This window comes from Scyliorhinus torazame, chromosome 2, assembly GCF_047496885.1.
Source record: "Scyliorhinus torazame isolate Kashiwa2021f chromosome 2, sScyTor2.1, whole genome shotgun sequence".
Lineage (NCBI taxonomy): Eukaryota > Metazoa > Chordata > Chondrichthyes > Carcharhiniformes > Scyliorhinidae > Scyliorhinus > Scyliorhinus torazame.
This window is the reverse complement of record NC_092708.1, coordinates 145133912-145395810: the sequence shown is the minus strand read 5'-3', so window position 1 is coordinate 145395810 and position 261899 is coordinate 145133912. Positions and strand designations below refer to the sequence as shown.

The window sequence follows — 261899 nt, the reverse complement described above, 5'->3', positions numbered from 1 at the left end:
GGACTTCGGACCTGACGAAGGTCCTGTCCTGGGTGCTGTAGCATCTGCTCCTGGTGGCGATGGGTTTGCAATCCGGGGTTAGATTTGCGAAGAGTGAAGGCGGATCGATCTTTAGGGTCGCGAGGCCGCACACAGCGAGGGGTGGTAGGGTCCCGCCGAATTTGAGGGTTAGGCTCTGGAGGTTACACTGGAAGTCCAGGCTGAGTAGTTGAGCAGCGCAGAGGTTAGGGAGGATGTAGAGGCTGAAGCCGCTGAATCCTACGCCCTGGACCGTGAGTGTGACCATGCAGAACCCCCGGAACGCGACGCGACGGAATGGGATCCAGAGACCAGGGAAATTCTTTGGTTGGCGCCGTGTACCACGAGGGAGCAGCGCCTTACCGTATCCGGGTGTATGAAACTTTTGGTGCTCCCGGAGTCCAACAGGCAAGAAGTCACAAAGCCATTGATTTTCACACTGGTCGAGATGTGGCCAGGTTGTGCGGACGAGACTGGTCGATCGTCACTGAGGTGAGTCGTGGTCGGTCGTCGCTGACGTCGGATGATGGGGAGCCTGGGGGGCCCAGGTCCTGGAATGCTGTCCATGGCCCATGGGGGAAACAAAATGGCAGCGCCTGACGATCCTGCAGGGGAAAAAATGGCGGGGCCCATGGGCGACACATTGCAGGGGTTGGTCAAGATGGCGGCGCCCATGGGCCGCATCGTGGACTGGGGGGGGAGAAGATGGCGGCACCCACTGGCCACGCGTGGCCCCGGGGGGTGAAGATGGCAGCGCCCACTGGCCGCGTGTGTCCCCGGAAGGTAAAGGTGGCGATGCCCACTGGCCGCGCGTGGTCCGAGAAGGTGAACATGGCGGCGCCCACTGGCCGCGTGTGTCCCCGGAAGGTAAAGGTGGCGATGCCCACTGGCCGCGCGTGGTCCGAGAAGGTGAACATGGCGGCGCCCACTGGCCGCCCGTGGTCCAGGGAGATGAAGATGTGGCCGCCCGTGGTCCGGGGAGATGAAGATGGCAGCGCCCATTGTGTGTAGGCTTGCGGGGTGGGGGCGAAAGCGGTGACTGCGCGGGCCTGGCACACCACGGCGAAGTGCCCTTTTTTGCCGCAAGCCTTGCAAAGGGCAGTGCGGGCTGGGCAGCGTTGGCGAGGGTGCTTCTGCTGGCCGCAGATGTAACATCGGGAACCCTCGGGGTGCGCGGGCTGGTGTGTGGCGCAGGCGTACTGGCTGGGTAAGGCCCCCGCTGGGGCGGCCGTCTGTGGGGTCCACGAGGGGTAGGAGAGGTGGGCCGCGCGGCTGGTGGGGTAGGCCTGAATGTTACATGAGGCAACCGTCATGGAGAGCGCTAGCTTCTTTGTTTCAGCTAGGTCGAGCGTGGCCCCTTCTAACAGTCTTTGGCGTATGAGGTCCGACCCAATCCCCGTTACGAACGCGTCCCGCATAAGAAGGTTGGAATGTTCGGTGGACGTAACGGCCTGACAGCCACAGACCCGGACGAGTGGGATTAGGGCCCGCCAGAAGTCTTCTATGGACTCACCAGGGAGTTGAAAGCGAGTGGCGAGTACGTGCCTGGCGAAGAGCGTGTTCGTTTTCTGTGCGTAGTTTTCTTTGAGAAGCGCCATGGCGTCAGCGTAGTCGGGGCGTCCTGGATCAGCGGAAACACGTTGGAGCTCAACCTTGGGTACAGGATCTGTATCATCTGAGCCTCCGGAACAGGGATGGTCGCTCAGTTGATGTACGCCTCGAAGCAAGCTCGCCAGTGATTAAAGTCCTTTTTGGCGTCGCTTGATTGCGGATCCAGCTGCAGGCGATCCGGCTTGATGCGGAGATTTGCTAGAGCCCAGGACACTGTTTCCCCAGTCAGATAACATGCCCCTGGGTTCAGTCGTCCCACAGCTGCTAGAACTACAAGACAGAGCCGTGAAGATCACAAAGGGATGACAGCATCCCTACTCAGACTGCAAGGTTGACTGGTGGAGTCCTATTGACTTCTGCCGAGGAGTTGGTGCTGTCACTCCAATGCAACCAGGCCAGCACTGCGAGGGTGGAGTCTGCAGTGGAGACCTAGGCGCAGGTTGTGCACTCCATGGTGGGGGCTGTCTGCTCCATGGTTCAGACCATGACCTCCATGGCTGAGGGCATGAGATCCATGATGCAGGGTTTCAACTGCATGGTGCAGGCACTGGTGGGGCTGCAGGAACATGATTGTCAACGCCAGAGGACGGCAAGACTTCTGATTCTCAATCCAGCTGTCCCATGGAAGATCCCATGCACCCACAGGGATGAGGATTGTTCGGTATATAGCCCAGGGCCTTACATCCAGCAGACCCTAGAGGTGTCCAGCCCATCTGTTTCCACCCTTCCTGTGACCAACACACCTCCAGCCCCGCACACCGAGGAGGATAGCACTGCAAACCCCATGCTGCCGAAAACAGGCCCAGGTCTGTTAGGTCATCAGCTGAAAGTTTGTCAGTTCTGTTCACCTGCACAATAGGCGCAGACCCACACTGGCACTGCTAAACTCGGAGGAGGCAGTAGCAGTTGGGGAGTGTCATTCAGCGTCTCATCACCCATCGATCAGACTGTTCAGTGGCAGGTTTCTGTTAGGCAGGCGTCAGACAGTCAAAAGATATGAAGAGCATAGCTCTGTCCTCACTGCAAGTTATCATCATTCTCCTGCATGGTCTGGTTAGTGTGTTTCCCTGTCCTGCCCATGAAAGGAGCGATCAGCAAGGAGACCTGCTGGCAGCACACAAGTAATGATGTCTCAGACCTCATGGTGGGACATATCTGTCCACTCCAATCCTGGTCCTCCCCAAAGCGAGAGGGCATCTCAAACTCTGTGCCCCATTCCGACATTGGCCATCACCCGAGGTCCTTCCCCTTCTTCCTCTAGAGTTTTCCCCTCACCACGCTCCTCGATCTCCTCCTCATCGGGAGATGTGGCATACCTCCATCTCCTCCTCACCCAGTTCCTCGCACCGTTGCAGTGTCAGGTTATAGAGGGTGCAGCACACCAGAATAATATGCAAAACGTTCTGGGTGCTATACTGGAGGACTACCCCAGAGTGGTCCTGGTACTCAAACCACATCTTTAGTAATTCGATCGTCAGCTCCACCAGTGCATGTATAGTAGCTTGAGTCTCATTGTAGCAAGTCACAGTGGGTGTTTGTAGCCTCTGCACTGGCGCCATCAGCCACCTCATGAGGGGGTACCCGTTGTCCCCAAGGAACAATCCCTCTGGTCTGATCTCCCTTGAATATGACAGGCATCAGCGAGCATGTGAGAATGTAGCTGTGGTGGACTCTGCCCAGGAACTGGACACACAACTGCATGATGTGCTTGGTGCTGTTGCAGATTATCTGAACATTGAGGCAGTAGAATCCCTTGTGGCATGAACAGCGCGCTATCATGCCATGGGGAACAGAAGCCACATGAATGCAGTCAATTAGACCATGTGCTTGGAGCCAGATGGCCATGCAGGCAAAGTTCTGGCATCCTGGTGCCGGTCAAAGTTTATGCCGTTATGAGCCCTCGCAAGTAGCACATTGGGCACCTCCCTTATGCTCTTACGTGTGGCAGACTGGGAGATGCCTCAGAGCTCCCCTGTGCAGCCCTTAAATGAGCCATTAGCATCAAATTTCAGTGTGGCTATAACCTTCAAGGCCGCAGGCAATGGGTGACCCCTAGCCCATGTGGCACCAACACCTGCCTGACCTGGCACATGTGGCCCACCGCCATTCGGGACAGATGCAGTCGTCACCGACACTGGTTCTTCATCACATGGAGGTATTTCATACACCTGTACCCGGTACTGTCATCTCTGAGCTACTTCGATGTGTGGCCCCCTGTAACTCAGTGGATCCTGCCAGCCCCTCTCTTCAGGGTGCTGGCCCTGTCAATTTGCAGCCTCATATTGGCATCCACTTCCCTGTGTTGCTCTTTCTAGCTTTAGTCTATTTGCTCTGTTTAGGTCACCTTTGCTCATGAGTCGCCAGGTATCTTTATGATACCGCCACGTGGTTCAAGTTTAGGTTATGATTAATAATACAGCACACCGCTTAGTAAGGATTAAAACAACGGTCATTTATTATATACAAGAAGCAATATTAATACCCTAATACTACTTTCTATACAATAAACCTATCACTACTGGCCAATACTTAACTTAGGAAGAGCCCACCAGGTCAGGGAAACGAATGGCTTGTCCAATCAAATCTGGCCCGCGGAATTCAAAAGGGCTGCTACAGGTCGGTGGCTAGGTGTCTCTACCGGATAGCGATCGTTGGATTCAAACTTACTGCTGCCGGTGGCTGGTCTTCCGAAGGTCTCGAGCAGGCGAAGATGAGAGAGAGAGAGATCTGAACTTGGACCTTTACTTTTATAGGGCCCAGGGGCTTCCCGCCTCCCGGGGTGGCCCTTGACCCTGAGTCCCAAGTGATTGGATCTGTCCCCAATCTCTGGGGTCGATGTGTCCAATGGTGAGGCGATTCCTTGATCGGGGGTGGTCGCTCACCTGTCTTTGTTTCGGCCACTGCAGGCGCCGACAGGTCTGGCCCGGTATTCAATTGCTAATATGTTGCAATTGTTCCCCGGGATAGCCGATTTAACTGTGGATATCTGAGTTGATTAGGTGTAAACAGTCCTGAATGAAACTGCGGATACCTGGGTTGATGGGCTGTTGATAGCCCGGAGTATCGATCTGGGCTACGTTCCCAGAGCTGAAGCTGCAAACCTGTCTGCAGCTGCCTGCTTGTGTCTTCTTGGCTGCTTTTCCCAGCAGTCTTTCTGATTAGCCATTTTAAACTGGGTTTTGGCCAGATTAATCGGAACGCAGCCATTTTACATGGCTACACCTGGTCCACAGTGATCAGAAGAACAGCCAACTCCACTGGTTCCATCATCCCCACACTCCGGAGGACTGAAAGCGAGGAGACTGATCTGTGAGCAATGAGGAGTCCTGTCAATGCTCTAACCCACTGCCCTATCAAGAGATGGGACAGGCACCCGTGCACATTCCCCAAGGCCAGTGCCTTTCCACTGAGCTTCAATCCCTTTCCCTCACGCACAATGGCCTTGTCCCGACACGAGCCTCTCCCTTGGATTGCTTTAGTGGCCTGCAGAACATCCCCAAGGGTGGGGACTGAGGGCACATGCATACATTGACTGACCGCAAACTGCCGCAACTCAACCTCTGTCTCTGAGAATGATATAGCTGGGTTCCTTAATGCTCTCTCCAGTGCCCCCTCTCCATTAGACTCCCGGGTCGGAAGTGTCGACCTGCACACTCACCTTGAATATCCCCATTGGGAGGTGAGGCCATCAGGGTCGTGTTTTTATAGAGCTGTTGTAAATTGTACTGGCGTGATGTCACAACAGCACAGTTTGAATATTCAATGAGGGTGGAAGCGGCGGCGGGATGGCTCTCTAATGATATTATAATTTATTCAAATGAGGTTCCCAAACCTTCCTGGGTGGGAAGCTTGTTTCTTTGTGGGCGAGAGGTGTGGAAAATCGGCAAACAAGACCTGGCTGACGAAAACCACATTTCCCGACTCTCGTGAGATTTTGGGCGCTCATTGCTGTTCACGCTAATGGCTAACGCGGACTCTAAATTCTGCCCATCAAATGTTAAATCCTATGCAGCTTCAAGGTATATTGATGAAATAAATCTTCAATGGTATCTAAGTGGGAAATTGTTCTGTATCAGGGAATGCATTCTTGTTGGTTCTGCGTCACGTGGTGTTTACTTCCTTTTTATTCATTTGCCCCCTTGAGGGGGCAATTAAGAGTCCCACATTGCTGTGGGTCTGGAGTCACATGTAGACCAGGCCAGTTAAGGACAGCAGATTTTTTTCACCAAAGGGCATTGGTGAACCAAATGGGTTTTATGACAATCACTAATGGTTACATGGCGATCATTACACTTTCAATTCTAGATTTTTATTTAGTTCAAATTTCACCATCTTCAGTGGTGGGTGTGGGCTTTGGGAAGATCACCATCTTGATTGTATGAGCAACTCCCTTAATAAACCTCTCACTGTGCTTTATAATAATTCAGACTGTAAAGGGCAGCACGGTGGCACAGTGGTTAGCGCTGCTACCTCATGGCGTCAGGTCCCAGGTTCGATCCCGGCTCTGGGTAATTGTCCATGTGGAGTTTGCACATTCTCCCCGTGTTTGCGTGGGATTCGCCCCCACAACCCAAAGATGTGCAGGGTAGGTGGATTGGCCACGCTAAATTGCCCCTTAATTGGAAAAAATGAATTGGGTACTCTAAATTTAAAAAAAAAGAATTCAGACTGTGGGCACCTTATCTTTTCTTTTTGCAGCAACAAAGAAGTATATCAGAAACTATAACAACAAAGGACAAAAGCAAATTACTGCAGATACTGGAATCTGAAACCAAAGAGAAAATGCTGGCAAATCTCAGCAGAGCTAAGATATGCTTTGACAAAGTGTCATCTGGCGTCAAAAAGTTAGCTCTTTTCTCTCCCTCCAGATGCTGATAGACCTGCTGAGATTTTCCAGCATTTTCTCTTTGGTTTCAGATTCCAGTATCTGCAGTAATTTGCTTTTGTCCTTCGTTGTTATAGTTTCTGATATACTTCTTTGTTGCTGCAAAAAGAAAAGATAAGGTGCCCACAGTCTGAATTCTTTTTTTTTAAATTTAGAGTACCCAATTCATTTTTTCCAATTAAGGGGCAATTTAGCATGGCCAATCCACCTACCCTGCACATCTTTGGGTTGTGGGGGCGAATCCCACGCAAACACGGGGAGAATGTGCAAACTCCACATGGACAATGACCCAGAGCCGGGATCGAACCTGGGACCTGATGCCATTAGGTAGCAGCGCTAACCACTGTGCCACCGTGCTATCGGTGCCATCGGGGAGCCAATGGATGTGGTATATCTGGATTTCCAGAAAGCCTTTGACAAGGTGCCACACAAAAGGTTGTTGCATAAGATAAAGATGCATGGCATTAAGGGGAAAGTAGTAGCATGGATAGAGGATTGGTTAATTAATAGAAAGCAAAGAGTGGGGATTAATGGGTGTTTCTCTGGTTGGCAATCAGTAGCTAGTGGTGTCCCTCAGGGATCAGTGTTGGGCCCACAACTGTTCACAATTTACATAGATGATTTGGAGCTCGGGACCAAGGGCAATGTGTCCAAGTTTGCAGACGACACTAAGATAAGTGGTAAAGCAAAAAGTGCAGAGGATACTGGAAGTCTGCAGAGGTATTTGGATAGGCTAAGTGAATGGGCTAGGGTCTGGCAGATGGAATACAATGTTGACAAATGTGAGGTTATCCATCTTGGTAGGAATAACAGCAAAAGGGATTATTATTTAAATGATAAAATATTAAAACATGCTGCTGTGCAGAGAGACCTGGGTGTGCTAGTGCATGAGTCACAGAAAGTTGGTTTTCAGGTGCAACAGGTGATTAAGAAGGCAAATGGAATTTTGTCCTTCATTGCTAGAGGGATGGAGTTTAAGACTAGGGAGGTTATGCTGCAATTGTATAAGGTGTTAGTGAGGCCACACCTGGAGTATTGTGTTCAGTTTTGGTCTCCTTACTTGAGAAAGGACGTACTGGCACTGGAGGGTGTGCAGAGGAGATTCACTAGGTTAATCCCAGAGCTGAAGGGGTTGGATTACGAGGAGAGGTTGAGTAGACTGGGACTGTACTCGTTGGAATTTAGAAGGATGAGGGGGGATCTTATAGAAACATATAAGATTATGAAGGGAATAGATAGGTTAGATGCGGGCAGGTTGTTTCCACTGGCGGGTGAAAGCAGAACTAGGGGGCATAGCCTCAAAATAAGGGGAAGTAGATTTAGGACTGAGTTTAGGAGGAACTTCTTCACCCAAAGGGTTGTGAATCTATGGAATTCCTTGCCCAGTGAAGCAGTAGAGGCTCCTCCATTAAATGTTTTAAAGATAAAGATAGATAGTTTTTTGAAGAATAAAGGGATTAAGGGTTATGGTGTTCGGGCTGGAAAGTGGAGCTGAGCCCACAAAAGATCAGCCATGATCTCATTGAATGGTGGAGCAGGCTCGAGGGGCCAGATGGCCTACTCCTGCTCCTAGTTCTTTTGTTCTTATGTTCTTATGCTTTGACAAAGTGTCATCTGGACTCAAAAAGTTAGCTCTTTTCTCTCCCTCCAGATGCTGATAGACCTGCTGAGATTTTCCAGCATTTTCTGTTTGGTGCGATAACAACTAAGTCCGGTGTTTCTCGGGGGCTGCAACACTGTAATTCAGCCCGCTATTTATCGGCACTTTGCCAGTTTATTGGCTTCATGCAGTTTCTCCCTGCCGAGGCCACACTTTAATCGATTTTTTGCACTGGCGAACTGAGCTTACTAGCAGGCCGGCTCCTCGCTGATCGGAGCGCTATTTTGACCATCAGCCCCGATGTCTACGTCCTTCCACTTTCAGGCCACTTCCTGAATGGTGAGATCCAGATCATGCAAGCGGAGTGAGTCGGGTGACCTGCGATTGGCCTGGCTGAATCATGCCCGATAGCTGTGAAAAACAGGTAAAGAAGACCAAGCTAAAGGTGAATTTGAGAACTCTACTCTTACTTTAACATTATAGTATTAAAGTGTACGTCAGCTGAAGAGAAAGTCTAGAGATTGCTATGTTGGGTGATTGAGTTGTAGTGTATAAACTACCAGTTTAAATGTGGATTTTACTTCAGGAACATCAGTCCAGATTCTGAGATGAATGTCTGCAAGGATCCAGTGTGGAATGATATTTGGACAGTCTGATTCTGATTCCTCTGGACATAGCTAAAAACTGGAAAATTGCCTAATTTGGTAACCTCAATCAGAATCTCAAAGAGATGGCTGGAGTAGTGAAAGAAATGGAAAATTAAAAATAAAGGTGCATTCCCTTGTAGTAAGTTCTTTAGAATGTGTTGCAGGTGAACACTCTTCCCATAAAGGGAAAAACTGAGGATAAAGTCCCTCTGGTGTCTATATTAATTGAGGAAAGTAATACTGACTATAAAAAGAACTCGGCAAAATTTGTAGCATTTGTGATGCCTTTCTAATGATCTATTATCCCCCAGCTCCAGACCCACAGTCAAATCTTAATGCCAGCTGATCCAACTTGGGAGGAATATTGCTATTCATACCGGCCACCAGCTACCAGCCTCGAAGACACAAGAGGAATGGTCACTTAAATCATCCCACAACCACACAACACACTCCATGATCACAGCTCTGCTGCACTAATTGTATAATGTCTTCAAACTACAAAGAACTATGCACTACTGTTTACACTCAAACAATTATAGAAACAGAACTGTAACAGAAATGAATTTGATATATTTGTATATAATTATTTTACCAGAGTGAAACTTTTCTTTTCAGTGATATTTTATCTGCTAGAATGGGAAATCAAAACTTTGACCTCTTGGACAGGATCCCTGTTAGTCGACGTCGAAATTGGGGCTTGCCATCGGGTGGAAAATAGCTTCCGACGGCAAAATTGCAGGCGCCGGTTTGATGGCAAATCACGATGCTCCATCACCTCAAAAACAGCGTCAATGCGATGCACGCTGTGCATACAATAAACACCGTATGCATACCATTAGTGGGCCCACCCGCAATTCACCCCCTCCGATGGGCCGAGTTCCTCGTGTGCAGTCCACGTGTGCTCTCAAATATCGTGAATCTGGCATGGTGGCTGCTGAGAGAGGTTGTACTGACAGTGTCCAACTCCGCCATACTTTGCCGACAGCCGTGCCGCTGGCCGGGTTTTTTTTCCAGGACTGGGGTAGAGTAGTAGGCAGTGGCAAGGAGGTGGGCTTTGGCATTAGGGTGGACGGACATGGAGCACCATTGCCGTGGCCAGCAAGGCAGCCATCCAGCTGCGTACACCGCTGGCAGCCCACGTTAAACCTAGTGCCAGAGGTCATAGAGGTGCCCCCTCTGGGGCACGGGGTGCCCTCTAGCCCCAGCCAAGCCATCAGCTATACGGGCACGCTCCAGCACAATGAATGCCGTCTTTTAGTCTTCGATAAGTGTTTGGGGAATGTGCAACTGCAGCTTGTCAGCCTCCCGAGTGTCAATCACAGACCCGGCCAATCCAGCACCGTTTTTCATGGGAATCGACCGTGTTCCATGCGGTGAACATGGAACATCGTTTCCCTCAATGGTAGCGGTATCGGTCCAGGTGCGGTGTCGATTTTTCTGTCGTAAAAGTCCACGGATTCTGCTTTGGCGTCAGCACTTAGTCTCAGCAAAGGAAAATTCCGCCCCTTATATCTGACAGGATGTTTCATAGATACATAGAACATACAGTGCAGAAGGAGGCCATTCGGCCCATCGAGTCTGCACCGACCCACTTCAGCCCTCACTTCCACCCTATCCCTGTTTCGATTGAACAATACAGGTTTCTCCATGCTGTAGTGATTTGTATATATGAAGATATATAAAGGGTTAATGACTACATCATAGAGTAAGACAACCATTGGATGGCAGCACTAGATTCATGTATAAATATGTGAACTCAAAGGATCTTGGGTCTCTTCGAACCAGGAGTGACTAGACAGCAGTTAAAGAGATAGAGATAATAGCATAATTAGCACGTGTAGTTAAATATAGTTAACACTTTATTCCGAATTACTTTATCACCAGTTATAGTTCTGTAAGAGTGAACAAACTCAACATTATTTAATTTGTTATTCGTTAAACCTATTTTGCTTTGAGTTGAAGATTGGGTGTTTCTTTAGAATCACACCATCAGACTGTTCTGGAACTATAAAGCAAAGAGTAACAACATATTACGAACAAGTAATGTAACACATGATACAGTTAGGAGGCTTAAAAGAAAGAATCCTTGTCAATAAGAATTAATATCTATTAAACGAGAAACATCAGATAAAGTTAAGTTTTACAATATTTAGCATAATTGGGTGCTAATAAATATGCCATGATTTTTGCTAAACAAAGCTTTCTACAATGCAAACTTCAACAACAAGTTTCTGAAGTTTAAAAATGTGCTCATTAAGCTGGTATGCTCGTCAGTCAATTATAATTGCAATTTCAAAGTTATAGATATTTTATACTCCAAATGAGCCACTCTAATATTGCCAAATGCAAAGCTGATACCCAAAATTGTATTCTCTGTTAACTTTGATGTGTACATGCACAGAAAAATGCTGGATTAAAAATGTGTTTATTAAATCCAGCGAAGCTTTACTTTTGCTGTGATGTGTTTAGTCTGCAGTCGGACATCAGAGGGCTTTCTCTCGCATAGATGTTCTGATTTTAATTAACATGGGCCAGAAAAAGAAAGCCCATGAAGTATGTTATGGTAGGACACCAAATATGATATTGTTCTTTGTACAATGTTACAAAATTACCAGAAAAGGACTGGCACAGACAAAACGTAATTTGTGGCATCCCAATTTGGGGTTTTTTGAACTGAGGCAAGTGGATTCATTGTAGGGAATGAAAATTGGGATCCCAAACAGACAATAATAGCTTTTCATTTGTAGAATTAACTGGTAAGTGCTGGGGAAAGGCCAACAAACTAACCCTTCACCAGGGAATAGGATTTGAGGAACTAACAGAATGGCGGAAAAGAATAAGAAAATAAGGAATAAAATATAAGAGAGATAACGAAAAGAGTCAGAGGCTGATGTTATTAACCCAATTTGGGCTGGATTCTCCTTCCCAGGATGCCCAAAATGCCGGAGCCGATCCGAGTGCGATGCAGCGTGTCAACCTCTGCAATTGTTTAACAGGTTTGAGATTCTTTCAGCTGGTTTGGATTAGAGTGGGGGCTGTAGGGTGGATGATCTGACTTACCATGATACAGGATGCCATTCAAGTGAGGCGAGCACACAAGAATATAGTTGTAGTAAAGAGAATTCTGCAAAACTAATTAATACATTTATTAATTAGGTAGAGATGGCTGGGAAAGTGATGTGCTGTAGCTGCATAATGTGGGAGCTGGCAGATCCCATTGCGAGCTGCAGTGACCACATCTGCAGCAAAGTGTTGGTTGCTCGAGGAATTTCGGCTCATAACTGATGAACTGGAATCTGAGCTTCGGATACTGTGGCACATCTGGAAGGGGGAGAATTACCGGGACATATTGTTTCAGGAGGCGGTCACACCCCGTAGATTAAGTACCTCAAAATCGGTCAGTGGTCAGGGATAGCAGGGTGTGACTGCAAGTGAGGTAAGAAGAGGTATCCTGAATTCAGGAATGGAAGAGCCTCAGTTCTTGACCTTGTCCAACAGGTATGAGGTGCTTGTAGGGTATTCTAAAATTATGGGGATTGATAGCATATTTTGTAAGCAGGATCGAGAGTCACGCATGGTATGTTGTCTGCCCGGTGCCAGGGTGAGGGACATCTCTGACTAGCTTGATATCGGATATTGGAGTTGGTGCGGAGGATCCAGTTGTTGTGGTCCACGGTGGGACAAACAACATAGGCAAGACTAAGAAAGAGGATCTGTTGGAGGCTTATAAGGCAGTAGGAACTAAATTAGAGAACAGGTTATAATCTCAGGATTACGACCAAAGCCACATGCAAATAGCACAGGGATGAGAAAATTAGGGCAGTACACATGTGGTTAAAGGAGTGGTGCAGTAAGGATGGATTCCTTTTCATGGGGCATTGGCAGCAGTGTTGGAATAGGAGGGATCTGTACCGTTGGGATGGTTTTCATCTGAACTGATCTGGGACCAGTGTTCCAGTGGAAAGGATAATTAGGGTGGTCACAAGGACTTTAAACAGCAAGTTGGGGGGAAGGGATGAGTGAAACTATGGGAAAAATCCTATAATGAGAGGCAAACCAGGAGGTTAGCATGTGCGGAGGAGGGAAAATTATGAAAAAAAGATAAAGGGAAGAAGAACACAGGAGATGTTATTAATGGAGGTGTTAGGATTCAAAACGAAGGTACAAAACTAGCATAAAGGCACTTTTCTTGAATGCTCGTAGCATTTAAAACAAGGTAAATCAGTTGACGGCACAAATCATCGTGAATGACTATGATTTAGTGACCATTACAGAGACATGGTTGCAGGATGGTCACAACTGGGAGTTAAATATCCAGGGGTATCAGACTATTCGGAAGGACAGACAGGCAGATAAGGGATGATATCAGGGCGGTAGTGAAAGATGATATAGGTTCTATGGAGAAAAAGGTTGAATCCATTTGGGTGGAAATTAGAAATAGTAAGGAGAAAAAGTCACTGATAGGCGTAGTCTATAGGCCACCAAATAATAAAATAAGAAATAATTGGTGCATGTAAAAATGGTACGGCAATTATCATGGGGGATTTTTGTCAACATTTTGATTGGTCAAACCAGGTAGGTCAGGGCAGCCTTGAGGAGGAGTTCATAGAATGTAACCCCGACAGTTTCCTCAAACAGTATATAATGGAACCTACAAGGGAGCAAGATATCCTAGATCTGGTCCTGTGTAATGAAACAGGAATAATTAGTGCTCTCATGGTGGCAAGGTGGTGTAATGGTTAGCACTGCTGCCTCACGGCACCGAGGTCCCGGGTTCAATCCCGGACCTGGGTCACTGTCCATGTGGAGTTTGCACATTCTCCCCATGTCTGCGTGGGTCTCACTCCCACAACCCAAAGATATGCAGGGTCAGTGGATTGGCCACGCTAAATTGCCCCTTAATTGGGAAAAAAAAATTGGAGACTCTAAATTTAAATTTTAAAAAATAATAATTCGTGATCTCGTAGTTAGGTTTCCGCTCGGAAGGAGCGATCCAGATTGGTTGAATTTAAAACACAGATGGAGGGTGAGAAGGTGAAATCCAATACCAGTGTCTTGTGCTTAAATAAAGGAGACTACAATGGGATGAGGGAGGATTTGCCTAAGGTAGACTGGGAGCAAAGACTTTATGGTGGGATAATTGAGGAATAGTGGAGGACTTTCAAAGTGACTTTTCACAGTGCTGGGCAAAACTATATACTAGTGAAAAGGAAGGACTGTAGGAAAAGAGCTAATCAGCCATGGATATCTAAGGAAATAAAGGAGGATATCAAATTGAAAGAAAATGCATACAAAGTGGCAAGGATTTGTGGTGAACTAGAGGGTGAGAAAATCTTTAAAGGTCAACAGAAAGCCACAAAAAAGCTATAAAGAAAAGTAGGATAGATTATGAGAGTAAACTAGCTCAGAATAAAAATAAATAGACTGCAAAAGTTTGTACAAAGATATAAAATAATAATTTAATAATATGATAATGATAATCTTTATTGTCCATCAGTATTGGAACAGGAGGGCTCTGTACCGTTAGGATAGTTTTCACCTGAACTGATTAGGCTTACATTAACACTGCAATGAAGTTACTGTGAAAAGCCCCTAGTTGCAACATTCCGGCGCCTGTTCGGGTACACAGAGGGAGAATTCAGAATGTCCAAATTACCTAACAGCACGTCTTTCGGGACTTGTGGGAGGAAACCAGAGCACCCGGAGGAAACCCATGCAGTCACAGGGAGAACGCACAGACTCCGCACAGACAGTAACCCAAGCCGGGAATCGAACCCGGGCCCCTGGCGCTGTGAAGCAACAGTACTAACCACTGTGCTACCATGCCGCCCAACGAGAAAGAGTGGATAAGATAAACATTGACCTTTAGAGGATCACAAGAGGGGTTTAATAGTGGGAAATGAATAAATTGCCGAGGCATTGAACAAGTATTTTGTGTCAGTCTTCACTGTGGAAGACAAAATTAACATGCCAATAATTGATGGCAAGGAGGCTATGGCAAATGAGGATCTAAAAACGCTCACTATCACTAAGGAGGTAGTGTTGGGGAAGCTAATGGGGCTAAAGGTAGACAAGCCTCCTGGCCTTGATGGAATGCATTCCAGCATACTAAAAGCGATGATGGAGGAAATAGCAAATGCGCTTGTGGTAATTTACCAAAATTCGCTGGACTCTGGGGCGGTTCCGGCAGATTGGAAAATAGCAAATGTGACAACACTGTTTTAAAAAGGAGGTACACAAAAGGTTGGTAACTATAGGCCAGTTAGCTTAATGTCTGTAGTGGGGAAAATGCTTGAATCTATCACCAAGGAAAAAATAGCGAAACATCTGGATAGACATTTTCCTATAGGGCAGATGCAGCAAGGGTTCATGAAAGGCAGGTTGATTTGATTTGATTTGTTTTCTTGTTACATGTACCGAAGTACAATGAAATGTATTTTTCTGCGGCCAAGGGAACGTATACAGGACGTACATAGTAGATAAAGAGAATAATCAACAGAGAACATTGACAAATGGTACATCGACAAACAGTGATTGGTTACAGTGCAGAACAAGGGGCCAAACGAGGCAAATACATGAGCAAGAGCAGCATAGTGCGTCGTGAATAATGTGCTTACAGGGAACAGATCAGTCCAAGGTGGAGTCGTTGAGGAATCTTGTAACTGTGGGGAAGAAGCTGTTCCTATGTCTGGATGTGCGGGTCTTCAGACTTCTGTATCTTCTGCCTGATGGAAGGGTCTGGAAGAAGGCATGCCTGGGTGGGAGGGATCTCTGATAATACTGTCTGCCTTCCTGAGGCAGCGGGAGGTGTATACAGAATCAATGTGAGGGTGGCAAGCTTGTGTGATGCGCTGGGCTGAGTTCACCACACACTGCAGTTTCTTGCGATCTTGGACCGAGCAGTTGCCATACCAAGCTGTGATGCAGCCGGATAGGATGTGTGTGTCATGCTACGCTTCCTGAAGTCGATGATCAGTTCCTTGGTCTTTCCGACATTTAGAGAGATGTTGTTTTCGGTACACCATGCAACCGAGTAATTTATCTCCCTCCTGTAGTCTGACTCGTCGTTGTTTGAGATACGGCCCACCACAGTCATATCATCCGCAAACTTATATATTGAGTTGGAGTTAAATCTTGCCATACAGTCATGTGTGTATAGGGAGTACAGAAGAGGACTGAGCACACATCTTGCGGGGCCACGGTGTTGAGGGCTAATGTGGAGGAGGTGCTGTTGCCTATCCTGACAGATTGTGGTCTGTTGGTGAGGAAGTCAAGGTCCAGCTGCATAGGGAGGGGTCAAGTCCAAGATTGCAGAGTTTGGTTGTTAGTTTTGTCGGGATAGTGGTGGTTAAAGGCGGAGCTGTAGTCTCTGAACAGCAGTCTTACATAGGTGTCCTTGTTGTTGAGGTGTTCGAGTGTTGGTTGTAGAGCAAGGGAGTTAGCATCTGCTGTGGACCGGTTGCGGTGATAGGCAAACTGCAGTGAACCGAGGCCGTCTGAGAGGCTGGCAGTGATCCGTCTCATGACTAGCCACTCAAAGTATTTCATGATAACAGACGTCAGGGCCATCCATCGATAGTCATTGAGGCAGGCTATCTTGTTGTTCTTTGCTACGGGTATTATGGTGGTCATCTTGAAGGAGATGTGGACCTCAGAGTGAAGGTGTGAGGTGTTGAAGATATCTGCGATTACACTCGCCAGCAGGTCTGCACAGAATCTGAGTTCTCGCCCAGGGACTCTGTCGGGTCCTGTCACTTTCAAGAAGGCAGCTCTTACCTCTGAGGCTGTAATAGTGGGTGTGGGTGTGTCCAGGTCATGTTTAACTAATTTATTGGAATTCTTTGAGGACGTTACGAGTGCAGTGGACGATGGGTGGTGGATGTGTGTATCTCGATTTCCAGAAGATATTCGACAAGGTGCTGCACAAAAGGTTGTTGCATAAGATAAGAGTGCACAGCGTTACGGGCAATGTATTAGCATGGATAGAGGATTAGTTAACTGACAGAAAGCAAAGAGTGGGGATAAATGGGTGTTTTTCTGGTTGACGCTCAGTGGCTAGTGGTGTCCCTCAGGGATCAGTTATGGGACCGCAATTGTTTACAATTTACTTCCATGATTTGGAGTTGGGGACCAATTGTAATGTGTCAAAGTTTGCAGATGACACTAAGATGAGTGGTAGAGTAAAGTGTGCAGAGCACACAAAGTTTGTAGAGGAATATTGATCGGAGTTGAGAGGATTGGCTTATGAGGAGAGACTGAGTGGACTAGGATTATACTCATTGGAGTTTAGACAAACGAGGGGGAATCTTAGAGAAACATGTAAAATTGTGAAGGGAATAGTTAAGATAGAAGCAGGGAGGTTGTTTCCACAGGCGGGTGAAACTAGAACTAGGGGGCATAGCCTCAAAATAAGGCAAAGCAGATTTAGAAGTGAGTTGAGGACGAACTTTTTCACCCAAACGGTCGTGAATCTGTGGAATTCCCTGCATAGTGATGCAATTGAAGCTACCTTGTTGAATGATTTTAAGGCAAAGATAGATAGATTTTTGAACAGTAAAGAAATTAAGGGTTATGGTGAGTGGGTGGGTAAGTGGAGCTGAGTCCACAAAAGGATCAACCATGATCTTATTGAATCACAGATCAGGCTTGAGGGGCCAGATGACCTACTGCTGTTCCTAGTTCTTATGTTCTTCTGGCATGGAAATTACATTGCTTGGCATTGGGGTCATGAGGGGCCATAGAACGGTTGGAGGGGTGCATAGCTTGGTATGGGGGAAAGAAGAGCCATGGATTTGGATTTGCTTATTGTCATGTGTACCGAGGTACAGTGAAAAGTACTTTTCTGCAAGCAGCTCAACAGATCACTTAGTACAAGAAAAGAAAATACGTAAAAGGGCAGCACAAGTTACACAATACCATGTAAATACATAGACACCGGCATTGGGTGAAGCATACAGGACTGTTGAATTAATCAGATCAGTCCATTAGCGGGTCATTCAGGAATCTGGGGCGTCATTCTCCGACCCCCCCAGCGAGTCGGAGAATGGCCGTTGGCCGCCGTGAATCCCGCCCCCGCCGGTTGCCGAAGTCTCCGGTCCCGGATATTCGGCGGGGGCGGGAATCGGGCCGCGCCGGTTGGCGGGCCCCCCGCTCGATTCTCCGTCCCGGATGGACCGAAGTCCCGCCGATAAATTGCCTGTCCCGCCGGCGTAAATTAGAGTACCTATTTACCGGCGGGACAAGGCGGCGCGGGCGGGCTCCGGGGTCCTGGGGGGGGGGGGCGCGGGGCGATCTGGCCCCGGGGGGTGCCCCCACAGTGGCCTGGCCTGCGATCAGGACCCACCGATCCGCGGGCGGGCCTGTGCCATGGGGGCACTCTTTCCCTTCCGCCTCCGCAACGGTCTCCACCATGGCGGAGGCGGAAGAGACTCTCCCCACTGCGCATGCGCGGGAAACTGTCAGCGGCCGCTGACGCTCCCGCGCATGCGCCGCCCCGACATGTCATTTCCGCGCCAGCTGGCGGGGCAACAAAGGCCGTTTCCGCCAGCTAGCGGGGCGGAAATCCCTCCGGCGCTGGCCGAGCCCCTCAATGTTGGGGCTCGACCCCCAAAGATGCGGAGTCCGCACCTTTGGGGCGGCGCGATGCCCATCTGATTGGCGCCTTTTTGGGTGCCAGTCGGCGGACATCGCACCGTTTGGGGAGAATTTCGCCCCTGGTAATAGCGTGGAAGAATCTGTTTGTGCGTGTTCTCAGATTTTTGTATCTCCTGCCCGATGGAAGAGGTTGGCAGAGTGAGTAAGCCGGGTGGGAGGGGTCTTTGATTATGCTGCCTGCTTTCCCAAGGCAGTGGGAGGTGTAGCTAGAGTCAATGGATGGGAGGCAGGTTTGTGTGATGGACTGGGCGGAGTTCACGACTCTCTGAAGTTTCTTGCGGTCTTGGGCCGACAGTTGCCATATCAGGCTGTGATGCAGTCAAACAGGGTGCTTTCTATGATGTACCTGTAAAGGTTTGTAAGAGTCAATGTGGACATGCCGAATTTCCTTAGTTTTCTGAGGAAGTATAGGCGCTGTTGTGCTTTCTTTGTCGTAGTGTCGACGTGGGTGGACCAGGACAGATTGTTGGTGATGTGCACTCGTAGGAATTTGAAGTTGTCAACCATCTCCCCCTTGGTACCATTGGTGCAGACATGGGTGTGTACGATACTTTGCTTCCTGAAGTCGATGACCAGCTCTTTAGTTTTGCTGGCATTGAGGGAGAGATTGTTGTTGCTACACCACTCCACTAGGTTCTCTATCTCACTCCTGTATTCTGACTCATTGTTGTTCAAGATCCGACCCACTATGGTCTTGTCAGCGGCAAACTTGTAGATGGAGTTGGAAACAGATTTAGCCACACAGTCGTGTATGTATAGGAAGTGTAGTAGTAGGCTAAGTACGCAGCCTTGCGGGGGCCCAGTATTGAGGACAATCGTGGAAAGAGATGTTGTTGTTCATGGAGGTGAATGGAGGGCATATCTTGGCATAGGCTAAAGAAAGACCATGGGGGGGATTGGTGGGAAGGTGAGCCTAACATGGGTGGACCTGAGGTTGCATGGATGGGGAATGGAGAATGTGTGGGGGGAATGTGAGGACGGCTGGAGGGCCTTTGTGATTTTGTTAAATATGAGATAAAGTCCCACAGTACGATGGCAGGCCTTTTTGAACTACCTCCCTCAGCAACTGTCTGCCCCTGAGGCTGTCTCTGAACTTTTTCTCAGGTTGGCTAGTGTGACACTGAAATAGTCTTATATTTTGACACTACAATCAGCGTTGGTTACATTGCCATTCCATGAATGCTGTATATATAAAAATCTAACATCAATCTAAACTATTCAATTCCATCAGTTACACCGTTCATAATTCCATGCTTCAGTAGGTGAAGGCCAATACTAATAAAACCTGAAGCAACTGAGACAAACTGAATAATTACAAGCACTATCATTTATGTGCCGCAATGAATGAAGTTTGTAAGACAGATAAAATGTACTACACTTTAGATACAGAAATAGCTGGATGAATTAATGGTGCCCATGATAGTTAGTGTCGTGTTGGGTGTTCCGATGCACAAACGATCCAACACGGCTGTAGATGGTACAACTCTGTTTTATTGTCTTAAACAACGACAACTACTAACTGCTGGCTTGGGTACGTGCTTCACCAGCTAACCTGTGGACCCAGCCCTATCACTATCTTAGTGAGGCACTCTGCACATGGTGTATGTCTGAGTGGCACGCTGTGAGCTCTGTGCTCTGAGCTATCTCCTGGTAGAATGAGCGGGAACTGTGGTGTTCCCTGTTTTATAGTGCGTGTGTTCTCACTGGTGATTGGCTGCGATGTTGTGTGTGTGCTGGTTGGTCCAACTGCCTGTCCATCAGTGTGTGTGTGATTGCACCATGATATGCTGATGTGGATATCATGACATCCCCCCCTTTCACAAGGATATGTGCCTACATGCTAATAAATAGAAATGTGTACTGAGTGCATCTGAGTATGTGTGTGCAATATTTACAACATGTACATGATGCTAAACTATATACAGAGGAAGGTATCAGGTGCAACAGAGCAATGAGGTTGGACCAATAACAGAACAAATGCAATCAGCAAACGACGAGAGAAAACTTCGGGAACAATGAACGACAAGAAAGAAACTTGTTAACAGTACTGTAAAACAATTCAGTGAGTCCAATGTGCTAACAGGCTCATAAGTCAAGTCTCAGGTGGGCGACGAACTCGGGTTGACCACCTCAAGGGTGGGTCAGGATCCACCGGCTGAGGAATGGGCCTGGCCACGGGTGAGAGAAGAAGAGGCAGAGTGGCAGGAAGCTCACAAAGTCGACATCAGGGACAACAGGAGAGTGTGGCACCGGTGGATGATCTCGAAGCGAGCGAGGGGCTGCCGATTACAACGGCGAATGGAGCCATCAGGCATGTGAACCAGGAATGAGCGGGGAGCCATGTGGCGGAGTACTTCGGCGGTTGCCGACCAGCCACCTTCCGGTAGGTGTATGCGTACGTTGTCTCCAGGCGCCAGGGCAGGACGATCAGTCGCCCGAGCGTCATGTGCCACCTTCTGCTGAGCACGCTGTTGTTGCATTCTTTGCAGTACTGGAGCATGGTCGGGGTCAGGAACATGAATGGTCGACACAGTGGTCCTGAGGGTGCAACCCATCAACAGCTGGGCTGGCGAGAGGCCCGTGGACAGTGGGGCCGAGCGATAGGCCAACAGGTCTAAACAGAAGTCAGATCCGTCATCAGCAGCCTTGCAGAGGAGCCACTTCACAATGTGGATGCCCTTTTCCGCCTTGCCATTCGACTGAGGATGCAAGAGACTGGAGGTCACGTGTGTGAAGTTGTATGAAGTGGCAAAGGAAGACCATTCTTGGCTCGCAAAGCAAGGCCCGTTGTCAGACATGACGGTGAGCAGAATACCATGGCGAGCAAAGGTTTCTTTGCATGCCCAGATGACAGCTGGTGATATCATGTCGTGCAGGCGTATGACCTCCAGATAATTTGAGAAGTAGTCCATTAGAATAATGTGTCGTGATGGGTGCTCTGCTACACAGACGAACCAACACGGTTGCGGAAGGTACAACTCAGTTTTATCACTAACAGTTATTAACATTTGTAAACTGGTTGCTGTGGTTCGTTCATTACCCTCTAACCTGTGGACCCAGCCCTAACACTATCTTGGAGAGGCACTCAGCACATGGTGAATGTCTGAGTGGCTTGCTGTGAGCTCTGTGCCCTGAGCTGTCTCCAGCTGGAATAAATCGGAAGTGTCGTGTTCCCCGTTTTATAGTGGGTCTGCTCTTGTGATTGGCTGTGATGTTCCATGTGTATTGATTAGTCCGTTGATCTGTCCATCAATGTGTATGTGTGTTTGCACCATGATGTTTATCTGAATATCATGACATTCCCCCTTTTTTACAAGAATATGTGCCTATGTGGTAATAAATATAGATGTGTACTGAGTGCAACTGAATGTGTGTGTGTGCAGTATCTACAACATGTACATGAGGCTAAACTATATACGTAGGAAGGTGTCAGGTGCAACATAGCAACGAGGTTGCACCATCAACAAAACAACTGGAAACATCAAGCATCAAAACAAACTCCTGTAACGACAAAAGAGAAATTTATTAACATAGTGGCATAAAACCTTTAGTGAGTCCAATGTTCAAACAGGCTCATAAGTCCAGCCTAGTAGGTGGGCGACGAATTTGGGTTGACCGCCTCAAGGGTGGGTCAGGAACCACCGGCTGAGGAATGGGCCTGGCCACAGGCAGCAGAGGAATGGGCATGGTGGCAGGCAGCTCCACGAATTCGACATCAGGAATAACAGGAGGGCGTGGCAGCGACGTATTATCATGTAGCGAGCGCGGAAGCAGGCAAAAAGCCCGGTGATTGTGCCGGCGAATGGAGCCATCAGGCATCCGAACCAGGAACGAGCGGGGAGCTACGCGTCGGAGAACTTCGGCAAATGCCGACCAGCCACCCTCTGGTAGGTGGATGCGGACGTTGTCTCCAGGCGCCAAGGCAGGAAGATTAGTTGCCCGAGTGTCGTGTGCCACCTTCTGCTGAGCACGCTGCTGTCGCATCCTTTGCAGTACTGGAATGTGGTTGAGTGTAGGGACAAGAATGGATGGCACAGTGGTCCTGAGGGCACGACCCATCAACAGCTAGGCTGGTGAGAGGCCAGTGGCTAGTGGGGCCGAGCGGTAGGCCAGCAGGGCTAAGCAGAAATCTGATCTGGCAGCCTTGCCGAGGAGCCGCTTGACGATATGAACGTCCTTTTCCGCCTTGACCTTTGACTGGGGATGCAGAGGGCTGGACGTCACGTGTGTGAAGCCATACGAAGCAGCAAAAGAAGACCATTCTTGGCTTGCAAAACAGGGCCCAATGTCCGACATGACAGTGATCGGATGCCATGTCGAGCGAAGGTCTCTTTGCAGGCCCTTATGACAGCGGACGATGTTAAATCGTGCAGGCGTATGACCTCTGGATCATTTGAAAAGTAATCTATGATGATTACGTAGTCCCTGCCAAGCGCATGAAAGAGGTCCACACCCACCTTCGCCCAGGGGCACGTCGCCAACTCATGGGGCTGAAGCGTCTTGGGGGGTTGCGCCGGCTGAAACCTTTGGCAGGTGGGGCAGTTGAGCACCATGTTGGCAATGTCATCGCTGATGCCTGGCCAGTATACAGCTTCTCGGGCCCTCCGTCTGCACTTCTCAACCCCGAGATGGCCTTCGTGCAGTTGGTCGAGGACCAGCTTGTGCATGCTGTGTGGAATCACAATCCGGTCCAGCTTTAGGAAGACACCGTCAATGACAGCCAAGTCGTCCCGGACATTGTAGAATTGTGGGCACTGTGCTTTGATCCACCCTCCCGTCATGTGGTGCATCACACGTTGTAGAAGGGGATCAGCCGCAGTCTCCCGGCGAATACGGGCCAGACTTGAATCGTCAGCTGGCAGCTTGGCCGATGTGAAGGCCACATGTGCTTCGACTTGACAGATGAACCCCTCCGAATCGGAGGGTGTGCTCACTGCTCTGGATAGGGCATCCGCAATGATGAGGTCCTTACCCGGGGTGTAGACCAGTTGGAAGTCGTACCTCCGGAGCTTAAGCAGGATGCGCTGGAGGCGAGGGGACCTCTCGTTCAGGTCTTTATGTATGATGCTGACCAGGGGACGATGGTCGGTTTCCACGGTAAACTGGGGGAGACCATACACGTAATCGTGGAACTTATCTATTCCGGTTAGCAAACCCACGCACTCCTTCTCGATCTGCGCATAGCGCTGCTCTGTGGGGGTCATGGCCCGCGAGGCATAGGCGACTGGGGCCCATGATGCAGTGACGTCCCGTTGCAGGAGTACCGCCCCAATGCCGGACTGGCTGGCATCAGTCGAGATCTTCGTATCCCGAGAGGTGTCGAAGAACGCCAATACCGGGGCTGTGGTGAGCTTAATTTTGAGCTCCTCCCATTCCTTCTGGTGTGCGGGCAGCCACTGGAACTCCGTGGAGTTCTTGACTAGGTGGCGAAGAGCCGTTGTGGGGAGGCAAGGTTGGGAATGAACTTCCCCAGGAAGTTGACCATGCCTAGAAAGCGTAGCACTGCTTTCTTGTCTGCCGGCTGCGGCATGGCTGTAATGGCGCTCACCTTGTCTGCATCCGGACGCACTCCTGGGTCCCCCAGAAACTTTAGCTCAGTTTGGCCAGAGGAGCACTTTGCTCGGTTGAGGCGCAGGCCGTGTTCCCGTGTCCGCGCGAAGACACGCTGGAGACGACTGATGTGCTCCTGTGGTGTGGTGGACCAGATGATGACGTCGTCCACATAGACGTGCACCCCTTCAATGCCCTCCATCATCTGTTCCATGATTCTATGAAACACCTCGGATGCCAAGATGATGCCACACGGCATTCTGTTATAGCAGAACCTGCCGAAAGGAGTGTTGAAGGTGCACAGCTTTCGGCTGGACTGATCCAGTTGGATCTGCCAAAAACCCTTCGAGGCATCAAGCTTTGTGAAAATTTGAGCCCGGGCCATTTCGCTCGTGATCTCTTCCCGTTTGGGTATGGGGTAGTGTTCCCTCATGATGTTGTTGTTCAGGCCTTTCGGGCCGATGCAGATCCAGAGTTCGCCAGAGGCCTTTTTAACGCACACCATGGAGCTGACCCATGGCGTGGGCTCCGTGACCCGGGATAGCACTCCTTGGTCCTGGAGATCCTGCAGCTGCTGCTTGAGGCGGTCTTTGAGTGGTGCTGGGACTCTACGAGGTGCGTAAATGACCGGGGTGGCATCTGGTTGGAGCCGTATTCTGTAGGTATAGGGCAGTGTGCCCATGTCTTTGAATGCCTCCTGGTTGTGGGCGAGGAGCGAGTGGAGCTGTGCCCTAAATTCAGCATCCGGGAAGTCTGACGTGCCTTCTGGAGACAGAGCGTTTACCCGCTGAACGAGGTGGAGAACCTTGCTCGCCTGTGCGCCTAGCAGGGAGTCCTTTGATGAACCAACAATCTCAAAGGACAGTGTGGCCTTATACGCATTGTGCGTCACCTGGAGCTGGCAGGATCCCATGGCCGGGATAACGTTTCCATTATAGTCGACCATCTTACAACGGGATGGCCGAATTGGTGGTCTGACCTTCAAGGCGTAGAAGGCTGACCATGCTATCAGGTTGGCGGAGGCACCAGTGTCCAGACGGAATGTGATTGGTGATCGGTTGACCGTTGGCACACCATTCGTCACCCGGATTGACACTGTTCACTGGAATTAGCTGGTGGGTCCTGCTTGGAGACATCCGGTTCCTGTTGATGACCGCAATGTGGAAGGCTTCCCGGTCGTCTGTATCGCCGGTCTGTATGTCGTCCGGGTATGATTCGGAGTATGGAGGCTGAATGGTCCGCACATCCCTGCGAGGCTGTTGGAATTGGGAAGTGTTGGCAGGTTGAGCTGCAGGCAGCGTAGTGGCCCACCTTGCCACAGCGGAGGCATTGTCGGGTCTTTGCTGGACATTGCCACTTTAAATGTGCGGATCCACAGTTGCCGCACGTCGTGATGTCATGGCGTTCGTTGCGCCATCGCGCATGCGCAGTTCGGTCCTGCGTAGAGCGCGCCTGCGCGTCACGTCCCTCTGCGTTGATGCCTCTTTTGGCGCGTACAAGCGCGGGAGGCCGCGAAAAGCGTGCAAAATGGCCGCCCTCGTCCGGGCCACGGGCCGGGAGGAACTCAATGGACTGGACCCGGTCGGCCTCGTAGGACCCCTGCCGTGCTGATTCGGCCACTTGGAATTGGGAGTAGCGGCTGGTCGCGTTTTCATGGAGGACGCAGACTTCGATGGCGGTGGCTAGGGTGAAACTTTTTATCTTGAGGAGCTGCTGGCATAGGGTGCCCGAGGTGACCCCAAAAACTATCTGGGCCCGAATCATGGAATCGGAGGTGGCCTCGTAACCGCAGGACTGTGCAAGGATACGGAGCTGTGTAAGGAAAGATTGAAAAGGCTCATCCTTACCCTGCAGGCGCTGCTGGAAGAGGTACCTCTCGAAACTCTCATTTACCTCGACGCAGAAGTGTTGCTCGAGTTTGAGAAGGACCGTCTTGTACTTCGTCTTGTCCTCACCTTCTGCGAACACCAGTGAGTTGCAGATGTGGATGGCGTGTTGCCCTGCTGTGGAGAGGAGGAGGGCGGTTCTCCTGATGTCTGAAGCATTCTCCCTTTCTGTGGCTTCTAGGAAGAACTGGAAGCGCTGTTTGAACAACTTCCAGTTAACGCCGAGGTTTCCAACGATTTGGAGCAGCTGCGGCAGGCTGATGGTGTCCATGGCGCAGGTTGGCGGATTCCTGAGGTTGCGTAGGTAGGTCTCACAGGTACTGGGTTCCAATCCTGGTACTATGTTGTGTTGGGTGCTCTGCTACACAGACGAACCAAGACGGTCGATGTCTGAGTGGCGCGCTGTGAGCTCTGTGCTGTGAGCTATCTCCTGGTAGAATGAGCGGGAACTGTGGTGTTCCCTGTTTATAGTGCGTGTGCTCTCACTGGTGATTGGCTGCGATGTTGTGATGTTGGTCCAACTACCTGTCCATCAGTGTGTGTGTAATTGCACCATGATATGCTGATGTGGATATCATGACCGTTAGCTCTCAGAGAATACAACAATTCAGGAAAAGGAGAAATGTGCCATGAATTCTGACCTCAATAAAACTAAAAATAAAACAAATTTGCCGTGCACTTCCCTCTCGAAGTTCATTGCATGTCTTGAAATTACTGAATTTACACCATTTATGACACCAAGTCTAGATAAGGGCCTCAAAATATGGCTTGCCAACTCATTCCACCCTAAATTCTTACTTATGCCACGCCCTCACAGCTTGTCAGCACTTGTGTTGACTTGCATGCATACATATACTTAAATAAAGTGCTCATTCACGCTGCGACATTCAATCAAACATCTTGCCACATTTATATTTTCCGAGATTGTCACGCATCAAATTATCAAAACTCACTAATGTCTCTATGCAACAGTGCAGTAACATCAGGTAAGTCATATCATCCCATTGAGCTGGAAAAGAGATTCAGATATTGTCCAATGCGTAACTCACGTTGATAGTTGTGTGAAAATCCACAGACCTATTTTCACATTATGTTGGAGGAGTGAACAGTTGTCAATGTAAAGCATCTGCTCAAAGAGAGCTAATAGTAAACTCTTAAAATTCATTGTTCACGATTAAGCGGGGTCTCACTTCCTCGCCTGCAGCCAGCCTTCACCCAGGTGACTTCACTTTATTCTGGCCCGCCAACCACGTCCAGGGCCCGCTGCACAGCCACGGTGAGGGCCACATGTCCAGCGGTCGTCCCCCCAGTTTCTTCCCGCTCTCGGCGGTTATGGGTGGCCTTCTCCTGGGGGGAGGGAGGGGAAACGGAAAACAACAGTGTTAGACAGTCCGACGCATGCAGCACAGGGGCTGGGTAGCTGGTGGCCTCAGTGGCCATGGTATCCAGCCATGGCTGGCAGCCAGTACCGATGCTGGCATGAGGTGCAGGGTGGGGGTTCGGCCACTCTCCTGGTTGGAGGAGGGGGATCAAGGGAGTGTGGGACGGGGATTAAGGCCACAGTACTGCTTACTCACCATGGCAGCCCTGAGGAGGTCATGTAGTTTTTCCCTGCGCTGCTGGCCGGTCTGAACGGTGTTGTTTGTGGTGCTGACCGCCTCTGCCACCTGCGCCCAGGCACGGCAAACGGCGATGGCTGGCAGCCTCCTTTCCAGGCCGGGGTAAAGGTTCAACCGCCTCTCCTCCACCTCATCCAGGAAAGTCTCCAGCTCGGCATTGTTGGACCGTGGTGCCTTGCGTCTTGCTGCCATCTTGTTGACTGAGGTGGTGTGTGTGGGGAGTGAAGTGTATATATGCGACTCCCAGCAGTTATGGACGGCCTCCTCCTGGGGGAAGTGAGGTGAAACAGAAAACTAGTGTTAGACAGTCCGATGCATGCAGCCCAGGGGGTGGGTAGCTGGTGGCCTCCTTAGTGTCAATCGCGAACCCGGCAAATCTCGCACCGTTTCTTATTGGAATGGATTGTGTTCCACATGGCACTGGTCCTAGCCCCTGAACAATTGCTGAATCGGTCCAGGTTCAGCTCCAGTTTTCCTGTCGTGGAAGTCCACGAATCCTGCCCCGGTGTCAACACTTAGTCTCAGAAACGGAGAATCCAGCCGAATATATTTTTTACCAGTTTCTCTCTATTGTCATACACAAGCAATTAACTGACAATTTTTAGGAAGAGAACTAACTGGTGAAAACCTGCTGGGTTGGTTGGTAAAATGGAAACCCAGGGGTCAAAGCTCCAAGTCAGGAGCACAGAAATTTTGCGTCCAAAATTAATGTGACATAAATTAAATCACTGGGCTTTTGAAGTGAAGATAAGAAAAAGGGTGTTGTAACCCAGACAGGACCCATGCAGCCCAGCCAATTAGGCTCCCCCTGAGATCCCTGCTGAGAAGTGTAGCCTCCATATCAGCGGGGCAGCTCACTTCTTCTCGGGTGCTGATCCACTTTGATCCCTTTAAACTGTTCCCAGGGATGAAGCGGTGCTGCAGGTGGGACCTTCTGCTGCTTTTGCCACACTTTGCACTGTTGGGCAAGCCGTTCAATCTCTGCGTCCAACCGTGGCCACCATACATAACTTTGGATGAGCATCTTTATCTTAGGGTGTCCATTATGGAGGTTAGCCTAGATGGAGCCCTGCCCGTGTGCGGAACCACCACAAGCGTCCCCCAAAGAAGTTAACCGTGTTCAATGCTGAACTCAGCAATCATGGAGGTAAAAGATTTCAGTTCACTGGGAAGGATGCAATGCTGAGCCCCATACGACATGATATGATGAAGTTTGGATAAAAGTGGGGTCAGTCTGTGTCCGTGCACGTCTTCATGCCGATTTTGCTGGCCCTTTTCAGGGGTCTATGTTCCTCCTCTGCATTGTCGCGCACTCCAAATGGTTGGATGTCCACCTGATGGCATCAACAACCTCAAGAGCAACGAGCAAAAAGCTTAGCTCTCTTTTAGCTTGCATGTCATCCTGGAGGAACTGGTATCCAACAGCGAAACACCGTTTGCCAGTGCGGAATTCGGAAAATTCATGAGGACAAATGGAATGCGCCACATACGTGCCCCATAGCACCCATTTCGAATGGTTTGGCCAGTAGCAGTCCAAACGTTCCAGTGTGGGCATGAACAAGTAGACCTCGGGGTCCCTTGACACATGTTTGGCACACTTCCTTTTCTGTTACCGCTCCATACAGCATGCCACTACTGGAGTGGCACCAATGGAACTTATGGGACATCGACATTGAAATTGCCTCAGCTTGGCATTGCCTGACATCAGCAGAAAGGTGTGCTGTGGACAGGAGTAGCTGGGGCGTTGCCCTGTTGAGCATTCCCCCCACCTAGACAATTCATACCAGGTGAAGCAATCCACGTTTGCAACTTTGGCAACGGCGCCAAATGGGCTGCTGGCACTAACAATCAGCAGATTGGGTCAGTGACATGCTGTGTTCATGTGCAAGGCCGGGAATTGAAGAGGCACCTCAATCATCACTGCGGCAGGAGCCCCTGTTATGCGCGATCCCCTTTTGGAAGAACCCGGCGCTGGTAACTCCGCAGGCACCGTAGCATGAGGGACTTGACGTCGAGATGCAGGAAGCTGAGGATTCCGACTGCAATGGAGATTCCATCACCAGACATTTCCGATTAGGAGCCTCTCAACAATGGTGGTGCTGCCTTGATGTTCCAGATCACTGTATGCCGCCGGTCCCTGCTCCGTCGACGCCCGAGAGGCAGCCACGGTCTAAGAGGTACAGACCTCCTCCTCCTCCTTTTTCAGACTTCAGAGGGGTGGGGGGGGGGGGGGGGGGACTGTTGTAGCTCACATGGGACCCACAGGGCCATGCCGATTAGGTTCTCCGTGAGACACGTGGAGTACAAGCTTCCCCGCTGAGGGGCGGAGTCCCCATATCAGCGGGAGATTAAAGCAGAGTATTTAACCCTGGACCGAGTGTGAACCGATCGGGTAGGCCCATCATGGACCTATGTACATACTCTTTTCATGTCTCTGTAAGTAAACCTTTCCTTCCCAACACTTCCCATGTGGCTGCTTCTGTGAACTCAACAAAGGATGACGGCTTGTAACGGATTGGGAACATTAAAGTATAGGAGGTGGTAAATAGGGTTTGGATAAGTCAACCACAGTTCATGCGCTTCCAGTTTACAGGAAAAAGGAGGAAGTACAGAAGAAACTTCACAAAAATGTTGCTTATACAGAAAGCTTTATCTGCAATACAGCTCTTTTTTTAAATTTAGAGTACCCAATTATCGGGGAATTTAACAATACAATTCATCAACTTGTTGGTCACTTGACATTCTCTCATTCACGTGCCTTCATTTCCTTTTATTTTACTTTCTGAAAGAAGCTGTGGATCAGACTTGCCCTTGGACAGATTTAACATATTCTCATAATCCATGTCCTTTTCTAAACTAACCTTTCATTTTTAAAAGAGCCCCAAACCAATAAGTTACTTCAGGACGATTTATCAAGTGCCGATTTAGTGCCCAAGGAAGGACAAAGAGAAATAAAGCTCAGTAAATCTGAAATTCAAATGCTAGAGAATATTTAAGGCATTGGTTTATTTTAAAAAAGCACGCTGTCTACAAAATGATTCCAAATAACAGCATCAGTATAAACAAGCAAATGTGACAGGTTTGGCCAGTCTGCGGCTTCTCGTGGTGTTTGAATGGGTGGCACTAGGAGGCGCTAGATACCTGCATTGTAAACCTTCTTCTGCAAGGTTCGGGCATGATGATATTTGTGATATTTCCACCTGTTAGAAAATTATCAAAGCAGCACTTTCTCATGGGATTATTCATGTAAAATCAATTGATAATATATTATTTTCACCATATTCAATGCAATCTGTTTCATTTACCTATTTACTGACAAAAAACAATTGCAATTGAGGAATCTTTCAATTTCTCAGGAAAAGATTTAAACGACTGCGCCCATTTAGGGAATGAGAATATTCCTCTGAAATATCCGCAGCATAGTCCAAAATGTAAGTTTACATTTTTTTGCGGTAAGTGTTGCAATCAAAATGTTCTCATTAACACCATGTAGCACCACTGTCTTTAGTCAAAGGTCAGTTAGTCTTTGAAACTGGTGAGCTGGTTGAATAGGGTGCAGATTATGGTCCAGTCAGATTCCAAGCATATCAAGTTGATTTTCCAGCCTTAAAGCCAGGCTACCTGTTAATGTTAATGGACAGCAGCGCTTAGAGGTTGGGGGATGTGGAGAAGTGGAAGATGTATAGGAAACAACAGCCCCAAAATCAATGTGACCCTTCCGTTTAATGTTTTGCAGTTTGTTTGTTTTTAAATATTTTTATTCAAATTTTTTACATATTTTCAACAACCCCCCCTTACAGAAATAAGAAAAAACAAAGAACACATAAATAAACGTCTTATAGCTATGTCATGTATTCCCCCAATATACAAGCCCCCCACTAAACGATAATAAACACAGTAGTAAACACAAAGTACCCCCCCCCCCCCCCACCTCCCCCCACCCCCTGGGATGCTGCTGCTGCTGACCATCTCCTAACGCTCCGCTAGAAAGTCTAGGAACGGTTGCCACCGCCTGAAGAACCCTTGCACAGATCCTCTTAAGGCAAATTTTACCCTCTCCAATTTAATGAACCCTGCCATGTCGCTGATCCAGGCTTCCACGCCTGGGGGCCTCGCATCTTTCCACTTTAGCAGAATCCTCCGCCGGGCTACCAGGGACGCAAAGGCCAGAATACCGGCCTCTTTCACCTCCTGCACTCCCGGCTCGTCCGATACCCCAATTTGTGCGAGCCCCCAGCTCGGCTTAACCCGGGTGTTACCACCTTAGACACCACACTCGCAACGCCCCTCCAGAACCCATCCAGCGCTGGGCACGCCCAAAACATGTGGGCATGATTTTCTGGGCTCCCCGAACACCTCACACACCTGTCTTCCACTCCAAAAAAAGTACTCAGGCTTGCTCCAGTCATGTGCGCCCTGTGCAGAACCTTAAATTGTATCAGGCTAAGCCTGGCGCAAGAGGAGGAAGAATTCACACTACCCAGGGCGTCCGCCCACGTACCCTCGTCTATCTCCTCCCCCAGCTCCTCCTCCCATTTACCTTTCAGCTCCTCCACCGAGGCCTCCTCCTCCTCCTCCTGCATCTCCGGGTAAATCGCCGAGACCTTGCCTTCTCCAACCCACACCCCTGAGAGCACCCTCTCCTGGATCCTACGTGCTGGCAGCAGCGGAAATTCCCTCACCTGCCGTCTTACAAACGCCCTTACCTGCATGTACCTGAAGGCATTTCCAGGGGGGAGCCCGAATTTTTCCTCTTACGCCCCAAGGCTCGCAAACGTCCTATCTATAAACAGGTCCCCCATCCTTCTAATACCTGCCCTGTGCCAGCTCAGGAACCCCCCATCCATTCTCCCCGGGACAAACCCCGTTCTCTCGGATCGGGGACCACACCGAAGCCTCTGCCTCCCCCCTGTGGCGTCTACACTGCCCCCAAATTTTTTAGGGTTGCTGCCACCACTGGACTCGTGGTGTACCTTGACAGCGGGAGCCGCAGCGATGCCGTCACCAGCGCTCTCAGGCTCGTGCCCACACAGGATGCCATCTCCAGCCTCTTCCACGACGCCCCCTCCCCCTCCATTACCCAACTGCGTATCATCGCCACAGTGGCAGCCCAGTAGTACCCACACAGATTAGGCAACGCTAGCCCTCCTCCGTCCCTGCTCCATTCCAGAAACACCCTTCTCACCATAGATTATCATAGATTATCATAGAATTTACAGTGCAGAAGGAGGCCATTCGGCCCATCGAGTCCGCACCGGCTCTTGGAAAGAGCACCCCACCCAAGGTCAACACCGCCACCCTACCCCCACAACCCAGCAATCCCACCCAACACTAAGGGCAATTTTTGGACACTAAGGGCAATTTATCATGGCCAATCCACCTAACCTGCACATCTTTGGACTGTGGGAGGAAACCGGAGCACCCGGAGGAAACCCACGCACACGCGTGGAGGATGTGCAGACTCCGCACAGACAGTGACCCAAGCCGGAATCGAACCTGGGACCCTGGAGCTGTGAAGCAATTGTGCTATCCACAAGGCTACCGTGCTGCCCCCTGCCTTGGTCTGCTTTCAAAGACAGCGATTTAGCCCTGTGCTAAACAGCCCCTGGGACACCCTCGGGGTCTTTTTCGCCCACACAATTCCCATGCTGCTCCTGCTGACCCGCTTAAAAAAGGCCTTCGGGATCAGGATGGGGAGGCACTGGAATATAAAAAGGAACCTCGGGAGCACCGTCATCTTCACCGACTGTACCCTACCCGCCAGGGAGAGTGGCAGCATAACCCACCGTTTAAACTCCCCCTCCATCTGCTCCACCAGCCACGTCAAGTTGAGCTTGTGTAGGGCCCCCCAGCTCCTGGCCACCTGGATCCCTAGGTACCGAAAACTCCTTTACACCCTCTTCAGTGGAAGCTCGTCTATCCCCCTTCCCTGTTCCCCTAGGTGTATCACGAATAGCTCACTCTTCCCCATGTGAGCTTATACCCGGATAAGTCTCCAAACTCCGTGAGGATCCGCATCACCTCTGGCATCCCCCCCACCGGATCCGCCACATGCAGTAACAGGTTGTCTGCATACAGCGATAACCCGTGTTCCGCCATCCCCCCCCCCACCCCCGCACCAGCGCCTTCCAGTTCCTGGACTCCCTCAGAGCCATCGGCAAAGGTTCAATTGCCAACGCAAATAGCAGGGGGGATAGGGGGCACCCCTGCCTCATCCCCCGGTACAGCCGAAAGTATTCCGACCTCCTCCGATTTGTGGCCACACTCCCCACTGGGGCTTCGTACAGTAACCTAACCCAACTAACGAACCCCTCCCCGAACCCGAACCTCCTCAACACTTCCCACAGGTACCCCCACTCCACCCTATCGAAGGCCTTCTCCGCATCCATAGCCGCCACTATCTCCACTTCCCCCTCCACTGCAGGCATCATGATTACATTTAGGAGCCTCCACAAATTGGTGTTTAGCTGCCTTTCCTTCACGAAACCCGTCTGGTCCTCATGGATCACCCCCGGAACACAGTCCTCAATTCTGGTAGCCAACACCTTCGCTAACAGCTTCGCATCCACGTTGAGGAGCGAGATTGGCCTATACGACCCACATTGTAAAGGGTCCTTGTCCCGCTTCAAGATCAGCTAGATCAGCGCCCTGGACATCGTCGGGGGTAGGGTCCCCCACCTCCCTCGCCTCATTGAAAGTCCTCACTAGTAGTGGGCCAAACAGGTCCATATATTCTATTATCAGGGGGATAGATAGTATCCTTTGTGAGCAGGATAGAGTCCCGCATGGTATGTTGCCTGCCCGGTGCTAGGGTGCGGGACATCTCTGACCGGCTTGAAAGGATACTGGAGAGGGAGGGGGAGGATCCAGTTGTTGTGGTCCATGTCGGTACCAACAACATAGGCAAGTCTAGGAAAGAGGACCTGTTTAGAGATTATAAAGAGCGAGGATTCAAATTAAAAAACAGGTCCTCAAGGGTCATAATCTCCGGATTACTGCCCGAGCCATGTGCAAATTGGCATAGGGAGGCAAGAATAAGGGCAGTTAACACGTGGCTGAAAGAGTGGTGTGGGAAAGAGGGGTTCCTTTTCATGGGACACTGGCATCAGTTTTGGGACAGGGGGGACCTATACCGTTGGGATGGTCTCCACCTGAACCGAGCTGGGACCAGTGTTCTGGCGAAAAGAATAAATAGGGTGGTCAATAGGACTTTAAACTAAAGATTGGGGGGGAAGGGAAAGTCAGGGAACCAAGAGGTGAAGTAATCAGTGGGAAGCGTAGCTGCTTAGGAATACATAAAAGCACGAAAAGACAAAACTCAAGAGAGGTTACGATAGTCCCCATCCCACAAAATATGACACAGTGTATGGAAAGGCTCAGTAAACCAAGGTCCACCACACTAAGAAAACAAAAAGGGACGGTCAATAGAGAATTAAAGGTGCTATATTTAAATGCGCGCAGTGTACGGAACAAGGTAGATGAGCTTGTGGCCCACATTGTGACTGGCAGGTATGATGTGGTAGGCATCACAGAGACATGGTTGCAGGGGGTTCAGGACTGGCATTTAAACATCCAAGGATTCACAACCTATCGAAAAGACAGGGAGGTGGGCAGAGGGGGTGGGGTTGCCTTGTTAATTAGGAATGAAATTAAATCAATAGCACTAAATGACATAGGGTCAGATGATGTGGAGTCTGTGTGGGTAGAGTTGAGGAACCACAAAGGCAAAAAAGACCATAGTGGGAGTTATGTACAGGCCTCCTAACAGTGGTCAGGACTGGGGGCACAAAATGCACCACGAAATAGAAAGTGCATGTCAAAAAGGCAAGGTCAAAGTGATCATGGGGGAATATGCAGGTGGACTGGGTAAATAATGCTGCCAGTGGACCCAAGGAAAGGGAATTCATTGAATGTTTACAGAAGGGCTTTTTGGAACAGCTTGTGATGGAGCCCACGAGGGAACAGGCCATTCTGGACTTAGTGTTATGTAATGAGCCAGACTTGATTAAAGATCTTAAAGTAAGGGAGCACTTAGGAGGCAGTGATCATAATATGGTAGAATTCAATCTCCAATTTGAAAGAAAGAAGGTAGGCTAGCCAGTAACATTAGGAATGATAGTAAAAGTTTCTTTAAATACATTAAAAACAAACGGCAGGCAAAACTTGACATTGGGCCGCTCCAAAATGACGCTGGTAATTTTGTGATGGGAGACAAGGAAATAGCTGAGGAACTAAATAAGTACTTTGCGTCAGTCTTCACAGTAGAAGACATGAGTAATATCCCACCAATTCCGGAGAGTCAGGGGGCAGAGTTGAATATGGTAGCCATCACAAAGGAGAAAGTGCTAGAGAAACGAAGAGGTCTAAAAATTGATAAATCTCCGGGCCCAGATGGACTACATCCTAGAGTTCTAAAGGAGATAGCTGAAGAAATAGTGGAGGCGTTAGTTATGATCTTTCAAAAGTCACTGGAGTCCGGGAAAGTCCCAGAGGATTGGAAAATCGCTGTTGTAACCCCCCTGTTCAAGAAGGGAACAAGGAAAAAGATGGAAAATTTATAGGCCAATTAGCCTAACCTCGGTTGTTGGCAAGATTCTAGAATCCATTGTTAAGGATGAGATTTCTAAATTCTTGGAAGTGCAGGGTCAGATTAGGACAAGTCAGCATGGATTTAGTAAGGGGAGGTCATGCCTGACAAACCTGTTAGAGTTCTTTGAAGAGATAACAAATAGGTTAGACCAAGGAGAGCCAATGGATGTTATCTATCTTGACTTCCAAAAGGCCTTTGATAAGGTGCCTCACGGGAGACTGCTGAGTAAAATAAGGGCCATGGTATTCGAGGCAAGGTACTAACATGGATTGACGATTGGCTGTCAGGCAGAAGGCAGAGAGTTGGGATAAAAGGTTCTTTTTCGGAATGGCAACCGGTGACGAGTGGTGTCCCGCAGGGTTCAGTGTTGGGGCCACAGCTGTTCTCTTTATATATTAACGATCTAGATGACGGGACTGGGGACATTCTGGCTAAGTTTGCCGATGATACAAAGATTGGTGGAGGGGCAAATATATAAAGAGAACAGCTGTGGCCCCAACACTGAACCCTGCGGGACACCACTCGTCACCGGTTGCCATTCCGAAAAAGAACCTTTTATCCCAACTCTCTGCCTTCTGCCTGACAGCCAATCGTCAATCCATGTTAGTATGGAGGAGGTGGGGAGGCTGCAGAAAGATTTAGACAGTTTAGGAGAGTGGTCCAAGAAATGGCTGATGAAATTCAACGTGGGCAAGTGCGAGGTCTTGCACTTTGGAAAAAAGAATAGAGGCATGGACTATTTTCTAAACGGTGACAAAATTCATAATGCTGAAGTGCAAAGGGACTTGGAAGTCCTAGTCCAGGATTCTCTAAAGGTAAACTTGCAGGTTGAGTCCGTAATTAAGAAAGCAAATGCAATGTTGTCATTCATCTCAAGAGGCTTGGAATATAAAAGCAGGGATGTACTTCTGAAGCTTTATAAAGCATTAGTTAGGCCCTATTTAGAATACTGTGAGCAATTTTGGGCCCCACACCTCAGGAAGGACATACTGGCACTGGAGCGGGTCCAGCGGAGATTCACACGGATGATCCCAGGAATGGTAGGCCTAACATACGATGAACGTCTGAGGATCCTGGGATTATATTCATTGGAGTTTAGGAGGTTGAGGGGATATCTAATAGAAACTTACAAGGTAATGAATGGCTTAGATAGGGTGGATGTAGGGAAGTTGTTTCCATTAGCAGGGGAGACTAGGACCCGGGGGCACAGCCTTAGAATAAAAGGGAGTCACTTTACAACAGAGATGAGGAGAAATTTCTTCAGCCAGAGAGTGGTGGGTCTGTGGAATTCATTGCCACAGAGGGCGGTGGAGGCCGGGACGTTGAGTGTCTTTAAGACAGAAGTTGATAAATTCTTGATTTCTCGAGGAATTAAGGGCGATGGAGAGAGAGCGGGTAAATGGAGTTGAAATCAGCCATGATTGAATGGCGGAGCGGACTCGATGGGCCGAAATGGCATTACTTCCGCTCCTATGTCTTATGGTCTTATGGTCTTATACTTCCTGTAAAATTCCACCGGGAATCCATCTGGCCCCGGTGAATGTTTTGCAGTTGAGGAAATAAGAGCACATCATAATGCTATTTGGTGGCACAGTGGTTAGTTAGCACTGCTGTCTCACAGCACCAAGGAAGTGGGTTTGATTCGGCTTTGAGTGACTGTGCGGAGTTTGCACGTTCTCCCTGTGCCTGCGTGGGTTTCCTCCAGGTGCTCCGGTTTCCTCACAGTTCAAAGATGTGCAGGTTAGGTGGATTGGCCATGATAAAATTGCCCCTTATTTTCCAAAGATGTGCAGGTTAAATGGGCATGCAGGGTTACGGGGATGGGGGGGTAGGAGTGCACCTAGTTGGGATGCTCTTCCGGAGGGCCAGTGCAGATTCAATGGGCCATATGGCCTCCTTCTGCACTGTAGGGAGTCGATGGATCCTATGGATATAGTTTAGTGTGGAGACAACAAAAGAATCAGATAAAACACATAAACTGCTCAAAGCCACTTGTCAAACGTACATCTACGGAATTGATAACATATAAAATTCTAACCATTTGATACTGTCTCTGCTATATTCAGGTGCTGGATCTATGCTTCACTGCATGAAGTGAGCCGGTTACAACATGGGTTCCATGTTGGAGACCATCGCAGGCTGGAGCGGTCTTGTACTATTCTGCCAACGTTGGTAGCATGGTGTGCCTGAGTCGTTATCCAGATACTTTACAAATCAGACCTAGTCAGAAACGGTGCAGACTTTGCATGCAGAAGAAAATTAGGTCAAGAAAAGCAAACATCAGCATTTCTCATTTCTGGTCCATAGTCACTTGATCGTGCCTTTCAATATTAAAATATGATTGGCTAATTAGAAAGATTTACCTACAAACAGGTGATCAGCAAAGTGGATACGAAGTAAAGACTAAATCGATACATACCAGGAAAAAGGGGTGCAGGAGAGATTGATAGAGATGGACACCAGGAGAGATGGACACTGGAAGAGACAGATGCTGGGCGAGAAGGATACTGGGAGAGACAAATATTGGGAGAGATGGACACTGTGGGAGATGGAAATAGAAAGAGAAGCATCCTGAGAGAGATGAACACTGGGAGAGATGAACACTGGGAGAGATGGACATTGGGAGAGAAGGACACTGGGAGAGATGGAGATTGGGAGAGATGGACATTGGGAGAGATGGACAATGGGAGAGATGGACATTGGGAGAGATGGACACTGAGAGAGATGGACATTGGGAGAGATGGACACTGAGAGAGATGGACGTTGGGAGAGTTGGCCATTGGGAGAGATGGACAATGGGAGAGATGGACACTGGGAGAGATGGACACAAAGAGATATGGACACTGGGAGAGATGGATACTGGAAGAGATGGTCACTGGGAGAGATGGACACTGGGAGAGATGGACACTAGGAGAGATGGACATTGGGAGAGATGGACACTGGGCGAGATGGACACTAAAAGAGTTGCCTCTGGGAGAAATACATGCTGAGAGAGATGGGCACTGGGAGAGATGGGCACCAGCAGAGATGGACACTGGGAGAGATGGGCACCAGGAGAGATGGACACTGGGAGGGATGGACACTGGGAGAGATGGGCACCAGGAGAGATGGACACTGGGAGAGATGGACACTGGGGAAGATGAGCACTGGGAGAGATGGAAACTTGGAGAGATGGACAATGAGAGAAACGGACCCTACGAAAGATGGACAATGGGATTGAAGCACACTGAGAGAGATGGACACTGGGAGAGATAGATACTGGGAGAAATGGACACAGGGATAGATGGACACAAGGATAGATGAACACTGGGAGAAATGGACACTAAGAGAGATGGACACTGAGAGAGATGGGCACTGGGAGAAATACTGAGAGAGATGGACACTGGGAGAGAAGGACACAAAGAGAGATGCACACTGGGAGACATGGACACTGGGAGAAATACTGAGAGAGATGGACACTGGGAGAGATGGACACTAAGACATATAGACACTGGGGGAGATGGAAACTGAGAGAGATGGACAATGGAAGTGAAGACACTGGGAAGGATAGACACTGGGAGAAATGGACACAGGAATAGATGGACACAAGGAGAGATGGACACTGGGAGAAATGGACACGAAGAGAGATGCACACTGGGAGACATGGACACTGGCAGAGATGGACTCAGGAAGAGATGGACACTGAGTGATGAACACTGCGGGATGGACACTGGGAGAGATGGACAGTAAGTGACATGGATACTGGGAGAGATGGACACTGAGAGATTGACTCTGATGGAGAGGGACACGGAGGGAGATGGACAGTAAGTGACATGGACACTGGGAGGATGGACACAGAGAGGGATATGGACACTGAGAAATTTGGACTCTGGGAGAGAGGGACACTGGGGGAGATGGACTCAGGAAGTGATGGACACTGAGGGAGATGGATACTGAGGGAGAATGACACTGAGGGAGATGGTCACTGATGGAGATGGTCATTGAGGGAGATGGACACTGAGGGAGATGGACACTGAGGGAGAAGGACACTGAGGGAGATGGACACTGAGGGAGATGGATACTGAAAGAGATGGTCACTGAGGGAGATGGTCACTGAGGGAGATGGACACTGAGGGAGATGGACACTGAGGGAAATGGACACTGAGGGAGATGGACACTGAGGGAGATGGTCACTGAGGGAGATGGATACTGAGGGAGATGGTCACTGAGGGAGATGGACACTGAGGGAGATGGTCACTGAGGGAGATGGTCACTGAGGGAGATGGACACTGAGGGAAATGGACACTGAGGGAGATGGACACTGAGGGAGATGGTCACTGAGGGAGATGGATACTGAGGGAGATGGTCACTGAGGGAGATGGACACTGAGGGAGATGGTCACTGAGGGAGATGGTCACTGAGGGAGATGGACACTGAGGGAGAAGGACACTGAGGGAGATGGACACTGAGGGAGATGGATACTGAAATAGATGGTCACTGAGGGAGATGGTCACTGAGGGAGATGGTAACTGAGGGAGATGGTCATTGAGGGAGATGGACACTGAGGGAGATGGACACTGAGGGAAATGGACACTGAGGGCGATGTACACTGAGGGAGATGGTCACTGAGGGAGATGGTCACTGAGGGAGATGGTCACTGAGGGAGATGGTCACTGAGGGAGATGGACACTGAGGGAAATGGACACTGAGGGAGATGGTCACTGAGGGAGATGGACATTGAGTTAGCTAGACACTCGGTGAGATGGACACAGTGAGAGATAGACAGCCGGAGAGATGGGCATTGGGAGAGATAATCTATGAGAGATGTAGGTTCTTTGAATTCAACATTGAGTGTGGTAGATGTACACAGAGAGATTGATGCTGGACGAGATGAACTTTGGGAAAGTTTAATGGTGGGAGAGATGCACTCTGGGAGAGATGGACGCTGGGAGTGTTGGACACTGAGAGAGATTCCCCCTTGGGTAGGTGGATACTGAGGGAGATTGACATTGGGAATCTCTGGAGGAGATGGACTCTGAGAGGGTTGGACATAGAGCGATATGGGCACAGTCAGAGAGGAGCACTTGGAGAGATGGACACTGGGAGAGATTGACACAGGGAGAGATTAATTCCCCGGGTGTATGGCAATGTGATGGATAGAAACAGGAAGAGATAGACACTGAATGAGATAGAAACTGGTAGAGATGGACACTGAATGAGATGGACATTGGGTGAGATGGACACTGGGGGATGTGGACTCTGGGACTTGCACACTGTTTGAGTTATACACTAGGTGAGATGGGTACTAGATCTGTCAGACACTGGAAAAGAAAGGCACTGGAAGAAATAGGCAACTGGTTAAATTGATATTGGATAGATGGACACTGGGGAAGATGAACTCTGGGGGAGATGGACACAGAGAGGTCACAAATTGCAGTACACAACTGGAGAGATAGTCACTTTGAGAGATGGGAACAGAGAGATGGACAGAGGAAGTGATTGACACTGGGCGAGATGAACTCTGGGGGAGATGGGCATTGAGAATGAAGGACACAAGGTGCATTAAACAGTGGGAGAGATGGTCACTTACAGTGATGGGCACAGAGGGAGACAGAAACAGATGGAAACAGATACATTCTGGGAGACATGGACAAGGGGGAGATGGACAATGGGAGAGATAGACACTGAGAGAGTGTGACGGTGTTCTTCAGGGAGAGATGGATTCTGGGTGAAATGGACAGAGGGTGAGATGGAAACTGGAAGAGATAGACACTGAGTGAGATGGATACTAGGGGAGATGGACTCTGGGAGAGTTGGATTCTGGGAGAACTGATAACAAGGGGCTATGGGGAGGGATAGATTCTGGGAGAGATGGACACCTGGAGAGATGGACACACAGAGCGATTCAATCTCAGAATATTTTACATTGAGAGGGATATAAAAAGGAATAGACACTGGGAGAGATGGAGCCTGGGAGAGATGGTCACTAGGAGAGATGGACACTGGGAGAGATGGTCACTGGGAGAGATGGAGCCTGGGCGAGATGGACACTGGGAGAGATGGACACTGGGAGAGATGGACACTGGGAGAGATGGATACTGGGAGAGATGGACACTGGGAGAGATGGTCACTGGGAGAGATGGAGCCTGGGAGAGATGGACACTGGGAGAGATGGACACTGGGAGAGATGGATACTGGGAGAGATGGACACTGGGAGAGATGGTCACTGGGAGAGATGGAATCTGGGAGAGATGGTCACTGAGGGAGATGGACACTTGGGGAGATGGACACTGGGAGAGATGGACACTGGGAGAGATGGGCACCGGGAGAGATGGACACCGGGAGAGATGGATACTGGGAGAGATGGGCACTGGGAGAGATGGACACCGGGAGAGATGGATACTGGGACAATGGAGACTGGGAGAGATGGATACTGGGAGAGATGGGCACCGGGAGAGATGGGCACCGGGAGAGATGGACACTGGGACAGATGGGCACCGGGAGAGATGGACACTGGGAGAGATGGACACTGGGAGAGATGGACACTTGGAGAGATGGACAGTGGGAGAGGTGGACGCTGGAAGAAAACAGAAAATGCGGGATAAACATGACAGGTCTAGCAACATCTGTGGAGAAAGAACTACAATTAACTGTGTTTACCTGCCCACAAATATTGCCAGACCTGCTGGGTTTAACGAGCATTTTCTGTTTGCATCCCATTATCTGCAGTATTTTGTTTTTATTTGACACTTGAAGAGATGCAGAGAAGGGGAGATAGAAATTGGGAGAGATGGACTGGGAGAGATAGACTGTGGGAGAGATGGACACTGAGAGAGGTGGACAATCAGAAAAATGCACTCTGGGAGGGGTGCACACTTTGAGCGATGGGTACTGGGAGAGATGGGCATTGGGAAAGATGGGCACTGGGCGAGATGGGGACTGGGAGAGATGGGCACTGGGAGAGAAGGACACTGAGACATATGGACAGTCCGAGAGATGGACATTGAGAGAGATGGGCATTCAGAGAGATGGACATTGAGAGATATGGACATTGAGAGAGATGGGCATTGAAAGAGATGCACTCTAGGAGAGATACACACTGGGAGAGATGGGCACAGAGAAGGATACAGAGGCAACATGGTGGCACAGAGTTAGCACAGTTGCTTCACAGCTCCCGGGTCCCAGGTTCGATTCCCCGCTGGGTCACTGTCTGTGCGGAGTCTGCACGTTCGCCTCGTGTCTGCGTGCGTTTCCTCCGGGTGCTCCGGTTTCCTTCCACAGTCCAAAGATGTGCAGGATAGGTGGAATGGCTGTGCTAAATTGCCCTTTGTGTCCAAAAAGGTTAGGTGGGGTTACTGGGTTACAGGGATTGGGTGGAGGCATAGGGTTAGGTAGGATGCTCTTTCCAAGGGACGGTGCAGACTCGATGCGTGAATGGCCTCCTTCTGCACTGTATATTCTATGATATGGACACAGAGATGGACAATAAGAGAGATGGACACTAAGAGAGATGGACACAGAGAGATGGACACAGAGAGATGGACACAGAGAGATGGACACTGAGAGATGGACACTAAGTGAGATGGACACTGGGAGAGATGGACATTAAGAGAGATGGACACAGAGAGATGGACACTAAGAGAGATGGACACTAAGAGAGATGGACACAGAGAGATGGACACTGAGAGATGGACACTAAGTGAGATGGACACTGGGAGAGATGGACACTAAGAGAGATGGACACTGAGAGATGGACACTAAGCGAGATGGACACTGAGAGATGGACACTAAGAGAGATGGACACTGAGCATGATGGACACTAAGAGAGATGGACACAGAGAGATGGACACTGAGAGAGATGGACACTAAAAGAGATGGACACTGGGAGAGATGGACACTAAGAGAGATGGACACTGGGAATGATGAGCACTGGGAGAGTTGCTCATTGGGAAATAAGGACACAGAGTGATCAATTCTCAGGGAGTATGCACTCTGGGAGATGTGGACACCGAGAGAGATGGAAACTGGGAAAGATGGTCACTGTGAGATTGGCATTGGGAGAGATGGGCACTGAGAGATGTATTCTGGGAGAGACATTGAGGGGTGGACATTGAGAGATGTCGTCTGAGATAAATGGACACTGGGATTGATAGACGCTACGGGAGATGGACACTGAGATGGGACTCTGAGAGAGGCAAACCTCAATCAATTAGATTACATATACTCGTCATATGTCACCATCTCGCAATGTCCAGAAGTGTAACTGTTCGCTCGGACTGTTGTGATGTTCGGTGCAGTCTGGAGAAGGAAAGCTAATTCTGGTCAATCCATCTCTGGGTTTGCTGGAGTCGGCGGTAGCTGGTTTTCTTTCGTGCATTCCATTTTTTTTAGTGCCATGTGTCGAAGGAAAAATGTTTGTTGTCGGTTTCGGAACCTGTCCACTGGGGGCCCCTAACCTGACTCTGGGCCCTGTGTCCAGTCACTCTGGTGTCGCCTGGCAGTGACAGTGACAGCTCTGCGCTGTCACATTGTGAGGAACACATCCCAGTGTTGCTGGTGTGTGTTGGGGATTGTAGACGCCGCCTCTCCCAAGCAATGCAAAGTATAACCTGCCTGAATATTGTAGGTATTTATGATTTTTTGTGGCTAACTTTCAATGTCGAGCGAGCTTCTTTCTTCTCGCGCTGCTTCTTCAGTACATCCCTTACAGTATTCAACATTTCCTCAAAAAGTGGGAAAAGACTGAAATAAGACACCCTCCCATTGTTATTATCCACCTTTCAGCCGTTTGCTTACTGCGATGTTTGATCGTTTTTACATGTTATATATTTATTTTATACATTTATATATTTTATAGATTTATGCAAAGATTTCCCTCTGCCAGGTACCTCAACATTTTCCCAATGTTTGTGTGTGTGGTTGACAAGTCGAGTTTCTGCTTGGAGGTGTTCCTTTCAAATATGCTGGTGTGTCAGTGAAGTTTGTGGTCTGAATTTATCTGCAGTTGTGCCGACTTGGAATCCGAGTTGCTGAATCCGGGGCAGTCTGCTTTGAGCTGAATGTACATGACATTCAGTGTTAGTGTTACCCGGCAGCTCCACTTTGCACAAGGGAGCACGTTGTGGAAGCGGGGGAGCGAGAGGGGCGCGGGAGGTTGCCTGTCCATTTGGCAGAGGGGCTCCGGGATCAAGGGTTCCAGCTCCTGAGGAGGACTGATAACCAGTTGAGGGCGGGCTGAGAGTGATGTAACAGGAAGCTGGAGGCTTTCCTGCTCATGATGATGCTCTTATCGTGATTGTTCACTCCCTGACAGGGTTTCCAGCACGAAACTTAAAGCAGGCAGAGCCCGAGAGGAGCTTGCACACTCTGGGAGTGCACCGCACGGTGAGAGGCAGCCCTTGATCTGGATTAGCCCCTCACTTTGCACATTCCCCCACAGTAGGTCGAGCTTGGCGGGACGCAAGAAGACCCCCCCCCCCCCAACCAGCCCGCCCACCAACTCAATTCCTCAGGACTATTCGGCTGGGACCCCCAGTCCAGCTCTGGTTGGTAAGTGCAGCACAGCCTTGTTGTTTTGTCACCGAACACCAGATTTATCCGTTGCACGGAAAACCTCCCACGAAAGCCACCTCTTGATATATTATCCAGATCTTGCTGGCTGATCTTCCGAGAGCGGAATTAGAATCTGTAAAAATAACTGCAGACCCCGGTGTAAGCATGTGAGTTGTGTTTTCCTGCCTCACAGCCTGTCAGCAAACTGTTTCCTTGTCACTGGAGTTTAATTTGAGGGAAGGGGAATTAGATCTACCACAGGACATACTTTCTTCGGCTGGGGTTTGGTGAGGGGGGGGGGGGGGGGGGGGCCGGTATATGTACTGTCGGTTTTTGTTTTGATGTGTTTGCTGTGTAGTGTTAGGGTTAACTCATGAAAGCGGGAGTTGCGGCTGAGGTTGTAACATACCTTTCTATATTAGACCCCAGACCTCATGTTCCTCTGTTCTGGCAGAATAAGAGTTTCGCAACATATCCCAAGCAGCACCTGACAGCCAAACTCTCAGGGCCGTCAATCATTACACCCAAAAAAACACTGTGGCACAGCTATAAATGGTTCATCTTTAAGATATTAACCAATTTAACCTTCTGATGAAGTACACATTCTAATATCTATAAATATATTGCAAGCACCTGCTTATAGATACAGGCGGCGCGGCTAAATGCCACCTTTTCGTTGTATCAAATAACAATGGATTTTTAAAAAATCACATACAACTTTGCATTCTGCCCAAGTTCTAAAGCATTTAACTCGCTGTCAAGAAGATGCGAATAGCTTGACCTCTTTGTCTACTGTCAGAGGCATCTCCTTCTAAATACACGAAATCCCTGGAATGGAAGGCGCCAAAAAGAGGGGGAGAGAAAGGGATCACAGCGCAGGGATGGCACTCGGTGTGGGACGAGAGTACTTGTCCACAATCGTTCAGTCCTGTTGATAATCGGGTTTGAACTTCTGATCACTTGAATGTGTTGCACTTAAAATGAGAAGAACGGTTCGGAAAGTTTAATTTCGCTTAATTTCGTTGTTGTAAGTCTGGAGTGGCAAGGGAGATTCAACTCAGGTGAAGGGGGAAACAATGGCAGGTCAGTTAACTGATCCGAGATGTTCCCTGTGATCGAAGCCGCTACTTGTCACAGAAAGGAAATTGAGATGGTTGAAAGGTGGGTGGGGAGAAATGGCTAGAGGGGGAAATGCACAGAGGAAGAAAATAAATCAGTAGATGCCTTGTAATTGAAGTAAAATGTTGACGTCTTTCTCGTGGAGCGAAATCGGTGAGATTCTTGCTCGGGATATTGCCACCAGCCAGGTGATGTAGTGGGAGCTGTTGCCTCAAGGTGGCACCACACGGTTTGGTTTACAACAAATACCATTGGAAATGCTGCTTTAAACTGGATTTCCCTCATTGACACAGCCTCTGAATTGGCTGAGATCTCCCCGCGCGCGGAGAAACACCTGTCCATTATTGCATATCCATTTGGCAGCAGTGTCTTGGGAAGGCGCTGGCAGTTTGGAAATAGCGACTCAGTAATCCCTGCGAGTGGTGACGATACCCGCACTAAATCAGGCTTCATTCCCTGAAGCAGACTGCGTCTTCAGCTGCGAAATGCAGTTTGCACATAGCGATACATGCAAGACGTGAATTCCTACCTTTTTACAGTGAAAAGGTCGTATTTTAGTATTGATTAAAATACATGTATCTCTTCTGATATTATTCATCTCAATGCCTTGGCAGTCTGCACTATGCTCATTAACCACATTAATAATTTGTCAGACTGATGCATATGTGTTTGCATATACATATATAAATGTTAATAAAGACGCAGAGATGTTGGATTGGATTTCTTTATTGTCACGTGTACCGAGGTACAGTGAAAAGTATTTTTCTCAAAGGTGTTAGTTCAGACATATAACGATCGACAATAATTTGCATTTATGTAGCGCCTTTCGAAGAGTGTCTCGAGACTCTTCACATGTAGGTTTTATGAAAGAGATGCATGCCAAACCAAAATGAATTATGAAGGATGACTAAAATCTCAGCTAAAGAGGTAGGTTTTTAAGCAAGCCCTTAAAGGAGGAATAGGGATTGAAGGCAGGAATGTCAGAGTACAGGGCTTAGGTGGGTCGAAGGCATGGTGGGGCTGGAGGGAAAAATGCACAGGGGGTCAGAATCAGAGGAGTGGAGCTTTCGGTTGGGATGAAGGAGGTGGTATTGTTGGTCGAGATTACAAGACATGGATAGGCGAGAATATGAGAGGACTTCAACATGAAAATGAGGATTTTGAATTGGGGACCAGTACCCAAGGTATATTGAGAAGGACAGCAGTAATGGATGGGTGAGACTTGATGTGGGATTGGGTACGAACCGCAAATTTTTAGAGGAATCTTAATTTCTGAGGGTGGGAAATGGGAAGCTAATCAGGAGGGCATTGGAATAGGATTCTGTCAAAAAGAAATGGAGGGGGATGCAGGCAAACAGTAGAAATAATTCATGGAGTTAAAACCTCTCTCTAAGCTACTCAAACACACAAAACTGTGAATCGGTTTACACAGTTTGACAATAAATTCACCTTTTGATCTGAAAATTAAAATATGATGGGCTATACAAAGTTAATCTCTTTGTCACAACATTGTCGGGAGAAATTAGTGTTGAGAAACCAGCGAAAGAAGGCTTCCGACCTGAAATGTACATCCAAAGATGTTAATCCAACATTTGATGCAAGTGGGGCCCCAAGCCTGCATTCCCCCAAAACTAGGAGCTGTAGGTGCTAATCGAACATCCCACAGTTAGCCCTGGGTGGGGTGGAGGTGGTGAATAGATGAATAGGAAAGTTGGGGGAGACTTAGCCGGCAGTGACCTCGTGTGGCGTAGAACCATGAGATGTGCCTCCTGGCCCCACATCAAGGTAAGTTAAAGAAGGCTTCTTAGCAGTTCATCGGTGGCCTCCAGCAATCCATTTGCGTGGTGCCCGTTCCCTTAATTTCTGCCAAGTTTGGCAGCAGGATTCAAGGAGCCTAATAGCCGTCTGTATGAGTGCCCTGGACTATTGGCAGTTGCCACTTTGGAGGTCAACTTCTCCTCCCCCCCCCCCCCCCCCCCCCAATGATATATCTGCCTTGGGTCGATGTTGGGAGAACTCTGCTGTTCCTAAAATCTAAAAATGCAGGAATCTTCAACTGGCCCGTTAGCATTTGGGAGTTGAAGGTGGGATTATATTTCGGGTATTGTTTAATCGTTCACCCAAAATAGCTTTCCACTTCAAGCCATTTCCATTTCTATTGCAGATTTGTAACATTTCTCTATATTTAGTTGCAAAGCCTCAGTCTGCATTCAGTCCCAGTCTTCTGGAGACTGTTACAAGTTGAGCATTTTATCATCCATATTCTTTTGGGATTAGTGGTATCAGCTGCTTTTGTAAGTGGATCCCAGGAGCCTAATGTGCAGGGATTGACAACATTGCCCAATATGTAATTATATTGTAGCTTAACCCAGGGTTGTAACAATACTACAACCATATGATCTAAACCAGATGTGCTTTTGCTTATGGCCAGAATACCTCTAATTTTTTTCAACTGTGGGTTGAAAAGGATAATACCTCATCTTAAGCCAAGGCTGAGTAGATATTATTAAGTTGCTTTATTTAATAGCTTGCATGCGTGCAAAAAATGACCAGCAATATTTAAAATTCAACTCACTTCATTCGAACAGTTCGACAAGATCTCATTTAATAGTACAAAGCTCGCAACGTGCAACCTCATTGGGTCACCTTGCTTGACTTAAACAAAATAATTTAATAACTGTCCAGCATTGTAACCTTCTTGTAATCTTTGCTGGACCTGACTGCTTTCACAGCTTTCTATTTGAAAAACTTGGCTATTTCCTCATGCTCACTACCCAAAACGAAAGCCGATACCAAAGAATCCCTGCTGAGCTCCTGGAAAGCAGAGACCTCCCAGCACAATGGGTGGCCGTTGTTTATCAATATTCAGAAGAAGTTAATCAAATTCTTGTCATTTACAGCCTTTGGGGAATCAAGATCAAAACCTAGTTCATTATAACTTAACTAGTTTTAATTTAAATATAATTTCTTTTCAAGATATGTGCAAGTACAATTTGCGATTTGCTTTGAAATCCATCCATTCAATGCAAATGGTATGGCATGGTAGCACAGTAGTTAGCACTGTTGCTTCACAGCGCCAGGTTTCCAGGTTCGATTCCCGGCTTGGGTCACTAGCTGTGCAGAGTCTGCCGTTATCCCAGTGTCTGCGTGGGTTTCCTCCGGGTGCTCTGGTTTCCTCCCACAAGTCCCGAAAGACGTGCTTGTTAGGTGAATTGGACATTCTGAATTCCCCCTCTGTGTACCCGAACAGGCGACGAAGTGTGGCGACTCGGGGCTTTTCACACGACCTTCATTGCAATGTTAATGTAAGCCTACTTGTGACAATAAAGATTATTATTATTTATTAGTATTATTATTATATTCCAAGTATTTCATGTGGGAAAAATTGATTTAAAAATTCCAAAACGTGATAAGATGCTTGCTGCTAAATTGTCGCAATGCACTAAAATGATTTTGGCGAGGTGCTAATTGCTGATTTTTTAGGTACAACATGGGACTGGGAAAACCACGAGTAAGAACACGTTTCCCTGTCAGCTATGTTATCAGTGGGAATTGCATTCTTCAAATAAATATCACCTGAAAAAGGTCAGGTTAAACACGGCCAACAATAACTTTAAGATGGGTAAAATATGAGCTGAACACTGCAATGATCTGAAGACAAATTCAAGATTAATGTGCCTGTTGTAGGTCAGGAATTCTCACAATGCTTTGATGCAGCTTATGACCCAAAGACATTTTCCATAAACAGATCAAGTCTCCTATGGACTGAAACTCACACCCTTACACAGGGCAATGTCTGAAATGTCAATATTTTTCTTTTCCATAGATTCTGCCTGTCCTGCTGGGTATTCCAGCATTTTCGATTTTTGTCACCTGTAATCTCATTAATGATTTGGAAACTACATAACAGGGCCAATGATTACTTAACTATAGTGCCAATAGAATGATCCTCAGTGTCCACACTGCTGCTGTGCATTGAACACATGCTGTTCACATTATGGGATACTGGGTATGCAGCACATAACAATAAGTCCCAGATGTGCTTGTGCTCGGAACCCATGCATCTATTATATGCCAGGCACATTGAGGCCCTTTCAAAAGATAAGTGAAGGTTAAGTCCCATAATACATTTGGAACCTGAAGAATGGGCAGCATGGTGGCACAATGGTTAGCACTGCTGCCTCACAGCGACAGGGACCCGAGTTCAATTCTGACCACACTGACACTGTCTGTGTGGAGTTTGCACTTTCTCCCTCTGTCTGTGGGGCTTCCTCTGGGTGCTCTGGTTTCCTCCCACAGTCCAAAGATGTGCAGGTTAGGTGGATTGGCCATGCTAAATTGCCTCATAGTGTTTAAAGATATGCCAGTTAGGTGAGTTTGTGGGAATGGGGTGCGGGATGGGGCTGGATAGGGTACCCTTTCGATGGATCGGTGCAGACTCGATGGGCCGAATGCTCTCCTTCTGCACTATAGGGATTTTAATTAATTAAATACGTCAGGCATTCAGCTCCTGCATAAATCAGGTGCAACATTAGAGGCCTCTGTTCTCAGGTTCCGCCTTTGCTGTTAAACATGTTAATTTGCTGCTTTCTGTGCAGCTGCTTATAATTCATTGCCTCTCTGTTCTTGCTGTTTTGGAAAAAAATGTTGGTTACATTTATTGGAGCTGACCATTATCTGTTACCTTTTCCTGTTTCCCCCATGGACAGGCATTGTCTGCTTCTTTGGGGGGAGCAATGGGATCAATGAAAACGTATCCTAATTTTTGTAAGGGCCACGAAGAATCCAGCACGAGTTTAAAAGGATACAAAGTAATAACGTTTATTTATTATAACAATATATACATAACAGTAGCAGTAACTTCCCTTGCTACCTTCTCCTTCCTGCTGGTTCCTGAACTGGCCAGCTTATTTATACTAGGAGTTTCTCCGCCCTCCTCATTGGGGAAGCTCATACTCCCACAGGATTGTGGGATAGTCATTAGTCCCCAGCCAATCGTAAGTAGGCAGGTTATAACATCCCTCCCCCCCAAAGTCCAAGGAATCCGCCGAAGACCCTGGCGAAGGAAGGCGTCGGACTCGTTTGGCCGCAGGCCGGACGCCATTTGCACGCGGCGCTGGATCAGGCGGCGTGTAACGAGATGGAGACCGGCGCTTCCGTGATGAACGGCGCGGTTGTACATCCACGGCCCGTGGACCCGAGGATTCCCCCTCTGATGCATCCTGTGTCACTATCTTGGAGTCAGATTCTGCTGCCTCCGTCATGTCAGCGTCTCTATCTCCATTCGGTCCCGTAACGACCTGCGCAGGCTTCGAGTGAGGCACCAGTGGAAGATTTTGAGGACTACCTTCCCTTGTCTCTGGTCTTTGCGTCTGTTGAAATGAGCTCCGGGGGCAGGGAGTCTTTTGAGGGGATGATCTTCTGGACCGGACGTGGTCTACGTGTTTTCGCTGGAGACGACCCTGGGCTTGCACTTGGTAAGATATAGGGCCCGTTTGGCGAAAGATTACACCAGGAACCCATTGGGCACCACCAGCAAAATTCCGCACGAATACTGGGTCACCGGGCGCAAACTGCCGAATCGGATGATGCCGAGACAATCCCTGTCCCTGCCGTTCTTGTGTGCGGCGTACTTTTGCGCCAATGTCCGGGAAAACCATACTAAAGGGGGGTGCGGAGTCTCCGGCCCATTAGGAGTTCTGCGGGAGCTACCCCAGTCACTGCATGGGGGGTGGTCCTGTACGTAAACAAAAAGCGAGCCAGTCTCGTGTCCATTGATCCAGAAGACTGCTTCTTTAGGCCTCTTTTGAATGTCTGCACTGCACGCTCTGCCAACCCATTTGAAGCCGGGTGGTAAGGGGCAGTGCGGATATGGCGGATGCCGTTCATCTTTGTAAACCTAGCAAACTCCTCACTCGTGAATGGAGTGCCATTATCCGTGACCAGCACCTCGGGGAGGCCATGCGTACTAAACGATAAACGCATCTTTTCAATTGTTGCGCAGGACGTTGTCCCCTGCATCTTATGCACCTCCAGCCATTTGGACTGGGCGTCAATTAGTAGAAGGAACATGGATCCCTGAAAAGGGCCTGCGAAATCTGCATGCAAGCGTGCCCAAGGCCGCCCTGGCCATTCCCAGTGATGTCGGGGCGCGGCCGGCGGAAGCTTCTGATGCTCCTGGCAAATGGAGCAGTTTTGGGCCACCTTCTCAATGTCGGTGTCGAGGCCTGGCCACCAGACATAACTCCGGGCCAACATTTTCATCTTGGTCACGCCCGGATGCCCATTGTGCAAGTCTGATAATATCAGCTCCTGGCCTTTTTCCGGGACAATCACACGCGTCCCCCACAAGAGGATGCCGTCTTCCACGCTGAACTCTGACAGCTTGGAGGAAAATGCCCGCAACTCGCCTGGGAGCTGTCTATGCTGCCCACCATACAGGAATATGTGCCGAACCTTTGACAGGACTGGCTCTGTCTGGGTCCACTCACGGATCTGTGATGCCGTGACAGGCAAGGTGTCCATAAAATTTAGGGTTGCGACCACCTCACTGGTCGTGGGGGTCGACATGGGGCCGGTCGATAAAGGCAATCGGCTCAGTGAGTCGGCATTTGCTATCTGCGTACCTGGTTTGTGCTCCAGAGAATACTCATATGCAGCAAGCAACAAAGCCCAGCGCTGGATCCGTGCAGAAGCAATGGGCGGTATTGGCTTATCCTCTCTGAAGAGTCCCAGCAGGGGCTTATGATCAGTCACGATAGTGAAATGGCGGCCGTACACATACTGGTGGAAGCGTTTCACCGCGAAAACCACTGCCAGGCCATCCTTCTCGATCTGCGCGTACTTCTCCGCTGCAGTCAATGAGCGGGAGGCGAAAGCTATCGGTCGCTCAGCCCCGTTCTCCATCTTGTGGGACAGGACGGCCCCAATACCATACGGGGATGCATCACATGTGATGAGCAAAGGCTTTCCCGGATCATAGTGGGTTAGTAACCCAGACGACGACAATTGTTGCTTTACCCGCCGGAAAGCGGGTTCTTGCGGCTGACCCCAAACCCAGGTGTGATTTTTCTTTAGCAGCAGGTGCAAAGGGGCCAGCGTAGTTGCCAGATTGGGGAGGAACTTCCCGTAATAGTTTACGAGACCGAGAAAAGAACGAAGATGCGAAGTGTCAGTCGGGGTGGGGGCATGTTGAATTGCACGCACCTTCTCTGCGACGGGGTGCAGACCCTCGCAGTCCACCCGATAACCTAGGTAGACTACTTCTTTTGCCTGAAATACGCACTTTATGCGACGTAAACGAACTCCAGCCTCCGAAAGGCGTCTAAGGACAGCCTCCAGATTTTCCAAATGCTCTTGCTCCGACGTCCCTGTAATCAACACGTCATCTAGGTAGACAGCCACACGTGGTAAACCTCTCAAAATTCCCTCCATAACACGTTGAAAAATTGCGCAGGCAGAGGATACTCCAAAGGGCAACCGTGTATATTCACAGAGGCCCCTGTGTATTAATTGTTACATATGGTCGGGAGGCAGGGTCCAGCTCCAACTGCAGGTAGGCGTGACTCATATCTAATTTTGTGAATGAGAGTCCACCTGCAAGTTTCGCGGAGAGATCCTCTATGCGAGGCATTGGATATCGGTCGAGTCGGGAATCTGTATTCTCTGTAAGTTTATAGTCGCCACACAAGCGAACTGTGGCATCTGGCTTCATTACTGGTACAATTGGTGCTGCCCAGTCAGCAAAACGGACGGGCCTGATAATACCCAAACTCTCCAAACGAGTGAGCTCCCCTTCTACCTTCTCGAGCAAGGCGCAAGGCACTGGGCGCGCCCGGAAATAGCGCGGCGTGGCTCCTGGTTCAACTTGGATACGGGCTACGGCCCCTTTTATTTTCCCCAAACCAGGCTGGAATAGAACATAGAACAGTGGAGGATGTGCTGCCATTGCAACCGCAAATGGCGCAACCAGTCCCGACCCAACAGGCTGGGCCCATGGCCACGCACTACGATAAGTGGGAAACACCCCTCCTGGCGTCCATAGACAACAGGGGTCATTGTAGTTCCTGCAATGTCCAGTGGTTCCTCCATGTAGGTGGCCAACCTGGCCTGTGAGTCAGTTAATGTAAGGGTCTGTATACCCTGCTTGATGCGGTCGAATGTCCTCTGGGCGATCACGGAGACCGCTGCGCCAGTATCCAACTCCATCGCCAGCGGGTGGCCATTGACCCGTACTGTCACCTTAATGGGGGCCACACGGGGAGCTGCCACACAATGCAGCTGCAGGCAGTCGTCCTCCGTCTCCACGTCCTCAGGAGTGGTCGCTGCAGGTTCATCCACATGCAAGGTACGGCCTCTGGGCTGGTCCCAGTTACGGCCCCTGGGCTGGTCCCAGTTTCGGTCGGAACGACGGCGCCTCTGGCGTCCCCAGGACCGCTGTCCGCGACGGGGTCGGCGCCTACAAGTCTGACACGGACATGGCTCCTCATCCATTGGCTCTGGAGAAGGCTCCCTTCGGGGAGGAATGTCCGATGGCCACTGGCGTCGGTCCGGACGTTGCCTCGCCCAAGGTACCGCAGGAGTGCGGGGGGATGTTTTTGGGTGGAAAGGGTTGCGCCCCAAGGCATGCACTTCCATTCCCTGTAGCTCCTCTACTCCTCGCTCTGCGCTCTCTCGGGACAAGACTTTTTGTATTGCCTGTTGAAAAGTCAATGTTGGCTCTGCTAACAACTTTCTCTGTGTTGCTGCATTGTTAATACCGCAAACCAAACGGTCGCGTAACATTTCTGACAAGGTCTCACCATAGTCACAGTATTCCGCAATCCCGCGTAGCCTGGATAAAAAATCGGCAAGGGATTCTCCAGGGGTCCTCTCAGCGGTATTAAACCGGTAACGCTGGACTATCGTGGACGGGGTTGGGTTAAAGTGTTGCCCCACTATATTCACAAGTTCGTCAAACGTTTTGGTGTCCGGCGCAGCTGGGTACGTAAGGCTCCTAATCACCCCAAACGTATGCGGGCCGCAGGCGGTGAGCAATATGACCACCTGGCGCTCGTTTTCAGTGATATTGTTTGCCCGGAAATAGTAACGCATCCGTTGTGTGTACTGGTTCCAGCTTTCCAGCGCAGCATCAAAAACATCCAAACGTCCGTACAGAGGCATGGTATAATAGAAAACAACTTCCAACCTGTATCCAACAAAAATCCAGGGAGGTGGCTTCAGCAGTGTAGACAGCTATTCACTTTTACCTTCGTCGCCAGTTTTGTAAGGGCCACGAAGAATCCAGCATGAGTTTTAAGGATACAAAGTAATAACGTTTATTTACTATAACAATATATACATAACAGTAGCAGCAACTTCCCTTGCTACCTTCTCCTTCCTGCTGGTTCCTGAACTGGCCAGCTTATTTATACGAGGAGTTCCTCCGCCCCCCTCATTGGGGAAGCTCATACTCCCACAGGATTGTGGGATAGTCATTAGTCCCCAGCCAATCGTAAGTAGGCAGGTTATAACACTAATGCTGAAAGTCTTGTTTATAATCTCAGACCTTTGTACCTAGGCATGTTGGATAAGATGTGCATGCTAGATTGTCCAAAAAAGCCATCATTGATCTTTAGACACTCCTTTGTTAAGGAAACAGTATCTATCTATCTATCTATCCGTCCATCCGGCTGTTCGTCCGTCTGTCCATCTGTCTGCATGCCTGTCTGTCTGTCTGTCCATCAGTCTGTCTGCCTATGTTTGAACTACTATGCTTCGAACAACAGAGAAAATGTCTGCCAAATCTCCCAACCTTCCATGCGCACATGTATGATGCTATTCACAAATGTTTTGTGTGTGCACAAAACCTCAGTTCATGATTAGAAGATGTGAGGCAACATGACAGCAACCAGTTGTCTGCACACAATCCCCAAATTACAGGACAATATTGATGGCATGGCCTTTCCCCTGCTGGCTACCTTAATTTATTAATTTTATCTGCAATCTTTGGGCTTCTCAAAAATTGGAAGGCCTTGAAGACTGGCTGCGAGGGGAATAAAGATGACTTCTGCAACCACAAATGCTTATCCTATGGAATATCTGAGGACAAGAGGTAAAGAATGATATGTAATAAGGCACATAGTGATACCAGAATGTTTGTAAATTCATCCCTTGGGATTGTTAGTCTGTGGATTATCTTCCCCAGTGAGCAGAGAAGACAGGGTCCTTGTCTATATTTAATGCTGAGTTGGATAGATTCTTGATTGACAAGGCTCTAGGTGGGGCGACATGGTGGCAGAGAGCAGGTGTGGACGTTGCAGGTGGGACTCGGTGTTTTCACGACGGCTGGTCGGCCCATCCCGGGCCACGAATCGGCAAGCCGGCCGTGTAGAGTGGCCCGTGACCGGCGCCATGCCAACCACGCTGGCGCCAATGCCGCCAATTCTCCGCTCTGCGGAGAATCGCGTGCCAGCGTCGGAACGGCATGGCGCAATTCACGCTGGTCGCGGGAATTCTCTGGCCCGGCCTGGGGCTGAGAGAATCCCGCCCCAGCTTTCTGCTTAACTGTGACCAGTATGCAGAAGAACTGCAATGATTATATATCCTCAAGCAGACCAGTGCCCTGCACTCTTTCAGAATAAACATGGAGCTTTCTTTCAGCCAAGAGTTATCAAATACTACAGTGACTGTTAACATCCATTAAGAAGGATTATTGGTGAAGCAGTAAAATCTCACAAAAAGCAAATTCACACTCAAATTTGAATTGGGGAGGCCAGATAGCAGCTAGGTCTCTCTTGGGTGCACATTTGTGGATTCTGGTGACATTCTGTGCCCTTTACAATTTTGCTACAAAGACATTGAGTTTCTTGAAGCGCAAACTGATGCAGAAGCTAAGCCCTCGGGACAGAAAAACTTAGACCTGTGGAGGGTGCAGCAGGGTCACAGACAGCTGCTGAGAGTGAGCTCTCAGACAGACTTATTGGAGAGGCTTTCAGCAACACATGGGGCGGGATTCTCCAATCCCGCGGCAGAGTGTCCATGCCGTCGTAAATGCTGTCGCGTTCTACGACGGCGTGAACGTTCCGCTCCCAGGATTAATTCTGGCCCCTAAAGGGGGCCAGCACGGCGCTGGAGCGGTTCACGCCGCTCCAGCTGCCGACCCCGGCGTGAACTGTGCGCCGTGGGATCCATGCATGCGCAGTTGCGCCGAGCCAATGAGGACATGCGCAGTAACGCCGGCGCCAACGCGTGCATGCACAGTGGCTTCCTTCAACTTGCTGGCCCCAATGCAACATGGCGCAGGATTACAGGGACCGGCGCGTAGGAAAGGAGGCTCCCAACCACAGAGGCCGGCCCGCTGATCGGTGGGCCCCGATCATGGGCCAGGCCACACCGGAGGCACTCCCCGGGGTCGGAACCCCCCCCCGCCCCACAGGCCGCCACCTGACTCTTCAACGCCGCGGTCTCGGCGGCTCAGAGCAGGTTAGAATGGCGCCGGCGGGACTCGGCTCTTTCCTTATGGCCACTCGGCCCATGCGGGCCGGCCCGCGACTGCCGCCGCGCCAATCACGCCGGCGCTGATTCTCCGCTGTGCAGAGAATCGTGTGTTCCTTTCTCTTTCATGCATTTATTTAGCGTCTCTTTTCATTCACATGGGCCCTACAGAAAAACAGGACTGACGGAAATACAAATCCATAAGAAAGAATAGACCAATCTTTTGAAAACTCACATAAATAGTAACATGAAAATCTGATAGTCCCCTTCATACTGTTGAGGGGGTGACTTGCCTTCTTGTATGTTCTGCGGCTGTAAGCAGAAATTCTTGAAGGTGTCTTTTAGGAAGCGTACTCTAAAGTTGTTAAAAAGGAGAACATTCAGTTCGCCATTGATCTTGTAATAGGATTCTTCTGAGACCTCTTTAATCATCTTCCAAAATGTTCCTCAGCTACCGACTGATAATTTCTTGTCCTCTGCTCTTGAACATTTATATTCACCTCTAGTACATCTTCCTCTGACTTATTTACTCAGTACCTCCTCTTCATCCAAAATTCTCCCACCAGACTGAGTGCACAAAGAGGGTGATGATGGCATGGGTGAATTGCTATTGACTGTTCATGTTGTTGAGGGTTCTCCCAGTGGACACAAAACACAAAAAAATGCAATAAGTTTCCTGCTGGTCACTGTTCCCTTATTGCTTTGCTCATGTAAGGATCATCTCAATTATGGGTTTCAAAAAACTAACACAGTCCTGCACATGAAAATTGCCTTGTCTTATTCCCTGATCACCTCAGCTGAGTGCGATCCCAGTTTCTCAATAATCTCCTCCCTCGATTGCATTAATGGATAAATATCTGCCGTTCGTCTCCTTGCTCCCAAAACAACGCACAGATAATTTCCCCTGTAAGAGCTCTGTCAGAGAATAATAATTTGACAACTATTGGAGCATTTATATCATTTTTCTATTGACTTCCAAAGAGATTAATTTATTTCAACACATTATCAGACTCTGGCAGGACTTTGAACAAGGCCAGCTTCAGTGTATTTTAGTGCACGAGCAGTAGTGCCCAAGGAAAATGGAGGAACTCTAGAACCTAATGACAGTCAAAGATAAGACAGGTTTCGGTGGTAGTTGTAGAATGTTGATGAAAGTGATAGCCGGAAATGTACTATATCTGCAGGAGACGGCATGGCATACCACTAAGATGAGTGGTAAAGCAAAAAGTGCAGAGGATACCGGAAGTCTGCAGAGGGATTTGGATAGGTTAAGTGAATGGGCTAGTGTATGGAAGGCAATGTTGACAAATGTGAGGTTATCCATTTTGGTAGGAATAACAGCAAAAGGGATTATTGTTTAAATGATAAAATATTAAAACATGCTGTTGTGCAGAGAGACCTGGATATGCTAGTGCACGAGTCGCAAAAAGTTGGTTTACAGGTGCAACAGGTGATTAAGAAGGCAAATGGAGTTTTGTCCTTCATTGCTAGAGGCATGGAGCTTAAGACTAGGGAGGTTATGCTGCAATTGTATAAGATGTTAGTGAGGCCACACCTGGAGTATTGTGTTCAATTTTGGTCTCCTTACCTGAGAAACGATGTACTGGCACTGGAGGGTGTGCAGAGGAGATTCACTAGGTTAATCCCAGAATTGAGGGGGTTGGATTACAAGGAGAGGTTGAGTAGACTAGGACTGTACTCGTTGGAATTTAGAAGGATGCGGGGAGGGGTATCTTATGGAAACATAAAATTATGAAGGGAATACATAGGATAGATGCAGGCAGGTTGTTTCTACTGGCGGGTGAAAGCAGAACTAGGGGGAATAGCCTCAAAATAAGGGGAAGTAAATTTAGGACTGAGTTTAGGAGGAACTTCTTTACCCAAAGGGTTGTGAATCTATGGAATTCCTTGCCCAGTGAAGCAGTTGAGGCTCCTTCATTAAATGTTTTTAAGATAAAGATAGATAGTTTTTTTTAAGAAAAAAGGGATTAAGGGTTATGGTGTTCGGGCTGGAAAGTGGAGCTGAAAAGATCAGCCATGATCTCATTGCATGGCGGAGCAGGCTCGAGGGGCCAGATGGTCTACTCCTGCTCCTAGTTCTTATGTTCTTATAAGCTTAGGACCTCCGTGTGGGGCAAGTGGTGGAGTAGTGGTATTGTCACTGGACTAACACTCTGGAGTTGCAGGGTAATGCTCTGGTGACCTGGGTTCAAATCCCACCATGGCAGACTGGAATTGGAATTCGATAAAAATGTGGAATTGAAAATCTAATGATGAGCATTTACCCATTGTCGATTGTTGGTAAAATCCTATCTGGTTCACTAATGTGGAGATCTGCCTACCTTACCTGGTCTGGCCTACATGTGACTCCAGATTCACAGCAATATGGTTGATTCTTAGAAATGTTACTCAGTTCAAGGGAAATTAAGGATGGGTAACAAATGCTGGTCCAGCCAATGATGCCCACATCCCATGTGTCACCATTTTGTGCAAGGGAGATGCAAGAATGCCAGTTGTATTGTGTTGAAGAACTGAATAGGCAGAGTCCGTGGAAACAGTGGGGGCTTGCTGATATCATTGGAATGTACGTGGAGGTGGAATATCTGAATGTTAGGTGTGAGTCCTGTGTGCCAAAGAATGTTGCTTGGTGAATTGAGAAGTGTGAGAGGTTGATAATGTGGTGGGAAGGAGTTGTCATGTGCAGTTGCATTTACTGATCTTAACCATCCGTGTGACTTTATTAGATTGATTGTGTCACTGTTGCCAAACCGTCAAACGCAGCAGACATTGGGGATTGATCTCCCACTCACTTCAGGGAGTGGTCCTTGAGGGCATCCCCCCACATCATGCGGAACCATAGCATCACTCGTCAAAAATGTCATATCCATGACTAAGGCTTCAAGTGTTGCATTTATGCACTTAGGACCCCTCTCCCTTGGTGTTCCTTTCACCTTCTTCAGAAATGTAGCAATAACATGCAGGAGCAGCCCCCTGTGATTCAGTGTGGGTCCCCTTTAAGCAGGGCAGACTGCCTTTGATGAGGAGCAGGCTGGCTTCATTATCAGCAGATCCTACTAGTACACTTGGTGAATATTCAGGCAGTCACAGTGTAGGTCCCATTACAATCAAGTAAATGAATGGACAGCACAAAAGTTTGACTGCCTAACTCCATGGCAACACGCCGGCGCAGGTCATGACCCCTGCACCCGAAAGGTGGCACTGACTTAACCTCTGGTCTCATAAGTTTACTCGTAATTAAGGGCTCTTCTGGTTATTTGTCTATAAGCTGATAAATTATTAAACATTAAATAAAGTGAATCATATCAGGTGACAGAGATTCATAACATGTTATTGATAGAAGATCAAACAAATTTGAGATACAGTCTGAATGGGAACTGTCAAAACATAAAGAAAGCAGCAACTTGAATTGATTGCAATCAATTAAGGTAGGAAAATAGTCAAAGACACTTCACAAAAGGCAAAAGGAAAACAAAGAAAGGTTTGGAAAAGTGGACAAAAATATGGTTAAGGAAATTAATTTTAATGAATCCCTGAGGGAGCTGAGGGAGAGAATTTCCAATTGTGCAGCCTACGTGGTTGAAAGTATATTTGGCAATGGTGGGAAAAGGGTGTTGGATAGAAGTGTGGAATATACATTCAGGAGAGGGGATTGTGGGGCAGGAGGACATTACAGAGATGGGGAGAAGTGAGACCTCGGAGGGATTTAATCACATGGATGATACTTTAAAATTTTAAAGCATTTGGAGACGGTGAGCTGGAAGAAATGAGTATGAGTGGATGTGATGGGGAAGAATGGGGTATTCTCTGGGCAGCAGAGTTTTGGAAGTGTGAAAGTTTCGAGGCTGGAGAATGAGAGACTGGTCAGATGTGTTTTGGCACAATCAAGTTTGGAGGTGATGAAAACACGATTTAGGTTTTCCGCTGCAGATAAACTGTTATAGGGACAGAATGTTACGAAAGAATCACTGGCCTGCAGGATGTCACTCGGAAGACATTTAATTTAGAAACACAATGCAGTTTAATTCCCAGAGCACTGTGTCGACCAACAAACTTGCACTATTAACAAACCTGGAAACTGTACAATTGACAAAAAAATAAATTGATCTTTACCAGGATTATGATGCAGTACGGACATCAACAAACACCTTTCAGACAATCATGTATTTATCCACATGTAACGTGCAACTTTGGCTTCAACATAAACAGTGGCCTAAAAATGGCATTGTGTTACTTACTGACCCATTTACCCTGGCACTGCATCAACTGTCATCTTGATAAGGTCCTAAAATGGGCAGTTGGAATCCCTACCTGTTTCAATTCGGAGGGCATTTCTTATATGGACATTTCTTATGCAAATTGGAGTCCTACGACATAGTAATTTTGAGCTACAAACTGATGGATCATAAACTTACTGCACTCGCTCCATCCATTGTTAACAGGAATTGATGGGGCTAAAAATGATCCTTAAATGGACCGCTCAGAAATGGTTGAGGAAATTTGTTTAATTGTTTTGTTGGTGGGGGTCAGCAGATTTATGGGTACCCCTCTAAGGCCGTCAAAAAGAAAATTGACCTAAGGCTGGCCTTAACTGGGATTGCCTCAATGAAAAATCACCCAATCATATGACTGTCAGCAATGCGAGCTGATAAATATCTCACCCTCTCACAGTGGACAAGCTGTAGCAGGGTGCCTATAGATGCCTCTTTGTTCCATTGTTGACTTGCCCCTTGTTGAGAAAGTTGCATCCAGGTTTCTCCCTCTGGCTGACACAGTCATCAAGCAGGCAACCCAGCAATCAGAACAATAAAGTGAACAACAACTGGCCCTTGTTTCTCTGCTCACCTCAGAGTGCCTTTTTTGGCAACTCTTCTGCCATTTTTATATTGTCTCTGTAAGTACCTCCTCAGATCTCTTCACAGAGCTAATCAGTGCAGTATCTCACTGTCAACAGTGCACCAATCACCCTAGGGCAGCCTTCATTTCTATCAACTTCATACTACTCTGCCTCTGCTAGTAGGCTTTTAGCATCCATTTTTATGCTACGTCTCTGTGACGTCCTTAACAGTTAGACACTGGAGTATCCTCTTGTTTCGTGAAGACAGATGCAAAGTACCACAAATATGCCCTTTGATTGCATTAGGCAGCATCTTCTAAACCCATAACCACTACATCCCTTGAATGAATAAAAAAAAGAGTTGATACTGGACTCTTCCATGCTCCTTGACATTGTGCACAGGTTGTTTTGTCAAGTATTTGATTATGTCAGGCTTCTTCTATAACATGGCCCATCAAAATTCCCATCTGACCCCTCTGCTAATGAGCCCTATCTGGCTCTGTGGCACCTATTCCATCCTTTCCCACCCTCTGACCCCTCTGCACTTATGGCTAGTGTCTCACCACAAGCAGATCCTCTCTCCGAGCCTCTAAACGTTACAGATTGTCAGACTCTGAGCTGGTCCCCACAAATGCAACATCAAGAGATGTCCCTTCATCTTCATTGTCTTCTTCCTCTTCCTCTTCTGACTGGGAAGATCCCAGTTTTGGGGCCTCTGTAATGTAAAAATGAGAAGGACAGGATGTGGTGAGGGGATAGAAGAAAGTAAGAAACGTGTACTAACACCATCTGCAGTTTTAGAGTTACAGGATATTATGGGATGAGGGTGGAATGAGAGAAGTTGGATTAGTTAGCAGATACCCTCATCATTAAATATTGCAACACTATCAGTGGCCATTGTCTCGCCAATGCCTCATCCCACGATGTCTCCGCCATGGGGCTAAAATGGGTCTTGTCCTCCAGCTACCGTCATTTATGTGCCACCTTCTCCTCCAAGTAAGAGCAATATGATCACTGAATTTCATGTGATATATTTAGGTAATGTGAATAGCTGCCAGTATGAATACGCTGTTCGTTGTTGTGAGGTTTGCATGGTGCTAAGTGTGTGAGGGCAAGGTAAAGTTATGGATTGAAGGCTTGAGCACTGAATGATAGAGATTATTGCTCGGTAGGTAATGGGGGTTTAGAGAATTGAGGGGTAGATGAGGTTAGTGGACAATTGGTAGGTTATGTCATTTGAAGATTGAACTCACTCACCTTGACAACTCATGTGAGATCATTGAACTTCTTCCTGCATTGCAGCCGGATTCTTGGATCCACACTCATGGCATTGACCTCTGCAGCTACTTTTTACCCACTGCTTCCTGAAAAATGTAGCCACCTAAAATGGCTGATTCCCGATTAATTTGGCCAAACCCCGATGTAAAATGGCGAACTGTAAAGGCTGATGGGAAAATCAGTCAACAGGGCACAAACGGACAGCTGCAGACAGAACAGTGTATTCGGCTCTGGGGAAGTCGGCCCAGATCGATACCTGCAACCATTAGCAGCACATCAACCCAGCCATCTGCAGTTTAATCGGCTATCCCTGGGAACAGTTGCAACAAATTAGCAATTGAATGCTGGGCCAGACCTCTTGGCGCCAGCAGTGGCCGAGACAAAGAAAGGTGAACGACCACCCTCCGTTCAAGGAATCGCCCTATTATTGGAGCATATCGAACCTAGTGATTGGGACCAAGTCCAATCACTTGGGACCAGGGTCAAGGTCCGCCCCTAGAGGCGGGAAGCCCCTGGGAACTATAAAGATAGGGGCCAAGTTCAGATCGGCCCTTCTTCTCCTACTTGCAACCTTCGAGACCCTTTGACGAAAGAACAAGTAAGTGTTACTCCAGCAATCGCTACCAGAGAGGTGTTCCAGACTATCGACCCGTACCAGCCTTTTTGAATCCCGCAGGCCAGACCCAATTCGATAAGCCATTCGTTTTCCCTGACCTGGTGGGCCATCACCAAAGTTAAGTATTGGCCTTTAGTGGTAGGTAATAGTCTAGAGGTAGTATTATTGTGTAAGTATTTATTGCTGTATATAATAAATGATCGGTGATTTAACATTTACTAAGCGGTGTGCTGTCTTATTAATCATTACTCGAGCTTGAACCACGTGGCGGTATCAGAAAGATACCTGGCGACTCGTGAGCAAAGGTGACAGAATTAGAGCTAATAAAACGAAGGCTAATAAGAGCAACAGCATATGCCAGGTTTATTTTTTATTTCCCTGCCGATGGAGGGTGGTTCAATTTATCTTTGTATCTTTGATGAAGAGCTCCAGTCCTTTGTCGTTAATCCTTGATGTTCACTCTCCAGCATATTCAGCCATTCTTCAAAGCATCACAGTGCAGATTCACTTTTCAAGGTGCACCCATCACTTTGAGCAGCCACAATGCACCTCCCCTTTAAAAGGAACAGGCTGCCTTTAAATAGCTCTAGCCACTCATTATATCAGGGCTTCAGCTAATGAGAGGTGTGGGTAATACTGACTGCCCATAGCAATCATTTTAAACAGCAGGATGCATGCATTTAACATGTTGGCTGCATCACAGTGAACGGGTGGGATTAATCCTCATGTTTGTTTTGGGGAGTTATCCAATTTAACTCCCACAATGCTTATCAAATCATTTTGGGTTCCCTTTTATATTGCATGTTAATTTATTCTTGCTCTACTTGTCTCTCTTATTTCTCTTTACAATTCTCCCCTGTATACTTCAAATTCAGCTTGGTTCTTTATTGGATTATGAATCCAATGGCTGGGAATTATCAGCAGTGAAACAACATATTCTCTGACTGAACAATCTGCACATAGACTGCAACAAAAACGTCCTCTTCTTGCTGCGGCAGGACCTTCTGTTGGGACAAACAGTGGGCCTTCCAGCTGGGGTAACAATGATCCCAGTGATATCACAAGCTGATGGCAGCCCCTTGGGGTCAGCCTTCAGCTCAATGGCAGGTGAGTTTTTGTTATGCTTTGAAATATCTCAAAATAGTTATGGTGCATTTTAAAACTGTTATCAACTTTTGAATACTTTTAACACTTTTATAACAGTTTTTAAAAGTATGTAAACTTTTGAATATTAGAACAGAGCAAGAAGAGGAGAGAAATTGAGGGTGAGTGACATACATAGAGGGCGGGTTTCTCCGTACCGCCGCACCCGTTTGGTGCGGTGCGCCTCTGCCGGCAGTGAAATTCTCCTTCCCGTCAGCCAGCCAATGGGGTTTCCCATTGTGGGCACCAATGCGCTGCCGGGTAATCCGCGGGCATGAGAGCATTGCCGATGAAATGGAGGATCCCGCCGACGGAGAATCCAGCCCAGAGAGATGCGACTACAGCAAAATTCTGTGAAGATTCCCCCTGGCTCCTGCCTTTACCCAAGCCTCCCATCTCTCGGGGTTCCTTGGTTATCAATGCCACCTTGCTCTGCTCCCCATTGAAGTTAAAAACTCACAACTATTCTTAGAATTCCACCTATACCAAAAAGGGTCGATATTCTAAATGGTGAACAGGGATTCTCACTCCCTGACTCCTATGCAGGCTTAGGTGGGTGCTTTTCAGGTCGAAGTATATTTTCAAGTTATATCCCAGTATAACCCATACCTTCACAGAAGATTTCATCTACTTACCACTTAGTAGCATTGATCCTGGGTCCCGCATTGCTAAGTAAGTAAAGTAGACTTTGTAATAACCACTGTTTCAGGTTAAAATGTTTAAGTTATTTTATTATATTTTTTCTTTTAAAAGATGCAATCACTGTCTTTACAGAAAAGTAAAAAGATCTTGCTTCTGGATCCTTCTGGTTGGTTGAAGGGACCTTCAGGTCCACCTTGACAATCCCTCTTCTTTAAATTTTGGTCTTCCTTAGATGTATTAGCTGTTTTAGCTCGGCTGCTTTGCTCTGTCCCTTTCCCATGACCGAGCTATGAGAGCTGACTCTGAACTGACTCTTATTCCTTCTCTACCATCCCCTTTCTCAGGGTTTATATATCTTTCTAACAGTTATTACGTTTTTATGACTTTATTGTAAAGTAATTTTTATTTCACTTGGATTGTAAAAGGTACCTTTAATCTGAATTTTTCTAACATGACTAAGTATTCATTTTGAGCATGACCTCATCTCACAGATCTCTGATTACATTGTATCCTTTGTGATGTTCAAAAATGATTTGATTTCAAAGTGGTGTGACTTTTGATTCCTGTCATTTCTATAGTTTTATTATTATCAAATTGTGTCCCCAGCTCATAATTTTGACTTTGATTTGGGTCTAACGTGTGTTCCCGTAGACACGGTGTCTCCAGCTTTCTTTAATTTACCTGATGTCAGCAGAACTTCACACCTTTGTCACCGAATTCAACTGAAAACCTCATCCATTCTTTTCCAGTTGCTTACTTAACTTCAATGAAGGTGTGAAATATTGCTTTTAGCTTTATACTAAAGATTCAATTGGTGGTGAGTTAAAAGACTTGCCTCACATTTAAACATTTGTCATCTAATTCAGCTGAAAACCTTATCCATTCTTTTCCATCTGCTCACCTAACTTCAAAAGGCGGTGCGAAACATTGCTTTTAGCTGTATACTAAAATTCATTGATTGTGTCTTGAAAGACTTGCTTGTTGTGTTTGCTAAGCCTGTTTGACTAAGGCTATCTGCATTCCACAGGCTTCTCCTGCAGCTGCTGTTAACCCTTCGTGGGATTTTTCCCTACATTCTCTCATGTTTCTTAGATCAGGTATTGCCAGACCTCCATGTTTCAAATGACATATCTTTCCATATTTTCAATTACACCACCCACAGAACCCCGGTGCACTCTGGTTCATCTGGATCCTCTCTCCTTTGGTCTGACCCCCACCCCATCACTCGCTTTGCTCTTTACCCACCCCACTCCTTTGATTATTCTCTGCCCATCCCCACCCCTACCCGCCCCATTCACTCCCATTTCCCCCATCTCCTTAATCCCACCAATGTAAGAAACAGCAATGGATAGGAGGAGGAAAACAGTGAAACAGCCTGAAGTTGCTCTTCCCATTAAGTGCTATTTCCAACATTGGCAGGACTGCAGAGCTGGGGTGGTGGAGGGAGGAAGAGTAGGAGGATCAACTGGGATTGTGAGGGGTTGTGGGGGGGGGGGGGGGGTGGAGAGGAGCTGGGGCAGCTAGACTTTACTTGTGACCTACTTTCATTCATGGCAGTGAATCATGAAGAACTGCAAGTGTATTGCTGATATTTTCATCTCTACTACCTATTAGACAGATTTACTTTCCATTAACTTTGTTCTTCTTTGCCGACTTACGCTGATAATCATGAGCTTTCTCTATTGTGGCACACTGGAGTCTTCACATTTCAGCATAAGTAAGATGGTTGAAGTTGCAGACTCATTGTGTTCCTCAATTGTGAAGAACAGCATTCACAGTGATTAGGAAAGGAAAACATGGGTTATCATGTGACTCCTTTTTTCATTTAATTTTATTCTCCATGACTGCAGTCATCCAAGGAGCTCCAGTTTGGATACCCCTTTACCTTTCCCCCACTTGGGAATGTGTCTAGTCTGTACCTCTTCACATAAGGCTTCCCATTGCTTATTTTTCAATCCCTCTGCTCCTCTTTTTCTCCTCTCCTGATCCATTCCCAGACCTTGTGATACCTCTCTGACTCCTTTCCTTTCTCATGCTCTGCCACTCCTCTCCTTTCTTCTTCTCCTTTCCTACTCCATCCCATCTTCTCTACCCCAACTTTTCTTCTGCCTTTTCCCATTCTCCTTGCCTCCTCTCCTGTGCTCTTCCCTCCTTTTTACCCTCTTCCATTCTGCCCTCTCTTAGTTTCCTCTCTCCTTCTCACTCTTACTCCCATGTCCCTCTCCTACCATACTTCATATCCACCCCCTCATATTGGCTATATTATCCTCCAGCTTGGAATCATTTGTATTGATCCTGACTACCAATGCTCAATGCCACAGGTATTAACTATTATAGATTTAAAGTCTTTTTTTCCTGTTTTGATTTGCCTCAGGCACTACACTTCAGCAATTGCACTTCAGCAAAGCTTGATTTGTAACACAATATTTTTAAAGTTTGTAGTAAAATAACCTGATGCGGCCTTGGCAGCGTAAGCAGATAATTATAGAACATCTCTATAAACCAAATGCACATTTTTGACACACTTCCATTGGTGTTGGGATGATTTCCCTCACCAGTTTTACAAGGTTTGGCAACAGAACACGGAGGTCTTAAACCTACTATTTTGCATTCAAATGTCCAACATGCATTGCAAGGTTCCGGTGCTGATGACATAGGCCTCTAATTATAAATAGATCTCTGGTGCCCATTCAACGTGATGCAATGAAAGCAAAAATAAATAAGCCTTCCTTTATGTATATTCTTTAGGTGCATCAAAACATCTGTAAACATTTTGCTGCGTAGAATAATTAAGAGATCAATATACCATACATAAATTCAAGTGACTGCAATGCATGATATTGTGTATGATATAATGGTCAACTATGGAGCCTCTACCATCCATATCTCCAGCCTACAACATGCAACAGTTGGCTGTATGGATGGTATGGATCAAATTGGTGCCTACAGCATGAGGTTTGGTCCCCATTCTGACTGGTGTGGATTTGGGGCCTGCCTCCTCGTCCTATTTTTGATGGAGATTATGGTGTTTTGGGTTGGGTCTGACTTTGGGAAGAGTTGAAGAAGTTACCAACATAAGAATGTAGACCATTCGGCCCCTTGAGTCTTCTTTGCAATTTGATAAGATCATGGCTGATCTGATTGTGGCCTAAATTCTACTTTCCTGTCAACACCCTTTAGACCCTTTGACTCCTTTCCTGTCAATCAAGAATCTATCTAACTCTGCCTTAAAAATATTGAATGTCCCTGCCATCACTTCTCCCAGTAGGAGAGAGTTCCACAGATTATAATGCTGCTATCAATGCACACTGAGCAATCTGAAGTTTACTGTAAATCATAAATTGTATTTTCAAAGCAGAACTCAGAAGAAATATTGTGCTGGCTTTCTGGTGTTATGTATTATATAGATAATTATCTCATCAGCTCAAAGCACTTCACACAATAATTTGTGGCAGATAGATTCACCGATCATAACCAGTTTCTTGGACGGAAATGAAAGATTCATTGACAACAAGGGAAAAAAACATCAATGTACACTCATTTGTCTTGAGGCGTGAATGTCGCCATTTTATGACTGGAGCAGAATATTACATATCAATCAAAGTATAGGTTTAATGGGTGGCACGTAGCACAGTCGTTAGCACTGTTGCTTCACAGCTCCAGGGTCCCAGGTTCGATTCCTGGCTTGGGTCAATGTCTGTGAGGAGTCTGCATGTTCTACCTGTATCTGCATGGGCTTCCTCCGAGTGCTACGGTTTCCTCCCACAAGTCCCGAAAGACGTGCTTTGACGGAGAACAGGCGCCGGGATGTGGCGACTAGGGGCTTTTCACAGTAATTTCATTGCAGTATTATTGTAAGCCTACTTGTGACATTAACAAAGATTATTATCAACAATTTGAAGTTGACTTGTGATGCAATGTTGTACCCACTCTAATTCTTCATTCTCAGAAATATTATTGTTGTTCCTATAGGGCAGTGATCCACCTGGCTGTCATTATTCATTTTGTCCACTGTGCCTTATATGAAATGGCTGTAAAACAATTCTGTTACCATTTCCTCATAAATGTGCATAAATTTTATAATTTTACTGATCCAATGAGTTTATACCAGGCTAGTTACTGTATAATTTAAGTGGTTGTTATGAATATCTGCTAAGAAGGCTTTTACTTCAAAGGGTTATTGCATATTGGAGCTTGTATTCATTTCAAAATATTGCACAAAATAGTGATTTTAATACATAGATATTTATCGTTTTTCACCGTGCCTAATTTCAAATCTTTTTACATTATCAGCTTACAGGATAAACGTAGGTGAGCAAAGGTATGCTGGTTAGAACCAACAATTATCAGTGGAAGAACGCTAAAACCAGCATTTTTCTAGCATTTCTCATGACTTCAGAATGTCTTAGAGCATTACACATCCCATAATGTACTTTCAAACTGTAGTCATTATTATAATGTGGGAAATGCTGGAGCCAATTTCAAACATAGAAACATTGAAAATAAGAGCATGAGGAGGCCTTTCTGCCTTTGGTACCTGCTCCACCACTAATTGTGATCATGGCTTATCATCTAATTCAGTAACCTGTTCCTGCCTTCCTCCCCCATATTTTTTGATCCCCTTTGCCCCAAGAGCTATATCTAACTCCTTCTTGAAAACATTTTGGCCTCAACTACTTTCTGTGGTCGCGAATTCCACAGACTCACCACTCTCTGGGTGAAGACATTTCTCCTCATCTCTGTCCTAAATGGTCTACCCCAGATCCTCACACTGTGGCCCCTGGTTCTGGACTCCACCACCATCAGGAACATCCTTCCTGCATCTACCCTGTCATCCTGTTAGAATTTCATACGTTTCTGTGAGATCCCCTCTCATTCTTCTTGACTCCAGCGAATATAATCCTAACCTACTCAATCGCTCCTCATATGTCAGTCATGTCATCCCAGTATTCAGTCTGGTCTCAGATAAGGAGACTAAAACTGCACACAATGTTCCAGTTGTAGTCTCACCAAGGCCCTGTATAATTGCAGCAAGACATCCCTGCTCTTGTACTTGAATCCTCTTGCAATGAAGGCCAACATTCCATTTGCCTTCTTTATCGCCTACTGCCCTGTGATGATATGCATCAGCTATGATGTATATAATGATGTAAATGACCACTGACCAGTAGGTGGCAGTGTAAATCTACCATGTGACTCTGTACCTCAAGGAATTGGGAATTAGTTGTGTTAATGGATAGTCATACTTGCAATAGCTCTAGGATAATTTAATATAATTTGTAGTTTATAATACATTTCTCATAGTTATCTGACCCATGCATTTATTTGATGGTAAACATGTTTGCTAGTCAAGAACTAGACGTTCTCTCATGCATGATTCCTACCGGCCAAGCACAAGGACATAACATGGTACCAGGACTGGTTTTGAAAATCTAACAAGAAAACAAGATCATTGGAAGATCAAAGCAGGTACAGAGAACTGAGAAGAAAAAAATTAAAAATCTTCTACTAACCTCGAAAACTACTAGCAAATTGTACTCAATGCACTGCTAAACTTCGAAACCCAGGATGAAAGGTCTGAAGCACCACACCAGCTTCGAGTCACTAGTAATGTAGATGAGAATTGGCGTGTTTTCAAATAGCAATTCGCACTCTATGTTGCAGCCCTTGGTCTGCAGGCACAGCCTGATGAGTGACGCATAGCAGGAATGGTTGTTAGATGTTCCGGGGTTTAGATGTTTTCAGAAGAATAGGGAGGGAGGTAAAAGAGGATGGGGAGTGGCACTGTTAATTAGGGAGTGCACCACAGCTGCAGAAAAGGAGGTCGCTGAGGAGGGGTTGTCTACTGAGTCAGTGTGGGTAGAAGTCAGAAACAAGAAAGGAGCAGTCACTTTATTGGCAGTTGTTTTCTATGGAGCCCCCAATAGCAGCAGAGAGATAGAGGAACTGATTGGGCAGCAGACCTTGGAAAAATGCAGAAGTAACAGAGTTGTTGTCATGGGTGACTTCAACTTCCCTAATATTGACTGGAACCTCTTCAGTGCAAATGGTTGGGATGGAGCAGATTTTGTCAGGTGTGTACAGGAAGGATCCCTTACTCAATATGTAGATAGGCCGACTAGGGGGAGACCATATTGGACTTGGTGCTCGGCAATGAACCAGGCCAGATGTCAGATGTCTCGGTGGGAGAGAATTTCGGTGACAGTGACCACAACTCCTTGACCTTTACCATAGTCATGGAGAGGGATAGGAACAGACTGTATGGGAAGGTATTTAATTGGGGGAGGGGAAGTTATATTGCGAATAGACATGAGCTGAGGAGCATAAAGTGGGAACAATTGTTCTTGGGGAAATGTACAACAGTAATGTGGGGATTGTTTAAGGAGCACTTGCTGCGAATGCTGAATAGTTTTGTCCCACTGAGATGAGGAAGGAATGGTAAGGTGAAGGAGCCTTGGATGACAAGAGAAGTGGAGCTTCTAGTCAAGAGGAAGAAGGAAGCTTAAGTAAGATTGCGGAAGCAAGGATCTGACTCGGCTCTTGAGGGTTACAAGGTAGCCAGGAAGGAACTCAAAAATGGACTGAGGAGAGCTAGAAGGGGGCATGAAAAAGCCCTGACGGGAAGGATTAGGCAAAACCCCAAGGCGTTCTAAGCTTATGTGAGAAATAAGAGGATGATCAGAGTGAGATTATGGCCGATCAGGGATAGTGGAGGGAACGTGTGCCTAGAGTCTGAGGAGATGAGGGATGCCCTAAATGAATACTTTGTTTCAGTATTCACTGGAGAGAGGGACCTTGTTGCTCATGAGAACAGTGTGAACCAGGTTAGTAGACTCGAACAGGTTGATATTAAGAAGGAGGATATGCTGGAAATTTTGAAAAGCATCAGGATCGATAAGTTCCCTGGGCCTGACGGGATATACCCAAGGTTACTACGAGAAGTGAGGGAGGAGTTTGCTGCGCCATTGGCGATGATCTTTGCGTCCTCACTCTCTACTAGAGTAGTACCGGATGATTGGAGGGAGGTGAATGTTGTTCCCCTGTTCAAGAAAGGGGATAGGGAAATCCCTGGGAATTACAGACCATCAGTCTTACGTCTGTGGTGAGCAAAATATTGGAAATGATTCTGAGAGATAGGATTTATGATTATTTAGAAAAACATAGTTTGATTAAAGATAGTCAGCATGGCTTTGTGAGGGGCACGTCATGCCTCACAAACCTCATTGAATTATTTGAGGATGTGACGAGACACATTGATGAAGGTCGGGCAGTGGATGTGGTGTACATGGATTTCAGTCAGGCATTTGATAAGTTTTCCCATGGTAGGCTCATTCAGAAAGTTAGGGGGCATGGGATACAGGGAAATTTGGCTGTCTGGGTACAGAATTGGCTGGCCGAAAGAAGACAGCAAATGGTAGTGGATGGAAAGTATTCCGCCTGGAGGTCGGTGACCAGTGGTGTCCCGCAGAGATCTGTTCTGGGACCTCTGCTCTTTGTGGGTTTTATAAATGACTTGGATGAGGAAGTGGAAGGATGGGTTAGTAAGTTTGCCGATGACACGAAGGTTGGGGGAGTTGTCGATAGTGTTGAGGGTTGTTGCAGGTTACAGCAGGACATTGAAAGGATGTGGAGCTAGGCTGAGAAGTGGCAAATGGAGTTCAATCTTGATAAATGTGAAGTGATTCATTTTGGAAGGTTGAATTTGAATGCTGAATACAGGGTTAAAGGCAGGATTCTTGGAAGTGTGGAGGAACAGAGGGATCTTGGGGTCCACGTACATAGATCCCTCAAAGTTGCCAGCCAGGTTGGTAGGATTGCTAAGAAGGCGTATGGTATATTGGCTTTCATTAACAGGGGGATTGAGTTTAAGAGCCGTGAGGTTTTGCTGTAGCTTTATAAAACTCTCGTTAGACCACACTTGGAATATTGTGTCCCGTTCTGGTCGCCTCATTATGGGAAGGATGTGAATGCTTTGGAGAGGGTACAGAGGAGATTTACCAGCATGCTGCCTGGGCTGGAGGGCATGTCTTATGAAGAAAGGTTGAGGGAGCTGGGGCTTTTCTCACTGGAGCGAAGAAGGCAGAGAGGTGACCTGATAGAGGTGTACAAGGTGATGAGAGGCATGGAAAGAGTGGATTGCCAGAGACTTTTCCCCAGAGTGGAAATGGCTTTCACGAGGGGACATAATTTTAAGGTGATTGGAGGAAGGTATAGGGGAGATGTCAGAGGTAGGTTCTTTACACAGAAAGTGCTGGGTGTGTGGGATGCACTGCTAGCAGAGGTGGTGGAGTCAGAGTCATTAGCGACATTTAAGCGACTCTTAGACAGGCACATGGACAGCAGTAAATTGAAGGGGTGCAGGTTAGGTTGATCTTAGATTAGGATAAATGGTCGGCACAACATCGTGGGCTGAAGGACCTGTACTGTGCTGTACTGTTCTATGTTCTGTAGCGTTGCTGCTCACTGTGGTAGGTCCACAAGCGACAGAAATATTCAATACATTCATTTTTGACAGCGAGGTGGATAGCAAAAACTTTGATGAAGTTGTTAAGCAATTCGATCGGCATTGCTCATCTAAAAGAAATGAAACGTTCGAGCACTACATATTTTGCACGTGCACCCAGAAGGCAGGCGAATAATTTGATAGTTTCTGACCGATTTGTGATTGAAGACGCAGTCGTGTAATTTTGCTTCCCTAAAAGAACGATGATCCGCAATGAGATTGTGTTTGGGATTTGTAATGACAAGCTTCTGGAGAGGCTGCTGAGAGAAAATGAGCTTCAGCTTGATGATGCTACCAAAAGTTGTCATGCCTGCGAGCAAACTGCGCAGCAGATTAGCACGCTGATTCTCAAACATTTTGGGGAAAAGATAGGAGAGGCATCCAACACCATTAGTGTAGTGACGCACTCGAGTATAAAACGTGGCCATTTTAAGCGACCGACCAAAAACTCCATTTCATGTGGGAGATGCGGCAATCGACATTTGCCATAACAATGTCCAGCATTTGGAAAGATGTGCACCAAATGTAAAGGCAAAAATCATTTTGATAAGCTATGCTACACCAGTAAAAAAGTGGATCAAAATCAATCAACGTGGTTGATGAAGTATGCCTCGGAGACATGTTCTTCGTCAACATGATTTCTAGTGAGGTACAGAGTCACATGATTGGTTTACACTGCCACCTACTGGTCGGAGGTCGTTTACATCATTATATACATCATAGCTTATGCATATCATCACACTGCACCTGCGTGCTTACCTTCAGCGGCTGATGCACGACGATACCCTAGTCTCATTGCATATTCTCCTCTCTTAATTTGTAGCCGTTCAGGTAATAATCTGCTTTCCTGGTTTCGCTACCGAAGTGGATACCCTCACATTTATCTACATTATACTACATCTGCCATGCATTTTTCCACTCACTTAACTTGTCCAAATCACGCTGAAGCATCTCTGCATCCTCCTCACAGTTCACCCTCCCACCAGCTTTGTGTCATCTGCAAATTCGGAGAGATTACATTTTGTACCCTCATCTAAGTCATTGATATGTATGGTAAATAGCTGGGGTCCTAGCACTGATCCCTTGTGGTACTCCATTAGTCACTGCCTGCCATTCGGAAAAAGACCCTTTTATTCCTACTCTTTGTTTCCTGTCTGGCAATCAGTTATTTATCTCAATACACGACCCCCAATCCTAGGTGCTTTAATTTTACATGCTAATCTCTTATGTCAGACTTTGTTGAAAGCCTTCTGAATGTCCAAGTAACCCACATCCACTGACTTCCCTCTCCCCCTATCACTCTACTAGTTGCATTCTCGAAGAATTCCAGTAGATTTGTCAAGCATGACTTTTCTTTCATAAATCCATGTTGACTCTGTCTGATTCTGCCACTATTTTCCAAATGCTCTGCCATTACATTTTTTTAAATAGTCTTTAGAATTTTCCCCACTACTGACGTCAGGCTGACTGGTGTAAAATTCCCTGTTTCCTCTCTACGTTCCTTTTTAAATAGTGGGATTACAATAGCTACCCTCTAATCCGTAGGAACTGTTCCAGAGTCTATAGAAACTTAGAAAATGACCACCAAATATCCACTATTTCTAGGGCCACTTCCTTAAGTACTCTGGGATGCAGATTATTAGGCCCTGGGGATTTATTGGTCTTCAGTCCCATCACTTTCCCCAACACCATTTCTCTACTAATATTGATTTGCACCTAGCAAGTACTACAAATTGAAATGAGATAATTATGATGGATCTTTTGCAGCAATGTTAATTGGGGGATAAATACTGGTCAGGATACTGGGAGTAACGTTCCTGTTTTTCTTTGAATAGGGCAATGGAATATTTTAATTTTATTTGAGAGGGCAGATGGGACCTCAGTCAAATATCTCATTTGAAAGATAGCACCTCTGACGGCCACATTCCCTCAGTATTGCCCAAAATGTTCAAACTAGACCTAGATTATATGTGCAAGTCTTTGGGGTGGGACTTGAATGCAGAATCATTTGCTTCAGAAGTGAATCTTCTACCATGAAGCCAAGGCTAGCACTTTGAAAATGCTGGTGAACATAGATGTCAACATGGACTTTTGAGCTCAGATACACCAGATTTGGTTCTGCATTGCTTTTGCTTTTGTGGCCACTGTAGCATCAGTGGTTGAATTTATTCAATCGAAGATTGCATTGATCTAGCTCCCAGACTTTGATAAGCTGGTGCCAGCAGACAAAATCTCCAGTTCCAGCTGCATTCACCACCCATATACTTAAGCATTAATGCAGACTGCCTATCCTCGAGGAGAAGATTCAGCTTATTGGGTGGTTTATTTTCATTAACTATCCGATTGAAAATGTTGTGTATCAGAAATTAAACATAAATTGACTTTAGCACAGTGGGCTAAACAGCTGGCTTGTAATGCCGAACAAGGCAGCAGCGCGGGTTCAATTACCGTACCGGCCTCCCCGAACAGGCACCAGAATGTGGTGACTAGGGGCTTTTCACAGTAACTTCATTGAAGCCTACTTATGACAATAAGCGATTATTATATTATTATTATTTTGTTTTAGAGTAGACTTGCAGATTCACAGACAGTCCAAAAAGCTCAATTTTAAAACATTTCAACTCCAGCCCATGTCTTCAGCACATTAAAGCTCATTAATTATAAGCTTCATGTATCATAATATTGGTACATTAAAACATCATTAAATATCAGCTGTGATGACCAACAGATGTGTATATTTGTTAATCTCAGGGGTGAGAGCTGCAATACACATTTTCAATTGGAGTAAATGCACAGACAGATAATGTACCTGAACAAAAATGGGTACATTTTGACTGAATGATACATAAGTATAAGGTAGTGCTCATTTGAAATGATCTGTAGTTATATAAGTTGGAAATTAGTTTCCATGCGCCATTCAACTTTACAACACTTTTTGACCTGTGCACTCCAAATTGTTGATTCAGATTTTGGAAAATTCAAAGTGCGTCACAGATGTGTTTAAGTGAAGAAATAATCAAATTTCTATTCAGCTTCCTGTGGAGTTCAGCAGACATATTTATTGATTTCTGTTTTGCATGTGATGATCAAGGGAAAGGGAATAAGCAATGTTTCCGTTCTTCATTTAGGCTGAAGTTGACATTAATCAAAGGCAATCAGTCAGATCTTTTCCTATGTTTGTTGCACAATAAAATCCAGCTGCTCCACTTCTCACTAATTCCTGAAGATATTCATTGTGTTGTCTAATGTTTCACACATGCTGTGTTTATCCTCATGTGCCAAAGAGGGGGATGGAGTCAGTTGAAAAGAAATTCATGACAGGGTCCGAAAACCATGGTTTACTTCTTCTTAATATATTGCTGGAGGCTGTTTTTGCACATCCAATAGAGGATGTCGGACAGACTATCTGACCATGCAAATAATTGGGGCATCAGAAGGGTTGTAGGTGAGAGAGAGACGGATGTTTTCAGTATACATGTGTTTTTGGACAAAGTCATCGAGGGGCAGCATGTAGGTGAGGAACAGGAAGGTGCTGAAAATAAATCCTCAAAGGAAATGGAGTGGGAGGAGGAGCCACTACAGGTGATTCACTGCATGTAACTGGACAGATAAGAAGAGAACCAGGAGATTGCAGTTACATCCAATTGGATGATGGTGGAGAAAGGTTGAAGCAGAATTTCAAGTATTGTTGATTTGACACCAGCTATGCAGTGCTCCAGCGGACGACTTCCCTCAAGCATCCATCAGCATTAGATAAAAGGATCATCAAGTACTTCTAGGCTAGTTGCTGATAAGTTTTTGATGAGTTTCTAAAAATATTTGGGGAATTGCACTGTTATGAAAAGTCGCTGAAGTCTACAGGGACTGATTTGGTATGTGTTGAAGAACTTGGCCCAAACTTCAAGGGTCCTGAACAATACGCTTGTTTCCAAATATGGGCAGAGTCGTCTGCCTTCCCCTTGTTTTTTATCATGCAATGGTTAATGAGCAGGAATGGGTCAGAGTGGGATAAGCTACTAGAAGCTGAGAAAAAGGTAGGAGGAGAAGGAATGTGAAGTGTGTAGGCACATTTAGTACTGGGCGGCTTGCTACTATCATTCAAAGTAGTACAGCGGTTGCATAAAATCATTGAATGAGCAGAGAAGGTCATTCAGCCCATCATGTCCAGGGCAGTTCTCTTTAAGAGCAACTCAGTTAGCCCCCCACACAACCTTTTCTCCAGAGCCCTGCATTGCTTTCCGTTTTAGATACATATCCAGTTCCCTTTGAATGCCACAACTGAATGCCCCTCTGCCACATTCTCTAGCAGTGGATGCTTTTGCATATCACCTTAAATCTTCTGGTTCTCAATTATTCTATCAATGGGAACAGCTCTCTTTATACACAAGGATGAGCGACAGGTCAGATGATTGGTCAGGATATAAAAAATGGCAGACAATTACAAAACACTAATCAGGAGAAAGAAATTAGAGTATGAGTGGAACATAGAACATAGAAAAATACAGCACAGAACAGGCCCTTCGCCCCACGATGTTGTGCAGAACCTTTGTCCTAGATTAATCATAGATTATCATTGAATTTACAGTGCAGAAGGAGGCCATTCGGCCCATTGAGTCTGCACAGGCTCTTGGAAAGAGCACCCTACCCAAAGTCAACACCTCCACCCAACACTAAGGGCAATTTTGAACACTAAGGGTAATCTATCATGGTCAATCCACCTAACCTGCACATCTTTGGACTGTGGGAGGAAACCGGAGCACCCGGAGGAAACCCACGCAGACACGGGGAGGATGTGCAGACTCCGCACAGACAGTGACCCAAGCCGGAATCGAACCTGGGACCCTGGAGCTGTGAAGCAATTGTGCTATCCACAATGCTACCGTGCTGCCCTTAAGAACAAATAAATCTACACTATATAATTTTACCGTAATCCATGTACCTATCCAATAGCTGCTTGAAGGTCCCTAATGTTTCCGACTCAACTACTTCCACAGGCAGTGCATTCCATGCCCCCACTACTCTCTGGGTAAAGAACCTACCTCTGACATCCCCCCCTATATCTTCCACCATTCACCTTAAATTTATGTCCCCTTGTAATGGTTTGTTCCACCCGGGGAAAAAGGCTCTTACTGTAACTAATTTGAGTTATGGATGAAGGGGAGTCTGTCAATGTACTATACTTGGATTTTAAAAAGGCATTCTGATGAGGTGCCACATCAAAGGGTAGTGTGGAAAATAACAACTCATGGTGGAGGGGATAAAATATTAGCCTGGATTGAAGATTGGCTGGCTGGCAGAAAATAATAATCTTTAATAATAATCTTAATAATCATCTTTATTGTCACAAGTTGGCTTACATTAACACTGCAATGAAGTTACTGTGAAAAGTCCCAAGTCGCCACATTCCAGCGCCTGTTCGGGTACACAGAGGGAGAATTCAGAATGTCCAAATTACCTAACAGCATATTTTTCGGGACTTGTGGGAGGAAACCGGAGCACCCAGAGGAGACCCACACAAACACGGGGAGAACGTGCAGACTCCACACAGACAGTGACGCAAGCCGGGAATCGATCCTGGGACCCTGGCGCTGTGAAACAACAGTGCTAACCACTATGCTACTGTGCTGAAATCAGGGAATATGCATAAATGTGCCTTTGTCTGATTAGCAGGATGTCATCAGTGAAGTCCCAGAGGGATCTGAACTGTGGCCTCAACTTTTTACAATTTTTATCAATGACTTAAATATGGGTTGCAAAGGCATGGTAGCCAAATTTGCAGGTGTTACAAAGATAGGTAGGAAAATGTTGTGAAGCAGACATTGGAGTTTACGGATGGATATGGACAGGTTAAGTGAGTGGGTAAGATCTGGCAGATAGAATATAATGAGGGAAAAAGTGAAGTTGTGCACTTTGGCAGGAAGAGTAAAAAAGCAGTGTACTACTTAAACAGAGAACAACTGTAGAATTTTGAGGTCTAGAGTGATCTAGGTGTTCCAGTCCAAGTGTCACTAAAAGATAGTATGCAGATTCGGCACATAATCAAGAAGGCTAATGGAATGATGTGCTTAATTATGCGAGGAATTGAACATAAAAGTAAGGACATAATGCTTCAATTTTGCAGGGCATTGGTGAGGCTTTCAGGGCCTGTTTGCTGTGGGCATAAATCTCATTATGGCCGCCAGAGGGCTAAAACAGGATTTGCGTGGCGAGATTTCTGAGTGCAATGTTCCTGGGCCTCCCAAGTGGCACGATCAGGTTCACACTCAGATCATGAAGCTGATTTCAATAAATTAGAATACGTTTAAATGTAATTAAATGGCTTCACGCCGTATCTTTGGGCACAGTGGCGCATTGGTTAGCACTGTCTGTGTGGATTTTGCACTTTCTCCCCGTGTCTGCATGGGTTTCTTCCGGGTGCTCCTGTTTACTGTCAGAGTACAAAGATGTGCAGGTTAGGTGGATAGGCCATGTTAAATTGCCCCTTAATGTCAAAAAGGTTAGGTGGGGTTGCGGGGAGAGGGTGGAGGTGTGGGCTTTAGGAGGGTGGTCTTTCAAGGGGTGTTGCAGACTCGATGGGCCGAATGGCCTCCTTCTGCACAGTAGAGATTCTATGAATTCCATGAACATCAGATGGTACCCCCCCCCCCCCCCCCCCCCCCCGCCGGCGTGACATCAGACTACCGGTAATCACTACTGGTCTCCAAAAACAGAAACCGATCATGGCAGTGCCAACCTGGACAGAATACATCTTGGGTTGTGGTCAGGGGTGGATCCAGGGCTCCTCAGGAACTCCACTGGGGGGGGCACGCAATATGGAAGGGAGAATTGTGCATGTATGGTAATGGTGGGAGAGATGGTGGATACTTCGAGCATGGGGATGCCCCACTGCCGGCAAAGTGTGTGTGGGGCAGGGTAAGAGTGGGAGGGGGCCTTTAACTTTACTTTGTAAAAATGTCAGGCTGGTCTGAATCCCAGCTTTGCTGGTGGGTTTAGGCCCCACCCACCCAGATGGCTGTGTACACCTCAACAGTACTTTGAAATTGCAGAGTGCCATTTGATCTGACTAGAAAAGGCAGCTGTCAAACCAGTGAGTTTCACATTGTTTTTCCCACCTGATCCAGCACTCTGCAATTTTTGGAAAATTCCATCCACATCTTGAATGCTATCTGTAGTTTTGGCCTCCTTATTTAAGGAAGGATGTAAATGCATTGCAAGTGGTTCAGGGGAGGTTTAGTAGATTGATAGCAGGAATGAACAGGTTGGCTTATGAAGACAAGTTTGACTGGCTGGGCTTGTTTCCACTGGAGTTTAAATGAGTGAAGGGTGACTTGATTGAAGTTATATGATCCTGAACGGTCTTGACAAGGTGGTCATGGAAAGGATGTTTCCTCTTGTGGGTGAATTGAGAAATAGAAAGCACTTTTGGAAATTAGGGGCTGCCCTTTTAGGGCAGAGAAGAAAAGAATGTTTTTTCTGTCAGAAGGTTGTGCAACTTTGGAATTCTTTGCCTCAGAACACAGTAGAGGCGGGGTCATTCAATATTTTTAAGGCAGAGGTAGATAGATTCTTGTTGGGCAGAGAATCCAAAGTTATCTGGGATAGATGGGGAGAATGTGGAATTAGAAACCCCAGCAGATCAGCCATGATCTGATTGAATGGTGAAGCAGGTTCGAGAGGCTGAACGGTCTACTTCTGCTTCTATTTCATCTGTTCATACGTCTTTTCATACGCAATCTGTCCGCACTCCTCATGGCTTTCAACACCTCCATGAAACTTCCTCGCAACCTTCTCTTTTCTACGGAAAACAACTCCAGCTTCTCCAATCTATCTGCATAATTGAAGCCTCTCATCACTGGCATCATTCTTGTAAGTCTTTGCAGAACCCTTTCTGAAGTCTTTAAAGTGAAGCATCCAGAAATAATCAAAATCTTCCATTTGAGGCAGAACCAGTGTTTTATAAAAGTTTATCATAGGTTCTCTGCTTTTGCACACTATGCTTCTATTTATAAAGCTCAGGATCCTGTACGCGTTATTAACTGCCATCTCAAACCTCCCTGCCACCTTCGGTGATCTGTGCAGATGTTCCCACAGGTCTCTTTTTTTAGAATTATATCCTTCGGTTTTATATTGTCTTTCCTCATCCTTCTTACCAAAATAAATCAATTTACACTTCTCTGCATTAAATTACATCTGCCATGTGCCCTGCCATTCCAACAGCCTATAAATGTATTTTGAAGTCTATCACTGTTCCCAAAGTTTGCATCCAAGTTCTGCATCACCTGCAAGTTTTCAAATTGTGCCGTGTTGAGCCAAGTCCAGGTCATTAGTAAAGTTCAAGTAAATGAATGGTCCTAGTACCAACTCTTGGGGAACCCCAATGTAAATTGTCCTCCAGTACAATAAAATGAAAACATTTACCACCACTCTGTTTCCTACGGCTGTTCAACGCTATTCTTTGCATTGGGTGAACAAGCATAGGTTAATCAAATTAAACTCAGATGTTCCTCCTCTAGATTATTGTCATTGTTATAGTCATATAAAACATAGCAGCAAATATCTGCTGTTGTGGATTTTTATATTTTCAATTCAATTCACATCTTCAGACAATAATGAACTCAGATTTATAAGGATTGTGGGTGAACCGATTATTGTTTTTAACTGTTCAAACTGAAATTTGCAATTGCATAATTTCAAAAGAGAAATAGTGTGAAAACGCATGAAAGTAAAAATTACTTAATTTGAACAAGATTTTTCACTGAATGTACAGAATTACTTAATCAAATCGGTAAGTAACATAAATATCAATAAAGTGAAATTTCATGTCAACCAAACAGGTCTTCAGGTTAAAAAACAATGGCTTTTGAGAATTATCAAAAAAATTAACATACTCCACTTAACAGCCACTTCTGTAAATCTGCCAGGAGATTTTTATTCTACAGCGGATAAACACAAGAGCACCCGTTTTTGAACTTCCTCTACCGCACTAAAGAGGTTCAGGAAATGTTCTACCTTTTTTTGGTGTGCTCGTCACTGACCCATGCAAGGTCCTTTCCTGGATTTAACCCTCACCCCCTCTCCTTCCCTTCAAGGCTTCAGCTGCTGCCCAGTTTCTAAGCTGCAGTTAAATGGTTCACTAGTTCTTCCCAAGTAGTTAAATCTGTGCTACAAAAGAGGTTGCATTGCTACCGTATTATTAACACAGAAACGGACTGTGACAGCTAGACGCTTGTATGTCATCTAAATTTGCTGAGTGCATATTGGAAAATCAAAGCTTAAGAATAAACAATGGCAGCAGAAATGCTTTCTTGCTGTATTGGAGACTGAATATTCACCCTAAAATGTTATTCTGACGTGTGATTCTTTCCTTCTCCCAGCTGGGTGTTTTCTGCTTAAATGAGCCAAAAACTTACAGAAGTTAGATTTTTAACAGATAAAACCCATGGATACTATCAATTAAAATCAGTGTTGTAGATGAAAGAGGGAAGGACTATACAGTAGACAACAACCTTGTTTTTCTGAGAACCATTAATGTTTATGCTCTCCAAATGCTCGCTAATTCTCTGTCGTGACAAAAGCATCTAAAATTTTAAAGGGTTATAGAGGAAATTGGGTGGGATAGTGGTGCTGTCATACTTTGTTGCTGGAAATCTTAGCTAAGACTTTTGAAACGGATGCTAATCAATTCAGTGTTCCATAAAAATTGTGGGCGGGATTTCTCCGATGCCCGACGCCGAAATCGTGTTTGCCGATTGGGCGGAGAATGGGCTCCGACACCAAAATCGGGTCCGGCGGCAGTTTGACGCAGACTAGCGTCAAACCCCCCTCCACCCCCTCGGAAATGGTGTCGTCGCGCACCGCACACCATTGCAACGCTGTTGGCGCTTCATTTGCCTGCCCTCCCGCGATTCTCCGCCCCGATGGACCACGTTCCCGACGTGTGGGACACGTGTGGGCTCAGCCATGTGAGAACCCGGCATGGCGGCTGCGGACTGTTTCCAGTGCCACCACACTCTCTGCGATCAGTGCTGCTGGCAGGGGGAGCTTCCGCGAGGGCTGGGGGGGACTGGTGGGGGGTGTCCAGGAGGTAGGCTGTGGGGCCGCTGATGGCGGGTCGGGTCCGCGCATGACCTGCACCATGTTGTATGTCGTGGTCGCTGCAGGTAGTCAGCCATGCGCATGTACGGCCTTGGACCCGGCCATACTCTGGCCGTTTTTGTTGCGAGAGACGGGAGTTTCATCCGCCGCCGGTGCTAGGTCCCGGACACGATGAGGGATCGGCGGCAATTCTTTGGTCGTAAAAGACCACAAATGCTCCGAGGCTGGGATGGAATTTTCTTTCAGCATTCATTTGAAAAATTAAGGACAGACAAACTTGGTGAGACATATTTGGAAATCCTAAAATTTATTTTAAGGAGGTCTGAGCAATTTGAAAGATTGGTCCATGTGCACATCATAGTTAGGTACACAGTGAGTCAACACGGTAAGTAACAGAAGTAACAGAAAAAATTCATCACTAAAGGCATATTTGGGAGAATTAAACCTTAGCAGAGTGGAGTGGTTTAATTATGATTTACACTTGTGCCTGAAATTAATAAAATAGGAGATGAGGATAAAGTAAATGTTTTCCACGCCTATTTGGGCCTGGTTGATTTTGAGGTGTTGTCGAAACGGGCAGCACAGTAGCATTGTGGATAGCACAATTGCTTCATAGCTCCAGGGTCCCAGGTTCGATTCCGGCTTGGGTCACTGTACGGAGTCTACACATCCTACCCGTGTGTGCGTGGGTTTCCTCCGGGTGCTCCGGTTTCCTCCCACAGTCCAAAGATGTGCAGGTTAGATGGATTGGCCATGATAAATTGCCCTTAGTGTCCAAAATTGCCCTTAGTGTTGGGTGGGGTTACTGGGTTATGGAGATGGGTGGAGGTGTTGACCTTGGGTATGGTGCTCTTTCCAAGAGCCGGTGCAGACTCGATGGGCCGAATGGCCTCCTTCTGCACTGTAAATTCTATGATAATCTATGAAATTGACTGCAAGCCCCCAGTACGATGAGATTCTGAACTCATATTATGACACAACCAAGTATGAAATTGCGCTGAGTTGGATTCTGTGAAAGAAAGCAATTGCCAAGTGAAACTGTTGCAGGTTACATTCTCGAATTGAAGAACTCTCTCGTTTCTTTGTGTACAGCACAAACTTAGAAATCAACTTAGAAACATATTCATAGGAGGCCAAAAGAACAATAAAATCCAAGCCAAGCTTTGAATAAAGAGTGGGACGAGGCCTGCAATGGGCCCACAGCCATGAAAATGGCAAAAAGGGATGGTTACAAATTGCCAAGCAGTTAGTTTCCTGAGCGGACAGGGGAGGTCCACCAGATTTCAGTGAGAACCAGGCCATAGCAACCAAATTCACATTCTCAGAGTCAGAAATTAGATGCTACTCTTACCAAACATTTAAATTTCCCCATTTCCAGTGCCTGTGGCAAAGCCGATCATATCCAGATGTCTCGCAGGAGTAGAAGGAACCGTAATGGTCCAGGTCATTATAAAGTTCCAGGTCACGTAGATCCCAAGCTAGCTCTGGAGTCTGGAAAATCTTGAATGCACATATGATAGATATAGAAACAGTAGTTGATATCATCAAGCAGGAAGATCAAGAGCTGTATTCAGTCATCATGCAAGAAAAACAGCACCTGGAAGATTAGATTAAAGGATTGAAGATATAATTCCAATGCCTACGGTAAACGTGGAAGTCAGTAATACACAATTAAATTTTGTCAGTGACACAGCTGCAGACATGTCTGTTGTTTTGGTAGGAGAGTACAAGAAATTCCAAATTCACATTCCCTTACACAAAACAGGTATGACACTTGACTAGTTACTCCAATAACATTATTCCAGTACTAGGTCAAAGTTAGCATTAGGTTGGAAAATAATGATGCATCCTATTACTTGCCATTGGAAGGGGTAGGAGGGAACAAAGTCTCCCTGATGAAAAGAAATTGGCTTAAGAAAATACAGTTATTCCCATTATTGATCAGGAAGAATGTGTCAGATATTGGGGAAGTGATTTTTAAACACGGAAGACCAAATCGTAAAATTAGGCATCACAAGGTAAAGTCAATATAAAGGACAATGTATAGCTGACATTTTGCAAGGAGAGGTCAATGCCTTATGTACCATTAGAAGCAGTAAGCAAAGAGATGAATAGGTTGGAAAGAACAGGGGCAGTTAAGAAGATGAAGAGCAGTGAAGGGTCTGCACCATTGTGGACGTTCAATAAGCCAGGAGATCCATCTGGATTTGTGGATATTATAAGCAAGCAGTGAAAAATGTGATCAAGAATAATTCTTAATCACTGCCGATCTAATTTAGCCAATGGAAAGGTGTCCCACAAGATAGTTTTGACCCACTGTAATTCTAGGAAACAATTTTAATGGGGGATGATTCACCCCGGCGATAAGTGTGGTTCTACCTCACATAATGGCAGGTGGTGTGAAGAAACCTCACGTAGCAAGTTCATTTAGCTGACTGACCACCAAGCCTGTACAATCATATTTGGTTTAAAGAAGGGAATACCATCCCAAGTCACATCACAGTTTCAGAGACGAATGTTAATTTTCATGGCTTATCAACATTATACTAAATATTGTCAGTCAGCAGATCATGCAAATAAGGACAATCTTTTGGAGATCTCCCTCGAGGACTTCATTTTAATCCATTGAGTTACCCATGAATTAGTTTAAGTACTTAATAATATGCCAGTGTTTGCCAGAGAAATTAGTGAAGGAACTCGCAAGGATGTAATGCTCAGTAAAGTGCTCAATTATATCACGAATGGCTGGTCTAAAGAGTGTGATGATGAGAAATTGCAGGTGTATTTCACATATTGAAATTAACTGTGTTGGACAAGGCTGTTCGCTATGGGGTTTAAGAGTCATGATTCTGCCGAACTTCAGAGAGAGATTATTAAAGGAACTTCATGAAAAACACACAGGGATAATCCATGTGAGAGCAGTCGCAAGAAGCTGTTTTAGCTGCCCAAAGGTAGATAGAGATTTTCAACAGTTGGTGGAAAGTGTGTCTGAGAATGAAAAATGACCCCAACACATTCCTTTCATTTCATAGTCAAACACAAGAAAACTGTGGGAACAAGTACATGTTGATTTAGAAACGCAGAAAAATAAGAGGAGGAGGCCATTCGGCCCGTCAAGCCCACTCCACCATTCATTATGATCATGGCTGATCATCCAACTCAATACCTAATCCCGCTTTCCCTCATATCCTTTGATCCCTTCGCCCCAAAGTGCAATATCTAACTGCTTCTTGAAACCATACAATGTTTTGGACTCAACTACATCCTGTGGTAATGAATTCAACAGGCACACCACTCTCTGGGTGAAGAAATGTTTCCTCATCTCTGTCCTAAATGGTCTACACTGTATCCTCAGACTGTGCCCCCTGGTTTGGACACACCCACCATCGGGCACACCCTTCCTGCATCCGCCCTGTCCATTTTATAGGTTTCTGTGAGATCCAGCCTCATTCTTCTGAACTCCGGCGAATACCATCCAAACCGATTCAATCTCTCCTCGTACGTCAGTCCTGCCATCCCAGGTATCAGTCTAATAAATCTTCGCTGCACTCCCTCTATAGCTAGAACATCCTTCCTCAGATATGGAGACCAAAACTGAAAACAATATTCCAGGTGTGGCCTCAGCAAGGCCCTGTATAATTGCAGCAAGACACCCCTGCTCCTGTACTCAAATACTCTCACAATGAAGGCCAGCATACCATTTGCCTTGTATACCACCTGCTGCACCTGCATGCTTTGAAGTGGAAGGAAAGAATACCTTGTTTTGGTCAATAGTGGATAAATGTTGAGTCTTTGCAAAGCAAATATGAGTCATGATACATGTGGCATGAAACTTAGAGAATTCAGTGTTGATCAGAAGGCCTCGCTCACTTGGCTAGAAAACTAGTTCATGATACAGAGCAAGGCCAGCAGCATAGGTTCAATTCCCGTACCGGCTGAGGTTATTCTGAAGGACCTGCCTTCTCAACCTTGGGTCCCTTGCCTGAGGTGTGGTGATCCTCAGGTTAAATCACCACAAGTTAGCTGTTCCCCTCAAAGAGGAAAGCAGCCTATAGTCATTTAGGCCTAGTTTATCTCTTGTAGTACTTTTTGCAAAATCTATTTTTTAAAACAAATGCGACACCAGATTCTGATGAAATTCTGTTGGTCCCAGTTTCAAAACAGATGCAAATAACAGAATTATGCATTTTAGAGCCTCATTTTATTTAATTTAAAATTTAACCACAGCTCCAGGAAACATGCAGACAAGTGATTTCCAAGAAGGAAAGAAAGAAAATCAGCCTAGCATGTGGCAGAATACTTTAAACAATCCGTGTGAACAACAGCCTGTGAGGCAGCCGGCAGACTAAGCAGCTGTGGAACTGGTGTGCTTCTGATTGCAACATTTGAATTGAGATAAACCATGGGCGAAATTCTCCGACCACCCGCCGGGTCGGAGAATCGCCGGGGGCTGGCGTGAATCCCGCCCCCGCCGGTTGCCGAAGTCTCCGGCACCGGATATTCGGCGGGGGCGGGAATCGCGGCGCGCCGGTTGGCGGGCCCCCCCACTCGATTCTCCGGCCCGGATGGGCCAAAGTCCCGCCGATAAATTGCCTGTCCCGCCGGCGTAAATTGAACCACCTACCTTACCGGCGGGACAAGGCGGCGTGGGCGGGCTCCGGGGTCCTGGGGGGGGCGCGGGGCGATCTGGCCCCGGGGGGTGCCCCCACAGTGGCCTGGCCTGCGATCAGGACCCACCGATCCGCGGGCGGGCCTGTGCCATGGGGGCACTCTTTCCCTTCCGCCTCCGCCACGGTCTCCACCATGGCGGAGGAGGACGAGACTCCCTCCACTGCGCATGCGTGGGAAACTGTCAGCGGCCACTGGCGCTCCCGCGCATGCGCCGCCCGGAGATGTCATTTCCGCGCCAGCTGGCGGGGCAACAAAGGCCTTTTCCGCCAGCTGGCGGGGCGGAAATTCCTCCGGCGTCGGCCTAGCCCCTCAATGTTGGGGCTCGGCCCCCAAAAATGCGGAGCATTCCGCACCTGTGGGGCGGCGCGATGCCCGCCTGATTTGCGCCGTTTTGGGCGCCAGTCGGCGGACCTCGCGCCGTTTCCGGAGAATTTCGCCCAAGTTCTTGAATTAGCCATGAAGCAGGTAAAACCAGCACATGTGCTCCAATGCAGCTGTTGCCATTATTTAATCACAGTCAAACATTTTCCTTTTCGGTGCTGTATTTTGACGAAACATGGTCGTGAGTATGAAAGAAAACATGGGCCCGAATCTTTAGGAAGGCAGGTGTTCAGTCGTCTCTGAGTCCCAATGTTATATTACGCTCTAACGAGCATTTATTAGCATTAGGTGGGACTTCTGCCCTCACTTGGGAGGTCTGGAGGTCACCCGGCTTTAAGGGAGGGCGCCCCAGTCAGAAGGGGCTTTCCGATGGAGGCACCTCTGACCCTTCCTGCCCGAGAAACCTTTTTTTCCGGTATTCCCTCGCAAACTGTCATCTGCCCGCCAGCCTAAAACTTGATGCTGGGTTGAAAAAAAGGCCCATAAGTGACTATTAAGTGGTATTGCTAACTTTACCTTAGTTCAGTTGCTCTGTTTTATCACCTTTGCGCTTGAGTCGCCAGGTATCTTTATGATACCGCCACGAGGTTCAAGTCCGAGTAATGATCAATAATCCAATACACCGATTAGTAAGGTTTAAATCAAAGCACATTTATTATACACAGTAATCGCTACTCATGCATAAATTCTACGTCTAAGCTACTTCTACAACTAACAGGCCTATCCTTAACTTGGAACTGGCCCATCAGGTCAGGGAAACAAATGGCCTTTCGTTCGGGTTCTGAGCCTGCGGGATTCGAAGTTGGAACAGATTGAAGCTAGGAGTGCCTATCTCGTAGCGAGTGTTGAAGTAAGACTTACAGTTTCGATCGGCTGCTGAAGAGTGAAGAGCTGGAGAAGCGGTGGAGAAGAGCTGGAGAAGAGAGCGATTTGAACTTGGGGCTCAATTCTTATAGTCCCCAGGGGCTTACCGCCTTTCGGGGCGGACCCTGTAACTGGTCCCAAGTGATTGGACTTTGTCCCAATCGCTTGGTTCGATTTTCTCCAATGCTGGAGCGGTTCCCTGATCGATGGGCGGTCTTGAGGTGATCGTTCACCTCCTTTTGTGTAGGCTTCTGCTGGCGCCGAAGAGTCTGGTTTTGCTTTGTGTGTCTAAATGTTGCTTATTGTTCCCGGGGATTGCTCATTAGTATGCAGATGGCAATGCTGATGGTTGCTGGTATCGATAGTGTCTGGCCTTCTAGAGGTAAATCCACAGCCAACCTGCAGCTGCTCGTTTTTGTCTTGTTGGCTGACTTTCCCATCAGCCTTTGCCGTTCGCCATTTGGAATCGGGAGTTGGCCATTTTAAGTGGCTACAGTGGCTACAAGGGCTTTAATTGGGCAAAGGTGGCCTCAGAACGTGGGGTAGGGGATCGGGGCTTAAAGCTCTGGCCATGGTTTGTAACTGAAGTAAGATTTACCTTTGGCACCTTTCATTTCAACAAACTTGCCAATTAGACACAAGACAACAAAAGTGAAGCCAGGAAAGGAAAGGTCGAAAGCATCAATGAAAGTTTAATTTTTGAGAAGCCTTTTAAAGGTGTAAAGATTGAGATGTTAGGAAGGGCATTCAAGAGAGTAGGAGCAGGGACAACCAGCTGGATAGAATTGTAAACATAGGGTGAGATGAGGCCTGAGGCTTTTTTTGCAGAGGTTATTGAATGTATTTTTGCATATATCTAAATAAATTAGAGAGTAAATGTAATTAGAAACTTTAGAAGTGTCTGAAACACCTATTAAGGGAAATAATCAAACGATATTGGGTGGGTTGGAACACGATTGTCAAGTTTGTCAAGGTGGAGTTTAAGGCTTTAGTTCTCACACTTAGCTTGCTAAGACAAGGGCAGCACGGTGGTGCAGTGGTTAGCACTGCTGCCTCATGGTGGCAAGGACCCAGGTTCAATCTGGCCCCATGTCACTGTCCATGTGGAGTTTACACATTCTCCCAGTGTCTGCGTGGGTCTCACCCTCACAAGCCAAAACAATGTGGAGAGTAGGTGGATTGACCACGCTAAATTGCCCCTTCATTGGAAAAAAGAATTGGGTACTCTAAATTTTCTTTAAAAGTTTGCACAGACAGGACTTTTCCTCACTCTGCAAAGCCAACCCTGGAGAAGCCTTGGAAGTTGGAATTTTCATTCCAAGAATACCTTTACCCACACTCAGTGCAAATTACACTCCATGCCCCATCCATGCCAACCCATGGCATCTCATGCCTCCAACCATCCTCTTATGGTCCCACTACCACCTATGCTACCCAATGCCCCTCTATCTACTCCTTATGGCCCCTCATACCCTCTACACTGGAAAGGAATAATTTGATTAGAGATAGTCAACACGATTTTGTGAAGGGTAGGTCGTGCCTCACAAACCTTATTAAGTTCTTTGAGAAGGTGCCCAAGCAGGTGGATGAGGGTAAAGCAGTTGATGTGGTGTATATGGATTTCAGTAAAGCGTTTGATAAGGTTCTCCACGGTTCTCCATTGCAGAAAATACGGAGGCATGGGATTCAGGGTGATTTAGCAGTTTGGATCAGAAATTGGCTAGCTGGAAGAAGACAAAGGGTGGTAGTTGATGGGAAATGTTCAGCCTGGAGTCCAGTAACTAGTGGTGTACCACAAGGATCTGTTTTGGGGCCACTGCTGTTTGTCATTTTTATAAATGACCTGGAGGAGGGCGTAGAAGGCTGGGTGAGTAAATTTGCAGATGACACGAAAGTCGGTGGAGTTGTGGACAGTGCGGAAGGATGTTACAAGTTACAGAGGGACATAGATAAGCTGCAGAGCTGGGCTGAGCGGTGGCAAATGGAGTTTAATGCAGAAAAGTGAGAGGTGATTCATTTTGGAAGGAATAACAGGAAGAAACTGGGCTAATGGTAAGATTCTTGTTAGTGTGGATGAGCAGAGAGATCTCGGTGTCCATGTACATGGATCCCTGAAAGTTGCCACCCAGGTTGAGAGGGTTGTTAAGAAAGCGTACGGTGTGTTAGCTTTTATTGGTAGAGGGATTGAGTTTCGGAGCCATGAGGTCATGTTGCAGCTGTACAAAACTCTGGTGCGGCCGCATTTGGAGTATTGCGTGCAATTCTGGTCGCCGCATTATAGGAAGGATGTGGAAGCATTGGAAAGGGTGCAGAGAAGATTTACCAGAATGTTGCCTGGTATAGAGGGAAGATCTTATGAGGGAAGGCTGAGGGACTTGAGGCTGTTTTCGTTAGAGAGAAGAAGGTTAAGAGGTGACTTAATTGAGGCATACAAGATGATCAGAGGATTAGATAGGGTGGACAGTGAGAGCCTTTATCCTTGGATGGTGATGTCTAGCACGAGGGGACATAGCTTTAAATTGAGGGGAGATAGATATGGGACAGATGTCAGAGGTAGGTTCTTTACTCAGAGAGTAGTAAGGGCGTGGAATGCCCTGCCTGCAACAGTAGTGGACTCGCCAACACTAAGGGCATTCAAATGGTCATTAGATAGACATATGGACGATAAGGGAATAGTGTAGATGGGCTTTAGAGTGGTTTCACAGGTCGGCGCAACATCGAGGGCCGAAGGGCCTGTACTGCACTGTAATGTTCTATGTTTTATGTTCCACACTACCCTATGTTGCTCCACCCACCCCTTGTGGCCCATCATACCTCCATATGCCACCCTTTGATGCTCTTTCCCACTCATTATGATCCCTCATACCATGTGTGTCAATCCATGACCTCACTCATCCCCTTGGCCCCTTATAGTCTCTATGCCAACTCAGTGCTAACTCATGCCAACCCATGGCCCCCACCCATCACCCAATGTCCTTTCTCCCTCCATTCCAATTCACCTAGTACCCACACTCAATCCGCTCAATTGCATAATCAGTCAGGCAGCACAATCCATTTGATTGACAGGTCCAACTGATTACAGAATAGAAATGTTTGTTCTCATAAGAGGTTAGTTGAGGGAATTTCAATATATTGAATCTTTTAATCAATGAGCATGTTTTTTAATGTAGTGACATAATCAATAGATGAATAACTCTCTTATCTCAGCATGGCTCCTGAGGTTGGCTCATCGTAAGTACTAGACGAGTTGGAATGCAGTGGTAAGGGGAACAGTTGGGGATCAAAGGTTGACTGACGTGACTTGTCACTCAGTTGGCATGGGGTTATAAAGGGCTACGGGGATGATTAGGGGCATGGATTAGCGTCAAGTGTATGATGTGGCCATGAGAGGAGTAGCAGGGCATAGGGTGGCTTCGGGAAAAGGAGGGGCTATAGGGATGGGCAGAGGGGCATAAAGTGACAGAGTGGGCATTAGGGGTCATGGGGTGATTAGAGGAAGAGCAAATATCAGGGGTCTTAGAGTGTGGGTGAGGGTCATGAGGTTGCATGGATGGGACCTGGGGTGTGTCTGTTGAGGTTTGAGGGGTGAGGGCCATTTTCTTTGTTCATCTTTTGAATAAGCTCAAAATGCCAGTTCACAAGGGCAGCCATTCCCGACACCGTTTCCCCACCCCCCTACCCTGCCAATCCCCAACACATTTTCCAAGGTGAAGTTCATGGAGCCAGGAATGTCTTGCCTCAACATTACTGGAGCAGGAGCTGAAATCCATGCCTTCATGTATGGCGAGACTTATAAGAACATAAGAACGAGGAGCAGGAGTAGGCCATCTGGGCCCTCGAGCCTGCTCCACCATTCAATGAGATCATGGCTGATCTTTTGTGGACTCAGCTCCACTTTCCGGCCTGAACACCATAACCCTTAATCCCTTTATTCTTCAAAAAACTATCTTAAAAACATTTAAAGAAGGAGCCTCTACTGCTTCACTGGGAAAGGAATTCCATAGATTCACAACCCTTTGGGTGAAGAAGTTTCTCCTAAACTCAGTCCTAAATCTACTTCCCCTTATTTTGAGGCTATGCCCCCTAGTTCTGCTTTCACCCACCCGTGGACACAACCTGCCCGCATCTATCCTGTATATTCCCTTCATAATCTTATATGTTTATAAGATCCCCCCTCATACTTCTAAATTCCAACGAGTACAGTCCCAGTCTACTCAACCTCTCCTCGTAATCCAACCCCTTCAGCTCTGGGATTAACCTAGTGAATCTCCTCTGCACACCCTCCAGTGCCAGTACGTCCTTTCTCAAGTAAGGAGACCAAAACTGAACACAATACTCCAGGTGTGGCCTCACTAACACCTTATACAATTGCAGCATAACCTCCCTAGTCTTAAACTCCATCCCTCTAGCAATGAAGGACAAAATTCTATTTGCCTTCTTAATCACCTGTTGCCCCTGTAAACCAACATTTTGCGCTCATGCACTAGCACACCCAGGTCTCTCTGCACAGCAGCATGTTTTAATATTTTATCATTTAAATAATAATCCCTTTTGCTGTTATTCCTACCAAAATGGATAACCTCACATTTGTCAACATTGTATTCTATCTGCCAGACCCTAGCCCATTCACTTAGCCTATCCAAATCCCTCTGCAGACTTCCAGTATCCTCTGCACTTTTTGCTTTACCACTTATCTTAGTGTCGTCTGCAAACTTGGACACATTGCCCTTGGTCCCGAGCTCCAAATCATCTATGTAAATTGTGAACAGTTGTGGGCCCAACACTGATCCCTGAGGGACACCACTAGCTACTGATTGCCAACCAGAGAAACACCCATTAATCCCCACTCTTTGCTTTCTATTAATTAACCAATCCTCTATCCATGCTACTACTTTCCCCTTAATGCCATGCATCTTTATCTTATGCACCAACCTTTTGTGTGGCACCTTGTCAAAGGCTTTCTGGAAATCCAGATATACCACATCCATTGGCTCCCCGTTATCTACCGCACTGTTAATGTCCTCAAAATATTCCACTAAATTAGTTAGGCATGACCTGCCCTTTATGAACCCATGCTGCATCGGCCCAATGGGACAATTTCCATCCAGATGCCTCGCTATTTCTTCCTTGATGATAGATTCCAGCATCTTCCCTACTACCGAAGTTAAGCTCACTGGCCTATAATTACCCGCTTTCTGCCTACCTCCTTTTTTAAACAGTGGTGTCACGTTTGCTAATTTCCAATCCGCCGGGACCACCCCAGAGTCTTGTGAATTTTGGTAAATTATCACTAGTGCATTTGCAATTTCCCTAGCCATCTCTTTTAGCACTCTGGGATGCATTCCATCAGGTCCAGGAGACTTGTCTACCTTTAGCCCCATTAGCTTGCCCATCACTACCTACTTGGTGATAACAATCCTCTCAAGGTCCTCACCTGTCATAGCCCCATTTCCATCAGTCACTGGCATGTTATTTGTGTCTTCCACTGTGAAGACCGACCCAAAAAACATGTTCAGCTCCTCAGCCATTTCATCATCTCCCATTATTAAATCTCCCCTCTCATCCGCTAAAGGACCAATATTTACCTCAGCCACTCTTTTTTGTTTTATGTATTTGTAGAAACTTTTACTATCTGTTTTTATATTCTGAGCAAGTTTACTCTCATAATCTATCTTACTCTTCTTTATAGCTTTTTTAGTAGCTTTCTGTTGCCCCCTAAAGATTTCCCAGTCCTCTAGTCTCCCACTGATCTTTGCTACTTTGGATGTTTTTTCCTTCAATTTGATACTCTCCCTTATTTCCTTAGATATCCACGGTCGATTTTCCCTCTTTTTACCGTACTTCCTTTTTGTTGGTATAAACCTTTGCTGAGCACTGTGAAAACTCACTTGGAAGGTTCTCCACTGTTCCTCAACTGTTTCACCATAAAGTCTTTGCTCCCAGTCTACCTTAGCTAGTTCTTCTCTCATCCCATTGTAATCTCCTTTGTTTAAGCACAAAACACTCGTGCTTGATTTTACCTTCTCACCCTCCATCTGTATTTTAAATTCCACCGTATTGTGATCGCTCCTTCCGAGAGGATCCCGAAATATGAGATCATGAATCAATCCTGTCTTATTACACAGGACCAGATCTAGGACCGCTTGTTCCTCGTAGGTTCCATTACATACTGTTCTAGGAAACTATCGCGGCTACATTCTATAAACTGCTCCTCAAGGCTGCCTTGACCAACCTGGTTAAACCAATCGACAGGTAGATTAAAATCCCCCATGATAACTGCTGTACCATTTCTACATGCATCAGTTATTTCTTTGTTTATTGCCTGCCCCACCATAATGCTACTATTTGGTGGCCTATAGATTACTCCTATCAGTAACTTTTTCGCCTTACTATTCCTGATTTCCACCCAAATGGATTCAACCTTATCCTCCATAGCACCGATGTCATCCCTTACTGTTGCCCGGATGTCATCCTTAAATAACAGAGCTACACCACCTCCCTTACCATCCACTCTGTCCTTCCGAAAAGTTTGATACCCTCGGATATTTAACTCCCAGTCCAGACCCACATCCTTTAACCATGTTTCAGTAATCATAGTCATTCACAATGATTTGCGCCATCAACTCATTTACCTTATTCCGAATACTACGAGCATTCAGGTAAAGTACACTTATGTTGGCTTTTTTACCTCTGTTCTGAATCCTAACACCTCGATCAGTAACCTCTCCTAAGTTATATTTCCTCTTAACCTTTCTCCTAATTTTCCTTGTCGTTGAACCCATATCTTCATGTAACAATCTGCCGCGTCGCTTACCATTAATGTTTTCACTTCCCGTTTTATTTCTTTTAGTATTCCTGGTCCTATTCACTGAGCTCCCCTCAGTCACTGTACCTTGTACTGTCGCCCTTTGTGATTTTTGACTATGGCTTCTCTGCCTTACACTTTCCCCCTTACTGCCTTTTATTTCTGTCCCTGTTTTACTACCTTCCAACCTCCTGCATCGGTTCCCATCCCCCTGCCACATTAGTTTAAACTCTCCCCAACAGCTCTAGCAAACACCCCCCCCCCCCCCCCCCCCCCCCAGGACATCGGTTCCAGTCCTGCCCAGGTGCAGACCGTCCGGTTTGTCCTGGTCCCACCTCCCCCAGAACCGGTTCCAATGTCCCAGGAATTTGAATCCGTCCCTCTTGCACCATCTCTCGAGCCACGCATTCATCCTATCTATCCTGACATTCCTACTCTGACTAGCTCGTGGCACTGGTAGCAATCCTGAGATTACTACCTTTGAGGTCCTACTTTTTAGTTTAACTCCTAGCTCCCTAAATTCAGCTTGTAGGACCTCGTCCCGTTTTATACCTATATCGTTGGTGCCTATGTGCACCACGACAGCTGGCTGTTCACCCTCCCCCCCCCGGAATTTCCTGCAGCCGCTCCGAGACATCCTTGACCCTTGCACCAGGGAGGCAACATACCATCCTGGAGTCTCGATTGCGTCCGCAGAACCGCCTGTCTATTCGCCTTACAATTGAGTCCCCTATCACTATAGCCCTGCCATTCTTCTTCCTGCCCAGCTGCACAGCAGAGCCAGCCACTGTGCCATGAACCTGGCTGCTGCTGCCTTCCCCTGGTGAGCCATCTCCCTCAACAGTATCCAAAGCGGTATATCTGTTTTGCAGGGAGATGACCGCAGAGGACACCTGCACTACCTTCCTACTCTTGCTCTGTCTTTTGGTCACCCATTTTCTATCTCCCTCAGTACCTTTCACCTGCGGAGTGACCAACTCGCTAAACGTGCTATCCACGACGTCCTCAGCATCGCGGATGCACCAAAGTGTGTCCATCCGCAGCTTCAGAGCCGTCAAGCGGTCTAACAGGAGCTGCAACTGGACACACTTCTTTCATGTGAAGGAGCCAGGGACAGTGGACGTGTCCCTGAGCTCCCACATCACACACGAGGAGCATGACATGGGTCTGCGATCTCCTGCCATGTCTTAAACCTTCGGTTAACTTCAACAACTACAATTTCAATAAAAAAAACAACAAAGAAAAAATAAATAAATATACCAATGAAAAGATACAGAAAAACAGAAACACTACTTACCAGTCACTTACCAGGGATAAAAAGCACTTCCTCCCCACCCAACTTCGAATTCCCACCTAGATTCAAATTCCCAAACTCACTCTTAGCTGTGTCTCACTCTGGCTCTGTCTTCTCTGGCTCACCGGGAGAACTCACTGGGAGTGAGTTTACAAGTTGCTCTTTTTAAACTGTCCTGAATTGACTCCCCTCCCCCACCTGCTTTTAGATCAAGGTAGATTTAAGTGACTGACACTTAACTGCCAACCAGTTATGTGAGTGGGTGGGGCAGCCCGTGTTAACCTACACTGCACAATTCTAGCTTAATTTAAATTAATTTAAACTCCTGAAATTTAAAAGGAGCTGCCTTACTGATTTGATTCAATTCCCACCTAGATTCAAATTCCCAAACTCACTCTTAGCTGTGTCTCACTCCTGGCTCTGTCTTCTCTGGCTCACTGGGAGAACTTCATCAGTTATTTCACAAATAGAGAAATGCTGAAGCTGCTGGAACAAGGAGGGGATCAGAATGAAAATAAAGGGATTGGTATATTAATGAGCAGCTATTAAATCCGCAGTGCTTAATGATGTCCAGTGCAAAGGAAGGGTCGGGCAGCATGGTGGCGCAGTGGTTAGAATTGCTGCCTCACGGCGTCGAGGTCCCAGGTTTGATCCTGGCTCTGGGTCACTGTCCATGTGGAGTTTGCACATTCTCCCCATGTTTGCGTGGGTTTCGCCACCACAACCCAAAGATGTGCAGGGTAGGTGGATTGGCCACGCTACATTGCCCCTTAATTGGAAAAAATATTAATTCAGTACTCTAAGTTATAAAAAGGAAAGGAGGGGGTCAATCATTAAACTATCCTTATAGGCCAGGATCATTGTATTGGGACTGTAATGTTCATTCTGAAAACAGGAGTTTGTTTTCAAAGATCTGTAGAGGAGGTGTAAGCTGTTTAATTGGCAGCCCCACTCCTAGACAGGGAAAGGTTTGAGGTTGAGATCCCCACCATTTCCTGCGGACACCAAAAACAAAAGAAAGGAAAACACTTGATTTAAGGTCAGTTCCAGCAGTGGTTGCTAAGTGTGGCAAGGAGGAAGTATGTCTCTTTTAAGAGGAAAGCTGGCTCAAGCTTAAATAGATAGTCACATTTCAGAAACAAAAGCTGCCCAAGAAAAATGAATACGTTTTTAGCCTAATCGTGGCATCAGCGTCGACCAATAGATCTGACTGGGTTGATGAAAAGGCAGTTGGGTCCTGCTTTGTCATTAAAATTATTCATTATTCTGGGATTATCCTGCAATGCAAAGAAAACCCTGACTTCTTTGCTCGGCTGCAAACAGTCTTCTTAAACCCCTTCCCCCAGCTCCCGTGCCTCATCCATCCAAACTTCCAGAAGCAGTGCAAGGATCGCCTGAATTTCTTTGGGATGAAGTGAGGGAACCGACGAGAGGGAAAAAGATACTTGACCTCATCCTCACCAGTCTACCTGTTGCAGATGGATCTGGACATGACAGTGCCAGAGTGACCATGGCACAGTCCTTGTGGAGACAAAGTCCCGTCATCGCATGAAGGATATCCTCCATTGTGTGGTATTACTGCCGTGCTAAATGGCAGAGATTTTGAACAGATCGAGCAACTCAAAGCTGGTCATCCATGAGGCGCTGTGGGCCATCAACAGCAGCAGAATTCTATGTGGTCTCGATCTGGACCTCTTGGCTGGGCATATGCCCTACTCTGCCATTACCACCAGATGAAGGGATCAATCCTTGTTCAATGAAGAGTGCAGGAGGAAATGCCAGAAGCAGCACCAGGTATACTGAGAAATAAAGTGTCAGCCTAGTGAAGCTACAACGCAGGACTACTTGCATGCCAAGTGAAGGCAGCATGTGTAGACAGAGCTAAGCCATCCCATACAACCAGAGGATTAGATCTAAGCTCTGCAGTCCTGCAATATCCAGGCGAACATGGTGGTGGACAACTAAACAATTAACAGCAGGTGGAAGCTCTGCAAATATCCCCAATCAAAGATGGAAGAACCCAGCATATCAGTGCAAAAGACAAGGCTGAAGCAATTGCAACCACCTTCAGCAAGGGGTACTATTTGGATGATCCATCTCGGCCTCCTCTGGAGGTCCCCAACATCAGAGATACCATTCTTTAGCCAATTTGATTTACTCCACGTGATATAAAGAAACGGCTGGAGGCACTGGATACTGCCCAGGAAAAGTATGGGCCCTGACAACACTCTTGTAACAGTACTGAAGACATGTACTCCATAACTAGCTACACTCCCACCCCCCAAGTTATTCCAGTACAGCTACAATACTAGCATCTACCCAGCAATGTGAAAAGGTGCCCAGTTTTTTCCTGTCCCCCAAAACAGGACAAATCCAACCTGGCCAATTACAGCCCCATCTACTCTCAATCATGAAGAAAGTGATGCACGGGGTCATCAATAGTGCAATCTACTGGCACTTACTCAGCAATAACCTGCTCACTGACACTCAATTTGGGTTTTCCAGGGTCACTCAGCTCCTCACCTTATTACAGCCTTGGTTCTAGGAGCCCAAAGGAAACTGGAGTCAACGGGAATCAGGCAGTCATACCTGGCACAAAGGAAGATTGTTGCGCTTGTTAGAGGTCAATCATTTCAGTCCCAGGTTATCACTTTGAGAGTTCCTCAAGGTAGTGTCCGACGCCCAACAATCCTCAACTGCTTCATCAATTACCTTCTTTCTATAATTAGGTCAGAAGTGGGGATCTTCACCAATGATTGTACAACCTTCAGCACCATTCGCTACTCCTCAGATGCTGAAACAGTCTGTGCCCATGTGCAGAAAGACCTGGACAACATTCAGGCTTGGGCTGATAGGTGGCAAGTAACATTTGTGCCACACAAATACCAGGCAATGGCCATTTGAAACTAGAGAGAATCCAACATAGGAACCCCATATTCTCCCCATGACATTCAATGGCATAACCATAGCTGAATGCCCCACTATCAACATCCTGACCAGACACTGAACTGGAATAGCCATACAATCTACATTGCACAAATCAGTGTGATAGGACAGTCTTCCTTGCCTGGATGAGATTAGCTCCAAAACATTTAAGAAGCTCAATACTAAGGGCAAAGTAGCCTGGTCTGGTTGATTGACACCATAGTCACAATCTTCAACATCCACCTCTTCCACTACTCATGCACGATAGCAGTAGCATATACCATCGACAAGATGCACAGCAGCAACTCATCAAGGTTCCTTCGACAGAATCTTCCAAACCCATGACCTCTTTCACCACAAATATGAGGAGAGCAGATGCATTGAAATATCACCACCTGCAAGTTCACCTCTAAGTCACACATTATCCTGACCTGGAACTATATTGCTGTTCCATCGCTGTCACTTTTTCTTGTGTAGTTTTGGTCTCCTTATTCAAAGAAGAATATTCTTGCATTGGAATCAGTTCAGAGAAGGTTCACTAGGTTAATTCTTGGAATGAAGATGTTGTCTTATGAGGAAAATTTGAGCAGATTGGACCTAAACTTATCAGACGTCAGAAGATTGGGAGGTGATCTTATTGAAACATGTACAATTCGAAGAGTTGTTGACAAGGCTGTTGCTTGCCCTCATGGGAGAAATATAGAATTAGGGACAAAGTTTAGAAATAAGGAGTATCCCATTGATACTGAGATGAGGAGAAATTTGTACTCAGAGGGGTGAGTCTTTGGAATTCTGTTCCACAGAGAACAGTGGAGGCTGGGTCATCGAACATATTCAAGGTTGAGTTAGACACATTTTTGAACTACAAGGGAATTGGGGTGTTGGGGGCAGGAGGACAGGGAGTTAAGGCAACATCATATCAACCATGATGTTATTTAATGGAAGAACAGGATCAAGAGACTGAACGACTTTCCCTAATCATGTTGATGGAATATGTTCACCAAAATACTATAGTCTACATATGTTGGTAGTTATCTAGCTGACTTTAAACAACACCTCTACTTGTGTTCTATGAAGTTTTCAATGAAGAGGATATTATTAAGAGGACATCATAAGCAGGCACCACAAGCATTAAGGCTATGGTCATCTGCAATCAGCTTCGTTGGGTTGGTCATATAGTTTGGATGTCAGATACCAGGGTCTGAACACAAGCCTTCTTCCCCCAGCTCAGTCAGGGCCGAAGCACCAAAAGAGGACAAAATAAACAATTGAAGGATGTGCTGAAAGCCAACATGAAGAAATGCAAAATTGACATCAACTCCTGGGAGACCATCACTTTGGATAAAACCAGATGGCTGCAAAGTCTGTGAGAAGTGCCCCAACATTTTGAGACCCAATAATGAGAAAGTTAAGAAGAAAACAAAACGGGAACAGAACATACCTTGACCCGAACTGATAACACATGACCAGACATCCCATGACAACAAATGCCCTTTGTGCCATAAAATCTGCACATCCCAAATTGACTTCATCTGCCATCTTTGGACAGCAAGGTAGCACAAGTGGATAGCACCGTGGCTTCACAGTGCCAGGGTGCCAGGGTACTAGGTTCGATTCCCTGCTGGGTCACTGTCTGTGTGGAATCTGCACATTCTCCCCGTGTCTGCGTGGGTTTCCTCCGGGTGCTCCGGTTTCCTCCCACAGTCCAAGGACATGCAGGTTAAGTGGATTGGCCATGATAAATTGCCCTTAGTGACCAAAAAGGTTAGGAGGGGTTATTGGGTTATGGTGATAGGGTGGAAGTGAGGGCTTAAGTGGGTCGGTGCAGACTCGATGGGCCGAATGGCCTTCTTCTGCACTGTATGTTCTGTGTTCTATGGAGCATAATTGTCAATAATAATAGTGTCATTGAAGAACTGGCCTAATGTGGTCTGCCCTACTTGAATTTTACAGAAAACCACAAAGAACAAAGTTTTGTGGAAAAGTTCTTTAAGATTGGATACAAATGAAGTCCATTGTCATTTATGTATAATTGTTATCTGCACATACAATGAACCAAATACTACCATTTTATTTTTTGTGTACACATTGAATATTCCTTTATTACATTACGTTTAATATATATTCTTTAGTTAAATATTATAATTCAGATTCGCCTATCAGCGCTATCTGGGCAATCACCAACATTAGTGCCATCTTCAAGTTCATTAGAAAATATTTGGTTCAGAGTTGTCCCAATAAAGCATTCCTGCTCCTGATTAGAATATATGTACCATCAGAATGAATGGTTCTGTTATACTTAACTGCATCCCTCATATTAAGGTATTTTTATGTTATTTTCATTTATATTCATTCAAGGGATATGGGCATTGCTGACAAAGCCAGCATTTATTTCCCATCTCTAATTGCCCGAGAAGGTGGCAGTGAGCTGCCTTCTTGAACTGCTGTGTAAACAAATCTTCACAAGCGCCAGCTTTGTATAGATTACAGCGTTGTAGATAATAACGTTATACTCAAGCATGTTTATAAGCAACTTTCTTAATTTCAATCTTGCATATTGTCATGTGAATGTGACCTCATTACATTGAGATTGCAGGCTTGAGACTATGCCTTTCATTATGATATGTTCTGTAATTATTCCAAATGACTTCTGATTAATTGAAAATATGCAGGCCTGCAAAAGTTCAGAATTGAACAGCTCCAGCTGCCTTTTTCCATAACATTGCAGCAAGCGTTCAGAGGGCACTGATATTTTAAGGCATTCTTTATAAAGTTGTGTATGCTTTTACAACATCGAGCACATAGAGCAATTGTCTTTATTTTTGAGATCTATAAGCACCTGTGAGAATGCAATCTGGTGAACTACATAGGCTTACATATATTACATAGGATATTTGGCACAGAAACAGGTCATCCAGCCTAGCCAGTACATGTCAGCATTTATATTCCACTCAAACCTCCTTCCATCTTTCCTTGTCTAAATCTATCATTGCAACCCGCTAGTCCATTCCGTTTCCTCACATATGATAGTCTACCTTCCTCTTAAATGTGTCTAATCTATTTGCTTCAGCCTCTTCCTGTAGTATTGAGTTCTTCATTCTCACAACTCTCTGTGTAAACTGCTAGAAAGATATCAACAAACAATAGTCTGGGTGGAGAGAGAAGGGAGCTAACGTTTCAGAGCTTTGAGAAAGAGTCATCCAGGCTCAAAACATTAGCCCCCTTCTCTCTCTGCAAATGGGGTCAGACTTGCTGAGAAAGTCCGGTATTTTCTGTTTTTGTTTCAGAATCCAGCATCTGCAGTAATTTGCTTTTATTGACAATAGCATGGGACACATTTGATAACCTTTTTACAGCAACAGTACGGCATTAGTGGCTATAATAAGCTATCTCTAAAAATGTGCAGATTTTGCAGAGCCTTAAGTGTTCGTCTAATGTTTCTATATGCTGTGTCAACGATAATATCATTTCTGGCATGAGCTGATGCCAAAAGCATTATTTTGAGTGGGTACCACAGGGATATGGCTTTAGATTATTCTGCCACTGGTCCACATGTATCACTCATCATTCCTGAGCTGTTCTCGTGGGCAGGCAATCTGTATCAAGGTTTCTGCTAATGCCACTCCTGAGTCAGCTGTATGAATCTCATCCAATACGATCCATCTTGTAATTGTCCCTCCCTTCCTGTGGGAAGCAACAAGCCTCTCCTTAATGCATTCCCTGCGTCACAGCAGGAATGAAGAGCTCATTCTCATGACCTATGAAGGAGTAACCTGTTACACCAAATGAACCAACGCTGTAATTTCACTCTAATCCCACATTAACAAAAAACTGCTCGATAATAAAGAGTTCTCTATTTTGATAATTACAACAAAAGCTTCTGGGCAAATGAAATGAAATGAAATTGAAAATCGCTTATTGTCACAAGTAGGCTTCAAATGAAGTTACTGTGAAAAGTCCCTAGTCGCCACATTCCGGTGCCTGTTCGGGGAGACTGGTACAGGAATTGAACCGTGCTGCTGGCCTGCCTTGGTCTGCTTTCAAAGCCAGCGACTTAGCCCTGTGCTAAATGGACCTGCCTGCAAAATACTCTTTGCTTGTCACATTATTCTCATAATTCTGCTTAATTTGTCATGCTATCTTTCAGTCAGTTATCATAAAAAAACAATTCCTGTTTACTAATGATGGGATTTTGTGGCGGGGGACGAGCGAGCTATTCAAACGTTGTAGACTTTGGCGGGACTGGAAGATCCCACCAACGGCCAATTGTGAGCAGCCTCTGCCTTGGGAAAACCTGCCATGTGGGGAGACTGGAAAATTCCAGCCCAAGTATCTGTTTATTAAGTTCCGTTCCCGTGACTGTTTTATTAATAAAATCAAAAGGAACATAATAATTTCTATGACTTTATATAATATCCTTCTAATTTAATGTGATTGGTGCTGTACTTATTAAAAATGGTAAAAAGCCAAAGTTATTCTCGGTAGAACATACAAACAACCATAACCCTCGGCCCCGCAAACATTAAAACTCTGTGATGTGGAGATTGAACCACACCAAAATGAGCAGGATAATGCCACAAAACTGGTGGTAGGCTGGAAGATTGGGAATGTTTGAGAACCAGCCAAGGATGACAAAAAGAACAAAGAAGGAGAAATTGGAGACGGTCCACAACAGAAGAGAGCGGGGGATGACAGGAGGGGGAGGCCCGGACCTCTGGGCTCTCACATCCGTCGCGCAACCTTCTAGCGCCTGCAGGTACAACTGGAGTAGTCCCACCGCTTTTAGTTGCAAGAGATCATGTTGACAATGCGTGGTACCCAGGCCAACACTGAACACGTGGCATCCATGGTGGAAGACTTGGGTCAAAAAGTCACAGCCATGTGTCAAGACGTCCAAGGCTTGGGGCACACTGTGCGGTCGATGGCTGAGGCTCAGGAGAGGGGAGCCCAGTCACAGGCAGCCATGTACCAGACCCACATGGTCATTGCTGCGGTGCTGAAGGCATCGAGAGCTTTGGCCAGGCATTGACTGACCTTAGCCCGTCACAGAGAGACATGACCGAAGCGTAGAGGGACATGACGTATTTGCTGAGGGACATGGCCCAGTCTCTGTGCTCCATGGTTGAGCGCATCGAGACCTGGATTGAAACAAGAGCGGGATTCCAAGACTGGCAGAGCTATGTGACGGTGGAGTCTCCTGAGCTCACTCCAGCCTCACCTCTGTCCCATAGAGTAGCCTAGGGACCATCGGGCACGCTGAGGGAGGAGGAGGGGAGGAGGTGATGTGGCCCATGCTGGTACCTCCCACGCCTAGAAGGAATGGTAGGCCACATAAAATAAAGATGTTAGACACCAGTTACGTTTGCACGGGTGCAGAACACAGGTTAGAGGTAGGGACCAGGGCTCAAGAATTGTTTCTAGTCATTATTAAACACCATTTTACCAACATTCCAACCTGCCTCAATCCTCTGTCTGAAGGGTTGGGCTGGGTGTAGAGGGCAGGCCAGGTGGGAGGTGTGGGAGGTTGGCGGTGTGGGATGTGGGTGTTGGAGGATGGCACGGGCAGGGCACCCAGGACAATTTAACGTTCCGCCTGGGGTCACCCACATAGGTGGCAGGGAATGAGGCCAGGAGTGTGAGGTTCTCTTGTAGGACATCCTACCCAGTGAGTGACCCAATTCACGGTGAGTCATCATCATCCACCGTCCCGTGGACAAGACCCACTGATACTACCAACCCAGGGCCAACACACTCTGGTAGGATCCTCGGAGGGGGATGGGGAGCTGGGGTGGCAGGATGGTGTGAAGGGAAGAGAGACAGTGGTGGTAAAGTGAAGAGAGGAGGACTGTGGAGGATATGAGCTGCTAACGAGAAGGGGGACCACTTGGAAGGAGTTTGGGGGGAGGTATGGAGAGGACGGACAGGTTGGTTGAGCAGCCGCTTCCAGGCCCTTTAGTATGCAAATCTGGAGGTGATGAGGTTGTCCCGTGTGCAGCAATCATGGAGGCCACGTTAGGTGGCTTGCAATGCTAGCCTGGGCTCCATGCCTGGTTCTTCCTGGCCCTCCTCCTCATCCTCCTCGTCAGATGAGGCCTGGCATTGTTCCTCCTCCTCCTCCAGTATGTACTCCCTCTGCTGTGCGATGTTGTGCAGGATGGAACAGGCCAGCACCATGTTAGAGAACTCGTGGGGCTATGTTGGAGCACCCGACTGGAGCAGTCCAGGCATCGGAAGCACATTGTGAAGCCGATGCACTGCTCAATGATGATCTTGGTTGCTGCATGTGTGTCGTTATAGCATTTTTCCGCAACAGTCTGGGACCTCCTGACAGGCATCATTAGCGAAGACCTCAGTGGGTAACCCTTTTCATCCAAGAGCCAATCATTCACCCGAGGGAGCTCCTCGAAGGTGCTGGGAAGCGACGGGTTCACCAGGATGTATGGTTCTGCTCGCTGCCAAGGTCCCGGGAGCAAACATGCATGATGTGCAGCTGGTGGTCACACACCAATTGCATATTCAAGGATATTCCTATTGATGAAGGGCACCCCCTGATGAGCCAGTGCTCGTAGGGGGAAATGTGTGCCATTGATCATCCCCTGGACCTGGGACATGCCAGCGATAGCAGCAAATCCTGTTGCCTGGGCTCCTGGTGTGCCTGGTCCAGACTTAAGTTTATATAGTCCATTGCCCGGGCGCATAGGGCATCCGTAACAGTGCAGTTGCACCTGTGTACGGATGTCTGCGAGATCCCAGATAGGTCCCCACCTGGCCCCTGGAAAGACCCAGAGGCATAAAAGATCAGGGAAGGCAGCATGGTGGTACAGTGGTTAGCACTGCTGCCTCACGGCGCCGTGGTCCCAAGTTCGATCCAGGCCCTGGGTCACTATCTGTGTGGAGTTTGCACTTTCTCCCCGTGTTTGCGTGGGTTTTGCCCCCACAACACAAAAAATGTGCAGGTGAAGTGGATTGGCCACGCTAAATTGCCCCTTAATTGGAAAAAATGATTGGGTATTCTAAATTTTTTTAAAAAGTTCAGGGCGACCGTCACCTTGATGGTCACCAAGTGGTATCTTCCTCCATACCACTGCGGTTCCAGGTGCGCCACCATAGTTAGTTGCGAATATATATATTTATATAGCTATGTTTATATAGTACATGTGGATTACATAATATTTACTGCAGGTGCCTTTGTCTTAGAAAACTCACTTCAACAATGCACAACCCTGCATTGAGGAAATACACCATTTTACTCTCCATTTTTATCTTTTTGTCCATTTGGCGGCACAGTGGTTAGCACTGCTGCCTCACAGCACTAGGGACCTGGGTACAATTCTGTCCTTGGGTGACAGTGTGGAGATTGCACGTTCTCCCCGTGTCTGCGTGGGTTTCCTCCGGGTCCTCCCACAGACCAAAGGTGTGCAGGTTAGGTGGATTAGCCATGATAAATTGCCCCTTAGTGTTCCAAAGGTTTGGTGGGGTTACTGGGTCACGGGGGTAGGATGGGGGCGTGAGCCTCGGTAGGGGTCTCTTTCAGAGGGTCAGTGCAGGCTCATGGGCCAAATGGTCTCCCGCTGCACTGCAGTGATTCTATGATTACCCTTGCTCTTCTGAATGGTTGGCTGTGTGGGCAATACTAAAAGTGCTACACTTGTGCCACCTTGAGTGTTGAGACAGACTAGATGGGGGATATCAGATTAGATTCGTCCTCACCCTGCATTGCACCTGGCAGTGTTCCAACCTCCCACTCTTAAGTACTATTCCAGCTTTGCTTTTGATGACCCTGCCTGCTCTTAGCAGCAGCAAGTAGCAATGATACCAGCCCCTACTAGCTAACTCAGCACAGGTGAGAGATTGAATCTGAGTCTACCTGCTCCGAAGGTTTCAGCTAATCACTGTTCAGGCACAACTGGCTCACACCGTTGAATGGCATCCCAGGAGATCCAAAACATTTTAATGAATTTAAAGTTAGACTTTGCTTGTGAGTGGGGAAATATTTCATCTGTCTGTGAACACATGAAGGAAACATTAATGGGACATGGGTAATGCAAAATCCGCCGTGTTGTTTGCAATTGTGTAGTAAATGGTTTGCAGCCTCAAAAACAAGTTTCCAGATAAGACCGGAAAATAATTATCTCCAGTTGTTATTCCAAAGTCATTTGTATATGTTTGCCAAACATGAGATGCTAAAAAACTGATAATTAACATGCATTTGCAAGCATAACCATAAACAATCAATTAAATTCCAAAATATTTAACTGGTCAAATGTACCTTGTTCATCATAGTTTTGAGGGATGAGCCCTGTGGCTAACAAAATCCACAGGATAATAATTGATCTCAAGCCATACACTTATGAGCATGTGATCTTTGTTTCTGAGTTCCTATTAAGCTCTGACTCGAAAATTGGGTTGACAGTGATTTGTGGAATTGGTGATGATGCAATGGCCTGCTGCACACTTGACCATCTATTCTACCTCCTGAAATGTACTCTGCCTCTCGCACCTGACCTTGAAGCTATTGTCATTAAAAGCTGTCTTTTTGACCAAAGTTTTGACCATCTAGTTTGACGTCTTCTTTGGTTTGGGGTCAGGTTTTGGAAGTTAGCAACGTTGGAATGTTTTACAATAGTTAAAGGTGTTTTATCAATGATTGTTGCTTTTCATATCAAATGGAGTAGCAGTAAGTGTGAAATCTGATTGTTATTTTTCTAAAATGGGATATTTGATTGGAGTGAATTTAATGCTCATGATTACTGGAGGAACTGGGAGCGGCCATCCAAGAATAAAGGCTGCAGTATAATTTCCCTATCTCTGACCCAACATTCCGTGGAGAATGGCATCCCTAGTGGGAGCTTGGGTTCATGGTAATTTACCCGAGTCGGAATAACATTGCAAACAAGAGCCAATGCTCACATCTGACAAGGAACTGAAATTCAGACTTTAGATTCAAGGACAAACACTTTTTCAAGCCACTGAATGGAAATATATTGGAAACTCTTCATTATGCTTCTTGCGGCTTATAGTCGGGTCTGTAGAGAGTTTGAACAGCGTGCCCAAATTCATGGCAGCGGCATACTTAAAACAAAAATCAGAATCGCAATACATGACTGATCGTAAAGAAAGAACTTCTTCAAAATATCCTACAGTCAACAATGCAGTGCTTCTTCCTCAGCACTGCACTGGGTATGTGCTCAGGTCCTGGAATGGAGGGAGAGAAAGAGGTTGAACCCAAAAATTTCTAATTCAGAGGCAGGAATGCTACAAATGCAACAAGGCAGAGAAACACTAGGCAGTTCCTTAAGAAGTCTTATGAAGAGCATCATTTTCTTTGCAGCAGACTTGCTTGGGAAGAGGATTGTCTCTTGGTGCATCGGTCACACATTATAAAGTACGTTTGGACATGTTTATGATGGTAGCTCTGATTAAAAAAACATGTTGTCAATCCTCTGCCTTTTACAAGATATTTTAAAAAATAATGTCTAATTTAGGAACCTGTGTAAAATAAGCACATGCAGCTATAAATGCTTCAAATGTTCTTCTTTAGATCTGTAAATGTTTTTTGGCAAGCAGCCGGCATGTGTGTATGCATTCAGCATGTAACTTAAATTGATGTTTGCTTTTTTGCTGCTAAGGAACAAAGAGACTGGCAAACCAGTGTATACATTACAAGCTTGGTCTTAAAAGAATATGTGTACATTAAGTTTAATGTTTGTGAGTATTTGGGATTCAACTTCACAAACACAAAAACAGATATATATGCAACCGGGGACAACCACAATTAGATTACCAGATTGAATCTGTTTTATTCTGCATACTTCCCAAGCTACCAAGAAATGTTATATCCAAAATAGCTATATTTAACAGTAATCTACCATGAGAATGTATGCATGCCTTGCTGCTGTATTATGATTCTCTATGAGTGTATTTATACCAACTCAAGAACAATAATTGTGTCCAGGTTCCTGTCAGTCGTAAAGTGTTGATACAGCTTTCCCTGTTGGATCCTTACATGTCTGACTGTACAATTTTAAAATTTTGGGACTGCAGATGTGAATGCTTGAATTTTCAAAAATTATGAATGAGTTTTAAAAATACCAAGGGATCCAAGGGTGTAACTTTAAATCCAGATTGACTCAGCCATAGGGCAATTCTACACTCCATCAAGTGTCAAAACCAGGTGGTGTGTGATTTGTTCCTGTCTGGAGTCAGACTGAATATTGAATTATTCCGTCACTTTTTATTGCTGTGAAGAAGAAAAGACATCACATTAGTACAAATGGATCCTTAAATAGACAAGTGGCAACACGCTTAAAGTTACCTAAGTTCGAAAGAGATCTGGGGCGACATTCTCCGACCCCCCACCGGGTCGGAGAATCGCCGGGGGCTGGCGTGAATCCCGCCCCCGCCGGTTGCCGAAGTCTCCGGCACCGGAGATTCGGCGGGGGCGGGAATCGCGCCGCGCCGGTTGGCGGGCCCCCCGCTCAATTCTCCGGCCCGTATGGGCCGAAGTCCCGCCGATAAATTGCCTGTCCCGCCGGCGTAAATTAAATCACCTACCTTACCGGCGGGACAAGGTGGCCTGGCTCGCGATCGGGGCCCACCGATCCGCGGGCGGGCCTGTGCCGTGGGGGCACTCTTTCCCTTCCGCCTCCGCCACGGTCTCCACCATGGCGGAGGCGGAAGAGACTCCCTCCACTGCGCATGCATGGGAAACTGTCAGCGGCCGCTGACGCTCCCGCGCATGCGCCGCCCCGAGATGTCATTTCCGCGCCAGATGTCGGGGCAACAAAAGCCGTTTCCGCCAGCTGGCGGGGCGGAAATTCCTCCAGCCTCAATGTTGGGGCTTGGCCCCCAAAGATGAAGAGCATTCCGCACCTTTGGGACGGCGCGATGCCCGTCTGATTGGCGCCGTTTTGGGCGCCAGTCGGCGGACATCGCGCCGTTTCCGGAGAATTTCGCCCCTGGTTATTTAGGTACTTTCAAAGTTTCAACTGCACTTTGTAGCATATAGTACTTGCATGGGCATCATGATATTATGCAGGAACAATGTAGTATTCCTGTGATATATGATATTAAACAGGCACGATGCAGAATCCCTATGATATATGATATTAAACAGGAAAATGTAGAATCTTTATGATATGTGATATCAAGCAGGAAAAGTGTACAATCCCTATTCTGAGATGAGTGTTATTTTAATGTGTTCCAGTTGCTGTTTGTCACTCAGGCTATTTTTTTCTATCACTTTTACAGGCTGTCATATTCAATAGTGAACTATTCTGGACAATGTTTTCGATGCAAGGGAATCGGATGTTTCACTTTTTGTTCTTTCTTGCCTTTTCAAAGGTAGGGCCTTTGCAAATTTGCAAATATGTTGAAACCTATTTTGGCCTTACTCATTTGAGCTTCATTAATTCTACTGTGCTGCGCAACATTTGAATATGGCCAGTGTTCTTTTTTTTAAGAGAGAGATATGCCAGATTTGCATGAATTGTAAGGATGGTGCACATTTCTTGCATTGGTGGTGGACACTGTTTCTGTGCCTGTTTTATTTTGATAACATGCAAAGAACCCTTTCACCTCCATCGTGAGCATTGCTTAATCTGTCTGCAAATATCAGCACCATTGTTCTAATAAATGAAAAGATTCACACATACCCCGCTTCTCGAAATGCCAGCCAGTAATTCAGTTTGAGTGGTCATGTTTGAGTCAGTGCATGCTGCATATCCGAAGTAATGATATGACATGTTGAATTTCCTCAGTTTTACTCAGTAACCTCTATATTACAGCAATATTGACTCCTGGGAGGAATTTGGCACAGTTGGGGAGGTGAAGGAGGTGGTGATACAGGCGACAGTCTGGTGTCTGGGATCAATAAGCTCATTTCCTGGCACTTATGGAAATGCTTCTCAAAACAATGTAAATGATCGAGCATAATATAAATGTTGCTGGCAAAGAGATGCATGAAAGCTTGATGGGAGTATAATTTACTTTAATCTCACCTCCACTGTCTGTACACATTTATGTCAATATGTTTGTTTTGCAGCAGTTTTCAGCAGCCGACACTGAGAACAATACAGAAAGTTCACCAGTGGAACTGCACCGTGGACTTAGCTTCACCAGGCATAACATAATGACTGCACAGTATGAGTGTTACCAAAAGATTATGCAGGCTCCCGTGCTCAAAGTAAATGGTAAAGTAAAGTGACTGTTTTACATATAATGCGCATGTGTCAGCGATTGCTTTTCTAGTCAAGGTTCTGTCTCATTGCCAACAGTACATTCTAACGAACCCATTGCTCAATTGACACTACTCGTTTTTACATTGGCGGCAAAACAGTCCAATTTTTGGTAACAAATTAAAGGCATGTGACTGCAATTTAAAGTGATCAGTTGGCATTGTTTTTGACATTTACAGGATGAGGCATGGTTGAAGAGGAAATATTAATATAGCAAGTCATTCCTACTAAGCAATCAGCATCAATATGAAGTGCTTTCAGCTTGTTATGTAACGCCTAAGTGGAGCTGCCCAAGTCAGATCTCGGGAACAGGTGTGAGGCCAGATTAGGGAGGTAGTCTCACATAGTTTAGGCTTTGCAGCAGCGGCTGTACAGTTATCATTGGCGGATGGGGAACCTTTTAACCTTCATTTTTATTTTTAGTAAGGAGTCATTAAAACTGGCATGAGGATGCCATTGAATGGAGCACTGCCCATGCTCCCGCAGACCTCTGATTTCCCTGATTAGAGACTGACTGAGAAGTCGACAGTACAGCACAGCTATTGGTTTCAAACTGGAACTTCTTATATAGCAATGCTTCCTTTCCATGTATCTCTCAGTTCTGGTTACTGTCACTTTCAAAAGCTGCAAAAGGTGTGCGAGGGCGAAAGGATGCTGCGCAGTGATGGATTCAAGGGTGCAGGGTGCCCCACCCCATCCCCGCCTCATCAGATTGTTGGCCTAAATGCCAAATCTGTTTTGACAGAAATCAGAGTGGAGTTGTGAGGATCTCTGGCACTTTGGCAGTGTTCTTGCAATCTAAAGACTCTAGCTGTGAACTTCCTGGGAGCTGTTTCCCTTTCACTGATGTGAATTCAACTAAATTGTGTCAGAGATCACGTTTACCCATGATGTGGAGATGCCGGCGTTGGAGTAGGGTGGGCACAGTAAGAAGTCTTACAACACTAGGTTAAAGTCCGACAGTTTTGTTTGGAGTCACTAGCTTTCGGAGCACAGCTTCTTCATCAGGTGACTCGCCTGAGGAAGGAGCTGCGCTCCGAAAGCTAGTGACTCCAAACAAATCTGTTAAACTTTAACCTGGTGTTGTAAGACTTCTTACTGTGTTTACCCATGGAAACATGGTTTCCACTCTTACTTCTGGTGACACCTACCGCTCCTACTCCACACACACACCATCCTTGCCTTGCTGTTACTTCACTGCCTTGGAATGCCCTGCCTAACAGCAGCAAGGGTATATCTTTGCCACTAACTACTGCAGGAGTTCAAGGAGACCTTCACACCAATATCTTAAGGATGGTGAGTGATGGGCAGTAAATGCCTCACTACCAAGTACCAAATCCCAACAACAAATCATTTTTTAAAAAAGCTCATTCATTTTTAAACATCAAAATTATGCCACAATATTGATTTTACTTTTCGGTTGTAAACAAAAATAAGAATTACAATCTCCAAAGTTTCATCTTCTACTGAGTCAGATTGCATCATCTCATTTGGAAATCCCCAAATAAACAAGAAGATAGATCATGTAAATGTGGAATTCTCCCACTCCGACCCCGGAAATTGGAGCCACTTGTTAGTTACGGAGTTAAAGAAGCTAAATGGAGTTGATCAACTAAGATCTGACTGCATAATGGAGCAAGCTGAGCAACCTCCCTCTGCTCCTGAGATCTCAAATAGGCAAAAAAAATGCAAATGCCAGAATCCAGAAATATCAGCAGAAATTGCTGGAAATGCAGAATAGGTCAATCAGCTGATGTAAAGAGAAAAGATGTGCTCTTGTTGTGGGTATGAACTCTCCATCAGAACTCAGAAAAATGTTTTGTTTTAAAGGATAAGTGCCATTTATTCTTTCCAATATTAACTCATTCACATATTTGTCCTTTTACTGGTTAGGTAATATTGTATCCATTGTCTTTACTTAGTGTTATCATAGAATCATAGAATTTACGGTGCAGAAGGAGGCCACTTGGCCCATCAAGGCTGCACCAGCCCTTGGAAAGGACACCATACTTAAGGCCACATCTCCACCCTACCCACATAACCCAGTAATCCCACCTAACCTTTTGGATACTAAGGGACAATTTAACATGGCCAATCAACCTAACACGCACATCTTTGGATTGTGGGGGGAAATCGGAACACCAGAAGGAAACCCACGGCAGACACAAGGGGCGTCATTCACCGACCCCCCCCCCCGCCAGGTCGGAGAATGGCCGTTGGCCGCCGTGAATCCCGCCCCCGCCGAAGTCTCCGGTACCGGAGATTGGGCGGGGGCGGGAATCGGGCCACGCCGGTTGGCGGGACCCCCCGCTCAATTCTCCGGCCCGGATGGGCCAAAGTCCCGCCCAGAAATTGCCTGTCCCGCCGGCGTAAATCAAAGCTGGTATTTACCGGCGGGACCAGGCGGCGTGGGCGGGCTCCAGGGTCCTGGGGGGGGCGCGGGGCGATCTGACCCCGGGGGGTGCCCCCACGGTGGCCTGGCCCGCGATCGGGGCCCACCGATCCGCGAGCGGGCCTGTGCCGTGGGGGCACTCTTTCCCTTCCGCCTCCGCCACGGTCTCCACCATGGCGGAGGAGGAAGTGACTCTCCCCACTGCGCATGCGCGGGAAACTGTCGGCGGCCGCTGACGCTCCCACGCATGCGCTGCATTTCCGCGCCAGCTGGCGGGGCACCAAACGCCATTTCCGCCAGCTGGCGGGGCAACAAATGCCATTTCCGCCAGCTGGCGGGGCGGAAATCCCTCCGCCGTCGGCCTAGCCCCTCAATGTTGGGGCTCGGCCCCCAAAGATGCGGAGCATTCCGCACCTTTGGGCCGGCGCGATGCCCGTCTGATTGGCGCCGTTTTTGGCGCCAGTCGGCGGACATCGCGCCGTTGGGGGAGAGTTTCGCCCAAGGAGGAAGTGCAAACTCAGACAGTCACCCGAAGCCAGAATTGAACCCAGATCCCTTGAGCTGTGAGGCAGCTTGCCACCCTGCCGCCCATAATTCTATTGGCAGAATAGTGCAGAAGAGATGGTATTCAGCCCATCATGTCTGTGCCAGCTCTTTCAAAGATGATCCAAATCATCCCACTTCCCTTTTCTGTCCCTTATGCCTGCATTTTTGTTTCCTTTTCAAATTTCTCTTATAGGTCAATCTTCTTGCATCAACCTTCCAAGCGGCGCATCAAAATAAAAATTTGCTAGTTTCGCACCTTTGATAATTATCTTAAATCTGTATTCTCTGGTTATTGACTTTCCTGCCGGGTTTCTCCTTATTTACTCTCATGAGGGGTTTTGATCAGGAATCATTTTGCACAAACATTTTTTTTTGTTTGGGAAGCAACACACCGAGGAAAACCATTTTGTCACCATGACATTTCACTGTGATGTACACCAGCGTAGCTTAAATTCAGGGAGGTCCCATTTTGCCACACGACCTCCCAAAAATTTGTCCTTGTCTTTCTTAAGGGAAATTTAGATAAGTACATGAGGGAGAAAGTAATAGAATGATATGTTGATATGCTGCACAGAAACATCAGCACAGACTGTGGGAATGACATATTCCTGTAAATTCTGATTCTCTGTAAACTAAGTTTTACCGTTCTTATAGTCATAATGACAGTGCAATTTTTTAAATAATGGGATTGGAATTATACTTGCCACAATACTACATTTGGAGAAATGTAACAGCAAATGATCTCAATGGATTACAAACATGCTCTAGTATTTTTTATAGTATTTTAAACAATCTTGTTTTTCCATCAGATACAAGTGCTGCCTGTAACAGGACCTGGGATGGGTGGCTGTGCTGGGAAGATACTCCTCCAGGGACAGTGGCTGTCCAGCATTGCCCAGACTATTTCCAAGACTTTGATCCATCAGGTATGGGCAAGATTACCATGTCATTACCAGCTGCAGTAATTCTAACTCAAACATTAAGCAATCTTCCGGTTCAAAGACTCCTCACGTCTACTTCGTTGACATCAGCAACAGTGCACCTTATATTTCTCTTTCTAACTCATCCTTACATGCATGACAAACACAGATGTCGGAAATTTGATGCTGCGACGTATTTGCTCTGATTTGAATATTTTCAAATCACTGAGTGGTTCACGGAAAGGACAAAATCACGTTTAGCAATCCAGGTGGATCCATTTTGAATTGACAAACTGACGGAAGACATCATGGGCAGGATTCTCCAACCCCCCGCCGGGTCGGAGAATCCCCGGGGGCGGCGTGAATCCCGCCTCGCTGCTCCAACGTATTCTCCGACGCTGGTTTTCGGGCGGGGTTGGGGATCACGTCGTGCTGGTCGGGGGTCGTTGGCAGCAGCTCCCCCGGCAATTCTCCGGGCCACGATGGGCCAAGCGGCCGTCGGTTTCTGGCCAGTCCCGCTGGCATGGATTGGACGTGGTCCCACACGGCGGGACCTGGCTGGTAGGCCGGTTGGTATGGTCCTCGGGGGGGACGCGGAGGGATCCGGCCCCAGGGGGGGGCCCCAAGGTGGCTTGGCCTGTAATCGGGACTCACTGTGGGGGCACTCCTTCCTTCCGCGCATGCCTCTGTAGGGTTCCGCTGTGGCCAGGGCGGAGAAAACACCACCCTGCGCATGCGCTAGAATACACCGGCTGGTCTGCGCATGTGCGGAACCATGCCGGCGGTTCTGTGTATTCGCTAACTCGCGCCGGCCCTTCACCGCCAGTTGGCACGGGGCCAACCCCTCTGGCGCCGGCCTAGCTCCCAGAAGTGCAGAGGATTCCGCAACCTCCAGTCAGTCTGACACGGAGTGGATCGCGCCACTTTTTACGCCGCCGTCGGGCCATCGCGGTGATTCGGGAGAATTCCGCTGCACTTGTTTCATCAGGTCAATCAGGTACTTTAGTGCTTACAGGTTTGAAAATATTTCTTGATGGCAACACTGACTGCTGGAATATCTCACTACTCCTCAAAGTGATCCACATATTTATGAATGATCTGTCCCTCCATGTCTCCTTGGTACAACAGAGGTCCGGTCTGAGAGTCAATAATTCCGGAGATCGATCTTGATCCACTACTGAAGATTCATATGATGACACCATGTCATATTATGTACTTAATATGTTTTATTTATTGTATGAGGGTGATGGCTCATTGATGAGATCTTGAGGCTTGTATATTTAAACAAAAACAGTCTCAAATATGTTCTTGCATGGAGCTCTTCCATACAGGCTTGCTGCTTACTGACTTCTGTCTTCGATTGTTCTCTGACCATGTGACTACATACGTCACTCCAGTTGCACCTTACATTATAATGCATGCAGGCACATACCATCAGAATACAACAGTGTCTGATGTCTTGACAGTTCTTTCACAATCTTGATTTATTACATGTGAAGGAATGGTCACAGAACACTGCTCTGGTACTTAGGTTGTGTAATAAGGGGCGCGATTCTCCACTCCTGCGCCAGTTGGGAGAATCGCCTGGACCGCCAAAATTTCCCGCGACGCCGGTCCGTCGCCCTCCCACGATTCTCCCAAGCAGCGGGAATGGCCCCGTCGAGTTCCGCGGGCCGCAGGCCGGAGAATTGCCCGAGACACCCAAAATGGCGATTCTCCGGCACCCCTGCTATTCCCAGGCCTAGATGGGCCGAGCGGCCAGCCCAAAACGGCGGGTTCCCCCCCCAGCGTCGTCCACACTTGGTCGCTGCCGTCGGGAACAGCGCAGGAACGCTGGGGGGGCGGCCTGCGGGGGGGGGGGGGGGGGGGGAGGGGGCGGAGGGGGGATCCTGCACCAGGGGGGTACCTCAAATGTGGGTTGGCCCGCGATCGGTACCCACCGATCGTCAGGCCGTCCTCTCTGAAGGAGGACCTCCTTTCTTCCGCAGCCCCGCAAGATCCGTCTGCCATCTTCTTGCGGGGTGGACACGGAGAGGACGGCAACCACGCATGCGCGGGTTGGCGCTGGCCGCGTCATGTACGCGGCGCCGCCTTTACGCGGCGACAAGGCCTGGCGTGTGTAAATGACGCGGTCCCGCTCCTAGCCCATTATCGGGCCCTGGGTCGGTCGGGATAAGGGCCGTTTCGCGCCGTGGTGAACCTCGACGCCGTTCACGACGGCGTGGGCACTTCGGCGCGGGAGCGGAGAATCCCGCCCAAGGTTTCTTGCCTTTCCAGCATGTCAACTTCAACAATCTTGTTTTGGCACGTAATCTTAGTTTCTTTCTCTGTCTGTATTGTTGATCCTGCTTCAATGTTTTTACCTTTTCAGTTAATTTCTCATTGCCAAGCTTCCCTCTTAAAGCTCTATTCTCCTGATTCAATTTATCACTGGATTTTTTTCTTATTTTCCAGTTGCTCTTCATGGAGTTCAGCTTGTTCGCCATTGTCTCCTTAAGTTCTTAAGTCGGGCAGCATGGTCGGCACGGGCTTGGAGGGCCGAAGGGCCTGTTCCTGTGCTGTACATTTCTTTGTTCTTTGTTCTTTGTTGTTCTCCTTCTTAACTTCATTTTCTAATTTTTGACAATTTTTCTTTAAGGTTTTCTGTTAACTGCTGGCTTGTTGCATTATTGTCTTCTCTGAAGCTTTAATTCCTTTTGTTGATTCCCTTTAATGTTTAATAGTTTCTAGTTTCTGTTGAAGTCTTTAATTTCTTCCAAGGGGGAATTTGTCACATTCTTATTGGACATATACATTTCATAAGTGGAATGTTCATTTCTACTTGTCTTAACTTCAGCCAAACCCCTTTGACTTCATTTTTCAGCAACTCTGTTTTTTTTAAAACATAAATTCCATTTTTTAAAACCTAAATCCACAGCTGTTGCTTCTCAGGGTTAGTTTCTCTTGATTTTTTTTCTCCATATGTTTCCAAACTTTTGATTGTACCTGTGATGCTTTTCTAATTAAGTCTGCAGGCCTCAGAGTTTCAAACAAATGAAGAGCTTTATTAGAAGATGTTAACACTACAGGCTGCTCTGTTACACTGCCCTTTTGCCCGCACAAACGGCCAAAGACCTAGTGAAATCATGTGATCGGTCTCTTAAAGTGCCCCTGTTTCACTGCAAGGCTGCTAGTGAGGAAACATTTGAAATACATGAATACACAACATTTGTCTCCCCCTTTAATCAAAGGTCTCTGATGCAACAAACATTAATAATCAATCAACAGCAAGTCAATATATCAGCTTTGAAAGCCGTTCTCTGTGTGGTTGTCGGTGAACCTCAGGCATCTGCCTTTTAGTGCTTACTGCAACCTCTGGTGTCTTTGCCTTGGTTTGGACGTCGTTTTTGGTTGTCTTAACCAGAGTTGACGTAGTATTTTGAGGTTGACTCAGTCTCTGGCTCTCAAGTAATATACTGCTTTCCCCAATTGGTTTCATGAGCATCAGGTTACCAGTAAGTTCCAGATCACCTGTTGGCACAGTTTGATTTGGACTCTCTGTCGGTTCTGCCTCTGGCAGATTGGTTCTTGTCGCCAAATGTTGATCCGCATGTCTATACCACAGTATATTATCTCAGGTTTGAACAGTGTAGGAGATTGGTCTTGTCTCTGCTAAAATGGTGGCATGTGTATGTTCTCGCCATATGACCTGATTCTGCTGCTTTATCTCAAGAATTTATTTTGCCTTGGGTGGCTGAAGCAAATGAAATGCTGTGCGCAGCCACCCGGCTGCCCTAGTCCTCTAAATGTCTTCTACCGAAGAGAGGATTCCACTCCCTCGGGAGATTATCCACTCTGTGTCCCAATCGGTCCCCCAAGCCAAGTGATCCTTACTCTGCTGTGTTGCCCTTAAAGGGACAATCACCACAAATCACCACAACTCCCTTGCTCGTTTTTGGAAAAGTGCCATTGGACATTTTATATTCACCTTAGCAGCTAGATGGGCCCTTGCTCTAATGTCACATTTGGAAGATGGTGGGCGGGATTCTCTGTTTCCCGATTTCAAAATCGCAATTGCCGATCGGCAGAGAATCGATTCCTTGCGGTTTGACGCCGGTTTGTGATTCTCCGCCACCTCCAAACCGGCGTCATCGTGACATACGCTGCGCGCAGTCGCAAGGCTGTTGGTGCCTCATCGGCTTGCCAACCCACGATGCTCCACCCCCGATGAGCCAAGTTCCCGATGGCGCAGGACACGTGTGGTCTGAACGGGCGTGCCAGTGTGGACTGTGTCCAGCACCACCACACTCGGTCGGGATCCCGTGCCCGGGGGGGGGGGGGGGGGGGCGGATCTGCTAGGGCTGGGGGGACTGGTGGGGGGTGGCCAGGGGGTGGGCTGTGGGGTTGCAGTTTGCGGGTTAGGTTACTCACACGGCCGGCGCCATGTTGTATGGCGCGACCGGTGCAGGTCGTCAGCCGTGCGCATGCGGGGCCGGGGCATTTCACGCGGTGCCGGTGCTAGCCCCTCACTGGTACCAGAATCGGTGAGGGATTCACGCCAATTTTCCTGACGTGAACTTCCCGCGGATTCTGCATTTGAGCCGGCACGTCCCGCAGAAATGGAGAATTCCGCCCAATAACTATGACATTGCCGCACTCCCTCAGTATTGCGCTGCAATGGCAGTAGAGACTTGTGCGCTCAAGACTGGAATATAATTTGAACCTGGAACCGTGTGACTTCGGAGGCAACGAATCGAGCCACAGGAGCAGAAATGTCATAAAACTTCATAAAACAGTGAAACAGTGTTTTGGGACCCTTGTGTTGGCCCCTGGTGTGTTTGCAGGACCTGCCATTTATTAGTGAGATGCCATTCCAACATTAGAGGAAGCCTAACCTCTCATTGTCCACAACAGCCTGCACACAACAGTAGTCTTTTCAGGATCTCTACACTCTATGCATGCTTGGTAAATTTTAACAGGCCACAGCTGCATTGTGTTTAATGAATCCTTAATTTTCTGACGTAGGAAAAATTGAGTTAGGGCTGCACTGATTTTCAAATATTAGCGAAGTCTGTCATTTTCTTACCCTCCCTTGTACACGGCCAACTCAGATCAGATTCAGGCCAGCAGGATGACTGACCTAGTTTGCAAATTCAACAAACAACACTCAATCTGTAAGTTTTATAGTTCCCCAACTCAGATTGCTAGCATTGTGGTCTCTGCTACTTGGAGAGAACTTTGTCAAAATCATAACACACTTGGCCGTAGCACAACTAGTTTGAGTAAATGTTTCTCCCTGTTACAAGTAGGCACTCAAATACTGTACAATCAAATTGAACTCTTGAGTGAGAAAATATCTTTTAGAGCTGTGCAGATGCTGAATGTTAGCACTGTGTGTCCTTGCCCATTCCCAATTGCTAAACTCTGCTCCAGCCCACAATCCTCTGCAATCTTCGCACTCCTCCAATTCTAGCCTCCTGCACAAATCCAATTTTCATTATTCTCCTATACTTCTTCAGTAGCCTAGGGCCCTCAACTCATGAATTCCCTCCCTAAATCTCTCTGGCTTGCTACCTCACTTTCCTCCTTTAAGTCATTCCAATTGTCATGTTTTTAGGATGTATAAATGCACCAATCACTCATAAGAGATGGTGTAAACGCGTTGTGGACTCATTTATTAAGACAAGACACATGAAAACATTTACACATGGATAGAAAGCTTGAAGAAACCAGCAGCAGGGCTATGTCTGCTGTATCCTGCTCACAGGCCAAAGTGAAACTGAGGCTAGATCACATCATACTTTCCCTCGCATGATGGCAAGCTACTATCACTTAAAGGCATATGTTAAAACATTATATTTGACCCCTATTATCAAGCTTTTCGTCAGCTGTTCTAACACTTTTATATGACTTGGTGCCATATTTTGTTTGGTAATGTTCCTGTGAGATGCCTTAAGGTCTCTTTACTATGTTGAACGTATTGATAGAAATGCAAGTTGTTAATCGTCACCCTTATTTCACCTAAATTATCTGAAATTAGATGCATTTTCCTGTTTTTAAATACCTCTAAGGTGGACCTGAATGGTTTACATGTACATATATCGAAGGTCATGCCACTGAGGTCAGCGACGATGTAGTTTGCACGTCACATTGAAACTAGAGGAGCAAACAAAAAAGCGTGCACCAGAGGAAGTGATCCAATTTCCTAAACGTTTCAGTCACAGTTATTTGCTGACAAATGTTGTTCTGGATACCTAGATTCATAGTTATTGCAGCAATGACTGAAGTTGAACCCACAACAGTAAAGCTGGTGCGTTGCCACCTTATTGCCACGTGATTAATCTAGGACAAAGGTTCGGCACAATATCGTGGGCCGAAGGGCCTGTTCTGTGCTGTATTTTTCTATGTTCTATGTTCTATTACATGAGGTAACATTTATGAATTCTCAATACAATTCCAATTCATACAGCTAAAAAGATAAACAGGAGCAGGATTAGCCATTCAAACCTATTATTTCATTCAATAAGATGATGGTTGTCCTTCAATCTGAACTTCATTTGCCAACTAACCCCATTATCCCTTGATTTACAAAGTAGCCAAACTTCAATTAACTTATTTCTTATATAAATGTGATGACTGAGCATCAGAGTCCTCTGGAGTTGAAAAATTCCATTGATTCACAGTCCTTTTAAATGGAAAGATTATTTTTGTCGTTGTCCCAAATGGCTGACATCAGGGGCGAAATTCTCCGGTATTGGCGCGATGTCCGCCGACCGGCGCCAAAAACGGCGCAAATCAGTCGGGCATCGCGCCACCCCAAAAGTGCGGAATCCTCCGCATCTTGGGGGGCCGAGCCCTAACCTTGAGGGTCTAGGCCCGCGCCAGACTGATTTCCGCCCCGCCAGCTGGCGCAGAAATGACATTGCCGGACGGCGCATGCGCGGCAGTGTTAGCGGCCGCTCACGGCATCCCCGCGCATGCGCTGTGGAGGGAGTCTCTTCCGCCTACGCCATAGTGGAGACCGTAGCAAAGGCGGAAGGAAAAGAGTGCCCCCACGGCACAGGCCCGCCCGTGGATCAGTGGGCCCTGATCGCGGGCCAGGCCACCGTGGGGGCACCCCCAGGGGCCAGATCGCCCCGCGCCCACCCCCAGGACCCGAGAGCCCGCCCACGCCGCCTTGTCCCGCCGGTAAGGTTGGTGGTTTAATCCACGCCGGCGGGGCAGGCATTCTAGCAGTGGGACTTCGGCCCATCCGGGCCGGAGAATCGCGGGGGGGGGGGCCCGCCAACCGGCACAGCGCGATTCCCGCCCCTGCCAAATCTCCGGTGCCAGTGAATTTGGCAACCGGCGGGGGCGGGATTCACGCCAGCCCCCGGCGATTCTCCGACCCGGCGGGGGGTCGGAGAATCTCGCCCCTTATTCTGAAATTGCTTCACCGAGTTGATTAGGTCAGATAAAGGTAAAGTCGTCATAGTCCAGATGATCATAGGCTGCTTTCTCCTTTGAGGGGGAGAGCTGACCAGAGGATCGCCACGTCTCAGGCAAAGGGAACAGCACTTTCTGAAACGCAAGGGGAGCTGTCACCCCAAAGTTGTTCCTGTATATGTAACATCAAACCACAGTTTAAAATAAAACAACAGGGTCCCTCGCACACCACCACAGGACCAGCATTTCCGTACGAAATGCCCAGCCAATGCAACGGCAACGGGGTTCATCCACATACACACCCGCACACCTCACCTGTGTCCACAGCGTACAACCCACAAGTGTCACTCGTCATCAACTACCAGCCGCAGGCCACCGTCCACTCTCAGGTAGAAGCACTTTAGCACAACCCTCTGACCAACTGGTCACGCAACAGTCTAGGCAACACAACGCCGCTCAAACAACCCAAATTAGGTTCCAACAGGGAGGCATCAAACTCGAGGACGGACTCCTCAGTGGATCACTCTGCCGCAGCAAATCACATTGCGAAACGATGGCAGATGGAAACTGAAATGGACAGGAACATTGCGTGACCCTCTGCGGCGGTCGATCAGACGATACATCATCCGGTACCCTCAGGCCCTGGACTTCTCCAGGCATACTCGCTCCACAAGCTGGCAGCAAAACATCAGCCCAGCGCTCACCTTCCATATCTGTATAGGCTTTGAAAAAGCACTACAGCAAGGAACTCCGTGCCGTAGTCCACTCAAAAAAGATTTTGGGGAATGTGACTCAGCCGAACAGGATACATGCCAACAGAAACCTCGTTACCACTTTACTAAAGCGAGGGGAGTCCGATGAGTTTCATAAGTCTTTTTATTCAGCAAACAACATTACCTATAGGAGGCCTGGTACACCTCACAGGGTCCTCGTTCCTTTCTAGTCAGCCCCACACTGGCTGAACTTTTATTACAGTGCTAATAAGCTATCCTGCCCATAGAGTGGGTTGGTTTAACTCAGTTGGCTAAACAGCTGGTTTGTAATGTAGAGTAAGGCCAGCAGCACAGGTTCAATTCCTATACCAGCTGAGGTTTCTTTTTCCAATTAAGGAGCAATTTAGCATGGGCAATCCACCTACGCTGCACATGTTTGGACTGTGGGGGTTAGACCCACGCAGACATGGGGAGAATGTGCAAACTTCAAACGGTCTGTGACCTGGGTCTGGGATTGAACTTGGGTCCTCGGTGGCGTGGGGCAGCAGTGCTAACCACTGCACCACCGGGACACCCCACCATCTGAGGTTAGCCATGAAGGCCCGCCTTCCCAACTTTGCCCCTCGCCTGAGGTGTGGTGACCCTCAGGTTAAATCACCACCAGTCAGCTCTTTCCCCTCAAAGGGGAAAGCAGCCTATGGTCATCTCGGACGATAGCGGCTTTACCTTATCTTACCATAGTGGGGAGGTTGCAGCACCAGTGAGTACAGGGAAACAATCACCCCAGATGGATGCGTGCCATGCAAGTTATTATAATACCACTATTAGGGAATGAACAAGAGTATGGGAAGATGGAAATAATGGCTGGAATGTTCCAGTTCCCCTGCGGCGTTGTTTTCCCCAACGGAGACAGCTCACCATTGGCTGTTGGTGGGACCTTATGGCCTTTTGCATGGTTCGCCTGCCCTGCCATGCAGGGGAATGGGTTGCCTTCAGCAGGACAGGAAGATCCCACTAGTGGGAAGGGCTGGAAATTGCTGACCATTGTCTATCATTTGTATCAAAGTAACTCCTAGCTCTTTGCATTCAATACTGGTCACTCTTTCCTTCAGTATAGTTATAAATTCAATTTGAATGTATGATTAATATCAAATGAAAATGAAATGAAAAATGCTTGTTGTCACAAGTAGGCTTCAAGTTACTGTGAAAAGCCCCTAGATACCATCCAAAGCCCAACCCCCTCCCACACCACACATTAGCCCCAACCTCTCCACCAACTACCTCGCCACCTGTTCGGGGAGGCTGTTACGGGAATTGAACCATGCTGCTGGCTTGCCTTGGTCTGCTTTCAAAGCCAGCGATTTAGCCCTGTGCTAAACAGCCCCTGTTCAATTCAAGTTAACTAAATAATTCTGACACCTGTTTTTTGTTGAGGTTCGCATATTTTCAGTGTTAGATTCTCAAAGATTTATCAAAAGGAAGAAAATTCTACAATTGATCATGACTCTTTTATTTAAACCCATCTTGTTGATCATAGACGTTGTTAGGCCTCACCTTGATTATTACACAGTTCTTTTAAAAGTTGTAAAAGGCTGAACATTCTGCACTGTGGCAGAAAATGTAACGTGATAACAATTGAAAGTCAAGGTTGAATTACCGCTGCATTTAACAAGCCTGTAATCTAAGCCTATTGATTTCAATTCGAACTAGGAACATTTGATAGATCCTAAAAGAGAAAGTAATGCAACTCAGAATTATCAGGTAACATAAGATGAACTTGCGGTAGTCTAGGGTAGGCATACTTGCATGAAATTGAACAACCCTGATTGTACTATCCCTGATTATATATGACCATAATTTGGGTTTGAAAATCATTTGTACAGGAATAATGTTAGTTTTCTTATACTTGTGTTCTCCTTTGATAGAACTGTGCTGTGTTATTGATGCCCCCTCTGTTCACAGTAAATTCCAGTTGCCAACAAGAAATCATTCTTATTGGAAATTCACCGTTTGGGCTCCTGCTTTTAAATGTAGAATGAAATGCTCTTTTAGAGAGTGGAACAGTTGAGTGGAACTGTTAATTGGAATAACTATTAAAATCAATACACAAAAACTCAGTTCTTTAAATATGTTTATAACACCAGTTTCCAATTAAGCAACAGTTCCTACATTTAAATATAGATAATTTAGTGAAATGTTTTAATGTGCTTCAACGTGAGAAGGTGCTATATAAATGCAAATATTACAACATTATTCATTAATAGGTGAAAATTGGGAGAACCATTGCCATTTAGATTATGATCAGGGACGAGATTCTCCAACCCCCGCCGGGTCGGAGAATCGCAGGGGCTGGCGTGAATCCCGCCCCTGCCGGTTGCCAAATTCTCCGGCACCGGATATTCGGCGGGAGCGGGAATCGCGCCGTGCCGGTTGGCGGGGTCCCCCCCCCCGCGATTCTCCAGCCCGGATGGGCTGAAGTCCCGCTGCTAAAATGCCTGTCCCGCCGGCGTAGATTAAACCACCTACCTTACCGGCGGGACAAGGCGGCGCGGGCGGGGTCCTTGGGGGGGCGCGGGGCGATATGGCCCCGGAGGGTGCCCCCACGGTGGCCTGGCCCGCGATCGGGGCCCACCGATCCGCGGGCGGGCCTGTGCCGTGGGGGCACTCTTTTCCTTCTGCCTTCGCCACGGTCTCCACCATGGCGGAGGCGGAAGAGACTCCCTCCACTGCGCATGCGCGGGAATGCCGTCAACGGCCGCTAACGCTCCTGCGCATGCGCCGCCCGGAGAAGTCATTTCCGCGCCAGCTGGCAGGGCACCAAAGGCCTTTTCCCCCAGCTGGCGGGGCGGAAATTCGTCCGGCGCGGGCCTAGCCCCTTAACGTTGAGGCTCGGCCGCCCAAGATGCGGAGCATTCCGCACCTTTGGGGCAGCGCGATGCCCGACTGATTTACGCCGTTTTGGGCGCCAGTCGGCGGACATCGCGCCGATACCGGAGAATTTCACCCCTGTTCATTTTCACTTTTTGTGAATAGGTCGTTGCACATTGTGAAGACATTGTGACTTCTGGCCATTGTTGAATGATTAAAAGAAGTGGGACGGGAATATCCTGCATCTGGGGGGACTAAATGTGGATGTAACTTTTTCCAAGGTGTAAGTTAATTTTAGCAAACTGAACATCCTCATTTTGATTGTAAACAGGCCCTCATGCTGCAACATTGTATCCTTATGAAGATTAGATCCCAACTCTTCACCTTGGTAAAATTATTTTTATGTTCAATGTAATCCTGCGAAAGGTTTTGGAATGACCTTTCTTACTTTATTGAAAGGTATTTACTCTGTTTCTTTCACAAATAGAAAAAGCTACAAAGATTTGCAATGAAAATGGAAAATGGTTTCGCCATCCAATGAGTGACAGGACATGGACAAATTACACTCACTGTAATGCATATACAAAGGAAAAACTGAAGGTATAATTTATGGCTGCAAGTTATTAACAATACTACTACAAAATACCTATCAGCTGATCTTCTACCTAATTAACAATCAATAATTTCAATTTCCTGTTTTTTCCCTAAAACAGACAGCATTGAACTTATTGTACTTGGCTGTGATCGGACACGGATTGTCAGTGGCTTCATTGCTGATTTCTCTTGGCATATTCTTTTATTTCAAGTAAGTATTGTACAATTCTTACCTCCACCACTGAAGGTAGGCGGGGTAAAGTTTTCACTCATTTCTTAGTCTTTTTGTAACCAATAGGTGGGATTCTCCATCCCCGGGACGCCCGGAATGCGTTCCCCGATGGGCTGAAGAATAGGGCACTGGGACAAAGTCAGGGTTGGCGTCCATGGTCCAAGCCTCCGTTGGCGGCATGAACGAGTTCCACGCTGCACGCCAGCTGGCGCATATAACTAAATAAATAAATGACCATTTGCATATATTCAGCTCCACCCACCCATGATTATCTGGTCCATGCAGCTGGAAATCACGTGGGTTTGGCTCACTTGTCGTCTCTACAATCGTGGTCCTGGCTTGGTGGACCTACGGTGGGTCAAGAGGGCAGCCGTTGTTCCCTTGTTCATCGTGAGGACCACGATGGTAGATACCATCCGAAGCCCAACCCCCTCAGCCACCCCCTCCCACACCACACATTAGCCCCAAACCCTCCACCAACTACACCGCACAGCAGCCCCCAAACCCTGGATTGCTTGGGTGCCCCTCCCACTCCCAAGTATGCAGGTGACCTGCCGCCCCCCCCACCAGTGATCCCTGTAATAGGAGGACCCCCACCCCCCCCCCCACAGGGATCCCGTGCCTAAAGAGACCCATCCACCGCCCCCCCGCCCCCTCACGCACAGACATACTCCGCCCCCCACCCCAGAAAAGAGATCCCTCTCTGGAAGCTAGAGAGCAGTCCAGACTGGGCAGTGGGAAGCATTACCTTGCAGCTCCAATGTGTCCATTCCTAGACAGGCTATGCAGAGCTTTCAGTAGTGGTCTGTGATTGACAACTCATAAAAAACATTTGCAGCAGCTTTGATCCATCCATATCCTTTCTCGCTTCAGTGGCCTAAACGGTGAAACCCTAAGGTTGTAAACATTGACCACATCAAAGAGATGTAACTGCACGAAGTGCATTCCAGTCACTGAAGTGTGTGATTTCACTGCACTTACCTCTTTTCCACCAATACCCAAGCTCTGGTCTCCACCTGCCTTGGGAACTAATGTGGTGGGTGGGAAGCATGAAAGCAGGCATTAATTGGCCACTTAAGGGCCTAATTTGGCCCACAGGTGGGTAGGCCACAATGCACCTCCCCTTTCAAACATAAAATTACGTTGGGCAGGTGGATGGACAATAGGATTTTGGCAGGTGGATGGGCAATAGCATTTGCGCAGGTGGATGGACAATAGGATTTGGGCTGGTGGATGGGCAATAGGATTTGGGCAGGTTCATGGGCAATAGGATTTTGGCAGGTGGATGGGCAATAGGATTTGGGCAGGTGGATGGGCAATAGGATTTGGGCAGGGGGATGGGCAATAGGATTTGGGCAGGTGGATGGGTAATAGGATTTCGGCAGGTGGATGGGCAATAGGATTTGGGCAGGTGGATGGGCAATAGGCTTTGGGCAGGTGGATGGGCAATAGGATTTGGGCAGGTGGATGGGCAATATGATTTGAACAGGTGGATGGGCAATAGGATTTGGGCAGATGGATGGGCAACAGGCTTTGGGCAGATGGATGGGCAATAGGATTTGGGCAGATGGATGGACAATAGGATTTGGGCAGGTGGAAGGGCAATAGAATTTGTAATTTTTGCTTCCTGCTCGCCTGCCAGCCACCTCTGATGGAACTTTAAGTTCTGCCCAGTATTCCAGTTAGTCCTGCAGAGGAAATGGGTATATACATTAAAATATAAAATATCTGGCTGAGTTTACATCCATATTATTAAGGATAGGCATTGACGAGTGCTGGATCTCTGCACTTGTCACTAATTTAAAAAGAATGGGAAAAGCTGACAGGCCAAGCCCCACATTTTTTTTTTCAATAATCACATCTCAATTAAGGGTCAGAAGTCACCATTCACTCCCATTGAAAACAATGATGTTGTTTATCTTAGATTTATCTGGGGACACCATTTCCTTAAACTTGATTTTCAGAGGAAGCGAAGCAGAAAATCATTTGTAAAATTCTGACAGACTTATGAAACTGATTTTTTTTCTGTTGCCTGCTGAGTCGAAACAAAAGATGTTTTCAGATGATGACTTAGATCCTATTGTGGGCCCTAGCATTGAAGGAAAGAAACATTTTATCTCAACACTATAAATGTTTGCATCTACAAATTTCTGAGGCTGAATTCTCCCAAAATGGGACTATGTCCCCAGGCTGGCGTAAAAACACTAGCGTTTCACTACGGAGTTTCCTCAAAAAAAGATCAGCCAATTCACTTAACTGCAGGGGGCTAGCAGGGACCTAGAGTGATTCACGCAACTTTAGCTGCGGATACAGACCCCCGGTGCCTGATCCCCACCACCAGGGCAGCCGCAGACTGAGGATCCTGAATGGCAATAAGTAGTTTGAATTCGAACCACGTCGTCAGGAACTCAGCCGGTTGGGAGCAGAGGATCGCTGGGTGGGCCTCTGGCAATGGGCCCCCCAGCCGCGCGGAGTACTCCATGAACACGCCGATTCTCGGGTCCCAGAGAACCGATGGACCGGTGCCAGGCCAATTCCCCCCTTCCCCCGCCCCGCGCCAAACGCGAATTCGGCGCGGGGCTGCGGAGAATCCAGCCCCTGATCTGTATTGCAACCTCCATTATTGCAAATAGTGATTCTCGCACATTTCACTCTGGTCCCAGGTGGCTTTCTTACAACCAATAAACGAGCTTCACCCTCAACAAGAGGAACCCTGTGAGGTTAACTGATAGGGCTTGACTTAATTCTTTTACCATTAATTTTGGTCCAGTCCTTAAACTGTGTTTTATGCATGTTTAACAGAGTGCCACAACGATAAAAACCGTAGGGTACAGAGTACTGTTGGGATGGGAAGAGATAAGATGGGCGATTTCATGCCCGCACTCGCTGTGCGTGAAATCGACAACATGGGCAGAAAGTCCTGCGAGAATCGGGAAACATGATTGGTAATGCCAACCTGGCTGTGCCAATCTGTGTTGGACAGTACCAGGGGCAGGCCCTATTCAAAATCCCATGGGAGGAGGGGTGCATTTATTTGTGGGGGAGTGGGAGAGTGATGGTGATACTTCCACGGTGTTCATGAGGGGGTGGACTCCAATGAAGATTGTCAGAGGTGAGGGGAGAGCCCCCAATAACTCAGTGATGGGGGCTAGTGGTGTTTGGCAGTAGTGCTGATCGGGTCACCCTTTAAAGATGGCGCCCAGATTTCTGTGGAGCCTGTTGCCAGTTCTATCAGGCGTCACCCCACCAGAGTGACAATATAAATCCCTCCTACTCATTTTTCTTTCTCCAAGAGGCTCAATATTTGGAGAGGAAACTGATCTGTGCAACTGGAGAGCTACAAGCTAGTTTTAAGTATGAGCCTGACACTTTGCCAAATTCTGGTAAGATTCCGCCCACGATCAATGACAGGTGAGGACACAGATTTTTAATTCAGTGCATGGGCAAGGAACTAATCAAGATCGATGAAAGGAGTAACAGGGAAATCTTCATTTTGTGTCGACTAGACCATAGTGTGGGGCTTCAAATGAGTTGTTGTTTATAGATGGTGGAGTCGAGGATGGGTAACAGAGGCATGGATAAATGTTTTGGCAACATTGGCGAGAGATTAGACCAGAGGCAGGAGTTATTGAGGAAATGGCAGTAAGTGAACAGGCTCATGGACAGAATACATTGTATGACCTTTACGGCTGGGTAGAATACAGTACAATTGGCTGCTCACCAATGGATTCAGCATGAGCAATCACTATGCGGGAGGTGCATTCAGAGGTTAGGATGTGGTGTTCTTCGCAGAATTGAGAAGTATAGATAAGTCCTTTAGATGTTAAAATAAACTTGGACAGAATCATCAGAGCTTTCATATATTAGTAGGCTGCTGTTATCCTGAGTGCAATATGAACAATTAAATTTTAATGCTAACATTCATGAAACAACATTATTTGAAATGTAATATTCATCATCTCGGAAAGTAATTTCTTTCTTTTTTGTTCTTTTATAGGAGTTTAAGTTGCCAGCGGATAACGCTTCATAAAAATCTATTCTTCTCATTTGTTTGTAACTCTATCATCACAATCATCTGGCTAACAGCCGTTGCAAATAACCAGAAACTTGTTGCAAGTAATCCAGTGAGTATTCATTTGATTATTGCTGTGAATTACAGTAATTCCAGGTATACAGATAAATTTAGTACCTGGGTGAAGGGGGCACCCTGCAAAATGCTTCTGGAAGTCAGAGAATCCCCATAAACAAAAGGAGGCCATTCGACCGCCGACCTTCAGAAAGCCTATTCCCCCACCCTACCCCGTAACTCCGCAACCTAATTTGCGCACCCCTGGACAACATGGGGCAATTAGTGTAGCCAATCTACCTAACTTGTAGATCTTGGAGGAAACCGGAGCACCCAGAGGAAAACCACGCTGACACGGGGTGAACGTCCAAACTCCACACAATCAGTCACCCAAGGCTGTAAGTGAAACTTCTTGGTCCCAGGTGTTGTGAGTCAGCTGCACTAACCACTGTACCACCATGCCACCTTTTGGCTTTCTAGGGCAACCATGTCGAGCTTTCGATTCCTTTAGCTTTTCAATGAGACACTAGTGCCTCAGGGGAAGATTAAAGGGTGGATTTCCATGTGATTAATGTTATTGAGTGGGTGGTAGGTGGTAAAGTTATCAAGGCTCGGCCACATGTTCAAACTCAGGTGAGCTGCTCACATATTTGTACCTGCCCATTGGCTGGTGAAAAACCAAGACCCAGCAGCTCCATTGTGAAATCCAGCAGCTCCAATGGTATAATTTAAAAAAAAATAATCTTTATTGTCACAAGTAGGCTTACATTAACACGCAATGAAGTTTCTGTGAAAAGATCCTAGTCACCTCAGTCCTGCACCTGTTCGGGTACACAGAGGGAGAATCCAGAACGTCCAATTCACCTAAAACAGTGTTCATCAAACTCGGGGCGGGTCGCGGGTGGGTGTTGGGAGGGTCGTGGAGACGTCCTTCGCGGCGCTCCTGATCGCGTATAGTTTTGCGCATGCGCACCGATGATCGGGCGCGCATGCGCAATGCAGCCAATTTAAAAATATGTTTGCAGCCATTTTGAAAGCCGCTTGCAGCCGACATTATTAAAAGCCGGCTGCTACAGAGACACATAAGATTTTTTTATCTAGTCTATCTAATCTTCCTGCCTAAAGGGAGGCAGAGGGCAGATCACGCCCCCCGAACGTCGACGTCAAGTGCTTTGGGCGCGATTGTGATTCCTCTATTTTGTAGGCAGCAAACAAGCAACAGAACAGTAACATTTAAAATGGATTGTTTTGTTATAAGGATGAGAGGACCAGAGACACAAACAGGCCAGGATCTCACAACTAAACCTGCTGACGAGAGTGGCTCAGTAGAATCCACAGCAGGACAAAGCAATGTTGGTGTGAGCTGTTCAGGAGGGTCCACACCAGGACAAAGCAGTGCTGGTGTGAGCTCCAGGGCCTCTGTTGAACAGCCCATTAAGAAGAAACTGAAATCAGACACAAAGCAGTAGAAAGACGATTTTTTAAGGTATGGATTTATTAATTGTGCCAATGCAAATCAGGATGCAAGGCCCATGGGCATTACATGCAGGGAAGTGCTGGCAAATGAAAGTTTAAAACCCTCAAAACTTTAAAGACATTTGAAGACTATGCATGGCGAGTTCGAGGACAAACCCTTGATTTTTTTCAAAGGATGCAACGAGAACTTAAATCGTCGGCTGAAGTCCTCAGCAGAAATGTTACATTGAACGACAAAGTACAATTAGCCTCTTACATGATAGCTTACCGTCAAGCTGAAGAGAAAATACCCCACACTATAGCAGAGAGATTAATTCTCCCTGCAGCATTAGATATAGTTTGTACGGTCATAGATGAGAAGTACGTTGAAAAAGTGAAATGCATCCCACTTAGTGATAGCACAGTGGCTTGCCGAATTTCTGATATTGCTGAGAATTTAGAAGCCCAGCTTATTTCTCATTTAAAATCAGCGCAGGCATTCTCAATACAACTGGATGAAAGTACAGACATCTCAGATTGTGCAACCTTGCTAGTATACGTTAGATATGTTTGGCACAATGAATTTGTTGATGATTTGCTGTGCTACCTGACTTTAGCAACCCACATGACTGGCGCAGACATTTTTGAAGTTTTGAATAGTTTTGTGGTTGGAAAGTGTGGGCTCGACTGGGGTAATTGCAGAGGGATCACAAGTGATGGAGCAGCCAACGTGACTGGGAAAAACGGCGGAGTTATAGTAAGGATTAAGGAGGCAGCTGGTCAGGACATTGTTTGGAATCATTGTTTTATTCACCATGAGGCACTGGCATCGAAAGGAATTCCATCCAATCTTGAAGTGGTGTAGAAAGGAATAGTGAAAGTTGTGAATTTCATTAAACGCAGCCCACTCAACACCAGACTTTTTGACACTCTGTGTTCCGATGTGGGGGCTGAGCACACACATTTATTGTTCCACACAGAAGTACATTGGCTGCCAAAGGGTCGGGTGCTACTCAGAGTTTACGAACTGAGGTACAAAATCCACGCTTTCCTCCTCGAGAAAGTGTCCCCTCTGGCTGATTCGTTTGCTGATGAAATTTGGATGCTAGCAATGTCTTATCGTGCAGACATCTTTTCAATTCTAAATGAACTGAACCTCAAATTGAAAGGGAAGGATGATGATTGCTTTCGGCACTCTGAAGAAATCGAAGCTTTCCAAACAATATTGAAAGTTTGGCAATTGCACGTGCGAAGCCAAAACTACTACATGTTTCCCACACTGTTACGACACATTGAAGAAAACAGCATTAGTAAGGAAACTGTAAATGGATTGGCAAGCCTTATTGAGTTGCATCTGGCTGCCCTGATCGACAATTTTGGTCGCTACTTTCCAGAGGAGAAGTTTAAGATTCTGAGAGAGAGGAGGTTCGTGAAAAATCCCTTTGAGTTTGAGACCTCAGAATCAGTTCTTAACTTGCAGCTGCCTCCAAAAGAAGAAATTGAGCTTATGCGTCTCAGCTGTAACAGCATATTAAAAACACGGCACAAGTCAATGAGGGTGTCAGCATTCTGGAGTAGCATCTCTGAGGAGTATCCGGAGCTGAGTAAAACAAGCATTTTGTTGCTCCTGCCCTTCACAACGACCGACATGTGCGAGGTTGGATTTTCCGTCCTCACAAAGATGAAGACGCCACAAAGGAACCGGCTGAATCCTTCACCCGATATACGCATAGCCCTCTCTTCCTGTGAACCTGATTGGAGTGAGATCGTGAGGACCAAGCAGGCTCACCTCTCGCATTAACGGTAAGAGAAAATGGTGGGTCGCGAGGGTCGGCCAGTGTGGGTCGCGAAGGTCGGCCGGGTTGAGTCCCGAAGGTTGGCCGGTTGGTAAAAATGGGTCCCCGGAAAAAAAGTTTGAAGAACACTGACCTAACAGCACATCTTTCGGACTTGTGGGAGGAAACCAGAGCACCTGGAGGAAACCCACACAGACATGGGGAGAACGTGCAGACTCCACAGAGACAGTGACCCAAGCCGGGAATTGAACCTGGGACCTGGCTCTGTGAAGCAACAGTGCTAACCACTGTGCTACCTTCCCATCCAAAAACAGTGGGGAGGAAGGGATTCTGGAGGAGGATTGTGAGGATCATGCATCACAGGGGATGTTTATCATGAGGCCGGGAGCGGCATTAATGCTGAGTCTCCACCAACAAATAGTAATTTACCAATTTTAGCTTACCAGTTTTGATCAGCCCACAGCAGTCCTTTGAGGACAGCTGGTTAGACCATTCAACGCTTTGACAATTGCTGGTTAGTTAATTAAAGTGGTGTGCACTCATTCCTGAATAATAATAATATAATAATCTTTATTAGTGTTCCAAGTAGGTTTACATTAACACTGCAGTGAAGTTGCTGTGAATATTGCTCTACAACTGGGATGGGACCCCAATTTTAATATTTAAGGAGGCTCCCATCTGTTTTAAACTGGAGCTCGGCGTACCTAATTTCAAGCTTGCTTCAAAATGAAGTGCATCCGAAGATAACAGAAAAGGAGCAGTAAATGGGACACTGCTGTTGTCAGCCTCCTACCTCCCCATTCCTGCTGGATAATGGCCCTCCCCTTCTCAGTGGATAAATAAGTAACAAAGAGAAGACCCTAATTGACTGGAGCCCAGTTGAGATTCAGTCCCAATTTGGGGTTCCTGATTTCATTGGGTCAATTTTCCATCAGACTTCCTTGTGCAGAGTGGGTGTCCCACCTTCGTTCACATCCAGTCAATGAGATGCTGGCAGCTTGCCCGTACTGGTAGTTACACTGGGAATGATTCTGCAGTAAAATGATTGTCACTGAAGCCATGTATCAGGGACAGAGCGATGGCTTCCTGAGAGTCCCGATCTTGCTGGTGGGTCCTTCCATTGGGCTCAGGATGCCCAAGAAGGAGGAACACCCCCCCACCCCCCAACAAGTTGGCAGGAATACCCACCACATTTGACATGGCAAAGCCCCTGTACATTGGTGGTATGTAAGACCTTAATTGGCCTTTGGGTGAGAAAGCCATTCTAGACCCATCCACCATGGATTTAATCTGGGGAGAATTGGGATGGTGAAGGGGCATCCATCCCTTACATTTCACCCCATTATGTGCCGCCCCTCACCTCCCACAACATCTTTGTGTGGAGGTCGGTGGAGCATTGAATCAACAATCAAAATTTAAACACTGAATGAGGCCATTCAGCACATTGCGCCCATGCTGGACCTTTGAAAAGACAGTTATGCTTAGTCCCACATCTCATAGAAATCCTGTAATTTCACCATCCCCACTTACCTTTTAAAATTATTTAGGGAAGCAGCTTCCACCATCTTTTCAGACAGAGCCTTTGAGATTCCACCAGCTCTGAATTAAAAACATTCCTCCTCATCTACCCTCTGCAACCTTTTCCAGTGATTTTGAATCAATGATATCTATTTATTGACCCAGTCACCAAGGGCTAGATAAATATTTTTTGCACTATTAACTCCATCAAAACCTCTCATCATCTTAAAAATCTCGACTTGGTCAACTCTTCAAGGAGAAGAGTCCACAACCTTCAGCATCTTCTCATAATTGACATTCTTCGTCGCTGGTAACATTCTTGCAAACATCCTTGTGTGCTGTTTCTAAGGCCTTGCCATCTTTTCTGAAGTTTAGTGCCTAGTTTCTCCACAACATTCCAGCGAAGGCTGAACCTATAGTTTGTAAAGTTCCACCATCACTAGCCTGTTCCAGTGCTGTGTGATTCTGTCATTCAATGCAATTCAGTTTGCCAACATGTTTATCAGTTTTAAAGTTACTAATTTCATTTTGGAGCAAGACTGACATCACTAAAAGAACTTAAAGCACATTTGCTTATGGAGAGAATATTTAGTTTAGAAAGGAATCATAACTGCAAGGGAAGATGAAGATCAGCTTTTATTGATATGCTGGGACCAGGTACCGATAAAACGTTTTTTGAATAGTTACTGATAAATTGAGCAAAAATAAACAATAATTTACATACCACAGTTAAAAAAATTAGTAGATTAGAAACTATAGACCAAGTAATAGATGATTTGACATTGGTAGCTGTACTCATCCTTATTATTTTTTGTTGGTTTTAGCCCAGATCAAGGAGAGAATTGATACACCACTAAGTACTAACTACCTTAGATACAATTCTTGATTTACCCCACTGAGTCAAAAACTGATTTAACATCTAGCCTCTTTTGTACATGGATTAATGAAAATATATTCAAATACATTTACAACCAACTAAAACTATTTTAGCTCCAGTATGAAAATTATTTCAGATTTTACTCATGTTTATCAGCAATTTTTCACGGAAATATTTTTTTTAACAGTGACCGCACTTTGCATGGAAATGCATATTGATCTCAATCTTGCTGATGGACATTGGCTGGGGACTATTAGCTATGCCATAATCTATTTTAGTTTATTGACAACTCAACAATACAAAAAAGAGTCAGCAACATGCAAAAACAACATAGTCACAAAGAAACAGTAATATGCCAAAAGCATTTCCAAGATACAAAAACAACCAGCTTCAAGCCAGCACACACACAACCACCCCCTGTCCCCAACGGTAGCCCCACATCGGCGGAAAGGCACCCAAGGAGCAGCACAGACCACTGGAAAAGGACACACTGGTGTAGGGCACGCTGTGAGATAGAGATCACCCCTCCCCTCCCAAGAAGGGAACACAGTTCAATCCAAACCAGTTCCTTTAAACAGGCCACCAGCTACAAAGCGAGCATACGGCCATTTCTCTCACCCCCCCCCCCCCCCCCAGCCCTCCCAATGGTAGCCCCAAATTGGTGGAAAGGCATCCAAATGAGCAGCGCAGGCCATCGGAAAAGCACACACCGATACGGGCATGGCAGAATAGAGTGAGAGAGGGATCTCCCTTTACAAAAACAAATAAAAAGCAACCGCAAGAAACTCAACAAATAATTAAGTACACATTAAAGCCGTCAGCACTCAAGCCAGGGCACGCTCCCTCTCCCACCCTCCCCCGGCTAAAGATGTTTGTGCAGCTGCTCAGAAATGTAACGTTAACTCTGTTCCATTGGAAGTTGGGTGGAGGTTTTTTTTCTACTGTTTGTTTACTGGGGACTGGGATGCATTAAATATGTATGTCCAAGCGGAGGGGAGGAGGGAGACCAATGGGGAGGTAGGATGTCTGGTGCCATAGGCGGGAGCTACCAGGCTGGCTAGCTGAGCTAGCTCATGGAAGCGCAGTGGGGGGTGAGTAGGTGATAAGTTTGATATGGAGGGTTGGATTTCTGGTGCTGTTACTAGGGGGGAGGAAGGGGTGGAGAGGAGCTGCTCTGTTGACAGGGGAGGAACTGTTGCTAGGGAACAAAGGGGAGGTCGAGTACGGTGGATGCCCGAGGGCAGGCCCGAGGAGGCGAGGGACGCGAGCTGGCAGCTGGCCTAAGAAGGGTGATGGCTAATCGGCATGGGGGGTGGGAAGGGAGGGGGAGGCGGGAAGCCCCCCGGCTAGGTTCTGAGAGTCTGGAGGCAGTCGAGGAAATATAGCAGATCATCTGTCTGGGCCCAGATTTACAACAACCATTGTAAATCTATCCTATCTCCCCATTGGTCTCCCCCCTCCTCCCCCCCCCCCCGCTTAGACATACATATTTACCCCCCCCCCCCCTGCTTAGACATACATATTTACAACAACCATTGGCTTGTGCTGGGAAGACTGGATGGAGGGTTTCGGAGATGGCAAGAGTTGGAATTGAGAGGATGGGAGATCTATTTATAGACGGGAGCTTCCCTAGCTTGAAGGATTTGGAGGAGAAATTTGAACTGCCAGTAGGGAATGGGTTTAGATATCTGCAGGTACGGGATTTTCTGAGAAGGCAGGTTCCAACTTTCCCGCTCCTGCCACCACAGGGGATACAGGACACGGTAGTTTCCAGAACATGGGTGGGAGAGGGGAAGGTATCGGATATCTACAAAGGACTTATGGAGGTGGAGGAAACTCTGATAGAGGAACTAAATGGCAAGTCGGAAGATGAGCTAGGGGGAGAGATAGAGGCGGGTCTGTGGGCAGATGCCTTAAGCAGGGTTAATACATCCTCATCATGTGCCAGGCTTAGCCTGGCTGAGCAAGTTTTTTGGGATAGAGGACAGGTGTGCGAGGTGCGCGGGAGGTTCAGCAAATCATGTCCACATGTCTTGGGCATGCCCAAAGCTTAGAGGGTTTTGGCAGGGTTTTGCAGATGTCATGTTCACGGTGCTTAAAACACGGGTGGTGCCGAGTCCAGAGGAGGCGATCTTTGGAGTGTTGGAAGAGCCGGGAGTCCAGGGGGCGAGAGAGGCTGACGTTTAGGCCTTTGCCTCCCTGGTAGCCCAGAGACGGATACTGTGATATGGAGGGACTTGAAGCCCCCGAAATTAGAGACCTGGGTTAGTGACATGGCTGGGTTTCTCAGTCTCGAGAAAATAAAGTTCGCCCTAAGAGGGTCAATGTTAGGGTTCGTCCGGAGGTGGCAGCCGTTTGTCGACTTTCTCGGGGAAAATTAAAATATCAGCAGAGGAAGAAATCTGGGTGGGGGGGGGGGTGGGGGGGTGCGGGTGGTTAGGCTATTGTTTCATTGTTGGGGGTGTGAAGAATGTGATAGGGATGGAAATGTTTTATGTACCATCTTCATGTTGTGTTAACATTATTATTATAAAAACTACAAATACCCTAATAAAATGTTTTAAAAAAAAGAAAGAGCTGTGATGGGAAATGTGTGTCATCCACCAACCCGTACTCCGGGGTCTCCAGAATCTCCGGTGGAGGGCTGGTGTCCGAGCTGCTCATCGACAGTTCTGGGCTCACAGGGGGCGTTCCGGCTGTGGCACTGGCTGGGGGGCAGGGGACATCAGATGGACCCGCTGCATCTCCAGAAGGTCCTGCAAGACACAAAACAAGACGCATGATTAGGCTGTGGGCGAGGGGTGGTGTAGGGTGAGTGTATGGGTGGGATTTAGGGTGGTGTTGGCGTGACGGTGGTGTGGGGTGGTGTTGGGGCGGATGTTGACATGCATCAGCAGGGTCTCACTTCCTCATCCGTGTACAAGCTCCACCTCGGTGACCTCCCATTCCTCCGCGCCGCCAGCCACATCCAGGGCCCTCTGTGCTTCCATTGTGAAGGGCTGCAGACTAGGCGATCCCCCTCCTGTCTTCTCCCACTCCCGGTGGTTATCAGCGGCCTTCTCCTGGGGGTGGGGACAACACAAAACAACAGTGATAGACAACCATCGCATGCAGTCCAGGGGGTGGGTAGGTGATGGCCTCAGTGGACAAGGCACCCAGCTATGGCGGCCGCTATGGGTACCCGCATGTGGTGCAGGATGGGTAGGGCGGGCGTTTCGGGTTACAGGTGTGTGGGACGGGGTTAGTGTCAGAGGCACGCTGCTGCCTACTCACCCTGGCCACCTTGAGGAGGTTGTGCAGTTTTTCTCCTGCACTGCTGGCCCGCCTAGATGACATTGCCCACAGCACTCATGGCCTCTACCACCTGCTTCCAGGCATGATGAATGGCACCGGCTGGCAGCCTCCTTCCTGGACCGGGGGCAGGGTCTTCTGCCTCTCCTCCACCGCGTCCAAGAGGGTCTCCAGCTCAGCATCTGTGAATCTCGGGGCTGCTCTCCTTGCTGCCATCTTGTTGGCTGAGATGACGTGTGTGGGGAGAATTGTTTATATACTTCTGCAACTTGTCAGCCTTTGGGTTTCAGTTGTGAAACCGGCGAATCTGGCACGTTTCTCATTGGAATCGATTGTGTTCTACGTGGCGCCAGTGCTAGCCCCTCAACAGTAGCGGAATCGGTCCAGATGTAGCGCCGGCTTTTCTGTCGTGGAAGTCCATGAATTCTGCGTTGACGTCAACACTTAGTCTCCGAAATGGAGATGCCCGCCCATGATTTCTTTCTAAGTGTCGAATTCGCTAAAGTAGCACACATTGATCAAGCAGGTAGAAAACAAAGGTTAAGTTTATTTACAATATACAGGATCTCCACGACCCAAAGGGTCTCCCTGCCAGGTTGGGGTTTTTATACTAGTACTCTAACCCCTCACCCAAGTCCGCAGATACATCCATGTCCGCGAACGGGTCCAAGGAACCCCTGGTCAACATTAGCCGGAAACGGCCATCGGGGATCTGACCGTGTGGCATCCAGAAGCAAGTACCAAACTGGGGAGTGGCATTTCCATGCGTAGCTCCTTGGCGTGGTCATCGGAACAGAGGCAGATGTGGGCACCGACACAAAGGGCTCCAATGATGGAAATACGTCCCTGTCAATCTCAAAATCAGAATTCAATAGGACCTGGTCCTCGATGTCCGAAATCGACTTTTCCATGGCAGATGTGGCCAGCGCCGACAGTGACAGCTAACGCCAGGGATCCATGTGGTACCTTCCCCAAAGTTGTGCATGTACACCGCGGTGATCTCCTACAGCGAAGGTGCGCAACGGCATATTGGGCCTGCGTCAGCCTCGGTTCCAACCTGGCAAGCAGCGGATTGTCTCACCAATGTCCAGGAGATCTTATATATCGTAAATAAACCTACAAGCTGTATCACATCAATTGATATTCATAGGTCACAGTGAGTGTCCATTCAGCCCACTAGACCTCTTAAAAAGAACAAACAAATTATTCCTAGCCCCTTTCTCTTTCCCAGAAGCCCTGCAAATGTTTCCTTTTCAGGGATATGTCCAAATCTCCTTTAAAAGTTACTACAAGCAGAGTATGTTTTTAAAAACTCCTCACACAACCCTCAAGGCTAATAGCACCGTTTGAACCTGGGTAATTCCAGGCACTACTGAGATTCTATGAAAGGTCATCCTATGACAGACAGCAGACCAAGAAAATCTTGTTTAGTGTTTGCCAGTCAACTGAAGAAAAGCAGGACTTAGCGGGTTGGGACTCTTTTTTTCTGGAGCACAGCAAGGACTGAAGATTGACCTTGACGTGAGACTTTAAAATTACATGGGCCCCAGAGTACAAGTAGAGAAGATGAAGATGGGTCGAATTTAATTCTGGGTAAATGTATAGGTTGGGGAGGCCAAAACTTGAAGCCATTAAAAGAAGATAGTCATTGATAAATCCAATAAAGGGTTCCTCAGAAACCTTTTTATATGGAGAGTGGTGAGAATGTGAAATTTTCCACCTTATGAGATGGGTGAAGCAAATAACATAGATGAATTTAAGGAGAATCTCGATAAATACATGATGAGGGAAATAATAGAATGGAATGTTGATGAATTGAAATAAGGTAGGAGGAGGCTCGTATGGAGCACAAACAACAGCAAAGACCTGTTGGGCTAAATGGCCTAATTCTGTGTTGAAACATTCTATGTAATATTGAACCTGTTTCCAACACCATTGCAGGCAAATCATTCCAGATCATAATAACTTACCAAGTAAAAATAGTTTTCCTCGTCTTCTCTATGGTTGCTTCACCAGTTATCTCATTACCAATTATTTGAGAGATTTCACTTTACTCCTTCTTTAAATTTAGGATTGTAAGCTATGTCTGAATGAGTCTAAAGGGCCTGGAATTTCGCTTCCTCGATGCATGCGCAGAAACAGGAAATCTGCCAGCTCCTTGCACCTGCCTTGGAGAAAGGTGCCCCAATATTGAGACCTTCATTCCCAGAGATGGTGTTGTGGGTGGTGATTGGGGGGGGTGGGGGGGTGGGGGGGGGTGGGGGGGGGGGGGCGGGGGTAGGTGATGGTGGGGAGAGGTGCATGATGGAGTTGGCCTCTAGACACATATTGGAGGAGGCTCAAGGGCTGCCATGTGGGGGCAGACTGGCTTAAATGCCCACTTCAGTTATTTGAGACTTTGTCCATGTTGTTGTTAAATTTTAGACCCTCTATCCCTCACACCCCCTTCCCCCCCACCCAGCCGCCATACCCATACATGCAAACTCATGCCAACCCACAATCCCACTCAGTGTCAAGGTCTCTTATAGCCCCATGCCAATTTAATGCTAACTCATGCCCCACACACCATCTTACACACCTTACACCCTCCATGCCATTATCCACCATTGGCAGACCTCAGGAGCCATACTGTGCTGAAATAAAACAAAGTTCTTAATATATTCACTATATTAACAAAAAGTCATTCATGAAAGCCCATTCAATACATTTGAATCTCCTCAAGTACACACTCCTTTATAAAAATAAGCATTTGTATTCCTAACCCCATGTCAAGGACAGCTATTCCCTTAATAACCTTGTGAAGCTGTCAGTCACACTGTGAACTTAAAGACCCCCACCCCCACTGTGCTAATGATAGCTTGTGGAAAGCAATCAAGCAGTATGAATGCTTTAATTATAGCCTTTAGGGTTATTTCAACAAGTATCTGTTAAACTTGCCAGCACAGATTTTCTAAACTCATAGACACAAGGCAGGAATATATTTGAATTTCAAAGGGCAGGCTATTTAAATAGCTTGACAGTTCTACAGACCTTAGTTGTCCTTCATGGGCATTTATTGCTCTAAAAATTCAGAACTCACAAAGTGAAGCATAGTGTGCTTGCTGTGGCAAAATGGGGTCTCTTTGAACTCAGCACTGGGTTAACATAGCCCTGCTGAGTTCAGGATTCCCACATGCGGGAGTCAATCCTGCTCTCTTTCTCCAACCAGGGAAAATAGGATCTGGTGGTCAGACTTCTGGATCTGGGTCCAGTCTGCCATCTTTAAAGTTTTTCAGAGTCTCCATGAAAATCTAGGCCCAGATGACCCAAGGGACTATCTGCTGGACATATTATGTTCTTTTTTTCATTAAAACCAGCACTAACAGTTTTGTGACGTGTCATTAAAGGGTTAATATTGAATCAGCAATTTTGGCACAATGGAGGACAAAGATAGGAAGCAATAAATTCAAATCCAGTCAAGAAATGACTGATTTTGATGGAAACATTTGATTTAAAATGCTTTCATGGTGTTATTCTTCAAACAATATTTCCTCTCTCAAAAAAAATCCATGTGCTTGTGCAATGTTCTCTTGTGTATAGGAAGAGTTCATTTCATGGGAACATGAACTTTCGCATCTTTGGCGTGGGCCTGCTTTCTGTCGTCATTGGCACTCTACTGTTTAATGTGGTCATGGACTGATAACGCTATTTGATCTATTTATAATATATATCATTTGCAGTTCTTTTAATGCCACATATTTTTATTTCTTGCTAAAATTGCGAAATATAAAATTCTGTGTAATTTTGGTAAAACATTATTTTAAGTGTGCTCAAGCCATATTTATAAATGCGATTACCGGATGCTATTGGACCGTATTTTCTACAATCCATGGTTAATTTCATTCAACCTAATCAAAAATTGCTTTGACATGTTTCTAGACCGTATGGTAATGCAGAGAAGCAGCGGGGTACAATTGCTTGCTGTTTGCTCAGGTCGTCCTCTTCATCTAATTGAGCTGTTCAGTTAATTACATAACATTTTCCAGTTTTGGCACCACATAATTAACTATGACCCACTGCATTATATTAGCTAATTATAAATCAAGAATTATTGCCTGAATAGCACTGGCTGGTTTCTATCTTCACAGCTTTCTCTGAATAAAATGACCGACTGCAAATTTCTATATTTAGAGCTGGACTAAAATTTGACTATAGCCCTCAAAGTTCTTCTAAATTCAGACCCAGCTTGTGTACATTGAGGTACCCCTGTACAGTCTCACAGAAAGTTTTATCCCTTGTTCTTTGCAGGTCAGCTGTAAAGTGGCGCAGTTTCTTCATCTGTACTTAATGGGCTGCAATTACTTCTGGATGTTGTGCGAAGGCATTTACCTTCATACGCTGATTGTAGTTGCTGTCTTTGCTGAGAAACAACACTTACTGTGGTATTATCTTCTCGGATGGGGTATGTACTTTCTAAGCCACAGTACTGTGTTGCAGTGACTCATTCAGTGTTGGCCACTTATTACATTTCAAATGCAGCGTGCATTTATGTATTCATTTTTGCATTCCAGGATGTTTGAGGAATGGTATCTGAACATTTTGATTGAGCACAAGTACTATTAAGAAAAGTCCTGAAAATGATCATATTGAACTGAAATTAGATAGCGACTCACGGAATGCTAGCAATAAACAGATTGTGAAGCAACAATTAAGATCATAAGCAAGGGGAAGTGGCACTTCAAAAGATATGTTTCTGTTGAAGGAGCTCACATGTCTATGTATGGGAAGGAAGACAGATTTTTCCAGAGAAAAGATAAAGAAGATAAACAGCATAACATGTCATGCTTACAGTAGAGAGTGATTTTGTGATTGTTTCAACTCATGAATTCATTTTGTATCTGGCTGCCAAATCATTTAAACTCAGTTTAAAGGTTGAGTTGAAAAAGTTAGCAGCTGGTCACAGCAAGGTAAACCTTCACCCTGGATGGATTTTGATTGGCAAAGTGTCCTGGCCAGATGTTCCCATTCCAATTTCTTGGCCAGGCTACGGGTGGAAAAGAGGCATTCAGCGCAACCCTTTAGCTTTGAAAAGCAATTTTCGGCAGTTGAGCTCGCCCCCTTGCTGATAAAAGCTGGTTCATGAGAGGAATTGCTCTCAGAGTGGGATCCTTTGGGATTATGGGGGAGTGTAAGAGGTTCGGGGGTGGGGAGAAGGGTGGAGTGTGAGGGGGAAGGCTGTGCTTGTGGATCCTAGAGTGGCAGTGCACAGATTGGGTGAACTGGTGGATACCAGAGGAGATCAGCTGTGCATTGGTGTGAGGAGCAGAAAGCTGCCTCACGTTGGGCTGGAATGCCACCTAATATTGGGCCACGTTCTGACTAATATTCTTGTAAAGTGACAAATAGGGCCAAATGTACCTCATAGGATCTGCAGGCAGTGGCGTAGTGGTCTGGTCACTGGACTAGTAATCTAGACATCCAGGATAATGCTCTGGAAACCCGGGTTCGACTCCCACCATGACAGATGGTGAAATCTGAATTAGATAAATCGAATGATGATCATGAAACCATTGTTGATTGTCGTAAATAAAAAACAACTGATTCACTGATGTCCTTTAGGGAAGGAAATCTGTCGTCCTTGCCTAGTCTGGCTACTTACAACTCCAGATCCACAGCATTGTGGTTGACTCTTAATTGTCCTCAGGGATGGGCAATAAATGCTGGCCCAGCCAGCAACGCCCACATCCCATATACGAATGAAAAAAGAATGAGCATTTTAAAGGGGCCTAATTGAACAAAATATCATTAATCACCATTTCCTGTCGAATACTGCCCTTTCTCCGATGGGCATAGCCCCACTTAGTGCCTGTCTTTACATCACCAGGACCAGTTGCCACTATGCCTGGGTTTGTTAGCTGTACCTGGAATCAAAGCTCACTGAAACCCGAAGGAACAATGCAGTAACATCTATTTAGGCAGTCTGCATATCAAAATGTTCACTTTTCTTATTGATGTCCATTCCACATTTGAGGAAATAGGTCATGAGCTGTTTCTATGGAAACTTTGTCATTGTATCCAGTGGCATTTCTGAAGGTTAATGAGTTAGACAGTGCTCTATTAACTTTACATTACGCATAGGAAACAGCAGTCTGCCAACTACAACTTGCACAAAACAGTATCAACAAAAACAATCTGCATTCAGCTAAATATCTACAATGTGAGAAGCAATGATCACTTATCCTAATTAATGTTTCATTTTACAGGATTCCCACTTATTCCGGCCACAATACATGCAGTAGCCAGAAGTTTATATTACAATGATAAGTAAGTGGTTTGTCTGTGTGTATCTCTCTCTCTTTATAAATATTTGAAGTATTGAAGATAATTGAAGTATTTGTATTTCAACAAAATTGTCATTCTTTATTATTCTTTAAAATAATGGTGTACCTACACTTTAAATATTGTATTTTCCACACAGTTGCTGGATTAGTTCTGAAACACATCTGCTGTACATAATTCATGGCCCGATTTGTGCTGCCTTACTGGTGAGTTTACATGACATTTAAGTAGATTCAGCAAAAAAAAATGGAGCTTGACTATCACATATATTTAAAAAACTGTTAAGTTGTCAGCCTAACAAGAGAACACGTTTACATCAGAAAAAGCCTAACTGACACCTGATTTTGTTTCCGTAGGTGAACTTGTTTTTCTTGCTGAACATTGTCCGTGTCCTTATAACAAAGTTAAAAGTCACACACAGAACGGAGTCAAACCTTTACATGAAGGCGGTCAGGGCTACCCTGATACTAGTTCCATTGCTTGGGATCCAGTTTGTACTGTTCCCATGGAAGCCAGAAGGCCGAATAGCTGAAGAAGTCTATGACTATGTGATGCATATTTTAATGCATTACCAGGTAAAGTTCATTTTTAACTTGTGTCACACACAAGCAGATTGTGGAATGGATGAATTTCAGATTGAATAATTCAACCGTTTGAGGAACATGGCAGGATTAGCGCAAGGTGCAAACATTGCCTTTTTTCCTTTAATGTTGCTGTTTGCAGAGATAGTTTCCTCTTTTACATTAAACTCCAACCATCTTCATTTACAGTGGAAATATAAGCCGTTCATCAATGCCTATTACATTTCCCAAAGGAAACAAATTATCAAACATAGAAACATAGAGAATAGAAGCAGGAGAAGGCTCTTCGAGCCTGCTCTGCCATTCATTATGATCATGGCTGATCATCAAGTTCAATACCCTGGTCCCGTCTTCCCCCATCACGTACACTCTTAGTCACGTGCTCAAAAAATTCAATCACGAGGTGTTAAACATCGACCCTTCACCATTTCTTCCGAGCAGACTCCCTCTGCTGGTACATGTGTGTATGGTAGCTGCAAGTGAGCAAAATGCCCAGTGCAATTTTCAGTACAGTACAGTGACTATTCTGCGGAACATAGATGGCCACACAGATAAACTCCTAGCAATATCAGCCGCCTGTGCGGCTACAGCACTGCTATTGAAAGGTGACTCCCCTCCCTCACTCTTTGGGCAACATTTTCTGCTCCCTCCCGTTGACGGGGTTTGTTGGTCCTCCCAAAGTCAACAGGGATTTGAATGACTTGACACAACCACCGTGGTGAAACCCGTCATGCCACGGCCAGAAAATACCATGACTTCAGGCTATGTCTTACTTATACTTTTGATTTCTTTTGTAGGGTCTGTTGGTGGCAACTATATTCTGCTTCTTCAATGGAGAGGTAATAGTGTTTTTCATGTTGCGATGCTGCTACCTGTCATACTCCTTCAAAAACTATTTTTGGGAACATAATTAGGTAAAGACATTGGGATTGTCAAGTTCTTTCATTCCACAGACCTTGGATACCTGTTCCATTATAATTCCATCCAATCCACTTATTCTTTTGAGGAAAATATCTGCAAAGATTAAGCTCCTCTGTCAAAAATATTTGTTAGAATGCCATTCTCCAGAAGAAACGCATTATCCATGACATCATAAACCTGGTAGATCGTCTGGATTGGTCAGGAGTAATTGAACAGGTTTTATCTAAACAGCATTGTTGTGATCTTCGTTTGTGATCTACTTGATCCAGTAGAGCGAGCATAAATTTACATATAATGCATACTGTAGCTGGCCTGTGTGTGTTCCACATTTGTCGTTGGAATGTGTTTGAATATCCATTACTTGGAGGAGTACAGATACTAGGGAAAATTATTAAACGGACATTATTCTCCTTACGAATTTCAGTGAGAACCCACTCAATATTATTAGATGAACGAATCCCAACAGATGTTTATAGGGCTAAAAAGATTGTAAAAAGGATCAAGCCCATTTTCTTTACAGAAGAACTATAATTTTGTCAGCTAGAATTTTATTTGTCCCTTTAATTGTTTTAACATTTGGCTTCCTTATTAACATTAATGACTATATTTGGCTGTGTAATTCTGGAAGTTTTGAAATATGGAAGTAGTCTTGCTCACAGTTGTTAACGGAAATTCAAAGTCCACTGCTCATGGGGCAATAACATGGGAACTCATCTTGAAATAAAATCGTTAGCTGTTACTGTGGATTGAATTCAGGGTCTGAACTGGTCTGTTCGAGTATGAAACAAATGGATCCACCAATTTTTATGGAGTTTATCCTGTAAAAACGGCAATGGCATGATCAAGCAAAAGTTAATGTGACAGACATTTTCTGAAACAGTCTCTCTTCTGACAGGTTCAAGCTATTTTAAGGCGTCACTATATGCAGTACAACATTCAGTTTGGAAACAGTCTGACTCACTCAGAGGGCCTGCGCTCTACCTCTTGCACCGGAACATCTATTACAGAGGTTCACGGAGGTCTGTATAACCATGAATCCAATAATGAATATGTAAACGGAAAAGGTTTTCATGACATTGAAGCCATCAGTCTGAAAGCAGGGGACATATGCACTTAGAGAACAACTGGGAGAACGTGCTATTGTTGAAGATTTCAATGACAGTAAACTTCCTCCTTTCATTTCAATGGAAGAGTTCAGCTGAGTCTGCACCGAAAGATATTTTCATCGTCAAATGCCACCTCTGTTACTTCCCAATCACTTATTTCACATGAGATGAAGTGAAGGACATGACAAATATATCTGTGGCCTGTGGCACAGTTGGATGAAAGTAAGCTGCAATGAAACAGGAGACTTGGAAATATTCTTGTATTTCTGTTCTTCAGATCACTGTCTCACAAACTGTCAGGCAGTGAAGGTAGGTGCAAGGTGCAATAGTAGATTCTAATTCCACAGGAAGATCGTCTTTGTCATGTTGATAAATTAATATCCTGGCTACTGTACAATGACTCACTTGTACCAATAGAAGTCGAATATCCTTTATCTGCAATTCTCGGGGCCGAACGCGTTTCGAATTTCAGATCATTTTGGTTTTCGGATACCGCACATAGGACGAGGCCTACATACATTACAACAGCCTAAGCCTCAGCGAGCTATAGTCTAAAGACATTAAAATGAGTAGAAAAGTAAATATCACTGACCATTAAATAGAGGTAATCTGCAATAAGAACTTCTGCAGGCACTGTGGTTAGCACTGCTGCCTCACGTCTCCGAGGACCAGGGTTCGATCCCGGTCCCACTGCCCATGTGTTGTTTGCACATTCTCCCTGTGTCTGTGTGGGTCTTACCCCCACATATCAAAAAGATATGCAGGGTAGGTGAATTGGCGACGCTAAATTGCCCCTTAATTTGGAAAAAAAGAATTGGGTACTCTAAATTTTTTTTTTAATGTTCTTCTGCAAAATTTGTGCCCAGCGCAGGCTAACAACTAGATTTCCCACGCTAAAGGTTGGCAAGATTCGGTCAGTGAGATCGTATCGGCTCGAGCAACGTCAATTCAGGCCAGGGGCTACCAGCGCTAAAGGTCAATAAAGTTCAAAAACATGCAGGTTTTGGTCGTAAAACAGAGAATGCTGAAAAAACTTGGCAGACCTGACAACATTCATTCATAGGGAGAGAATATAGTGTTAACATTTCGAGTCCACATGACCCTTCTTCAGAACTGTTTCAGATTCCAGAATCCGCAGTATTTTGCTTTGTTTTCAGATTCTAGATGTGTTTGCTTCTCGGATTTCCAGATAGAGGATACTCAACCTGTGTTGTTATGTAGCTTACTGATTCAAATCTCAGTGTGTGGTGTAACTTTCACTGGGGAAGAGAAAATACATCTTCTAAACATTCCCTCAGGGTTTAAATTCACTGCCCTAATGATATATTAGTTTTACATTTTCTATATTTTATATAAAGCAAGCTCTTTTAATTAACGTATCACAACACACTTACATAGCTATCTTGCAGTGTTGAATTTCTGAATGTCATCATGCTGGCAAATAAAATCATAATCAATTATTGTAACTTTGTTTTCTCTGTAAATATGATTTGTGAAGTTTTGGTGTATTTATTGCTTTGGTAGTAAAAATAGAAATAAAGCAGGAAAAGTATTTTATTTACTCCATTGGCTGTAAAGCGCTTTGAGATGCCCAGTGGTCATGAAAAACTACATAAAAAATGATTTTAAGTTGAAATGGAAATCAGGCAACATTTAACGTTTAAAAAAGAAAATTCAACAACTTGGGGAGCAGATATTTCTTAACGATGGAGAAGATTTTAAGTTTTTTTAAGTTATAATAAAATGTTAAAGGATGTTCCAGATGTAATAATAGAAAAAAATCTTCTAATTCCTTTTCAAAATGGCGCTGGCAAATATCATAATCTAACCTCTGATAGTTGGCATAGCAAGTTTAAAGCACACTTTATGCAACTTTAGCAGCACCAACAGTACTAAAATGTACACTATGTTATGGGATGGATTGCATGTGTTGTAGGGACTAACTATCTTTTGTCAAGATAGAATTGAAAGGGTCTACAGGACAGATCATAGATCCTCCACAAGGTTTCAGTAAATAAAAAATATAAGTTTTATTTCTGAAAAATTAAAATATAGCTTTCATCCAAACTAAGGAGGATTTATTCTCTTCAAGCCTATTACCTACTGTATGAATCTCAAAGCTTACTTATAGCTGTTGTTGTGGTTTTCATGGTTATTATTGCCTTCACTAAGATGATCATGGCCACAGCTGCTGAGTATTTTATTTTCTCATTGGGAGAGTCATTGCTGAGCTTGCGTGATGATGATTACAAGGTGACAGTTAAGGGCTCAATGAAAGTGTATTGTTGCACAATATTAGCACAAGGGACTAAAGAAGGTCCTTTTGTCTCAAAATGTGACGAGTCTATGTTTTTGCAGAATGGTGTGACCATAACAGTTTAAAATAATTACACTGTTTTTAAATATTTGGAAAAATGAAAATAAAAAATATCCATGTTACATCATATGTATATCTGTTTTATTTTTGCAAGTCATATTCGCATATAGCAAACTGAAACATAGGCCTGAAAACCCCCTCACTATCCACAGAGTCAGCAGTGAATGTATTCCTACTGACTCTGACTGCCCAGCTGCTATTTTATGGGCTGACATTAGGTGGGATTTCCACCCCTCACCCAAGAGGAAGTCCCACCTTTGAGGGCTACTAGCCAGTCTGATTGGCTGGCAGCTCTCCAGTCCCTCTACTAACAGCACTGCAGTGGCTGGAAGAGGAACTACATTGAGGGTAGGTGCTGGGAACCAGAGATCCAGGTAAATGTAAGGGGTGCCAGTGAGGGTAGGTATGCCTGGATGGGTTGCAAGTGGGTGGTTGATATCTCAGGGGTTAATAAACTTGCTGCATGGTTGGGGAAGGAACACGGAGGGAATTTTATCCCTGAAATTTCCTGCTCCACCCCACCTAAAAACCCACCAAGGTGGTAGGGGAGGAAGCATAAAATTCTGGCCATAAAACAAAACCTTTACATCAACATTTAAGGGGATTTTTAGATTATGCTCTTCATGGTGGTGTGAAGATGTTGCTATTTTTAATATTTTTGGGTCTACTGTGGTATTCTGTGAAGCAGGCTTGTGGCTACGAGTGTGAGTCTGTGTCTGTGAGTGAACATAGCTTAATTAACCCAGGGACTGAGAGTTTACAAGGTTGAGGACATCAAAAGAGTATATGTGTGAAAGTTAGGAATTACATATGGCCAAGTTAAATCTTCGATAAATAAAGAAGCCGTGGTTAGAAATTTGCATTAGGAGATAACAAAGTCTCTGTTGTTAAATTACAAAGGAATATAAAAACGGTTTACAACTTGGAAAATACGAGAAATAAAAAAGGCTAAGTTATGAATTTTTATTTGACCCAAAAGTGGCCATAATAGAGGAACATGAAAAGTTTTATATTCTGGGAAAGTTAAGTTTCATAGGAAGCTAAAGGCACTGGGTGGGATTCTCTGTCGGCTGATGCTGGAATCGGGAAACACAATTGGGCAGCAAATAGGTTTTGACGCCAAACTCATGGCAGGTGCCTGTTTCAGACCAAATCGCAATTCTCCAGTGCCTCAATAGCTGCGTCAATGCATTCCACTCTGCACATACAGTAAACACTGTTGGCATATCATTAGTGGGCCCGACCCAGTATTCTCCGGGGCCTCCGTGATTCTCCGCCTCCACCGTGGCGAATTCCCAATGGCCAGTTCACTTGTGCTTTTAAAAATCAAGAAATGGCACCATGGCTGATGAGGGAGACAGAGGAGGTAGGACACGGACAGGTGTGACTGTGGGTTGTCGGGCAGGACACTAGCCGGATTGGGCGGTGTGGATGGGTGGGCACTGCCAGGGCCTTGCAGGGGGACACCAGGGCATGGGCGCGGTGCCGGGGTGACCCCCACAAGGACAGGGGCGGTGTCCAGTCACGCACCGTCATTGACGCAGCCTGGAAAGCAGCCATCCTGCTGCACACCCCACTTACCACCCATCTTGGCCTCTGGTTCCCCCATCCCTGCATCCCAGCCCCAACTCACCCATCCCACCACCCCTGCACCCCATTCTCCGCCTTACCCCCACCCAACCAGCCGACACCCACTAACGGGGCTTTACGTGGCCCGACCAAGGGCAATGCACACAGTAGCCCCTACAGGGGGCGCACAGTGTTCCGCTGGCAAGGGAGCAGTTCCAGCCGATGGTACCCCTGGCATGAGGAATGGTGCCAGGGCCAGTGGCCCTCATGGTGCTGGCCACCGATGGGGCTCAGGGTGCAGCGATGGGAAAGGGGTGACGTACGGGGCAGAGTCCACAGTGCCAACCGGGGCCACTGTGCAGCCTGTTGACCTGGTTGGGCATGGCACCATGCTAACATGTCGGCCCTTCACCCCCTGCAGACAATGGACATTGGAATTCAACCAGCATTGGTGGCCTTCCTCCTAATCGCCACAGCCCTGTGTAAGGTTTTCAGGCAATTCGGCCCTTTTTGGACTGCCCAAGAATAAAACTCAGAGACTGTAAACTGACTTTTCAGCCAAGAGAACGTAACCAGTTTTCCCAGCAGGCTTGGTCCGCTGAGCTGAGTAGGGACATAAGTATTTACAAACCCCCCCCCTAGGAGCTACAAGGAAGAAGGAGCCAGACAACGAGATAAGATCAAAACACAGACAAAGGGGCACGGGAATACACAGGGGGCCTGCCTGCAAGCAGGACAATGGGATGGTCATAGCCCCATGCAGATGTAAATGACTTTGCCTCCACCAGAGCAGAATCCAATCAACACCCCATCAACATAGCAGCTATCTCCGGAGCAGATGGAAGTCTTTGAAAATCTTCAAGGGAGCTCAACCTCGTTATCTCAAAAAACAGACTGGAGGCGGACCTAGGGGAGGTACTCCCATCTCGACAGGTCTGACCGGCTCAAAGGGGGCAGGACCAGCGGGAACTTTAAACCTTATGGATTCAATGCAAAAGGGGCTGGCCGAACACAGGAAAAAGCCAGGTAAAACAATATAAAAGGGGCTGTGTTTCGATTGAGGGCTCTTGGCTCGACCTCTGCACCTTTGACTTGACCTCTGCAGCCTGTGACCGTAAGTACCCTGCAGCAGCTTGCGAAACTCCCTTGACTTTAATAGTGGTTGAGGCTTTGGGGAAGGGAACTTGATTTGTGTTTTGTGCTATTGCTAAAACTGTGTAACCATAAGATTTTTCGTTGTGTCCGTTATAGTACTTTCTGAATAGACTTAGCTTGTGTTAGAGTTTAAGATTTTATTATATTTTCTTCTGTTGATGATTTTGACCTGGGTTTTGCAATAAACCTTGATTTGCTGATAATTGGAGTCGTTTAAATTCTTCAATCTCTCACCAGCGATCTCTGACCAAGTCATTGTTAAAATATTCCTCACCTTAATTCCGGGTTCAAGAATCAAGGGTCATCTTGAGCGATTCACTCAGGACAGGCTGCTGGTTAGGTAATAAACAGCAGTGTCCTATTCTCTCTCTTGGGAAAGCTACTCCAGCGAAGTAGGAACCGGGTGGGTGTTGCACCACCGGCAAGAGAGAGAATCACCTGGGTATTGGTAGGGGTCTGTAGATCTGTGTGATATAAGCCTCAGGCTGCCGGTTAGGGATAAACGGCAGGCTTGATTCAGTGCTCTCTTCAGAGGAAGTGTCCCAGTGCGGCATCCCCTGGCCTCTGAAGTTTCAGTGCCAGCTGGAGAGAGACACACACAGATATTCAAACCCCAGATATCGGCCCAGTAGTGGAGTAGCAGAGATGGGACCCTCTACAATGGCGACCACGAAGGGACCCCGGTGGTTTGGAGTATGTGACTTGGCAGAGGGGGTGAGGGAACGAAGTAAAATGGAGGAGAGAATCTCCTCGTATTTGTGGCAAAAGGTCAACCTCACCAAACCTTGGGTCTCAGAACTAATCAATGCGGAGCAACCGGTAATGGCAGCGGCTGCATGGACAGAAAGTAAGGCGCACAAAAAGCACTTGGAGAAGGCAGTTTGGCTGGTTTGCCTGTCTCAGCAGGTAGTCAACACAGAGCAAAGGATCGAAGAGTTAGAGCAGGAGGCTAGCGCAGCGGAACGACTGCGGGAGGAATTGGCAGAAATGAAACAGGAAAACGAGTCTAACCGGTGTGAGAAGGACTATCTCCACTGCCAGATAGTGGAGGGTAAAGAAAAGGAACGGAGGCTCCAGAAACTCTATGCTCGGAGTACAGAGCAGTGTAGGAAGCTGGAGGGGAAGTACCGGGACATCCAGGCAGCGTACCGAGTGGCTCGCGAGGAAGTAGGGGACTGGGCCCATGGGCCGTGCCAGGCACGAATAACGGAGTTGGAGGAGACCTTGTCCAAGTTCAGGGGACAGATACACCTGGTAGGTCCAGGGGGGTTCCCTAGGGGCAAGGTGCTCCTCGCAGCGGATGATTCCCCAAAGGCCAAGGGGAATAGACCGCCTCCTGAGGCACCGGGATTGTGTCCGGGTCGGCAGGGGGGGATCGGACTGCACGTTCAGGGGCAAGTCCAAGGGGGGTCGGCAGGGTACCCCCAGCTGGCGGCGTGTCCGCCTGGTTTCGTATGTGGGTCCCCATGGGATGGGGACAGACCGCTGCCTGGGAGGCCGGTGATGGGGCCGGGTCAGCAGGTAGGGTTTGGACCGCCCGGTCAGGGGCAGGTCCAAGGGGGGTCAGTGGTGTATCCCCAGATAGCGGCGTCTCCTATATGGGTAGTTAGCCCGGGGACAGGGGGGCTACCCAACGGGGCAGGAGAGCTGGACAGTGGGGAGGAGGAGCAGGAACCCCAGGTAGGGCAGATGTGCCCTGTCAGGCAAAGAAGGTATGGTCCCCCGGCGGGGATGGCAAATAGGGGACCGGTTGAGGGCGACATTATCGTTCCTCATGGGGCATCCGCGCTCAGGGGGATGGTGGCCCACGTTCCCAGACTAACTCCAAAAGGGGATCCGTCGCTTCATTTTATGGAGGTGGAACAGGCAGCCAGCATCAATGACTGCGACGAAGGGGAGCAAATAAGGATGCTCCTGATGACCCTAGATGCACAGCTATGCAGGACAGTGACCTCTGGGAATGGGGGAAGACCTGACACATGGGCGGCAGCACAGACTGCTGTTCTGGAGGCGATGGGCTTGAATCTGGGGAGCCCTTTCATGAGGGTGGGGGAAACCAAGCAGCAACCAGGGGAATCTCCCACCATGTTCGCAGACAGGCTGTGGACTGTCTATATGGAGGCATGCGGGGTTCTCGCGGATAGACGGAATTTAGGGGAAAGAACCGCCCACTGGCTGAAGACCCTAGTTGCCAACTGTCTCCCTAACGTTAGGGCAAAAGCCGAACACTGGTTCGACCCGCAGACCCCGGCCCTTAATGAGGAAGAGGTCCTTAGGAAACTTACCCTCGCATATCGTAATGGGGAGAGGGGTGAGGACAAGCCCCATAAGGGTCAGGTGCATGGAATCGTGCCAGCAGCCCCTAAGAGAGAGTGGAAGCATGAGGGCACCCGGACCTCCGACAAGAAACCGGTATGCTACGGGTGTGGGAAGGCCGGGCATTTCAAGAGGGAATGTAAAAACCCTAGCAAGCAGGAGAGGGCTCCCGCAGTAGAGAGTCAGACCCCGGCGGCAGGAGCAGCTGCCCCGGGAACCATCGAGATAAGTAAAATTTTAGCCCTTTTGCAAGGCTCAGGACAGGTGGCAATGGCAACGGGCCAGGGCCTGCCCGCACCCACACCACAAGAACCCGTATGACTACCCAGGGAGCAGCCTCAGGAAAAAGGGAGCGCAGGGGTAGTTCTAGCCCCAGACCCTGGTCCGGTCCAGGTGCAGGGTCCCATTCTGGAGGCTTCCTCAGCGGCTATTTGCAGTTTAAATCCCTTAAGGTGGGACCCATGCGAACGCCACATCAGTCAATTTAAATTGTTCCACCCCATAAGGGCAAGAAAGAGCAAGGTGGGGGGAAGACTGGGGGTGGTAGTGGAGAAACCCCCTGCAGAATTAACGACGGTGGGGGAGGTCCCTGACTCCACGGTCACACAACCGGTGACAAGGTGCTGTCCCGAAGGGGCAGTCCCAAAGAAACCGACAGTGCTGCAAGCACCCAGCCCAGGGACAGTAACGATTCCCAAGCCCTTACCTGTGGGTCAGGTGGCCTGCCTTAGTATAGAGGCTAAGGAGGCGGAGGAAGTGGAAGTATCACCTTGGGCTTGGGAACCAGTCAGGGGACGAAGGAGCAATCGGGTCTCCAAGCCCCCTCTAAGATGGTCCCCATCACACCTCCCTAGAACCCGGTCCTGCAGTAAGGGGGCCCGAGTAGAAGGGAACGCTGAGGGATCCCCGAACCCTGTTGGGGAAGGAGAGGCAAGGGGCAGCCCGAACCCCCGGGAGGGGACGGTCTGGCCCGAGCCGTTGGACCAAACAGGTGAACTGCCCCAGTTTAGCGGGGCACAGTTTTAATTTGGCCACCCGGAGACGGGTGGCATTGTATATAGCATTCCCCCCCTGTTAGTTCTAATTAGTGTGTAGTGGTGTGTGAATTATTTAGGATCGTGGGATCACAGAAGCGCCTAGTGCAATGGTAAAATGATGAAGCAGCAGGCACTAGGACCCTGGTGCAGCCGGGCTGTGGACACAGAATCACAGACAGGCTGCGGCAATTTCATGTTGATTTCACAACTTCAAAGCGGGAGCTGCTGCTGCCGCTGGATAGAACCCATGCACTTTAAGGTAGGTAGTTCTGTAGAGGCAAGGATGTGTTTTGTTTTTTACAGATGGGGCACCCGACGATGTGGAGTTTGCTGATCTTGGCGATGGTGGGACCGGGAGAACTCCGCAGAGGCGAGACAGAAGAGTCCTTCGACTGACCGGGTTAGGGTGACTGAGGGCAGGCGGGTGTGTTTAACCTGTGAGGGGGACGTTCCTTTGGGGAGATGGTGGTGGCCCAGGAAGCTGAGGCTGGACATGAGGGATCGGTCCTCGGACTGGGAACGCCTGGACAACACCGACCGGACCATCACGGGGTCACCGGGTAGGATCACCGTTTGCTGGGATAAGTGGTGGGCTTCTGACCAGGGCATTTATTTGTGTTTATGGGGATCTACCAAGGCATGTCCACAAGGGGCATTAATCACTTTTGTAAGGTGGTGGCAGAACCCAGGGAACGGGATAAATTGACCGCAGTGGGGAGGGATGTGTAACGCCCAGGGAAGGGGTGACTGTAAAAGCTACCGAACTGCTGGTTCAGGTAAAGCGACCCCTGCCCACAGCCCAACCGATCGACCCTCACAACTGTCCGATCACCACCAGGGGGGGCCTGAGAATGGTTTAGTGTTTGCCCCCACAAAGAAAATGTTGTACAGGGGGTACATTATGCTGTCGCCTCAGTTGGACTAAACCTCTCAGCTGCAGGTATCGACGACGGAGGAAAAATGAAGAGCCTTCAACGGGAAGAAGCGAAGTGCAGCCAAGAAAGGAGGATCCTTGGTGAAATAAAGAGATGCAATTGTAAATAGTTGTATGGATTCGCGGGTTTCAGTTACTTGATTGTGATATATGTACAGGGACCCTTACGTTTGGGGTTCCGGTGAAATGTGTATATGTTACTGTCTGTTTGAATTAAGTATGGTCTTGTCTTTCCCTTTCATTGAAATCAGGGGCAGCCTAGATTAAGGGAACTGTCTTGGGACTTGTAGTTTCGCATGTTGTTGGGGGGGGGGGCCTACGGTCCACACAAAAGGAAATGATTGCCCTTCACCTGTGTCGATACGGTCCAAGCAGGTAGGGACGTATCGAAGGGGCATCTGTAAGGTTTTCGGGCAATTCGGCCCTTTTTGGACTGCCCAAGAATAAAACTCAGAGACTGTAAACTGACTTTTCAGCCAAGAGAACGTAACCAGTTTTCCCAGCAGGCTTGGTCCGCTGAGCTGAGTAGGGACATAAGTATTTACAAACCCCCCCCCTAGGAGCTACAAGGAAGAAGGAGCCAGACAACGAGATAAGATCAAAACACAGACAAAGGGGCACGGGAATACACAGGGGGCCTGCCTGCAAGCAGGACAATGGGATGGTCATAGCCCCATGCAGATGTAAATGACTTTGCCTCCACCAGAGCAGAATCCAATCAACACCCCATCAACATAGCAGCTATCTCCGGAGCAGATGGAAGTCTTTGAAAATCTTCAAGGGAGCTCAACCTCGTTATCTCAAAAAACAGACTGGAGGCGGACCTAGGGGAGGTACTCCCATCTCGACAGGTCTGACCGGCTCAAAGGGGGCAGGACCAGCGGGAACTTTAAACCTTATGGATTCAATGCAAAAGGGGCTGGCCGAACACAGGAAAAAGCCAGGTAAAACAATATAAAAGGGGCTGTGTTTCGATTGAGGGCTCTTGGCTCGACCTCTGCACCTTTGACTTGACCTCTGCAGCCTGTGACCGTAAGTACCCTGCAGCAGCTTGCGAAACTCCCTTGACTTTAATAGTGGTTGAGGCTTTGGGGAAGGGAACTTGATTTGTGTTTTGTGCTATTGCTAAAACTGTGTAACCATAAGATTTTTCGTTGTGTCCGTTATAGTACTTTCTGAATAGACTTAGCTTGTGTTAGAGTTTAAGATTTTATTATATTTTCTTCTGTTGATGATTTTGACCTGGGTTTTGCAATAAACCTTGATTTGCTGATAATTGGAGTCGTTTAAATTCTTCAATCTCTCACCAGCGATCTCTGACCAAGTCATTGTTAAAATATTCCTCACCTTAATTCCGGGTTCAAGAATCAAGGGTCATCTTGAGCGATTCACTCAGGACAGGCTGCTGGTTAGGTAATAAACAGCAGTGTCCTATTCTCTCTCTTGGGAAAGCTACTCCAGCGAAGTAGGAACCGGGTGGGTGTTGCACCACCGGCAAGAGAGAGAATCACCTGGGTATTGGTAGGGGTCTGTAGATCTGTGTGATATAAGCCTCAGGCTGCCGGTTAGGGATAAACGGCAGGCTTGATTCAGTGCTCTCTTCAGAGGAAGTGTCCCAGTGCGGCATCCCCTGGCCTCTGAAGTTTCAGTGCCAGCTGGAGAGAGACACACACAGATATTCAAACCCCAGATATCGGCCCAGTAGTGGAGTAGCAGAGATGGGACCCTCTACACCTGGAGGTTGCACTGTGGCTGTATGAGCTGGAGATTCTTGAGGAGGAGGAAAGTGCAGCAGCGGAGCGTGCCCAAGAGGAACAGGAAGCAGCTGCTGAGGATGGAGAGCCAGCTGCCCAACAGGCCGAGGGAGTGGGTAGCTGGTGGTTTTGGTGGCCGGGGCACCTGGCCATGGCGGCCGGTGTGGGTGGCGGCATGTGGTACAGGGTGGGGGTTCGGCAGCCCTCCGGGTGGGGGACTGTAGGGGAGTGGAGGGTTACAGATGTGTGGGGCAGGGTTTCTTGCCAGGGACACAGTGCTGCCTACTCACCCTGGCCACCCTGAGGAGGTCATGCAGTTTATTATGGCATTCGATGCTGGTCTGGATGATGTTACTCGTGGTACTTACTGACTATGCCACCAGCTCCCAGGAATGGCGAACGGCGGCTGCTGGCAGCCTCCTTCCTGGATTGGATTTGTTTATTGTCACGTGTACCAAGGTACAGTGAAAAGTATTTTTCTGCAAGCAGCTCAACAGATCATTAAGTACATTAAAAAAAAGGAAATAAAAGAAAATAACAATTGTAAGTTAAGTAAAAAGTGGATCTGTTAGGGAGAACTTGCAAGAGTCGACGTGCTCCGGCGCCATTCCTAGGCCAGGGTACAGGGTGGCCCACATCTCCTCCATGGCATCCAGGAGGGTCTCAAGCTCAGCGTCGGTGAATCTTGGGGCTGCTGTCCTTGCTGCCATCTTATTGGCTGGGATGGTGTAAGTGGGGAGTGCAGTGTGTATATGCGGCTGCAGCTTGTCAGCCTCCTGAGTGTCAATCGCAAAGCTAGCACTGTTTCTCATTGGAATCGGTTGTGTTCCACATGGTGCCGGTGCTAGTCCCTTAATGGTTGCTGAATCGGTCCAAGTGTGGTGGCAGAGAAAGTGCACGAATTATGTCCCGGCGTCAACACTTAGTCTCAGGAACTGTTAATCCCACCGATTGGAATCAAGATGAAAGAGCAAAAAAAATCAAGGAGAAGTTGGAAGTGTGTTAGGGAGTGGCTTTATGAGACCTCCTGAGGTGTTTCTCTGTGCTGGAAAAAAGCTGTGAAATGGTAAAGAATGGCACCTCTCCAGCTAACCCAGAAACTGTTTACTTTTCAGAAAGCAGGCATTTGTTTTAAAGATTCTCGAATTTGCACAGCAGAGTGGGAGTCATTGAGAAGGCCTGTGATATATCGGCCTATAGCAGCAGTGGATTTGCCTTGTTGCAATATTACTTAATTTTATAGATTAAACATCCATATTGGATTATTGCTGAAGGGTGCTTATTTGTGAGTCTAACCAAGTAGGAAGTCATTTGGGACAATGCGTTGTAAGGCTAATTATCACTGTGTAAATGTAATCTTGCGTGTTTAAGTTTTCTTGTGTCAATAAATGTTTAAATTTAATGTTTAAACTCCCCAAAATGTTACTGGAATTTGTGGCATCTGAATTCACTGAACTAATCTTCTCATTATCAAAATACAAATAAAAATCTGTGATACGTAGGCTAAGATTCCCTTTGGGATTTGGTTTGTGTGGCAATTAACATCTATCGGATCATAATTGTGGTGAATAGTCAAGGCAGTGTGCTCTCAATACACATTATGGAAAGATAATTCTGTTCCTTTTCTGTGACATAGCCATTTGATGATAGAGGGCGGGATTCTCCGACACCCCGCTGGGTTGGAGAATCGCAGGGGTCGGCGTGAATCCCGCCCCCGCCGTCCTCTGAATTCTCCTGCCCCCCCAAAATCGCCCCTGCGTGAATCGCGCCGCCCGCCTTGGAGAATGGCGGGGACCGGTGCGAAGCTATGGGCCCTGGTGCTGCCCGAATTCTCCCGGCCGGATGGGCCGAAGTCCCGCCGACATGACCACGGGTCACATCAGCGTAAATTAAACCACCTATTTAACGCTGTCAACCAGTTGTGATAGTTGATGCCGGCCAGCGTGGAAAAACAAACAAAGAACAAAGAAATGTACAGCACAGGAACAGGCCCTTCGGCCCTCCAAGCCCGTGCAGACCATGCTGCCCGACTAAACTACAATCTTCTACACTTCCTGGGTCCGTATCCCTCTATTCCCATCCTATTCATGTATTTGTCAAGATGCCCCTTAAATGTCACTATCGTCCCTGCTTCCACCACCTCCTCCGGTAGCGAGTTCCAGGCACCCACTACCCTCTGCGTAAAAAACTTGCCTCGTACATCTACTCTAAACCTTGCCCCTCTCACCTTAAACCTATGCCCCCTAGTAATTGACCCCTCTACCCTGGGGAACAGCCTCTGACTATCCACTCTGTCTATGCCCCTCATAATTTTGTAGACCTCTATCAGGTCACCCCTCAACCTCCTTCGTTCCTTTGAGAACAAACCGAGTTTATTCAACCGCTCCTCATAGCTAATGCCCTCCATACCAGGCAACATTCTGGTAAATCTCTTCTGCACCCTCGCTAAAGCCTCCACATCCTTCTGGTAGTGTGGCGACCAGAATTGAACACTATACTCCAAGTGTGGCCTAACTAAGGTTCTATACAGCTGCAACATGACTTGCCAATTCTTATTCTCAATGCCCTGGCCAATGAAGGTAAGCATGCCGTATGCCTTCTTGACTACCTTCTCCACCTGTGTTGCCCCTTTCAATGACCTGTGGACCTGTACTCCTAGATCTCTTTGACTTTCAATACTCTTGAGGGTTCTACCATTCACTGTATATTCCCTACCTGCATTAGACCTTCCAAAATGCATTACCTCACATTTGTCTGGATTAAACTCCATCTGCCATCTCTCCGCCCAAGTCTCCAAACAATCTAAATCCTGCTGTATCCTCTGACAGTCCTCATTGCTATCCGCAATTCCACCAACCTTTGTGTCGTCTGCAAACTTACTAATCAGACCAGTTACATTTTCCTCCAAATCATTTATATATACTACAAAGAGCAAAGGTCCCAGCACTGATCCCTGTGGAACACCACTGGTCACAGCCCTCCAATTAGAAAAGCATCCTTCCATTGCTACTCTCTGCCTTCTATGACCTAGCCAGTTCTGTATCCACCTTGCCAGCTCACCCCTGATCCCGTGTGACTTCACCTTTTGTACTAGTCTACCATGAGGGACCTTGTCAAAGGCCTTACTGAAGTCCATATAGACAACATCCACTGCCCTACCTGCATCAATTATCTTAGTGACCTCCTCGAAAAACTCTATCAAGTTAGTGAGACACGACCTCCCCTTCACAAAACCATGCTGCCTCTCACTAATACGTCCATTTGCTTCCAAATGAGAATAGATCCTGTCTCGAAGAATTCTCTCCAGTAATTTCCCTACCACTGAAGTAAGGCTCACCGGCCTGTAGTTCCCTGGATTATCCTTGCTACCCTTCTTAAACAGAGGAACAACATCGGCTATTCTCCAGTCCTCCGGGACATCCCCTGAAGACAGTGAGGATCCAAAGATTTCTGTCAAGGCATCAGCAATTTCCTCTCCAGCCTCCTTCAGTATTCTGGGTTAGATCCCATCAGGCCCTGGGGACTTATCTACCATAATATTTTTTAAGACATCCAATACCTCGTCTTTTTGGATCTCAATGTGACCCAGGCTATCTACACACCCTTCTCCAGACTCAACATCTACCAATTTCTTCTCTTTGGTGAATACTGATGCAAAGTATTCATTTAGTACCTCGCCCATTTCCTCTGGCTCCCCACATAGATTCCCTTGCCTATCCTTCAGTGGGCCAACCCTTTCCCTGGCTACCCTCTTGCTTTTTATGTACGTGTAAAAAGCCTTGGGATTTTCCTTAACCCTATTTGCCAATGACTTTTCGTGACCCCTTCTAGCCCTCCTGACTCCTTACTTAAGTTCCTTCCTACTTTCCTTATATTCCACGCAGGCTTCGTCTGTTCCCAGCCTTTTAGCACTGACAAATGCCTCCTTTTTCTTTTTGACGAGGCCTACAATATCTCTCGTTATCCAAGGTTCCCGAAAATTGCCGTATTTATCCTTCTTCCTCACAGGAACATGCCGGTCCTGAATTCCTTTCAACTGACACTTGAAAGCCTCCCACATGTCAGATGTTGATTTGCCCTCAAACATCCGCCCCCAATCTATGTTCTTCAGTTCCTGCCTAATATTGTTATAATTAGCCTTCCCCCAATTTAGCACATTCATCCCCTCTTATCCTTGTCCACCAGTGCTTTAAAACTTACTGAATTGTGGTCACTGTTACCGAAATGCTCCCCGACTGAAACATCTACCACTTGGCCGGGCTCATTCCCCAATACCAGGTCCAGTAGCGCCCCTTCCCTAGTTGGACTGTCTACATATTGTTTTAAGAAGCCCTCCTGGATGCTCCTTACAAACTCCGCCCCGTCTCAGCCCCTGGCACTAAGTGAGTCCCAGTCAATATTGGGGAAGTTGAAGTCTCCCATCACCACAACCCTGTTGTTTTTACTCTTTTCCAAAATCTGTCTACCTATCTGCTCCTCTATCTCCCGCTGGGATTCCACCAGAATTTGTTGGTTGGGCGGGGGGGGGGGGGGGGGGGGGGGGGGAGGGGGGGGGGTCTTCCCAGAAGTCCGCGGGTCGAAAAAAATAAAACAGAAAATAAGTGTTTTTTAAAAAGGATAAACTTAACTCACAGAAATCACTTGCGCACCGCTCCCGCTGAAATCGACTGGCCTGTTCCTGTCCTGCTCCTGTGGAGGTCGGTCTCAGCGTGGGGTGGCCACAGGAGAAGTGACGGCACGGCCGCAGTTGGTGGGAGGGGTGTGTGTGTGTGTGTGGAGTGGGGGGGTGTGGGGGTGGAGTGGGGGGGGTGGTGGAGTGGGGTGTGTGTGGAGTGGGGGTGTGTGTGTGTGTGTGTGGAGTGGGGGGTGTGTGTGTGGAATGGGGGAGGGGGTTTGTGTCATAATATACACCAGCGCTATGTATTCCGACAGCGTTTGCAGGGTAAGGATGAACCTTTCCACTCCTTTCGCACCCACCTCCGCATCCTTGCGCAGACCTGTAATTACAGGTCCACCTCCGACTCCATGATACGCGACCAGATCGTTTTTGATGTTCAACCCACAGTCACCAAGCCCGATTCGGGCCTGCTACCCGATATTGACACGAAGGACCCGAAGGCGCCTTTTCCAGTCGGTATCGTTCCAAAAAACAGGGTGTCCCCAGAGCAAAGAATCCAGCCTCTATCGGTATACAGCATCGATCTGGACGATGAGTGGTGTGCCACCCTTACGGTCAACCGGTCCCAAATACGATTCCGCCTGGACACTGTTGCCTCCGCCAATCTCATTGCGCGGTCTGACCTCCAAAGCCTTCGTGTCAAACCAGCCATCCTGCCATCAGCCTGCCAGCTATTAGATTATAATGGCAATGCCATTGCTGCCAGCGGCTCATGCCAACTTGAAGTGACGCACAGGTCTCGCAAAGACATCCTTCCCTTTGAAATCGTGGGCTCCTCGAAAGCCTCCCTGCTTGGCGCGCAGGCATGCAAGCTGTTGAAACTAGTTCAGAGAGTTCACTCTCTCTCTCCTGCTGACGCATCTGCCTTTCAGGACACCGACTTCATGGCGCAGCCCGACGCCATTATCAACCAGTACCACGACGTCTTCGAGGGGATGGGCACGCTCCCGTACACCTACAAGATTTTATTAAAACCGAATGCCACGCTTGTGGTGCACACACCTCGCAGGGTCCCAGCACCCTTTAAGGACCGCCTCAAGCAGCAGCTGCAGGACCTCCAGAACCAAGGAGTGATTTCCAAAGTCACGGAACCAACCGACTGGGTCAGTTCCATGGTATGTGTAAAAAAGCCTTCCGGCGAATTGAGAATGTGCATTGATCCCAAGGATCTAAATCGCAATATTATGAGAGAGCACTATCCAATTCACTCTCATACCACTGCTCTCAGAAACGTGGTCAGGAAGACGACAGACTTTCAATGGCTCCCTGCCCACGAGCGCGAATGGAGGGAACTCAAGGTAAAACTAACCACGGCCCCGGTCTCAGCCTTCTTTGATCCAGCAAAGGAGACCAAAATTTTGACCGATGCCAGTCAATCCGGCATTGGGGCACTGCCCCTTCAACGTGATGAGGCCTCATCATGAGCCCCCGTTGCATATGCGTCACGTGCGATGACCCCCACGGAGCAGCGCTACGCGCAGATAGAAAAGGAGTGCCTGGGCCTTCTGACCGGTGTGGTTAAGTTTCACGATTATGTCCACGGACTTCCTCAATTCACCGTCGAGACCGATCATCGCCCGCTGGTCAATATAATACAGAAAGACTTGAACGACATGACGCCTCGCCTCCAGCATATTCTTCTCAAGCTCCGGCGATACGTCTTCCAGCTGGTATACACCCCAGGCAAGGACCTCATCATTGCTGACGCTCTCTCCAGGGCAGTCAACACTCCATGTGACCCAGCGGGATTTGTCTGCCAGGTTGACGCCCATGTGACATTCGCGAGACGGCGGCTGACCCCTTGCTACAGTGCGTCATGCGCCACCTAACGGACGGGTGGCTCAAGGGCCAATGCCCTCAATTCTATAATGTCAGAGATGATCTGGCGGTAGTAGGTGGGGGTTCTTCTAAATCTGGACCGTATTGTCATCCCGCATAGCATGCGCCAGTTTGTCCTGGAACAACTACACGAGGGCCACCTTGGCGTGGAAGTGCCGCCGACGGGCCCGAGAGGCAGTGTACTGGCCCGGCATTAATGAGGACATAGCCAACACAGTGCTCAACTGCCCCACTTGTCAGCGCTTCCAGCCGGGCCAACCACGTGAGACCCTGCAGCCCCATGAGTTGGTCACGTCACCATGGGCCAAGGTGGGCATCGACCTGTTCCACGCGCTGGGTAGAGACTATGTCCTGATCGTGGACTACTTTTCTAATTACCCAGAGGTGATACGGTTGCACGACCTCACCTCGTCGGCAGTCATTCGTGCATGTAAAGAAACCTTTGGTCGACACGGCATCCCGCTCACGGTTATGTCTGACAATGGCCCCTGCTTCGCCAGCCAAGAATGGTCCAACTTTGCCAGGCGGTACAATTTTGCCCATGTGACGTCCAGTCCCCTGTACCCCCAATCCGATGACAAAGCAGAGAAGGGAGTGCATATAGTCAAACGGCTCCTATGCAAGGCTGCCGATGCTGGGTCCGATTTCTACCTCGCCTTGCTGGCCTATCGCTCCACCCCGCTGTCCACTGGCCTGTCGCCAACCCAATTACTCATGAGTCGCACCCTAAGGACGACGGTGCGGTCCATCCATGTCCCAGACCTCGACCATGTTCCAGTCCTTCGCCGGATGCAGCTGTCTCATGCACAGTACAAGGCGGCTCATGACTCCCGTGCAGCTGATCTCCCTGCTCTGGCTCCAGATGACAACGTCCGTGTCCATCTTCTGGATGGTGGCTGGTCTGCGCCCGCTGTTGTCCTTCGGCAGGTGCCCCCCCCCCCCGCTCGTTCCTGGTTCGTCTACCGGATGGCTCGATTCTGCGCCGCAATCGACGCGCCCTTCGTCTCGTTCCACGCTCGCCACGTGATCCTCATGTGTCGCCTCGCCGTCCTGTTGACCCTGCCACGGACTATGCAGAGCTCCCTGTCACTCTGCCTCCCCCTGACTTTGACGCAGTCCAGGCCGCTCCTGAACCGGCGGCTCTCAACCAGAATTCGTCGCCCACCTCAGAGACTAAATTTATGAACTTTTCGAATTCATGGACTCTCTGAATTGTTTTGTTGCTTTGTTTGATCGTTTCCCTGGTTTGTATATAGTGTTGATCTCGTTACTCTTGTTGCATACTGCTTCTCTGCACCAGGCACCTTCCCATGTAAATAGCTAAGTTCTCATGTACATAGTCCTGTAAATATGTCTTCGCACCCCACACGTAGTTCGGAACATTATCACCACACATTATTTAATGCCACACACATACATTTTTTTATAAAAGGGGGGATGTCACAATATACACCAGTATATCATGGTGCAGATACACACAGGTGCGGGGGGTGGGGTGGAGTGCCGGGGAGGAGAGAGCGAGTGCCGGGGAGGTGGGGGGGGGGAGTGCCGGGGAGGAGAGTGCGAGTGCCGTTGAGGGCGGAGGGCGAGTGCCAGGGAGGAGAGGGTGAATGCCGGGGAGGGGAGAGGGCGAGTGCCGGGGAGGAGAGAGCGAGTGCCGGGGAGGAGAGGGCGAGTGCCGGGGAGGGGGAGGGTGAGTGCCGGGGAGGAGAGGGTGAGTGCCGGGGAGGGGGAAGGGTGAGTGCCGGGGAGGAGAGGGCGAGTGCCGGGGAGGGGGAGGGTGAGTGCCTGGCCGGGTGCCAGCTTCCTACAGTCACGGCCGTGCCGCCCATGGCACCTGGCTGCAGGCGGGCGGGAGAGGGGGGGGTGGTATGGGCACTGATGACATGTCGTCTATCCCCCCCACCCCCACACCCCATTTAAATGAGAGGAGGCGGTGGCATATTGGTATTGTCACTGGACTAGTAAACTAGAAACCCAGTGTTATTATCTGGGGACACGGGTTTGAATCCCGCCACTGCAAATGGTGAAAATTGAATTCAATAAAAGTCTAATGATGACCATGAGACTATTGTCGATTGTCGTAAAAACCCACCTGCTTCACTAATGTCCTTTAGGGAGGGAAATCTGCCGTCGTTACCTGGTGTGGCCTCCATGTGACTCCAGACCCACAGCAATGTGGTTCGCTCTTAACTGCCCCCTCAAGAGCAATTAGGGATGGGCGATAAATGCTGGCTCAGCCAGCGATGCCCACATTGATTGTGATAAAGAACAATGGGGTGCAATGTTCAAATTGGAACCAAGCCATTCAATAGTTTTTTTTAATTCATTCATAGAATGTGGGTGCCACTGTCTGATTCATAAAATCCCTTGAGAAGGTGATGGTGAGCCATTTTCTTGAACCCCTGCAAACTGTGCTGTGAAGGCACTCATAAAGTGCAGTTAGGCAGAGTTTCAGGATTTTGACACAGTAATGATTAAGGAACAGCAATGTATTTCCAAGTGGGAGTGGTGAGTGATTTGAAGCAGAATTCTGTGCTGATTCCATGACTTGTTGCCATTGTATTTCCAGCTGGTAGAACTGACAGGTTTTGAAGGTGTTGTTGAAGTAGCCTCGCGTGTTGCTAGATTATGCATATATCTTGTAGATTATGCATATTCCAAAACATGCACCAGGAAAGGATGGAGTGAATGTTCAAGGCAGTGAATGGGGTACCGAGCAAGCAGACTGCATTATTGTAAATCGTGTCAAGCTCCTTGAGTGTTGTTGCAGCTCCCTGTGCTCATTTCCCTGAAAATGTTTTGGGGAAGCAGGAGTTGAGTCACTCACTGCAGATTACGCAGATTTGACCTGCTCTTGTAGCCACAATATTTATTTGGCTGATCCAGTTAAGTTTCTCGACAATTGCAATCCTCCAGTCTGTTGAAATCAACAATGGAAATGTCAGTGAGTGTCAAGGGACAGTAGTCAGCTTCTCTCTTGTTGAAGAAAGTCATTGGTGTGGCACGAATATGACTGGCTACTTATCAGCTCAAGCTTGGATTGTCCAGCTTCATGCTACATATGGACATGGACTGTCTCATTGTGTGACGAATTGAGAATGGCACTGAAGACTTTACAGCCATTAGTAAACACCCACACTTCTAACGTCATGAGGAAATTAAGATCAGGGGCGAGATTCTCTGACCCCCCGCCGGGTCGGAGAATCGCCAGGGGCTGGCGTGAATCCCGCCCCCGCCGGTTGCCGAATTCTCCGGCACCGGATATTCGGCGGGGGCGGGAATCGCGCCGCGCCGGTTGGCGGGCCCCCCCCCCCCCGCGATTCTCCCGGGGGAGAAGTCCCGCTGCTAAAATGCCTGTCCCGCCGGCGTAGATTAAACCACCTACCTTACCGGCGGGACAAGGCAGCACGGGCGGGCTCCGGGGTCCTGGGGGGGGCACGGGGCGATCTGGCCCCGGGGGGTGCCCCCACAATGGCCTGGCCCGCGATCAGGGCACACCGATCCGCGGGCGGGCCTGTGCCATGGGGGCACTCTTTTCCTTCCGCATTCGCCACGGTCTCCACCATGGCGGAGGCGGAAGAGACTCCCTCCACTACGCATGCGCGGGAATGCCGTCAGCGGCCGCTAACGCTCCCGCGCATGCGCCGCCCAGAGATGTCATTTCCGCACCAGCTGGCGGGGCACCAAAGGCCTTTTCCGCCAGCTGGCGGGGCGGAAATTCGTCCGGCGTGGGCCTAGCCCCTTAAGGTTAGGGCTCGGCCCCCCAAGATGCGGAGCATTCCGCATCTTTGGGGCGATGCCCGACTGATTTGCGCCGTTTTGGGCGCCAGTCGGCGGACCTCGCACCGATACCGGAGAATTTCGCACCAGGTGTGAAATAAGATGACACTTTTGCACAAAGGGTCGTGTAGAAAGAATCATAGAATCCTTACAGTGCAGAAGGAGGCCATTCAGTCCATTGAGCCTGCACTAACCCTTTGAAAGATCACCTTACCTAGATCGAATCCCTCACCCCACCTTAGCCCTGTAACCTCATCCAACCTTTAGACAAATAGGCGCAATTTAGTATGACCTAGCTTGCACATCTTTGTACTGTGGGAGGAAGCCCAAGTACCCAGAGGAAACCCACGCAGACAAGGGGCGGATGTACAAACTTCAGACAGACAGGAACCCGAGGTCGGAATCGAACCTGGGTCCCTGGCGTTGTGAGGAAGCAGTGCTAACCACTGTGCTACAATGCCACCCACTCTGGCACACTGTCCCAAAAGGCAATGGGTGCTGTGTTGATTGTAATTTTCACGATTGAGAGCAATACATTTTTACCACATGTGGGCATGGATCAGAGATGGATAAATGTAGGTGAGATGCTGGTGAGAAATTGATTGAATAATGGAACAGATTCCATTGGCTGATTGGTCTGCATCTGTGTTAAAATTATAAAATGCCTCTTTGATGTAAATGGAAAATTATAAACCCTAGCATTGAAAATGTCTCAGTGATTTTCATTTTCTTTCTGATGTTACAGTGAAGTACAGTTCTGAAGCATACGCTGTGAATGATGCAAAAATCTTAACTATTGTCTCTCCTGAGTAATCCTTTCACAACAGAGAGAGAAATAACTTTCCTTTGGTTACAGCTTTCCGTCACCTTCTACTACAGTAAGGAGTACAATGCTGGGGTACTGGATCCTTAAGAAGAGTATTTTCTTTTTAAAAAAATCCGTGAACCATTATTATCTGAAACCTTTTTTTACTGAGAAGAGAACCTTTTGTTTGTAAGATAATAAAGACACAAGATACACAGTGAAACCCGACTGCCTTCAAGCAGTAATGAAAATGATTTCTGAATTCACTTCATGATAATTAGGCCATCAGCACCAGATGTGTTCATAATGTCTCCGCTGTCTCAACAATAATAAAAAGTGCACAAATTAAATGTGCGCCTTTACAACATCACACTTATATTTTACCTTGAAACCTCACATAATTCAATCTTTGATGACTGCACTTACTCTGTGGCAGTGACCTTGACACTTACAAATACCAAGTCTAAGCTCAAATGTTCAGCATTATGAATGTGAAAATATAAAGAAAAATAACAATGGGATATAAGATTCAAGATGTTTAAGCCCAATAAATGGCAAACAGTCCTGTCCATGAGTCTCTGCACACTTGACTGCCGAGATATTCTCGGAAACAATTTAAAATATGATTGCATTATTATTCAAATAAGCCTGGGGTGGATAGTGAATTGCATGACCATTTACGATCATGGTAAAACATTTCTGTGCTCTGGGTCTTTAAGTTCCCTAATTTTAGTTTCAAAAGTCAAGAGTGAGCTAAATCTACCATTAGAATGTTTATCTTCAGCTCTTTACGTTGCACCATTCATTTTCTTTCCAGCGATTATATAAAAGATCACTGCAAAAAAGCTTTGTTAAGTTCTTATGGTGCAATATTTAAATGCATGATGGGATGGTTAATATTTGGAGATCCGATTCCATAACAGTGAACCTGGCAATGTTAAGAAGGCAGCAGCTCTATGAAATTGGTTTCTTAATGATGAACAGGTGTAAGCAGAAACATTTCAACATTGATAGGTCGGATGGGGTCTGAAGGAAATGTATGTTAAATGGTGGCGGTTCAATATCTCCCAGCAGAATGATCACATTAGTTCTTCAAAAGCTTGGTACCCAATTGATATCACCCCCATGAGACCCATTAGGACTGCCCAATTAATGTTCCCATGAATCTCAGTGGGCTAGACAACACAGTTCCATAAAAGCCGGCCTAGGTAGGAGCCATGCTGCAGAGTAATCCTGACTGAGACTATTACTTGTAAATATTTTACTTTTGGAAATAAACCATTCTTCTGACTCTCCTTTCCACACTCCTCCTTGACTACGAAACCAATATTGAAACAACACACCAGGGGCGGGATTCTCTGACCCCCCGCTGGGTCAGAGAATCGCCGGGGGCTGGCGTGAATCCCGCCCCCACTGGTTGCCGAATTCTCCGGCACTGGATATTCGGCGGGGGCGGGAATTGCGCCGGTCGGCGGCGCCTCCCCCCCGGCGATTTTCCGGCCCGTGATGGGCCGAAGTCCCGCTACTGGAATGCCTGTCCCACCGGCGAGAATCAAACCACCTCTCTTACCGGCGGGACTAGGCGGCACGGGCGGGCTCCGGGGTCCTGGGGGGGGGGGTTGCGGGGCGATCTGGCCCCTGGGGGTGCCCCCACGGTGGCCTGGCCTGTGATCGGGGCCCACTGATCCGCGGGCGGGCCTGTGCCGTGGGGCATTCTTTTCCCTCCGCCTCGGCCACAGCCTTCACCATGGCCAATGCGTAAGAGACACCCCGCCCCCCCCGCGCATGCGTGGGAATGACGTCAGCAGTCGCTGACGCTCCCGCGCATGCGAGGACTTCCGCTGGCCGGCGAAGTCCTTTCGGCCCCGGCTGGCATGGTGCCAAAGGCCTTTTCCGATGGCCGGCGGCGTGCCAACCACTCCGGCGTGGGCCTAGCCCCTCAAGGTGAGGGCTTGGCCCCTAAAGGTCCGGAGAAATCCACACCTTTGGGACGGCCCGACGCCAGAGTGGTTCATGCCACTCCATCCCGCCGGGACCCCTCGCCCCGCCGGGTAGGGGAGAATCCCGGCCCATGAAAGCGCATGGAGACCTTTATTGGGTGCAACACTACTTTTACACCATTCCCAGTTGGACTCTCCACTGAAGCCAATGGTAAGTAATGTTCGTAGCCAGGACTGGAAAAACAGCATTCACCCAAGATTCCGTAAGTTTCACACAAAAGAGTTAGGTTTAAATTACCCCTTTGTCTCATCATTCATTTTTCATTTTTTTTCACCTGCTGGCCGGGTCAACATTTTTATTGCTCATCCCTAATTACCTTTGAGAAGATGGTGGTGAACCATTGGGCCTTTAATGTTGAGCAATAATAAAGCCTCTGACTTTTAATCAGTTAATTTTCTTCAAATGAGAGAGTGAATTTCTTGATTGGCAATTAGGGTGAACCCATTCAAATGAAATAAGAGTATGAATGCAGAAAGCAGAATATTTCTGATTCCTGTTGCAACACAGGTAGGTGGTCTATCTGTCATGCATCAGTCCAAGAGCAGGATTGCAGAACTTATTCACTGAAAATTCCTAATATTGCTTTCAGGCTAATGTTTAGCCTTTAAGTGTACCTGCTGGGATAGGGAAACTACATTTCACAAGTACTCTGATTGAGCGCATAGGTACAAGCCATTGACTGTATTGAGTGCTCTTGTTGCAAACACTATCACAGTCAAATTGCATTCTTGGGGAGACATCACAGCAGATAACAATTTCCATTTAGTAGGGTCATAAAGCATAACCCCAATCTACTAACCTCAATTGATTGTTTGACAGGGCTGTTGTGCAATTCTTAGGCAATAACAATACTAACAATAAGCTATTAATAAACAAAGTAGCACCCAATTAAAAAACAATCAAAGATAGAAGACATAATGTCAAACTCATTCCACATTGTGGTATCTGTGATTTTCTTTAGAAAAGGAATGTGAAACCCTGGCTATAGATCACGACAAACTGTTCTAATCTTTTGGTAGCACTTTCTCATATGACATTAATCCTCAATCATAGCAAAGTACTAGTACATTAATGTGTGTTCCTGGAAGAAATCCAAATATTTAATTAATATTTCTTGTACTTCTCTTCTATGACTGTAGCCAATGTAATTTTAAAAACTGCCATCTAAAAGCTTGCCGTTTTTCAAATGTTGCAAGATTTGCTATTTCCACAAAGCGAAAAATGAAAAATAATTCTCTGCAATACATTACAGTTAGAAATTAATAAGCACCAAAATTAACAGGGGGAAAAAAGTGGTTTTGCAAGAGTTGCCCAAAAACGTATGGTTCAAATTTTGAAAACTGAGGCTGTTTAGTACCTGAGTGCTAGCAAATGTCCACGATATTCCTTCTTCCGAACAGGGCGAGGTTTCTAGTCAACTAATGTTTGTTATCACACAATGCACCATAGCCTATGGTTGTCAAATCCATTTCCCTGACTAAGCAGAGAGCTACAGACAGGCCATAAGAAAGTGTAAGACCATAAGACATAGGAGCAGAAGCAGATCATTCGGCCCATCAAGTGTTCTCTGCCATTAAATGAGATCATGGCTGATTTGAAATGATAATTCTCAACTCCATTTTCCTGCCCTGACTGATTAAAAAAACATACTTAATAACCCAGCTGTTACAGCTCTCTGTGTTAAAAAATTCTACAGATTCACAACCCTCTGAGAGAAGAAATTCCCTCACTCTGAGATTATGCCCTCTGGTCCTAGACTCTTCCACAAGGTGGCAACACGGTTAGCACTGCTGCCTCACAGTGTGAAGGACCCGAGTTTGATTCTGGCCTTGGATTAAGAGTGTATTTTTCGCGTTATCCCTGTGTCTGCGTGAGCTTCCTCCGGGTGCTGCGATTTCCTCCCACAGTCCAAAGATGTGCAAGTTAGGTGGAATGGCCACTCTAAAATTGCCTCTCAGTGTCCAAAGGTGTGTATGTTAGGTGGTGTTACAGGATTATGGGGATAAGGCAGGGGAGTGGGCCTAGGTAGGATGCTCTTTCGGAGGATTGGTGCAGAGTCGATGGGCCAAACGGCTTCCTTCTGCACTTTAGGGGTTCTATGGAATGGTAGTTCAATCATGCATGAAAAAAATGGAAAATGCAATGCTGCATTGACAATGCCATGCACAGAATCTGTTATGATATGTATTATTTATTGGAAATTCTAACTTAAAAATAACTGGAGGTTCAATGTATTTTTAAAATTCAGTTTGTCATTCTAGATTAAATTAATCTGCTCCAAGAACATTTGAGCTCCAGGTTTTAGATTCTGATTTATAAGATATCTGTCTTTAGCTGCCATAGATTAGGGTTTTCCTATTAGCAGGAAAACTCTGTCTAGCCTGGAAATGCTCAAGGTAACTAAACTGTCGGTGGAAAAATGTTGGAAAAATCGTGTCCAGATGTATGAAATTTTGAACGGCGCAGCAGAATACTTTCACCAACATTGTTTCATTGATATTTTGACATGCTGTTTCCTCTTGTCACATTATCTAAACAATCAGCCTCCTTTGATTTTATTTTTTGTCATAAAGTTTGAGACCATCCTTCAGTTGTTTGTCATTTCCCTCCCTCTCTGACCATTCACCAGGCTCACTACCCTCTAATGTAACCTGTTATCCTAGCCCTGAACTCAGATCGTTCTCTAGTTTCTATCCCATCTCCTGCTGTGCTCTCTCTGAGCTCATCTTAGTCATGAGACCCACCTTCTGTTCTCACAATCCTATTCTCACTGCACTACTGACGATCAAATTTGCTTTCCAGGCTCCAATGTTAACTGATGTACTTAATGGTTCCCTTTCCTATGGACCTCACCCCTCCCATTCAAATCTTCCGTCATCACTCCTCTCCTCAAAAAAGCCTGCCTGCCCTTGATCCCGCTGGACTGCCCCTGCCCCATGCACAACTTCCTCTTCCTCTTCAAAGCTCTTGGATGTGTTGTTGACTCCCACATCCATGACCATCTTTCCTACAATTGCATGTTTGATTTCTTCCAATCAAGTTTCTGCCTCTGCCAGAATACTGAAACAGCTCATATGAATATCAAAAATCACATTCTGTCTGACTGTGGCTGTAGTTAACTATTCCCCCTCATCTTTCTCAACCTGTCAGCAGTCTTCAACACAACTGACCACACCATCCTCCTCCAATGTGTCCCCCCAATCTCCATCTCCCCCAATGTAGATGGAACAACATTGTTCCTTGGTTTTATTCTTATCTATCAAATTGCAGGCAGAGAATCACTTGATTCATTTGTTTCACTAATGCCCTTCAAGGAAGGAACTCTGCTATTCAAATCCATTCTGGCCTACACGTGTCCAAAGTCACAGCAATGTTTTTGACTCTGCTCTCTGAAGACCAAGGAAGCCATTTAGCATCAAACTGCTATAAGAAAGAATAAAACTATAAGACGTAGGATCAGAAATTGATTGTCCTGCCCATTGGGTCTTTTCCACCATTCAAAGAGATTATGACTGATTTTAGATGATAATTCTCAACTCCTCTTTTCTGCCTTATTCCCATAACCCTTGATTCCCTTACTGATCTCAGCCTTGAACATACTTGACAACCCAGCTTCTACAGCTCTCTGCAGTAAAGAACTCTACAGATTCACAGCCCTTTGAGAGAAGAAATTCCTCCTCATCTCTGTATTAAATGGGAGATCTCTTACACTGAGATTATGCCCTCTGGTCCTAGAGCCTCACACAAGGAAAACAACCTCTCAGCATCTACTCTGTCAAGCCTCCTGAGAATCCTAATGTCTCAAAATGATTGCCTCTCATTGTTCTAACTCCAATGAGTACTGGCCCAAACTACTTATCTCTCCTCTTAAGAGTATACTAAGTATACTGAAAATATAATTGGATGGAACCCAAAGCATTAACCTGGCACTGTGTACAACAAAAGCGTACTCAGCTCTGTTGACCCTGTGAAGTCCTGTTGACTAACAACTCAGAAAGCTGTCACACAGACTACTCAAGTAACAGCCTGCCATAATCATATTTGCAGAATTATTCTTTTCAGCCAACACCACAGGACCTCTCCAACACCATATTTGGTTATACCCAGTCCCACTGACTAGACATACCCACCAGAGATAAGGGTACTGTGGTAAACAATCAGGAGGTGGAGGCCCTGGGAGTCCTCAACACTGTCTCCAAATCCCATTAAGTCTCATGGCATCAGATGAAACATGACAAAGGAAAGATCTGCAAGCTACCACGTACCACTCTCAGCTGATGAATCAGTGCTTCTCCGTGTTGACCATCAGCTGGAAGAAGCACTGAGGGTGGCAAAGGCACAGTATGTGTTCTGGGGGGGGGGTCCAGCTTTTGTCAGGAATAGTGGGAGTAATCCCAATTTTGTGCAATATTGTAAATGGCTGAGTTGACAGCTCGTTTTACATCCCTGAGTTGAATGGAAATAAAATTTGTGAGATGTAAAACAGCCTGTTGAAGCATTGTCACCCATTTTACACTATCATACAAATACAGTTACCAATTTGTCTCTGTGAAATATAATTTTTCTTAATTTCTTTATGATAGAAACCAAACTCAATTAACTGTCATTGATATTCAATACATTCCAAACTACTTTTCAGGGTTGCTTTATGTAAGCTCTTTTGATTTAAAAGTGGAGCAACTGTCAGGTGCTGTACACCAAAAGATGAAAATATCAAACAAGTCTATGGTTGTCAAGCTATGGATAGGATTAATTAATGACCTTTCAGTGAAGGCACCCCTAGGTAACAGTGATCATAACATGTTGAATTTTACATTCATTTTAAGAGAGAGAACAGAGCATCCAAAACTAGTATTTTCAACTTAAGTAGGTGCATTATGAGGGCATGCAAGCAGAGCTAGCCAAAGTGAACTGACAAATGTGCTTAAAGGATAGTTCAGTGGCAGACATTTAAAGCATATTTCAAAATACATAGAATGGGCATATTCAATAAGAAAGAAAAATTCCAAGGAGAGAGTCCGTCAGCCGTGGCGAACTAAAAAGCTTAAAGTCTCCACCGCCCACAGCCAGCAGCAATGTTCCCTATGTGGCAGGGAATTCAGTGTCGGCCAAAGTTCCAATGCACCGGTCCCCCATTGGTGGCGACATTGAGGTTTGCACCCCACATCAGTGGGGGAATGTAAATGGGTCAAATTGATTCCCTAAGCCTGTGTGAATCTCGGGTCCTCTGGGACAAGGGGCTGTTTAGCACAGGGCTAATTCGCTGGCTTTGAAAGCAGACCAAGGCAGGCGCCGGAATGTGGCGACTAGGGGCTTTTCACAGTAACTTCATTTGAAGCCTACTTGTGACAATAAGCGATTTACATTTACATTACATTTACATTACTGGATTCATGTGGGTGAGAATTGGTGCAGGTATTTCCCAGTGTGTCCCTGATGAGGTGAACATCATGGTGGACCAAGGGAGTAACTCTTTAAAGGCCACCCTGCACACCTACCAGACTCCCCCCCCCCCCATCAGAGACCCCCCATAAGAGAGACCCCCACCAGAGATCCCCAGAAGAGACTCCCATCAAAAGCCCCCCATTACAGAGCATACCACCAGAGACCCCCGAGAAGAGAGAGCCCACCAGAGAACCCAATAAGAGAGACCTCCACCAGAAACACCCCCTTAAGAGAGACCCCCACCAGAGACACCCCTTAAGATAGATTCCCACCAGCAACCCCACCATTACATAGACCTCCACTAGAGACTCCTCATAAGAGAGACCCCCCATTACAAAGACCCATGCCACAAAACCTCCCATTAGAGAGAGGTCTGTCTAGAAGCTAGCAAGTAGTCCAGACAGAGGCAGTGAAAATAATCACTGCTTTAGAACTCACCTGTGCAATACAGCTGTATTTTCCTAGAAAGAGAAAAGCAAATCGCTGGGTATAAACTCCCTCATATATTTGATCTGCAATGCTTTCATTTATACCTGTGTGAAATTGATTTTACCTAGACTGTAATTGACAGCTTCCACACACAGCCAGCTGTTTGGATTCTTTAATCTAATTTCTCGTCATGCTTGAGTGGATGTACTCTCACTTCCTCTTTTTCTCAGCAGAAAGCACTTAACGGTTTCTGATGTGATCCAAGAACTGTCAATCATCATTAGAGTTTGATAAACATTGTGGTTAGTTTCATAGCTGAATACTTGAAATCCACTCAAAGGTGCCCCCAAACCATCACAAGCTGCTCCCCACCCCCATGCATAAATTTACCTGGCAAGGGATAGGGAATCGCATCTAGATTTGTGCTCCCAGAGCAAGCGCAAATAGGTGGCAATTTATCTTCATTGGGAGAACATAGGGCTGGATTCTCTATTTTAGCGGCTAAGTGCCAGCACCAGCAGACCATGTGTGGTCTTTTACGACTAAAAAATCGATGTGAAATCCTCACCGATTCCGGGACCGGTGAGGGGCTAGCACCGTAGCTGGGTGAAACTCTTGCCTCCTGCGCCGTAAACAACCAGAGAATGGCCGGGTCCCGGGCCATGCATGTGCATGGCTGACGACCTCAGCGGTCGTGCCGTACAACATGGCGCAGACCATGCGCGGACCCAACACGCCATCAGTGACACCACAGCTCACCCCCTCGCTACCCCCTTGCCCCCCCAGCTCTTGCAGAAGCCCCCCCCCCACCTCACCCCGGGCCAGCGGCATGGATCCCTGCTGGCTGTGGCGGCGCTGGACACGGTCCGCAGCCGCCACACCGGGTAGCCGCATGGCTGAGACCACACGTGTCCCGTGCCGGACACTCGGCCCACCGGAGGTGGAGCATCGAGAGTGGGCCGGCTCGTGATGCGCCAATGCTGTTGCAATGGCGTGCAGCGTGAAGACACCATTTCCAAGAGGGCAGAGCATGGCTGACCGGTGCTAGCTCCGATTTCAGCATTGGAGCCCATTCCTTGCCCGATCGCCGAACACGATTTTGACGCGGGCAACAGAGAATCGCACCCATAGTCTCTCAAATGAAGAATTCTAGTCTGTATTAAACCTAAAGAATTTGTGCAAAGACGAGTGACAGGTTAGAATTTTGGAAAGAATGTAAAGAGCATCAAAGTAGGACAAAAAGATTGATAAGGAGGGACAAACTCGAGAATGAGAGAAAGCTAACCAGTAATGTAAGGATGGATAGTAAGAGTTTCTATAGATATTTAAATAACAATAGGTCATAGAATTTACAGTGCAGAAGGAGGCCATTCAGCCCATCACGTCCGCACCAGCTCTTAGAAAGAGCACCCAACCCAAACCCACAGTTCCTCCCCATCCCCGTAACCCAATAACCCCATCTAACCTTTTTTGGACACTGAGGTCAATTTAGCATGGCCAAACCACATATCCTGCACATCTTTGGACTGTGGGAGGAAACCAAAGCACCCGGAGGAAACCCATGCAGACATGGGGAGAACGTGCAGACTCCGCACAGACAGTGACCCAAGACCTAAGACATGAGTTAATAAAATGAGTGTTGGTCCTATGGAAAGTACGTCTGGGAATTGAGAATCGAAAGCAGGCCTGTGGCGGATGAAGTAAACAAGCTTAGGGCCAATCATGGCCAATCCAGCTCACCTGCACATAGAAACCTAGAAACATAAAAAATAGGAGTAGGAGGAGTCCATTTGGACCTTCTAGGCTGCTCCGCAATTCATTATGATCATGGTTGATCATCCAACTCAATAGCCTAGCCTCCGCTTTCCCCTATTTCTTTGATCACCTACGCCCTAAGTGTGATATCTAACTGCAATGTTTTGGCCTCAACTACTTCCTGCAGTAATGAATTCCACAGGCCAACCACTCTGTGGGTGAAGAAATGTGTCTTTATCTCTGTCCTAAATGGTCTACCCCGTATCTTCAGGCTGTGACTCCTGGTTTTGGACACACCCACCATTTGGAACTTCCTTCCTATATCTACCTGTTAGAAATTTATAGGTTTTCATGAGATTCCCCCTCAATATTCTGAATTACAGCGAATACAATCCTAACCAATTCAATCTCTCCTCATACGTCAGTCCCGCCATCTCAGTAATCAGTCCGGTGAAGCCTTTGCTGCACTCAGATCCTTCCTTAGATAAGGGGACTAAAACTGCACACAATATTCCAGGTGTGGTCTTCACAAGGCCCTATATAATTGCAGCAAGACATCCCTGCTCCTGTATTCTAATTCTCTCGCTATGAAGGCCAGCATACCATTTGCTTTCTTTCCCACCTGCTCCACCTGCATGCTAACCTGTATGAGGACACCCAGGTCTCGTCACACATTCCCCTCTCCTAATTTATGGCCATTAAGATAATAGTCTGCCTTCTTATTTTTGCTACCTGGCATTTATCTAAATTATACTGCACCTGCCATTTATTTGCCCACTCACTCAACTTGTCCGAATTACACTGAAGGATCACGGCATCCTCCTCACAGCTTACCCTCCCACCCAACTCTGTGTCATCTGCAAATTTAAATACATTATATTTTGTTCCCTCATCTAAATCATTAATATATATTGTGAATAGCTGGGGTCCTAGCACTGATTCCTGTGGTACCCCACTAGTCACTGTCTGACAATTTGAAAAAAAAACATTAATTCCTACTCTTTGTTTCCTGTCTGCCAACCAGTTTTCTATCCATTTCAATACAATGCCCCCAATCCCATGCGCTTTAATTTAACATGCTAATCTTTTATGCGGGACTTTGCCAAAATCCTTTTGAAAGTCCAAATATACAAACAACAAAAGAACAAAGAACAAAGAAATGTACAGCACAGGAACAGGCCCTTCGGCCCTCCAAGCCCGTGCCGACCATGCTGCCCGACTAAACTACAATCTTCTACACTTCCTGGCTCCGTATCCCTCTATTCCCATCCTATTCATGTATTTGTCAAGATGCCCCTTAAATGTCACTATCGTCCCTGCTTCCACCACCTCCTCCGGTAGCGAGTTCCAGGCACCCACTACCCTCTGCGTAAAAAACTTGCCTCATACATCTACTCTAAACCTTGCCCCTCTCACCTTAAACCTATGCCCCCTAGTAATTGACTCCTCTACCCCGGGGAAAAGCCTCTGACTATCCACTCTGCCTATGCCCCTCATAATTTTGTAGACCTATATCAGGTCGCCCCTCAACCTCCTTCGTTCCAGTGAGAACAAACCGAGTTTATTCAACCGCTCCTCATAGCTAATGCCCTCCATACCAGGCAACGTTCTGGTATACAGCCAACACTGTATACAACTCCTTGGTGTTCGCGGAAGGCGAGAACAAAGCTAAGTATGACACGGTCCTCCTCAAGCTCGACAAGCACTTCAACGTTGAGGTCAACAAAAGCTTTGAGAGGTATGTCTTTCAGCAGCGCCTGCAAGGTAAGGATGAGCTCTTTCAGTCCTTCCTGACGCACCTCCCCAAACTCGCGGAGTCCTGCGGTTACGGCACCACCTCAGAGTCCATGATCCGGGACCAGATCGTTTTTGGGGTTCCCTCGGGCAGCCTACGCCAGCAGCTTCTAAAAATTAAAGGCCTGACCTTAGCATCTGCAGTTGAAGCCTGTGTCCTGCATGAGAATGCGACCAGCTGCTACGCCCAATTTCAGGCGACCGAATTGGCACGGAGGGGGTCCCACCCGATCGAATCGGCAAGCCAGGCCGCCCACGAGGCCGAACACGTCCAGGCAATCGAGTTTCTCCCGGCCCGCGGCCCGGACGAGGGCGGCCGTTTCGCACGCGTTTTAAGGCCTCCCGCGTTTGTGCGCGCCAAAACCTACGGCAACACTGAGGGACGTGCTGCGCAGGCGCGCCCGACGCAAGACCGAACTGCGCATGCGCAGTGGCGTAACGAACGCCATGACGTCATGACGTGCGGCAACTGTGGAGCAGCACATTTAAAAGGGCAATGTTCTGCAAAAACCCGACAATGCCTACGCTGTGGCAAGATGGGCCACTACGCTGCCTACTGTCGAGCGGCTCAACCTGTTGATCTTCCACATCTCCGACAACCTCGCAGGAATGTGCGGACCATTCAGCCTCCACATCACAACATCCAAACCGACGACACAGATGACCAAAACGCCTTCCGGGTTGCGGTCATTGATGCGAACCGGGTCAACACCATCAATCTGGGCGATGAATGGAGTGCCACCCTAACGGTCAACCGATCGCCGATCACTTTCCGCCTGGACACTGGCGCCTCCGCCAACCTCATAGCATGGTCAGCCTTCTACGCCATGAAGGTCAGACCACCAATCCAGCCGTCCCGTTGCAAGATGGTGGACTTCAATGGGAATATTATCCCAGCCATGGGATCCTGCCAGCTCCAGGTGACACACAAAACACACACGGCCACACTCTCGTTCGAGATAGTTGGCTCATCGAAGGACTCCCTGCTGGGTGCACAGGCATGCAAGGCTCTCCACCTTGTGCAACAAATTCTCTCTCTCTCTCTCCAGACGGCACATCTGACTTCCCGGATGCAGAGTTCTACGCACAGCTCCAATCGCTCCTCGCCCACAACCAGGAGGCATTCGAAGGCATGGGAACACTGCCATACACCTACCGAATTCGCCTCAAACCGGACGCCATCCCGGTTGTTCACGCACCTCGCAGGGTTCCTGCGCCACTTAAAGACCGCCTCAAGCAGCAGCTGCAGGATCTCCAGGACCAAGGGGTCCTATCCAGGGTCACGGAGCCCACGCCATGGATCAGCTCCATGGTGTATGTCAAGAAGCCCTCTGGCGAGCTCCGCATCTGTTTTGACCCCAAAGACCTCAATAATAATATTATGAGGGAACATTATCCCATACCCAAACGGGAGGAGATCACCAGTGAAATGGCCCAGGCGAAGATATTCATGAAACTGGATGCTTCTAAGGGATTTTGGCAGATCCAACTGGACCTGTCCAGCCGAAAGCTCTGTACCTTCAACACCCCTTTCGGCAGGTTCTGCTACAACCGGATGCCATTTGGCATCATCTCGGCATCCGAAGTCTTCCATAGAATCATGGAGCAGATGATGGAAGGCATCGAAGGGGTGCGCGTATACGTGGATGACGTCATCATCTGGTCCACGACACCGCAGGAGCACATACATCGTCTCCAATGCGTTTTTGCCCGCATACGGGAAAACGGCCTGCGCCTCAACCGAGCCAAGTTCTCCTTTGGCCAGACCGAGTTGAAGTTCCTGGGGGACCATATCTCCTGGTCAGGGGTCCGTCCGGATGCAGACATGGTGAGGGCCATCACAGCCATGCCGCAGCCGGCCGACAAGAAGGCTGTCCTACGCTTCCTTGGCATGGTCAACTTCCTGGGGAAGTTCATTCCCAACCTTGCCTCCCACACGACGACTCTGCGCCACCTCGTCAGAAAACCCACAGAGTTCCAGTGGCAACACACACACCAGCTGGAATGGGAGGAGCTCAAACGCAAACTCACTACGGCACCAGTGTTGGCGTTTTTTGACACGCCTCGTGCCACCAAAATCTCAACTGATGTCAGCCAATCCGGCATTGGAGCAGTGCTCCTGCAGAGGGATGACACGGCATCATGGGCCCCAGTGGCCTATGCATCGCGGGCCATGACCCCCACAGAGCAGCGCTACACGCAAATCGAGAAAGAATGCCTGGGCTTGCTAACCGGTTTAGACAAGTTCCACGATTACGTCTATGGTCTTCCACGGATCATGGTCGAAACTGACCACCGCCCCCTGGTCAGCATAATAAACAAGGACCTGAACGAGATGACCACTCGCCTTCAGCGCATCCTACTTAAACTCAGGAGGTACGACCTCCAACTGGTCTACACTCCAGGGAAGGACCTCATCGTGGCGGATGCCCTATCCAGAGCAGTGAGCACGCCGCCAGATGCGGAGGGGTTTGTATGTCAGGCCGAGGCACAGGTGGCTTTTACAGCGGCAAATCTGCCGGCTGACGACTCCAGTCTGGCTCGTATCCGCCGAGAGACTGCGGCTGACCCCCTTCTGCAGCGAGTGATGCGCCACATGACGGGAGGATGGCTGAAAGGGCAGTGCCCGCAGTTCTACAATGTATGAGACGACCTAGCCATCATTGATGGTGTCCTTCTGAAGCTGGACTGGATTGTGATTCCGCACAGCATGTGCCAGCTGGTTCTCGACCAACTACACAAAGGCCACTTGGGGGTCGAGAAGTGCAGACGGGGGGCTCGCGGGGCGGTATACTGGCCGGGCATCAGTGACGATATTGCCAACATGGTGATCAACTGTACAACCTGCCAAAGGTTTCAGCCGGCACAACCTCCTGAGACGCTTCTGCCCCATGAGCTGGTGACGTCCCCCTGGGCGAAGGTGGGTGTCGACCTATTTCACGCGCTCGGCATGGACTATGTCATCATAGTTGACTACTTCTCAAACTACCCAGAAGTCATACGCCTGCACGATTTGACGTCGTCTGCTGTCATCAGGGCCTGCAAAGACACCTTTGCTCGCCACGGCATTCCGATGACTGTCATGTCGGACAATGGGCCCTGTTTTGCCAGCCATGAATGGTCGTCCTTTGCTGCTTCGTATGGCTTCACACACGTGATGTCCAGCCCTCTGCATCCCCAATCCAATGGAAAGGCGGAGAAGGGCGTTCACATTGCCAAGCGGCTCCTCTGCAAGGCTGCTGCTGCCGGGTCGGACTTCTACCTCGCCCTGCTGGCCCCACTAGCCACTGGTCTCTCACCAGCACAGCTGCTGATGGGTCGCGCCCTCAGAACCACTGTGCCTTCCATCCTGGCACCAACAATAGACCATGCTCTGGTACTGCATAGGATGCAACTGCAGCGCGGTCGCCAGAAGAGGTTGTATGACATACGGGCAACTGATCTTCCCTCCCTGGCCCCTGGAGACAACGTCCGCATCCACCTACCAGACGGTGGCTGGACAGCACCTGCCGAAGTTCTCCGACGCGTGGCTCCCCGCACGTTCCTGGTACACATGGCGGATGGATCCGTGCGTAGGCGCAATCACCGAGCCCTTCGCTTACTTCCACGCTCGCAACCGGACCCTACACAGACGCCGTGTCCTCCACTGGTTCCTGATAGCGACTTTGTGGAGCTGCCATATACCATGCCCCTTCTGTCGCCGCCCGTGGCCAGGCTCGCACCTCAGCCGGTGGTTCTCGACCCACCCTTGAGGCGGTCAACCCGAATTCGTCACCCACCTACTAGACTGGACTTATGAGACTGTTCACACGTCAAACTTTTGCAACCACTGTTTTATAACATGTCACTGTTTTATCGTTACAGGCCTCGTTTGATCGTTCCAAATTTCAACGTTGTTCTCCTTTTGTTATGGTACAACCTCATTAGCATGTCACACCTGACATCGCCCCTTGTATATAGTTAAGCCCCATGTACATGATGTAAATATTACGCCCACACACACACCTTTAGCTGCACTCAGGACACATTTATATTTATAACCACGTAGGCACATAATCTTGTAAAAAAAGGGGGGATGTCATGATATTCAAACATACATCATAACGCATTCATAATGATAGACAGACCAACGGACCAATTAGCACACATAACACGACAGCCAATCACAGACAAGAGCAAACACAGTATAAGACAAGAAACACGACACTTCCTGGACAGTCCATCTGGAGACAGCACAGGGCCAGAACCTCATAGCAAGACACTCACACCGTCACAACGTGCTGAGTACCAAGCCTAATGTATAAATAGTTAAATGGAATAAAACTGCGTTGTACCAATAGCAACTGTGTTGGTTCGTCTGTACCTCAGAGCACCCAACACTTCACTCATGATTTGCTAAAACATTTAAATGCAGTTGTGTCCTTCCGTTGCGGATTTCTCATTACGCCGCCGCTGAGAGGCCTGGAAAATCGGTAAACATAATCTTGCTGGTGAGAATCGGGTTTCCCGATTCTGGTAGTATTATTCCCCATCGCCGTTTTTGCTGGTGGCTAATGCAGGCTCAAAATGGTAGCACGGTGGGTAGCACTGTTGCGTCACAGCTCCAGGGCCCCAGGTTCGATTTCAGGCTTGGGCCACTGTCCGTGCGGAGTCTGGACGTTCTCTCCATGTCTGAGTGGGTTTCCTCCGGGTGCTTCGGTTTCCTCCCACAAGTCCCGAAAGACGTGTTGTTAGGTGAATTGGACATTCTGAACTCCCCCTCTGTGTACCCGAACAGGCGACGGAGTGTGGCAACTGGAGGCTTTTCCCAGTAACTTCATTGCAGTGGTAATGTAAGCCTACTTGTGACAATAAAGATTATTATAATAAAATTCTTCCCATTATACTTCATTTCTTATCAAAGTATTCGCACACAGTAAGGAGTGCAGAAATGTGATGATGTTGTCTAACTCCAAATTCTTTGTCCTTTTAAAAATTTCCGACAGCTCATATTCTGCTCAACCGGAACGCAAAAGGAATTTTCAGCTATGTCCACCCTGAGGTGAAACCTGTAAACTGCACACTAATGACAGATGGTGGTACAAGAATATTTCACCCTATCCCCGTTAGTATATTTTTGTTTACAAAATTAAAATGCCATTGTGTCAAATCCCTCGGGTCAAAATATACAGTCCTTCAGCCCAGTAAATGTGGTAAACATTACCAGGGCAGCACGGTAGCATAGTGGTTAGCACAGTTGCGTCACAGCTCCAGGGTCCCAGGTTCGATTCCCGGCTTGGATCACTGTCTGTGTGGGGTCTGCACGTTCTCCCCGTGTGTGCGTGGGTTTCCTCCGGGTGCTCCGGTTTCCTCCCGCAGTCCAAAGATGTGCAGGTTAGGTGGATTGGCCAAACTAAATTGCCCTTAGTGTCCAAAATTGCCCTTAGTGCTGAGTTGGGTTACTGGGTAATGGGGATATGATGGAGATGTGGGCTTGGGTAGGGTGCTCTTTCTAAAAGCAGGTGCAGACTCGATGGGCCGAATGGCCTCATTCTGCACTGTAAATTCTGTAATTGATTAAATCAAAATGGCAATATTAAAGGTTTGCAATTTCACTGAGATTTCATAAAAGCATTTGCTATATATCCCACTGGATTCTTTGCCAGGTACACTATTGGTATTGACCAGATGCAAAGCCATCACCATTATTTACATCAGATTCACCCTTTGTCTGTAATTTTAACCGGTTCTCTTGAATTGTCTTCAAAAGCAGGATATTTCCACAATACGCACAGGCAGTTCATTCCAGTATCGATTTTCCCTTTCTGATTTCAATCTCAGTGCTTGAATGCTGCCGACTACCACTTGAGGCTCGGTGTCTGTGGCAAGATTGATTTACTTAAATAAAAAAGATATTGTAATGTTTTTCAAAATCCTTTTTATTCCAATCAGAACAGCTTCCTCGAATATCACAGACGTGGACTGACACTTGATGACTACAGAAGGCACTTCAGCTGGACAACGCTATCAGACTGCAGCACTATTTAAAAAGTGTCACATCTTTAATACTCTGCTGCAAATGACAGTACAGGGCAACTTTCAGCGGAAGGCAATCCACCATTTGGAAGAAATAAAAATAGTAAGTGCCGAAAATATTCAATAGGAATGACAGCCTCTGTGGAGAGAAACAGCTAACATTCTGAGTCTAATATGGCTCTTCGGAAATATTTTGGAAGAATGGTCGCTGTCCTTCCACTTTGTTTTGCTATTTCTATTAACATGGAAATTGCTTTAAAAGAAAGAAAATCTCACTCCTTATGACTAAAAATCATAGATGACATGCCAGTAAATCTTTTGCTTGTGATTCCTATCCTGAATATCACGGGAGGACAGCCTCAGGTTTGGTTGTGATGCCACCCAAAGTTCAATAGCTACCAACACAGACTGTCTCGGCTCAGTTGAAAAATGGGGAATTTCTAAGTTATCATCAATCCACAGTCTAACAAGAGTCAGTGCTGTCAGGAGAAGACGGGGAGAAAGACCACATTTCCTGCTGGCTTACGAATATCCTGTGACCTAAAACCCTGTGGTTTTCAGAGTGCGAGTCGCAACCTGCGAGTGGGTCGCGGACGGGTGTCCGGAGCAATCGGTTGCAGCGTTCCTGGGAGAAGCACACAAGGGCCGCTACCAGCATTTTTATTTAGAATGGTCGATGCTGCCGCCTTTTAAATGAGAAAGAAATGAGACTGTGTGCAGTCTTCCAACCCTAAGTGGCAGCAGTGAGCAGGTCATGTGCCCTGCACGTACACTTGATGTCAAGCCCCCTCTATGTAGATGCTTTTGCCGCCAAATCACGGAGGAGAGTGTCATGATATTCAGAGAAACATCATGGTGCAAACACACATACACACTGATGGACAGATCAACAGGCCAATCAATACACACGCAACATCACAGCCAATCACAAGCAAGAGCAGACACACTATAAAACGGGGAACATGACACTTCCGATTCATTCCAGCAGGAGACAGCTCATGGCACAGAGCTCACAGCAAGCCACTCAGACATCCACCATGTGCTGAGTACCTCTCTAAGATAGTGTTAGGGCTGGGTCCACAGGTTAGAGGGTAATGAACGAACCACAGTAACCAGTTTACAAATGTTAATATTGATAGTAATAAAACTGAGTTGTACCTTCCGCAACCGTGTTGGTTCGTCTGTGTAGCAGAGAACCCAACACGACAGAGAGCTTCTTCCATTTTCTGGCTGCTGGTAAGCAATGCCAGAGGACAGTGAAGATGGATCATTTTCTTACAAGTTAGGAATGGCCAGAGACACAAATAAGCAGTGTACCTACTGGCCAGGATCTCACATCTAGTATTATGGGCCAGGGTTTAGGGAACCCCAAAGTATATTATGGAGTTCACCTGACCCACAACTTCAATAGATTTTGTTTATGGGGAGCACAAGGGCCTGCTTTACAGGCGTGATGCAACAGAGAACTAAAAGTATTTTAAAACAAAAACAATGTTTATTCTATGAATCCAGGTAACAGTAACCAGTTTATCAACTACTGATGCACGATCAATTGCACAGAGACGAGAGTTGAATACAACTGAGGCTTTATTACTCTAAGAAGTGTGGCCTCCTACAGTAGCTGGTGAAATAGCTGCTGTATAGGGAGCATACATATTTATACTCCGCCTACTGGGCGGAGCCAGCAGGCAGGGACTACCCCTGTAGCTGTAGTACAGGGCCTTACCACACATCTCCCAATATATACAACAGTGGTGATTACCACGTTCACCCCCTGTTAAAATTGAGTCTGGCGGGGGTGGTGGAGAACTATATACAGAGCAAGTTTAATATACAGAAGTGAAAAAAATTATTTCTTTCTGAAGTCCAGTACAAGGTGGTTTGATAGTCACGAACCAATTATAGATTTAGCCGGTGGGGTGGAGCCGGGCCAGAGGGGTGTGTGTGTGTGGAACCTGCTGGTGCCAGGTCCCTGAGGGAGACAGTATCCTGGCAGCCGTCGGGGTACGCTACGTAGGCATACTGGGGTTAGCGTAGAGTAACTGCACCCTTTCAACCAACGGATCCGCCTTGTGGAGTTGGACCTGCCTACGGAGGAGTACGGGTCCTGGAGCTGCGAGTCAAGTCGGGAGCGACACCCCAGATGTGGACTTCCTGGCGAAGGCAAAGAGTCGTTCATGGGGTGTGTCGTTAGTGGCGGTGCATAGTAGCGACCGAATGGAGTGCAGTGCGTCGGGGTGGACCTCCTGCCAGCGGGAGGCCAGGTGATTTCTGAACCATAGGGCCAGTTGGACGGCCTTCCAGACCATCCTATTCTCCCTCTCAAACTGCCCGTTTCCCCGGGGGTTATACTGGTTGTCCTGCTGGAGGCGATACCCCTGCTGAGCAGGAACTGACGCAGCTCATCACTCATGAATGAGGATCCCCTGTCACTGTGGATGTAGGCGGGGAAGCCGAACAGCGCAAAGGTTGTGTTGAGGGCTTTGATGATGGTGGCAGACGCGGGGCATGGGATGGTGAAGGGGAATCTGGAGTATTCATCGACCACACTGAGGAAATATGTGTTGCGGTCGGTGAAGGGGAGGGGCCCTTTGAAATCCACGCTGAGGCGTTCAAAGGGGCGGGAGGCCTTCACCAGGCGCGCACAGTCCGGCTGGTAGAAGTGCAGTTTGCACTCCGCACAGATCTGGCAGTCCCTGGTGATTGCCCTGACTTCCTCGACGGAGTAGGGCAGATTGCGGGCTTTTATGAAATGGTACAACTGTGTGACTCCCAGGTGACAAAGGTTATCGTGCAGGGTCCGGAGTCGGGCCACCTGTGCACTGGCACATGTACCTCGGGATAGGGCATCTGGGGGCTCGTTGAGCTTGCCGGGGCGATACAAAATCTCGTAGTTGTAGGTGGAGAGCTCGATCCTCCACCTCAACATTTTATAATTTTTGATCTTACCCCGCTGTGTGTTATTAAGCATGAAGGCTACCGACCGTTGGTGAGTGAGAAGAGCGAATCTCCTGCCGGCCAGGTAATGCCTCCAATGCCGCACAGCTTCAACGCTGGCTTGGGCCTCTTTTTCGACGGAGGAGTGCCGAATTGCAGAGGCATGAATGGTGCGGGAAAAGAATGCCACAGACATGCCTGATTGAGCATGGCAGCTAGGGCGACGTTTGATGCGTCGCTCGCCACTTGAAAGGGCAGCATCTCATCGACTGTGTGCATTGCGGCCTTGCCGATATCGGCTCTAATACGGTTGAAGGCATGTTGAGCCTCGGCCGTCAGGGGGAAAACGGTGGATTGGGTGAGTGGGCGGGCCTTGTCCGCATAGTTTGGGACCCACTGGGCATAGTACGAAAAGAACCTCAGGCAGAGTTTGAGGGCCTTGGGACAGTGGGGAAGGGGGAGCTCCATGAGGGGGCGCCTGCGGTCGGGATCGTGCCCCAGAACTCCATTCTGGACCACATAGCCGAGGATGGCTAAGCGGTTTGTGCCGAATACGCACTTCTCCTTGTTATAGGTGAGGTTTAGGAGAGTGGCGGTGTGGAGAAATTTGGCAAGGTTGGCATTGTGGTCCTGCTGATCGTGGCCGCAGATGGTGACATTATCTAGGTACGGGAAGGTGTCCCGCAACTGGTACCGGTCGACCATTCGGTCCATCTCCCTTTGGAAGACCGAGACCCCGTTGGTGACACCGAAGGGAACCCTGAGAAAATGGTAGAGGCGGCCATCTGCCTCGAAGGCAGTGTATGGGCGGTCCGCCTTACGGATGGGGAGCTGGTGGTAGGCGGATTTGAGGTCTACAGTTGAGAAGACCCGGTACTGTGCAATCTGATTGACCATATCAGATATGCGTGGGAGTGGGTATGCGTCGAGCTGCGTGTACCTATTGATGGTCTGGCTGTAGTCCACGACCATTCTGTTTTCACCACTCCCCAGTTTTCACCACTACCACTTGGGCTCTCCAGGGTCTGTTGCCGGCCTCAATGATGCCTTCCCGAAGCAGCCGCTGGGACCTCGGACCTGATGAAGGTCCTGTCCTGGGTGCTGTACCATCTGCTCCTGTTGGCGACGGGTTTACAATCCGGGGTTGGGTTTGCAAACAGGGAAGGTGTGTCGACCTTTATGGCCGCGAGGCCGCACATAGTAAGGGGTGGTTGGGGCCCGCCGAATTTCAAGGTTAGGCTCTGGAGGTTACACTGGAAGTCCAGTCCGAGTAGCAGGGCAGCGCAGAGGTTAGGGAGGACGTTGAGGCGGAAGCCGCTGAATTCTACGCCCTGGACCGTGAGTGTGACTATACAGTACCCCCGGATTGCCACGGAGTGGGATCCGGAGGCCAGAGAGGTTCTTTGATTGGCGGGGTGTACCGCAAGGGAGCAGCGCCTTCCCGTTTCTGGATGGATGAAGCTTTCGGTGCTCCCAGAGTCCAGCAGGCAAGAGGTCTCGGGCCCATCGATCTTCACGCTTGTCGAGGTGGTGGCTAGATTGTGCGGGCGAGACTGGTCGATCGCGACCGAGGCGAGTCGTGGCTGGTCGTCGCTGATGTCGAACGATGGGGTGCCCGGGGGGGCACGGGTCCTGGAACAATGCTGTGCCCATGTGCCGTGGGGAAGACAAGATGGCGGCACCTGGATATCCTGAGGTGGACAAGATGGCGGCTCTCACGGGCCGCACGTGACGGGGGTTGAAAAAGATGGCGGCGTCCATGGGCCGCACGTGGTCCGAGAAGGGAAAGATGTGCGGCATCCACTGGCCGTGCGTAGTCTGAGGGGGAGAAGATGGCGGCGCCCACTGGCCGCGCGTGGTCCGGGGAGCTGAAGATGGTGGTGGCCATTGTCCGTACGCGAGAGGGGTCGGGGCAATAGCGGCGACTGAGCGGGCCTGGCACACCGCGGCGAAGTGCCCCTTCTTGCCGAAGGCCTTGCAAAGGGTGGTGCAGGCCGGGCAGCATTGGCGGGGGTGTTTCTGTTGCCCACAGAAGTAACATCGGGGGCCCCCGGGGTTGGCTGGCTGGCGGGTGGCACAGGCGTATTGACTGGGTGAGGCTCCCAGTGGGGCGGCCGTCTGCAGAGTCCACGATGTGTATGAGGGGTGGGCCGCGCGGCTAGGGTTATAGGCCTGAATATTGCGCGAAGCGACCGTCATCGATAGCGGCAGTTTTTCTGTTGCTGCGAGGTCGAGCGTGGCCCCCTCTAAAAGTTGCTGGCATATGAGGTCTGACCCTATCCCCGTAATGAAGGCGTCCCGCATGAGGAGGTTCGAAAGTTCCGTGGCCGTGACGGCCTGACAGTCACAATCTCTGACCAGAGGAATTAAAGCTCACCACAAACCTTCTGGACTCACCAGGGAGTTGACTGCAAGTACAGAGTACGTATCTGGTGAAGAGCATGTCCGTCCGCTGGGCGTAGTTCTCTTTCAGTAGCACCATGGCTTCATCATAGTTCGGCGCGTCCTGGATAAGAGGAAAGACGTTGGAGCTCAGCTGCGAGTAGAGGATCTGGATCTTCTGAGCTTCTGGGATTGGGTCTGGTGCAGACCTGATGTAAGCTTCGAAACAAGCTAGCCAGTGTTGAAAGTCCTTTTTGGCGTCACTTGATTGCGGATCCAGCTGCAGGCGATCCGGCTTGATGCGGAGGTCCACCTTCAGAAAATCTTAGAGTAATAAATTAATGCACGATCAATTGCACAGAGACGAGAGTTGAATACAACTGAGGCTTTATTACTCTAAGATGTGTGGCCTCCTACAGCAGCTGGCGAAATGGCTGCTGTATAGGGAGCACATATATTTATACTCCGTCTACTGGGCGGAGCCAGCAGGCAGGGACTACCCCCGTACCTGTAGTACAGGGCCTTACCACACATCTCCTAATATATACAACAGTGGTGATTATCACAACTACCAACCCTGACAACCCCCCAAAAGATGCAGTACTCTATTGAGAACCCTTAATACCTTTTTTAGCAACATCCATAAGTTACACCCATTTTAAACAAAGACAGCAGGTTTAATTTCTCTACAGAAGACATCCTTTAGCTTGTAGAGAGAAAGATCGTTTTACATATCTGCTTGCTTTGAATACAGCTCTCCAACTCTGAAAACGAAACTAAACACACTGCAGCTGCCAGCTCAAAATGAAAGTAAAAGCAGAGGCAGAGCTCAGCTCCACCCACACAATGTCATCACTGCAGCCATTTGATGAAACACACTTTTCTTAATGGGACTCTCACCTGACACTAGAGAGAGTTGCTCAAGAAAGAGCAGTACAGAGCAGTGCTAATGTTATCTCTGTACAGAGCTCGAGGGCCTCTGGCAAACATCCACCAGAGAAGAAACTTAACTTGCGAACAAAGCAGTATAAAGATGATTTCTTGAGGTATGGTTTTGTCAATTGGGCTAATGCAAATAAGGATGCAATGCCCATGTGTGTTATATGCAGAGAAGTACTGAAAAATTATTAGAGAATTTTCAGATTTTGAAAGAGAATTATTTTTGAGGTTGAGACCCTAGAGTCAGTTATTAACTTACACTGACTCCAAAGGAAAAGACTATGCTGCTGTACCTGGCCTGTGATAGCACATTAAAAACACTCCAAAAGCCCATGAGACTGTCAGCATTCTGGAGTAATATCTGCCAGGAGTATTCAGTGCTGAGTAAAACAAGCATTTTGTTGCTATTGCCCTTCACAACCACCTACATGTGTGCGGTTGGATTTCCTGCTCTCACAAAGATGAAGACAGCACAAAAGAACTGGCTGAAGTCTGAATCTGAAAAATGCACTGTGAACCTGATTGGAGTAAGATCATGAGGACCAAGCAGGCTTCCCTTTGGCATTAAATATAAGCAAACATGGCATGTGGCGTGAAGGTCGGCCGGTGTGGGTCCTGAAGGTCGGCCAGTCGGCAAAAGTGGGTCCCAGGAATTTTTTTTTTAAAAACACTGACCGAATATATAGCTCTTTTGCAATTGACTGCTCCACATTCTGTTGCATATGGGTCTTCACTGAAGCCTCATTACAATCAGCATGATGATAATGGAAATTCTTTTGCCTTGTGTTGCTGTGCTGGACTGTTGACAACTAGATCCTTAGGGAGGATTCATTAATAAAACAAACATAGCACAAATACTAGCTCCACTAATCAAACTATTGTGTTTATGAAATGTTGAAAATGGAGGAATTTAAAACTCATTTGTGCTGGAGTTGTTTGATCAACTATCTGCACATTTAGTCAGTTCGACACATTAAAAAAAACGCCACCATAAGCAACATTTTCCCCAGATCTTAAATGATTTCTGACAAACACTGGCAATGCCCAGGAGGTGGGTTGACCTTTTTGCCTGAATTAAGTCTGCTGAAAATTGTCCAGAGCCAATGGTGGGCAACATTTTTATTTATTTGAGTAATTCTGTGCTCCTCCACCTACGCTTAATGCCTAAAATAAGGAATGTCATTCCGATGAGAGGACTGGACACTTCCATAGCTTTCTGCCACAGCAAAAAAAGCTTTCAACTCAAAAATATTATTGGAAAATAATTAAAGCATGTCACATTTAAGGAATTGCAGATGCAAAAGACAATTATAGAATCCCTACAGTGCAAAAGGAGGCCATTCTGTCCATCAAATCTGCACTGGCCCTTTGAAAATACACTGGGCGGTATTCTCCCCCCATCGTCGGGTAGGAGAATCACTGGGGCGCCGCACGATTCGCGCCACGCCACCCCAACCCCCACACGCGATTCTCCCATCCCCCCCCGAAACCAGTGCTGCGCGAATCGCGCCGGGCCGCTCGGAGAATCGCCGCAAACGGCGAGCGGCGATTCTCCGGCCCGGATGGGCCGAGCGGCCGCGCGTAAACGGCCTAGTCTCGCTGGCACCGTCCACACCTGGTCGCTGCTGGCGGGTACTCGTCGTGAAGGCTTGGGGGGTGGCCTGTGGGGGGGGGGGGTGCTCTGTTCCCGGGTGGGGCCTCCGGAGTGGCCAGTTACGCGATCGGGACCAACCGATCGGTGGGCCGGCCTCTCTGTCAGCGATCCTCCTTTCCTCCGCCGGCGAGCCTGGATCCATCCGCCATGTTTGTGTGGGGTGGCCTGGGGGAGGACGGCCACCTCGCATGCACTAGTTGGCGCCGGCCAAACTGCGCATGCGCGGGACCCAAGGTGCCACGTCTTTTACGTGGTGCCGGGTCTCTGACGCTGTGCCGAGGCCCCGCCCCCGTATATCGCGCGACGCCCCTGCTAGCCCCACGGAGGGGGGAGAATAGGGGTCTGGGAACGGGTGCCGACGCCGGAGTAAAACACTCCGGTTTTACTCTGGCGTCGGCACTTAGATTTCCGTTGGAAGAATCCCGCCCACTGTACCGAGGGTCAGGCTCCCACCCTATCCCCATAACCTAGTAACTCCACCTAATCTTTTGAGCACCAAGGGGCAATTTAGCATGGCCAATCCACCTAACCTGCCCATCTTTGGACTGTGGGAGGACACCGGAGCATCCAGAGGAAACCACGCAGACACGGTGCAAAGTGTCACCCAAGACTGCAATTGAATCCAGGTGCCGAGCACTGTGAGGCAGCAGTGCTAACCACTGTGCCACCGTGCCGCCCATTAGGCCATTCAGCCATTAGGGCTATTGAAGGAGCAATATCCGTTTTTGTCGCCAGACTTTGGCAAATGGCTGAACTGCATCAAAACCTCTTATAAAAATATTTTTATTGAACTTTTAATTTATTCATACATTAATGATTTGCATGCAATATCTCGAAATTTGCAGACAAAACCAAGCTGGGTGGTAATGTGTGCTGTGAGGAGGATGCAAAGAGGCTGCAGGGTGACTTGGAGAGGTTGGCTGAGTGGGCAAATACTTGGCAAATGCAATATAATGTGGGTAATTGAATGGTTATCCACTATGGTGGCAAAGACAGGAAGGCAGATTATTATCTTATTGTAGGAAAAGGGGAAGTGCAACGAGACGTGGGTTTCATGGTGGAGCAGTCACTGAAGGTTATCATGCAGGTACAGCAGGCGGTGAGGAAAGCAAATGGCATGCTGGCCTTCATAGCGAGAGGAATTGGGTATTGAAGTAGGGATGATTTGCTGCAGTTATCCAGGGCCTTGGTAAGGCCACATAGAACATAGAACTGGATAGCACAGTACAAGCCCTTCGGCCCACGATGTTGTGCCGAACTAGTCTGAAACTAAGATCAAATCAACCTACTCCCAATCATTCTAGTGCACTCCATATGTGTATCTAATAACTGCTTGAAAGTTCCTAAAGTGTCTGACTCCACTACCATAACTGGGAGTTCGTTCCATGCCCCAAGCACTCTCTGAGTAAAGAACTTAACTCTGACATCCCTCCTATATCTTCCACCATGAACCTTATAGCTATGCCCCCTTGTAACAGCTACATCAACCCAAGGAAAAAGTCACTGAACGTCCACTCTATCTATCCCTCTCATCATCTTATACACCTCAATTAAGTTACCTCTAGTCCTCTTTCGCTCCAATGAGAAAAGCACTAGCTCCCTCAACCTTTCCTCATAAGACCTACCCTCCAATCCAGGCAGCATCCTGGTAAATCTCCTTTGCACCCTTTCCAATGCTTCCACATCCTTCCTCTAATGAGGTGACCAGAACTGCACACAATACTCCAAATGTGGTCTAACCAAAGTCTTGTAAAGTTGCAGCATAACCTCACGCCTCTTAAACTAAATCCCTCTGTTAATAAATGCTAACACGCTTTCTTCACGGCTCTATCCACTTGGGTGGCAACTTTCAGAGATTTATGGACATGAACTCTGAGATCTCTCTGCTCCTCCACATTCGTCAGAACCCTGCAGATAGCCCTGTAATCCGCATTCAAATTTGTCCTACCAACATGAATCGCCTCACACTTATCAGGGTTAAACTCCATCTGCCACTTTTCAGCCCAGCTCTGCATTCTATCAATGTCTCTTTGCAGCCTACAACAGCCTCAACATTATCCACTACTCCACCAATCTTGGTGTCATCAGCAAATTTACTAACCCAACCTTCAACTCCATGATCCAAGTCATTGATAAAAATCACAAATAGCAGAGGGCCCAGCACTGATTCCTGTGGTACACCGCTGGTGACTGGGCTCCAGGATGAAAATTTACCATCTACCACCACCCTCTGTCTTCTATGTGATAGCCAGTTACTGATCCAATCGGCCAAATTCCCCTCTATGCCATGCCTCCTTACTTTCTGCATGAGCCGACCATGGGGCATCTTAACGAATGTCTTACTAAGATCCATGTATACGACATCAACTGCTCTACCTTCATCTATGTACTTAGTTACCTCCTCAAAGAATACAATCAAACTTGTGAGGCAAGACTTACCCCTCACAAATCCGTGCTGACTATCCTGGATTAAGCTGTATCTTTCCAAATGATCATGAATCTTATCCCTCAGGACCCTTTCCAATACTTTACCTATGACAGAAGTGAGACTAACCGGCCTATAATTCCCAGGGTTATACCTATTCCCTTTCTTGAACAAGGGGACAACATTCGCCTCTCTCCAGCCTTCTGGCACTATTCCTGTAGACAGTGAGGACATAAAGATCAAAGCCAAAGGCTCTGCAATCTCATCCCTCGCCTCCCAAAGAACCCTAGGATATATCCCATCAGGCCCAGGGGACTTATCTATCCTCAGGCTTCTCAAAATTTCTAACACATCTTCCTTCCGAATATCTACCTCCTCCAGCCTACCAGCCTGTATCGCACTATCCTCCTCAACAACATGGCCCCTCTCCTTTGTGAACACTGAAGAAAAGTATTAATTTCGGGCCTCTCCTATATCTTCAGACTCCATGCACACATTCCCACTACTATCCTTGACCGTCCCTAACTTCACCTTGGTCATTCTTTTATTCCTCACATAAGTGTAAAAATAAAAAGCCTTGGTGTTTTCCTTGATCCTACCAGCCAAGGACTCCTAATGCCCCCTCCTAGCTCTCTTGAGCTCCTTCCGAGCTATCTTGTATCCCTCAAGTGCCCGAACTGAACCTTGTTTTCTCATCCTTACATACGCCCCCTTCTTCCTCTTGACAAGGCATTCAACCTCTTTTGTAAACCATGGTTCCCTCACTCGACCATTTCCTCCCTGCCTGACAGGGACATCTTGAGTATTGTGTACAGATTTGGTCTCCTAGTTTGAGGAAAGCCATTCTTGCTATTGATGGTGTCCAGCGAAGGTTCACCAGACTAATTCCCAGGTTGGCAGGACTGACATGTGAAGAAAGACTGGATCGTCTGGGCTTGTGCTCATTGGCGTTTCGAAGAATGAGAGGGGACCTCATAGAAACATATACTATCCTGATGGGACTGGACAGCTAGATGCAGGAAGAATGGTCTCAATGTTGGGGACATCCAGAACTAGATGTCACAGCCTAAGAATAAGGGGCAAGCCATTCAGTATCTCTCCGAGAGTTGTGAACTCTACCACAGAAAGGTGTTGGAGCCAGTTCGTTGGATATATTCCAAAAGGGAGCTGGACGTGCCCTTGCAGCTAAAGGGATCAAGGGGCATGGAGAGAAAGCGGGAGTGGGATTCTGAATTTGTATGATCATATTGAATGGTAGTGCAGGCTCGAAGGGCTGAATGGTCTACTCCTACACCTATTTTCTATGTTTTTATGTTTGTATCAAAACATATACAAACAAAACAATCTCAATCCCAATATCAAAAATTACAAACAACAGCAGCAACAGTAACTGCCCCAAACCACCCCCCACTAACAGCTAACAGTGACCAATTCTTCAAAGTGCAAAATGAAGGGCCGCCATCTACGGTACAACCCTTCAATTGACCCCCTCTCTGTAAATTTGACCTTATCGAGTTGGAGAAACTCCATCAAGTCACCTAGTCAAGCTGAGGCACACCCTGCTCCTCCCCCAAGGTCCATCCATATATCCCAAATGTGCTGCTTTCCTCCTCCGACCCTGCACAGGAAAAACCTTCTCCAGTAAAGTGGACCACCGGCAATGTCGGGAATGTCCTACAGAAATGCATCTTGTCCCACCAGCCCTTCTTTCTCCCTCAGCTCCTCCAAGGTGGCAAACTGCCCATCCGGAAACAAATCCTTTACTCTCTCTAATCCCTTCCCTTTCCACCCCTTAAATCTTACCTTGCCGGCTCAAAGAAATGGGGGCTGGATTCTCTGCTGTCGGGATTCTCTGTTGTGCCGGCAGCGAACCCACGCACGGGGATTTCCCGACGGCCTGGGGTTGCCCATTGGCGGGCTGGTGGGGCGGAGAATCCCGCTACCAGCGGGGGCACGTAGCACTAGCTTTCTGGTGCAGTGGGATGGAGAATCCCGCCCATGATTCCTGTAGATAAGGGCCCACCTTGACACTGCTCTCAGCTTAAAATGAAGACGGATTTGCCACCGGAGACAACCACCGGTTTTGAAGAATATTTCACCAGCATGACCGGCAAACACGCCATCGGCAGCACCTCCAAGCTAGGCCCTCTGCGTAACCCCACTCCATCCACACCACCCCAATACCTTCTCCGCATTGGCCGCCCAGTAATAAAACAACATTTTCGTCAACGCCAACTGCCCCGCCAGCCTTTCCCTCTGCACGAACCCTCTCTGAATTCGAGGAGTTCTACCCGCCCATATAAAGCCTTTTATAAGCCACTCCCACCCCTGAAAAAACAACTATGGCAGAAAAACTGGGGAACATTGAAACAAAACCAACATCGCGGCAAAACGGCCCGCCAACGGCAATGGAAGGCTGTCCCACCTCTGCCCTGACCCTGCTCACCAGACTGGCGTAATTTAATTTACGAAGCTGTGCCCAATCCAGCGATATCTGGACCCCCTGGGTACCGGAAACTAGTCCTGGCTAAATGGAATGGAACCGCCCCCGCCCCCACCCACAACAACCCCCCCCCCCCCCCAATCCAACTCCTCCTTCTGGTGGGCGAACCACAAATTATTCACTCTTCCCGAAATTTAACTTATACCCCCAGAAGGAGCCGAACCTCTTCAATATATCCATAATGTCTCCCATCACAGCCCCTGGATCCCTTACATACAACAAAATGTCATCTGCATACAGGGACACCCTGTGCTCTACCCCACCCCTCATAATTCCTCCCCACTGGTCCAAGACACATAATGCAATAGCAAATGGCTCGATTGCCAACACAAACAGGAGAGGAGATATAGGACACCCTTATCTCACACCCCTATGCACCCGGAACAACCTAGAACTCATGGTGTTTGTTCGACCATTAGCAGACAGGGCCTGGTACAACAGCTGCACCCATGAAGCAAACCCAGGACCCAGCCCAAACTTCTCTAGCACTGCAAAAAGATAGCTCCATTTAACTCTTTCAAATGCCTTCTCTGCGTCCAGTGAGACGATTATCTCGATTCAGGCTCCACCGCTGGGGTGAGAACTACATGAAGTAGCCGCCTCACATCGGACAACAATTTCCTGCCCTTCACAGAACCCGTCTGATACTCCCCTATTACCTCTGGGAGACAGGGTTCCAACCTCAACACTAAGACCTTAGCCAAAAGCTTTGCATCTACGTTGAGCAACAAAATCGGGTGATATGACCTACACTCTGTGGGGTCCTTCTCCTTCTTCAGAAGGAGGAAAATGGATGCCTGCTCCAGAATTTCCGGTAGAGAACCACATGCCAATGAATCATTGAACATCCCCAACACCAATGGGGCCAGGTGATCCGCAAAATTCTCATAACTTTCTACCAGGAACCCATCCGGCCCCGGTGCCTTCCCCGTTTTCATCTTCCCTAAAGCGGTTCGAACTTACCGCAGCCCAACTGCACTTCCAGCTCCTCCCACACCCATGGGAACTCCAAACCCTCCAGAAACTCTATCATCTCTCACTTGTCCTCAGGTGGCCCCTCATCAACCAACCCACCCCCGGTATATTCGGTAACGCCAACTGCCCCGCTTGCCTTTCCCTCTGCACGAACCCCCTCTGAATTTGAGGCGTCCTCCCCGCCCATATAAAGCCTTTTATGAGCCACTCCCACCCCTGAAAAAACAACTATGGCAGAAAAACTGGGAAACATTGAAACAAAACCACCATCGCGGCAAAAAGGCCCGCCAACGGCAATGGAACAATCTCCCTAGCTGCTTCCTGTCACCTTCACTGGTTAGCCAGAAGGTGGCTAGCCTTCTCCCCATATTCAGACACCACCCCCTTTGATCACAGTCATGGACACCAGGTCAAGCTGCAATTGTAGCTTCTTCCATAACTCTGGCATTGGATCATTCGCAAAATCCCGGTCCACTCTCTACACACCTAGAAGATGTGTAGCCATCTTCTCCACAATGAGGCCGGGGGCACTGGGCATGCAACCCTAGTCCGTGCCTGTCTGCCCCACCGAACACCCATAACTCCCACTGACCACAGAGGCCTCTGGCCACATGGCTGAAGGCTATTGCTGATAGGGAATTGGCAATCGTGGTAGAGTGAACACTTCACGCATCCCAAGTGGATTCGCATGGGTGGGCGTGCCATGTAGCATGTGGGGCCTATTGCCTAACATCAATCACACCTTGATGCATGGACACTGTGCCTGAACACTGCGGGAGGCAGCACCACAGATGCAGCAGCCAACATCCGAACACCCAGGGGATGGACCCCAGCCCCGGGCACATGCCCGCCGCCGGAGTTTGGTGATGTTCTGTTCGGTTGCCTGGGGTGCAGGATGTGCAGTCCGATGTGCAGGGTCCCCCGGGGGGGGGGGGGGGGGGGGGGGGGCGGTAGGAGCCCATGTCTGGGGGGGGGGGGGGGGGCATGGGATTGGTGGTTGGCTTGCTTTGCAGATTAAAGAGCCAGAGGCATCATACTGGTTGTGGTGAGGGTGTTTTAATGTTTCTCGTACAAGTGTACCCCACTGCTCCACTCTCCCGATGGTTCTGTCCCACTCTCCCCACGCTCCCAGCCTCCCCTCAACCCCAAAAGCCCCTCAATGTTTCCTCCCTCACCCCCTTCCCCCTCATGCACACTCCTCTCCTTACCCTCTACCTAGCCCTGTCCCCTCCGACTGCTGTCTCGCCTGGGTGTCCCTGCCTCCACCTGTTGTATATCATCAACTGTGTGGTGCTCATCACAATGTGCCGCAGAAGACTCAGCACTAATGTTGCCAACTGAGGTGTGTGTCTCTGCGCTGATGGAGGGTGGGGATGACAGCTGTGACGCATCGACGGTGGCATCCTCGGAACTCTCCACTGAGGAAGTCTCATGGGCGGGGTGACCACCCTGGAAGGCTGGCGCCATCGGCTTGAGGTCCTGTGACAGAATGAACATGTGGTCAGTGGAAGGGATGGGTCAGGGTGTTTGGCATTAACAACTCGTGTTTGACGCGTCCTCCGGATGGGGCCTATTGGATCCTCACCTCTTCAGCGTGCGCCGACCTCCATGTTTGTGACCGCTCTGTCCTCGGCCACCCTGTCACCTCCAAGGCCCGTTCCTCGAAGGTTATGAGGATTCTTATGTCCGGCACCCTGCCACCAATCTGGGCTCTCCCGTGGCGATTATTGGATAGCTTCTCCTGCGGAGACACAGAGAGGGCATTGTTAGCTGCATGTGTGCTTCACAGAGGTGGGCGGGGGGAGGGGGGGGGATGAAGGAAGGGTTGATGGGTGCAAGGAGGGGTAGTGAAGAGAAGGTTGGGGGGGAGCTAGTGGAGGTTTGGGGGGGGGGGCTGGTTGCATAGGGCTGAGAAGGTTTCGGGGGGGCGGGGGGGTCAATACACGTGTGCGGCACTGTGTATATCGTTGACCTTGCGATACTGGAGGCCAGTCCACCTAGTCACACTGCCTGAGCCGACGGACGTTATCACTTCATCCTCAGTGGCACTGGCTGTTCTGTGGTTCATCCTCCGGGACCCTTAGGGGAACAAGAGATCCCTCCCGGCCTTTGCTCTCTGGTACAAAAGGTGAAGTCACATGGGATCAGGGGTGAGTTGGCAAGATGGATACAGAACTGGCTAGGTCATAGAAGGCAGAGAGTAGCAATGGAAGGGTGCTTTTCTGATTGGAGGGCTGTGATCAGTGCTGGGACGTTTGCTGTTCGTAGTATATATAAATGATTTGGAGGAAAATGTAACTGGTCTGATTAGTAAGTTTGCAGACAACACTAAGGTTGGTGGAACTGCGGATAGCGATGAGGACTGTCAGAGGATACAGCAGGATTTAGATAGTTTGGAGACTTGGGCGGAGAGATGGCAGATGGAGTTTAATCTGGACAAATATGAGGTAATGCATTTTGGAAGGTCTAATGCAGGTAGGGAATATACAGTGAATGGTAGAACCCTCAAGAGTATTGACAGTCAGAGAGATCTAGGTGTACAGGTCCACAGGTCACTGAAAGGGGTAACACAGGTGGAGAAGGTAGTCAAGAAAGCATACGGCATGCTTGCCTTCATTGGTCGGGGCATTGAGTATAAGAATTGGCAAGTCATGTTGCAGCTGTATAGAACCTTAGATAGGCCACACTTGGAGTATAATGTTCAATTCTGGTCGTCACACTACCAGAAGGATGTGGAGGCTTTAGAGAGGGTGCAAAGAGATTTACCGGGATGTTGCCTGGTATCGAGGGCATTAGCTATGAGGAGCAGTTGAATAAACCCGGTTTGTTCTCACTGGAACGACGGAGGTTGAGGGGCGACCTGATAGAGGTCTACAAAATTATGAGAGGCATAGACAGAGTGAATAGTCAGAGGCTTTTTCCCAGGGTAGAGGGGTCAATGACTAGGGGGCATAGGTTTAAGGTGCGAGGGGCAAGGTTTAGAGGAGATGTACGAGGCAAATTTTTTACACAGAGGGTAGTGGGTGCCTGGAACTCGCTGCCAGAAGAGGTGGTGAAAGCAGGGACGATAGTGACGTTTAAGGGTCATCTTGACAAATACATGAATAGGATGGGAATAGAGAGATACGGACCCCGGAAGTGCAGAAGATTTTAGTTTAGACAGGCAGCATGGTTGGCACAGGCTTGGAGGGCCAAAGGGCCTGTTCCTGTGCTGTACTTTTCTTTGTTCTTTGTTCTTTTTTGACCGCACTACAGGCCTCCCAGGTCAGTATCTCCAAACATGGAGTCGGTCGTCTAGGCGCCATGGCTGCAAGCTGAGTGGGGTTGACTGTGCAAGAGCTGTGCTGATCTTGATAGCGGGTGGCTGGTGAGCGAGGATCTTCATTTGCGGAATGAAGCCCGTGAGGCCTCGTTAAGTGGGCTAATTAACGTTGTATTCTGTTGCTGGCCTCGCTGTGCTGAGAGTCGGAAAGCTCACGTCAGTTACCAATAGCTCCAACATTTAGAAATATCTCCGGATAATCGCGTCCAACATCAGCCAACAGTCCTACATCGAGTCTCCATCCCGTGCGCTGCGCCCGAGCTGCCTCCATCAAGTGTGGCGAGTGGTCGCAAATGACCACTGCCAGGTACTCTGCATTCTTCACCCCAGGGAGCAGAGTCCAACTCATAATAAAAAGGTCCATCCTCGAGTACACCTTGTGTACTGGGGAATAAATGAAAACTCCTTGCTCTTCGGGTACATAAACCGCCTGTCTCCTCCATGAATGTGGCCACCTCCCTCGCCATCCCCGAATGGGCCCACGACCTTGACCAGGAGGGACCCATCTTCGGATCCAACACAAAGTTCAAATCCCCCCCACCCCTAAAATAAATTGGTGTGTATCTAACTCTGGTATTGCAGCTGGCAACCGTCCCATAAACATGACATAATCCCAATTCAAGGCATACACATTTGCTAACACCACATCCTTCCCGTCAAGTGTATCATTCACTATCACGTACCTGTCCCCCTAATCAGCTAGAACAGTGGTGGTGGGGGGAGTGTGAACCCTCAAGCTGATCGAGTTGGAGAGTAAATCCCGCTGCTGATGGTGGGAGGGGGGAGTGAACCCGATGCTAAGGGTGGTCGGGAGGAGTGAATCCCGATGCTGATAGTGGGAGGGGGGAATGAACCCCGATGCTGATGGTGGGAGGGGGGAGTGAACCCCGATGCTGATAGTGGGAGGGGGGAATGAACCCCGATGCTGATAGTGGGAAAGGGGAATGAACCCCGATGCTGATATTGGGGGGGGGGAGAGAACCCCGATGCTGATGGTGGTGGGGGGCAATGAACCCCGATGCTGATGCTGGTGAAGGGAGTGAACCCCGATGCTGATAGTGGGAGGTGGCAATGAACCTCAATGCTGATGATGGTGGGAGGAGGGGGAGTGAACCCCGATGCTGATGGTGGTCAGGAGGAGTGAATCCCGATGCTGATAGTGGGGGGGGGGGCAATGAACCCCGATGCTGATGCTGGTGAGGGGGGTGAACCCCGATGCTGATCGTGGGAGGGGGGAGTGAACCCCGATGCTGATGGTGGTGGGGGGCAATGAACACCAATGCTGATGCAGGTGAGGGGGGTGAACCCCGATGCTGATAGTGGGAGGGGGAGTGAACCCCGATGCTGATAATGGGAGGGGGGAGTGAACCCCGATGCTGATGGTGGTCGGGGGGAGTGAACCCCAATGCTGATAGTGGTGGGGGGGGAGGGGGAGTGAATCCCGATGCTGATGGTGGTCGGGTGGACTGAACCCCGATGCTGATGGTGGTGAGGGGGGGGAGTGAACCCTGATGCTGATGGTGGTCGGGAGGAGTGAACTCCGATGCTGATGGTGGGGGGGGGGAATGAACCCCGATGCTGATGGTGGGAGGGGGGAGTGAACCCCGATGCTGATGGTGGGAGGGAGAATGAACCCCGATGCTGATGGTGGGAGGGGGAATGAACACCGATGCTGATAGTGGGGGGGTGAGTGAACCCCGATGCTGATGGTGGTGGGGGGGCAATGAACCCCGATGCTGATGCTGGTGAGGGGGGGTGAACCCCAATGCTGATAGTGGGAGGGGGTGTGAACCCCGATGCTGATAATGGGAGGGGGGAATGAACCCCGATGCTGATGGTGGTCGGGGGGAGTGAACCCCAATGCTGATAGTGGTGGGGGAGGAGGAGTGAACCCCGATGCTGATGGTGTTCGGGTGGAGTGAACCCCGATGCTGATGGTGCTGAGGCGGGAGTGAACCCCGGTGCTGATGATGGAGGCGAGGGGAGTGACCCCCGATGCTGATGTTGGTGAGGGGGGGGGGTGAACCCCGATGATGATGGTGGGGAGAGGGGGAGAGAACCCCAATGCTGATAGTGGTGAGGGGGAGGAGTGAACCCCGAAGCTAATGGTGGTCGGGTGGAGTGAACCCCGATGCTGATGGTGGTGAGGGGAGGGTGAACCCCGATGCTGATGGTGGTAAGGGGAGGGTGAACCCCGATGCTGATGGTGGTGAGGGGAGGGTGAACCCCGATGCTGATGGTGGTGAGGGGAGGGGAGTGAACCCCGATGCTGGTGGTGATGACGGGGGGGTGAACCCCGATGATAATGGTGGTGGGGGAGGGGGACTAAACCCCAATGCTGATGGTGGTGAGGGAGGGCTGAACCCCGATGATGATGGTGGTGATGGGGGGGGGAACGAACCCCATTGCTGATGGTGGTGAGGGGGTGATGTGAACCCGGGTGCTGATGGTGGGGAGAGGGGGAGAGAACCCCGATGCTGATGGTGGGGAGAGGGGGAGAGAACCCCGATGTTGATGATGGTGAAGGGGCGGAGTGAACCCCGATGCTGATGATGGAGGCGAGGGGGGGAGTGAACCCCGATGCTGATGGTGGTGAGGGAGGGGAGTGAACCCCGATGCTGATGGTGGGGGAGGGGGAGTGAACCCCGATGCTGATGGTGGTGAGGGGGGGAGTGAACCCCGATGCTGATGGTGGGGGAGGGGGAGTGAACCCCGATGCTGATGGTGGTGAGGGGGGAGTGAACCCCGATGATGATGGTGGTGAGGGAGGGGAGTGAACCCCGATGCTGATGGTGGGGAAGGGGGAGTGAACCCCGATGCTGATGGTGGTGAGGGGGGGAGTGAACCCCGATGCTGATGGTGGTGAGGGGGGAGTGAACCCCGATGATGATGGTGGTGGGGGAGGGGGACTAAACCCAATGCTGATGATGGTGAAGGGGGGGAGTGAACCCCAATGCTGATGGTGGGGAGAGGGGGAGACAACCCCGATGTTGATGGTGGGGGTGGGGGAGAATACCCCAATGCTGATGGTGGTGAGGGGGGGGGGGTGAACCCCAATGCTGATGGTGGGGGGGGGGTGGTGAACCCCAATGCTGATGGTGGGGGGGGGAAGTGAACCCCGATGATGATGGTGGTGAGGGGGGGAGTGAACCCCGATGCTGAGAGTGGGAGCTGGGAGTGAACCCCGATGCTCATAGTGGGACCGGGGAGTGAATCCTGATGCTGATGGTGGTGAGGGGGGGGAGTGAACCCCGATGCTGATGGTGGTGATGGGGGGAGTGAACCCCGATGATGATGGTGGTAGGGGAGGGGGACTAAACCCAATGCTGATGATGGTGAAGGGGGGGGAGTAAACCCCAATGCTGATGGTGGGGAGAGGGGGAGAGAACCCCGATGCTGATGGTGGGGGAGGGGGAGAAAACCCCAATGCTGATGGTGGGTGGGGAGTGAACCCCGATGCTGATGGTGGTAAGGGGGGAAGTGAACCCCGATGATGATGGTGGTGAGCGGGGGGAGTGAACCCCGATGCTGAGAGTGGGGGAGGGGGAGTGAACCCCGATGCTCATAGTGGGACCGGGGAGTGAATCCCGGTGCTGATGGTGGGTGGAGGTGTGAACCCCGATGCTAATAGTGGTGAGGAGGGGGGGAGTGAACCACGATGCTGATGGTGGGGGGAGGGGGGAGTGCACCCCAATGCTAATAGTGGTGAGGAGGGGGGGAGTGAACCCCGATGCTAATAGTGGTCAGGAGGGGGAGGGGTGAACCCCGTTGCTAATGGTGGTGAGGGGGGGAATGAACCCCGATGCTCATAGTGGGAGCGGGGAATGAACCCCGATGCTCATACTGGGAGCGGGGAGTGAACCCCGATGCTGATGATTTGGGGAAGTGTGAACCCCGATGCTGATGGTGGTGAGGAGGGGGAGTGAACCCCGGTGCTAATGGTGGTGAGTATGGGGGGGGGGGAACCCCAATGCTGATAGTGGTGAGGAGGGGAGGGTGAACCCCGATGCTGATGGTGAGGGGGGTGAACCCCGATGCTGATGGTGGGGGAGGGGCGGAGTGAACCCCGATGCTGATGGTGGTGAGGGGAGGGGGCGTGAACCCCGAGGCTGATGGTGGCGTGTGGAGGGGGAGTGAACCCCGATGCTGATGGTGGTGACGGGAGGGGAGTGAACCCCGATGCTGATGGTGGTGAGGGGGGGGTTGAACCTCGATTCTGATGGTGGTGGGGGCGGAGTGAACCCCGATGCTGATGGTGGGGGAGGGGGAGTGAAGCCCGATGCTGATGGCGGTGAGGGAGGGGAGTGAACCCCGATGCTGATGGTGGGGGAGGGGGAGTGAACCCCGATGCTGATGGCGGTGAGGGAGGGGAGTGAACCCTGATGCTGATGGTGGTGGGGGAGGGGGAGTGAACCCCGATGCTGATGGTGGTGAGGGAGGGGAGTGAGCCCCGATGCTGATGGTGGTGGGGGAGGAGGAGTGAACCCTGATGCTGATGGAGGTGGAGTGAACCCCGATGCTGATGGTGGTGGGGGAAGGGGAGTGAACCCCGATGCTGATGGTGGTGGGGGAAGGGGAGTGAACTCTGATGCTGATGGTGGTGAGTGAACCCCGATGGTGATAGTGGTGGGGGAGGTGGAGTGAACCCCGATGCTGATGGTGGTGAGGGAGGGGAGTGAACCCCGATGCTGATGGTGGTGGGGGAGGGGGAGTGAACCCCGATGCTGATGGTGGTGAGGGGGGGGAGTGAAGCCCGATGATGATGGTGGTGGTGAGGGTGGAGTGAACCCCGATGCTGATGGTTGTTGGGTGAGTGAACCCCGATGCTGATGGTGGTGGGGGGAGGGGGGGTGAACCCCGATGCTGATGGTGGTGAGGGGGGGAGTGAACCCCGATGCTGATGGTGGTGGGGGAGGGGGAGTGAACCCCGATGCTGATGAGGGGGGTAAGTGCAGCCCGATGATGATGGTGGTGGTGAGGGGGGAGTGAACCCCGATGCTGATGGTGGTGAGGGGGGGAGTGAACCCCGATGCTGATGGTGGTTGGCAGAGGGGGAGTGAACCCCGATGCTGATGGTGGTGAGTGGGGGAGTGAACCCCGATGCTGATGGTGGTGAGGGGGGAGTGAACCCCGATGCTGATGGTGGTGAGGGGGGGAGTGAACCCCGATGCTGATTGTGGTGAGGGGGGGAGTGAACCCCGATGCTGATGGTGGTGAGGGGGGGGGAGTGAACCCTGATGCTGATGGAGGTGGAGTGAACCCCGATGCTGATGGTGGTGGGGTAAGGGGAGTGAACCCCGATGCTGATGGTGGTGAGGGGAGGGGGGGTGAACCCCGAGGCTGATCGTGGCGTGTGGAGGGGGAGTGAACCCCGATGCTGATGGTGGTGAGGGGAGGGGAGTGAACGACGATGCTGATGGTGGTGAGGGAGGGGAGTGAACCCCGATGCTGATGGTGGCGGGGGCGGAGTGAACCCCGATGCTGATGGTGGGGGAGGGGGAGTGAACCCCGATGCTGATGGCGGTGAGGGAGGGGAGTGGACCCCGATGCTGATCGTGGTGAGGGGAGGGGGGGTGAACCCCGAGGCTGATGGTGGTGTGTGGAGGGGGAGTGAACCCCGATGCTGATGGTGGTGAGGGGAGGGGAGTGAACCCCGATGCTGATGGTGGTGAGTGGGGGGGTGAACCTCGATTCTGATGGTGGCGGGGGCGGAGTGAACCCCGATGCTGATGGTGGGGGAGGGGGAGTGAACCCCGATGCTGATGGCGGTGAGGGAGGAGAGTGAACCCTGATGCTGATGGTGGTGGGGGGAGGGGGAGTGAACCCCGATGCTGATGGTGGTGAGGGAGGGGAGTGAGCCCCGATGCTGATGGTGGTGGGTGAGGGGGAGTGAACCCTGATGCTGATGGAGGTGGAGTGAACCCCGATGCTGATGGTGGTGAGGAGGGGGGAGTGAACCCCGGTGCTAATGGTGGTGAGTATGGGGGGGGGGAACCCCAATGCTGATAGTGGTGAGGAGGGGAGGGTGAACCCCGATGCTGATGGTGAGGGGGGTGAACCCCGATGCTGATGGTGGGGGAGGGGCGGAGTGAACCCCGATGCTGATGGTGGTGAGGGGAGGGGGCGTGAACCCCGAGGCTGATGGTGGCGTGTGGAGGGGGAGTGAACCCCGATGCTGATGGTGGTGAGGGGAGGGGAGTGAACCCCGATGCTGATGGTGGTGAGGGGGGGGTTGAACCTCGATTCTGATGGTGGTGGGGGCGGAGTGAACCCCGATGCTGATGGTGGGGGAGGGGGAGTGAAGCCCGATGCTGATGGCGGTGAGGGAGGGGAGTGAACCCCGATGCTGATGGTGGGGGAGGGGGAGTGAACCCCGATGCTGATGGCGGTGAGGGAGGGGAGTGAACCCTGATGCTGATGGTGGTGGGGGAGGGGGAGTGAACCCCGATGCTGATGGTGGTGAGGGAGGGGAGTGAGCCCCGATGCTGATGGTGGTGGGGGAGGAGGAGTGAACCCTGATGCTGATGGAGGTGGAGTGAACCCCGATGCTGATGGTGGTGGGGGAAGGGGAGTGAACCCCGATGCTGATGGTGGTGGGGGAAGGGGAGTGAACCCTGATGCTGATGGTGGTGAGTGAACCCCGATGGTGATAGTGGTGGGGGAGGTGGAGTGAACCCCGATGCTGATGGTGGTGAGGGAGGGGAGTGAACCCCGATGCTGATGGTGGTGGGGGAGGGGGAGTGAACCCCGATGCTGATGGTGGTGAGGGGGGGGGGAGTGAAGCCCGATGATGATGGTGGTGGTGAGGGTGGAGTGAACCCCGATGCTGATGGTTGTTGGGTGAGTGAACCCCGATGCTGATGGTGGTGGGGGGAGGGGGAGTGAACCCCGATGCTGATGGTGGTGAGGGGGGGAGTGAACCCCGATGCTGATGGTGGTGGGGGAGGGGGAGTGAACCCCGATGCTGATGAGGGGGGTGAGTGCAGCCCGATGATGATGGTGGTGGTGAGGGGGGAGTGAACCCCGATGCTGATGGTGGTGAGGGGGGGAGTGAACCCCGATGCTGATGGTGGTTGGCAGAGGGGGAGTGAACCCCGATGCTGATGGTGGTGAGTGGGGGAGTGAACCCCGATGCTGATGGTGGTGAGGGGGTAGTGAACCCCGATGCTGATGGTGGTGAGGGGGGGAGTGATCCCCGATGCTGATGGTGGTGAGGGGGGGAGTGAACCCCGATGCTGATGGTGGTGAGGGGGGGGAGTGAACCCTGATGCTGATGGAGGTGGAGTGAACCCCGATGCTGATGGTGGTGGGGTAAGGGTAGTGAACCCCGATGCTGATGGTGGTGAGGGGAGGGGGGGTGAACCCCGAGACTGATGGTGGCGTGTGGAGGGGGAGTGAACCCCGATGCTGATGGTGGTGAGGGGAGGGGAAGTGAACGACGATGCTGATGGTGGTGAGGGAGGGGAGTGAACCCCGATGCTGATGGTGGCGGGGGCGGAGTGAACCCCGATGCTGATGGTGGGGGAGGGGGAGTAAACCCCGATGCTGATGGCGGTGAGGGAGGGGAGTGGACCCCGATGCTGATCGTGGTGAGGGGAGGGGGGGTGAACCCCGAGGCTGATGGTGGTGTGTGGAGGGGGAGTGAACCCCGATGCTGATGGTGGTGAGGGGAGGGGAGTGAACCCCGATGCTGATGGTGGTGAGTGGGGGGGGTGAACCTCGATTTTGATGGTGGCGGGGGCGGAGTGAACCCCAATGCTGATGGTGGGGGAGGGGGAGTGAACCCCGATGCTGATGGCGGTGAGGGAGGAGAGTGAACCCTGATGCTGATGGTGGTGGGGGGAGGGGGAGTGAACCCCGATGCTGATGGTGGTGAGGGAGGGGAGTGAGCCCCGATGCTGATGGTGGTGGGTGAGGGGGAGTGAACCCTGATGCTGATGGAGGTGGATTGAACCCCGATGCTGATGGTGGTGGGGGAAGGGGAGTGAACCCCGATGCTGATGGTGGTGGGGGAAGGGGAGTGAACCCTGATGCTGATGGTGGTGAGTGAACCCCGATGGTGATAGTGGTGGGGGAGGTGGAGTGAACCCCGATGCTGATGGTGGTGAGGGAGGGGAGTGAACCCCGATGCTGATGGTGGTGGGGAGGGGAAGTGAACCCCGATGCTGATGGTGGTGAGGGGGGGAGTGAACCCCGATGCTGATGGTGGTGGGGAAGGGGGAGTGAACCCCAATGCTGATGAGGGGGGGAGTGCAGCCCGATGATGATGGTGGTGGTGAGGGGGGGAGTGAACCCCGATGCTGTTGGTGGTGGGCAGAGGGGGAGTCAACCCCGATGCTGATGGTGGTGAGGGGGGGAGTGAATCCCGATGCTGATGGTGGTGAGGGGGGGAGTGAACCCCGATGCTGATGGTGGTGAGGGGGGGGGGAGTGAACCCTGATGCTGATGGACGTGGAGTGAACCCCGATGCTGATGGTGGTGGGGGGGGGGGAGTGAACCCCGATGCTGATGGTGGTGAGGGGGGGGGAGTGAACCCTGATGCTGATGGAGGTGGAGTGAACCCCGATGCTGATGGTGGTGGGGGAAGGGGAGTGAACCCCGATGCTGATGGTGGTGGGGGAGGGGAAGTGAACCCTGATGCTGATGGAGGTGGAGTGAACCCCGATGCTGATGGTGGTGGGGGAAGGGGAGTGAACCCTGATGCTGATGGTGGTGAGGGAGGGGAGTGAACCCCGATGCTGATGGTGGTTGGGGAGGGGGAGTAAAACCCGATGCTGATGGTGGTGATGGGGGGGGAGTGAACCCCGATGCTGATGGTGGTGGGGGAGGGGGAGTGAACCCCGATGCTGATGGTGGTGGGGGAGGGGGGGTGAACCCCGATGCTGATGGTGGTGGGGGAGGGGGAATGAACCCCGATGCTGATGATGGTGAGGGGGGGGGGAGTGAAGCCCGATGATGATGGTGGTGGTGAGGGGGGAGTGAACCCTGATGCTGATGGTGGTCGGGTGGAGTGAACCCCGATGCTGATGGTGGTGGGGGGAGGGGAGTGAACCCCGATGCTGATGGTGGTGAGGTGGGGAGTGAAGCCCGATGCTGATAGTGGTGAGGGGGGGGAGTGAACCCCGATGCTGATGGTGGTGGGCAGAGGGGGAGTGAACCCCGATGCTGATGGTGGTGAGGGGGGGGAGTGAACCCCGATGCTGATGGTGGTGGGGGAGGGGGAGTGAACCCCGACGCTGATGGTGGTGAGGGGGGGGAGTGCATCCCGATGATGATGGTGGTGGTGAGGGGGGGAGTGAACCCCGATGCTGATGGTGGTGGGCGGAGGGGGAGTGAACCCCGATGCTGATGGTGGTGAGTGGGGGGGGAGTGAACCCCGATGCTGATGGTGGTGAGGGGTGGGAGTGAACCCCGATGCTGGTGGTGGTGAGGGGAGGGGCAGTGAACCCCGATGCTGATGGCGGCGAGGAGGGGAGTGAACCCCGATGCTGATGGTGGTGAGGGAGGGGAGTGAACCCCGATACTGATGGTGGGGGAGGTGGTGTGAACCCCGATGCTGATGGTGGTGAGGGGGGGTGAACCCCGATGCTGATGGTGGTGGGGGAGGGGGAGTGAACCCCAATGCTGATGGTGGTGAGGGGGTGTGTGAAAACCGATGCTGATGGTGGTGAGGGGGGAGTGAACCCCAATGCTGATGGTGGTGAGGGGGGGGAGTGAACCCCGATGCTGATGGTGGTGAGGGAGGGGAGTGAACCCCGATGCTGATGGTGGTGAGGGGGGGGAGTGAACCCCGATGCTGATGGTGGTGAGGGGTGGGAGTGAACCCCGATGCTGATGGTGGTGAGGGGAGGGGAGTGAACCCCGATGCTGATGGTGGTGAGGTGGGGAGTGAAGCCCGATGCTGATAGTGGTGAGGGGGGGGGAGTGAACCCCGATGCTGATGGTGGTGGGGGAGGGGGAGTGAACCCCGATGCTGATGGTGGTGAGGGGGGGGTGTGCATCCCGATGATGATGGTGGTAGTGAGGGGGGGAGTGAACCCCGATGCTGATGGTGGTGGGCAGAGGGGGAGTGAACCCCGATGCTGATGGTGGTGAGGGGGGGGAGTGAACCCCGATGCTGATGGTGGTGGGGGAGGGGGAGTGAACCCCGACGCTGATGGTGGTGAGGGGGGGGAGTGCATCCCGATGATGATGGTGGTGGTGAGGGGGGGAGTGAATGCTGATGGTGGTGGGCGGAGGGGGAGTGAACCCCGATGCTGATGGTGGTGAGTGGGGGGGGAGTGAACCCCGATGCTGATGGTGGTGAGGGGTGGGAGTGAACCCCGATGCTGGTGGTGGTGAGGGGAGGGGCAGTGAACCCCGATGCTGATGGCGGCGAGGGGGGGAGTGAACCCCGATGCTGATGGTGGTGAGGGAGGGGAGTGAACCCCGATACTGATGGTGGGGGAGGTGGTGTGAACCCCGATGCTGATGGTGGTGAGGGGGGGTGAACCCCGATGCTGATGGTGGTGGGGGAGGGGGAGTGAACCCCAATGCTGATGGTGGTGAGGGGGGGTGTGAACCCCGATGCTGATGGTGGTGAGGGGGGGAGTGAACCCCAATGCTGATGGTGGTGAGGGGTGGGGAGTGAACCCCGATGCTGATGGTGGTGAGGGAGGGGAGTGAACCCCGATGCTGATGGTGGTGAGGGGGGGGGAGTGAACCCCGATGCTGATGGTGGTGAGGGGTGGGAGTGAACCCCGATGCTGATGGTGGTGAGGGGAGGGGCAGTGAACCCCGATGCTGATGGCGGCGATGGGGGAGTGAACCCCGATGCTGATGGTGATGAGGGAGGGGAGTGAACCCCAATGCTGATGGTGATGAGGGAGGGGAGTGAACCCCGATGCTGATGGTGGTGGGGGAGGGGGAGTGAACCCCGATGCTGATGGTGGTGAGGGGGGGAGTGAACCCCGATACTGATGGTGGTGAGGGGGGGAGTGAACCCCAATGCTGATGGTGGTGAGGGGAGGGGTAGTGAACCCCGATGCTGATGGTGGTGAGGGGGGGAGTGAACCCCAATGCTGATGGTGGTGAGGGGAGGGGCAGTGAACCCCGATGCTGATGGCGGCGATGGGGGAGTGAACCGCGATGCTGATGGTGATGAGGGAGGGGAGTGAACCCCGATGCTGATGATGATGAGGGAGGGGAGTGAACCCCGATGCTGATGGTGGTGGGGGAGGGGGAGTGAACCCCGATGCTGATGGTGGTGAGGGGGGGAGTGAACCCCGATACTGATGGTGGTGAGGGGGGGAGTGAACCCCAATGCTGATGGTGGTGAGGGGAGGGGTAGTGAACCCCGATGCTGATGGTGGTGAGGGGGGGGAAGTGAAACCCGATGCTGATGGTGGTGAGGGGGCGAAGTGAACCCCGATGCTGATGGTGGTGAGGGGGGGGAGTGACCCCCGATGCTAATGGTGGTGGGGGGAGGGGGAGTGAACCCCGATGCTGATGGTGTTGGTGGGTTCGGGGTGGGGGTGGGGGGTGGGGGAGTGCTGATGCTTGTTGTTATGGCGGCAGTGTTGAGCGACCCGATGCTGATGGTGATGGCGTTGCGAGGGCCCTTGATGCTTATTGGAGTGTTCCCCCTTGTCCATAGGTGGATGCTGAGGAGATTTTGTTCCTGTGTTGTGTGAAACCAGCTTCACCAGGTCTATCCACAGTGACAGCTCTGCCACTGTGACAATGTAAAACGCAGCCACTGACTTTTTTTCCAGAGAGGCTCAAAATCTGGACTGAAACTGGGCCGTGCAGCTGGGATGCGACAGCCGAGTTTCAGTCAGAGCTTGACACTCTCATAAAATGTGGAACGATTCCGCCTGTTCATTGGTTTTAATGGGACGGGAAGATCCCACTGGTGGGAGGGAATAGTAAATTACTACCTTAATCACCAGAATGGTAAAGTCTGCCCTAAGAATCCACTTAATAAAATGAATCACATTTCAGGAGCAGAATGGGCAAGAGTCGGGAAAGAGTTAGAGTGGAATTGTCTGACATTTTTTTTGAAAGGTGGAATTGTCCAATTTTTTTCCTAGTGTCAGGCTCTGACTTAAAATTTCTGGATAGGGTTGAGCAGGACTTTACCCACGAACAGACAGAAATCCTGCCAGCAACGTGAACAACCCTGCCTGGGAGGCTATGCCTGCAACTGTAAGTGGCAGCTCATTGCATAAAAAGATAGGGCTGCAGTGCCGAAAGAAGAAGAAAGACCTTTTTCCTGCAGCCAAGGAAATTCTGGCTCCTTGGGCGGAATTGTCCCGTAATTTGTCAGAGTGTCAAGCTCTGGCTGAAAACCGGGGTGTTTCTGTCCAGATAAACTGCTGAGCTTTCAGGTCCGTTCTTCAGCCACTCTGACGAAAAAACTTTCGGGGGCATGGTTTATGTGGTGTTGGGTGCTCTGGTGCACAGATGAGCCAACACAGTTGTATGTGGTACAACTCTATTTTATTATAACTCTTACAATACAGTTCGTTCTGGATACTCTGCACGTGCTGTCTCCCTGAGTGTGTTTGGCAATAGATGTGTCCTGGTTCTCCTCTGCAGCTAATACTGACCACCGGGGGTCGTGTCTGTGCTTTTATATCTTTCTGTCATTGGTTGTGGTGTTGTGTGTTCTGATTTGTCTGTTGGTGTGTCTATCATGATGTGTGTGTTTGAATATCATGACAGTTTACATTGCCAACCTGATGAGAGCGGGGCCTGATAGAGTCAGCAAGGCCAGCTCCACAGCAGAAAGCTTGAAAGGGTGCCCCGATCATCAAAGATTCAAAGGTTTCTCCAGCACCACAGCCTCCCAACCTCACCACAAAGGTATCAGGTATTACAACAGGAATATGAAGGCATGAATCAGTCGAGGTGGTTCTGCACCCTGGAGGTGCAAACGTAAATGTAGCCCACGGGTGGGGGAGGGGGTATGAGAGGGACATGTCCATGTCACTGACCCTGGCACAGGTTGGCACTGGCCCTGCCAATTTGACAGGGCCAACCTTGGCTAGGGGCAGTGTCAAGGACGTGCCCTCTGGGGTGCCCAATTGGTGTTATGGGTTTCAAGTTATGTGGTCCACAGACTCTCATGTTTTCAGCCCTTGGGGAATGCAGAACCAAAATGCTGAGATACGACCCATTCCCCACCCCTCCTCCCCCACTTATCTGGGTCCCCCGCATCCTCTCCGATGTCCCCTCTCCAATTTGCACCCTGGAATGAGATGGTGAACTGAGCGTTCACCTCCGATAGCCCCCTCAGAGGTGGGGCCACCAGGTTCTCGTTTTTATACAGCTGTTGTAAATTGCGCAGTCATGTCGGCACGAAAAGAATATTTGGTGATAGGGACGTCCTGGTGGGAGGGCCCACTAATGATATTATAATGCATTGAAATGAGGTTACCGACCTTCCTGGGCGGGAACTCCATTACGTCACAGGCATGGAAAATCAGGAAACTTAATCTTACCAGCGAGAATCGCAATTCCCGACTCTCGTGGGATTTTGTGTCGCCGTCCTCACTTACGGCTAACACGGGCTCAAAATTCCACCCTTCGAAGGGTTTAAACAAAGGGAAACACACAAAACATCATTTTCAACCTGTGTGAAATAGAAGATGGTCTTATCTGCTTTCACTTTTGAAATATGAGGCAATAGTGTGAAATAGATTTGTTAATGCAACAGACAGCTATTGTGCAAAACCTTTAAGTGACTATTTTTGTACATAAAAGGGAAACATCTGAGGTATTATTCAAATGACATCAAGAAATGTTAGGAAGTAGCACCAAGCTTTCAAAACTTTAGAATTGACTTGCTGTGTGTGGGAAGTGTTGAGTAACAAACAAATACCTCCTCAGAGGGTGGCAAAATTGGAAGTTGAATCATCTCTTCCATTTTATTTTGTGGTGCACTAGTATAGATATTTTCAGTATAACCTGTGGCACATGTTATTCATGAATAAAATTGTGTCAACTAAATTCCAGCTCTCAAACTCTTTAGTTGATCTTTACTTTTTCCCAGAAATGTCAGTCATTCACACATCTAACAATAAGAAACAAATTTCAATTATTTGTAATCTCGGGGTGCAGTTCAGCAAATCACAAAAAGTAGTGACATACAAGTCTATAATAAAAGCAAACTAAGCAAGGTGGTTCATTTCTGGAAAACATTAGAATTAAAAAGCTGAGAATTTATATTAAACTTGGTTCAATCATACTAGGATTCAGTGCTCAGTTCTGCTCTCAGTATTACAAGAAGGATGCAGAGACACCAGAGAAGGTGTAAAAAGGTTTGATATAAATGACATCAGGAACTGAGAGGATATACCTATCAGAAAAGGCTGTTAAGACTGAAGTGCTTTGTCAAGACTGGGGGTAGAGGACTTCCACCTTAAAGGATTTAATAAGGAAGGAGAAAGATATTTCCATTTGCAGGTGAGACCGAAACTAGTTACGAATAAATCCAGTAAGACGTTTGGGGGAAAGCTTTTATGTGCTGTAATTGGGTTTTTGCTATCACAAGAAGTACATGAGGTGAATACCATAGATGCTTTTAAGCAGAAGCTATATAAGCACGAAGGAAAAAGAAGCAGAATCATCTGCTGAGAGGGTTAGCTAAAGAGGTGCATGAGGAAATTAATATGGAGCATAACTGCATAGATCTGCTGGGCCGAATGGCCTGTCTCTCTGCTGACAACACTTCGTGAACTGCAAAACTTAGATTGGAATTTGGAGGATGTACTGTTCTAACGAACTTCCAGGACATCACAACTGTCCATCAATCTGTTCACCAACAGATCAGTAGGATTGCTGAGGTACCAAGGTGCCACAAGATAGTACGAAGTCTTACAACACCAGGTTAAAGTCCAACAGGTTTGTTTCGATGTCACTAGCTTTCGGAGCGCTGCTCCTTCCTCAGGTGAATGAAGAGGTATGTTCTAGAAACATATATATAGACAAATTCAAAGATACCAAACAATGCTTGGAATGCAACCATTAGCAGGTGATTAAATCTTTACAGATCCAGAGATGGGGTAGCCCCAGGTTAAAGAGGTGTGAATTGTATCAAGCCAGGACAGTTGGTAGGATTTCGCAGGCCAGATGGTGGGGGATGAATGTAATGCGACATGAATCCCAGGTCCCGGTTGAGGCCGCACTCATGTGTGCGGAACTTGGCTATAAGTTTCTGCTCGGCGATTCTGCGTTGTCGCGCGTCCTGAAGGCCGCCTTGGAGAACGCTTACCTGGAGATCAGAGGCTGAATGCCCTTGACTGCTGAAGTGTTCCCCGACTGGAAGGAAACATTCCTGCCTGGTGATTGTTGCGCGATGTCCGTTCATTCGTTGTCGCAGCGTCTGCATGGTCTCGCCAATGTACCACGCTTCGGGACATCCTTTCCTGCAGCGTATGAGGTAGACAACGTTGGCCAAGTCGCTCCGAAAGCTAGTGACATCGAAACAAACCTGTTGGACTTTAACCTGGTGTTGTAAGACTTCGTACTGTGCTCACCCCAGTCCAACGCCGGCATCTCCACACCACAAGATAGTGTCAGTCGCTTGATGAAAACCTGCAGTTCTCTCCTAGGTTGGCAGCATGCCTGCTTCCAACCTTGCCGCACAGCTTATGCCCTTTCTGTTGCCTGTCAGAATCAGAAATCAGAAATATACAATGCATAAGAAGGCCATTTGGCCCATTGTGTCTGTGCTGTCTCTTCGAAGGACCAAGCCGTGGTGATGTTTTATTTTCCTTTTGATCCAATTTGCTTTTGAATATTACCACTGAATTCTGCTTCCACTATCGTTTCAGGTCATGTAGTCCAAATCACAGCAATTTGGTGTGTGACAATAAACCTCCTCATGCTGCCTTTGGTTATTGACCCTTCGTTAATGGAAGCAGCTTCTCCTTATTTACTCTATGAAAATCACACACAACTCCGAATACCACTTACCTCCTTGTTCTCTGCTCCAAAAAGAAGCACAGCTTCTTCAGTCTCTCCACATAACAGAGGTTCCTCATCCCCATTCAGTAAATCTTGTCGCACCATCTCTAAGTACTTGGATCTTCTTCCTATACATTTGAACCCAATACTCCAGCTAAGGTCTAACATCAGGCAGCAGGTTATTGTTGAGCAAGTGCTGCTTGGTGACCCCTCCCATCACTTTACTGATGTTTATGAGTAGACTGATAATTAGTCGTGTTGGATTTGTTCTGTTTCTTGTATAGAGGACACACCTGGGCAATTTTCCACATTGCCGGGTGAATGTCAGTGCAGTAGCCGTATTGGAACAACTTGGTTGGGGCTGCGGCACAAGCTGTCAAATCTCTTGCTAGAATATTGCAAAACACATAGCCTTTGCAGTATCCAGTGCCTTCAACTGGCTCTTGATATCACGTGGAGTGAATCGACTTGGCTGAAGTCTGACATCTGTGAAGTTGGGGACCTTCGGAGGAGGCGGAGATAAATCATCCACTCAGCACTTTTAGCTGAAGATAATTGCAAATGCTTCAGCCTTGTCTTTTGCACTGATGTGCTGGGCACCCCTATTATTGAGGATGGGGATATTTGTGGAGCTATCTCCTTTTGTTAGTTGTTTAATTGCCCACCAACATTCATGAATGGATGTGGAAGGATTGCAGAGCTTAAATGTGATGTGTCGGTTGTTGGAGTCACTTAGCTCTGTTTGTTGCATGCTGTTTCCGCTGTTTGGCATGCAAGTAGTCCCGTGTTATAACTTCATCAGGTTGACATCTCTGTTTTAGGTATGCCTAGTGTTGCCATTGGCTTGTTGTACTACAATCCTCAGTGCACCGGGATGCTTCACCACCTTGATGTTAATGATAGAGTGGGGGATATGTCAGGCCATGAGATTACTGATTGTGATTGAATACAATTCTGCTGCTGCTGACGGCTCACAGCACCTGACGGATGTCCAGTTTTGAGTTGCTAGATCTGTCTGAGGCATTGTGAGGTATGATTTGGTGAGAATGACTAAATAGGCTGTTGCCTCACTAGCCTATGACACAGCTCTCCCAATTTTGTGACAAGCGCCCTGGCATTATTAAGGAGGACTTTTCAGGCTGGGTTTACCATTGTCGTTTCTGGCACATAGGTCGATGCCAGGTGGTTCGTCCCATTTTATTCAGTTTAGACTTTGTGATGGTTTGATAGGTCATTTCAAAGTCAACCACATTGTGGGAGCAATTTTGCTTCAAAATCAGCCGTCAACACAGCTTGTGTGTATTTGCAAACAACAACCCAGACCTGTACAGAAATTCGCACCTGCTGGAAGCCACTCACGGGTCTTCCCAGGATGATGGGTGTAGCGCACAAAGACTCCATGAGACGAATATAGTGAAGTCAATGAGGCTTTATTAAGCGTGTCTGTTCCCCAGCAGCTCGATAGTAAACTGGCCTGTGGGGGAAGACACCAGCTTCTTATACTCTGCCTTCAGGGCGGAGCTTGAGGTCAACGGCCAACCAGGACCCGGGATCTGTCAGCCAATGACATTAGGGCTTCCAGTCCCACATGACCCCCAATACATACTACCACATTCACCCCTTGTCAAAATGAACACGGCGGGGTGATGCTTCGTATGGTGGTAAGGGTTTACAGGGCTGGTCCTGGGAGGATAGAACATTCACATGGTAGTACCGTATTGGACAGTTTCGTCCTGTTGCAACTATTTACAGAGGGTATAGGAAAAAAAAAAAAAATGTTCTTTGAACAGTCCATCTTTGTTTTACATCGACGCCACGAGTCGGTCGGGCGGTCTGGTCATCCGTGTCGATCGCCTCGACCCCGGCGGTGGTGGTGGTGCTTGTACCAGTGTTGTCGCCTCCAGGAGCCGTACGGTTTCAGCTGTCGGTGCAAAGGGGAGGGGGACTGATCCTCCTGGGAAGGGGGCGGTCGCGGGGTGCGGCGGTGGCAGGAAGGGGGGCGGTTGGGTTGATGGTGTCGGGGGGGTGTGTGTGTTGCTGGCGGGCACCAGATCCCGCAGGGAGACCGTGTCCTGTCGGCCGTCGGGGTACTCCACGTAGGCGTACTGGGGGTTTGCGTGGAGGAGGTGAACCCTTTCGACCAATGGGTCCGCCTTATGTGCCCGCACGTGCTTTCGGAGCAGGATGGGTCCTGGTGCCGCCAGCCAGGTCGGCAGCGACGTTCCAGAGGAGGACCTCCTAGGGAAGACAAGGAGACGCTCATGCGGCGTTTGATTAGTGCTCGTACATAATAATGACCGGATGGAATGGAGAGCGTCCGGGAGGACCTCCTGCCACCGTGAAACTGGGAGATCCCTGGACCGTAGGGCCAGTAGGACGGCCTTCCAGACCGTGCTGTTCTCCCTTTCTACTTGCCCATTCCCCCGGGGGTTGTAGCTGGTCGTCCTGCTTGAGGCTATGCCCTTGCTGAGCAGGAACTGGCGCAGCTCGTCACTCATGAAAGAGGACCCCCTGTCGCTGTGGACGTATGCGGGGTAACCGAACAGTGTGAAGATGCTGTTCAGGGCTTTAATGACTGTGGCCGCGGTCATGTCGGAGCAGGGAATGGCAAAAGGGAAGCGGGAGTATTCGTCCACTACATTAAGAAAATATGCGTTGCGGTCGGTGGAGGGGAGGGGCCCTTTGAAATCGAGACTGAGGCGTTCAAAGGGGCGGGAAGCCTTAATCAGGTGCGCTCCATCTGGCCTGAAAAAATGCGGCTTGCATTCCGCGCAGATGTGGCAGTCCCTTGTGACTGTACGGACCTCTTCTAAAGAGTATGGGAGATTGCGGGACTTGATGAAGTGGTAAAACCGAGTGACCCTCGGGTGGCAGAGGTCCTCGTGGAGGGTTTGGAGGCGGTCAATTTGTGCGTTGGCACATGTGCTGCAGGATAGGGCATCGGACGGCTCGTATCCGCTTTGATGCGGCTGAAGGCCTGGCAAGCCTCTGTCGACAGAGGGAAGGTCGTGGTCTGTATTATGGGGCGGGCCTTGTCTGCGTACTGGGGGACCCACTGGGCGTAGTACGAAAAGAACCCCAGGCAGCGTTTCAGGGCTTTTGGGCAGTGCGGGAGGGGAAATTCCATGAGTGCGCGCATACGTTCGGGGTCGGGGCCTATTATCCCATTGCGTACTATGTAGCCCAGAATGGCTAGCCGGTCGGTGCTAAAAACGCACTTGTCCTCGTTGTACGTGAGGTTCAAGGCTTTGGCGGTCTGGAGGAATTTTTGGAGGTTGGCGTCGTGGTCCTGCTGGTCGTGGCGCAGATGGTTACATTGTCGAGATACGGGAACGTGGCCCGTAACCCATGTTGGTCAACCATCCGGTCCATCTCCCGTTGGAAGACCGAGACCCCGTTTGTGACGCCCAAAGGGACCCGTAGGAAATGGTATAATCGCCCGTCTGCCTCGAAGGCTGTGTACTTGCGGTCACTTGGGCGGATGGGGAGCTGATGGTAGGCGGACTTGAGGTCCACGGTGGAGAAGACTTTATACTGGGCAATCCGATTGACCATGTCGGATATGCGGGGGAGAGGGTACGCATCTAGTTGTGTGTACCTGTTGATGGTCTGGCTATAGTCAATGACCATCCTTTGTTTCTCCCCTGTCTTCACTACTACCACCTGCGCTCTCCAGGGACTATTGCTGGCCTGGATTATGCCCTCCTTTAGTAGCCGCTGGACTTCAGACCGAATGAAGGTCCGGTCCTGGGCGCTGTACCGTCTGCTCCTAGTGGCGACATGTTTGCAATCCGGGGTGAGGTTCGCAAACAAGGACGGAGGTTGCACCTTGAGGGTAGCGAGGCCGCACATAGTGAGTGGGGGTATGGGGCCGCCGAATTTAAACGTAAGGCTCTGTAGATTACATTGGAAATCTAATCCCAGCAAGGTGGGGGCACAGAGTTGGGGAAGGACGTTAAGTTTGTAGTTTTTGAACTCCCTCCCCTGCGCCGTTAGGGTAACTATGCAGAATCCCTGGATCTGTACGGAGTGGGATCCTGCAGCTAGGCAAATCTTTTGTGCGCTGGGATAGGCAGGTCAAGGAACAGCGTCTTACCGTGTCGGGGTGTATAAAGCTTTCCGTGCTCCCGGAGTCGACTAGGCATGGCGTCTCGTGGCCGTTAATTAGGACCGCTGTCGTCGTCATCTGGAGTGTCCGGGGCCGAGCCTGATCGAGCGTAACCGAAGCGAGCCGTGGTTGTAGTAGTGGGGTGCGGTCCGTTGTTGCCGTCCAAGATGGCGTCGGGGATGGACAAAATGGCCGCCCCCATACATCGCACGTGGCTGGGGGGTCACAAGATGGCGGCGGGGGTGGACAAAATGGCCGCCCCCATGCGTCGTACAGGTCGGGGGCGGTCCAAGATGGCGGCGCCCCTCCTCCCCTCGTGGTGGTCGGGACCCAAAATGGCGGCGTCTGCGGGTCGCACATGGTGTGCTGGGGGGTCTGGGCAGCGCTAGGACCGCGAGAGCTAGGACCGCGCGGAGCTCCCTCACCGCGAGCGCTAGGACCGCGAGCGCTAGGACCGCGCGGAGCTCCCTCACCGGGGACAGCGGTGGTCGGGGCCCAAGTCGGCGGCACCGGCGGGTCAGGCGTGGGGCCGCGAGCGCAAGGAGCGCGAGGAGCTCCCTCACCGGGGACAGCGGTGGTCGGGGTCCAAGTAGGTGGCGCCGGCGGGTCAGGCGTGGGGCACGGGACGGGGGTTAAGGTGGCGTTAGGGACGCGATAAACCCCCTCCTCTCCGTGGAGAGTGTTGGCCGGGACCCAAAGCGGTAGCGCCGGCGGAGGGTCGTACATGGGCTGCGGGGAGGGGGGTTGGGGAGCGTAGGCGGCGTGCAGGGCTCCCAGTTCTCCCGGGACCGCGGTGGTCGGGACCCAGAGCGGCTGCGCCTGCGGGTCGCACATGGCGTGCTGGGGGGGTTGGGACGCATAGACTGCTTGTAGGGCTCCCTGTTCTCCCGGGACGGCGGCGACCTCGCGGGATCGGCACACCACCGCATAATGGCCCTTTTTCCCGCAGCTTTTGCAGATAGCTGCGCGGGCCGGGCAGCGCTGTCGGGGGTGTTTCGCCTGGCCGCAGAAATAACAGCGGGCGCCCCCGGTGCGACTCGCGTTTGGACTGCGCAAGCCTGTGGGGTGTCCGGGGGGGGTGGGTAGGGGATTTGCCGCGACGGGTAAGTACGGGGCCCAATGGCCTGCCGCGCGGTCGGGGCCGTAGGCACGGGTATTACGCACGGCCACGTCTAGGGAGGCTGCTAGGTCCCGTGCCTCTGAGAGTCCTAGCGACTCTTTTTCTAGAAGTCTTTGGCGGATTTGGGAGGATTGCATACCTGCCACAAAAGCGTCGCGCATTAACATGTCCGTGTGTTCGTTTGCATTCACCGACGGGCAGCTGCAGGCTCTTCCCAAAATCAGCAGCGCGGCGTAGAACTCGTCCATCGATTCTCCGGGAGCTTGCCGTCTTGTCGCAAGCTGGTAGCGAGCGTAGATTTGGTTAACTGGGCGAACGTAGAGACTTCTCAGTGCTGCGAACGCCGTCTGGAAATCGTCGGTGTCTTCAATGAGGGAGAAAATCTCCATGCTCACCCTCGAGTGCAGGACCTGCAGTTTTTGTTCGTCTGAGACTCGGCCGGTGGTCGTTCTGATGTAGGCCTCGAAGCAAGTCTGCCAGTGTTTGAAGGCTGCTGCCGCATTGACTGCGTGGGGGCTGATCCTCAGGCATTCTGGAATGATCCTGAGCTCCATAGTCCTTTTTAGGCACGCTTAATAAATTGTAGCGCACAAAGACTCCATGAGACGAATATAGTGAAGTTGATGAGGCTTTATTAAGCGTGTCTGTTCCCCAGCAGCTCGATAGTAAACTGGCCTGTGGGGGAAGACACCGGCTTCTTATACTCCGCCTTCAGGGCGGAGCTTGAGGTCTACGGCCAACCAGGACCCGGGATCTGTCAGCCAATGACATTAGGGCTTCCAGTCCCACATGACCCCCAATACATACTACCACAATGGGCTTCAGATTGAAACTTAGTAAGTCTCAGGGGCACCTATTCACCTCATTTGGAAGTGCCTACGTGCCTTGGGCAATAACAACTAGTACTCGCCCAGCTATCATGTTATCCGCCCCTAATTGGCCAGACTCGATTCGGGTGATTGAAATCCTATCGATCCATTGGATCCCTACCTGGGACCGCCCAAAAGAGCGTGAAAGGTCGGTGAATAAGAACAGCGCGACCAACATTCTGCCACTTTTGGGGCCTGCTTCTGTGTACCAACTGCAGCAAATCGACCAGCCAAGTTCAAGGACCCGTGAACTCCATCTGAAAGACGATACTCACCTTAAACGCACCAGACGATCTCTGGCCGCCACACGTGGGGAACCTGATAAAGGCCTTATCTAACCTGCACAGAGCCAGTCACTTGGAAGTTAAGTAAAGGTCATTTAAACTGTTAGATACAGTCTCATGTGTAGTAGCGTGTAAGTTATTAAGTATAGAACCAATCCTATGTTTGATAATAAACTATAATTATACTAAAATACTGGCTTTGCGGTCATTTGTCCAATATACGGAATGCACTTGCATATTGTGGTTATTAAGAGCAACAGATCCCAGCCTTGGGTGACTCTGTGTGGAGTTTGCACATATGCCCGTGTCTGCATGGGTTTCCTCCAGGTGCTCTGGTTTCCTCCCACAGTCCAAAGATATGCAGGTTAGGTGGATTGCACATGCTAAATTGCCCTGTAGTGTCCAAAAATGTGCAGGTTAGGTGGGATTAAGGGGCTAGGGCGGGGGAGTGGGACCAGGTGTGGTGTGCTTTCGGAGGGTCAGTGCAGACTCGATGGACCGAATGGCCTCCTTCTGCACTGTAGGGGTTCTATATGGAGATTCTATGCAATGCTGTCCTTGTACTGGTAGATCCAGCACAATAATCCACATGAGTGGCACTCATAAGACATGTGCAGTTTGTGGCACGTTGGGAATTTTCACTCATGATGACTTGACCATTGATCCTCGCTGAAGCTGAAATGAGAGAATTGTTCCCTGAATTTCTTGATGGATGTGGTTTCCTGCCAAGGTTCCCCTTCTCCTTATTCTCTTTCTTTTGATAAAGTTTGATTAAGTGTCCCATGGCAGGTTGATGGAAAAAGTGAAGTTGTATGGGGCTCAGGGTGTACTAGCTAGATGGATAAAGAACTGGCTGGGCAACAGGAAGCAGTCAAGTGCAGTTCACCTCGACCCAGCCTACCCAACACATCAGGGGTGAGGGGGGATAGACGACATGTCATCAATTCCCATACTCCCCCACCCCACATCTGTTGCCTGCCGGCACCTGGCCAGGCGGACATCCTCCCCAAACACCCACCCCTCTCCTCCCCGACACACACCCTCCCCATACTCACCCCCCCCTCTCCTCGCCGGCACGCACCCTCCTCGGCAACCCCCCTCCCAGTCCCTCCCCTTCTCCTCCCCAGCAGCCCATTCTCCTCCCCAGCATGCACACTCCCCGGCGCGCACCCTCCCCGTCACTCGCCCTCCCTGGCCCCCCCTCTTCCCTCTGGCACGCACCCTCCCCGTCACTCGCCCTCCCTGGCCCCCCCTCTTCTCTCCGGCACGCACCCTCCCCGTCACTCGCCCTCCCTTGCCCCCCCGCTCTCCTCCCTGGCACGCACGCTCCCCAACACCCGCCCTCCCTTACCCCCCGCTCTCCTCCCTGGCACGCACGCTCCCCAACACCCTCCCCGGCACGCACCCTCTCATCCCTGGCACGCACCCTCCCCAACGCCCCCCCCTCTCTCCTCACCGGCATGCACCCTCCCAGGCACCCCCCTCTCCTCCCTGGCGCGCACCCTCCCCATCACCCGCCCTCCCTGGCCCCCCTTCCCCTACCCAGCACGCACCCTCCCCAACCACCCCAAACCCCTCCATAGGCCCCCCCCGGCACGCACACTCCAACGGCTCCTGCGACCCCCCCCCCCCCCAACAACTGCGGCCGTGCCGCTCCACGCTGACCCCTACCTTCGCGCTGGCTGGCATCAACCAGCACGACTGGTTGACGCCGTTAAATAAGTAGTTCGATTTACGTCGTCGTGACCCCTGGTCTCGTTGGCGGGACTTCGGCCCATCCGGCCCGGAGAATTGGGGCGGCCCCGGGGCCCATTGCGTTGTGCCGGTCCTCGACATTCTGCGAGGTGGGCGGCCCGATTCATGTCGACGGGATTTTTAGTTGGGCCGGAGAATATCGCCGTCGGCGTCGGCGCGTGGGGCAGGGTTTATGCCCCCGGCAATTATCCGACCCGACGGAAGTCGGAGAATCCCGCCCATGATACCCAACAGGCATGTAGCCTTGGCCCCCTCCCATCTTCTAACCACCTGCTACCTACCCCCTCCACGACAGGGCTGGATTCTCCGATTTGCAGACTAAGTGCTGATGCCAGCGTGGGAACAGTGGTGTTTTACGCCAGAAAAAATGGGGCAAAAGTTGAGCCGATCCTCCATCTCAATAAGGGGGTGGGGGGCTAGCAGCAGCACAGTGTAAAGTCCCCAGTTAATGCCGGAGAATTGCCAGCTCTGTGGCCGCGCATGCGCACAGCAGCGACCTGCAGCGGCTGCGCCGTGCAACATAGCGCGGCCGTGTGCGGACTCGGCCTGGCAAAATCTGCTCCCCTGTAATCAGTCTCACCACCCCCGAGCCACCCCCCACCAGTCCCCCCAACCCACGACGAAGGCCATCTGCCAGCTGAACGGCTCCCCCTGCGACTGGGACTCCATCCGCAGCCATCACGTGGGGTCCACGAAAAAAAAAACATAAGCAAGGCAGCACAGTGGTTAGCGCTGCTGCCGCATGGCGCCAAGGTTCGGTCCCGGCTCTGGGTCACTGTCTGTGTGGAGTTTGCACATTATCCCTGTGCTTGTGTGGGTTTCGCCCCCACAACTCGAAGATGTGCAGCGTAGGTGGATTGGCCACGCTAAATTGCCCCTTGATTACAAAAAATAGATTGGGTACTCTAAATTTATTTTAAAAAAGAAAAAAGCCATGGGCAGGATTCTCTGAACCTCTGCGCCGGAATTGCGCCCGGCGCGGGGGCGGAGAATAGCCGTTCACGCCGGAAAGCCAGCGCGATGACACTTCTGCGATTCTCCGCAGACCCGCCAGTTGCGCGCGCGCGGTCGACACGGTGTCGGCTGGGGACCATCGGGACAGGTCCACTTCGGCGATTCTGCGCGGCCGACCAGCTAACCTCCCGCTGCCGTGGTTTACATCTGGTACCATCCGGTGCGTGCTGGGACCTGCGGCCGCGGTGGCGGTCCTGATGGTGTGGTGGGAGGAATCTGACACCGGGGGAGAGGGGTCTCAACGGTGGCTACGTCCGCGATCGGGGGTAAACGATCGGTGGGCCGTTGCGATCTGGGGGGGGACCTACCTTACTCCGTGTGGGCCCGCCATGTGGCTCTGCCATGTCGGCAGCGCTGCAGGACGCACGCCGGGGCTCTGCTAGCCCCGTGGAAAACGGAGAATCACCCCGGACTTACGAGAAAAAAGTCCGGAGTGTCCAGCGGGCATGGGGACTTAGTCCCCAAAAGGGAGAAGCCCGGCCCATAAATATTCCAAGCCGTCGGGAACTTGGCCCATCGGTGACATTCTGAGGCTGTCCATACAGCATGTACCGTAGTTTTTCAAGGGGCGGAGCATCGCAAAAGCGTCACCGCCCCCGATTTTGGCGCAAACAGGGATTCTCCGGCTGAATGCCGGACGCGATTTTGACATCGGCGACTGGAGAATCCCGCCCATTAGATCCCACATGCATGATGACGAGACCGAGCTCTCTGCTTCACCTCAAAAATTCCTGATTCCCCCCAAGTTGTCAGATTGCTTGTCTAAGAGCCAGTGCTTGATAAGAGGAAACTTCATGCAACTAATGGTCAATTGTATATTTATTATATATTGTATAACAGAAATATTGGCCGGAATTCACTGTCTTCGTCCGCGGCTGGATTCACCGGTCCCAAATGAATGGAGTTTTGGCTGAGCACCATGGGCAAGATTCTCCGACTCCCCGCCGGGTAGGAGAATCCCCGGGGGCTGGCGGGAATCCCATCCCCGCCAGTTGCCGAAGTCTCCGGCACCAGAGATTCGGCGGGGGCGGGAATCGCGCCGCGCCGGTTGGCGGGTCCCCCCGCTCGATTCTCCGGCCCAAAATGGGCCAAAGCCCCTCCGCTAAAATGCCTGTCCCGCCGGCGTAAATTAAACCATCTACCTTACCGGCGGGACAAGGCGGCGCGGGCGGGCTCCGGGGTCCTGGGGCCCCGGGGGGTGCCCCCACGGTGGTCTGGCCCGCGATCGGGGCCCACCGATCTGCAGGCGGGCCTGTGCCATGGGGGCATTCTTTCCCTTCCGCCTCCACCACGGTCTCCACCATAGCGGAGGCAGAAGAGATTCCCTCCACTGCGCATGCGTGGGAAGCTGTCAGCGGCCGCTGACGCTCCCGCGCATGCGCCGCCCGGAGATGTCATTTCCGAGCCAGCTGGCGGGGCACCAAAGGCCTTTTCCACCAGCTGGCGGGGCGGAAATTCGTCCGGCGCCGACCTAGCCCCTCAATGTTGGGGCTCGGCCCCCAAAGATGCGGAGCATTCTGCACCTTTGGGGCGCGCAATGCCCGTCTGATTTGCGCCGTTTTGGCCGCCAGTCGGCGGACATCGCGCCGTTTCCGGAGAATTCCGCCCCATATTCTCCATTCTCACTGGCAGCGGTGGCGGGGCGAACCCAGATCAGAGAATCCTGGCCATTATATATTTATATAATATATATAGATATTTTGAAATTAATCTTGAATATGATTAATAAGATCACTAAAAAAACTTCATCTTTGTTTTTGAAATAAACATCAATAAAAATTGTCAGCTTTTATTATTCTTTATGGAGCTCAGTGCTTCATATTAAATTTGATATCCTTAAACGTTTGACATACATATTACGTGCAGTGGGACTAAATTAGTAGAATAGCACAATATCTTTAATTAATTTAACAACGGGACAGGAATCTTCAGGTAGAGTCTTGAGGCGGTGATGGGAGTCTCGGATGCTGAAGAGATGGTTGGATCACCTCGTTTCAAGAAGGAGCGCTGCAACGTATACCACTCACGTATTTAACAGGGCGGCGGTGGGCCTTGCCTTAGGTTCAAGAATTCCAGGGGCTGAGGTTCCTCTCTGATCCCCTCCCCCCAGGAATCCAGGCACAGGTGAGTGATGGTGGAAAGGGTGTTATTGTTGCAGTGGGGTGAGGGTAGTTTTAAAAAATTCATTTACAGGATGTGGGCATCTCTGGTTAAGCCAGCATTTATTGCCCATCCCTAGTTGCCTTCTTGAATCGCTGCAGTCCTTGAGGGGCAGGTACACCCACTGTGCTGCTCGGGAGGGGGTTCCAGGGTTTTGCCCCAGCAACTGTGAAGGAGCAGCGATATATTTCCAAGTCAGGGCGGTGAGTGACTTGGAGGGGAACCTCCAGGTGGTGGGGCTCCCAGGTATCTGTTGCACTTGTCTTTCTAGATGGTAGTGGTCGTGGGTTTGGAAGGTGCTGTCTAAAGAACCTTGGTGAGTTACTGCAGTGCATCTTGTAGATGGTATACATGGCTGCCACTGTTCATCGGTGGAGGAGGGTTTGAATGTTTATAGAAGGAGGAGCAATCAAGTGGGCTACTTTGTCCTGGATGGTGTTGAGCTTCTTGAGTGTTGTTGGAGCTGCAGTCATCCAGGCAAGCGGAGAGTATTCAATTACACTCCTGATTTGTGACTTGCAGATGGTAGACAGTTTTTGGAGGGTAAGGAGGTGAGTTACTTGCTGTAGGATTCCTAGCCTTTGACCTGTCCTGGTAACCACGGTATTAATGTGGCTAGTCCAGTTCAGTTTCTGATCAATGGTAACCACCAGGATGTTGATTGTGGGGGATTGCCATTGAATGTCAAGAGATCCTCTCTTGTAGGAGATGATCATTGACTGGCACTTGTGTGGCGCGAATGTAACTTGCCACTTGTCAGCCCAAGTCTGGATATTGTCCTGGTCTTGCTGCATTTAGACATGGACTTCTTCATTATCTGAGGAGTAGCAAATGGTGCTGAACATTGTGCAGTCATCTACAAACATCCCCACTCCTTGGAAGGGAGGTCATTGATGAAGCAGCTGAAGATGGTTGGGCCCAGGACACTACCCTGAGGAACTCCTGCAGTGATGTCTTGCAGTTGAGATGATTGACCTCCAACCACCACAACCATCTTCTTTTATGCCAGGTATGACTGCAACCAGCAGAGAGTTTTCCCCCTGATTCCCATTGACTCCAGTTTAGCTCGGGCTCCTTAATGCCACACTCGGTCAAATGAAAAATGAAAATCACTTCTTGTCACAAGTAGGCTTCAATGAAGTTACTGTGAAAAGCCCCTAGTCGCCACATTCCGGCGCCTGTTTGGGGAGGCTGGTACGGGAATGTTGCCTTGAAGTCAAGGGCAGTCACTTTCACCTCACTCTGGCATTCAGCTCTTTTGTCCATCTTTAGGAACAAGGGAAGAACAGTGGACATCAGCAACCCCCCCTCTCGCAAGCTCCATTGCCAATGCCAGATCCCTCGATCAGGCACTGGGTGTTTTTGAAGGAGGGGCCTTCTCCTCCCCATCCCCCAGGAGCCCACAAGGAAACATAGCCGGGTTTGCTTATCACGTTTCCCCTCATGGTGAGTCCCACCACCTGCTTCTGGGTTAAGGCTAGCGGCAGTGGTGTGAGGTGTTGCAAGTCACTGGAAATGTGGGATGGAAATGGTGCAGCAGCCACTATAGAACATTGGAGAGCTGAGTGAAGAGGACATGCACCTGTGTATTCCCTTATCCAAGCAATTTGATGGCCATTAACATGGCCAGCACAAGGTCTGAGCAAGGATTTGGAATTGCAGTGGGCAAATTTAATCTAAAATCAGGCACAGAGAGACAAATTCAGAGGGAAAGCAAAATTGAATGATGAGAGAGGGGAAAAAAAACAAAAATACAAAAAGAAAAACTAATTTTTCTTTTACATGCCATTATGCCATTGTTCTCCTATAAAAGACAGAAATTGTATAGTTCAGGTCGAAAGAGCTAGAAATCAACGGCAAATGTTGGGCGTCTATTTCCATCATTTTTCCAGTCTGGAACTCATGTTATCAAATAAACAGCTCACAATGAATAGGAAATGAATGGTCCTGCCAGTAGTAAGCCATCATTAACAGTAAGCTTTAATCCTGTAGATTTAATGCACCGTGTTGTCTGATGTTAGACATTTCCAGTAATAATCTGCCCCTTTCTCAAGCAGGTTGTGCATAATCTTCATGAAGGTGGTTAGTTCAAAACTGAAAGATAATTTGCTCAGAAAATGTTATTGAGATCCACAGCTATACTTATTCGTATTTCAATCAATATATTGAACTTTGACAGTTAGGTCTTTATTTCTTTTCCTATAAAACTATCTGTTCTGCCTGCAAGTTACTGATCTCAATTGGGTGACACTGAGTGGAATTTCAATGGATTTCCTGGGCTGAGGGAGGGGGGCATAATTTAGCTTACATCAGTCTGACCTTCAGGATAGAGAGGGGAGGCAACATTCTGACATGTCAAGCCCTCAGCTTTCCTGAGAATAACTACTCCTCCCTCCCTTGAAGTTTATACTTGCCTCCCTGAAAAGAAAATATTCATTTCCCTGAGGAGCTGACACTCTCCTTAAACTTTGCTCAAACCCTTTTCCATCAAGTTACTCTGGAAACAGACTAATTTCCAACTCATAATTTATTCTCCTCGAGGGATAAGACAGCTTTACAGTAGGATGTGTATTGCTACAGATATCTTGATGGACTATCTATGTTTTCTTCAATAATCTTACTCATCGGCCCAGAAGATATAAATTTTAAGGAATGACAATATTTATTTCCCTTGAGATACAAACACCTTAAGGCACCTTAATGAATCTTCTCAAACCTTTCAGGTTTTTATATATTTAATACTTTGCTTCAAAAACATAATTCTTCCTATTTTTTAAAACTCATTTCACAAAAATAGTGTGGGGGGGGAGGCGAAGGGGGGAGTCATTTTATGGAGCTCACAAGAGCAGAAAGAGTGGCATGTGGATTATCTTAATTAGGCAGGGTGCAACATTTCTATTTCCCAATGGTGGTTTGAGAGAGAAAGCCAACAATATGTTTATGGAATTACAAGCATTGCACCAGCCTGTGACAGATTCCTGATTGTAATACGTTTGTACCCCATGAAGATTCATTAGCGTAGAACAGTTTACAGAAAGTCTTATCCTTGGGATAAAGCTAGCGGTGCACGGGAATCTCATTGCGCCTGGTTCAATGTCACTTAAAGATGTTTTGCACCAGTCACCTTTGTGAGGTTGTGTGTTGTAGCGCACAAAGACTCACGAGAGACGAAGAGAGATGAAGTCGATGAGGCTTTATTAAGCGTGACTTGTTCCCCACAGTTCAGCAGCGGGGGAGAACTCCTGGTTCTTATACTCCGCCTTCAGGGCGGAGCTAGAGGTCAACAGCCAACCAGGACCCGGGATCTGTCAGCCAATGACATCACGGCTTCACAGTCCCACATGACCCCTAATGCATACTACCACATTCACCCCTTGTTAAAAATGAACCCGGCGTTGTGGTGCTTCGCATGGTGGTAGGGGTTTACAAGGCTGGTCCTGGGAGGAAAATCTTTGCATGTCATCACAGTATGTACAGGGTTTTTTTTTGTTTTGAACTATTTACAGTATTCGTAAGAGGGAAAAAGGGAAAAAAATTCTCGTTAAAGTCCACAACATTCTAGTGTTGCACCGATGCCACAAGTCGGTCGGGCGGTCTGGTCGTCCTTGTCGATCGCCTCAGCCCCGGTGGTGGTGGTGCTTGCTCCAGTGTTGTCGTCTCCGGGAGCTTTACGGTTTCTGCTTCAGCTTCACTTCTGGTCGGACCTGGGAGGAGGACCGATCCTCCCGGGAAGGGGGCAGTCGCGGGGTGCGCCGGTGGCAGGGAGGGGGTGATTGGTGTCGGGGGGGTGTGCGTGTTGCCGGCGGGCGCCAGATCTCGCAGGGAGACCGTGTCCTGTCGGCCGTCGGGGTACTCCACGTAGGCGTACTGCGGGTTCGCGTGGAGGAGGTGAACCCTCTCGACCAACGTTCCGACTTGTGCGCCCGCACATGTTTCCGGAGCAAGATGGGTCCTGGGGCCGCCAGCCAGGTCGGCAGCGACGTTCCAGAGGAGGACTTCCTGGGGAAGACAAGGAGGCGCTCATGAGGCGTTTGGTTAGTAGTGGTACACAGTAGCGACCGGATGGAGTGGAGGGCGTCCGGGAGGACCTCCTGCCACCGTGAAACTGGGAGATCCCTGGACCGTAGGGCCAGTAGGACGGTCTTCCAGACCGTGCCGTTCTCCCTCTCTACTTGCCCGTTCCCCCGGGGGTTGTAGCTGGTCGTCCTGCTCGAGGCTATACCCTTGCTGAGCAGGAACTTGCGCAGCTCGTCACTCATGAAGGAGGACCCCCTGTCGCTATGGACGTATGCGGGGCAACCGAACAGTGTGAATATGGTGTTAAGGGCTTTAATGACTGTGGCCGCTGTCATGTCAGGGCAGGGGATGGCGAAGGGGAAACGGGAGTACTCGTCCACCACGTTCAGGAAGTATGTGTTGCGGTCGGTGGAGGGGAGGGGCCCTTTGAAATCCAGACTGAGGCGTTCAAAGGGACGGGAGGCCTTGATCAGGTGCGCACTATTCGGCCTGATAAAATGCGGTTTGCACTCTGCGCAGATGTGGCAGTTCCTTGTGACTGTACGGACCTCCTCCACGGAGAAGGGGAGGTTGAGGGACTTTATAAAATGGTAGAACCGAGTGACCCCCGGGTGGCAGAGGTCCTCGTGGAGGGTTTGGAGACGGTTAATTTGTGCGTTGGCACATGTGCCGCGGGATAGGGCATCGGACGGCTCGTTCAGCTTTCCGGGACGGTACAAGATCTCGTAGTTGAAGGTGGAGAGCTCGATCCTCCACCTTAAGATCTTGTCATTTTTAATTTTGCCCCGCTGTGCATTATCGAACATGAAAGCTACCGACCGTTGGTCAGTGAGGAGAGTGAATCTCCTGCCGGCCAGGTAATGCCTCCAATGTCGCACAGCTTCCACTATGGCTTGGGCTTCCTTTTCCACTGAGGAGTGGTGGATTTCTGAGGCGTGGAGGGTTCGGGAGAAAAAGGCCACGGGTCTGCCCGCTTGGTTAAGGGTGTCCGCTAGAGCTACATCGGAGGCATCGCTCTCGACCTTGAAGGGGAGGGACTCGTCGATGGCGCGCATCGTGGCCTTTGCGATATCCGCTTTGATGCGGCTGAAGGCCTGGTAAGCCTCTGTCGACAGAGGGAAGGTCATGGTCTGTATTAGGGGGCGGGCCTTGTCTGCGTACTGGGGGACCCACTGGGCGTAATATGAAAAGAACCCCAGGCAGCGTTTTAGGGCTTTTGAACAGTGAGGGAGGGGAAATTCCATGAGGGGGCGCATACGTTCAGGGTCGGGGCCTATTATCCCATTGCGCACTACATATCCCAACATGGCTAGCCGGTTTGTGCTAAAAACGCACTTGTCCTCGTTGTATGTGAGGTTCAAGGCTTTAGCGGTCTGGAGGAATTTTTGGAGGTTGGCGTCGTGTCCTGCTGATCGTGGCCACAGATGGTTACGTTGTCGAGATACGGGAACGTGGCCTGCAACCCGTGTTGATCAACCATTCGGTCCATCTCTCGTTGGAAGACCGAAACCCCGTTTGTGACACCAAATGGGACCCTTAGGAAGTGGTATAATCGCCCGTCTGCCTCGAAGGCTGTGTAATTGCGGTCACTTGGGCGGATGGGGAGCTGATGGTAGGCGGACTTGAGGTCCACGGTGGAGAAGACCTTATATTGGGCAATCCGATTGACCATGTCGGATATGCGGGGGAGAGGGTACGCATCTTGCTGTGTGTACCTGTTGATGGTCTGGCTATAGTCTGTGACCATCCTTTGCTTCTCCCCTGTCTTTACTACTACCACCTGTGCTCTCCAGGGACTATTGCTGGCCTGTATTATGCCTTCCTTCAGTAGCCGCTGGACTTCGGACCGAATGAATGTCCGGTCCTGGGCGCTGTACCGTCTGCTCCTAGTGGCGACGGGTTTGCAATCCGGGGTGAGGTTTGCAAACAAGGATGGGGGCTCAACCTTGAGGGTTGCGAGGCCGCAGATAGTGAGTGGGGGTATTGGGCCGCCGAATTGGAAGGTTAGGCTCTGCAGATTGCACTGGAAGTCTAATCCCAGTAATGTGGGCGCGCAGAGTTGGGGAAGGACGTAGAGCCTGTAGTTTTTAAACTCCCTCCCTTGCACCGTTAGGGTAACTATGCAGAAGCCTTTGATCTGTACGGAGTGGGATCCTGCAGCTAGGGAAATCTTTTGCGCACTGGGACGGATGGTCAAAAAACAGCGTCTTACCGTGTCGGGGTGGATAAAGCTTTCTGTGCTCCCGGAGTCGACCAGGCATGGTGTCTCGTGCCCGTTGATCAGCACCGTTGTTGTCGTCGTCTGGAGCGTCCGGGGCCGTGCTTGGTCCAGCGTCATTGAGGCCAGACGTGGTCGTAGTGCTTCAGCGTCTTCCTCGAACCCCGTGGAGCCGTCGATGCTGGGGGTCCATTGTTGCCGTCCAAGATGGCGGCGGGGTGAACAAAATGGCCACCCCCATGCATCGCACATGGCTGGGGGGTCACAAGATGGTGGTGGGGGTGGACAAAATGGCCGCCCCCATGTGTCGTACAGGGCTGGGGGGTCCCAAGATGGCGGCACCCCTCCTCCCCTCGTGGTGGCCGGGACCCAAAATGGCGGCGCCTGCGGGTCGCACATGGGGCGCTGGGGGGGGTTGGGGAGCGTTAGAAACGCGCAGGACGTGTTCTCCGGGGACAGCGGCGACCTCCCGGGACCGGCACACAGCCGCGAAATGGCCCTTTTCCCGCAGCTCTTGCAAATCGCTGCGCGGGCCGGGCAGCGCTGCCGGGGGTGTTTCGCCTGGCCGCAGAAATAGCAGCGGGCTCCCCTGGGACGACTTGGCGTCTGAACCGCGCAAGCCTGTGGGGTGGGGGGGGGGTTTGTCGCGACGGGGGTCCACGGAGCCCAAGGGGCTGCTGCGCGGTCGGGGCCGTACGCGCGGGCGTTTTGCGCGGCCACATCTAGTGAGGCTGCAAGGGCCCGTGCCTCTGAGAGTCCTAGCGACTCTTTTTCTAAAAGTCTTTGGCGGATTTGGGGAGAGTTCATACCAGCACAAACGCATCGCGAATTAACATGTCCGTGTGTTCAATCGCGTTTACCGGCGGGCAGCTGCAGGCCCGTCCCAAAATTAGCAGCGCGGCGTAGAATTCGTCTAGCGATTCTCCGGGACTTTGCTGTCTCGTTGCGAGTTGGTAGCGTGCGTAGATCTGGTTCACTGGGCGAACATAGATGCTTTTCAGTGCTGCGAACGCCGTCTGGAAATTCTCTGCGTCTTCTATGAGAGGGAAAATTTCCGGGCTTACCCTCGAGTGCAGGACCTGTAGTTTCTGGTCTTCTGTGACCCGGCCGGGGGCCGTTCGGAGGTATGCTTCGAAACAAGTCTGCCAGTGTTTAAAAACTGCTGCTGAGTTCACTGCGTGGTGGCTGATCCTCAGGCATTCCGGGATGATCCTGAGCTCCATAGTCCTTTAAGCACGCTTAATAAATTGTAGTGCACAAAGACTCACGAGAGACGAATAGAGATGAAGTCGATGAGGCTTTATTAAGCGTGACTTGTTCCCCGCAGTTCAGCAACAGACTGGCCTGCGGGGGAGAACTCCTGGTTCTTATACTCCGCCTTCAGGGCGGAGCTAGAGGTCAACAGCCAACCAGGACCCGGGATCTGTCAGCCAATTACATCACGGCTTCACAGTCCCACATGACCCCTAATGCATACTACCACATGTGTGAAGTCAGTGGTCTTCCTTATTTGGCACTACGGCACAAGGCAGAGGAACAGGAGAATGGCAGCTTGGGTGGAGGCTCGGGACCAGTCAGGGTGAATCAATGGTAAGGGATTATGGAATGGGGTCGGGGCATGGTGGAGTGGAAGAGGGAAGGGCCTGGTACACTGGATGTGGGGGGTGAGTGTGAGGGGGTGGAGGGTTTCTGCGAACAGTTAGTCAAGATAAGAACATGGGTGGGCCTAAAGGGCAGTGTCCATGCTGCCCACACGTGTGCCCATCCCAGGGTGTTGCCTGGCAGACTCCTCACAGGGCTTTGAGTTCACCTACAACATTTCAATTATTCCCGTTGGGAGTAATCTGGGGCAACATACAGATTTTGCAATTCGTACAAGGGAAGGCCAGCTGAGCCGACAAGTTCAATTATTTCCCACAGAAGTATTTCCCACAGAGTGATGAGCATAACACTGGACACTAACATGAACATTCCATGAAGAGTGGTCAAAAAACAAATTATAATAATCTTTATTGTCACAAGTAGGCATACATTAACATTGCAATGAAGTTACTGAGAAAAGCCCCTAGTCGCCACATTCCGGCACCTGTTTGGGTACACGGAAGGAGAATTCAGAATGTCCAAATTGTTTCCTTCACGATAAAGGAAATGTCCCTAATTCCCTGAAAATCACCAATGCCTGACAATCATTTTCTGATTAAGAGAGCCTCAGTGATGCACACATCAATAAAGTGAAGTCGAAGTAACCTGAAATTTAATTTCGAAAAACACCTGTGCCATGTGCTGTCAAGTCTTCCGTTAACAGCAATGTAGTTGGACAGGGAGGTTGTGGCTGTCATGCAGAGCCTCCCTGTTTGACGAGGTGGCTCTTTCATATTCCATCTGTACCTACTGCGCTGTCATGTAATTTCACCAATGAAAAACTTCCCTTCCACTGAATTGCATTGTGTTTTCCATGCACGCTGCCAACACTTAGAACTTTAATTGTAATCGGGTTGGAAATGGAAAAGGGAGAGAGAAATAGTGGAAGTGGCACACAGTCCTGGTTATGACATTAGGTATGACACTCTGACCTATGTATAGTAAAGATTGTCTGGATTGAACGATTAATTCTGAAGTCCATTGTCTTTCCCTTCTGTAAATTCTCAGTAATGTTCTTTTGTAAGTCACAGCACAGTTGCAGTTAGCCCTCAGATGTGAACACATTTCCCCAGAAAAGAGCAGGGTTTTAAAATCATCTGTGCCTTTAATGCTTAAGCACAAAGACTTTCATTGAATCATACATATCACAATGAATCATGTATTAAAATCCATAAAATGCGCATCACCCAATGGTTTCACCACTTCCAGTATAATGATTCTTGATAGCCTATAAAAACAGGAGATTACATTTAATGCCTGTCCACCATAACTGGAGGTGAGCAAGGAAGAACTCTAATTTAAACAGAAAGCATGCACTTTGGTTTTGAGTCAGATCAAAATTAATTGCATGCAGCTACAGAACAAACGAAGTTCTCACACAAAAAACCCACACCTTACACTAACTGATATGACATAAAATAAAAACCATTAAGCTCAGTTTGTATCATACAGAGGTTTGTATATGTGCGGGAGAAAATAATGATGAGGTGACACAATTATTTTACAATTACTCCAATACATCACATTCCAACATTACTCTTACTATTATGAAGAGTAACTATGCTTCAGTCCAGCTTAATAAGGTCAACTCAGATTGAATAATGGGAAGAAAAAGCTAAAAATAATTTCAGACTCTTAGATACTGCCTGCTGTATATTCATGTTTCTTTCTGGTCTATAAGATGATAAAAGGTATTGACAAAGTAGGCGTCGAGCAGATGTTTCCTCTTTTGGGGCAATCTAGAATGAGAGGTCATTGTTTTAGGATAAGGGGTAGTAAATTTAAAGCAGAGATGAGGAGAAATTACTTATCTCAAAGGGTAATGAATGTATGAAATTCACTATCCCAGAGTGCGGTGGATGCTGGTTCATTGAGTAAATTTAAGAAGGAGATAGACAGATTTTTAATTCGCAATGTCTTTAAGGATATTGAAGAACAGGCATGAAAAGTGAAGTTGAGGTAGGGATGATATCAGCCATGATTGTATTGAATGGTGTAGCAGGCTGGGGGAGCTGAATTGCCTAATCCTGCTCTGAGTTCTTAAGTTATGTTCTTATGCTAATTGAACAAGGTCACTTTAAGAGTTTGATCACATGACATATTAATGACCTCATTGATTGTTTGTGCAGGCAAGTGGGCAGTCTATTAAAACAGCTTGCAGAGTAAACACCTTTCCAATAAAGCTCTTGTTTCTTTGTACCTTAAACAAAGACAAATCCCTGATGAAACTTAAAACATCAAACTAAATTTGATTAAAAGGGTCAATAAGGCATCCTAGTCCCTGCAGTGCCCAGTGGACACACCACTGAGCTTTATTGGCACTGTGTCAAAATCCTCGAATGCCCTACATAACAGCACTGTGAGAATCGCTTTACCGCAGGGACTTCAGTGCTTCAAAAAGAAACAGTTCATCACGACCATCATGACTACTGTGGACGGCACAGATTACACAGTGGTTAGCACTATTGCTCCATGGCGGCAGGCTCCCAGGTTTGATTCCCGGCTTGGTTCACTGTCTGTGTGGAGTCTGCACGTTCTCCTTGTGTCTGCATTAGTTTCCTCTGAGTGCTCAGGTTTCCTCCCACAAGATCCGAAAAACGTGCTGTTAGGTGAATTGGATATTCTGAATTCTCTCTCTGTACCCGAACAGACGCTGGAGTATGGCAACTAGAGGCTTTTCACAGTAACTTCATTGCAGTGTTAATGTAAGCCTACTTGTGATAATAATAAAGATTAATATTATTATTATATCATCCCAGGGTACTTAGGGCTGGTTAATAAATGGTGCCCTACCAGTGGTGCCAGTAGTGGACGAAGGAAATGGCTTCATGGAATGCTCAGTAGGCCAGATAAGAACAAGGTTTATTTACAAACTACACAATAATCACTAGTACTACAACTCATCACCCGGAACGAACACCCTCTGACCTGCTCCCAGGCCATGATTTATATACTGTAAAGTTCCTTCCAGTCAGTAGGGAGGCTCCTTAATTGTCGGAGAGTTGATAGACCCTGGTGTAGGAGGGGAATCGATAACAACATAGTGCTTTGGCCCCTGAAGGGGTCGTAACAACGCCCACATCCTGAGAATGAACTTTAAAAAATGTATCGAGGTGATCTTGTTGGTACAATGTTGATAACTCATTAGTACGATCCCTGTAATAGCCAGTGAAATAGGGAAAACCAGGAATTATGCTCTGCTGAGACAGTTGGGATCAAAATTAAGAAGCAGAACCTCAGGTGTAAGAATCTCAGGATTGCTACCTGAACCACGCACCATTTAACATAGGGATAGGCGGATTCGAGTGAAATACATGGCTGAAGGGGTAGGGTGGGTGGTAAGCATTTTACTAAATGTGCCATTAGCACCAGGACTGGAGAAAGAGGCAGATGTTCTGTTGGAATGGACTCCACTTAAACTAGATGAGCACCAATGAGCTGATGAATTGAATGGCTAGCGTGGTAGACAGGATTTTAAACTATTAAAGGTGGGGTGTGGTGAGGGAAATGTATAGGCACTCCAGCAGAGCAGCATTTTGGGTAATAAAAAGCAGAGTCGATCAGGAAGGGGCAGTTAAGCATCACAAATATAAAGGGCCATGAGTGACTAAAGTGACGTCAGGGAAAGTTAGAACAAAAAGGTCAAAGCTAAAGGCATCAAATACAGGAAACAGTCACAAAAAATTAGATAAATTAATAGCACAGATAGAAAGTAGAAGGCTTGATGTGGCAGCCATTATTTTTACAAAGTGACCATTGTTGGGAACCAAATGTTCCAGGATACTTAAATTCTGGAAGAGATAGGCAAAATGAAAAAGGGGAGAAGGGCGTGGCCTGGATAACAAAGGAAGCATAAAGATAATAGAGAGAAAGGACCTTAGCTCAGCAAATTAAGAAGCCAAATCAGTTTTGGGGGAGCTAAGGCATAAAAAGGAGCAGACAACATTTGTGGGCATTGTCCACAGACCCTCTGACAGTAGTTGTAGTAAAGGGCAGGGTTTAAGTCAGGAAATTAGAGGTGCAGCAATCAGGGTTTGACAGTAATCATGATGGACTTTAAGCTTCATATGGACTGGACAAACCAAATTTGCAGTAATAGTGTGGAAGACAAGTTTATGAAATGCGTACAAGATACATAGTTGTATGGCAAAGAACAAGCTAGGGAGCAGGCTATTTTGGGTGTAATCTGAGCAATGAGAACAGGTTAATTAATGACCTGGCAGTATAGGGGCCTCCAGGGAAGAGTATCCATAATATACTAGAATTGTATATTGAGATTGAAGCACGGTAGCACAGTGGTTAGCACCGTTGCTTCACAGCGCCAGGGTCCAAGGTTCGATTCTCGGCTTGGGTCACTGTCTGTGCGGAGTCTGCACGTTCTCCCCGTGTCTTATTGGGTTTCCTCCTGGTGCTCCGGTTTCCTCCCACAAGGACCAAAAGACGTGCTATTTTAGGTCATTTGGACATTGTGAATTCTCCCTCCGTGTACCTGAACAGGCGCCGGAATATGGCGACTAGGGGCTTTTTTAGTAACTTCACTGCAGTATTAATGTCAGCCTACTTGTAACAATAAAGATTATTTTAAAAAATTGAGTGACCAAATGGGTGTTAAATCAAAAGAAATCTTAAATATAAAGAAAGCAAACTGTTTGGTTATAAGGGCTGAGTTGACCCAGGCCACCTGAGAAACGGCACTTATGACAGCAGATGGACAATGGCTAACATTTGAAGAATTAATACCTAATTTGCAACAAATATAAAAATAAGGCACAAATAATCCGACTTTGGTTAACAAGAGGAGTTGATGATAATAGCTCAAATAAAAAGACAGAATGGTGCTGTAGGAGTGGCACAGTGGCACAATGGTTAGCGCTGCTGCCTCACTGGCCCCGGGTCACTGTCCATGATGAGTTTGCACATTCTCCTCATGTCTGCGTGGGTCTCAGCCCCACAACCCAAAGATGTGCAGGATAAGTGAATTGGCCATGCTAGATTGCCCTTTAATTGGAAAAAAAGAATTGGGTACTCTAAGCTTAAAAAAAATAATGTTGATGTAAAGGTGGTCTAAGGAATTGTTAAGAGGAAATAAAATATGAGAGTAGACTAGTGTGAGAGTTAAACCACAGATTATATACATTTCTACAGGTATATAAATAGAAAAGATTAGTGAAAATAACCATGGACACATTCGAGACTCAAGCAGGTGAAATTATTATGGGGAAGGAGGGAATGGCTGAAACATGAAACAAATACTTTGTTAAGCGTTTGGGTGGGATTGCGATGGGAATGGAAAATCTCACAAGTTGTCCAAATCGTGTTTTAGTCCGACATAATACCATGATGCAATTGCCCACTCCCCCTGCCAGTAAAGTAACAGATTCCAGACAGTCAACACTGGGAACATCATTTCCATACATTTCCATATCATTATCAGGCCTCTATGTCTGAATCATCCCCACACCATAAAAAGGCCCATGCATTTCGGTGTGAGGGCAGACAGATGTGCATTACAATTGGTCTCCCAAAGCATGCAACTGGTGGGCAGATCGCCTAGAGGAACTCAGGTAAGTGTATCGCTCCGCAGGGGGGGGGGGGGGGGGGGGGGGGGTCATGCCTCGGCACTGCCCTCCTGGCACTGCCCCCTGGTACTGCCCCCTGGCTCTGCTCATTGGTACTGTCTCCAGGCACAACCCGTAGGTGCTGCCCCCTGGAACAGCAAAGGTCCTGCAGTGCTCGGGCAGTGTCAGGGAAGCACTCAGACGGTGCAAAGTTTTTGCGGGTTGTAGGGGGGCGTTGGGAAGGATTCCAAATGAACCTTTATGTCAGCCTTTAAAAATGAGCGCCCCGATCTTCAACAGACCGTCCCTTTAGGTTTTGGGCAATATTTCCAGAACTATATGGTGGAGAATGTCACCATTGGTGCCGATGGCTTCAATGCCACTTTTGTCACCCGCTATCGGCCCTTGCTGATGTTTGGGGATATTCTGCCCTTTGTATCTATCTTAATGACAGAAAAAATAGATAATGCGAGTTACGAGCCCAGACTGAGGAATTAAATGGAACCAATGTAAATAAAGTAGTTCTTGTGAAATTAATAGGCCTAAGTGGTGACAAATCCCCCTGTACGTGACAACCAGCATCTTTGGATTCGAAAGATGTAGTTGCAGAGATAGTGGATGCTTTGGTATTGAACTTCCAACATTTCTTAGATGCTAACATATTTCTAAACGGATTGGAAGGTAGCAAAAATAATATAAGGAGGAGACCAGAGAACAGAGAACTATAAACCGTTTAGACGATTGTCAATAGTCGACAAAATGCTTGAAACTACAATTTAGTTCGAAAATCATGACATGAGTAAACAGAGTCAATGTGGATTTGTGAAAAGGAAATCATGTTTGACAAATCGGTTCCAGTATTTTGAGGACATAAGCAGTAATGCAGAAAAGCAGGAACCAGTAGATGCAGTGTATTTAGGTTTTCAATAAGCATTTAATAAGGTACTTGTTACACAAAATTAAGATTCATGGGATTGATGTTAACATATCAGCATCGATGGATGATTGGCTAAGAGACAGAAAACAGAGCGTGGGGTTATTTGTGTGTTGACGGGCTGAATCTAGCCTAAGGATGAGTACTTGGGCCTCAGCTATTCACATTCGGAGGGCGCGATTCTCCAGCCTCGTTATGCTCTTGCTCAAGCGAAACAAGGCCATAAAACAGCGGGAGAGGCTGAAAATGAGAAGTGCACCAGCCGCCAGAAAGTTTGCAATGCAACCGGTCCAGCATGCAAAATCGGGATCTCACTATAGCGTGGCCAGAACCAATTGTCACCACTTAAGCCCCATTTCCATACAATTAACAGGAGCTATCCCTCATCCTATGGTGTCCCATCATTCATCGGCCTCCCCAGCAAGTGGTACTCCTTTTGAAAATCGTGAACCTGGCAGAAGGGCTTTTGTGGGGAGCCAAGTAGGTGAGTAGCTATCTTTGCTCACAGACAAAGAGCCGGTGGCGCTGGCCTTGCTGTTCTAGTGTTCGGCTGGCGGTGGGAGATCCTTGGCTGGGGATGGGGGACCCTCCCCAGGGGTTGGCCAGCATGTGAGGGTGGGGGGCACCTGGGCAGGGGGGGCGGCAACCGCTCCCGGCACCACCATGCCAACCCCTAGATCGTGTTTACAAGTTCCTGGTGTTATGTTCTATGTTGTGGCCGTAGTACAGATGCATACAGACATCTAGTTCCTTGACTAGTAAGATACTTTATGAACAGAATGAACACGTGGAAAGATAACTAACAAACTATGATACAAACGGTAACAAATATACTAATTCAATTAATTCTCCTGGAGCTACTTCTAGTGCAACTATCCTCCAGTACAACTTGCTACCAACTACGGGATATTTCGAGTCACTGTTGAGGGAGGGAGGTGGTGATAACCCGCAGAGAGCTGAGTGCCAGTGCTCCCAACCTACACCATAGTCTGACCTCTGCCCGCCTGCTGAGTGCTCGCTCGTACCCATCACCTGCACACGGTGTGCCCGGGCGGAGGGGAGGAATGCCTGGCGAGATGGGCCAAACGTTCAGAGGTCGACCCGCAATGTGAAAGTAAGTGACAGAGTTATCATACTGGTTGTGCACAAGGGTGTTTAATGTGTAATACAATTCCACACTCTCCCAATGGAGCCACCCCTCACCCCCCACTCCACTCACCCCTTACCTACCCCCTACCTTGTCCACTCTGCCCAGGTGCCTTCAGTGATCCTCGATGTGTTTCCCCTTCCTAGCCCTACCACTACATCTAGGTGCCCCCCCCAGGATGCACATTAGAGGTGGAGGCAGCCAGCTGCTTACCACATCCCGTGGCCTTCGATGCCCTTGGTGGGTGTCCTCTGGGGGATCTGGGGCCAGAAGGGCCCCGTGCAGTTGTCGACGGCACATGCACAGCCATGCTGTCCTGTCCCATGTGCTGGCTGTGAGATGCAGCCTCATCAGAGGGGTGGAACTTGGGGAAGCTAATGGCCACCATCGCCGCCCCATGGGATGGGTCCGGGTTGGCACTCAGCGCCCACTCCTCCTGGTTGGTGCCTGAAAGGCCCTGGGGTTCACATTGGGATGGAGGAGTAGCTGGTTTGAGCCCCGGCTGCCCCTGCATCATGTGACTCTGCCAGCCCTGGTGGTTCCCCATGGTCAGCACCATCGTGTCAACACCCTCAGTGATGCTCCTCGGTGACTGGGACATGCTCTGCAGCACCTCGGCAATGTCAATCTGCAACTGGGACAAGCTCCGCAGCGCCTCAGCCATTCCAATCTGAGAGCGGGACATGTCCCACAGTACCTCATCAAGGTCGGCCTGGTACTGGGTCACATCCCCCAGCAAGGCAGACATTCTACCTTGACCCTCAGTCATGGCTGTCACCGACTGTGCAATGCCTTGGACACCTTCACTAATGGTGCCGACATGGTGCACCAGGCGTTTTACTGTAGTTGCCACCCTAGCAGTGTTGACCTTGGTGCCATGCAATGCCGGCTCCTCCAACCAGCTGTGGATTTGCTGGCATCTAGTGTGGTGCTCACCAAATTGTGTCCCAGAAGCCTGACCACTGACATTTCCCACAGAGGTGCGTGATTCTGCACTTGTGGGGGGTAGGGATGACAGGTGGCATCCTCGGAGCTCTCCTCTGAGGTGGTCTGCTGGGAAACTGGAGGGCTGTCCCGGATGGGCTGGTGCCGTGGGCTGGAGGACCTGCAGGAGAATGAACATGTGGTCAGTGAGGTGGGGAATGGGTCAGTCAATAAGGCAATGACAAGTCACATTTAATAGGTCCCCTGGGTGGAGCCCGGTGATTCTTCACCACTGCGGTGTCAGTCTCTGTGTGGGTGACCGTTCTGTCCTGAGCCACACCAGTCGCCTCCAGGACATGCTCCTTGAAGGTAGTGAGGATTCTGATGCCTGTCATCCCTCTGCCTGTCTAGGCCCTCTTCTGGTGATTATGTGAGGGATTTTCCTGAGGAGACACAGAGCAGGCATCATTAGCCACATGCGTGGTTCACAGTGGTGGGAGGGGGTGTGTGAAGAGAGAGTTGTGGGGGGTTGTTGAAGGGAGAGGGGGTGGAGGAGGGGGGTGGAGAGAGGGTTGTGGTTTGCATGGAGAGTTGGGGGGGGGTGGATGCTCCCGTGGGGGCGGACAGGCCTTGGGCAGGTGGGGGGCAGCGTTGATGTCTACTACTCACTCATTTTGCCCGGTGTAGGTCATTGACCTTCTTCCTGGCTGGAGGCCAGTCCTCCTGGTCACACTCCCGTCGCTCATAGCTGCTGCCAACTCGTCCCAGGCAGCACTGGCTAACCTTCTTTGACCCTTGCGGGAACAGGACATCCTTCCTGGCCTCCACGGCGCCTAGTAGCCTCCCAGGTCAGCATCCTTGAATCTTGGGGCTGGTCTCCTTGGTGCCATTGTTGCAAGCTGACAGGGATTGGCTGAGCACCCTCCCCCCCACCTAAGTGCTGCTCAACCTTATTAGCAGGGGCTGGCGAGCACGGTGTCGGGAATCGGTTGGCGAGCCTTCATTTGCGGAGAGAAACCCGTGAGGTCTCATTAAGTGGTCCAATTAACGTTGACTTGCTTTGCCGGCCTCGCTGGGCCGAGCACCAGGAAGTTCGCGGCAATTCCCACTCGCTACCTTACTTAGAAATCTTTCCAGAGAATCGCCCCTTATATTAATGATTTATGTGAGTGAACTGAATGTAAAATATTGAAATTTGCCGATGGTATAAAATTGGGTGGGAAGGTAAATGGTAAAGAGGATTTCAAGATTCTGGAGAGAGATAAAGGCAGGTCGTGTGAGTGGGCAAGAATGTAGCAGATGCAATTATTCATTTTGGCAGTGAAAATGAAAAACACAGAATATATTTGGAATGGTGAGAGGCTGGGGAATGTTTGCATTCAGAGAGACCTGGCTTTGCTTGGTACATGAATCACTGAAAGTTAACATGCCGGTACAATAAGAAATTTGAAAGGCAAATGGATATGGGCTGTTGTCACGTTTTATAATTATAGGGGGCATTGGTAAGGCCACACTTGGTGCGCTGTGTGCAATTTTTATCTCTTCATCTAAGGAAGGACATATTTGCCCTAGAGCGAATGCAATAAAATCTTTCCAGGCATATTCCTGGAATGAGGGATTGTCATACGAAGAGAGATTGAGTGGATGAGGATTCTATTCCTTGGAATTTAACAGAATGAGATGTGATCTAACTAAAACACAAAATTCTTCAGGGGCTTGGCAGGATAAATGCTGAGAAAATATTTTGCTGGCTGGGGAATCTAGAATACAGAGGTCGCAATCTCAGATTAAAAGGTTGACCATTTAGGACTGAGTTGATGAGATACTTCTTCATTCAAAGGGTTGAGAATCTTTGGAATTCTCTATCAGAGAGTAATGGATGCTCAGTCATTGAGCATATTCATGACAGAGGTCGGTAGACCTTTGGGTAATAAGGATATTAAGTATTATGGAGATAATGCAGCAAGGTGGAGTCAAAGTAAAAGATCAGGCATGATCTTGTTGAATGGGGGAGTAGACTTGAAGGCCAAAGGGCCTTCCCCTGCTCCTCTGTCAGTATTGTAAAGACCCTTGTTATGGGCCAGGGTTTAGAGAACACCAAAGTGTATCATGGAGTTCACCTGACCCACAACCTTTAATAGATTTTGGTTATGGGGAGCACAAGGGCCCACTCTACAGGTGTGATACAACAGAGGTCTAAAGTACGTTAAAACAAAACAATGTTTATTCTATGAAGCCAGTTAACATTTTATAAACACACAATAAACACCTTAGCAACTATCAACTCAAATACTGCCCCCAAAGAATACAGTACTCTATAAGTAACCTTTAATCTTTCCTAGCAACATCCATAAGACAAATACCCTCTTTAACAAAGATAGCAGGTTTTAAATTCTCTACTGAGAGCAGTTATCACTTTTAAATTAGCAAGTGATCTGAAGACTTTCTTTACATGCAGAGAGATCAAAATTACACCTTGTTTGGCTGGCTGCAGCTCCAACTCTGAAAATGAAACTAAACACACACTGTAGCTATCAGCTCAAAAACAAAAGTAAAAACAGACAGCCCAGCTCTACCCACACACTGACATCACTGCGGCTATTTGCTAAACACCCATTTCTTAAAGGTACATCCACTGCAGCTATTTGATGAACACCCATTTCTTAAAGGTACTCTCACATGACACCCTCCTGTTAATCCCTGTTTCTCCCTTGTTTATCCCTTTTATTTTATTTTGTTTAGGCTTTTAGAATATTTGTGCCTGGACAGTTACTGGGACCTACACCTTTAAGATGGACTTCACCTTAACTTTTTTTTAAAGTGAATCCAACAGGACGTGCTGGCATTGGTGTTGATTCATCTTGATGGACTTGGCTGTTGGCCAATGAGCTGTTTACTTTGCCGGACTCTTGGCTGATAGTCCATGCTGATTGATGCTGACTGTTCCAGTGTGTTCTGCCAGGGACAGGAAGGCTTCATCTGGTTTTTAGTTTTGGTTTGTTTGATAGGGTGAAGGGTCAAAGCCCTGGTCTCTCTCTCTGACCTGATGGACTCTGTCTAAAGGTTCAAAGGTAAAGACCTTTTTCTCTCCACAGTCAGAGTGACCTTCAAAGACATTCAGTCCAGCAACAGCTGCAGACGGAGCCACTTGTTTAAAGAACCCTCTTTAAAATCTCATGAGGGGAACTCTGTTTTCCTCAATAAAGCTAGGGGACATTCCGGTGGAGCTAATAATAAGTAAGAATTACACAGACCTGAGGCCTAGGTTAATAAAAGTGTAAGTGAATTCCCAGATAGAATCCCACAGTCTGGCGGTGGGGGTGGGGGGTGGTGCTCTGATGTCCCTCCCGTCCTAGTGTGGGTTTCCTCCCCCCGCCCCCCCCCCCTTTGTCTCCCTTATTTTCTTCTTGAAACTTGGGTCTTGACCCCAAGGTCGCCTTTTGCCCTATTGAGGGCAGTGTTGGTGTTTCGATGATCTGTTTTGTCCTTGGTCCTGGGGCTGCAAAATGGAGTTTTGCGGGTTTGATTCTTGGTCTCGTTATACTTTCTCTGTGGGAGACCATGGGTTGTTAACATGGCTGTGGCTGTGTCTGGTCCTCCCCTTGAATTTGTCCCTGGAGTATAAAAGTAGAGAAGTGTTGTTGCAATTGTGTAGGGTGTTGGTGAGACCAAATCTGGAGTATTGTGCCCAGTTTTGGTCTGTTTATTTGAGGAAGGATGTGACGGCACTGAAAGCAATTCAGAGGAGGTTCACCAGATTGATTCTGGGGAAGAAAGGGTTGACATATGAGGATAGATTAAACAGTTTGGGCTTATACTCGTGGAGTTTAGAAGGATAAGAAGGGATCTGATCGAGCTAAATCAAATACTAAAAGGGATTGAAAAAGTGAATATAAACCAAATGTTCCTCCTTGTGGGGCAATCTAGAACAAGTAGTCACAGATATAGGTTGCGAGGCAGTAGATATAGAACTGAGATGAGGAGGAACTGCTTCTCGCAGAGGGTGGTGAATTTGTGAAATTCGCTGCCTAATAGTGAAGTGGAATCTGAATCATTAAATGGTTTCAAGAAGGAGATAGATATATTTCTGATTAAAAAACGGGTTAAAGGGATATGGGAAACAAGTAGGGAGGTGGCTTTGAGACCAAGAAGAGATCAGCCATGACCTGATTGGATGGTGGGGCGGGCTTGAAGCACTGAATTGCCTACTTCTGCTCCTAATTCCTTTGTTCCGATGACTTTTGCTGTCTCAAATGTGAGGGTGGCCGCCCATTCCGGTTCAATTCTGGCGAAGAGTTCAAATTGAGCTGTAATAATTAGCCGAATTCCCCTTAGTACTGGGGTTCTCGGGTATTGCCTTCTTCTTCAGTCATTTTGTTTTTAAGCTATGAATGTGATGTCGGCCTAAATTTCTGCCTGTATTGTTTGGGTAATCTATCCATTGGGGGAACCAGTTAGGGATTTATCCAGTCATGTTGTTCCTAATGCTGAAATGATGCAATGTTGCTTTGGGCTGTACCTGTTGTACATTGAGATCTGTCTTTTTGCTTTTGCTTGTTTTGGGAAAATTTGCGTAAAAATTGACAATCTCCAATCAAAAGACTTTATACAAAATACTAGCAAGCAACAGATGAATCGCCTTTCTGGTCAGGCTGTCCATGATTGATTCATTCAACTGTGATACCAGTAAACACAGCCTCCAGTTACTCTTTCACCATCAGTCCCATATCTTACCATCCCTCTTTACTGATAGCATCATGACAGCTGCCAAGATACCAGACATGGACCTGTATGATACACTGCCAATGGGCACATATTTGCTGAGCACGAGAAAGTGGAATCCCTTCCAGTGGTGATACAGTTCAGGTGTTACACACGTCACCCACAAAATGACAGGTAGGCAGTCAATGGCATTCTGCACCTGGTTGGGGGGGGGGGGGGTGGGGGGGGTTGCAATCCCCACACACACATACACTGCCTCTACCTCTCTCTGGCAAGGAAAAATAAAATGTCTTTGCATAAAGAACCACAGTGACCACGGGATGCAACTGTGGATGGAAATCTGGGAAACATTGCACATATCGCCTGCACCAGCCGAGAAAGAGCTCAATGCATAAAGCTTTTTGACCACGCTCTCCTTCATGGGCACTGACAATGTTGTTCTCAGCCTTGCTCTGAGGTTGCAATCGTAGCTGCACCAGGTGCAAAATTTCAGTGTGCACCTCTTTAGTGAAGCAGGGATAGCTGACACTAATAATTTCACGTCAGCATGAAACCGATTTCTGTGCCTCCCGCTGAATTCTCCTCTCCTGCTTACCATTGATCCTGCTGGCGGGGGCATGGGAGAATTCCACCCTCTGTTCTTCGGTGAGGTTGACACAGAATAATTGCTGCCTGAAGACCTTAGTTGGCAATGGTTTCCTGCTGAGATCCCTTCTCGCGCTACTCCCCCTATCTGAACAGCTTTTCTCCCTCCATGTGCTCAATCCCCCTGTCATGTGGTTAAAAGGTCAAGAAGGATTCAAGCTACTGCACCTATATCTGGGAGAAAGCGGTCTGAGTGGATTCCTTAAAGTCAGGACCAAGAGCTTCAATACGTACCTCATCACTCTCTGTAGGCCTCAATAACTTTACATAACAGAACAAACTGTCAAACACTCCCACAAATTCTGCAACAGCCATTAGAAATCAATCAACAACTCACCAAAAGTCACTGATGATCCCTTTCGACATTGGGAGCTCTTCCTACTGCTGAACATAGGTTTGCACTGTTGCTTCGGAGCGCCAGTGACCCGGGTTCGATTCCTGGCTTGGGTCACTCTCTGTGCGGAGTCTGCACGTTCTCCCCATGTCTGTGTGGGTTTCCTCCCACAAGACCTAAAAGATGTGATTATTAGGTGAATTGGACATTCTGAATTCTCCCTCAGTGTAGCTGAACAGGCGCCATAATGTGGCGACTAGGGGATTTTCACAGTAATGTCATTGCAGTGTTAATGTGAGCCTACTTGTGACACTAATAAAGATTATTATTATCATTACTTCCAGCACCCATTTCCTGCACTCGGACTAATGCCACGTACAAAATGGCATTCAACGAAGCTCACACAAGAAGAATGTGCAAGCAGCATGGATGCCATTTTGGAAGCACATCAATATCCATAACGCCTAAAATGTCGGTGCTCCACGAGTAGCTTTTGCTTCTCTTATTTTATTTCAAGTTTTTTGTGGAGTAAGGAGGGTCTGGAGTGCTCCTATGTGTGGGCCGGACTCTGTGGAGAAGTGATTACAGTTTTTCATCCAGATGTATAGAGCCAGATTCAGAATAGTTACCTGAGGAATGCAGGCTGTTTCTTCTGTACTTGACAGCAGCACTTGTGCTCCCCCTCTCCGGCAAACTGCTGCTGCCTCCAATATTTCAGGATGGTAACTGATGGGAGCGAAGGTTTGAGTGGGGCTGGCGAGGTAAGATGCGGTTGAGGACCAGGATTCGCAATTGGTCATATTCATGTATCGATCAGGACTGTTTTCTGGGTACCTCAGCGTCACACATCTCCTTCTCCGTCCATCTCCTTCTCCGTCCCCGCAAGACAAAATGAGGATTTGTGCAGCTAGACATTTAGAAACCTTTCACAAATTCACACAGCTCTTCTACTTTACCTGATTAACTTAAACGCCATGATGTGCAATACTTCTCACACTGATGGAAGTAGGCTGTAATCCTGTAAAACGACAACAAAGTGAACTGACGCTGCCACATCACCAGCACATTGCATTTTGACGCACTTATTGTTGCCTAATCCCTGTGCATCAATAATCCTTCATTGAAATGTCTTCCCCCCCCCCCCCAGCCTGCTTCCCAACCTGCCAATCGCCATCTACGTCAGATTTAGGTTCTTTACTCAGGTTTTACTCAACCTTTACTTAGGTTGTGCCGAGCAGAAGCGCAGTCTGACTCAGCCACTAACTTCTTGTTTCCTTTCGAGCAGCAAACACCGTAAGATCAACCAAAGTGCCAACTCTGCTGAGATCATGTGACACTGTGTATGAAAAATACATGTTATTGTTCATTATTATTTATCTTGTCCATTTAAAGTAATCAGTGGGGATTCTGAAATTGATACAGGAACAGGCCGGCAGGCATGGCAAACAGGGGATACAAGGAGCATAATGTAGGGCGAGGGAAATTAATTGGCATTGAGATTGCCACGGACAACACGTAGCATAGTGGTTAGCACAATTGATTCTCAGCTCCAGGGTCCCAGGTTCGATTCCCGCTTGGGTCACTGTCTGTGCAGAGTCTGCACATTCTCCCCGTGTGTGCGTGGGTTTCCTCCGGGTGCTCCGGTTTCCTCCCACAGTCCAAAGATGTGCAGGTTAGGTGGATTGGCCATGATAAATTGCCCTTAGTGTCCAAAATTGCCCTTAATGTTGGGTGGTGTTACTGGGTTATGGGAATAGGGTGGAGGCGTGGGCTTGGGAGGGTGCTCTTTCCAAGAGCTGGGGCAGACTCGATGGGCTGAATGGCCTCCTTCTGCATTGTAAATTCTATGATTCTATGATGGCTACTGCTTCTGACATACATTGCGCTGGTGACCTGGACTGAGGAGCTCAACACTAATTGATCAGGACTGCGGACAACATAAGCTATGAGGGGCAGGTCAACTGAACAAGTCAACTCCAAAACTACAAAGTGAGTTGAAAAAATATGCATGCGGCTGAAAAATTACAGATGAACTTTCGTACCAACATATTTATAGAAAGAAATGAATGGCATAGGCACTCCATGAATTGTATGAGCTGAATTACTAAGAAAAACGTGAAAAATATTTAAAACTTTCAGTGGACTCTGCTACAGCAAACCAAATCAAATTCTGAACTGAATTATATAGGCAAAGCAGGCCAACGCACCAGAGGAAGTCATGCTCAACCTGTGCTGCGTTCTTGTCAGAGTACATTTTGAGTACTAATTGCTAGGCAACTATTTAAGATCTGAAGAATGTCCTGAGAACAGCTGTGAGATTGAGTCCAGTGTCAGGGGATTGAGTCACAAAGAAAGACAAGAGAAAATGGAGCTTTTCAACATTTCAGAAGGCAACATAAAAATGATTAGACGGGCATTTGTAAAATAGTAAACTGTGGGAAAATTACCTCTGAAATAGTGCTTTGACATAAACCAGGAGAGTAGGCCAAGAATTCAAATTGACAACAGTTATCCAGAATGTCTTCACAAGCAAACTAATTAAAACATGGAGGGTCAATGGGTACAAAAAGTCATACGGAATCAGAGCTGAAGTGGCAAGATGGAGACAGAACTGGCTTGGTCACAGAAGGCAGAGGGTCGCAGTGGATGGGTGTATTTTTGAATGGAAGGTTGTAAGTAGTGATGTTCCACATGTATCGGTGCTGGGGCCTCTGTTGTTTGAAGTACACATAAACAATTTGGAGGAAAATGTAGCTGGTCTAATTAGTATGTTCGTGAATGCACCAAAGTTGGTGGAGTGGCAGACAGTGTTGAGGATTGTCAGAGGATACAGCAGGACATAGATAGGTTGGAGATTTGAGCAGAGAAATGGCAAAATGAAGTTGAATCCGGACAAATGTGAGCTAATGCATTTTGGCAGGTCTAACATCGAGGGAAAATATACAGTGAAAGGCAAATCTCTTAGGAATGTAGAAAGTCAGAGAGATCTTGGCGTCCAGGTCCACAGATCTTTGAAAGTGGCAACACAAGTAGACAGGGTAGTCAAGAAAGTATATGGAATGCTTGCCTTCATTGGACGGGGCATCGAGTATAAAAACTGGCAAGTCATGTTACAGTTGTATAGAACCTTGGTAAGGCCACACTTGGAATATTGCGCATAATTCTGGTCGTCACACTACCAGAAGGATATGGAGGCTTTGGAGAGGGTCAGAGGAGGTTTACCAGGATGTTCCCTAGTCTGGAGGGTGTTAGCTATGCGTAGAGGCCGAATAGACTCGGACTGTTTTCATTAGACCAACGGAGGTTGAGGGGCGACCTGATAGAGGTCTGCAAGATTATGAGGGGCATGGATAGAGTGGATGGGCTGGCACTTTTTCCCAGGGTGGAGAAGGAGCATAAGTTTAAGGTCCGTGGGGCAAAGTTTAGAGCAGATGTGCGAGGCAGGTTTTTTACAGAGGGTGGTGAGTACCTGGAACGCGCAGCCAGGGGAGGTTGAAAGAAAGCACAACAGGATCTATATTTCCTCAGGAAACTAAGGAAATTCAACATGGCCACATTAACTCTTACCAGCTTTTACAGATGCA

The 261899-nt window shown here is 48.5% G+C and overlaps 1 protein-coding gene across 2 annotated transcripts; it reads left to right on the top strand.

Moving 5' to 3' along the window:
* The first annotated feature begins 45348 nt into the window (after nucleotides 1-45348).
* calcrlb (calcitonin receptor-like b) lies at nucleotides 45349-154530 on the top strand. 2 transcript variants are annotated; one of them, XM_072477884.1, is made up of 13 exons: nucleotides 45349-45588; nucleotides 113508-113600; nucleotides 114304-114448; nucleotides 118241-118357; nucleotides 129824-129936; nucleotides 130050-130141; nucleotides 134160-134286; nucleotides 147453-147606; nucleotides 149408-149468; nucleotides 149623-149689; nucleotides 149840-150058; nucleotides 150862-150903; nucleotides 151881-154530. In XM_072477884.1, exons 2-13 carry the CDS (start codon nucleotides 113541-113543, stop codon nucleotides 152100-152102), a joined length of 1419 nt encoding a protein of 472 aa, XP_072333985.1. In that variant the 5' UTR covers nucleotides 45349-45588; nucleotides 113508-113540; the 3' UTR covers nucleotides 152103-154530. The 2 variants fall into 2 exon arrangements, with proteins under 2 accessions (XP_072333985.1, XP_072333975.1); XM_072477874.1 differs by having other exon boundaries at nucleotides 45350-45588; nucleotides 114301-114448.
* The last annotated feature ends 107369 nt before the right edge of the window (nucleotides 154531-261899 follow it).

Excerpts from the sequence above, each read along its gene's own strand:
- calcrlb (XM_072477874.1), top strand. The coding sequence starts at position 113,541 with ATGTTTTCGATGCAAGGGAATCGGATGTTTCACTTTTTGTTCTTTCTT. Across the intron at positions 147,607-149,407 it reads GTATTATCTTCTCGGATGGG|GATTCCCACTTATTCCGGCC; the intron begins GTATGTACTTTC and ends TTCATTTTACAG. Across the intron at positions 150,059-150,861 it reads ATATTTTAATGCATTACCAG|GGTCTGTTGGTGGCAACTAT; the intron begins GTAAAGTTCATT and ends TTTCTTTTGTAG.